The sequence below is a fragment of the Gymnogyps californianus genome, chromosome 3 (genome assembly GCF_018139145.2).
Source record: "Gymnogyps californianus isolate 813 chromosome 3, ASM1813914v2, whole genome shotgun sequence".
NCBI classification, from domain to species: Eukaryota; Metazoa; Chordata; class Aves; order Accipitriformes; family Cathartidae; genus Gymnogyps; species Gymnogyps californianus.
Window position 1 is genome coordinate 60,880,281 of NC_059473.1, and position 238,618 is coordinate 61,118,898.

General features: G+C 43.0%; 1 protein-coding gene across 3 annotated transcripts; it reads left to right on the top strand.

The window, feature by feature from the left end:
* The first annotated feature begins 8,346 nt into the window (after window positions 1-8,346).
* On the top strand, window positions 8,347-152,485 carry HIVEP2 (HIVEP zinc finger 2). 3 transcript variants are annotated; one of them, XM_050894969.1, is made up of 11 exons: window positions 8,347-8,646; window positions 46,699-46,804; window positions 75,458-75,519; window positions 99,294-99,391; window positions 126,767-126,811; window positions 128,104-133,729; window positions 134,480-134,634; window positions 139,637-139,812; window positions 142,434-142,535; window positions 143,076-143,986; window positions 150,810-152,485. In XM_050894969.1, the coding sequence occupies exons 6-11, from the start codon at window positions 128,315-128,317 to the stop codon at window positions 151,626-151,628; spliced, it is 7,578 nt and encodes a 2,525-aa protein (XP_050750926.1). In that variant the 5' UTR covers window positions 8,347-8,646; window positions 46,699-46,804; window positions 75,458-75,519; window positions 99,294-99,391; window positions 126,767-126,811; window positions 128,104-128,314; the 3' UTR covers window positions 151,629-152,485. The 3 variants fall into 3 exon arrangements, with proteins under 3 accessions (XP_050750926.1, XP_050750928.1, XP_050750927.1); XM_050894970.1 differs by lacking the exon at window positions 8,347-8,646 and adding an exon at window positions 11,119-11,182; XM_050894971.1 differs by lacking the exon at window positions 75,458-75,519.
* The last annotated feature ends 86,133 nt before the right edge of the window (window positions 152,486-238,618 follow it).

A 238,618-nucleotide genomic window follows, 5' to 3' on the forward strand; every position in this document is an offset into this window, starting at 1 on the left:
AGGTCCACACTTTAACTGTGTGCTGTGTCAAGAAGTGCTTCTTTTTGCTTGTTTTAAACCTGCTAAACCTGGTAGTTTTCTTGGAGGGAGGGAGGGAATGAGGGACAGCACCCTATTACTTTTTAGATTTTGAGAATATCAAAGTGAATGTTCACTTCTGGCTCACCCTCTCATCATGATTAATAATACAATACATACTACCAAAGGGATGGCCACTCTTCGTAATCCACAAAACCCTTCCTGCGCCTGAGAGTCCCGGTGGCTGGCACGCATGCCTCGGGAGTTGAAGGGCACGGAGCTCGAGGAGCGGTTCGCAGCTAGGAAAAACCTGCTCCCAAAGGGCTGCCACTGCGGCAGCCACCGCTGGCTCACGCCCTGCCTGCCCCAGGATTTAGCCAGCTGAGCGGTCCCACCAGGAGCATAGCGGGCAGACAGTGACCAGAAGTGCATTTGGTATGTGCCACCCTAGATCTATACAGCTCTATAGCCTTTTTTTCCCTTTCGTTTCTAACTCCCAATAATTTCTCTGTCTTCTTGGCCACCGCTGAACACTGAGCTGACAGTTTTGCAGAACTGCCCGCAACGACTTCCAGACCTTTTTCTGCTCGGTGATAGCTAGTATAGAGCCCGTGACTGTGATGGTGAGCCTAGAGTTAGATCTCTCCCTGTTTTGTGCTTGCTGACAATGAATTTTATTTCCCTTCTATCTCCTACATATGTGAAATGTTGAATGGTACAGTTTCAGGTATTGCAGAGATTTTAATGTACTGCATGACAGGTTGGTTAAGACTGACAAAACTGGTAGAAACACTTCAAACTTTTATTATACACATTTGCAAACTGCAAATACATTAAGATGTTTATTCTAAAACTTTTATTTCTTTAATTTCCAGCTGAAGTTTTGATGAAATTCTTCATGAGAATTTTGAGAACAGTATTTCTTAGGAAAAAATAAGTCCTATACAGAAGTGTGATAAGCTTTAAAGACATATGTTATCTGTTAATTTCAGTGAATCACAATTTTAGATGTTTTGATTATCTACTGTAATGTACATGAGCAGAATTTAAATCACTGACTCCAAAGTGAAAGGCTCTAATGAGCCTCAAAACTGAAAGTTTTTCAGTTACCCAGTTCCACAGATTTTAATAAAAGCAATTGGACTTGTTAAAATATTTATGATCCACTATTACAACAGTTGAAACAACATTGACATCCGTTCCAACTTTTTTGATAGCAAAAATGATGCATTACTACGCATGAGTAACTCAGTAGCATGAGACACAGGTAACCAAAGGACACTCTCTAGGTGTGTCAAACAAGTTATGACAACAACTGTGTAAAGTTTCCTTTGAGCTTGTTCAACCAAATGATTAACTGAAGAAAGTGCACTGTCAAAGGTAACTACTATCTGGCAGTAAACAAAGTTGTTCACTCATTTGTTAAAAAAGCCTAACTAATACCTAAACTGCAAATACTGTGTATGTCAGTATTGCCCACACATCCATGTGTTGTACTGATTATCCCCAAATCTAATCTTTTCTTACAGTTAGAGAGATAATTCTTTATATTTATCCCACTTCTGGCAAAAGTGGTGATGCAGGGGTAACACTTATACTTGCTTTCAGACAGAGGATTTATTTTTATCTCAAGTTACGATGCTTACGCGTGAATTAGACAGAACTAGCCTGGATTGCATTTGCTCATGTCCATCTTCATGACCTTCCAGTTGCTGAGTTTGCAAACTTTCATAAACCAAAGACTAATTTCTAATTCAAATCAGTAATGTGAAGGCCTGGAAAGTTGAGGAATGGGAAAGAACTTAAGGAAGTCCAAGACGTATAGAAAGTGGCTGAGGTCCTTCAGTAGGTGGCACACTTCCCTCTGAATCAGTTGTGGAGGAAGGTATTTGCAGGGTGCTCGGGGCGCTGGCCTGTGGGAAGATTCCTGAGATGCAAAACCAGGAGGGCAACCAATGTGGTTAGGAAGGTTCCCATGACATGTGCCAGAAGAGTAAAGGAGATAGGATAATATGGCCAAATTCTAGGTAGCTGCAACTTAATGTCATTTTTTTTTATCCAAAGTGCCCTCTGCCATTTCGAGATGCCAAGATATTCTCCTTTACTCTGTTTTCAAGTTGTCACTGCTCGCTACTAAGAGCGGTCTGCCCCTTTGTCTCTCTCCAGCCCATACATGAAATTCTCTACACATGAAGCACTCGAGGTTTCTTTGAACTGGAAGATGATGCAAAACAGAAAGTTGCCTATTTGAGAAGAAGGCTAAACGAAAGGCTATCAGGTCTAATGGGAATAAAAATAGGTAAGCTTTTAGAAAATTAAGTCGCTTAATTGTTCAGGTTATATATAACTCAGAAGTTGCTAAATCACGCCATGTCTTTGGCAGGCTCTTACTTCAGCTGTTCCTAGAAAAAGTGGGGCAAGGTGGGGGAGAGAGCCGAGTACAGTATACAAAATACATAGGAGCTATTACTTTTTATTTAAAGAGAAATAACCAGTGCCTGATAACACGGCCCACTTGTTAGCAAGGCAAAACATTTTTTCAAAATGCCTAAAAGTAAGGGTCTTCCAAAAACTTAATTGGGTTGTGATATTAAAAAGAATGATTAAAGAGACTCTGGCTATAGCACTTACAGGGTTCATTTATCTCACATGAGAAGTGCACATAATCGCTTGGCTGAGTTTCTGGTCAGCATTGTAGATTTTCCTATTCAGCTTGCTAGTTAGCTGGGAAAAAATGGAAATGAGTAAGAATAATCAAATTTTATTTAAAAATCTTTTCCCAGAATTCATGGGCTTTAACAAATGTTCCCATGAAAGGGCATAATTTCAGAAAATTCTGCCTTTTTCATTTTTTCCCCCCTTCCAAGGTCAAGTGATGACATGTTATTATCAAGCTGTTGATACACACAGCATGTTGGTTCTGCATCTGGAAATACTTTATGTGGAGAAAATCTCTTTTTTTTTTTTTTTTTGAGGGAAAGCTCAATATAGCAGAAAAATATTTTTCCTTCAGGAAATAGAGCCATTTGTTCATTACCAGGCAAATAGTACTCCTCTTCCTTTGGGCCCTCTGCCAGAGTTATTTACACACAGGCTTGTTCAAGCTAACCACCTTGGCTTCTTGCTCCTTTGCACCATTTGATACTGTATGAGCTTGAAGCTGCTGTGGATAAAAAAGTGCTTCACTGTGACTTCTTTGTGTTCTGTGGAGGAGTCACGGGCACACCCCCCTATGAGGAAAGATTACCCTTGTTTACGTAGGAGAGTAGACAAACAAGATACAGCAGCCCAGATTCAAGGAATGCACCAAGGAGGGGTGCACCTCTCAAGGGAGCAGTGTTGGGAGGGCGAGCCGGCAATGCCTTTTTCTCTTTTCTCATAAGATAAGACGGCACTAGAGCAAAATGAAAGCAATGCGTACCAATGGGAAAGTGGAATGCTGTGGCTGGAAATACGTTTTATGGTATTAAATGATTAAATGATATGTGAAACTCATAGCTGCTAGCTATCTCTGAGAAGAAGAGCTTGAGATGGTCAGTAGAAGGTAGGTATCTCTCCAAATAAAAATCCCCTCAGTTACCCGAATTAATACTGCTCTACAAGCTGATTTTTTGATGCGTTCGGCATCCAAAGTAAAGCAGGAGACAAATGCAGCCCTTTTAGGACTCTCGCCAAGTCTTCTGATCTAGCTCGCTCTCCCTTCTCACCCTCCTTCCCAGCCCCAGAGCCGCTGGGGGTGCCCCCTCAGGCTCTCCAGGAGTCCCTGGGGAGGGGCTGGTGGCAGGGACCCTCACCCTCGCTGGCCATTCATCACCCCAGAATCCAGCTCAGGGCCCTTCTCTCACTCGTGAGGTGAGAAAGAGCAGGTCCTCCAAAGAGCAGGAGGACAGAAGAGGGAGTATACCCCCCCTTCCAGCATTGGAAAGCCAGCCCCGAGTATCTTGCACTTTTACTAGTAAGCGCAAGGAGCACTGAATGTAACTAGGGAGTTAGAAAAGGCAGTGGTGGGGGTGGAAGGGGCAAGAGCAGCCAGAGACATTGCAGTCCAGGCAGCTGGAAAAAGGAGCGAAGGAAAATGGAAGGAAGTTCCTACACAAATAAGCACGATGCCTTTTAAACAACATTGACAGGAAACTATTAGTATTTGTTTATTTATGAGGAAAGCGATTCCCAGACAGCTTCCCATAGATTTTCTCACTTAATCAAACCTTAAGAGGATGCTAAACAGCAAAATAACACCACTAATTTTAATTTGCGCTCCTACCTTCTGAGACTTTCAGAAAATTGGATACTTTTGGTCCATTTTGCTTTACACTACTCACACTGAAATCAATAGACAGTATCAATCCCTTTATATAAAGGAATTTTCTCTTTTGGCGCGGCTCTATCTGTAACAACTTTGTGAAGAAATAGTAAAGAGCTTGTGGGTACAGGTTTAGGGACCAAGTAATTTTTCCCCAAGAAAGAAAGAAAGGATGAATTGCTTTAAAATTGTTAGCTATTTTAGGAATGGTTATTTAACATTTCAACTCAACCGTACTATTATAGAAAAATTATGTAATGCTTTCTATTATCTACTTTGGGAGCAGCACAGTTTACAAAACTGATGGATTCTGTATGTTCTGAGATCAAACCAAGTTTTCAGAATAATTTATAGTGTTTAATAAACTGTGAACATCATTGCTGAATATTACCATTCTGTATTGCGCTTGCTACTAGCGGCAGCTGTGATGGCCAAGGTGCTTTCCAAGCAGCAAGAATGACTTCTTTTCTGATGAGTCTGCAAAATCTGTACTTAAATAACAGCTGTAAATCTCACACCTGAGAGCTCCCGTAGTTCTCTTCTCCGTTCAGTTAGAGTGATAGTTTTATTAAATGCTGGATGTAAATGTAAAAAAAAAAAAAATCTGGAGGGAAATGGTAGGACGGTATGATGCAAGGACATCGTTATTAAGTTACGTTGTTGTCACAAGTAGGCGAGAGAAAGTGATTCAGATGTCTGCTGCCTCTCTGTGGAGTTAGTGGCAGGAGTTTGTGAGGAAAACTACCCGGGCACCCCAGCTGCAGTCCCTCTGCGGGACAGTGCTCCTGCCTTGTGCTCCCCGCGGGAGGGGAAAGGGGCATCGGTCGGGGATGAAGGCAAGTTTGCACTCAGTTACACGCGTTCCCAATGGTGCACAAAGGAGGAGTGAGCTGAAGGAACCCTGTGAAGACCTCCCCGCCTCTTTGGCTGGGGCGGGCGGGGGGGGGTTTCCTCCAAGCTAAGGACTCTTGCAGTTGCAAGTTGTGCAGCCTGTCAAAACCTGCTCCGGGGCTTGAGCCAAGAAAATTATGTACAACAGTTGAGGTCTCTGAGCACGTGTGTAGCTTCAGTCTCTTCCCTGGGAACACTAAGGTGCCCGAGAGTTGTAACTCCAGCATGTACCTTGTGGAGCCATGGTGAAGGAAATGGCTGTGGCTCAGAGGCTGCAATACTAAGAGAAGGAGAATGTGGGAAAGGACACAAAGTAAAACTTGTTGAGATAACCGACATAATTGGAAAAAGACCCTTATTTTGAAAAGCATTACTGAGAAACAGTTTTTTACTTTGCTTTAAGAATAATTGTCAAAAAACACTTTCTTTAAAATTATTTTGAACATTGAACCTTGTTGGAGTAGCTTCTCCAGTGGGCTGGTCTCTGTGACAACAAAAATGAACTTCTGAAGTCTTGTGAGAGGCAGGAGAGAAGCAGACAGTGCTGGGCATACAGCAAGAAGTCAAATGTGCTGGTCAGGAGTCCGCAGCTTCCCAGAGGGGAAGATACTGGCAGCCGTCATTTGGGGGCAGAGGTAAACGCAGTTGCTGTGGAAAGCGGCAGGATGGGAAAACCTCAATTTAAAACAAATCCTAAGCACTCCTGTCTCCCATGGACTTATTCTGACATGACATCAAATAAAGATCACAAGCCCAAGGTCAATATGTTTACTCAGACAGAATAATTCCAGTCAAACAATACTCAGTGTCAGGAATGACAGTATCACTTACGTTGAAAGCCAGGAAAACAGAGACATGCTCACAGATGTAACAAGGAGCAAGCAACTCTTTGTTAGCTGTGGTTCAGTCCTCTTAGTACTGAACATGCTGGCAGGAGCAAGCCTTTTATGCAACAGAAGTCATCAGCTGTCGTAAAATTATGATCACGCAAGATGCTCGTGCCCATATCGCTTGAGGCAAGTCCCAAGAAGTCCTGAGACTCTCCTGCACCTCCTGGACTGAGCACAGGGAAGCCCTCTGAACCTGACTCCGAGGCCGCCAAAGTCAACAGGGGCCAAGGACCATATCAGGATGACAGGATATTCATTAATAGATTCTGTGTCCCTGTATTGCCAACTCCGACCACTGAATTGTTATTAGTCCCTAAAGGCTGCAGGAACGACTTAAAATTCTTAACTACTAAAATTGTGAAAGAATGGTTTTGTTTGCCCTGGCATCTGCCGTAAGAACTACTGCTTTCAGGATTTATGTGTACACTCTTTCCTTTCCATCCATGAGGCGGAGATTTTTTTTCTTGATGTGAATCACAATAATCATCTCAGGTGCTAGTATGACTTCAGACGTCACGGTGACCGCGCTGCGAGTTGGCATCACTTCGAATCGCCGTACGGCAGCCTTCAAACGCGGTCGAATGGCTTCCCCAAAAGAAAATTGTTCTGCTCTGACAATAAAATGAAGACCTGCTTTCAAAAACCCAGCACGCCCCGGTGCCACAGCGAAGCCAAACCAGGCGGAGCCGAGAAGGCACCCCCGCGCTGCCGAAGCGGCCGGGCGAGGGAACCGGCCGGGTGAACGTCACTCTCCGAGCCGCCACGGCAAATCTCAGACAGACAAACGCTGTTCCCCGTAACCTCGCCCGGGTTTAGCTAACTGAAAGCCACTGTTAGCAGCAGGACCCAGGGCGGGCGTCGGTGCGGGACCCGGGCCGGGTGCCGGTTCAGCGACGGCTCCGAGAGCCGGCGGTTGGTTCGCAGCCGCGGGAGAGCGGTGGGATGCTCCCAGGAAGCGTGAGCACCGCCTCGCCTCGCCTCGCCCCGCCGAGAGGGTATTCCCCCTGCGGTGCCCCTGCCCCGGGGGCGGGCCGGCTCCGGGGCCGGCGGGGGCTGGCGGCTGCTGCGGGAGACCGGCCCCGCCACCGGCCCCGGCCCGCCCCGCCCCGCCGCCGGACGTCGCGGCCGCTCATTGGCTGCGGGCAGCCCCGTGAGCGGCGGCGGGGGGAAGTGGGGGCGCGAGCTCCGGGCCGCCGTTAGCCGGCGTGAGGTGGCGGCCACCCCTAGCCGTCGCCGGTACCGTCCGTCCGTCCTCCCGGTGGCACGGTCCGCTCTCGGGGAAGGCGGTTCGCCGCGGCGCTGGCGGCGAGAGCCCGTTAAAATAAATGCGCGTGTCTGCGGCAGAGCCCGGGGCAGCTGGAGCGCCCTCGGCGCGCCTGCCGCGGGCGGCCTCCCTGCCCTCCGGGGCGGCGGCGAGCCCCGCCGTGCCGGTGTGCTGCGCGGCCCCTTTTAAATGGCCGTGTAACTAAGTGGTGAGCGAGGGTCGGGGCGGCCGCCCGGCCAGCGGGCAGAGCCGTGCCCGGCTTCGGAGGCGCCTGCCGGGGCCGGAGGGGCTACACCGCCGGCAGGCAGGTTGTGAAGCCGGGGACGGCGGCCGGCACGGGGAGCCCCGGCGTCGTATTGTTCTGCCTGACAGATAACGTGAGCTTGACCAGGCGAGAGCGAGGGGGCGGAGGGGCCGGGGGAGGGGAGGAAAGGAAGCGGAGGGAGGGGAGGGGGCAGGAGGATCCCGCGCTCTCGGAGGAAATTCTCAGGCCGGCAGGACGCACGGCTTGCGCGCGGCAAGTCGGGACTGGCTCTCCTGGGAGTTCCCTCGGCGGCGAGGGGGAGGGGGAGCGGCGGTCTCCGCCGGCGGGGAGAGGCCGCGGCTTCGCCCGCCGAAGCCCTGCCCCCTCCCTCCCTCCCCCCCCTCCCCGGCTGCACGGCGCACCTCTCCCCTCCCCGCCGCCTCGCGCGCGCACACACACGCGCACACACACACATACACACAGACACGCGCGGGCGGTCAGGCAGCGCCCATCACCCCGCGGCCGGGCGCTGCCGGTCGCGCCCCGCTCGCTCCCCGCCGGCGCGCGGGGGGACCCGGTGACGTCACGGGCGGCGCGCTCCCCGCGCTCGCTCCGCGCTCGCCGCCCTGTAACTTCTGTTCTGGGAAGTGGTGCCAGGAATAGCCCGGCAGAGCTGCCTGCAGCGCAGGGCGCTCCCTCCCGCCTCGGCCAGGGCGGGCTGCGGCTCCCGGGCCTCCGCCTCTCCCCCGTGCAACACCAGCCCCTCCGCCACTGTCAGGGTGATGGTGGTGATCCTTTCCAAAAAGAGGGAGAGAAATGACCTGCCTTAAGATAGATGCGTGAAACGGGCGCCCCTTGGCCGCTGGAGTATCTCCCTCTGTCTTGATATATAAAGAAGCACCGCGAGCCACCTCACTCCAGGCAAAGCCCTTAGCAAAGGAGCAACAAGAGCGCCCGGCGGGATCAGCAGCGGCAACAACAACAACAACAAGGGCACCGGGAGGGCTTCCCTCCTTCCTCCTCGGTGACTTTCCAGGTGAGCAGCCGCGGCTGCTGCGGGCAGCCCCCTCCTCCCTGCCCGCCGCCTGCCCGCCGCTCGTCCCCTGTCACCGGCACCAGCTGACAGCCGCGCCGAGCCGCCGGCGGGGGGCGGCTGCCGGCGGCGGGGGGCACTCCGGCGGCGGGGCTCGGGTGCGGGGCGCCGCCGGGCTGGGTTTCGGGCCGCGGCAGAGCGGGCGCTTGCCGAGCGGGGGGTCTGACGCCAGCGCAGCTGGCGTCCCCCGGCCCTGGGGCTGCAGGGGTAAACGGAGGGCAGGCGGCGGGAGGCGCGGGGGAGGGCGCCGGCGGGGGAAGCCGGCGGGGCTGTAAAACCGCCGGACCGGTAAGTCACCTCTGGCGGCGGCGGCGGCTTTGGGCGCTGGCAGTCACCGGCGCCGGCCCCGGGGCACCACGGCCGGCGGCCCTTTCCCTGGCCCGGCGCGGCGCCCCGCGGAGCCGGCGCAGGAGGGGGCCGGGGACAGGGACAGGCCTTTGTCGGTGACACGCCGTTAGGAAATGTGGGGAATACCCAGCTTGTAAGTGTATGCAGATGAGGAGCAGGCTGCCTTGCGTAATCCCCTCCTGCGGCGGGGAATGGGCACGGTCACCGCCGGGGAGAGGCGCCCGCGGGGGGGCCGCCCCGACGGGGCGCTCTCTCCGCGGCCTCCGGCGCCCTGCGGGGAAGGGGGGGGGGGGGGGGGCACCCTGCCGGGGGAGGGGGGCGTCCGCGGCCACCCGGCGCGGCGGCGGGCAGGGCGCCGGAGGTAGCGGTGGCTCCGGCTGCCAGCACGTCCCCGCGGGGGGCGCCGGGAGGTCGGCGGGCACAGGGGGTGTGCGTGTGTGCGGGGAGACCCGCCGCCGTGCCGGGGGCGCGTGTGTGTGAGTGCGTGTGCGCGCTGCGCCGCGGTGACTGTTCCCCGAAGTGGGTGGGACGTTGGCCCGTTCCGGGAATGTTCCATGACGTGTAAAAGCCACAGGAAGGGGGTTAACGAGGGGCTCGGCCGGGGCCGCCGCCGGGGCCCTCCCTCCTCTCGCCCGCCGGCGGGGCTGCCGCGGGGGCGGCGGCGGGCGGGGGCCGGCGGCGCGGGGGCTGCCGGGGGCACGGTCCCTTATGTAACGCGGGGTACGCGTGCGGCCGGCGGTGATTATGTAAGCGGCACGTCCGCGCCTGTCGCATAGGATACCTCACGCCGGCACCGCGCCGCGCGGCGGGGGCCAGCCGCGGCGGGAGGCGGGCAGGGACGCGGCAGGGACGCCGCGGGCTGCCTCGCCGCGTCCCCGCCGTTGGGGGCAGGCGGCGCGGGGAGGGGAGGGGAAAGCCCCGGTGTAGCCCGGGTGATGCCCCGCACCTCCGCAGCCCGCTCCGACCTCCCTGCCGGGGGCTGGCGGGCGGCACGGCCTTCCCCTCTGTGAGAGGGAGCCCGAAGTGGAGGGAAGGAGACGGTGTCTCTGCTCCCGGTGGTGCCTGAAGAGCTCCGACCCGCGGGTGGGGAAGCCGGCCGGAGGCCGCGCCGCCTCAGCCCGCCTGGCCCGGGGCCTCGGCCGGCCGCCGGCGAACACGGCTTGTCTCCGCGGGCAGGCGGCCGGGGCTCGCCTCAGGACAACGATAAAGTCCTCCGAGCTTGATTTCCCAGAAAGAGAGTTCTCTGTTTTTCTTATTAGTTGGCAGTAATGGTCAAACGTTATTTTGAGGTGTGGGTTTTTTTTTTTTTTTCTCCTTCATATGGTAATTGCAGAAATTAAACTTCTACTCAAACATTAAAGGGTTTTTTTAATGACAATAATTCTTAAATACCCTTTTAAATTAAACTAATAGAAATACTAATGAGTTTCAGCAGAAATATTTAGCTAAATAATTTCCCTTCTCTCATTTTAAAATGAAGTCAACTTTAACATAAAACTTGTCTGGTTTTGTACATTATTAAATAATATAGAAATCATTTTATGCCTACTTAGTCAAGGGTGTGTTTTTTTTTTTTCCTTCTAGTGAATCTATACTGTGAATTATTATGAAAAAAAGTAAATGAAGTGGTCAGGGTGGCAAAAGCAAACCATTAATCGATAGGTCTGTGTTACTCTACTCCATGGAGCTGTGCATGCAGACGGTATCTTCTGTTCTGTCTGTGCAGCTCCTAGCACAAGGGGGCTCTGGTCATCATTAGGACTTCTGGGGACACCGAGTAATTACAGTAATTACTAAATTAAAAGAACTACTGGTCTAACAAGGTACAAATTCAGTGGACTCAGTTTTTAAATTCTGTTGTTGTTGTGAATTACCACTGACTACCAGAGGAATTTGATCCTCAGGTTTTGAGGACACAGTGCAGAATCCTCAGTATTTTGATAGTGAAAATGATATGCAGACATGCTGAAAAAAGTGCATCTGTTTTTAAAGATAGGAGAGTCTCTGCCTGTTAGGTTTGCAGCATGTGGACATATTTAGATGCACTGTAACCTGGGGGTTATATTTGTTTACAGTCAGATGTTGAATCTCTCCTTATCCTTACAGTCGGGAGATACTTCTGAAACTTCAGGTATGGATTATCTGAAACTTTCTTGATGATTTTTTTGCTTTGCCTCATTTTTCAAAAAAATGGTTAGTGTTGTGGATTAGGCTGAGACGGTTTTTTCCATGTGAGTTTTAGAAAGTTACTACTGTCATCTGTAAATATATTTAAGGTTACTGTGGTTTTCAGCTGTGCAAAGGCAGCAGTGATACCGTACAAAGTCAGGGTGTCATTAATTTTGTTGATAGAACAATCCAAATTTTAAATTTTCCAATGGCTGTTGGGCATAGCGGTTATATACGACCTGGCTGAGGTGGCATGTTAAAACATCACTGCTGCGGATAAGGATAAAATTGAGCAGCACTTGTCCCAAAGCACAAATGTAGGGGACTTTTAATTGTGTATCTAAGTCCAATTGTGTGGCAACAGTGCAGAACGCTTCTTTACAAAGGCAGATTTTTAGATTCTCAAGTGACTAGATTGCCTCATATGTGAGATCTGTTTACAAACCTTCTTGTTACTATGAAGACAAAACAGAGAGCCATATGCATTCATGTGGTCCTTGCTGAATAATGGTACATGTGTCTGCTTGAGTGTTTGGCAGTATATCATGTTTAGTTTATGTGGTGGCACCCTACAAGGCCATTCTTTTTTGACTTTTAACTATTTCTATTACCATTGGCTGGCCTTAGTTATATATGAGTAAACTTAGAACACTGGTCCACATGTTTGTAACTAAGCTGGAAATTTTTAAAGCAGAACATTTATTGTTGAGCATTTTGCCAAAATTCTTTGTTTATTCATTTATTTAGGTGCTTGTTTTTAAAAGAATTAAGGTGAAATGGGCTTAAAGAAAAGTGAAAGTAATAAGTACCATTTTGCATGTCCCTCTCCTCATCACTTTCCGCAGGGACAGTTACTGCTTTTGAAATTAACCATGTTGGGTAAAGTAGTGGGAATATAGGAGCTGTGTGTCTGGCAGAAGTGGTTTACTTAGCGAAATACTGCAATACTTGCCCATCAAAGAGAAAAATGCTTGCTATTTAAGAGTATTACTGTAGAGTATACAAATCACAGTTATGTGACTTGTATTATGAAGTATGACAAGCTATCTTTCAAATTTGAGTATGGTGGGGCTTTGTAATAAGCTGTGGTCGGTTATATTGATACTTATCCATCCAGCTCTGTAAGTAGAGCTCAGCAAGTACTACTTCCATGTAGTTCTCACTTGATTCTGCATAAGAATTCCAGGTAAATTGCCAGCGCTGAGTATTAACTTTCTCTGCCTGTCTTAGGTCCTGACATAAATCAGGCCCAGCAAAAGTTCGTTCTTCATGTCAGTGGCTTTCACACAGGGTAAAGAGAGGAAAATGTTTTATCTACCTTACCTCAGTCATTGAGAAGAGGTAAACCTGACAGTGTGTGGTTTTAAATTACTGGTCCTCCTAGCAGGAGGAATACATAATATTAGATCTGATGGGTTACAGTCTTCAGCAAGAGTTAATTGCTAATACTCTTGGGAGCTCCACAGAAGTGTTGACTGCAGAGGCTGCATACCTTTGTTATTTGAAAAAGGTCGGAGAAGTTAGGAGAAAACTGCTTTAAAAATTCTTTTCTTTAAAGAAGCAGGTTTTTTCTTAACAGATTTCTTAAACAGCATCTCTGAAGTAGTATGTTACAGATTAAAATAACTATTTTTGAAGTTATTTGGTTTTCCTCTGTAATTTAACTGCTTTTTTTTTTTTTCCTTCAGTAGAAGGAACTATCTAGCAGTTCCTGAAGAAGTGAAGAAACAGCAAGGGGAAGCGTAAGCTAGATGGAAAATGGAGAATAGTATTTTTTCACGTTTCAGTCAGTAATTTTGGATGCTACATTTAATTAACGTAGCACAGAATTATCACAGAAGAAGGAAAGTTTCAAGCTTTAATAGGAAATAGCAGCTTTGTACAGTTTTTTTTCTCTTTTTGGGGCTTAAACATTTTTTATAAGACTTTGCAACAACAGTTCTATTTCAGCAGGAAATATTAAAAAGCAATTCATTGGGGCCATATTTTTCATTCTGAAGTGAAATTAGGACTTGTACAAGTGCTGGTCTGACAGCCTGAGAGCGAAAAAATGCATTGTAAGTAGAAGTATTAGAGCTTTTTCCATGATAACCAACTAGCGAGCCCCTACTTGGACCTTAAGAAATCATCAGTGAATTTAAAGAATACGTTAATCTCTGGAAACATCTGTTTTTTGGGTTTTTTACTGAAATAGCAAGTGGGAGGCACCACATACCTCTTATTTTAGCATTCTGAACTTTTCTTCATGAATTAAACAATTGACTTTGCCCTAACCACTCATTTGTAGTAGGTTGCCCCCAGTAAGATTTGTCCCCAGAAATCTCTCTCACAAAGCTATGAGCATGGAAAAGGGGTGAGAGGGTATGGGTACGAGTAGGGGAAACAATCTGATGCGCTGTTTCCAAATCCCCAATGTGAAATAATCAGAAGACATACAAGTATCATATGCAACTTTGCCTGTCAAATTAAGAGTCTCTTGCCTTTTTTTTTTTTTATTGTCTTGTGATTAATTTCTCACCATCATTAGTACAGTCTAAACATTAGAGTTTCTTCTTGCTCTGAGGAAGTTTTGTGGATTCTGGGTGCTTATTTTGATTTGTCTTTCAGGCACTTTTGTGTATCTGCAAAACAGTCACTCTCTGTTCTCTGTATGCCAGGGTAATAGCAGTGCAGTGTGGACCACAACTGTTTATGGTCACAACATTGCTTGTGTTTCTGTATTTCCTTGTTCTGCCCTAGGCACACCTCTTTTACTGTTTCTTGAAACTGAATATTGCCTTTTACTTTTTCATAGATTTATACATGAGTAAGCAAAACCCTACACATGGTTTTTTCCCTCCAGTTTCTCTGGATGAGGGTCTCAGGGTGTACCTACCAAAAAATGTACAACTTAGATGGTAGTATTCTTAAAGTAATACAGTGTACCAACGTGGATGTAATTATCTGATATAAATTCCCCTGGTACGTGGTTACGCTGATATGACTAGTTTGTATAGTGATTATATCCATTTTTCTGAGTTTGTTTATGCACATTTTACCTCTGTCAGTGTAGACTTGGTCTCAACAGAAAAGTTCTTTCTAAAATTGACATAGAAACCATAAGTAATGTAATAATGTAGTTGGTAATGGGTTTGTGGCCACTTCATGCACACATGGGTTTGTTTTGTTGCACCTCAATTTGTGTTTAACAGAAAATTATTTTACTGTTTTGTTTTTTTTCTTGTGATTGACAGTTCTGTCCTAATATGCTTACAGAATCTGAAAAATGCAACTCTAATATATAAGAAATTTCAGACTGCACAAAAAAAATTATAAAGAATATCTCTGTTCTTAAAAATGTAAGTTCACTTCATTGCAACTTAAGTAAGTTGTAATAAACTGCTGCAGCTCTGGCTAAAATCTCTGATTTATGTGAACTGCCAAAGGGGGAAAAAAAGGATGTACAGTATTTTTTGAAAGGCATGCTTTAATTGCTGTTTTGTCATACAGGAGGAGCTCAAGGTTTGATTGCTGCAGAAAGTTTCTTTTTTAGATAGTGGTTTATTGGAAATTCCATACAAAGGAAAGCAGTTAGATAATTTGCATCTATAGTTCAGTTTAATAAAAAAGTGAAAACTAGGGGAGCTAAAGGGAATTGAAATTATAGCGTCAGGTGACATTTTAAAGGTAATACAGTAAAGTAGGGTTTGACCCTCTTCATAAGAAAACACTCGTGAAAAACAAAGCAGAAAAACCCCAGATTATTTTCTGTCATTTATAGTGAAGTTTAGACTTTTTTGGCTACCGACGTTAGTATTGCTGCTGGCTGACTGGGCTAACTTAGTCCTCCCTGCCTCTCCAAACCCTAGTGGTGTGCCTGGAATTTTCCTCTGCTGGGCTTGGTGGTGGACTGTCAAAGCTTGGGTGCACTCCTTATCAAGTGATTTATGAATATGGAGTAATACTGGATGTTTTCTAATAAGCAATTTAAAAAGCTGAAAGAAATTTCTGATTACACGTTGTAGGACATGATACAATCTCAGAGAATTTAGTAGAGCAGAATGCTTAATTTTGTTAAAATAATATTATTTAATGAGCAGTTTTCCTATAGAATAATATCTGCGCTTAGGTAGAAAGGAGCTTTGTGTTTAAAAAAATCTAACAGGACAGGATCAGGATTATCAGAATTAGTCTTGTTAGACAGTGGGGTTTTCTTGCATGTTGTCTTTTTCGTTTAAACAAGATAAATGGCCCAATCTCTGTATTTATGTATTTTATATTTGTGGTTTGCGTTAAAACAAAACACGTGTAGTGTGTCAAGAAAGAATAGCATGAAATAATAACTGGGGTTGCCCCTCCTTGACAACAAGACGTGACACTATTTAGTTAGAGCAAAAACTATTTAGTTTAGACCAAAGTCAGTATTCAACAGAGACTAAGTTGCTGGCATCTGTTAACAGTCTTCATACCTCAGTGCGGTTCATTTTGAGTGTAGTCTGTTCACAAAAGTCCTAAAAGTATGTGGAGTTTCATGTTCCTTGTCTTTCAAAGACAGCTAAAATAGTTGACTAGCTGGAAAATATATCTTTATTTTCTCTAACTGTTGTCAATTTATGTAGTGTTTGAAAGTGATTTTATTTCTTTCTGTGCAAGCATTAGCAATGAAAAAGAGATGCTCTAGAGAGTAATGCAGGCCCCTGGTTAACTGACATCTGTGCATGCTGACAGTGTTTAACTGAGTTCTCTGTGACACCTGTGAATACTGATGCATCTTGAGAGTTGAATTTCTAGAACTATTTTGTTAATGTTGTAGAAGAGAGAATTGAGTACAATTCATGGTGTTCTGTAACAACAGAGATAGACTAATTTTGACTTTTTCCCATTTAAAATCAGTTATGTTTATGAGCACAGTTTCTGAAGCTGCTTATGAAAGTTTTTTTCCCTGCATTTGTCTGAGATAAAATAGTTCTTTGGTGAAAACGGTATTTATCTTCGGCTGGACATTTATAGGCTCAGACAACCAAATTCCCTATCCTGTTTAAGTCAATAAAAGTTTCTACACTTTGGTAAAGGTAGGATTTAACTATGAACTTTGAGACCATAAATTTGGACATCTTGATGCTGTGTGATATGATAGTCTATTTTGATCACCAGGAGAGGTCGTGATATTAGACTCTTAGAGTAAAGAGATTTTACTTTAAAATCTCTGCAAAGCTATGTGAATATAATTCCTTCCAACATTCCTAGTAAAACTGTGTCAAACAGAACTTGTAGCCTGTTCCATTATTTTGTGCTTGGTCCTACAATACTAGCAAAATTCCTCTAAAAGTTAGTGGATATTTTCACAGTGCTGCTTGGCTAGAATCTTTGTTTTCTTAAGGCTTAAATAATAGATAAGCTACATGTATTTAATTTTGTGAGGTACAGTTGAATTTCGATACAGGCTTAGCAAGATGTTACTAATACATCTGAAGAAATTTGTGGTAAGTGGAAGGGTAGGAGACATTTATATAATACGCTTGAGTAGGAAATGATGTTAGTGATATTAGCATGATGTTAGTGCAATACAAACTCACAGGAAGGTGTTTGTTTTAGAGCTAGAGTGATGCCAAATACAGTGTTGCTACCTCTGGAGTAGGTTGGTATGGTGGCAAAATGTGGGGATGGAGAGGGCAATAAAGTTGGTCTAGTAAGTTATCTGTCATGTTTGATACATGTCATCTTTTTTAGTTTTTTAATCTCTGATTTACTTAATTACTAATTAAAGAAATACACAAATTGTACTCATCTTTGACCTAATTTATCATAGTGGGTACTGTTAATTATTGGTGAAAAACTTCAGAATCAGCCGTGCATTAGTGAAACTACTACATAATTTGGAGTAATGAGTAGGGCAGTTTTGAGTCAGCTATGTTTTTGTAAAGGAGTAAGGTTGTAAGTTGGAACTGATACACAATAGTATGAAGGTTCCCATAGCACCTTTCTTTGGTCTGATTTGTTATTGACAGGACTTTGGTCTGTGAAATGCCGGGAGACAAAAGGATGACATACAGTACCTGCTTTGTTTTTAGCTCAGCTCACTAATAGTTGAAAACTGTGATGTTCAGTGATTCCATTAAATTAGTTAGTGATCTCTTTGTGGACAAAAATTCATCGCTCTGTATGTTGCTCTTATGAACAGGCTTGGCAGAGAGGTGACAAAGTAATAGACAAGGAAATGGAAGCATATCAGATCCTCCAAAACTTCTCTTTTGGAGCAAGGACAAGGTGCGTTTACACAGCACCTTGGAAATGCTTGTTTTGCTTCTGGGTTGTACAGATTTCAGCATCCAGAGTTGATGAACCTTCCATGATGGCCGGTTGGCCCGGACACATTCCCTTGTAAAAGCTAAGTGTACAAGGAGAAGAACTTCTGCTTTAGTTTTGGTCTGTGTCCTCTATGTGGTGCTTTATAGTGGTGTGTCTGGGGTCTTTGCTTATTCTTCTGTAGTAACAGCGAAGTAGCTTTCAGTAGATATACCCTGACTTTCCTTCCCTTGCTCCCCAGATCACCCTCTGCATGGCAGGAAAGAGAGAGACACATGGGATGATGGAGTTCCTTTATGCACACCTCTCCAAAGCCTCAGTGCAGCGTATTTTCCACAGATCGAGTGACTATGAGAGAAGCCTTTTAATTTTCTTTATCTTTCTCTCTCACAGCCTTAGTAATTAAAGAAGAAAACGATGCTGCTAAATAGACATTTTTGGATGTATGCTGGTTGAGAATGAGACCTAGAGGGGAAGATAAATAAGATGGGGAGGGGAAGTTTGAATGTGACTGACAGTGGATTGTAATTGCCTACAAGAAGTTATTTTTATCAGATCAAGTCTCCCTCTAACATTAAGTCCTCAACCTAAAGAATCTTAGTACTACAGCCTTTAAAATCCCTGTCCAGTTGCAAGTCATACAAGCATGTCTTGATGAGTAACTAAGATCTGATAGAAGGCACCATCTTGGATACAGTGGTAGCATCCTCTAACTTCCGTTGTTCGACATCTCCGCAGAGAATTTACACACAGAATACAATGCCTTCTTATCTTGCTCAATGCTTGCAGGTATTTCTCTTTACATTTGCTTATGCACTGTTTTGATTTAATTTAGTTGCAGTATCATTTGATCCTGGTCAATAGTTCAACCCACTTAACTAGCAAGCAGGGGAATAAATGAAACCAATTTTGACTCACTCTTTCTCAGTCAAGTGGGTTGTCTGGCAAGCCAAGAGTGTAATAAATAGATTTTGTGGCTATTTACAGACTCACACACTAGAAAACAGAGAGCTGTGCTTCCCAGTTTCATTACATAATTCAGACAGTGTCACATCCAGATGATGGGATTACACCTGTGTTTTTATCTCAGCCAAAAATGCATTTTTTTGGCTCCTGCTTTGATGTTTTCCCATAAAAATAAACAGATAACACCAGAAAATTGAGGGATTTTGCTATATTGCATGAAGAAATATTTAAGTATGCGTGTATAAGTATATACATACACACTTACGTACATTTATGTGATCATAGCTTTTGCCTCCAGTCACGTTCTGTCTCCTTCACAGTACAGTATACCTGGAATGACTTCATGAGAGCTCGTGGTTGCAACTCTGGCTTGTTTGTCACTGAGAGGAAGATTTGTCCTAGATTCAATGTAGGTTCAACTGCTGCTATGACTTTTAAATAAATAAATTTATTTGCATTATTTATGTGTGAGTATTAGCATTTATTTCACAAGTGTGTATATAGATGCACATACACAGCCCCATTTTGTTGTTGAACTGCTGTGGTTTCCCTTTGGTGCATTGGGTATCAGAATCTGCCCAGGTGATCTTTCTGAAGTGTTATTCACTGTTCCTGGTACATGGCTGGTACGATGATGCCAGCACAGTCAGTAACTGAGCATGGCCCATTTTATTGCCTGTGACTGATTCAGCCAAGGTCATGTCTTGTTGGACCCTGAAGATGTTTGCCTTCTAAGTTAAAGCTCTTTGAATTCCTTTTATATCCTCTTGTTTCTGAGGGGCGTAATCGTACCACTCTTAGCCTAGTCGGAAGGTTAAAGGATCGTTTCTGAGGCTCTGTCATTGGTGGTGCTTGGCAGTCAACTTGTGCGTGGTGCTTGGCAGTCAGCTTGTGCGTGGTGCTTGTTAACCCTCACTCCTCTGGTAGGACACCCACTTCAGCGCCATGGCTGAACTAGTGGTGCCAGGTCTCATGGCCGTAGAAATGTGACCAGAAAGTCAATCCATGAACAGGCTACCTGTGTAAATAGATTATGTAAATGAAAGAGATCATAAAAAACACTTGCATCATGCCAACACTTGTTACCTTGTTGCTTGACCTTCACTTTCTCTGGTGTCAAGCGCAAAATCATCTTGCCCTCATCTCACAGTTTTCTAATCAGTGCCCACAGCTGAGAAGATTACACCAAACTGTGCTCGGCACAGCTTGTGTTACCGTGTGAACTGCCTCATCTCTTGTGAATAAAATGAAAACTCTGTCATTTTGGATCAAATCCTGACTTCAGTAGAAGTGCAGAATGGGAAGTTGTTGATTTTTTCATGAGGCTGGGCTTTTGCCATCAGCTGTAGATAGGACTTGTACTGCTGAAATAGTGCTCCTTGTGACTGTCTCTGCCTATAAATGGAAACCTTCAGCATGCGAGGTTTGCTCTTCATTGGATATAGTAACACTAGGTGAGAATATTGGAAAAACTGTCTACATGGAAACAGCCTCTGGATACTTCAGGCAGAGAAGATAAAAAAACAAAAGGCACTCCCAACAGAAATGATGGTTACATTGCCAGATGGTATAAGGTAATTTGGAAAGAAAGAGTGAAGATACATTATCTACCCCAAGGTGCTTTCATTGTGATTTGAATATAAAATGCGTGAAGTCTTAGGTACAAATGTTGGAACTGACACTGGCTTAGGGCTGTGGTTTTAGCTTTTTGGGTTTTTTAGTTATAACCTATCTGAGAAAGGAACTTGCTGCGTTCCTGAGGGCGTCATAGTTCCAGCAGAGTTTGTGAGCTTGGAGCCTGGACTGTACCTTACTGCTTGTTTCCCCAGTGAAATCCCATTATCTGGGTTTGGAACTGCTTGTTAAGATGTGAGAAACTTGGATTTCATTTCAGTTTGTGCATGATGTCATTTTGGTACTCTTTTTTTTTTTTTTTTTTTTTTAAATGAAGTCTGATACCTTCTTGTTTCAAGTGGCATAATTTCAGAGGTGGGTTTTTTCCCTACTTCTGGTATGGTTCAGCATAAAAAAGAAAATATTTACAATAAGTTTGCAAGGTTCTAGTGTGATGTTTCATTCTAGTGTAACCTACCTGCCCTATGTATCTAGTCCTCCATCTGAAGCCCAGTAGCACCGAACTGAATTGGCTTATCACTGATAACTGGGTTTCTCTTTGCACTTCCCATTTTTAGATGTAATTTTGAAAGAATCTTGCACCTGATGGGTTGATTAGAGGGGAGATGAGCTATTTTCTTTTTTTAAATACTACAAACAAAATAAAAAAGGAAGAGGAAAAAGCCCAGATCAACCAAAGCTTATGACATGATTTTAGAATGCATAACCTTGGGCAAAAAGGGCCAGTTATTGGCGTAGTTCTTGAGTAACCTAATTGTTTGATAAGGATCCTTGCCTGTTTAAGTTGTTGTTGGTTGTTGGAAACATTCCATTTCTAAATTTGTGCCTTACTGCATACCCTGAGGTATGTGTACAACCCACTGTAATTGCACAGTTTATTATTTTATTAATGAGAGTTATGATAATGTGTTGGCTCATGAACTCCCTCCAGTCCAGGTATGGTCTCCTAATTGCCCAGGGTTCTGCGATTCCATCGTTTGTTCCAGGGATGGTGACGGAGAGCAAAAGCAAAGCCTTTACAAGCACGGTTTAAAGAACTCAGACCTTGCCCTAAAGCCTGTGTTTGGTGTGATATTGCAACCAAAGGCTGGAAAGGTAGGATACCTTTTTAACACACACCTAATGAATAATAATAGAAGTGGCAGAAGTAAATTCTTACTACATAATCCTGAGTACCTGAGACTTTGCCAGCTGGAAGGAGAGGGACGCACACCTTAATTGGCCTTCCTAACCATAACAGAGCACCCCTTAGTACTTCTTTGATCTGGGTCTCTCCTGCCTGCCTCTCTGCCTGAGTGGCTGGAAGACTCGCACTTCGTTTGCTGTAAGGCGCACAACAGTGAGCAAGCATCTGGCATGCAACAGCAGCTCCTATTTTTAATGAGCCTCAGGGGTAGCAGGCATACTGGGGTGCCCATTCCCATGTTCTGGAAACTATTTCTGTGTGCAGATGCTAGATTCGTAGTACAAGAGCAGGGAGCAGCATCAGTGGAGGTGTGGTCTGTGGAGGAGTTGGGGAAGTCCAGTTTACTGTGTCTGTAACTCTGGAGACAAAACTTTCCCGTAAAAAGCCATGGCAAAACACCACAACCTCAAACAACTACCACTTGCTCCTCAGCGCTGCCTGGCTTTACTGGTACGCTATAAACCTCTGACCTTGGGTTTGCAAGATCCGGGGAGCAATCTGAGGACGTCGTGGCAGCCCAGGTCCCTGCAGCCTGCGGGACGGAGGGGACGGCGACTTCCCACTGAGTGCGTCGCAGGCTGCCTCCTTACTGTGGTGGCTGGTACGGTTTTCCACGGCTTCTGAAACTGCTCATTACAGTGCTTGGCTCTTCTACAAGGGCTTTTCATAGCTGTAGCCCCTGTGGCTTGCTGCAGCATAGTTTTCTGGTGGAACAGATGGTATATTACGTAGAAAGTTACTGTATTTTGGTATCACTGATTTTTACTTATTTATTTTGCTGTTTGTCTTCCTTTTTTTTTTCTTTTTAAAGTGGGCATGTAGCATAAGTGCAGAACTTGGAATCGGTATTGGATTTGCCTTTGATATATTAATCTTTATATTTGTGTATGTGTGCAGTATTTTACACTGAGTAGTGTGTGCTTTCTGAAGTTTTAGTGAACAGATTTTTGTCATTTGGATTGAAATTAGTTCAAAATACTGTAAGGGAAAAAAGCCTATGAAAGAAGATCCTTGAAAGGAAAAGTAAATGTCGTCTTAAACAAGCTTTGTACTCACTGGAGTACAGTTTCGTTTTTAAGTCAGTAGATGTGTTTTCTGTATCTAATCTTTGTTTTTTTAATTGATATCATCTGGTCAATTTGAGTGACAATGCTATTCCCATAAGAAAAATATTTATTCTAAATATTATTGTTGCCTAGGATCTTGTTGAATTCATGAGATACAGAAGCGGTCAAGTTGATTTAATTTTTTTAACATTTTTATAGTGTTTTCTCATTGTTTCCATGAAAGCAATTTCAATAAATATTTCAGCAGTTGCTTTTGGTTTCTTGAAATTAGGTTACCTATTGTTGAAAACTGCAGGTTCTTAAACACGGGTTTCAGATCTGCTTTGTCTTGATTAGACATTTGAAATAAAATATAAATACTTGAGCAAGCCCCAAAATAAGGGCTTGCCTTTTCCCCCACCTAGCTTCCAGGACTTAATGTGTTTTGTCCAAAGAATCTCCATAAGTTGTTACTTATAAAAGATAGTTACAACCACGGGGTTTTGGTTCCACTTAGCCAAATGACTTTCATATATTAACTTTTATTTTTTATGTGTGTATATATTATTCTATAGACACACATACATATATCTTTATATATATACACTCACACATACACGAATGTATGTATGTATGTATACACACACCACACATATACACTCTCACACTATGCAGACACTCGCACACACTTGCAATGTATGGGATCATCCCATTTGAAATTTAAGGTTTATGCTTTCATCCTAAACCCGATCTTTACCACATAATCACAGTAGTGTTTTTCTCTTTGCAATGTAGCGTTTTTCCAGTAGCTTCTGAACGGGAGGCTGTGCGTCCTCGTGTCTGGAGACTCCCTGAGGTGCACGGAGGGAGAGACCAGTGCTAGTGGCAGAGTCCTCCTGGGGCTGGAGAGCACGGCATGGGGCAGCCAAGTGCGGTAGATGAGAAGACAGATGATGGCGATACTTCAGGAATTTCTGATTGCTGCCACTTTACTGGTGGTTGGATGGTGTCCTTCAGTGGTGAGCGGTCTCTCATGCTGCATCCCGCATACTGCCATATTTAGGCTGGGTACCAGGTTCACAGCGAAAAACAAGCCCCCCCCTTCTGTTTTCTGCCACATATATTTTGAAGATAAATAATTACCTGCTATCAGGTGTTTGGCAGCTTGGACCTTGTCATCTTTATTTGCCTTGTTTTCCTCATAAAAGTGGCACAGGATATTTTAATTATCTGTTTATAGGCTTGCTTGGGAGAATTCCCTTAGTGATGAGACAGTTCAAGAAAAAACCTCAAGATAATGGCTTTTCCACTTGCACTTCTCAAACGTTCCTTCAAATGGAAGTGAAGGAATTATAAAAACCTTGTACGTAGTTTAAATTCCTGAGTGATAACAATATAGTGGCTTTGTTCTAAGTATTACACAGATGGATTGTAAAGGGTAAAAGTATAACTGAGTTTGTGGGAATCTGTAAAGGTGTTAAGTATTTTGTAGGTAGCCAACTTTGTTTAAGAGTTGTTTTCCATATGTGCTTGTACTTACCACAACCAGTTTCTTGGAGTGGAACTCTTTTTGGAGTGGAAAAGCACGTGTTTTCATCAGCATACCAAGGGCACTGACAGTGAGGCCAGTTTACAGTTTGCATCTGTCCCTTTGCTTTAAGTTTTGAACTTTAAAAGAAAAAAAGCAACACAAGAGATACAGCTCTTAAAAATATTAGGGTCATGTTTGGATGCAAAGTGTACTGCAGAGAACGTACGGCACTTTCTCACCTCTAACCATGGTAGAGATGGTTTAATACCATTTTTCAACTAACAGAACAGTAAGATGTAATTACCTGAAGATTAACTCTCAGGACATGGATGGGTGTGTGGAAAGACTTCTGTTCCTTATTATATTCTCTGTTCTTTAACAGACACTGTATTGCAACAGGCAGCCATAGATGTATGAAAAATGCCTATTGCAATACCGTGTGCCGGTACTGAAGGGCTACACAGCCTGGCTGCATGCTGCTGTTGTGCCATGCGGCAATTGTCTCAGTACGGTCAGAAGTACAAATTGTGGATGCATTTCTTTCATTCTCGGATATGGGACTAAAAATAGTTGACCAAGCTTATTCTGAGTGAGTGTGGTACTTTATGGTCAGGTTTCAGAAAATCGAATGGCTTTCTTATGTGTTGTTTAGGATGTTGTGTACGGTGGAAGCATTCTTACAGTACTTTGAAGGTTTCATCCCCTTTTTCCTTCTCTCAGGGGAACGTCACTACTGACTCCCATCGCTGTGTATGATATGGGCTGGATTCTGATCCAGCACCCACATTTTTAAGGGCCAGATTCTGATCACTTTACTTTGAGTGAACTAATCCAAACTGTCTTTGCTAAAGTTAATGCTTCTTTGATTCAATGCAGAGTTAAAATCAGATTTTATTCCTCAGATTGTGTATTGTGTACTGCAAATCATTGCCAATACCAAAGACTCATTTGTCTGCCTTTTTTTATATTGAAAAGAGTCCTGATGATTAGCGCCAGACTGACAACCTTCAGGATTAAGTCTTCAAGCTAACGTCAGAACAAGAAGCAGTGGAGGTTTCTTCACGCTAACTGGGCAGTGAATCTTCAAGATAATCTGTCTTTGAAGAATTTACCTCTAAAGGATAGGGTAGAAAACAGCTGAACCAGCTCATATCCTTGTAGAAGAATATGTTTTTAAAAGTATATCCAAAATGTTTAGTTTATAAATAATTAAAAATATTATTTTTGACCTTCTTTTAGTAAAATGAGCAGTTTTGGTAAGCTAGTGGCATTGCATATGTCCCATGAAAGGTACGATTTATTATGACTCCAAGATACAGACTGGTGGTTCCCTAGTGTCGTGGTTTAACCCCAGCCAGCAGCTAAGCACCATGCAGCCGCTCCTGCACTCCCTGCCCCCTGCTCCCAGTGGGATGGGGAGGAGAATTGGGAGAGAAGGTAAAACTCGTGGGTTGAGATAAGAACACTTTAATAACTAAAGTAAAATATAACACTAACAATAATAATAATGAAATATAATAATAATAGTATTTTAGGAAAGGAATATAACAAAAAGAGAAGGGGGGGGAAGGGAAAAAAAAAAGGGAAAAAAACCCCAGCGATGCACAATGCAATTGCTCACCACCTGGTGACCGATGCCTGAGCAGCGATCTGCCCCTCCCAGCCAACTCCCCCCCGTTTATATACTGGGCATGACGTTCCATGGTATGAAATATCTCTTTGGCTAGTTTGGGTCAGCTGTCGTGGCTATGCTCCCTCCCAGCTTCTTGTACACCTGCTTGCTGGCAGAGCATAAGAAACTGAAAAAATCCTTAACTTAAGCACTACTTAGCAACAACTGAAACATGAGCGCGTTATCAACATTATTCTCACACTAAATCCAAAACCCAGCACTGTACCAGCTACTAAGAAGAGAATTAACTCTATCCCAGCCGAAACCAGGACACCTAGTTTCAGCTCTAATACTCTGAATTACGAGGGCTGAAAGGCTGGCTTCAGTTCCCGGTGTGACCACAGGGAGATTATTCCAGAAACACGTCAAAAATACTCCTCTTCAGCTAGTGATGGTAGTATGAGATGAGAATCCGGAAAAGCATTTTCCAAACTCCTTGTAACCTTTTCCATTGAGGTTCATTGAATTAAGTGCCTCTGTTTGAAAATTGGATTCTATCAAGTGGAGCACTGCTACCCAATCTGTCTCATTCAGTGTACAGAGGAAAAGTCTAGTGTCCCGGACACCAGAGGTTGTTGCTGGGACATGCTTATTGTGGAATGACTGTATTTATCACTGTATTTTGACATGTTGTTCAAAGGCTAACAAAAATGGGTCTAGAATGTGTCTCATGAGTGAGAATATACTGTAAGCCTGTGCATCCCCCTGCCCCAGGGGAGGAACAGCTATAACCAAACCATTTCCTACGGGTGGTTGTTCAGACTGCTCCTTAAAGCTTCCAGTGGTGGAGACTCTGAAACCTCCTGGATGGTCTTATTTGGATTCTTAATGATGCTTTCCATTAAAAAAGTCTTTCTAATGTTTAACTTAAGAAGGTAGTAATGGTAGGTAGGACTGCAATCCAGGTTCTCCCTATGCTTGCCAGGTAAGTATACTAATGATTTACTTAGGGTCAGATGGACAGCCTGTGAGACAATCAGTTACCAAATGTTGAACAACCACATGCCACTATCCAGCTCCTGTGCCTTCACCCTTTTGCTTAAGCTGGGCCCTTAATCTGCTTCAGAAAGGCAGCGGTGAAATTGAAAAGAAGCATCTGTATTCGCTTTGCTGGGTTGTCAGCCATATCTGACAAGGGAATCCTGTAGTTTTACACTCTAGTTGTGCCCCAAATGCATTCACAAAACATGTTTTAGTCCATTGGATCCAAAAATATGTAAGGCTTGATTTCCAGATGCTTGCAGAAGTATGGGCTGTAGAGAGAGCTTAGTGCATTTCTATATTGTAGTAATATTCTTACACAAGCTGTATAAGAAAAACAAGAGCAGCACGGCTCCTGAGCAAATATTGTTTCTAGTCACATACGATACTTTGCAGCTGAGCCTGGTAACACGCTGCTTAGCTGTTTTGCTATGCAAGTGCAGAGAACGCTGTTAGCAATAAAGCCACTGCTGGTTTCTCCTCCAAAACCTCCCTCCTTGCAGTGCATTGGAAATGACTGAACTTTGGCCCTCATTCTGCTGACACCCTGAGGGAGTGTAAATGTAATGACGTCTTTGCTTGTTTCAGCTGCACAACAGGAAACGCTCATGGCCTCCCCTTCTTCCTGCTCTGAGAAAGTGCTGCCTTTTTTTTTTTTTTTCCCCTCCCTTCCCCTGCAGTCGAGCAGGCTGAAACCTAGTTTCAGGTCTGGGCTCGGCAGCCAGCCGGTGCTCGCACAGGGACCCCATTGCTGCTGCCTCCTTGCCTGAGCAGCCAGTCGCCTCCCTATTGCTCTGCTGTGGTGGTGATGCCAGAAATACAAGCGTTTTAAATTTTTTTTCCCCCCCCTGGAGAAGTGACTGAGAAGAGAATACAGTTATGTGGCAATGGCTTGCTCCACAGAGCGTGTCACTGGATACAGCCCAGCTGCAAAGACCAGGATGGTCAGGTGATGATTTGCCTTGGGGAGACCACATCACTTGCATAATAGAGGACACACTGTCAGGTGGGCATTGAGGGATCCTGGAATACGGTCCCAATAGTGCTGAATAATGCTGAATATGCAGGGCCTGGACAGATTTCTTTGCCTTGCTGGAATACGGAGGCTTGCTTCTTGCAGAGCATTGACAGGAAATCTGTTTAACCCTCTCCGGCTGCTGCTTTTACACTTTGTAACCAAAACAGGGATATGAGTAAGAGTGGCTATTGAGAAACACAAGCATTTTGCAGCTAACTCAGGGAGAAGGATTTCGTCTCATCAAAGTCAGCCAAAACATTAAAGCAATACAGCATTCTTGCAAGTAAAATTAATTGAGTCAATATTCAACTGTTATTCTCTGATGATTGGGGGGCGGGTCACTTTTAAAAAATAAAACACATATGCGCTAGGGAGTTTGCATATTGTGGCGTGAGAAGAGGCACTGAGTAGTCTAGAGTACAGCATCCTGAATTTGAAAGATTTAATGTAACTTTGAATGTAAACAGTGCTGGTGCAGTTGCTTATTCATTTGTTTAATGTTGCATAGGCATATTATTTGAGGAGCAGCTTTTGCCTGGGTTCTGTAATAAGCAAGTTCTGGGTTTACCTCATTGATCTATCACACTACCTAGCTAAATAACTGTTGTTTTTAACAAGCTGGAGTTATGTAACATGTATCATGCCTGGCGAGATACTTGCAAGCAGGGAAAAGCAAGATAGGCAAAGAAATAACAGCACTCAACCTTTTGCAGAATAGGATATGTCTGGGTTTTGAAATGAAATAATGTGTGTTGGTACTCTCAGCCGTACAGGCAGGGTCCAGCTATTCATTATGAGGATCTGTCTTGAAACAAAGTCTTGGGATGGGAATGTTTAACAGACAGAAGAGTGAATTTACTCAGGCATGTGCAGTTCTTGGAGGGTTTTGTATATGTGCATGCCAAATTCTGTCCCCCCACCCCTCCTGCTGTTGTTTTTCCTCTGGAAAAGCACTGTAGAATAATAAATGGGAAAAGTCTCTTAAATGGCACTGATTTCACATGTAAAAGAAAATAACTTGATGAGCTGTGATTGCCCCTATAAAGTGTTACATAAATCTCTTTTCTTCTTTTAAATATGACCCTATAGGGTCATTAGGCATGTATGCAATACAACAGTCCTCTGTCTCAAGAGATTTTACAACCAGTTTATGGAAAGGGGAAGCAAGTGGTTATATGAATGCATTAGAATAGAAGCAATTGATTTTAAGTTAAATCTTCCTTTAGTAATATTTCCTTGACAATTTTCTCTGCTGTTACTCAGTTTTGATCTTCAAAGTCATGCTGAGTTGTTAAGCCTGGGATGACTTTTTGCTTTAGCGGCATGGATACAAATATTAAATAATAATGTTAGGAAATAAAGGCGTGAGAATAACAGGTCCTTAGGAAAGGAGTGGGAATAATGACTTTTTAGGAAAGGAATGATTTAGTGCTCCTGAATTCCCCTTCAAACTGTCCTGCTCCCTCTCATTTTGGCCAAATAATTCTGTATTTTTCCCTCCTTTCGTCTATAAATGAAATAGCTGTAAACTGTGGCATAGGTTTAACTACTGTATTTTGAGATTTTATTGTTATTAACAACAAATATTCAAAAATGAGTGCTGATATTTATGGTCTTATATACTACCGTACATGCATACGTTAGTACAGACAGCAGCTGAGATGTTATAATGAGAAACAGTTAAATCTGTGTGCTGCTTCTGTAGCTAGCACCATTGCTGATAGTCTCAGCATGGAAAGGAGGAGATGAACAAGCACAGACGGAAACATGTATTTTTTCACACAGGAGGCCATTCAGGTCATGGCCAAGGGATGTCAAAAAAGCACTATAAGGAAGTGGACCATGTTGCTCTCATTATGTCCTTATTTTCCAAACAAATGCAGGATTTCTCTTGGACTGTCAGTGCAACATCCTTCAGAAGGAACTTGCTTTTTTATGAAAACTTACAAGAAATTTCAGTCTTCAGGAGAATTTCCATTTATCATACTGAATTGACTTAGTTTTGTGTAGTCATGTGTTACTGTTACAACAGCAGAAGCTTAGAGCTGGGGATCTGAGTAGCGGCACATAAGGACACCAAGATCTTGTAGGTGGAGAAAGACCTTTTCCTGAATCTGCATGATGATAACCAAATACAGAGTTCATCAAATGCTTTCTATTTGTGTCGACTCCAATACTCTTTACTTTTGACTCTGTAGTGGTTTTTGGCTAACTAATAGTTATGTCCTTTCTGCAACTCCATGATTTTCTCAATGCAGGTGAATAGTATGTAGGGGCATCATATAAAATTGTTGAAATTTTTGTGCACACTATCAATAGTAGCGCAGTATCAATGGGCGCAGTTTTCCGATGTGATTAATTAGGAGGGTTTGGGTGTCCTTTACTTGAATTTCCCTTACTCTTTTGGATGAGAAGTCCTCATATTTTTGTTAAGAGCCAAGACTTGTAAGGCCAGGAGGGTAGGAGGGAGCACCGTGGAGCCCACGGGAGTTTTCAGCCCATATTTCAGTAGAGTCTATGAGATGAGCATAGCTGTAAAGGGGGTTGTTGTGGCTGCCTGCTGCGTTACATTGTCTGGTGAGAGCCTGTGCCTGCAGGCCTTTGCTGGGGGGTGAACAGAGGTGGGCTGAGGGCTGCCGGGGTGTGAGCCGGGGTGTGAGCTGTGTCGGCACGGGCACAAGCCAGAGCCATGGCACACGGGCACTGCTGGGCTCGGCGCGCTGGGAGGAGCGAGGGTTGTTCACTGTCTGCTGTGGGAGGTGTGGGCTGGCCTTGACTTCTGGTGGAATTTCTGTTGAAATCGGTGTGATCTGAGTGAGCAGAGTAGGGTGAGTATGTGGCTGCCAGGTGAAAGAAAGTAATTGCCATGAGTGACACTGATGCACGGGCAGGGAGGGGGTGTATCTGTGTGTGTGCAGGCAGTGGCTTGCTCAGGAGTAAACTCTCACATCCTGAGGTCCTTGAATAGGTCTTCAGAGGTTAATGGTCCCAGTCATAAGGCTATGCAGAGAGGGATTTCTTGGCCTGCAAGTTGCTGTACACAGTTGTTCCATTTTCCTTGCTTTTGTTAAAGGCCCGTGTATTTTGTCCATTCAAACCCTGAAGTGTCTTCAGGTTATCAGGTTGTTCCTGTATTGCAGCAAAACTTGAAATAATTACCAACTCAGTTTCACCATGTTTGCCAGTTAAAAAAAGGTGAAATTTAATTTACACTAATTACTTAACTACACAAGATGCTCGGCATGAAAATGACTAGGTGCAAATTAAGATTAAATAAGTAAAGGAGAAAAATACGTTGTGCATTACATTTTTCATATTTAGTGTTCTATTTGTATTTCATTACCAGTCCATCTGCAAGAAGACTTCTTTTAGCAGATTGAAGCATTTTTTCAAGAAAAAACCCAAATGTACAGTTAGGCTGATAAAAACAAAGTTTTAGTCTGAATAGATTAAGATGGGAGAGTTTTAATAAAATCTTCTCATTGTTGCAGGCTTACTTTCTCTTAACTCTGGTTACCCTATGTGCCTTGGTATGATCTCTGGAGCCGTGCAACGGCCCCACTTTCTCCAGGTTGTCTTGCTGAAACACAAACGTTTTGTAGCCTCCCCAAAGCTATTGTGTGTGTGAAATCAGCCCTTAGGTAATACTGAACTTTGTATAACGCATAACCTGAGTGGGTACATGGCCTTAGCTCCTTGTCACAGGAATGGATTTCAGAGCGTTTGCCTGGTTCCTGTAGTTGTGCTTGTTGCAGTCCTGCTACCCCACAGCCTGTCCCATGTGAACATGCTGCTGCTTTGGGAGAGACAGATCACGAGTCATGATGGCTCTGCTGTTTGTGGGGATGAGAAGCAAAAGCTTTTGTGCAGTCGTAGACAAGACTAGCCATGGGGGTGGTTTGAATGCACCATCAGTCTTACCAAGGTGAGTTCAACACCGTAGTGGTGTTGCCATGGTAGATGTTTCTTTGGAAGCACCAATACAACACACTTCTGTATTGCAGAGAACTTGTTTCACCATCCAAAACTATGTGTGCTGTCTTTACCTCAGCTGACCCTGGCTTTGAACCTTCCCAAAGTTTGGAGATGTTTGTAGCGAGACTTTGCTTTGTGAATGGAATTTGTTTTTCTAAGTGCAGCATGAAAGATTTGGTTTATCTGCATGGAGCATGCTTGCTTGAGCAGTTGCTTTCCACAGCGCAGTGCTTGTAGATTAAAATCCTTTCTGTTGTGGTTGTGCCAGTTCAATTCCTTCTGCAGCAAGTCCCTTTTGCTGGCGTACTGCAGTAAGGTTACTGGTTGTGTTAGTGAGAAAGAAATTTTTTGTTTCCGCTAATGTGTCATTCTTGTAGATTTGAAATGGTAATGACAATTTTTTATAACCATTTTTTAAAGATACTCTGAAAACTAGAGTAACACTCCCTGCTTCAATGTGTATATTATTTCACCTGTAGAACTGCTTTTAATGCATGCGTTTGCACTTGGAATTTGAACGCTTTACATCGAAACTAGAAATGACAGTGTCGTATGCATGGCATATACCTTTTAGTTTACGGTGGCATGTTTTACTGTCTGTGATGTGTGATCACACAAGCTCAACAGTACACAGCTGACTTGATGTATTTACTGTAATTCTCTACCTAAGGAAATACGGTCTAGTGACTAGCAGGCTAGGCGGGGACTTAATACCCATAGGTTCAATTCCTGGTTCTGCTACACAGTTCATGAGTTTGGGGTAAGATTCACAACACCTTACACTGATTTTCATGTGAATTATATTCATAAATATGAGTTAGGCACAAAAATACCATTGTTGTGCAGTATTCTCTTTATGTCAGTTCCACTTCCTTATCTTACAGAGATGTCCTGTAGACAGATGCTGTATTCTGCTATCGATCCATAGGGAGCCAATAGGGGTTTTGTGCTAAAACTGACTGTGGGATTTGAACCTTAATTTTTTTCTTGTTTGTGTGTCTCTTTTTAAGTGACCATTCTCAGAGCAATCAATAGTTGCACTATTTACTGTGAGCACCTCTGCTCATAGTATTTATGCTATTAAAGATCATACAAGTCATCAGAGAAGTCAGGCTACACGCTGCTTTGGAGTCCAGTTCTGTCTCCTTTACTTAAGAGCAGAAATAGCCCAGCTAAGGTACAGTCAGCGGCTAAGGCATTAGAGAAGGGCAGCATGCATAGACCTGGATCCAGATGTTAAATGCTGTGTTTAGAAAAAGGGTAAATTTTCCTCCCAAACAAATTCATAAAATTCAAGGTGGAATTTTGTAATGTAAGATGTTGTATTGCAATGAGTGCTAGAGTGAGTAGCAGCTTTGCAGAGTGGAGGGAAGAGATACTTCTGTTGAGCGGATGCATGTGGGCAATGCAGAACCTGCCAGTTTTACTCTGGCTTTGTGCAACTTTGTGAAATTTGCATTTTGAAGTACCTCGGCAATTCAAAGGGTAACTGCCTGAGCAAAGTCTTGCTTAAGGTAGCTATTGGGAATGCTACAAAATGTTTTGGTGTCTGTAGGGCACACCAGCGCTTCCTAAACCAGCAGAGTGCCCTCAGGGATACTCTGAACCTCGCCTGCGCTAAACTTTTGGGAGGCGTGAATCAGCTCGGCGCCACGGGCAGCCCAAAAGTCCCCCCGATTTATGCCAGGTGATGTCTGTCCCTCTGTGTCTGAAGGGACCGTAGTTTTTCTGGTTTCCCTCCTGATCTGGGATGTTGCGACTGAGCTCTGTAAACGTCTGGGGGGGAATAGGAGGCGGTGGTGGGAGTGTTGAGGAGACCCGCAGATGGGGCTGGTTTTACACTGTACACATAACCTTTACCACGTCCACTCGTTAGCAACATGCACTTCTCACTAATGGACATTTCTGAGAAAGTGTTAATCATCATTGCTATGCACATAGAGCTCGTAGTCTTTCGCAACCATGCTCTGGTGGCTGAGAGCGGGCGATGCCACAGGACCATGGTGCCCCACCGCTCCTGGCTGCCCGGGTCACGGTGGTCAGGCTTGGACCTCACCAGTGAGAGAACGCAGACCATGAGCGGCCTTGTCTTCTCTCTCCCACAGTTTTTTTTTCCCCTGTTTGCTAGTTTAAGACTTAAACAGGAAGAATTTAAGTAATTAAAGTGATTAAACTTATGCTTTTGATACTGCTTGTCTTGTTTTCCTCTGTGTTGTCAGCGATGCTTCTGATGTACTTGGGAGGATGTTCTGCGTGTTCGCAATCCTTTCTGCTTGTCTTGTCCTTTGTTGCTTGGATGCCTCCTACAAGCAGCTAGGCCCATCTTGACCAGTTTGGTGAGTGCATTGCTTAGCAAATGAAGAAAATGCTATGGCAGGTGGAAAACGTAACATACAGACCCAGTGAAAAGTGAAGCCCATGAATGCCTGCCAGATGTATCTGGTGCTTCATTAGCAAAACCCCTAAGTGAAACTTTAATTTCGGGCAAGTTCCTAAGTCGTAGTGAAATCACTGGGTCCTACACATGCTCCTGAAGTTAAGTATATGCTTATATACTTTGTGAATAGAAATGGCTTATTGAGCTGGAGCCAGCATGGGGAATTTTGGGACTTCTGCTGTTCTGCTTACAGTATTTTGCAGGAGAGTTTAAGGCTGTAGAATGACACCAACTGGATCCACAGAACAATCTGCTCCTGTTCCCGTGAACTCCAAATTATTTTCCTTCTCACATGCAAAGTTGTACCAAGAGCTGCATTTAAAAACCCATCTGTTGTTCATATTATATCAATAGGAAGAAAAATTTTAGACTTCTAAAATATTCTGGTTACGTGTTCCATCCTGCTGTCATCTGTCTTTCAACTACAAGCCACTTCTTGTAGTTGCACTTACTTCTAGCTGCTCAAATCTTTTCCCTCCCACCAACAGATGAAACGCCGAGTTGCCTAAACTGCAAAAGTGGAAGCAGGATGCTACAAACTGGTAGTGGAAAGAAATGACTCGTTTCAAAATAAGATGCTTTTCATAGTATAAAATAAATAAATTGATATAATAGTTTTTTCTTATCGAGTGTGGGAATAAGTAATAAATTACTTTAAAAGTTGTTTTGTCATGTTTTTCGTTACACAGATAGTATATTTGAAGTATCATCAATGTCTATATGTGTTTTAATATAATTTGTGACACAAATATGTGATGTGTAACAAAATATAGCAATTTTTCTTTTTTTTTTTTTTTAATTTTTACAGCAAAATAAGGTTCTAATTCCAGTGCTGCTGGTTATAATTCACCTGCTGCTGATCCCACTTTTCTCTGTTGCAGTGGCAGTAGCACAAGCATATTTCTTGGCACGTACACTGCTTTTCCACAGGGCAGCAGTGAAGTTCATCTGTCTTGTTTATTTTAGTTTTGTTGTTACATTTTGGTAAAACAGCCAATTATGACAGAACTAGAGAGACAATATCATATCATTTCAGGTTTGCAAGGTTTTCTTTGCAACTGTAATGAGTGCTCAGGGGTGTGGGTATATGCGTGTGTGTATTTACATCTGTTACAGCTTTGTGGCTTTTCTCCCACCCTTTTCAAAGCAGTAGCTTCTCATTGAGGGCTTCAGGATTTTTCAAATACTGCACTGCATCCTCCCTGGAAAACTCCATGGGAGACACTCAGGCAATGGGAGCTTCATAGCCTTTTCCCAGTGAGATATAGGTCACAAACTGTCCATCTCATGGTCGCTGGATAGCTAGGCCATAGACCTCTGTTCATGAGAAATTCAGTGCTGACACCTGTCTCTATTCCTCGTCAATCCCCTGTAAGGATTCATGCTCAATCTTAGAGCAGCATCTGTTAGCAGTTGACCAGTCTTGTTCAGTTGTTCCCCAGTATGAAGAACACAAGCCTTCACCGCGTGTCGTTAATTATCTGCTAAACAGCTCATTTTACCAGGACTTCTGTTTCCACTACCTAAACCCTAGACTCTTATCGCAGTCTCTGTTCAGCAATTTTTAACTGTTTAACAGTTTAGCTGTTTAACATCTTTGTCGGCAACGTGGACAGTGGGATTGAGTGCACCCTCAGCAAGTCTGTCGACGACACCAAGCTGTGTGGTGCGGTCGACACGCTGGAGGGGAGGGATGCCATCCAGAGGGACCTGGACAGGCTTGAGAGGTGGGCCTGTGCGAGCCTCATGAAGTTCAACAAGGCCAAGTGCAAGGTCCTGCACATGGGTCGGGGCAATGCCAAGTACAAATACAGGCTGGGCAGAGAATGGATTGAGAGCAGCCCTGAGGAGAAGGGCTTGGGGGTGTTGGTTGATGAGAAGCTCAACATGAGCTGGCAATGTGCGTTTGCAGCCCAGAAAGCCAACTGTATCCTGGGCTGCATCAAAAGAAGCGTGACCAGCAGGTCAAGGGAGGTGATTCTCCCACTCTACTCCGCTCTCATGAGACCCCACCTGGAGTTCTGTGTTCAGGTCTGGGGCCCCCAGCATAAGAAGGGCATGGACCTATTGGAGCGAGTCCAGAGGAGGGCCACGAAGAATGATCAGAGGGCTGGAGCACCTCTCCTATGAGGACAGGCTGAGAGATTTGGGGTTGTTCAGCCTGGAGAAGAGAAGGCTCCGGGGAGACCTTATAGCAGCCTTCCAGTACCTAAAGGGGGCCTACAGGAAAGATGGGGAGGGACTCTTTATCAGGGAGTGTAGTGATAGGACAAGGGGTAACAGTTTTAAACTGAAAGAGGGTAGATTTAGGTTAGATATTAGGAAGAAATTCTTTACTGTGAGGGTGGTGAGACACTGGAACAGATTGCCCAGAGAAGTTGTGGATGCCCCCTCCCTGGAAGTGTTCAAGGCCAGGTAGGATGGGGCTTTGAGCAAGCTGGTCTAGTGGAAGGTGTCCCTGTCCATGGCAGGGGCGTTGGAACTAGATGATCTTTAAGGTCCCTTCCAACCCAAACCATTCTATGATTCTGTGGTTCTAATTTAGTATTTCCAAAGATTCACTTGAATCTTGAAACCATCCCCTTGGAAACTGGAGGTCCCTGGTGTGGGAGTGTTTGGCAGGAGCTGTTCCTTAACAGTGTGTGGCCCAAGAGGATCCTATCGATGTCCGTTCACAGATTCCCAGTCTTACAGATGTCTCTTTCTGGGATTAGGTAATGGAGGTGAATCATTCAGAGGAAAGTCCTGATATGGAAGGTTTCTCCCTGTATAGAAAGATTTTGAGGACAAGAGTTGGGCTAGGGATAATCCCACAGAGAATGACTGACAGATTTCAGACTTCAGCGAGGGAATAACTAGCTCCTGAATTTAAATGCTTGGGTCAGAGGGCAACACTGGTTTCCTCTGTTTGTCAGGACATTAAGTATTGTTCTGTTTTAGACAAGCAGTTGGTAAGACCCCTGTTGCGACGCTGCTGGAATGTGGGAGGAAGGTCTCGGGATAAAGCATTGGTGGAAACAACATATGAAAAGGACTTAAGGCAGACCACTGAAAGGAAGATATCATTAATATAGCTGTGGAGTTCTGGTATGGTAGTATGTTGTCTAGTGCTTACCTGATACTTTCAAAGAAGCCTAGAGATGTCACAGACCTTTCTGTTACTGAATTTCAGTCTTGAACATTTGTGGGTAGAGAACTGTAAAGCAGTGAGAATTTTCACAACTCTTTCTGGGTGATATATATTTCTATAAAATAAGCTGTATGTGCTGTTTGTTGATATGTCCCCTGAATGTAAAGGCTCTAAAGTTTGGAAGTATGCACAGGTTACTGTTTTTAAATGTATAATAAGTACTGGGTATAGGAAGTGTAGGAAGTAAACTAATGTCTGCAGTAGTAGATTTTTGCAGCAATAATACCAGACTCAGAAGAGACTATTTGGGAGTGCCTGTCATGGAGGGTCATGGCGGGAGGCGGGGGGGCGTGGGGAGGGCCGGGCACTTGGTCTGAAGCAGCTGCGTGCCGGGCAGCAAAGCTGAGCTCCAGAAACAGCTCTAGCGGTGATATCGCCCAGTTGGTGCTTTTATACGTCTTGACTTACAGCACCAATGTTCAAATTCAGGTCAAAGATGGAAGAGTGGTGGGACAGAAGGTCAGCGAGGCATCGCTGTGAGGCAACGGAATGTGTGTGTATTTGGGAACCTTCCCACTCCCCTGGTTTTCTGCTCCTTCAGTACTGCACCCACCAGATGCCCTGGAAAACGCCTCCAGTTTTTTGGTATGCAGCAGAAATCATGAACCCCGGCTTCCTGTAAGTGCCTGTCTTTTGGATGCAGTCCCTGGCTGTGTTTGGGCTGCTGTGTAAAAGGAGGCAAAGGACTGGCCCTTGAACTGATGGCCAGGTCACACTGGCTAGGTCACATCCGCGCTGCTAAGGCAGCCCTCCTGACAGCAGGCTTGTCTCGTGAGGAGGTGGTTGGAGTGGTCCAAAAACACGCAGAAGGCAAGCTATCGAGCTTGTGTGTGCAGTGCTCAAACTTCCTTCCTTTCCCACTTTATTTAGCCATATAGGTGCACCTGTAGTTGTGAACTTCAGCTTTCAGCAGTTTTGCATCTCCGTACATCTGTTTTATCTGCAGATTCTGTGCTCTCTTGTGAGTCAACATGAAAGGTTTTTCCCTTAATGTGGACTCTGACCGTCTCTTTTCTTGCCTCGTTGAGCCCAAGTTGGAATCAGAAGGAGCTTGTGGCAACTGAGTAATTCTGTGATTGCTACCTCTTTGTTAAATGTCTTTAGAGAAATTATTAGGGGAAGACAGACAAACACAGGCGTGACATTACACACAGTGTGTGATTGCAGTTTTTTTTTACATAGGAAACAAGGCTACAAAAGAGATCTTGGGAGGAAGGCAGAATTTATTCCTTTGAGAATACTTTCCAGATAGGAAGCTGTGTGAAAATGGTAATATGTTGGAATTGTGTGATATAAGTGATTTTTTATTATGGTGACTGTTATTTTCCCTGTGGTCGTGTCTAAAGGCTTCTATGAAGATGTAGACTTTCTTGTCCTTACGTCTTCAGACACACTGAATTTACAATGTAAGTATCTGATACATGAAGAGAGGAAAGAAATGTTATCACAGGGATCAAAGACAGAGACAGATTGTGAGATGCCCTCCATGGTCAGATATGAAATCTGTGACAGCAAAGAGCTCAGTTGGTTTCTCAAGTCCTATGAGCTGGTAGCACTCCCAGCACCATACATCGCTTAGTAGCCCAGAGGTCAATCTTGCGATACTGTGTGAGCCTTTAGCTCCATGTTAAACCTTCAACAAACCTTTTTCCAGTGAAGCTTTTGACATATTTAAAGTTTATTACATGTATCTTTGTGTTGTGATTCAGACCTAAATTTGTTTTATTCTGAAGTTTAAAGGTCCCATCTGACATAAAGCACATTGATTTTGGAGAAGATTTATGGAATAATGTCAGATGCCACTATTTTAAAAAATGTTACTGCCTTGCAAAAGTGAATTTCTTGTTTCTTTGTCTAGTAACGTATTCGGAGCACTTGAAAGGAAGTTTTGGAATAAGGAGATTTCTACCCTGGGGGGGTAGTATCCTGTCCTCTCTTTAGGTCATGTCAGGCCATTGTTTTGCTTTTCTTATCATAAAGATCTTGTGTCTTTATTCGTGCTCAGCTGTGGACTTGAGTTTCCTGGAAGAGAGTAAAAAAATTAAGAACTAATACTACAAAATCGTATGTTCTCTGTTTGTAGCTACATTTGTTTAGTTGAAGGCAGTTCTCACCTGTAGTTATGTATAGTATTAGGTGGTGGAGATACATACCAGTAATAAGTAGTATCTTGTACCTGTGGTTCTCAGTATAGCTGAAAAGAAATACCATTATTCTCTGTAACTATGAGAAAACATAGATTGAGAGATTCAAGGTCACCCATCAAATGACTAGTAAAACTGGAGTCTCTTGATCCCTGCTGGTTTTCACCCCTAACTGCCAGCTGATGTTCTCAGTGGCTTTGTCTCTGCTAGTGGATTGCACAGTGGCAGGGTACGGGAAAGGGCATGTTTAACTTACTGCTCTAGATGCAGCCACTGGGGAGGACGGTTAGGTATGCAGGGTGGTTTATCAGTAGAAGAAGTCATTAAAGGAGGGTGATTAATGTGGTGCCAGAGAAGAGCATGCGGTGTCTTGTGCTTGCTCTTAAAATCTGCGGACTGCTACACAAGGTCACGCAGCCTAAATACGGTCCTGGTGAGAGGAGTCGGGGGAGGAAGAAGGGCACTGCTAGCCTAAATTGAGAGCTTATATTGCTGTGCAGTTGTGTCGTGTGATGGAGGAACACCCCCCTAATGACTTGCTAATGGGATGGCCAAAGCTTCTCTGTCTTGCCTGGTAAATCAGGCTTGGTTCTGGTGTGACAGAGCTGAGAAATTAATATAAGTGATGTGAGCAATAGCTTCCCTGGTCACGGCCGGGGATGCATGCGCCTGCTTTGCAAATAAGCAGAATTTCTAGCACTGACAGTGAGATGCCTTTCCCCAGAACTAAATTTATCGTTAAATAGAAGGAGGCATGAGAAGGCGAGGCTTGTTAAGTCTCATATGCATGGGACTCTTGCTTTGAAATGTGTTATTCCATTTCCTCCAAGTCTTCCTCAGGGAAACACTTACTTTGAATTTCCTATGCATTTTTCCATCGATTCTTCAGTTGTCACTATCTGCCTCTAGATTATGGCCATAGTTTCTGTCTACTTTATTCTCTGTCATCCACTGCCACTCTGCTTGCAGGCTGCACTCTGACGCGTAGGTTGCTTGCCGGGTAGAGAATGTGGCAGAAGTCTTGGTAGATGCTGGGAGCAGAGCAGGGGTGCCGTGGGTGACCCCATAAAACAGATGATAGGTGTGCAGCAGCCGGCAGATCTGGCAGCCCGCCAGGTTAGCACAGAAACCGCCTCCTGCACAGACCTTGTTTTTCCAACTAAGGACCAACATGCTGTCATACAAGCAGAAATAAAGAAATTGCACCTAGGATATTGCAGTTTTTCCAGGGGATGGCTCTGACTGAGAGAAGCTGGAGAAAGAACTCCTGGCAGAGGCTATACTGAGGCTCTCTTCTTCACATAAGTGGCAACACCAGAAAGAGATGAAGCTGCACAGCCATATGAATAAATGTGCAGAATCTGAAACTCGCACTTCTGGCTCATCTATCACATACCGTCCTTTTATAGTGCGAGATGAAACGTCCGGCACCAACTTTAAGCTGCCCTCAGCAGATGCGGTGTTACCTTCAGTCTCAGTGCACGGCCGTAATCTTATCCTGAAAAATAAGATTTTACCTTCCACTTACCCTTCTGGAGACAGCTTGTCAGAGCAACATAGTACCGCAAACTTATCCTGCTTAATGTCAGCTAATTAAATCCATTTTTTACTATAGTACTAAGTCAATTTAATTCTGTCTTTCAGAGCCTGCCGGGGCACTTGTGACTCTCAGATGGGTTTCTGTCTCTGATTAGTGATCAAATCTCTTTGTGTTTTTTTAGACTGACTCTCCGTCTGTCTTTTTCTGTGTGTCTCTCACCTGTACTTGTGATGTTAGGCAACAGGGTGTTTTTTCCCATGCTTCCATAGCCCCAGCATCTACTGTCACATTTGACAACGTACGTCGTTTAATAACTTTTGTTCTTTGAAATGAAAGTTTCATTACTGCGACTGGAATAGAAATAGAAGTTACTGTGAAATACTCTTGGTGTTAGATCTTGATTTCGGAGGTTGTTTTTCAAAAGTGTTGATCTTTGGAGGGATGGGTGTTCGAGTGACCTTTTAACTCTGAGCTCGTATACCAGCCTCTGCATGTTCATCCACATCGCAGTCCAAGTGCAACAGCCTCCAGTAATGTTTACTATCTGTCACTCTCAATATATGTTGTGATCACTAACATTCATGAAAATGAGGGGCAGAATAAAAAAAAAAAATAGTCAAAAAAAGAGAAAGGTCAAAGCAAGCCATAGTGTGGAAAAGAACAATACACTTGATTAAATAAGCAGTGCTGGTGGAGTATATCATGCCAGAGACAATCTGACGAGTGTTTTTTGATTTTAAATGCCCTCTGTGCAGGTTATCAAAGCCAAAGAAAAAAATATTGTTTGTCTGGGGATTTTCATGCATTGTTTTTCGTACAGCTCTGGCATGTCCCTCACTCCTTTTGTGCAGCTTTGTGCCAGGGAGTGCCTCTGATCCGCTGTTCCTAAATCCCCTGACGCTGTCAGACGGCAGATCGGAGTGCATCACCGTGGAACCTCCTGCTGCAGTTTACCCCCTCTTTGCAGCTGCATTTTCTCTCTCTCATTCTCTTCCCGCTTCCCCTCCCACTTGTTGATGCAGCTTATTTGTGTTCGGACGTTACAAGCGCAGAACTGAATTGCCGTTATCAGCAACGTAATTCCCGGTTACTGAGAAACTACTGCTCTTGTTCTTTCCAGAGTATAGCTGGAGTGTATGGGGAGACATAGTTTGAGAAGAAGCTTGTATCGTCGTCGTGCACCGTGCTTGTTCTGTATGGAGAAGAGGGCTTCAGTCTGCGTGGATGTCACTGACATATTTTACAGGCAGTTGATTCATCCATCCATTTTTTATGTTGCATAGTAAAGTATACGTGTGCTCTCATGTCTGTAATGTAGCTTCTGATGTCAAAGAGAACTAAATACCAGCTTTCTCACCTTTATTGAAATAATGCTGAAGTTCTGAAACAGAAAGACAGATGCCAGGAAAGTAAGACTTGAGACTGTATTTTTTTTCTTAATTCCTTAAATTTATTGAGAGAAAAGGAGAGGAAAGTTTTTTCAGATCATGAATTACATTTTTTCTTTCATTTTAAAATATATTTTCCTGAAAGGTTATTCACAGGCATATTTTATTGAAATTAGAAGCTATAGGGTTTTTTTAAATTAATAATGAAATATATGTATCTGGGGAGTTTTTGAGGCTTAATACATAGACCTGATTTTAGTAAACAATTTGATGCCTGTATCTAATCAGTCTAAGCATTTGGTTTAGATACTTTGTCCATTTTGTAAGTCCTTGTTCGTTTTTCAAATGAGCAAATAGTATTTATTGAAGGTGGAGAAAGAATTGCCAAAACCCTGCTAAGTCCTAGAGCACAGCAGTGGTTTTATAGGCACTTTCTAAATACCTGTATTTGTAGGGCCTCTTCAGCTCTGTTGGTGTGAATATGGTGTGTGCATTAATATGAATATTTATAATGCAAAAGATTGTGTATTTGCTTCGTCAGTGCTGTACTTGGTTGTAAGAAAGGAGTTCTTTGGGGTGAGAGAGTAACTTATCTGTAGTTTAGTATGTGTAAATACAGTTTTAGGATTGTCTTAAGACTGATAGACTCAGTTTTGAGAAGTGATGGCACACTTATGTGGAAGTAAGTTGGCAGCAAAAATTATGTTTCAGCTTCCATTAATTTTTCTAACTGTGCCTAATGTTTGCATTTCCTTAAAACATTGCTTGTGAAAATGAAGGTCTTAATTGATAGCACTGGAGATTACCACTGTCTAGCCATAGAAAATAAACAGTTTGGACAAGAACGGTGTGTATTTTCTTACAATTCTCTCTTTCTGTAGAGACTGTATTGGCTTGTATGTTTAGTTCCCAATCTTTCTCCCACCAAGATTTTAAGTGCTGGGTCCCCAGTGTATTCCTGTCAACACTAGCTATTTCCATAATTGCCAGAACCACGTACTTAAATACCTCCCATATAATTTCCATGTTCAGATTTCACAATGGCTTCAATGCTTCTGCTTCACCTAGAAAGACTTTGCCTTTGCCTTAAAGAGGGTCTTCTAGGACTTGCAATTTCTAAGTGTATTTTTGGGACTTTGGTGTGTCTCACCAAAGGAAAGGCACTAGGAAGTCTCTGCCAGAAAGATCTTTGTGAAAGATCTCGAAAGTTGTCAGGTACACGAGTAGTTAGTCGACTCTTAGCAGCTGCTCCTTAGTCCCTCCTGCTCTGCCAGAAGTGGTTTGTTTTGAGCAGTTCTGGCTTTCTCGTACGTGGTCTCCGAGATCCCTCCATCTCAACTGTGAGCAGAGAGGCAATAAGCTCTGAAAATGGGGCATGACTTGTGGCCTTGAAAATCTGGACCGTGGCTTTGACCTGGCCAAAGGATAAAGACTCAATGAAGGAATCTGAGCAAAAGGGAATCAAATGGAGAATTACAAACTCATTTCCTACAGGACACTGAACAGCAGGAAGCCAGTGGTAGCTGGTGATGGCTACCAACCTGAATTTGGTTTGAACTGATTCACTAGAGATGAAAGACTACATTTCACTTGGTTCCATGTGTTGCGATATATTTCTGTTAATGATGTAGCTACTTTGTGGTCATTCTTTTCGATTCACATGGTGATTTAGGACTTCTGTTTTAGAGTATTCATTTTCCAAGAGTACCGTTAACAGGCAGCAAGAAAAAAGAAAGGAAAAATGTTTAAATAAATTATTCACCTGAAAAGTTCTGGTAGTTTTTTAAAAGGTAAATGAAGTGATGCAAGGTAAACGATTAGGTGCAGTCATTAGGGACAGATTGATTAAATGACTCCAAATAAATCTGCAAGCAGAAAAAGAATGAGTTGCATGTCGTACTGTATTTTCCTGTTGAAGACAGCTGGCTATGTTTAGCAGCATCCTTTTGTGAGGAGGATGCTACAAATGATTTCTCTGGGAGGGAAGATTCTTTTTAAGCCTTCAATGGGTTGAGAAAGAATTGCTTTTGTAGGTAAAACAGTTATTAGGAAGAAAAATTTAAGCAGTTCAATAGAATGGATCTATCTAACACTCAGAAAAATGTCTGTTTTAGGGAAACTCCTTTATAGCATCAAGCCTGGATGTGAAGAGTTAGGGATGTATGTTCCTTAAAAATTCTAAGTATACTTTGTAAGTTAAAGCTGTCCACCAAATCTAGATAATGCTTTCTAATTCTTTTGTACTTATGTGTATCTGGGAATGCCAATACCTGGTCATCTTTTGGCATTTCTGAAAATGAGGGACTGGTGAGCCCTCTGCATGTGCTTTCTGGCAGAACTCCCCAGGCAGGTGAGTGGTTTTCACATGTTCGTGCTCTGAAGCCCCTGTTTGTTAGGTCAAAAGTGCTGCCAGGTTTGCAGTGTTTCAGCCGTACTGTGAGTGCCCGCAGCCAGCTGGTTCGGCTTGCGCCGGGTCCCCAGCCCATCCGGCGGTGCAGCCCTGCCAGCACGCAATTGCTTGGTCCTCCCTATGTCAGCCCACGCATGCACTTACTTACTGGTAGCCCCAAACTGAGTTCACATACGTCAGACCTCCACGAGTTTCCCGGTGAGCCATCTGTTGCTTGAGCAGTCAGAGGTGGCTGTGAGTGAAAGGGAAGGAGCCACTGCTGGGGTTACAGAGTGGAAGTGGGTGAATGAATGAGATGGTGCCTCAGCTAGCGTATTGCAATTGGGCAGCGTAGGAACCCCCCCGGCCCCAGCACAGAGCTAGAGGAGCTGCCTGCCGGCCAGGAGGGATGGGGCTTTCCCCGATGAAAGGGAGCACTGCTGAAATCCTGGCGATGGGACGTGACAGAGCACCGTGCCTTCTGCCAGCTGGGGCTGCCTCTGGGCGCTGTTAGCAGTCACTGCTCCGCTGCCTTGCTCACTACTGCTGGATCCCATGCTGTGGCTCAGCAACTCACCTCAGTGTCTGGCATTTAAGTATGCGTGTATTTAAATATATGTCCTCTACTCTGTGCCGATCCTGTTTTTTTTTCTTGTTTTGGACCACGGAGTATGTTCTTCCTAACGATCTTTACAAAGTTTTACGCTTGTTACTGAGGACCAAATACAGAGTATGAGACACTGACTTGCTTAGGTGGCAGCAAATGAAGACATACATGGTGCTAGTGAACTGCATGACGTTGTGGCTGGCCAATGAAGCCTAATAAAGGCAAGAGCCAAGCCACTTTGGAGGTATGAAGAGTCAAAGAAGCATTAGAGTAATTTAAAAAATGTAAACTGTGGCTAAAATCTAAAAACATCATTTCTTTAAAATTCTTCGTTATTTACCAGACTTCCCTCCTGAAAACCTCTTACCCTAGGATGAGAGCAGGAGGAAGATCAGCTTCTCTTTGGGGAGGCTTGATTTAAAAAGATACGACCCCAACTTTATCTCTGATGTGACCTCTTGTTGCTGTGGGTGTGTCTGTATGTGTGTGTGTCGGTATATTTCTGAGTATCCTGTAAGTCGTATTATTCACATTTTCAAAATAAAGACAACCCAATTAATCTGCCTTTTGCATCAATAACTGTGTTTTATAGCTTTATCCACATCCTCATGCATTGCAGGATGAGTTGATACAATTAACAAGCAAGATGTTCTTAATTCTTGTTTCAAACATTTATGGGGATACACAGTCCAAGCAAGTTTTCTTTATTTAATGCTGTAGACTTTTAGGTTGCCTGAACCTACGTTTGTTTCAATCAGTTGTGATTTTACCATTAGTTTTAGTAAGAAAAAGCTTTTTCAGCTCTTAAATTGGGAAGTTTATTCATTTGCTGCCATGTGTCTTGTCATTGGAGACAATGCTGCTAGTACAAGCTCATTTTCCATATCTGCATTGGTTACCTACAATATATATCAAAATATTTTAAAACAAGCTCACCCATCAAGTGATTTGAAAAGATCGAATGATTATAAATAAGGTGATTGTAGTCACCAATACGAAAGAAATGCTTTCTTAAGACCCCTGATCTCAAGAGAATAGTTCGTGAGGGAGCTCCAATGTTTTGTCTTCTTCTAAACCAGCAATTTTCAATGTTAAAAAACAAAGGAAAAAAGAAAGGTAGAGCCAAACTGGCAATGCACTGGTGAAAGGAATTACGTGCTTGTCAAGGACCCGACAAATGGGAAATCTGAAATTCTGTATCTGTCCGCCAGACAGTTACAGCTTCTGCATTAACATTGAAAACTAGTTTTCATTGCTTTGATAGCATGCCTGAAACCTGGTCTGGAGCAGTGGGCTAAAACAGTTTGGCTACAGAAGGACACTTTTGCTTGCCACTGTGAACAGCAAAATGTGTTTGTAGGTCTGGGAAGAGCACAGACCCTGTTAATGCAGAGGAGGAATATGTGAAAACACACAAATGTATTAGCAGAGCTTGATGTAAACCTCTGAATATGATGAACTTACTATCTGGATTTGTTATGTTTTCAGGTGGGACCCTCTTCTGATATGTGATCTACAGCAAGCTACTTTGAATTGTACGATGACAATGTTATCACTGCCACATCTCTGGGAACCAGTTATTCACAAGTATACGGTATGTGAACATCTGCATCTTACATTAACCATTGCTTGTTGGAACAACACAGAAACAATAACATAAAGGTGCTAAAAGTCATTGAAGTAAATGTTAAGCCACATGTACAATCAATTACACCGAGCCGTTCCAGCAGATGTTTGTCTGCTAGGCCTGGTCTGTATGCAGACTAGTGAACTGTTTTAACTTGAAAATGTATTTATTTGCAGATATTGGTAGAAACATTCTGCCAATACTTCCTTTGGATGAAGTTATACTGGTACAGTAATGATATGTAGATATACAGACTATTATTCTCTTCCTCAAGCAGGAGGGGGTGGTAGCAGTAGCGTGAAGGGTTCTGTACTTTAACTGTATCACTGCACTTAAAGCAGTACTATTTTTGCATTTAGGAAAGGTCTTTAATTGCTTTTCTCCTTCATTCCATTTTCAATTTCTGGTCAATGTAAATTAGATTAATTTCACACACCAGTGAATCCCTAAAGAAGTGTAAATTAACTCCATTTTACCAAACTCAGCCAGATGATGGCAGTTATTCCCTTGATGTTTAGCTTTACATCACCCACTATCTTTGACCAAGATTTCAATAGGAATTAAATCCATATATTGAGCCTTTTTTCCTCACCTTGTATAAGGAATTGGAGACTGAGACCCACATCTAGTGAAGGGAGGCTATTTAATTTATGGTCTATGAGGCCATACTACGAGGTCACTGATAGCTGGCATGTTTTTCTTTTCTACTGTTCTGGCTTGAAATTGTTAACACACGCTCAGGTCCTGTAAACCCATGAGCAAACTGGTTTTATGAGAGTGGTTACATCATTGTTTTATGTTCTGAAGGAGTTTGTAGCACACCACATAACCGTTAGCATGGAGCATCTTCATCTGATTTATGGCCCTGATGCAACTCCCACTGAAGTTGGTGGAAAAACATTTCTTCGTGCTGATGAGAGTTGAATTGCACTGCACGTAACACCTGAGACTTTTGTTTAAGTACTGTTCCCTGCATGGATTTTTTTTTACTCATTAGCCACTTTTTAGAGATTATGTGTTAAAGATGTAAGCATAAAACAGAATTACAAGGAAATGGATTGCCAAAATAACCTAAAAGAGGACTCAATTATTGAAAATGCTTGTCTAGCTTCAAAAGTTATAAAGTGATGAGGAGAGATGACTGCTCCAAAAGTATCTATCTGGGTTTCATGCACTGTGTTTTTATATATAATTTTGAAGACAATGTTTGTCAGAAATGTGAATGATTTGCTGCTATGTCAGTGGTGTGAGAGAGGGAAAGCAAAATAAAAGTCTTACAGGGAGCGGGGAGAGAAATATGCTTCATTGATCAATTTAGTGTGTTTTGGGAAAGCAGTTCACAACTCTGGTGATTTGTGTGCTGAATGGTGAAGAGGTTTCCAAATTTGGCTGGAGTCTGGGTCAGTTTGAAGAGACGCTCCTGGAGGCAACATCTCCCACTGAAGTGAGAGAGCGTTGATCCTGCTTGCACTGGCAGGGCTTCTAGCACGCTTGTGTAGCCACCTTCAGTAATCCCTGCTGGCCAAACACGACCCTTTGCAGACTTTTTCTATGCATTTGTTCAGATGTCTCCTCTATCATCCATATTTAAGCACCTTTTCAGGAGGGATATAGGAATAATAATCTCTGTTGCTCTTGTTTATTCTGAGTTGATTCATTTCTAAACGTTCAGAATTGTTTGTTGATGTATGTTTTTGTAAATAAGTTGTTTTGGTGTGTGTGGGAGCATTGGTAATGGAAAGCTGGTTTGAAGAAGATGAGTTTTACATTCTGCAGGGGCAGAGGTCTGGAAAGGACCCAGCAGGCCAGCTGGTCTGCTTTCCTGCTGTCACAGGTATCTCGTCATGAAAAGCATGAATGCGTCTTGGTTGACATTTTCACTTTTTCGGTGGAATGCAGCTTTTTGCCAGTGGAGGGGACCTCTCAGAGAGCGGAGGGCAGGTGGCGGGGAGACGCTGTTGCCCGAGTGATGACCGCTTGCAGATCTCTGTGTTCCCTGGGCACAAAGAGCAAGCAGCCATCTCGCTGCTGTGCTTTTAATGAGCTGTAGAGCAAGGGATGCTGTGTCTCGCACCTTGTGAGGCTTCTTCTGATACACAGTAATAACCTTCACAGATTTGCCATCTACCCAAATCAAAATGAAATTTCCTTTGACCGATGGATGCAGGAGTCAGAAGGAAGTGAAGGTTTTCGTGTTTGTTTTTCCTTTTGGGTGTTATTTTGGTTTTCCTCTTTTGCCAGTTCTCATATAGGTTTGCAAACATTTCAGAAAACTAATCTGCGGGAGCACAGCTCATAAAAGATCAGCCTGCCAGAGAACGAGGCTCTGCTTATTACAGAAAAGCTTCTGAGACAGTCACAGCTGAAAAGATTGCACACTTCCACAGGAAATTAAATTTGATGTAATATAGTGAAAGAATGACAAAATGGAAAGGGCATATATAACGTATTTGTGATTATTAAGTGGTAGAAAAATGAAAACTTGAGATCCAATAAAGTGCATGTAATTTAGATATGGATGCAAAATTCCCAACAGTTTTTTAAAAATTTGGCCCTCCACTTTCCTTTGCCCTCTCTCGGTGGTGTTATCTCAATGTGGAAAATCATTAATGTCTTGTAATATTATGTCGACTTTGGGGCGTGTTAGATTATAAAGTGTTTAAAACAAGTTTCAGAGCAGTCCTATGGAGTCCAGTTAGGTTGCATTCTTCAGCAGAAGGTGCATACGTGACACCAGACTGGGAATGAGAGGCAAGAGCTTCCTTCTTTGTTTCGTCCTTCTCCCTTGTGGACGTGCAGTGCTGACAGAGGGGGAAGCTCTCCTTCCCCGTCTGCCCGTGCCCCTCGCCGAGGCGCAGTGTGGTGTTCGATGGTGGGTGGAAGTCCCAGCCCAGTCCCAGCCGCCGACTGGAGGCTGGCGTCGCAGGTGTGGCCAGGCTGCAGACCTGCTGGGGACTGATCTGTTGGTACCGAGGTCCTTGCTGCTCGCCCAAGGCACGGGCAGATGGTGTGTCCCCTCTTCCTCTCCTCCTTGGGGTCAGCGTAGGCACCGTGGTGAGCTGGGCTCTCTCCTGGCCAGGTGCTTCATGGCAAAACATAGGTTTTCTTTCAAAGGGGACAGTAATAACTTGCAACATTTTAATGATTTTTTCTATAGGACCTGGTTACCTGCAATGGGAAAGAATAAGCAGGACTCTGGCAGATTTAACTTTATTAACCATCATAAATCCTTTCCCTTTTGACTCTAATCAGTCCCTGGAGTCCTTTTAATGCTCTTGACATTGCACTGGCCTTTCATCACAGCACAATATACATTTTCCTGTAACTAGAAAACTGATGGTGAGAGCCTTACGTAAACCCGAGGTAATGGACGCAGCGATGGGGATGTGTGACTGTCAGACACTTACTGCTGGTGAAAGGAGGAGAAGGAGCTTATTCTGCCAGCACGGCTCTTCCCTTGGCAGAGGGAAGGAGAGGAGACCTGAAGGCGCAGGTGCTCTCAGGGTCTAGCGTGCACTTGCTAGCACCCGGGCACAGGGTACCAGCCGCTTCACTCTGGCCCAGACAGACAGACAGGCAGAGAGACAGCGGTGCTTTTGTGTCTTCTGCTGGCAAGCGGAAGATGATTCTGGGGGCCAAACCCTGCCTCAGAAAGCCCCTCTATGAGCAGTACCCAGCCTACGTCCCCGGAGCAGTGAGCTGCCGGAGCTCGCTAGCGGCTGGCAGGCTGACCCAGCCGCCAGGAGCTGCTGGCCAGGAGGAGGTCGCTTGTGGCACAGGGACCCGGCAAACCTGCTCGGACGGAGGTGCTGGGTGAATGGATCTTTTCTGTGCTGGGGACAACGCTAAAAGGAAGGAGTGTTACCAGGTGGTCGAGGGGCAGGCACCTAAGCAAGAAAAGCCTTCTTCATAAAATAACTACCTGGGTTATTGCCTTTCTGTCCAGCCCATGCACAAAATCCTCCGGAAAGCGAGAGGGGAATTCCCCGGTCGGTAGTCTGTCTGTGTCTCTGCTGTCCAGGAATTCAAGGGATGGAGAAGGCATCCCAAGAATCTGCCCCTGTGTGCAGGGAAGCTAAATTCCCTCTTGTTTTTCCGTATACACAAGTCAGCAAGTTTCTTCAGCAAATGCTTTAATTTTAAGCTTAATACTAAGCAAATATTTAACTTTGGACAAAAAAGCCTCAAGCTGGCTTCAGACCATGGACTGGCTTCCAGCTGTTTCTGCAGGTACGGAGCCAATGTTTACATACACGAATGGTTATTTGTTTGTTTATTTATTTATTTATTTATTTATTATGGTAGTCTTTTTATAGTGAACTTGGATATTTGTGTACCCTGTTTTTGCTTTGAACATAAAAATCTATGTATTTGCAACGTGTGTACAGCCATTTTCAGAAGCTTTGGCAAAAAGCTCAGATCTGCTGAAGATAATCACTGTAGGCTGAACCTTTAGGTGACACAGAGTTGTACTGACTAATTTTTTCTCTAACTGAAGTGCCCAAAGCTGTGCTCACCATTGAAAGCCCACCAGCCTAGGTTAAGAAAAAAAGGTGTGGAAAGATCTGGTGCCTGCAGGAGCTTTATACTGTAATTTGGTTGTCCGGCCAAATGGGTACAAAAGAATATTCAGAAGGAGCATCAAAAGCGTTAGCAATAAATACGTTAACAAGGTTTCAAAAATCTACTTAAATCCTTCCTTGATATATAATACTTTGCTGTATCCACATATATTTCATATATGTATGCTTTCTCCAGCCCTCGTCTCAGCTGCTGCATGCCTGCAAACAGCCTCTTATTAAAAAGGGGAAGTCCGTAGTCTTGTGGACCTTTTATAATGTGCTCAGCGTGTGAGCTATTGACTTCACGAAGACAAGAATAGCTATGTCAAATGTGTTTCATTTGCATGTGGCAAGATAGAAAAAGCAAACTCTGTGTGAAGACGAGCAGACAAGAAAGACACCGAATGCCTTAAATACTAAGGGAGTTAATGCTATGCAGTGATTTTGCTTCTGTTATAGGAAGTGTAAGAACAGTATGCTTCCTGGCGTACATCACCATCTAAACTGCAAAAGGTTTCAGTTCCATGGCAACACGAAGAGCCCGATTGTGCTGAAGGTGTATGTATTAATGCATTCAGAGTGAGGGGTTGGGAGTGAGCTGGGGAAAAATAAAACATGCTGAATGTTTCCCATTTATTTATTTACATATAAAGTAAAGCCTTTGTTCTTAGAAAATCAGAACTGACGTGAATACACCCCACCCCCCCCAGTTCTCTCCGATTCTTTTTTACATGTGTTTTTCTCAGGCAAAAAGCAAATGAAGAGGCTGTTTTGTTGGGGTTTTTTTATAAGACTGTAAGTGCAGCAGGACTTGAATGTTGCAAGAAAATGCTATTAATTCCTGAGACTGTTGTATATCCCTGGAGAGAAAGACTTGGGGGGGAGGTTCCAAGATGTACTGCTTTACAGAGCAGCGTGAAGCAGTGTTTGGGTTTTTTTATTATTATTATTATTATTATTTTCCTTGATCTTTTTGATCTGCCCTCTTTCTGCCTTTCTCTACATCCACCTTCAGTTTCCCCCACCTCCCCTGGCTGAGGAGCAGGAAATAAGACTGAGCTCTGTTTCCTGACATCCAAAGAAATATAAAAGTATGAGGAAATGGCGTATTTTGTTTTGCCAGCCGACTCAGATTCGCAGACCCACACTAGGAGGGCACCTGCTCCCAGACAGGGTCAGGAGTCACCCTCTGGAGCAACCGGGCAATTGGCCAGGGAATAACCGAGAGCTGATCATTACGTGAATTTTGTTTGATCTGCTCGGTTGGCTGTGTGAATGTAGGGTGGGGGATTGTGACAAATGTATTTTGCTCAGGGTGAAGAACTACCTAAGGCTGATCCTGCCAGCTGTGCTGATGGGTGGATGAATTGCAGATTTCCAAAGTTTAAAGTCAGGCTGGGTGGTGGGGGAACCTCCAGATGTTGGTATTTCTGAGGCTAACAGCAGTGCTAATCTGGCATGGTAAAGCTGACAGAAACTGGCAAGTTAAACTGGATTTACAGCTGCTTTGCATTGCTAAAACAGGCAAAGCAGCCAGAACATATCAGTGGATCTGGCCTGTAGATTTCAGCGAGGTTTCTCTGTTTAACTGGGTAGAGAATATAGCTCTGCAGTTGGAAGTTGGTCAGCTGCTCTCCTCTTACTGTGCCAGGAGGAATAAAATTTGTCTCTCTCTTATCTGTATCCTTTTTTTTTTTTTGACTAGCAACAGGAATATATTTTTTCTTAAAAACAAGGTTTGCTTTCATTGAAGTGGGAACCCTGTCTTTGAGATTTTACTTGGGGGAAATTTGTCCCTGTTCAGGAGACCAGTGCAACATGGGTAAATCTTTTCTAAGGGAATAAATAGAATTGAAATTATTAAATGACCCTGTCTTGGCATTCTACAAAGGGGTGCATTTCACCCTCGAGGCAGTAGAACTGCAAAGTAAGGTGTCATTTTTAAACAGCCACTTTCTGAGGGAGAGCAGCACTAGTAAGCCTGAGCCACTTGCTAATGCTGCATTTGACACTCTCCCAAATTTGTTGTTGTTGTGGCTTCTAGTTTCTGCACAGCCCCCCAAAACAAAAAAAAAAAACAGACGTAGCTCATTAAATACTAGCATATGCTTCCCAAATTACGTGGCACCTTCATTTTCCTGACTTTTGACAAAGGGACTGTGCATACAACCCTGAATGAAGAGGAGGATCACTCCAGCCAAAAGCGTAGTAAAGGAGGTGAAGGATTCCTGTGTAGGTGTCCCAACCTGGTATAACCCTCCAAACAGGCTAGCTGCTGTTTGCAAGCACCTTCCCAGTGGAGCACCTCATTCAGCTTGGCAGGAAGGATGAAGAGAAAGCACCAAGAGGAACATCAAAGAAAGGAGAAAAGGAGGAGAGAAATCAAGGACAGGAAGAGTGAGGAAATGGAGCAAAAGCAGAAGGAGGAGCAGAGAAACAACAGGGGGCTGGGAAGAGTACAACACAGGAAAGAGATGATGCTCTGGTGCCAATGAGGGAAAAGTTGTTTTTCAGATGTAATGTAGACAAAGGAAAAAAAAAAAAAAAGAGCAAGAAAATTAAAATACATGAAGTGGGAGAGGGATATCAGAGTGGTGAAGAATTCAGATTGACACAAACAGAAAAAATACAGAAAACACATGGATTAATTTCATACACTGGTCCAGCCAATTTTAAATAGTAGCTGCTAAGTTTGTAGCATCAAAGGCTTGTGACATTCTGCATGTGGAGGTTTTGGGGCTGGTGGGGAGCAGCGGGGCCACATCGGGAGGCTGCTGCAGGCACCAGAGTGGGTGGTTGGAAGCAGATGTCTTCTGTGAACCTTCGCTGGAAGCCTAAAGCCAGTATGAATATCCCCGAGGAAAATTGCCCATCCTGCATTTGAAGACTGGCAGTCAGAAAAACGTGTCCGGTTCTGTCTGAAGGTATCTGAGGAAGGGCTGTTGCCATGCAGGCAAGGATAAGGGCTCCCTCTAGATTCCTCTTCTTCCACTTACTCAAGCTTCCTAGGCTACCAGAAATAAACAGCTTGAATGGAAATTTTAGTTCTGGCTGTGAAAAGAAGCTTTTGAATGAATTCTACATCAAATAATGAATGTCTTCTTTCCTCCTCCTCTCCACCTACCTTGTTCCTAAACATTAACTTTTCATGTCACTTGAGCTAAGTTCAGTGTCAGACTCACCAGATCCTGCTGAAAAATACACCCCTCTTTTGTGGCAAGCCGGAGAAGATGAGAGGCTTGTGGTGTTTTTCCTTCTCAATCTCTGCTCCGCTGGGAGAAGCAGCTAAGGCCGTGTGAAGCTGTCTCCTTCCCACTCTTCTAAACTTTGCTCCTAAAAATGTTTCTCCCTCAACAGCTTTGCTGTTCCTCTGAAGGAGGCATGGCTTGGCCCACTTAGTGCCATTGTTTGCCAGGGGATGTTTTCTCAGATTGCAGTGACTTTCATCATGATAGCAGGCTGAAGAAGATTGTTGTGGAATAAGTCATGGGCACCACTAGCTGTGCCATTTGAAAATTGTTACTTAAGCATGAAAGAGAAGAAAAGGATCAGGAATTACGAGATTTAAACCCTGCCTGAAGCCCCAGACCTCCAAATCATTTCTGCCGTTTCTGCTTCCTGTTTTCTAAATGCTTGGACTGTACTTGTGTTATATTTTTAAACTTTCCTCCAGAACAGCAAAGGTGAGAAATACCCTTTCTCTGAAATAGTTGTTTTGTGGGCAGCGGTACCAGTATGTGTTCTCACGTGGCCCTTTCCCCCCCAGGACTTCTCACCCACCTCCTTTATGTTGCTGCCAGCAGGCAGGAGGCTGTGGGCTGCCCGGCCAGGCTGAGGCCGCACACCCCTGCTCGCCGCCAAGGTGGCTGTGCAACACCTGAGGGCTGAGCTCGGGGCATTGGTCTGGCTTTCCTCCTCAGAGCCAGCTACCAATTTTCTTGAGACTTGTGAGAATGAAATTACTGAAATTGAGTGAAATTTGTTGTCTCGGAGAGAAGATAGGAATGACTGCAGAGGTGGAGAAACATGCATTCAGATAGTGGGTTTGTTGTACAGGAAGGGGAATGGTTCTCACTGGGCAGACGTGTCTGAAATACTCTGCAGTATGTGGTAGTATTTATGACAACGATGAATGCTTTTATGGTAAAAGCATGGGGACTTGAGCTTACCTGGAGACCTTAATAATTTTTCCTGCTATAGAGAAAGCAAGTGGTGAAGAGGCACAAGAAGGAAATGTTGGTGAAAACAGACCTTTTGACAGTGAGCACAGTCTTGCTGCCTTTGGTGGAGTGAATAGGGACGTTCCTGTATCACACTGTAGTTACGCAGAGATGTGCTGATACTTGCTTATTTTAATCAGTGCTGAAAAACATAAGCAAAAAATTGAATATGGCTTTGGGGTGCTGTAATACAAGGCTGAATCACCTGAAATCAAAGCCAGTTCGAGGTAGAAATACGACGGCTGATGTCTCTGTAACCCCAAATCTCTCAACCTGTACCTAAATTTACTTTTCAGATGTTAGAGAAAAATCGCCCTTTCCACAGATGCCGTGCAAGCAGGGCAGCCATTTCTGCACGACAGGCTGCACACATTTTTCCCTTCCCTCACGTTGGTGTCCAGTCTAGCAAGTAGGAATCAGATTTTACCCTCAGTGTTTGTTTCAGGCCCTGTGAGTCTTTAATTCTTTTCCAGCAGCAAAACAATTATTTTTGATAGACACACTAGTTGTTTGTTAATTTGTTTATAATCAGTTTTCCAAGAGGTTGCTTTGATGTGGGAGGAACTGAATTCTTTGGGTGCAAATGCTCGCTGCTGACTCTCTTCTTAGTCATTAAGAGATGTTTTTCACATTAAGGCGCCTTTACTTTTAAGGGAAAATGTCAAGCATCTTCTGATACCAGACATACAAAATGTGTGGTTGCCTAAACAGAAACCACTTGCTGAGCTGCAGCACGTGAGGGCAGGAATGGCCAAGACCAGCCCAAGCCTTCGCCAGCCTCCTGGAGAGAGGCCGAACAGCCCCCCGTCCCCTCTGGCTGCTCTGCTGCTGCAGCCACCTGCACCAGCCCCCAGGACCTGAGACCCCACGGATGCTGGTTCCAGCTACCGACCTACATCCCTGCCAATATGCCTCCACACTAAAAGATGTCACTGTTCTTTTCCAAAAAGAATGTGTCTTTTTTTTCCGTTCACTTGCCACCTTTTTGTATTTTCCAACTGCAGCTCTTTTAAGGCTCCCTGCCTCTGCAGTTCTTGCCTTTGTATAGGTTATTTTTGGAAACTGGGGAACCAGGAGGAGGGATGAAATTTAGGGGAGTTAACTGCAGTAGAAGTAGAAAGCTCTTTCCCTTGGTGTGCTCTTTCTTCCCTCTCCTTTCTTCTCATGACCTCCGTGGTCTGACTCCATCACATCGCTCGTTCCAGGGCAAGCCGTAGCCGACGCTCTTTGTGCCCAGCAAGCAACTTCTTCCTGCGCGGAGGCGTGCCGGTTCACAAGCTGTGCTCACCGCTTCCTCCCTGCAGCGGCCACCGTTTCTCTTCTGCTTTTCTGGGTCAGCCAGTTGGCCAAAAAGTGGTAGGTGGTCGAGCAGAGTTTTGAGAGCTGTGAAATACTGGTAGCACTTGGGAGGTTATGTGCCTTAGGGTAAATTTTATGCAGAGAAGAATGCGTTTCCTTCGTTATTTTTTCAGTGAGGCAGCCCCATCAAGGTGGTTGGCTTTTTCGTGAAATGTCAGCATGCTTTTACATCAGAAGTGTTACATGCCAGTTGCCAAACTTTGCAAGAAAAAACAAAATTTTTGGAAGACTGGCGAATAGCGACTGCAACCTGACCTGACGGGGAGACGGGGAGCTCACCTTTTGGCTCTGGAGCATGGGGGAGGTGGCGGTGAGCCCGGACCCCCAAACTGTCTGAGCTCTTCTGCACGGGGGCGATCACGTCTTTTGTTTTGAATGCAAAAATGTAAGGAGAAATTTGCTATGAAGGAGCACCCAAGGACTTTCTTTTTTCTGTGTAGTTTTCTAAAATTACTAGCGCATAGAAAGACATTGACCATACAGTAGGTCAGGCTGCCCTTTTGATAACTGAGACAGTATTCGGATAATTGAGATGCCTGTGATTGCCTGTGAAAATTTGCTGATGTTTACACTGCTGTCAGTTATTGAAGTCACACCGTAATATTTATTGTGGGATCTTGCAATGGATTTTAAAATAGATCGATATCACAGCAAAAAGTGGGAATTTTCCTCATTTTTTCTGTGGTTATGAAAATGCCTTAATAGCAGTATAGTGCAGTAAATGTTAAACATTAAAAGCTGGTTTTGTGTCTACTGATAAGAGTAGATTGGTAGAGGAGGAAGTAACTTGAGTGTGGTTGGTAAAGCTGATAGGAGTATGGTGGAAATCAAAGCGGGGGATGATTGTAGACTCAAAGCAGTAACATGCCGTCTTTGAAGGATGAGTTTGGGTCAGCGACATAACAAGAAGTGATAATGAGGAGGACTTTAACCCTAAATTAAAAAAAAAAAAAAAGAGGCAGATGATTCTATACAAGAAGCTGCACAACTGATGCAAAAAGTCAGCCAAATATAGAGAGAATGAAGTCCATAGAACATGAAGTACTCTCTTAAACTACATAGAAATGGAGGGGTTTTTACTACCGTGCTATAGCAGAGATGAATTCAACTGTGCAGAATGGTTATGCAAAATGTTCGCTGTAGGGAAATCACCGTTTTCCGTAGATTCTAGGAAGGAGTTCTGGCACGCCGCCGGCAGTGATTTATTTTCACCCAGCCCCAGTGCTTGTGGCTGGCACTCAATGAAATCTTCCAGGGTAAATTATTTATTTAATTAAGAACGGCCACATTTGCACCGAGAGACTGGCAGCACAGCAGCAGGAAGTCTGTTAGAGATTAAGTCTAACTTCTTACAGATAGGCTGCTTATGTATACTATAATTAAAATCGTAAATAAGTGTATGTTGGCACTTTTGTTGAAGCTTATTAACAACAGTTCATAATATTGAATGCAGTGTATGTACTGCCATGCGTTGTAGTCCTCTAATTTATTGATTAACTAACCCAGAGGCTTGTGCAGCAAGCTAAGACACCAGATTGTTGCTAACTGAACTTTTGAACTTTTCATAAGAAAAGGAGACGTCAGTAAGAGAAGAGTCAAATTTATGAGTGCATAAGCATGAGCAACTCAAAAGCTTTCATTTCAGTAGGCATTCCCATAAGAGCAAAGAGAGAAATCCCCCTCTTCTTATGCCCAATAGGCAAGGTAATGCTTTCTTCTTAGTTTAACATATTCCAGAGATAACAGTTACAGCTGGTGGTTTGAGGGAGTCCCAGGAAGAGAGGAATTTGAATATAGCTAACGAGAGAAACTGTCGTTTGAGGAGAAATCCCTGGAGAGATTTCAGATTGTTATCTGTGTTGTTTTTAAAAAAAAAAGAAAAGGTGAAGCAATATGATTTGGTAATTGTGCTTCTATCAATAAATTTGATTTTTTAAGAATACATTCTGAGTTTGATCCTTGCTTTCTTTCCCTGATTGTTGAGTAATAAGAAAAAATCTTGCAAGAGGAGAAGCAGCCACCTCTTTTAGAGGAAACCACTCAAGGATTTAAGCTGTGTAGTTTGGCATGAAGGAAAAAAATGGAAAAACATTTTGAAAAATATCAGAAATGGACAGTTTTGAAACATTGGACATATTTGGTTTTGGATGGGCCTAATAACCAAATCAACACAGAGCTAAATTCACCTTCTGAGGGCAAGTTCCCCTTTCAGCGGGCGCAGGCGGTGGGGGCCAGCAGGCAGGCTGCCAGCAGCTGAGGTGGGGCTTTCTCCTTTGCATGGGGTGGTTTGGACCTTCCCCTGTCCTCCCCCTGTGCTTCCTCCCCAGTCCTGCTGGTTGCCTAATGGTCCTTGCTGAAGCTGTCAGCAGCAACGTCTGAAACACCCCTCGACTTTGAGAGGTCGGCTTTTTTCTCCGCAGCCCAGGCTCTCCAGCGCTGCCGCAACTTGGAGCAAGTGGGCAGTTGGGGTTTGAGGAAGGCTTTCCCACTGTCTTGGCTGTGGTTTCACATCCCAGAGGGGCTGCTCCTGCTACCTGTCCTCTGCGGCTGCCTGCCTGAGCCCACGCTGAGCTGGTTTGGGCAGCTGGACGAGCAGCGAGCTGTTGGGTGGCCAGGGGTTTCTGATGGGTTAGCACCTTGGATTGGCTCCCCATGGGCACAGGCAAACTCTAGAGCTGGCAGGAGTACGCGGCTGGCATTGAGGGGAAGAAGCAAAGCGGCATCTCCCCCTCTTGGGTGGCAGCTCGCCATTGGACTGACCTCACCAGAGCGTGAAACTGCATCCTCAACGTGCAGATCAGGGCTTGTACATGCAAGGTCGTTCACACTTGAGTACTATGTTACATTGTCATGGTAATCAGGAATGGATACTGAGGAGATGATGGTGAAGGACAGCGGTGTTTCCTATGCTGCCTTTTCCGCTCCCCGCTTTTGGTGACCCCAAGTCACTCTCTGTGTTTCCCTTTCCAGAGGGAGTTAGAAATGGGTATACATTCAGAACTGGGTTTTTATTGGCAGCACCTGTGAACAATCAAAGATTGTTTGTGCAGATTTGCAGTCAAATTTCAAACTGAAATGAATGTGATTTCAGAATAGTTTGTTTGCAGTCATTGTTTTTATATTTTGCAAAGAAATAAAAGGCTTTACAGTATGTCCTAGGTACTCCTAGTTACTGTGCACTGGAATCATAGAATCACAGAATGGTTTGGGTTGGAAGGGACCTTTAAAGATCATCTAGTCCACCCCCCCCACCCCCCCCGCTGTAAGCAGGGACATCTTTCACTAGATCAGGTTGCTCAAAGCCCTGTCCAAGTTGACCTTGAACATTTCCAATGATGGGGCATCCACAGCTTCTCTGGGCAACCTGTTCCAGTGTCTCACCACCTTCATTGTAACAAATTTCTTCCTTATGTCCAATCTAAACCTACTCTCTTTCAGTTCAAAACCGTTGCCCCTTGTCCTGTCCCTACAGATTTTGGTAAAAAGTCTCTCTCCATCTTTCTTATAAGCCTCCTTTATATATTGAAAGGCTGCGATAAGGTCTTCCTGGAGCCTTCTCTTCTTCAGGCTGAACAACCCCAACTCTCTCAGCTTTTCTCCACAGGAGAGGTGTTACATCCCTCTGATGATTTTTGTGGCCCTCCTCTGGACCTGCTCCAACAGGTCCATGTTTGTCTTGTGCTGGGGACCCCAGAACTGGATGCAGTATCCAGGTGGGTCTCACAGGAGCAGAGCAGGGGGGCGGGGAATCACCTCTCTTGACCTGCTGGCCATGCTTCTTTTGATGTAGCCCAGGATACGGTTGGCTTTCTGGGCTGCAAGCGCACATTGCCAGCTCATATCCAATTTTTCATCTACCAATATTGCCCAGTCCTTCTTCACAGGGCTGCTCTCAATCCATTCATCCCCCAGTCTGTACTGATACTGGGGATTGCCCCGACCCATGTGCAGGACCTTGCAGTTGGCCTTGTTGAATTTCATGAGGTTCACGTTGGCCCACTTCTCAAGCCTGTCAAGGTCCCTCTGGATGGCATCCCTTCCCTCCAGTGTATCAACTGCAGCGCTCAGCTTGGTATCATCCACAAACTTGCTGAGGGTGCACTCAATCCCACTATGTCATTAATAAAGATATTGAACAGTATCAGTCCCAATATGGACCCCTGAGAGACACCACTTGATGCTCATCTCCATTTGGACATTGAGCCATTGACTGCAACTCTCTGGATATGGCCATCCAGCCAATTCCTTATCCATTGAATAGCGCATCCATCAAATCCGTATCTCTCCAACGTAGAGAGACAGGGACGTTGTGTGAGACTGTGTCAAAGACCTTACAGAAGTCAAGATAGATGACATCAGTTTCTCTTCCCTTATCCACCAATGCAGTCACTGTAGAATAATATATAGAATAAACCCATCATGTTTTGATGGTTAACTTTATTTGGTCACTTCAAGTCAAGTGGCATACATATGATGTGAACAGACCACTGAGACTACTACTATTTTTCATCAGCATATTCTAAAAATACTTTTAAAGAATTTTGGTGAAGAATAGATCTCAAAAGTATTTTTAATTAATGTATTGGAATAGGAAAGTACACTTCCCTCAACTTAAAGTTACTCAACTGTAAACGAGCTAGTTATTTAACAGACCCAAACTGAGTACAGTGAAATGAAGAACCCTCAGATCCTTTTGCTGCAGCTGCAGAAGAGGCTATTGCTATCAAATGCTAGTTTCTCATTTCAACAAAACCTGGTTCCAGGTGCTCAGCAACAGCTTTCCTTAGTTTCATGGTTTGATTTGCTTTAAAACTTTGGTATAAACCCTGTAATTTACTGTTAACTATGCTACCAAATGTAACCAGTTTAGACTATATAATAGGTAGTGATAATTTGAAATTTAACTTTAAGTATACTTATTTCCAAAAATAAAAATGTTCATTTTCATGTTAAATACCTAAAATAAGCACAACTCCCACCACCGCCATCCATTGTTACTTGTCTTAGATTTCTTCAGGGGTGTTTGCATGCAAAGGGAAGTATCAGATTCCTACTTCCAAATAGAGAAAAATCATTATGTAGTCTCAGAAGCCTCTACTTCTATAATATTTTAATTTTGCTTTTCAATTATAATCAATATTACCTATTTTGCCAATGCTAGCATTGGGAGAAAAGCCTTAAGAGATTGATGTGCAGGCAGAATGAGAATAGCATGACTATTTTTATGTTTCTGACATCAGTGTCCTGGTTTATCTAATGTTGTATGACACAGTGGTTAAATGCTCCATATTATTCCATCCTCAGTGAGCCAAACATCTTTTCCAATATTGCCCCTTGTTTCAAAGGTTGTAGAAACTTTTAAAAAATAATTTGCTAATTTGGGGTGTTCTCTTACTGTCAGTTTGGAAAGCTAATAGTCTCTACTTTTCATAAACAATATTCCTACACCATGTTAGTGTATATTCCTAATTGGATACTCATGGGTCAGTAAGAGATAATTCATCAGCTTCCTACTTCAAATATGGCATTTTTAAAACTGTCATGAAGCTTTGTTACAACAGGACATCTCTGCACTCTTTTATACTTATTTAGATGGGTACCTTTAGTTACCATCATGATTCCTGTTCTGTCCTTTACCTGTTTTCATTATTTTTTCTCTATATTGAAAGGCAATACATTTTTATTACTGGGAACAGTAAAAGCTGCTCCTACCAGATCCTCATTTTTCCACATCTCCTTTTACCCCATAGATACCACCTTCACCGCCCATCTGTCACATTCCCACATCTGTACCTATTCTGTACAAGGGTTTGCTGGGTTCCTTTATGGTTCAAGAAAACAGGCTTTTGAAAAGTCTGTTGGCTTCCAGAAGTAGTTACACAAACCAGCCTTGTGCTAGGTTTCCTGTATGAGAACTGACAGAACTGACAGCTGGTTGTAAAAAAAGAAAGAAGAAAAGTGAACCATGCCAAAAATTTCACTTTCCAAATGGAGTAAAATGCCTGTTTTAGGTGAACAAAGGGTTTTGACTATTCCTTGTTCAAACAACCCCTTGGTCTTTTAACGACGTAGAGATTTGGATTGCATCACCTTAATGAGTATTGACCGAGCCTGTGGTGTCCTTTTCCTGGCGGTATGCGTGAAAGTAACGCTAGCTGTAATGTTGTAAGGTGCTAGAGAAACGGAGCCCCAGGACCCTTCCAAAATGCCTGGCCACTGGTGATTAACCTGTTCTGTGTTTCAACAGGCAAATGGCATGTGGGTAGTTAACTTTCCAAGCACAGCTGGATGTTGCAGGAGCAGCCTGGTGCTTCCCAAACATTTGAGCAGTTATTGCTTTACAGCTGCTGTTCAGACACAGAAATAAGAGAGTGTATGCTGCAGCTTTCTTTTTCCCAATCAAGGTATAAACAGACCTTTTGACAATTATGAAAGCAGCCCTAAAAGTTAGTCAATCTCACAGTATTTATCTTGAGCTTCAGACCCTGGTCTTCCTTCTACGTTTACTTTGATTAATGGTTGATATGATGCTATGGACATCTCTATGGCTTTAACTAAATGCACGGAGGCAGCCAGCTCCAGCCAGCCTCTGCCTCATGCAGCTGGGCAAGGAGGAAGAGAACAGAGCTTTAACCTTGCTTTCCACACAGCTTCCCCACCTCTTGCGTCCTTTGAGGGGCCGGTGGCCACTGGTGTGACTCAGAGCAGACGCACCCGCTGGTGGAGGTGCCGAAGAGCTGTCCTGGCAGCCCGCGCTCGGCAGGCACCTTGTGCTGCTCCTCTCTTGGTGCCGGGGCCGGGGGCACCACAGGCACGGCGTCTCCTGGGGCAGCTCTTCCTTGGCGGGGATTTCCCTCCAGCTGGGGGATCGCCTGTTTGGGATTTGGACACCGTTTCGTTTGCCTCACCTGTCACGCTAGAGATGGTGTCCAGGGTATGCATTAGCATCCCTGCCTTGCGGCTTTTACAGCTTTGAAGATGTAGCAGTGCTCCAGGCACGTCCCCGCCACAGCCATGCGACGGTGTGGTGATGGGGCCGGGTATCGCAGTTGCACCGATACAGTCTCTGCGGAGAGGGGCTGGAAGGAGAGGGGAGGGGAGCACGGCGGGTGCAGAACGGGGAGCGCAACCCTTTGACAGATGTCAGAGTGAAAGAAGAGGCAAGCTCTCTCCACTCGCTCAGGCATGCGCGATGGCAAAAGGGAGGTCCCGGGCTGTGAGTCGTGAAACTGTCTGATCCATCACTGACTAATGTTACATGAATTTCAGGATGTGTGGCAAAACATAATATATGGCTTATAAGCTGTTTAAAGGCTCCTGATAAAGGGGGGGATTATAATACGCACTTCTGAATGGGTGAGGGGCTTTGCGTGTTTCGTGTGAAACATTCCAGGTTGTGTTTTCCCGTGGAATTTGCAAACTTGCTACAACGTATATTTAGGTACTTCACAGGTTCTTGGTGCCGTGGTATCCTGCACGTTGACACGTCTCCTATGTTTCATGACACTGGTGTTATTGTAAGAGCTCCTACAATTGAGAGCACTAGGGGATTGGAATGTATTGACTCCCACATCTTGTGTAGGAAGCAAATTGTTTTATTCCAGGGCGTTGCATTGAGTGGGCACCAGCGAAAGACCTGGGAATGAGAGGAGGAGGAAAGAGACTGCTGCTAGGTGTCTGCAGCAAATTGGTTAGGATAATCAGCTAGAGGGCACCAATGAATATTTCTTCTTAGGGCTGTTAAATTAGGCCATGTGGACTGCCAGCGTATAGATGCATGAGAGAAATGTGAGGGCTTTGCGAAACGGTTGTGCTAAAAATAATTTTCGGTGTTATTTTTAATGTTATCACAGATGAAGAAAGTGAGGTAGAAGTTTGTAGCCTGGGACATTTCTTTCTCCTGCTTTACAGGGTAAACACTATAAATCCTTGAGTGTTTGTTTGGCTAGGTAATGCTTTCCCAAAGTATGTCAATGAAGTAGGCATCGGAGTCATAAAATACTTTCCTATATTTAGATTTTAAATATGCAATAGAAAGCCATTAACTTTTAGACTCCTAAGCACCAAAATTGCTTCTGAAGAGGGGGCTTGGATGTTAAAATCAGTTAATTAAAAAAATAAAGATTTTAATATTGGCAGAAATGCACAGTCAGTGTTTCACGATCAGCAGTGTTAGTAGGCTCAGTTATATCCTAGTAAGTTTGGTTGCTGTGAGGGCACGAGAAGGATCCTGAAACTGTTGAAGGGGGCAGGACTATTGTGGGATTGTATAAACTGTGGGTTAATTTAGAGGATTATGTTTTTAACTTGATATTAATGCCAAAAAAAATCCAGTTGCAGAGAATCATAGTGTAATTTAGGCTAGAAGGGATCATTGGGGGTCATCTTTCTAGCCCCTGCTCAAAGCAGCTGCATGGTACATGGTTTTGCATGTCGTCGATAACTTACCTTTACATGGTTTTGATTTGTGCAAGAAAGATTAACTATTCAGGTCTTTTTTTGAGTAGTAGAAAGGCAAATGCCAAAGAAGGGTAAAAATTAAGCCAAAAGTATTTTACAAAGAAGTTGATCCAGATAGCGTTGAAGCGTCACCAAAATATCCCACACCATTTCACATATATTGATTTTTTTTTTTAGAACAAACATTGCTCTTAAGTAGCACAAGGGACTTAGTTTGAGCATTTGTGAATTAATTTTAAATTGTTCTTTTCATTGCTGGCTAATATACAGAAGGAACTGGTAAATAGTAAGAGCAAAGGCTATACAGCATTTTATAGCCAGTGGTTCTGTTTAGACTTAATCCCTATAATGCAGTGTTAAAATTTACAAAACAGCTTGTAATTGCAGTAGCTTATTTAAACCAGCTATTTGTGGTTATGTCTGCTGAGGAAACTTAAACTTCAACGTTCCCCAGCCATCTAATAGCAGCAAATTGACTGCGGGTCTCTTGTAAGAATATCTAAATGTAGGCTGTTGAATAATCCCTTTGGGGGCCCTGTAACTATTTTTGTGCCTGGATATGCGTCATCAGTGGGTATTTTCTCTGGTGACTAGCTTACATCAGTAGGTCTCCTACCATACACTCTATCAGTGAGTGACTTATGATTGATGGGAGTCACGGCTGCTGTTTAGCTTTTATCAGTGACCTCAAATAATGGACAACAGGAATTTCCAGGCTGTTAAATTCCTTGAATGACTGAAGACACGGGATGGCTCTGCTGATAAATGCAGGTAGTACCCAGATACTGAGTGTTCACCGGGGGCCGAGGCGGGGAGGAAGGAGAGGGGGGTTCCTCGGCTGCAAGGCGGTGAATCCAGCTCCGACGCGTAGCTGACAGGTACGCTTCCCCGGACGCCGGGGAAGCGGCTGCGCCGGAGGACCGCCGAGCGACCGTGATGCTCTGACTAACTCTCCCAAGCTCTCCAGCCATACGTGGACGCCAGTGGCAGCGGCAGTAGCGTTTCAATGTCTTTAACTGGCTGATCTTTAGGGCAGTTCATCGGTCCGTTTTATCCCAGGGAGACAGGCAGTTTGCAGCTCTGTGGAGGGAAGTGCTGTGGAATTTTCAGCTGCAGCCTGGTTGGTTTCTTAACCCTTTTTGTTACTGCCCATGAGCAGCGAGCGGATTTATTGGAGTGCTTAACTCAGGTGCTATCTGGGCTAAATCTGAAGGTGCAGTAGGCTACGTGGTTTTAAGGTTAAGTTGCACCTGCCACAGTGACCCACTGAGCGTACGGTCGTAGTTCATTTCCTGGTGTTCAGTACTTCATATTACAAAAATAAGGACTGCAGATACTGAGTTATCCCCTCTTCTCCTTCCACTCTGCTGTTCTGTCAGAAGCTGACGTGTGAAATGGGGCTGCAAGACAGCTACGAGATTTTTGTGAGTGTTACCTGTGATGAATTTAGCAGTTGTGAGTCAGCCCTACGGCGAGGCACTTTGTAATTTCTTCTTCTTTCCCCCCTGTTCTTCCCATGTCTCCCGGACTCAGTCCCTTTGATAGAGCTGTGATAGGAAACAGGAGATCAGCTCTCTGTGAACTCGAGCTCAGAAGTCTCTCAAGCCCTTCTCCTGGCAACCAGGGAGTAAAAATGACAGACACGGATGCTCTCGGTGTGATTGATGATTTTAAAAAGTCCTTAATGCTGTTTATTGCGCGGCATTGTTTGGCTGAGGGAGGATAGCAGCTGGATTCAGATTCCTCCTCACCACTTCTTCCTGTTGGCAGGTGGCCCTCTGCATGGGCTGGGCTTGCGAACTCTCACGCGGGTCTTACTTGTTTGAGTGCCTACTGTTGTTTTTCACTCAGGTGACAGCAGACTGGGTTTTGTGCAGGATTTTGAGACTTGAAAACTTTCAGAGGGAAAACAGGAGCTTCATTTTAACTCGCCTGTGTGTCTCCTCCTCTGCATGTACTAGCCCAGAGGTCGTAGTTAATGAATGAAACCAGGCTTCTTACAGGAGCCAGTTAACCCACGTCTGTGCGTTTGTTGACACAGTGCTTACATAAAGCTGCCTTTGGTAGCAATGCATGTGCTGTCGTAGTGTGGATGCCCTCGCTCTGAGAGATACAGGTTATGTATGCCTTTCCATTCCTTGCAGACAGGTGCCTGGTACAACAGACGCACTGGGTCTGAAGCAAGTTTCCTCATCTGCTCTCTGGCTAGTTGAGTGCTGGTTAAGAACTGCATTTGACAGAAGTAGTAGGAAGAGAAGCGGCAATTAAAAAGAGGCTTGGAAGATCAAGGGAGAGGAGGGAATAAAAAGGTTTTCATTGAACTGTGATTTATGAGTATACTCTTCCTTTGTTTCTATATCTTTCTTTTTTTTGCAATCACTTCAATAAGACTTTGTGATTCATGACAAACTGGTTATAAAATTCAAAATCCGTAAAAGGGTAAGCACAAAAAGCTTGATGACTCTTGAGTCATTTGCATTAAAATTCAGTGAATTTTCCTGGGGTATTGTGCTTAGAAAACGTAAAGCTTGCTAACTGGTTGATGTTGCTATATGTATTATTTGACACAGCTTTCTAGGAATCGTTATGCCCGGCTACACTTTAATATCTTTTGGCTAATATTAACCTCCTTCTCCCATATTCTTAGAGGGATTGTATTTTAGGGTAGTGATAGTATTTTAGGGTAGCTTTCATTTACAGTGTTTGTGCGAAAGCTCAGCATCATCAGCTTTCCAGAAAGGCTCCGCAGGCCTTCAAAACATTTCAGAAAGGGTTGTCGTTTGCTAGGAAAAAGCATTAGCAAGTTGCCTGCTGTTTCCTGATGCTTGACACTGGGATTGTCTGCAAGGCGGAGGGATGAAGTCCAAACTGACATGTGGCAGTGTGTGTAGGTACCTCCCTGTGTGCTGTGACAGAGGTGTCACGTTGGGGACAAACTAATTTTGGTGCTGACCCTGCAGTGAAGTCATGCCAGGTGGATGCCTGGGTCCATATGCCTACGCCCTGTTGACTTCAGTGACTAAGTGCAGGCACGAAGTTCTGCTTGCACAACTTGAATTGATGAACGATGACCCCGTGGCTAAAGCCTTGTTTTTCCAGAAGAGCCTTCACCTATTCAATGGCCACCTTTAAAATCTTGCCAGTCACCCTGGACAACGGCTAACCAGATATTTCTTCTTGGTGGTTAAAGTAATAAGGTGTTGTGAGCAAGGGATACTGCACGTTCACTGGAAGTCAAAGCATCCACTGCTGCATCTTGTAATAAGTCCATCGGCAAACCTCTCCCTCCTCCAGCAAAGCGTGTTGGTGTTTCAGTGTGCAACTAGTTCCCAGTGGGCACAGGACTGTAATTACCGTACCTGGGAGGCAAAAACGGAGACTGAATCTGACACGGGAATATCAGGGGCTTCATTTTGAAATGTTTTTAAAGATCAAATACAATTAATTTCTCTCCTACCTGTTAAATATGACTGCACGCTCTGTACAGCTGCTGTAGTGTCAGATAGTTGTTGAGGGTCATAACAATGAATCGGTATTTAATAGTTTTGTATCATTTTGACAAAGTACTCTCAGTGCTTAAATACTCTTGAGAATAAAGAAGTGCCCTGGGATGGGAAGAACAGCAAAGGTAATACAAAGCTCACCTTGCCCATGGCCCTCCCTTCTGACAGCACTATTTTGTTTGAAGAGTGACTGTATGGAGCAGGCAGTGCTGCTCAGTCATTAACGAAATCATTAACGCAAGTAGAGATATGTTGCTACTGTGAGCTGGCTATACATTGTAGAAGTATTCTGAAATATGAGGCAAAATAGTGGTTTCACTACTTCAGGGCATATGATATCTTTTGATTGCGTTAGTTCAAAATCATCTTATTATAGTCATAAATACTTGATCTCTCAAGGTGATCTTTGTGTTTCCATAAAGTCCCATTGAAATCGTTGAACCAGTTCCTAGATACTAGGAGACTCTAGTTTTGGTCAGCTTGTGTGAAGAAGGGCTTGGATAGTTTCATTGGTTTGTTTTGGGTTTTGTTTCTTCAGGTGTCGTGGAGGAAATATGGGTTAGCCATCGCCTCATTTAGACATTATTTTGCTGCAGGGAAAAATAAGGAGTTACTCATAAACATTGTTGATGTTTGTAGTGAGTGGAGTAATAAAGAGCGAAGAGGAAGAAAAGCAATGCAGTGAAATAGTGTAAGGAAAATATAGCGTAAAGAAAAGTTGGAAAAGTGAAAAAAGGTATTGGTATTTCATTTTTGTGGTATTTCATTTTTTTAATCCAATTGATAAGATAAATGAAGAGCCTTCCATCTTTTTGATGTTATTGTGTACAATAATGCGAATGAATGGAGTCAGATAACACTTCAGCTCTTCCTGCACACTCTGTGCCTGATGACCTTGGTCCTGAAACCTTTGCTCATCAACTCAGTCCTTCCTGCAAGCAGCCAGCACCTTTCATAAGACTGTAGGAGATCTAGGACCAGGTTGTCAGTAAGTTAATAGATTTGTAAATGTTACCCTGGCATTGAGTTAGTTTGAAAGGAATCCACTCATTTGTTTGCACGTGGGGAAGAAGAAAGAAGGAAGGTATTGCAGGTGAAGCCTGTGTACTGTGGCAGACGGGAAGGTACCTCCTTTATGTCAGTAGCCCGTCACCAACTCCTGTAAACTGTGGCAAAGTCTTTTCTTCGTCGCCTGTTTTGTTTCCTGTATGTACACAGCACAGTAATTCCTGCAGGGATTTTTGCTCTTGGCAGTATTTCTCTTTAGTGCCACAAAGTGAGCATTTTTCCTGCAGGACCTCAAACAGCTCAACAAGTGGTGTGCTGCCAGTGACTCAGCGCAGAGTCCCTGTCCATCTGCTCGCAGCCACAAGCACTCCCTACCAGCCTCCTATTTTCAGATGCAAAGCTATATGTGAATCCTGAGATAGGAGCGGGTAATGGACAGAGTTATCCTGGGTAAAGAGGTCCCATACCCCAAAGAGGCTGTGAGGGAAGAAGCTCCCTTCCAGCCCAGGTTAAAATCTTCCCGAGGCAGATCCTGGCCCTTTGCAGGGTGTTCAGATTGGCTTGGAAACTTGGTGTAAAGGAGGCGAGAAAGAAATGCTGCACACTGACATCCCCAGGAGCCTTGATAATGTCAGGACACCTGACAGTACAGCGGTACTTCAAAAATATCACTGTCGTGAAGGACTTACATGATACTGCAATAGCTAATAACATGAGTGCAGTACAAGGCACTAATTCAAGATTGCTGAGGAGTTTGCCAAGTGTCTGTAGTTTCATGTCATGACTTTGTCCCTTTGCGGACGGGCCTTTAGCATTGAGGAGTTTTCCAGAGACTCGTCCAGCCTTTCTTTTTTTCAAGCACAATTGCCAGTTGCTACCCGCTAGTTAGAAATAATAGCAAATAAGTTAAAAAATGAGATTCCTTATCAGGTAGTCATGTGTTTTTCACAAACTTATTCCAACATGCTCAAGGATGGACTCTCTGCAGCTTTTCTTCTTGTACACTTATTTATACTTTTAGGCAGTGAAGTGGATGTACGTTTGAGGATTGCTCTGCATGCTGCTTGTGACTATCTTTGTTCAGGGACAGAGAAGATAGAAAGTCAGTCCATGAGGTCCTGACATCTGCTGTCCCTTGCTTGGGAGGTAGGATATCAGTCTATCTGCGGTGTGAAACTCCTTCCCCTCCACCTCCAGGGAATTCCATTTCCATGTACAAAGGCCAGCCAGAAATTCTAATCTGGAAGTCTGTAATTTGGGAATGAGAAAGAAATGGGGTTATGACAACTAGGAAACACAAAGTTCTTTAAACCCTCTTTCACTAATGTGTAGGGAGAAGTAATAGTAACCAAATTTTCTTAATGTAATCAAATCATGGAGCATCACATGCAGTAAAGAGAATAGGAACCTTTGAGGTTGCTTTGCTCGTAGATCTCCATCCTCTGTAAAGCTCAGGGCCACGTGCTGATGAAATACAGGCTGTCTTTAAATGCGAACGGTGGTGATTTTTCACCCTCTTGACTCTTGACCAGGAGCTCAGGTCTCATTCCACCAGAGACTTGCCACTGGTTACAGACGGAGCAAGGCTGCAAATCAGAAGATCAGTTGCTCTTTTTAGTTTAGCATTTTCTACCTTGATTGCTATTGAATTAGATATCACAGTGGTAAAAGCATCAAAGCCTAGATGGGATCACCTAGAAGGGAATAGCAGTCTCAAAGAGGTATAAAGGAGTAAAATGGTGCAAATGAGCAAAAGGAGTATTAGGTTAACTACCAGGAAAAAAATCATTACGGTGAAGGTCTGTTCTCCTGATGGAAACCAAAAGAGCTGATGAGTTTGAGTAACTCAAAAGTGACCTGGACAAAATACTGTAAAATACACTACATGGATTTTTCTTATTTGGATACGAGATGATCTAATAGACTTTGGCCATTTCCTTTTTGATCTAATTTCTAGGCTTCTATGATCACTTTTAAAAAAGGTCATTTTCTTGCCTGTCTCACTGCAAACCTTCTTCCTGAAAGTTTTTGGCACTTTTTACCACAAAGGGAGGCATTTGCAGAAATCCAAAGTGGTGGTATTTTGAAGACTCCAAACAGATTTTTCATGGCCATATCTTGCCGTTGCTCCATTGTAAAATTCCCAGAATACTTGATGGGAGTTTTGCATTAAAATTGTATGGTATTTATATCTAGCTACTCTTTAGAGGCCTGAGTCATATCCATGCTCTATTCCCAGAGTAGCCTTCTTCCAGTTCTTTAAAGCTACAATTTGGCTTTACAGGAAATAATAATCATGCCTACCATACTGTAACTAAAATATTCAGACACATGAATCTTTTTCTTGACTTCCTATAAAAATGTCATTTATAGCTTTGTTTGTTCTAGTTTGACTATTAATATAAACAAGAGTTTATTAAAGCATTAGCTCTAGAGTTGCAGTTCTTTCTTCAGACTGCAAGGTCTTATGAAAAATATTATTGAAACTGCAGGGCGAAAACACGTATTAACAGAAAAATGAATAATGAGTCTGTTTTCGTATGGATTTTTAAAAAGTACAGCTTGTAGTTGAACTAAATGTACTATTTCTTCCACTGCAGCCAGGAAGCCCTCATAGACTTTTGACAGCGCCGCCAAAAAATTAATGCTTCAGCTGTTTAAAAGATATCAAAAGCTTGTTTGACAATTGTAATCTCTTCCAGGAATTTCCTTTCCCATTTTGCCTCCCTATAAAAACTGATAACAAGATGCTTATATAGTAGAAATGGAAAGTCAGAGGTATGTTACAAAGTGGTGTGCATTCCTTCCAGCCTCACGAGATGAGGCATGCCATCTCCACAGCGGGCTTGGAAATGTGGGCACTCCATTGTGTAAGTAGCATTTACTTCAAGGATTAACCGCTTGCTAAGATAGCGCAAATTTAAATGTTTTCTAAGCCATTTTTGAGTTTTTACGTAACGTGGCAGCCAACAGGACAGCTGTTGGAGTTGGCTGGGTAGGAACTCAAAGCAGTGACCAAGACAAAAACAAAGGAAGCAGAGAAATACGCTGCATGTGCCAGCATCAGTTGACACAGCAGGACTGAAGGCAAGGTAAAGCAGCGCCAGCCAGGCTTCTCTTGAATTTGTCTCCTTTTACACGCAACAAGATGTGACAAACTGAAATGAGATGCAGCTTGAACTTTTGTTCTGAAGTGTATTCAAAATGCACTGAAACATGGACTCAAAGGTCAGAATTGTTCCCTTTTCTGTAACAAATTCCCAAGACAGCTGTTAATACTACTCTGTCTTTTAAGGCTAATCTTTAATAGTATTCACTGGTACGTAATATGAAATATATAGTATTACTGTGGCTGTGGTGAGGAGCAGTTTTTTCTTCTCTAATGATAGAAAGGAGATTCTGTGTTAGGAAGAGTGAGATAATTAAAGAGGTTGCCAATAAAAAAGCCACTGTGTTTGTAGAGGGTGCCCTTGTGTTCAGCAAATGCCAATTAGAGAAATGTCACTTTATGTGTACGATGGGTTATTACTGCACAAACACTTGTACAATTACGCGCTGGGTCAGAAGGGCAAGTTACCTTCGCCTCACAGCCATTATTTTAAAGCAAACACAACTGTCAGGCACACAAATATCAGGCGTTGCGGAAGTGGAGCAGTCAAGTAATGACTGTTTGAAAACGCAGGCTAAAGAGAAAAAGAGTCAACGTAACAAACCTTGGCGTGGGAGGTAATTTTTACCATGTCTGCACTACATGGATTAGAAACAACATCTTTATATAATGGAGAAGCGAATGCTTCCTTCCACCACTTAAATAAAGTTAATATACTGTTATGTTGTTCTGATGCTTGGAAATGGGAAAAGAATATACATTTCTTTCCGTTACCTTCTTTGATACTGAAATGTTTGTAGTCCACATGCCTTTGTAAATGAGTTTCTGTACTTCCTTCTGTTGTGCTACCAATGGTCTGGTATCACCAACATCTTCCTGATAGACCCTGCCGTCAGCTCTTGTGTGGCTCTGACTGACTTCAGTAAATGGAATAAAGGGCAGTTCTGCAAGTGACCTGGTGCAAGACATGGCCTTGGGTGTTTATTACTCGCACCTGTTCATAGGTGTTCTACTTGGTATTTTATTTTGCATGTTTTGCCTGAAGCTTCATCAGATTCAAGTCTAAAGAGGCAGAAGGCTCTGTGGATGCTGTGGCCATCTTGGGTGTGTACAGGATAGCTGCGCTATATGCGGATTCATGAGTTTTGCTCTAAGGCTATCAGGTTTGTCTTCCTTTCTAATGTGGTTGCCATCTGTGCTTGTGCTGGCTTCTCTCCGGGTCATGAGAAAGAACACACCTCAGCAGGGACTGTGTTATCATCAGTGGCCTGAACCTTTGTGCTCGCTTGACCTCATACCTCTAGGAAGCTCAGCTGGCAAACGTAGCGCAGACCTTTGTGGCAACACCCTCTGGGGTGTGTGGGCTGCTGGTTAGGTTGTCCTGCTTCCATATACCGACGCATTTTCATTGACATGCTCTTTTCACAGGTTTGAAATCGCTGCGGCTTTAAAGTGCCAGCTTTCCCTAAAGAGGAAGCACTGTGCTCGCCCGAGGACATGCTTGAACCCAGCATCTGCTGGGCCCGGACAGGGTGGCAGAAGTTAAATGGAGAGCGCTAGTTTGAAAAATTTTATGAGGTCACCATCCTTTTAAATTGGTTTACACAGATGGCTGTCTGGTTTGTTGCTTTGTCCTTGCTTAATAGTAACTGTTTATGGAAAAATGAATTGCTTTGCAGAAGGAGGTCCAAAAGCTCATGCTGTTGTTTCCCTCACTGGAGATCTTCATGTTATTATGGGCATACAAAGATTTGGCCTGAAACGGAGATTAATTACGAAGTGCGCAGTGAATAATTAACTATTTGACTTGCTCCTAAGCTCTGTAGTCACCCGGTTAGAAATGATTTCCCAAACTGCAGGAGATAAGAGAAGGTTATTCCTGGTTTCACAATGTCCGTATTGTTCGGGCTTTGTGCTGTGTGTACTCTGACATCAGCTGATACCTACGCAAGTCGGGTCCAGCTTCTCATCGAAACCACTTCCTGGGGTTTTCTCGGGTAATGGCAGTGATTCAGAAGACACCGCAGTGCCTCAGAAAGCCGTTTCTTACATGTCACACCCAGACTGTGTGACCAGGAGGAAATGAGTTTCTTAGGAAAGAGTTTTGATCTTAAAAAGACCCATGGTTTTTTGTGTGTTCTGCATTCAGATTTAGATGTGCATTGCTTGGTTTGTGTCCTACTGACCTGTTCGTAGACTCGTGGTATGTCTTGTGGAAGATGTAAGAATATGATGTACACGTATGCGTGAGGCAGGAGCCTGAGACCAGCTTCTAGGCAGAGACGCTGATTTTGCATCCACAATTGTTCCTACCTGGCAAAAAAACCCCAAGAAATAGACAGGATTACAATTTTTTAAAGGAAATAAAATCTAAATAATGGTACTCTGCACTTTTGCAGGACTGTCTACTTAAGAAGCTGAGAGTGAGTTAGAAACATTGATGAAGCCTCTATTCTGTGAGGTGGGTATGTGTTTTTATTACGATTTTGAACAAGCATAGAAAATTCAAACCATTTGCCCGAGTCCAGACACAGAGCTATTTAAGAACCGTGAATAGAGTCCAGAAGTTTTCTGCCACGGCACGTGTTCTGATCAATACTTACAAATAAGGTCTTTTGCCCTCCTCTGGAAGGAAGTGATGGGTTTTTGCATTCTGTTAGCGTTTGAAGTGGCTCTTTTAATTTTTCGATTTCTGACTAATGGAATAAGTGACTCTCACAGATACTTTTGCTCCGCTGTCCTCCTGCTCTTGTTGTGTGGTGGCCTTAGATGACAGTTTGGGGAGATAGCAATCTGTGATAGGGGAGTCAGTGGAAATCAGACGTGTCCGCTGGATCCAGGCCAAACATAATCTGGGGTTCAGAAATGTTCGGTGTGTTTCATTACTTTTTTTATTTTAGCATTTTGTCACGGTTAGATGCATCAGCAGTCTTTTAATAAACCCCCTTCCGCGTTGAGACTTGCAGCTCAGGTTTGCAGACCCCTGAGGGCTGGATGATTTGAATAAGTCTGAGAAGTGAAACTGAACATTTGTAGGTGCAGCAACTACAGGCAGCAAAACTAGTGAATCCTTGTAATTTTGATAGACTTTGTCATTACAAGATACTGCATGCAAAACTGTCAGCTCTGCTTGCCCTCTGCATGAGCAGCTCAGACGTGGACCCTCAGCACTTCCGTGCGCTGGACTGGTCGCCCACTCCTGCTCGAGCAGCCCCGCTCCTGGGGGAACTTGTTTTAGGCAGTGGCCTGGAGAAACTCTCTCTTGGTTTCTTGGTTATTTGCACCGGTTTCCCTTTTGGCTTTGGGAGATAAACCCAGCAAGTGGGCTTCTGCCTCCTGCTTCACGCCATCAGGATCCTGGACTTGCTGGGGCAAAGAATAAGTCAGGATTGAAATGTGTCTCTTTAAGGATTTGGGGTTTTCTTTAAATCGGTGTTTGCCTTTAAAAGCCTTTTTTGAGTAAATTACTCTGACAGTAAGTACCAGAATAGATATCGATAAAATATGAATTTATGCATGCCAGCATTTATCTCTTTTGTGTCTATTCACAAATACATACCAAAAATTGACTCTAGCTCCATATGGCTCCCAATCTCTTCCCTCCCCCGGCTGTCAGCTTCTCCTTACCTGGATGAATAAAAGTGAGCAGAGTGCTGGGCCATGAGCTGAAGGTGGGTGTAGCAGAAAAGTTATATTCAAAACGTTTTTCTCTGGGACATCACTGTGACTCCTCAAGTGCCTCTCAGTTCAGATGGAAAACACATTAAAAGTACGACACAGTTTGATGCCAATATTAGCTTCACACTCTGAAAAAGGAATGAAAATACTCAGAGGGTGAGTTACCTATGTGCAGATTTGCTTTCTGAGTGATAGAGGCTGTGCAAAAGCTTTTATTGCTTTAGAAGCTTTTCAGTACACATTATGGCTATTAATTAAAATCACTTATTTTTTAATCTGAAATTTGCATTTGGTTGAATTAGAGATGACAGGCCTGCTTGTAATCTGTTCAACAGGGCTATAAGAAAATTGAGATACCTCCACCCTGAGACCTTCCATTTTCTGTACATAAGCACCATTTATTTTGCTCAGTTCTGAAGCGTTTAAGTTCAAAATCTACGGTGAGATTTGTAATACATCATTTGATTGAAATTATGCAAATCCATTGCTGTAGCCTAAAATGCTATAAGATCTTTGGGAGGGAAACCACCCGTTTCTTCTGCCTTAATGCACCCGGAGGCGGGAGGTGCAGGTTTCCCATGTCGCTGCAACGGGTGCGGTGGTACGGCAGAGCTTGCTGCCTCACTGCCTGCACTGCGCTGCCGGAAAACCCACGCCAGTTGCTTCAACGCTCTGATGTGAACCGACTCCTCAAAGTCTCCAAAATGGGAAAGTTATGAGCCAGTATTAGGTGTTGTTGCCATTAATCAATGATTCCGTTATTACAGCGTTGCCTCTGCTTCTGGGGCCGTGTGGGTGGGCAGCTAAGTGGTCGTCTTCTGTTGCTGATGCTCTAGTCAGCTGGTAAGGGAGCTGAAACGGTCACAGCTGATTTGGAGGTTTCTTCAGAGATTCCTTTCTGCCGCTGCCTTTAGAAACGAAACATGAGGCCACAGCTTTCTGTCCTGTTAGAGCATTAAGTTGTATTGTCAAATTCAGAGCAGTTAGATCAAGTTTTAAAGGTATCTAGGGGGATAAACAGAGAGAGAAGCAGCTAAGGAGGAACAGAAGACAAAACTGGTTGGAAGAACATTTAAATGGCAGGAAGTTCTGAAATACTTTAGCTCTGCTCTAAACTGGGACAAACCCTTGACAACTCTTATAGAGTAAGATATCTTATTTCAGAACATTTTAAACGTTGCTTCAGTTTTATTTTGCATAAAGATATTTTGATGGCGTGAAGGTATTCCAACTCATCTTGTATGTCTTCTTAAATTATAACTCACCGGGTAGCACAAAAATACTGTTAAACTCTTAGTATTGAAGTATCTTGTAATATCACAAGGCCTATTAGTTTTATTAATCGTCATTTAAACCAGGGACAAAATTTCTATTTTTTATGGAACTTTTCACTTCTATCAAATCAGTATGGTTTTCTTTCAGGAAGCCCTTTCAGTATGAAAAGTTTGGATGACTTACACAGTTTTACAATTTTTTTCAATTCTTATGATGCAGTTTCAATTTTTAAAATGAGTGAAACGTGCCTTGTTTTGTTGTCTATAAACCCCATAAATCCCTAGAATTACATATTTATGACTGCATAGGATTTCAGCAGAGATAGGGCTGACTTTTCATTTCTGTGAGAATGTTTACAATTGAACGGTCTCAGGAATAAAAACACAGCTTTTTTACACGTATGTTTTGCGAATATAGAACTTGCACACACTCTGAGCCGTGAACCAAAAGCTTCTGATTTAGCCAGCAGAGAGGAAGGAATTTGTCTGCTCTACAGCAAGAGGAAGTATTTGCTGTGTTATTGTAGTACATGGCCTTTTGCCATCTTTGATAAAGTATTTAAGGGTTGTGCACCCAAAGTCTGCTGCCCTCTTGACCCATCATCCATCACCGGCTGTAGATGAGGTAGATGAGACGCAGCTCCATAGGAGAGCCATTGTTTCGAGAACGGAAGCTGCAGACAAAGCGGCTCCCTGTGATTCACCATGCCGCTCAGCCTCCCAGCGTTTTCTCTTTTACCTATACCTTTTCTGGCCCCGCTCTGTGCCAGCCGAGGTGCACAGATAGACGAGGAAGCTGTGGGATTGATCTGCTTTCCACTCAGCTTCACTGGGCGTGAATGAGACGAGTGTCTGGGATTTTTTTTTCTGTATTAAAAAGGAAAACCAGAGACAATTATCACAGCACTGTGCCTTGGCGATATATTTGAATTTATTTCCCTTTTGACTATTCAACACTGTTGATAGATGATGCTTAAAACACTGAATTGCCCATCATTTTTCTAGCGCACTGTGAATTGCCCAGTCTTTTTTTTTTCCCTCTCTGGAAGCAGTTCTGGTTACAGAGATGCCAGCATCCCCAGTAAGTATGCCAAGAATGTACAGTTATACTTTATACTGCTAAATTAACAGACAGGAATAGTCACACCAAACCAGATTCAGCTCCCAGATGGGAAAGCGTCTCCTCTAGCCCAAATTTTAATGACTTTTTTACATGAGAAAGTTTCACCAATATAGCATACAGTGTGATTTAAAACAAATGCTGTCATCTCTCTATGTTGGTGACAGGTAACTTGTAGAAAATAGTGACGATTTCTTTGTTTTCAATGACCAAGCAGGGATTCGAAATGTCTGGACATTTAGGTAGGTGAACTCTTCTCTTAGTGTCTTAATTTAAATGTAAAAATATTAGTTTATCAATTGTACTTTTCTGGGCACTGGTTTGAAGTGAAAACCAGCGTCTGATTCTTATTCGATTTGTTATATATGCAATTCTCTTAGCTTTGTGAATTTAGTTATAATTTACATTCCTGTAAGTGACAGGGGAATGAGTCCTAGATGGCATAACAACAATATCAGAAGAGCTAACTTCGATTGTTGCAGTATGTGGTGCTGATGGCGTGAAATATTCTCAGACAGACATTTCTGTCTCCTGACTAGGAAGGGTCTGTTCATGAGATGATGAAATCCGTGGTCTTTGCCGATTTGCCTGTGCCAGCTGGAATACCGTGGGAGACTTTGGCCCACTGCAAATTTTAACAATGACTGTGTTATGATGAAATGAGGCAGAAGTTTTATGATTTGTTTAAAAGAAGGGAAAGGGTCTTCCACTTTTTACAAACACTTTACCTAAGAGATGCTGAAGTCCATAGCCTGACTTCTCCTTGGAACCGCTTTAGGTTCCTGCCATGAAGCCGAGTGAGATATGCAAGTGCTAGAAGAAAAAGTTAAAAGGGGCGTACACAGCCTTTCAGATAGAAATACACAATTCTCTGTGGTTGTACCAGACACTGTAAATACCATATCTCCCAGTCATTGCAGGTGTTCAGACACTGGAGAGATACTTTAGATGGGATTACTTTGTGCTGTTCTCCAAAATATTTCTAGTTTCCAGTGCACTGTACTACTCTATTCCTGTTTATAAATCTTTTAAGTGTGCACATTAAAAAAGTAATTAAATTGTCATTATAATTTATAGTACGCCTGAAGTCAATCACCTAATTAAACGGAAAGAGCAGAGAGGTAGTAGGTTCACAAGCATTTATTAAGTAGTACAGTATTAATTATGCAGGACTTTTGAACCAAGCAAAAGAGGAAAGAATGGAAACACCAATCTAAAAAGGCTTTCCATTGCTGCCCTTCTCAATTTAATAATATGAGACACCCCCCCACCCCCAGTTGGCAGGACAACGCTAATGCTTTCTTTTTGTTAATTTTTAATGAAATTATGATGGAGGTTTTTATAAGACAATCACTTGCAGCATTTTCCTGTAATATTTTTGAAAGAATAATACGTCCCCGTGCAGGGGCCTATAAATACGTGAGTAGAATTGGAAGATAGAGTTACAGTTTGGGGTGGCTTGTGCAGGAGCAGACTCTTGGTCATCACTCGTCAGCATCTCAGGCAGGGAGAGGAGCCTGTGCCGGTCCCAGAAAAAGGGCTTGGGGGGGCAGTGGAGGTGGGGGCTGGGCCCGAAAGAGGAGGCTCTGGGCGGCACTGGAAGAGCGGTGGGGATGGGTAGGGACACCGTGGTCACGAGAAGGTTTGCTCTTTCTTTGCAACCTTTCTCCCACCTCTAGCTGTAAACTCGTGTCACTTGGCTGAAGGCGGAGGGTACGAGCTGCTGGCTCGCCCCGCAGGGACCAGGGTCGGGAGGAGGCTCTGCAAGGTGGCGGGTTGTGGGTTGGAGCCTAAGAAATGGAAGTGCGTTATATTAGTGAGCTTGTGAAACAGGGCTATCTTACCGTGTCTGGTTTGTATTTTGCTGCATCAGATGATCTGCCTCAACACAAGAAGGTGATGAGGATGGAGCAGAAGCCTTAAATTTAGAATATCTTCTTTTTTCCTAGTTTATTAAAAAATTAAAAACACTGATAACACACTGAAATAGACTTACCTGCGTTCCGTGTTGTTTCTGGGGTTTTCATTTCAGCCTCAGTGGCCTTTACACATGAAAGTTAGACATCGAAACTCCTAGATAGCAGAGGGGTCTGATCCTGCAGCCCAGGCCTCGAGCCCTGACTGCGCTGAAGTAGCCCACGGGCTTCAGGGGAGAGAGCGAGTGAGCAGGCAGACAGGCAGCTGCCGGGAGCATTTCAGAGGTCTGTGATCTTGTACTGATCCATCAGCCTGCAGTGAGCAGGGCCTTACTGGTGCCTGGGGATACACATGCGGCCAGTAGGCAAAGAACTGTAATAAACCAGGATGAAGACCAGTAAGGGTTGTGAACAGAATTCAGTGTATACTTTGCAGCTCAATTGGATGTTGATGGTAGGGCTAAACTGAAATCCTAGGAAAGGAACACCTTTGCTTTTTTTCTACAACAACTTGTAGCAACAAAAGCCTCTCTCCCAGTTCACCAGAGGTGAGGCCTTTAAAAGACCTTTAGATCAGAGGTCTTTAAAAAAAAAGATGGCCAAAAAACCTTCCATATAAATGGACAGGAAGGTGTTAGAGACTTACCTACTTGTACTGTCATTATCAAATTGATGTAACATATTTGGAACCTAACTGCACAGGTATCAGTTTATCTTGCAGTGTATTAAATAGGAATTCATTGGCAATACATAATCACAACATAAGGGCAACATCTAAAAGTTGGACCTGACTTATCTGAAAACTGGAGAACCAATTCAATAGCTCTTTTTCTGGAAGGAATTGAGATTGTGTGATTGGAATATAAATCCCTGCTGAAGGCCATTTCTTTTCACAGTCTTTAATAGGCTGCACTGAATTGACAGCAAAAAAAAAACGAAAAAGAAAAGCTAGACTGAACAATCAAGAAAATTTACTGTGTATAGGTTTTTCATTTATACAGAAAACATTGAATCTATTTGGCCATAAGCACTGCAGTATTCTGTACCATCTTCTTTCGTTCAAGGATGCAGAGGATTGTACGCTAAGGCGTGATCCAGCAGTTTAGATTGCAGCACCCTGTCTCCTTGTCCTGCGCACCCACTGAGACACGGGCTCGCATGCCTTGCTGGAGGGAGACCTGTGGTTACCACTCTTAATCTGTTTATTACTGTAATTACTGTTTCAAAAGAGATAATTGGGATTCCCTTTACAACAAAGACAATGTTTTACCTTATATGGAGCAAATCAAATTATTGACAGCTCTTCATCCCAGAACTCATAATAACCCTATAATGAGCACAGTCATTATGCTTCAGGTTAGCACCGCAGCAGCATTATATAAGGAATATAACTTGACAGTTGCCTGGGGAGGGGGGAAAAAAAAAAAAAGTATATATAAAAAAGGTAGTGGCCTAACCAAGGTCTCAGATGACATAATACAAGTTGGGTTATATAATTCATTTTATGGTCAATAAGCCTGTCTTCTGAGCTGCATATTGGAAAACGTAACGCTTGTCTGTTTGTATCAGACTTTACAGCTATCTCTTTAATATAGAAATTGCTCGTGCCATGCTATTGTTGAGTGTGTTTTCAGCTTCTCACGCTGGCAGTAGGCAGAGGCAGTCCTGGCAGCGGTGTCCTCTCTCTGTTGAAACAGTGAAAAACTAGAAAACCCAAACCTTCCTCGTATTGATTCTGAAAACAAGTTGGATGAGTATTATATTGCAGCTATTTGAAGCAACGGTGGAGCGAGCCTTTCGGATACCCTCTGCCAATTTTTTTGTCAAAACAGAGGGAAAAAAGTCTCCTCTTCATGTGTGAGAGCCCCTTCTTTACCACTTTCTTTAGGCATATATTTTCATTGGGAAAATGGACTTGTTTTATGTTACAGGCAAATAATTGATTTAAAGTCCCAGATTCTACTCCAGTGCATGTGCATTATGATACTACACCAAATGAATATTGTATTTTAAATCCACAACTGTGGAAATATTTGCGAATCCTCAGGTATTGCAGCTGGCACAGGTGTTCTGTCGCGGATGGAGAACTTGACCACCTGAGTCTGTCTTTATGGGTTGCTCAGAAATTACTCAGAGGGGTCTGTGTTAGGCACTGGCAGAGTTAGGACGGGTGGGTGTTTGGTAGCACGTGCCTTGCATGCACAGTGTGTGACTCCAGGCAGCTCAGCCAAAGACTCTCTCTGTAAGTGTGAGGAGGCCACCAGCTTCTCCTGTGCTCCTGGACCTCCTCTGTGTTGGGAGCACAGGGGTGTCACAGTCATTAGTATGTATCAGGTGAAGGGTGTTATTTAAAAATCAAAGTATATGGTGCCCTTGCCATGACTGCAGCCCGACCAGGCATATCAGAAGCAGCTTTTAAGTTCCTGCTACTGGAACTTAGTGTGGCCTCGACAGCCTTCAGACGCTCTGTGTAAATGCTCAGGTAATCTTGGTGCTGACGTGGCTTCACTCCCAGCAATGCCTAATGGAGGTGACATACACTTATATAAAGGAGGTAACACTCCTTGTTCAAGTTTGGTGGAAGTTCCCTGGAATTACAGAGCACGTCCTGAAGAACAGCAGTGTTAAATTCCAGCTGTCTCATTAATGTCTGTATTCATCTTGTACGTGTGATTTTCTCAAGGTGTTTCTTGGGAGAACAATATTAAATTTGAAAGAACAAATGCCACTATAAAGCAGGTAGATGTGCGATGACATATTTGTAACTTTAAGCCTCATACAATAAATTCCTAACTAGACTTGGTGCAAACATTTCAAATCCTCTTCAGCCCACAAAATCAAGAGCCAAAAGGTAACCTCAATTCACAGGAGTCTTCAGGAAGATGGACAAGCCCGAAGTCAAGATGAAAGAGTGTTTGAGACAAGAAATCTAGGTACATTGAGTCTGGAGAAAGTGTAACTCAGAGCTTTAATTGCACATATATGTGCAAAAGGGCTGGAAAGAACAGGGCAAGGTATTTTCACATGTTATTGAAGAGAAAAGGGGGGAAAATACTGTGGTTAAGCTGCAGCAGGGAATACTTTGCTAGACCGTTTGATATTGGAAAGGGGTTACTACTACGCAACATTTAGGTCAGTGGAGCAAACTGCCATGGGAGGGTGTGGAGTCAGTCATGGCTAGACTAGATAAGTGTCTATTATAGATGATCTAGGATGACCCATTTAGAGGTGGCTTCCAACCCAAATGTTTCTGTGATTTTTGTTCTCTTCAGGTACAACTCTTGTCAGATTGACTTGGTCTTCCAGTTAGTATGAGAATTATTACAGCCCTGTTGACAAAAAAGCCCTCTGCGCTAAGAACAGCATGTAAGCTAGAAATATTACCAATATTACTTTGCATGTTATAGCAGATGTAAAATGCCAAATAATTATTACATAAACTCAATAGTGTGTTTGTGCTTATGAACAATCTCTTGAAATCTGTGTTAAAATTAAAATATCTTGTAAATATTTAGGCTACTCTTAAAACATTTTGTTTTCTTCCTTAGAGTAAAACTTCTTTTTCCACAGAAATATCTCTATATTTTAAAGATGGGAAATGTATAAAATTTTAGTGAATAATATTACACAGGAGGTAAGATACACTCTGTGTCCCCATGACCACACGAACTACATCTCTCTTCCTACAAACGTTCATCATAGTGCTAGTTCCCAGAGAAGGATTTAGAGGACCTACAGCTCAGTAAGCCGATGCATGTGTGTGTACGTACGTATGTGCATACCTTTAGGTAAGAGTCTGATAGTCTCACTTAATAGTTACTGTCGTCAGTGGAATTTTTAATTGATCCCAGGGCACAGAAGACACGTTTTCTCTATTCCAGGTTGTGATTTCTTTCATGACACTATATTGTTCAAAAGCAGGCTCTATTGTTAAGTAATTAAAATCAATGCATGAGGAAAGATTCACTTCTGTCAACAGAAGCAGCATAATGTATAGCTAACCATCCGTAGCGGGGAAAATAATTTCTCTTTGGGCTCAATCCAAGTTCCATTGACTTTTACGATACTTGGATCAAGCTTTGTACTCATGTTGCTGTGATGATCTGCAAACCCACTGGGGACTTTATTGCTCATTGCCAGGACTAGTCGTAATGAAATGATATGAAAAACACTGGAATGTAGGTGCCGAAACCTACATCTGCAGTTCAAGTTAAGGATTTCTTTGACTTGTCAGAATGAAAGAAAAGGAGTAGCCCCAGCAAAGGTAATGCTGACTCCATTTACTTATCCTCTTTAAATCCCATTTGAAAGTACTGTAGGATTGATGCATTAGTAAGCAAACCTTAGAGAAGTGATGAGAAGTGCTTTATCATATCCTAAGGGCACGCTAGGTAGATTAGGTATAGTGAGCCTGCCTGGAGCCTTTTGCTGGGGTCTCCTAATTCTGCTTGTCTCCTGTGAAGTAGTCCTGATGATAGAAAAACAGCTTGTTTTCTTTGAGTGCTTGCTTTTTTATCATTTAAGCAGTTTCTGGTGGTCACAAAGGTTCTGGAACAGCGTGATAACGGTTTGGGATATAATTGACTGAATTTTAATATATATTATAACTTCCTGAGTCAGAATTGGTGGTATTCATCTCTGGAAACGCTCAAGTGGGAATTTCAATAAGTCTTTGGGGATGTAGAATTCAGTAGGGGTCTTTTTGTCCTTTTTTCTCTAACTTATCATCTTTCTTAGTCTTTAATTGTGTCTGAGTTTCTGAATGATCACTATTGTTTGTTGTGCCTTTTTAGTCCTCACAAGAAGCCTTTAACTTGATTTCTTATGTTTCTTAGCAGTGGCATTATGTTTTCCTGGCAGAAACATTTTTGCTGCCTAGCATGTTGACTGTGTCACCTGAAAGCGTTTTGAGGTCCCATGCACTTTCTTGGCTCCTTTCCTAGGGCAGTTTTTCCTCAGTTGGACTTTCTACAGTCAGTGTGGCGTCCCACCACTTTCCTGTTTTTATTAATTTTTGAGCAGAAGCCCTAACATAGAATCAAACCTTGACACTTTAAGAGGATAAGTCTTGGTGAAATCGCCACCTAGCAGTCCTTAGTCTTTTGCTTGCAGCTGCACTAAAGCTCTGCTGAACACAGCAGAGAGAGCAAAGGTGGTTTAAAACCAGTTTTTCCATTTGTCTGGTTCGTGGGGCAACCAGGCCTTGAAGATACTCCACGTTAATAGGAAAAACCCTTAGAAACCAGGTTTAGCTAATCCCTGCCCATCTGTTTAAGTCAGCCATAAGGCCTCTTTCTGTCATTTGGTGGTAGGGTATCCATGTGAGCTGGCACCTGACTTTCGGACACAGACATGAATAAATGCAGTGGAGGCTCAGCTAACCTGCATGCCATTTGTGTTTCAAAGGTCAATAATTTTCTTCTTTAAGATATATTGCTTTTTAGTGACCTTTCTGGGGATAGTAAATAAAGGTAGTTTAGAGAGGGATCGGTTTAGTACACTGTTTCGGAGTCTTTATTTTATTCTGACTCTGTTGTCTTGGCCATCACAAAAGGATATCAGGGTGGTACTTTGCCCACAACAACATTCACGAGTCCTGAAAATTCAGGATAAAACCTGTGTGTCTGCCCGAAAGTAATGAGTCTTCTGTCAAGTACCGCATCATGGATAATTGTTATTTAGGGCTTTTAAGTTCAGTAGGGTTGCTGGTAAGCTTATTTCTTCAGCTAGTACTGCAGCAATACAGAAATTGAAACTTTCCATCTTGCCTTTTCTATAACTCTTCATCTATGCTGCAAATCTCAGATAGTGGACAGATGTTGCCTTTGCAAGGGGCCACAAAGGTTGAAGATGATGCTCTGCCCATGGATCATCATTGCTTACTAGCTGGAAATTACTACTCCACCACTCTACTTGTTGGAAGAGCTGTGGAAGTGCTCTGTTTCTTACGCCAGGCAAAGCCATCTGGATTGGCTTTGGTTGAAGGTCAGTGGAGGGTTCACATTGACTGAGGTAGGAAAAGTGAGCCTCCAGCCAGTGAGGAGCAAGTGGGGACAGGAGCACCTTCAGCTTCCACAGCTAGAGGAAGAAGAGGGCTTCTGTCATAGGTCTTAGCCAGCAGCAGTTTTCTTTTAAATGAGACATGCTGGGGTAGATTGGATAGCTACAAGCTTTTGTATTGTGTGTTTTCCTACAAGATGCTGTGGACAACTCATTGAAATTCATATGCAAAAGTGTACCAGAACCTGTCTTGTAACTGTACTTGCAGGAGCTTTCCACTGTCCTCCAAAACCTAGCCTTTTATCTGAGATTATTCTCCAGGCTGTTGATTACATTTTTTAGAGCTGCAGTGTTCTCAGCGATGATTGCGTCAGGACCATCAGTTGTTATTTCCAGGTCCTCAATTTTCTTTTCAGCCTCCTGCCGTTTTAATCCCAAACCTTCAAGCTTCCTGTCCATGGAAACCATAGTAGCCTGGATTAGGTCCAACCTTCCAGAAATACATACTGCATCCCTTGTAAAGAAATTAGATAGTACTGGGTGGCCAAGGACCACAGCTCTAGACGTTGCCAAACCAAAGGCAGGTAAGCAGGTAAGCCCTTTTAACAGGCTGAAAACCGTGTATGAATACGCTGCCAGATCCCTCGCTGATCTTAGTTTCCTCAAGGGCATGTTAAAGTCACTGCCCATTCTCTTATGAGAATCATAGACAACAGTGTTAAAATCTTAAGTCACTTGGGTGATTGTGACCAGTAGGTCATACCATATAGCACACCTGGAAAATATCTTTTCACACAGCTCCTGAAAGCAGATCCACAAATTCCTTTTAAAATACATCTTAAATCAGCTGTGGTTTTCATCATCTTAGTGAATTTGGTTGTTTTCTTAAAGCCGCCCACCGAGTCCCAGGCACTTGGTTTCGCATAATTCTTCCCATGTCACGGTACATCATGGTCCTCCTTCTCCATCCAGGGAGACGGCGGTGCCTGCATAAGGCAGCGGCACGAAGCCCACCGTCTGCTTCCCCCTTCCCATGGCTCCGGGGAAGGGTGCTCAGCCCAGGCTGAGCCTCGCTGCCGTGGGCAGGGCCGGGTGGGTGAGCTTTCTCCTCCAAAACAGTGGTGGAGCAGCAGCTGGGGTCAGTCGTAGGCGTGCTGGAGACTTCTTTTGCTTGTGGAAATACCGTAACCTTTCTGATCAGGGCACGCGTGGGGAGACATTTTATCTCTGCATTTCTGCAGAAGCGAATGAGAAGGTAAGATTCCCGTTAGTGGCAGAAGTTAGTATTGAAGTCTTTGCAAAGGACTTCCCACTCCAGTCAAAGGAAGAACACGCCTATTTTACAGATTTTTGCTGTCATAGCTGTCTTGGCCAAAGGCGTAAAGAGGCTTGATCCTTGACTTGATCCCTGACTGACACAAAAGCTCTCACTGTGGATACACTTAGGACAAAAAACCTTTACTTTTACTGAGACACTTTTTGCTTGCTGGATGAGGGAAGAGGGACCTCAGGAAAAAGCTGTGCCAGCAAATAACGTGATTTTGCTGGTACGAATGAAGGCTGTGCTGGGAACACGCTGTCAGTACAGTTTGCTAGGACAGCTGCACCAGCAGAGCTATGCTATTCTGGATACAACAGCCTTGTCTTCTGTTCCAGTTTGTCATGCATGATTTATCTTTCTGTCACCTCTTCAGGTCCCTAGGCACCTCTCAGCGTAAAAAGAAATTAAAACACAATACAGATGAGTCTGCTCTGTATTGGAGTCTTGACCTTTAATATATCAGGTTTTCATATTGCAACTTTCCCAGCAAATAGGCTGTCCTACAAGAACTGAGGTTGCTTTAGTGATCTGCAGAGGTCCCACCTCAGCCGTGCTTCAGTTTTATTTGCTTCCACCTACAAACTCTCAAGCTGCCTGAAATGCCTTTGAGGGGAGATAAGGTTTTCAGATTGCCTGGGAGATCATAACCATGAACTCTAGCAGGCCAATGAGGAAAAAAAATTATCATCAAAAATCAGAGAAAACAGCCTGGCAACCCAAGTGTCAGAAGGATTGCTTAATGTTTTGTCCTGTTATACCGGTTTAATTTTTATCAGACTTTGGGGTTTGGTTTTTTTTCCCCTTGGTGCTCTCATTACATTTTCCTTCCTTTATTAAAGAAAACGTTTGCATCTTGCTCTGTGCTTTTGTGGCAGCATTCCTCCTGAGCAGACCGGTATGTCGCTCCAATGGCAGGTTCGCAGTCAGACGCCTTAGATCAGTAAACCATCTTAATTAGTTGTTGAGTATACCAGATTTGAATTTTAAAAATCCACAGTCACACTTAAAATACCACAGAGGCCAAAACCTGATGTAAATTTTAAGAGGCATCTGAAGAATTGCTCTGCATTTCAGTCATAAAGCTTTGCCAGTATTACCTTTTGACCAGATCACTGTTTGATTGGGTTTCAGTCTCATGTTTTTCTCTGCAACTATTGAAGGTGGTTTTTTTAATTCCCCCAAGAAACAGACAACTGTGTCTTTAAAGAAACAAAACAACTGTGTCAACAGATGGGAGAGAAAATGCTGTGTCTGAAATAGTGCTAGGAATAAACCGTGTTAAAAATAGGTAGTCTTGCCACAACTGTTTCTTTGGCCAATGTGGAACTCCTTCTTTCCCATACTAGCGTGTTATCAAAACTATACTAAAACCCTGCTAGAAAAACTGCCAAATTAGTCTATAAAAATGTTGCTGGAACAATAACTACCCTTTTCCTGCCTAATTGTAACAGTCATGCTAGTAAAGGAGAAAGGCTAAGGAAGCTGTGCTGCCACAGGAGAGCTCTTCACAATTCCTGTGACTGACCCCTGGCCAGCAGCAACTAAAACACGGCTCTTGCACTTATGGATATACATTTTAATGATATGACCCCCTCTCCACCTCCAACAGTACGAGGACAACTAGGACATCAGAGGGTGTCAGAATTTTGACCTTTCTTAGAAGTGGTGTTTCACTCCTAGGTACGGAGAGAAATAATTTTCCTGTCCCACAAACTATCTGGGGAGAACCCACGGCAGTTTTGCTAACAAGTTGATTTTTTTTAAAAGAAAACTCTTGCCCTCTCCAAAATAGGAAAGCAAGCCGAACTACGCTTAAACGTGCTTGTTACTAGCAGAATTACAGCTGCAGTTTAGACATTGCATTTCTGCTTTCCATCTGTTGTCTCACTTATTTTTGCTGTCTGTCTCCTTGCTTTCAATTGTCTCTTCTGTGTCTCAGTTTATCCAATTTTCAGGGCTGGCCAGCCATTTCAGCATTATTGCTGTCCTAATGGCTGTAAGGAGAGCAGAGAAGCTCTTCACTAAATGATTTTTTTTCCACAATGCCTCCACGCTTTGTTTGGTCGGTTTTTGTTTGTGCTTGGTGCTCCATGTTGTGTCATCTGGGAAGAGACGAGATGTTTGCATAATATGTATTTTGCTGGAGTTGTTAAATTTCTGCAAAGATTTATATTCTACAGCTCACAGTGCCTTTGGGGCAGGGACAGACTGTAATCTCAAACAGAGAACAAATCAGAGGGTTGACCCCATGCCGGCCGTCTCCGGCAGCCTGGAGGAGCTGGAGAACAGGTAGAGCCTGGCCCTCACCACTCGCCTCCCCGCATCCCCCCAGCCTTCAGCCGGGGGAGCCCGCTTGGGAGGAAGCAGCCTCAGGCAGCTGAGCATAATTTAGGGCAGCCCCGCAGCATTTGTAATTGATTCCTGATCTCCGAGACAAAATGCAAAGGTAGATAAGGCCCCTTCGTCTGAGAAGGGCAGAGGTAGGCAAGTGGTGCAGCCTGCTGCTGAGCGTAAATTCCCCGTGACCGGTTACAGCCCTGCTGTTTGCAACAGACTTTTCCTTTCCCACTTGTCTGCAGTCGAGGAATGCTCCTGGGGATCCGTGCTTGCCTGGAAGTTGTCTCTGTTAGATTAATGTTGCTTGCTAAGACTAAAGGAAATATAAAGGAAAAGAAAAGGTTTCAGATGACTTTAGAGGCTGCCCAGTTACTTCAGTGCATCAAGAAAAGAGCCACATTCCTTATCAAAGCAGTGTGTTCGTTATCCCTACTCTTTCCTCATTCCCACGGGAGGGAAATGGAAACGGAGGAGTTCAAACGCCCATGATTTCCCACTCTTCTTCCAGTGGATAAGAAAGCTCCCAATTCAGTCTGTGAAAAGGCTCAGAGAGGCTCATCAGCAATTCTGGATGTACGGGATTTCCTATGGTAGCTTCTTACCTCATCTTTTCCTGTGTTACCTTCTTCTGTCTCTGTGGTCCCCTGCAATCAGTGGGTATTATGTATCTATGTCTGTGTCCACTCTGAGGATACATCCCATGGCTTTTTTAAAATTTTTTGTTTCTTAACCAATCTATGGCTGAGTTAAAAATACTAGTACTTTACATACATAAGTGACAGTTTGATTAACAGCTGAATTCTGCCTTCTTCCAGCATGATGAGCTCTAAAGGAAATCAAGGGAAGTTTTATGCAACATCCTCAGTCTGTGAAAAGCCCATATTCAGAAAGATGCACGCTACCTATTCACTTTTGACTTGAGCACATGCTTTGCTTTGCTGAATTGGCTTTACTGATTAGAGATGGAATTAAGCATATGTTTAAATTACTTGCTTAGCTGTGACTGAGGTTGCATAATTTGTCTGCTGGAGCTTTCCCGTTGAATTCGGTGAGAGTAGACTCAGGCCTCTGTGACAGGTGATGCCGTTGTAATTGGCAGGATATGCCAATTAAAACTTATTCCCTTTGTATTGTAAAATGAGATTTTGCTTTCTCATTACTGCCAGTTTCAAATTATGGTTGTGAATTGTGGTCAAGTCAATATGGTTTCATGGGACAAGTATAGCAAAATCTTTTTGCTTCAGCTATAGGAGTATATAGCTAAAAGCTCTCCTGTAGCTGTAGCCAGGCTAACTGCTTGCTGTTACACTGCCTCATTTTTCAGACTGTTTTATTCTTGTGTTGGACACCAGAATCATTAGAAAACATTCACTGGCAGCATTCAATAGCATATATTTAGAACGTGAAATAAAGAAACCAGACATTTGTGATGCACCACTAATCTATTCGTAATTTGTTTAACTCCACTCCTCCACACATGCAAGAGCATAAAATAGAAGTTATTAAAATAAAAGTGATTTTAAAAAAATCTTCGTATTTATGACCACTTGGGGTTTTTTTTCTTTAACATACCAGCTTGTTTTCTTTTTCTGAGAGTCAATGGTGATTGCAGAAGGTGAAAAACTGCAAACAAAACTAAGGAGAAGTTCAAGTTAGCTGTGGAGCCAAAAGTGTGATTCAGGAGCTGAAAATATCTCTGCGCTTCATGCATCAAACTCAAACACTGTGCTTTGGCAACGCCCCCTGGATTAGAAGCGGAGTTTGAGGTCATTCCTCCTCCAGCCTGCCATGTATGGATAGGGCCCACGCTCATGACAAATTACTGACTTACTGAGCACACACCAAGAGCAGAGTGACATCAGTGCAGAGGGATCTTGCCTCACTGAGGAGGACCAAAGACTCCACTGCTGCCTTTCTCTTGTCTGTCTTTAGACCTGGAGGACCAGCATGGAGGTACTGGCAAGGAGGATACTTTAAACAGACCCTTTCTAGATGTGGCAATAACAAGGGATAGTGAGGTAGCGCACTTGTCTCCTTGTAAAGAAGTCACACAGCATCCAGCGGAAGTGCTAACAAAGTGTGTGGTCAGAGGTGTTTTGGTTGGCCCATTCAGGTTTTTAAGACAAACGATCAGCTGCCAGTGATGGTGCTTCATTGTGGCTGCCAACCTGAAATGACAGTAGCGTATCCTGTGCTGTACAAGCTGTCTTTGCAACCAGGAGCATAGTGTCAGAGACTGATCTCAGCTTATCTGGTGTAAATCCCCAGTGCCTTGAATGAAGTCTGTGCTTTGACTTAGCACCAGTCTCACTGAGGTCTTAGTTATATTTTATAGAGAACATTGGCTTAGATTTTGCAGGTAACAACAACCAAAACTCTGTAAACAGACCCCAAGGCCTTGGATTATTTTCCCTGCTGACAAATTTCTGTTGTTCCCAGGCATCACACTTCCCTTCTGGTGTCCTGCACGTCTGACTAGTTGCCAGCTTCTCAGGGGCAAGTTAGCTTTCATCTACCACTGAGATTGTCCAGCGCTGCTGCCATCGCTCTGCCATGGGCTTGAACTTGTGATGGTCTTTCCATGGAGATGGAGATAATTTTGACAGCTCAAGTGATTGTCATGGGCTTGCAGGACACCTGCCGCATTGCAGCCTGCCTGCTTGGCGGCTACGAGTGGCTCTGCCTCAGTTTCTTCATTGTGTGCCTGGCTGTATTGGTTTTTCCCAATGCACGGGTGTCATAGCAGGGTAGTCACTCAAAGAGGGAAGGAAAGCCAAGGCACTCGGTGTAGGACGTTCCTCGTGGTGATTTTGCTGAAGCCTGTTTGGATCACGTAGAGCACGAGCTTTACCTGGAATCCTATCTTGGGCTCGGCTGAGACCTGATGTTTTCGCCTTCTCTGCCCACTCTCAGAGGATCGCCAGATGTACTTGCATCTTGCTGCCAGCTGCCTGCACAAACAGCCCTCTTGTCTTGGCAACAGCAGGCTAGGCAAATGGGTTGAGCAATGTGTGTATACGGACACTGTGTCAATTGTCAGCCTGACCATTGTCTAAAAGCATCAAGCCTGGTTAGTGAGGGCACTGATCTCAGCTGGCAGTGTGTAAACTGTTATTTGCAGTGAGGTTATGGACCTATACTTAGGGGGATGTGCTCTTGCTAATTTAGCTCCTGGCTGAAGTGAAAAAAAAGTAACCGAAAATCATAGTTCCAGCAGTGGCAGCAAAATAAGATCCTGTGCAGAGTGGGCTCTGGGGATAGAGGAGATAATGTAGGGAGGATCCAAAGAAGAAAGTGTATGTGCTTGATTTTAATAAAGTGAATCACATGTGTAAAGTAAGCAAACAAAGTTCATAGGTGATGTTCCAAAAGTCATTTGGCATGGTACATCTTTCAGGTAAATTTTGTTCTGATTGCTAACTTTCTGCACAGCCTAAGAAACAATAAAACCAGCTCCGCTAACACACTCATGTTAGTAAATATGGCTATTTTTAGTTATATAATATGTATACATAGCACATATGCATATGCATATATGTATATACACACATGTATGTATGCATATAAATTCATGCATGTATAAATTTCAACAAATTAAAATTTTACAAAGATTTCTTGGTGCTCTTTGCAGCCAGATCTGCAACATGGTGCTAGCATGCAGGATACCAAAATGAAGAAAAGCTGTCAATAAAATTTAAATGGGCTATCACACTCTTATTGAGAAAAATGTGGAAAACAAAAAAAGCATAAATACTGAAAAATAAATTAGGCTTCAAATGTCCTTCTGTTTTAGTAATGAAGATGAAAATGTTTACAGCATAGAGACATTTGATTCGAAAAATAAATTATATCCGTTTAACTTTGGGGGTAGTTCAAGATTTGATCCATTAATTTCATCAAACTGCTTGTAGGAAAGCATATTTCTGCAGTATTGAGAGCTGCCAGAATGACCTGGAATTAAGAGGGCAAAGGTAGAGACACTGTAAGTATTTTAATTCATCTATTCACAGATGATTTGTGTGAACACATTAAGAACACCAGTAAAGTAATGGGCATAATTTTCTTCCACTTTTTCCAAATTCAATTGCATACGGTATGATTGCATTTGATCAGGACATGAACGTCATTTCTCAGATGATTGTGTTCTGCCATTGATCATATGAAGGCAATTTAAAGTATGACATTGCTTTTACCTTCCTCAAGTAGGAAGACATTTTTGCTTCTAGTCTTAGCTGCTGTAGCTATCAAATTGTGTGTATAATAAAGTGTGCTTTGTTTAGAGAGTGATAACTGTAAAATATTGCCCATTCAGAGAAAAAGTACTGAGATTGAGATTGATGCCTGGAGCTTAATGCATCATAGCTGCAATCAAGCAAATTTTAGACTTCTTACTTCTGCCATTACAGAATTCTGCCGTAACTCACAGAGTTCTCTGGACTTTCTGTGTTTGAAAAGGAGAAAGGGAGCAAAGAGAGCATTAGAATATCCACACAGACTGGGTTCACAGTCTCTACATACTACAGTACAGAAGCTTGCATGGTCAATTCATTGTATGTAGTAAGAAAACATGTATAAAGGGGGATTTGAACCCATGGGGAAGTGGGAGCTTTGCATATAGCCTCACTGCTTTGAGTTACCAGCCATGAATTCAAGCCCTTCGGTGGTACGCTACAGAGGCGCGCGCATTTTTCTACCTGTGTTGCCTGGCTCTTCTTTGGTACAAATTGTCCTATACAGTCCTAGAACCTGGCTGCAATTTAAATGGCATCTGGCTTTCTCATAGACCTGGTCAAACTGAGGCTTTAGGTAAATTCCCAAACAATGGTAAGGTACAGTCTGTGCTGGAATGCATCTGCTGCAAGCCAGTTAAGGAGTAACATGGGCATGGCTTTATTTGCCCTTTGTACTCTTGAGGCAATTTCACCCATTTATTGTGCTATTTCAGAACCTTCAAATAATTAGCAGTAAAATAAATATTATCCAGTTGCTTTCCTTAAACTTTAGTTTCTGATTAAAATACACATGAGATTTCTGATATTTTTTACCTTGTAAAGTGCACAGGAATCTCCCTGTCACCCCCCTACCCCCAACTGACCTTACAGTGTCGGTGTAACAGATATATAAGAAGTAATATAAAACAAAGTCCTTCTTCTTGTTGATCCATGAAATGAATTAATCTTTATGGTCAGATGATGCCGATGCCTACTGCTACATTTTTGTTTCACCACTGAAGGTGTAGTTTTACGATTACAAAATGATTATGGGAGTTGCCAAGGGAAAAGCTAGCAGTCTTTCAAAAGCAGATGGGGTAAGAGTCATTATCAGAGCACTTCTGCCTGTGTGTTTCCAGGTCCCATGTAAAAAGCTAATCCCTGAGTGTCCGAGATACAAAGTTCAAATTGAAAAAAACTCTTCCAAGCAGTAAGACATGCCATGCTTCTCATACTCTAATTTCCCTTCTGATGTGCTTGTTTAATCATAGTCTCAATGGCTGGCAAACAATTGCAGCAGATTAGGAGAGTCATGACCAGGTATGACCAAATACTAGCAAATGCTCAGCAGTGGTGGTTGCATTGCTGTCTGTCTTTGGTGGGCAGTCGTTGAAGGCACGCTTGTTTACTTTTGCTGCCAAAGAACCAAGGATTGCACAAATTTTTACTAATGCGGTGATAAAAACAAATTAAAAGTTGCTGGTTTTAGTATCACAACAATGCCTCTGGGAGCTTTAATTGGGCAGTAAAATCCTGTTTGATGACACATGCATTATCTGGGGGTGTTAGAGACTCTGCAGGTTGGCTGTTCCCTCAGACCACGTCCTGTTTGCTAGCGCCAGTGCTGCTGTAAGATGGTAGGTTAGTAAGGAGATGCAGTAGTACTGCCTAGACAAAATCTTACTGTCCTTAACCAGATCTTGCTCTGGATAATATTTTGCCTACGATTAAGCTTCTTAAAGACTCAGAAACTGATCCAGCCTTCACAGAAATCAGGGGGAGTCTTTCACACTCGGATCAGATGCTAAGGTATCCTTTGAGGAACGCCATTGAAGACAGTGAGGTTACCACAGTGAGAGGGAAGATGCCGGCTCCCATCAGTTAGGATCTAAAAAAGGAATTAGGGAAAATGGAGTATAGTGTTCCTCATGGATTTCAGTTTAAATACTCTTTATGAAGCTGGAGCAGCAGCAGTGTGATTGTTCATAAATGACATCTTTCACTTACGGCTTCATTCTCTTTTCATGAAAGTCCCCTCTGCTCCTGCCAGGGTGCTATAGAGAGGATTTAGTGTAAATGAGAATAAAGACCCTTGTCTTTTGAGTTGAGGATTAGATAAACCAATTCACAATGCACATTAATTAAAAACAACTGTGTGCAAGGGTAGCCAGCATCACTAAAGCCAGTTAGACCTGTGAAAGCACAGGGTGACCTGCTTGGGGGCTGGAAGGTATCCATGCCACACCAGGGAGAGGACGCTACAATCCAGAGCACCCCTAGGTCCTACTGAAGGATGGGAGAATAAGGACTCATGAGTTCTTTATTGCTTTGCTTTGGTTTTTGACTGGAACTTTTCTCAGGCCAGTTGTAAAAGTAGCGAGTGAAATACTGGCCCTGCTAAAAACAGAGTTTTGCCCTTGAGTCCAACCGTGCCAAGGTTTCACCCACAGATTAAAACTGTATTGGGCCCTGTCTGTTCAAAGGTTCAAAAGTGGTTCCTGGCTCCACATCCAGATCGTTTCCTAGAAAGCTGTATATTGATGTGATAAAGCGTCAGGGTCTGGAGCCAGAGCATATGTTATTTTATACACTCAGATGCCTGTATAGACCACTGTTGACATTGCCGGTCAGTAACACATTATCATTTGCTATTTGTTTTTGTTGCTGATAGCAAACATTACAGGAAAAAAAAGCATAAGCATATGCCTTTTATTGCTAACCGGTTCCAGGCCTGCTTTACCCTTCAGCTTTTGGCACCCCGCTCCTACCAGCTCACATCTGCACTCTGCTAGCGGTGGCAGTGCCGTGCGTCGCCCACCCCACGGTGGACAGGCTTTGCCCTGTGTATGGGGCAGCATGGGCAGCCGTCGCACTTGCTGGAAGCAGAGGGAGGTTCACTGTTGGCTTCAGTGCCAGTATGGTCAGGCCACAGGCACAGATCTGCAAGTCCAGTGTGCTACGTTTAAGATTTTCCTGTCCAAGTCTTCTGGCATGCTCCTCTGCCATGACATTTGTAAGCCCTTGAGGAGCAGGTACCTTATCCTGCTGCAGTGACCCGGCTGCCCCGAGACGGTGGCGAGCCAGGGCTCAGCATCACAGCTGGGGCAAAGAGCAGGAGAAGGGGCGACACAAGCTGCGCTTCCCGCTGGGACCCTGTGCTCCCCTGGGGTGCTGCCCTGTCTAGGAGCACATCCACCCTGGGATGTCCACGCTCATCGCCCATCCCTGTCACGTCACCTGGGGTGGCATCTCATGTGTGGGCATTCAAGGACACAGGGAAGCCTGAAGGAAAGTGCCCTGGGCAAAATGCGCGCTGTGGTTGTCTGTGTGTTCACACCGGTCTTCAACAAAATCAGAATAGCCAGGCCTGTTGGAGTATGTGGTCACCAGAAGATCACTGAAGGTTTGTTGTCTCAGTATTAATGAGGTGGGCATTTCAGTCAGCTCTATTATGTGCAAATTAGATACGAATCTCCAGTTCCTGGTGCATTGTCTGTATGCCTTGATTAAGGGTAGCCTCCATGTATTCAATAACTCCCTCCCTGCAGGTGTAAATAGGGCAGCCTGTAGCTGTCTAACGTGTCTAACACATTAACGAACACATCTCCTACTGCTCTGTGCCTCGGATGCACAGACGTACGTATACTCCTGCATACGTGCCTACAGCAGGTCTTTTGTATACAGAAAGTGCCTTTTTGTGATCTTTCCCAGAATACCATCACATGTAAAGAGAGATGTAAGGTTTATGAGTGATTTTCACAGTGTACACTAAGAACTTATTTTCTAAAACAGACTAGCATCATATGGAAAGGGAATTTTTAGAGGTGATCTCACTTCTAAAGCACAGTGCTAGACAGGAAAGAAGTAGAGTGAAAGACAATTGCACTGCTCTGATTTAATAAGAGGAAAGTATTTGCATTTAATTAAAAGATATGTGCTCTTAAATTCTGATTTAGGCACGATCTTTTCAAAATTAGGCAGAAAACCTGGAACTGCAAGCCCTAAAGGCAAATAGACTACAAAGGCACTTCTGTGCTTTGTGTGTTTACACTGCTTGTTGTATACATCATGTTTGAAAATACATCATGGTATGCACCTTTTGGTCTTGTATGTCTATTGTTTTCACCTCAGAATATATTAGTTGACATGTATTCTAGCCCACAGCAAGTTGGAAACCACAGGACAGCTATTGATTGCTGGTGCCACATTGCTCTGAGGGAAAAAGACCTGAGCAGCAAGAAGGACTGTGACTGAATCTCTGAAGTTCTTACACGTATTGATGTAGCCAATGCCGTAATGTCAATTAGGTTATAAAATCAAACAGCAGGCTGAATTGACCACAATCCTTAAAAATCTTTCATATTTGTTTTCCAAATAGGTGGAGGAGAGAGTCAACAGCTGTATTTGCTGGAGCGGTGAACCAAATTGCCTTGACTGGAACCATTACTCACTTGCACCTTTGACAGCAGCAGCCAGGTAGGAGAGCAAAGAAAGGATGGGTTTGAGTGAACTGAGGGAGCGGGCCCAAGTGAATAGTTTTTCATTCTCAGAAGGCTTCACGTGGAAGTCACTCACATTTAAATACTGATTGATTACCTGTCCTTTTGTTACAATTGAAGTCAGCTCTTGCTGAAATCAGAGGCATTTCTCTTTTGGGGCAAGTTATGGTTTTGTTCATTTGGAAGTGCTGTCTTTGCTTTGTCCACATACTTGGTTTGCCACTTTCCCTTCTCTATGCAGTTCTTGCATCAAGCATCCAGGGAGCACACTTTTTGAACCAAATAAACAGAAAAATGTACTTGTAAAAATACAAGAAGAAATGGTGGGTGGGGTTTTGATATCTGAAACGGGTTTTTTTTTCATTTTTGAATTGTCCTAGAGTGTAAGTTGGTGATTTCTGCTTGATCATCTTGCCGTTTCAAGTGCACCATTGACAATACTGTTCAAGGTTTATTTTTTCCTCTGGGTCTTGAAGACTTGGGCACATAGAAACTGCAGTTATGAAAGTGCTGACACTGTAGTATAATGACACCCAAGCTAGCTTAAAGTTAGTGGATCCCCAACAGCAGTCTTACTATGGCATCAGATAGTTCAGAAGGCAGTTTATCTTGTCAAGAAAAGGTCCGTTTTCAGCTACTCATTGCAGCTCCATGTTTATTTGAGTTGGTAGTCACAGGCTGGGCAGGTTTCACGTTGACTGTATCTCAAAAACTGTGCCTGCGTGCAGTACAGAGAGAGTAACTTTTGTTGCTGTAGGAGACCTGAGGCACTGAGAAGCTCCTCTTCTCTAATCTTCCCTGTATGGGCACATCCTTGATGGTCAGAGAATTGTTAGCCCTCAGAATTTAATGAGACTGGCTTGAAATAGTGAAAAGTTAGGAAAAAGTTTGATCCTTCTCATTGGCCTTCATTATCCAATATTTATCTGCAACCATAGGAGCTAGGCATATAAGGAAGACACAGGAGATTCTCATGTGGTATCATGACCACAGGAGAAGGTATTCAAAGAAAATGCAGAACATATTTTGAGGTAAAACCCCCAGGTTTTTCAGAACTATGTAAATGGTGTTGGACCTATGTTTCATTCTATATATCAATTGAAGGAAAGAATGGAGGGGATTAAATTGAGATGGGCTATCCCTTGAATCTTTGCTCAAACCTGGAACTGATCCCAAATATTCTGCAGTCCAGGGTGGTGCTATATGGGATATCTCTTCTTACGGATCCCTCTCCAAGTCCCTGCAATGGAAGTTGTGTGGATCTGCATTGCACTCTTTCCCCTCTGCAGTCTGAGAGCTAACCGAGATCTTTCCGTGCAGCCTGGGATCAGAGCTGGGTGGGTAAGAGGGATGCAAACTGATGGCTGTCAGCAGGGGTGTTACCAATGAACATGTCGGCAAAAAAGAAGGCATCATCCCTGCCAGAGGTCCTGTGGAATTTATGTTGAAAGTTCAGCAGGAAAACAAACTGTCCTCATGCACCCCTGAGCTCTGTTGCCAGTTTGGGAAGCATTAAGAGCGTGTGAAATTTGTAAGCCGGAGTAATGGAATACTCCTGCAGTAGAGAAACCTAGCCACGTCCTGACTCACCAGGCAGGATTTAAGTGGAAAACTACGAACTTTGGTACACAAGAGCATGGTGGCCATCCTCTGAAATGGGGTTTTAGCATAAATTTTTGAGGTTTCATTAGTGTGTAACTCAATGGTACTTCTGTGCATTGGGCCCTTATTGCTGTGGCTCTCTTGTACAGTGAGAACTCTCCGTGATAATGTGTCAGCCGACTAATGGCACACTTTAGTTTTTTGTTTGGAACAATTGAATTTTAGAATAGATCCTCTCAATTAATGTAGTTCAGACCAATGTTATTGTGAGTATGATAATATGTACCACTGCCTTGTGTGCTAAGGATATTAAGGCAAGCACTTAATACTGGTAGGGTAGTAAATACGCTGTGTGAGCTAATAAAAGGCTCCCATTAAGAAATTGAACCCTATTACTGCCTCCTTTACAGGTGAAAGCTTGCAGTCTGATTCCACCGCTAGATATGGGGTGATAGGAAGGCACATTTTCTCTGGAGACTGGAGCATGCAATGCTGCCAAACCAGCAGTCCCAGGCGCCCTGCAGGGAATGATTCTTGCAGCAGAGCGAGATTGCACAAGCTGTGGTGTGGAGGACTAGCTGCTTTATTTTGGTTGAGAATCCTTTGAAGATACTGGTCCGGGTTCTCTACCGCCTGAAACCTTTTGCTATTTATACCTGGGTAAAGTGAATGCCAAGCGAGCATAAAATGCCACTACCCTAGTGCTAAAGGAGCTGTTATCCACTTTGCCCAAATATAAATGACTATGCAAAGGGTGAAGCAAGTTCAAGGTCTCTCTTTTTGTTATGACATTGCCCCTAGATCCCGCTGCTCATTGCTGACGGTGTGAACCGGAGGCGGCTGTGTCTTCGTGGCGGTTTGAGCTCAAGATGTGCAAACTCAGGGGGAAGCAAGAGCACTCATTTCTAGTCCCGCTATTAGTCAGAGAGAGGAAAAACATGTTTCTTCTTCCACGTCCAGGAGGTGGCCGAGCAGGGTGGCGGGACACCAGATTCATTTGCTCGTTCTCTGACAGGCAGGGGTGGGAAGAAAGAGACTCGAAAACATCCAGAGGAGGCAGAAACGGGCGCTGCCGCTTCGAGTCCCCCCCAGTCCCCGGGCACGCAACGCCGTCGCGCCTGAACTGCTGCCCGCGGCCCCCGCCGCCGCAGGGCCCGGGCGCCGGCGGGGCTGCCGGGTGCGGGCGAGCGCTGGGCGCCGCCGCCGGCGCTTCCCGCGCTGTAGCGGGGCGGCGGACGCGGGGTGGGGGGGGTGGGGGGGGCGGCGGCGGCGGCGCTGGCCGCGGGCCGGTGCCGGATGAGATGTGGAAGAAAAAAAGCCTGCGTCTGGCGCAGCTGCCGCCTGGCAGCCCTCGTCCCCTCGGGAAGCTGCGACGCCCTCCTGCTGGCGAGGAGGTGCACTTGCCGTGCAGCATGTATCTTGTCTTTATTTCAGAGCTGCCCCCAAAAAAGAAAAACCAGGGCTTGTTTAGTGAAATCTAACGACTGGCTTAGCTTCATTTTTTCCCCCGTACACACGACGTTGCTTCCTGCGTCTCCCGTGCAGCCACAGACGGCTGCTATACGATCGCCGGCAGCGCATTAACGAGCCGTGTATTGGAAGGACACGGTCCTTGAAATCCTCTGGCACCGCAAGCTACTGCTTTCAAACTAGAACAGAGACAGATAAGGATATCGTGAAGGAGAAGTTTGGCATTGCATATTATAAAATTGAATCCTTAAAAAAACGGGACACTTTTGGCAATATTTCATATCTTGTAAATAGAACCCATATATATTCATGCGTATTTTAAGTAGGATGTAGCGTACTGCAATTTCTGCTATCCAAGCAAATATCTTGGTAGAGTAATTTAAAAACAGATCTTTTTTTTGTAGCCAGCACTGCACCAATTAAATAGGAGTGCTGGCCTGTGTGAGGCATTCTGGGCCAGGATCTGCCAGCTGTATATATCCCTGCTGAAGGCAGTGAAGATGCTCAGGAGTTGACCTAGCACAGGGTGAGGTCATCAGTGGCTGGCTCTTTCTGAGCAGAGCTGCATGTGGACTGTGTGCTGCAATGCATGCTGCTGCGGAAGGGACTTGCTTTTTTAAATAAAGCAAGAAATGCAAATTGTTTCGAATTACAGGCAGCAGGAAGGATTCTTTCTCTGTAATACCTAGATAAACCTCTATTTATGTGGCCGTATCATTTCTGCAAGTAACCTACCTTTTGTTTGGGGTAGGATGTGATAACAGTATCAGCACTGAACCACACTTGATGGGATTAATTTTATGTAACTTCCAATACATGTATACCTATGTAATACCTACATCTGTATTTCCCTTTGTCTAAAAATATCCTAAGGTTACAGATTCAAGGCTTACAGCTTCAATGAAGACATAGAGTGAACAATTGCAATTTTAAATCTGCCAGTGACATATATGCAGAATTATTGTAACATGCCATGCTGTAATAACGCTAAATTAAATATTTCAAAATATAAACAAGACACTATAGTATTATGTCGGTCTTTAAAAGTAATCCTGTGAACCTTGCTTTTTGCTGCTGTGTTCTTATCAGAAATTTGAAGAAACTTACATTTTTGAAAAATTACGTAATATCCATTGCCCTGCGCAAATCCGTGTGAGTGGAATCTCTTGCTCACTGACGCTTCGCTAAGAAGTTCTGACACTGCAAAGTTTCAGCCAGCTGGGAATCTCAGATCCATGCTAGCAGTTATCTCCAGATGGCTGCACTCTTATTTTGTACCAAGCCTTCTAGCATCTTGGTGTTTGCATGTTGGGAATGATGATGCATACTGTTCCACTTGGTTTTGCCAGAAAAGGTACAGGGCATTGTATGATAAGTTTTGACACATGATATAGCTCAAGGAAGAGGTGAGAGAGAGAGAGAGAGAGAGAGAGAGTGGGGAGAGAAAAGGGGAAAGGAAAAGAGTAGGACAGGAGAGGAAAGGAGTAAGAAAATGCAGCAAGAAGAATTTATGTCAGTGTAATGAATTCAGTCTGACTGGCAAATACAATTTGACTGCAAGTTGTGAATTTCATTGAATTTGATCCAAGAAAGACACAGCTGAGCAATCTGCAGGAAGCAATCTTTTCCTAGAAGTATGCAGCTCCAAACTGTATGAATTCTTCCACTGGTCGTAAAATGTCTGTGTGCCACTGAACCTGTGTAATCGGATACTTTTGAAGAGAAAGTAGCGTATTGAGACAGTTAACTAAAAAATAACAAAAAGCATCATTGAATGTAGAGTTTTGAAAGAAGAAAACCTATATAATTTGAAGTTGGCCAATGAAGCCCTAGTGATAAGGACAGTTAAGCATTTCTGGTGCAGCTGTTTCCTGACATTTCTGCAAAATGTTGTGGAAAAATTAATGAAGGTTCGTTCAGTAATGGTTTCAAGCTTGGCTGGTGGAAAATATGACAGTATTTCCATCGTCAATTAAGAACAAGCAAGGCTTTTTTTTTCCGTAGGGGAAGTGGTATGCAGTTTGTACTGCACAGGAAACTGTAGACTTGAGAGCAGCTGTGTGATAGTAACAGGTATGCAGAGAATATGGAGAAGAGCCTGGGCCCTCTTCTCTTATCACACGTGTTTCAGTGTAGTGTAGTAGAACTATCTCTGTTATATACTGGAAAAGAGAGCTTACACTATCTAGCATGTGGGGTATTCCTTCGAGTGTCTGACTGAAAATAAATGCCCTTCTTGTCATTTCAATAACAAAGCTTGTGTCAATAAGGTTTTCATTGCGATTGTATTTTATTACTGTGATGTCCCAAAAGAATAACTCCTTTAGGTGGAGAGACGCAGGATTTTTTTACCTGATCTCTGAAATTCATGTTGCTTGCCGTTCGATCTCCGCGTGTATGATTTTCACAGCCATGCAGCACGCCTCAGTGAGCATGTGTGGTTGCAGCGCTCCCTGGGTGCAGAGCAGCAGTAGCCCTGCTGTAACTGGCTAGCCACTTTGTGGTTAGGGGTAGAGGGGAACTCGTCGGCCTCGTGTGCAGTACGGACATGGACTGTGCATGTGTGCGAACTCAGTGTCATACGTGTGTATGTAGTGTTGCAGATAGAGGCAAGAAAGCATGCGGTTTAGAAACACGAGCATGGCCAGGGGCTGCATTCCCGTTGCAGATCAGCATAGCTGAAGGTCACTGTAGCAGCTGAGCAGTGGCCTTTGTCCACTCCTTCACCTCGTAGCCTGCAGCGCCTGGCAGGCAGCCAGCTGCCGACAGCCTCCTCAATGGCACCTTGGGGCTCCTGCTCCTGCCACAGCTCCGCTGTGCTTGAGCTCCTCCAGCTCGGCTCGGTTTGGGGGATGCTGGATCCGCTCTACTGTTGGATAGGCTATATGGGACAGAAGGTAGTTGGTAAAGAAGGCAGCGTCTACTCTTGAGAGTAATTTGTGAAGACCAGTCCCATGCAGTCAGTAGAATTAACTTTTTCACTCATGGGGATCTACATTTTATTTTGTGTTAAAAATGCGTTAGTGTGAAAATACAGGGCTCGTACAGAAATACTGTAAATCACTGCGAATCTTTAGGTGAACGATTTAGGTGCTCAGTACCTTTCTGGACTGTGAGGGGTTGTACAAGCCTGCCTACTCTAATAGCTTTTTTCTTCCTCTGACTTTCTGAGATACTTTGAGCCATGCAGTAAATATGATTTCTAGCCTGTTTACACAGTATGATGATTCATGCTAAAGTGGTTGATAGAAAGAAGATGCGTTATAATGAATGGTTTATGCTTTTCTAATACCACTCTGTAAAGGAGACGCTTACTCAGTGCTCCTCCTGCAAATTTAGAAGACCCTTAGCAAGCTCACTAAAAATGTTTGTCTTACTCTCTGTAATGTTGGCTGTGGAGTGTGTAGTTCTTACTGACAGGTTTAAGCCAGTGTAAAACAATTAATAACAATGGAGTTACATCCATGATTTGTGGTCATTCACATAGTCACATAAAAGTCAGCCCCAAGTTCTCTCTCCCTGGTGCATTCTACTATGAGAAGCTTCATTTAAGGCTCTCCCAAGCCTGCAATCTCTAGTGCAGGTAAACCTGTTGCTGAAGTCAATGACAGCTTTACCAGTATCAGAGCATTAGGGACAGCTTATATATAAGAGCCTGTAATTAATCTTGATTTGGGACATTAAAAGATTAATCCTTCAAGCATCCCATCTGTAGCCACATGCATACTGCTGCTGCAGTCAAGATACTGTCGTGCCCATGGTGGGAGCACTTGTGTGCTGCAGGGTATGCATGGGAGTAAGGGAAAGATGAGGGCTCTGCTCTTGCAGTTTATCTGATGTGGGAAATCTGAGGGCACTGGGTCAGACATGAGCTGCTTTTAAACTTCTCAGCATGAGGGCTGTGCCTACAGCTGCTTAGGAATTTCCCATAAAAACAGTTTGTCAATTGGAAGCGGAATTTCCACAAGAACAAGTTTTCCACTGGAAAATCTCCATATTGCTTTTTGTTTTGTTTTGTTTTCCCATGGAAATCTCTGAATGAAATACTTCCCTTTAAGTCACCTTACTCCGTGAAGAAGATCTTTGATTAGCTGAACTGAGCTAAAATGGTGTCAGTTGCCATTAAGTTGCATCTGCTTGTTATTCCCTCTCATCTCATGGCGAATGGCAGTACAAAAACTTTATGCTTAAGAAGTTCCTGTGGGCAGGTCACCTTGACAGTCTTCCATGTCCCACACTGTATTGTAGTCATTCTTGTGAAAAAGTGTGCTAACTACTGAAAAAACAATGTCATAGTGAAACAGATTCTAAAATAGAGGCCCCGAACCCTGGGAAACCAGAGGAGCCTTGGCCATTTGTGCGCTTATATCTTTGCTGTTCAAACTCAGTTTCCCAAATTTTTCTGTATTTTTTACTGGTTATTTAAAACATCTATGGGGGTTGTAAAACTCTTGGATTCCGTTTGAGATTAATGGGGGATAAAAAGTAAGTACATTTAAGTGATTGTAAAATTGGCTAAGGTCACACGATCAAAGTGAAGGACTCCCACATGTCTTGCGTTATTGCCTGCCCTAACTGTCCCCATGAAAGGCAGCTGGGTAATGGCTGGGACATTACCGTAGGTGACTGGACACCTGGTGCTGAGCATATGGGAAGGGAGGGGAATGCTGCTGACACCAAGGTGTTCATTGTGTCACACAGTGACCTGTTCTGGATGATCGTTAAAAAAGAATGAATGCACATACCACTTTTACTTTTTAAAGTAACAGTTTGAATAGGTCACCAAGATTTGTAGTAGATGCTGCGTTCTCCTTATGGTACCGTGTCTCCAGACTTTTATGAATCTTTGTCTTGTTATCCCTCATCGGTTCTTCATCCTGTTCTCATTTAGACATGCAGCCAGCTCTACTTAAAGCACTAAACCTTTGGCTGTATTGCATGGTGACCAGCTGGCAGATTTGATGATTGTGGCTGGTGGCATACACAGAGCACTAGCCCCTGCTGTCCCCGAGGGAAATGTCCCCCAGAAGGAAACGGGCCGTACCAGAAAGCACGCTGCGTGACAGCCACTGCACCGGAGGAAGCTCACTATCTACATGAGGCTGAAGGCTGGCGCAGATTTCTTCACCTCGTGGACACAGGAAGCAGCATGGCAGATGTCTGACTTTCCTTCAGGCAGCCTCCTCTGTGCTTCTCAGAAAGGCACAGGAGTTGTGGTTAAATATACAGTCTAACCTTTTACTTGCTCACAGACTGAACAGGAGCTAAGTAACTTTAAACCATTAGCTCCATTTTAAGTATCTCTTCCATGGGACGAAGGGCAGTTGACTCTCAATCGTTATATCTTCCAAATGAATGACTCAGAGTGAAAATCCCGGGCTACTCTTACCTACAGCAGAGCACAGTGCCAGTGCATCCAACGAAACAGATAAGTGCAAAAGTCCTCCTCTGTCCCTCGTTCTGCCACTCTCGTAGGATTCTCTCTATTTCCCTCTCCCTCTTAGTCTATCACTGGTTTGTTTTGGCCATCATAATTTTCACTGTGTAGCCTGAATCAGATTTCTGAACGCTGACTGCTGGATCTGAACCTTCTCACTTCTGGGAGGACGGGAGCGACAGCTTATGAAGAAGTCGCTTGGCTGTGAAATCAGGAGGGCTTTTTGAGAGCTGCCTTAGCCATTAGCCCCACCAGCATCCCCATTCTCACCAGAGGGTGCTGGGAGCCACCTGGCCCCGAACGCTTCTGCTTCCCCACTGCTCAGCTGCCCTGGTGGTGCTGAGGACGAAGGTGACAGATCTGAATTGAAAGAAGAGATGGCACATAAGGACTGGTCTTTTATTCTTTGTTTAAATATGTCAAAAATTGCTTTTAGGAGATACCAGTATAACTCACTGGCATTCAAGGGAACGCCAAATAGGCTTTCCATGTGAACAGCCAAGATTTAATTGTAACTGAAAAGCTGAACACAGTTTCAAAGATGACACAATGTGACACCACCATGTCCACCTGTGTACTGTCCTTTGGGGAAAAAAAGTAAAGCCCACCTCAATTTTAATCCCCTATACTAAAAGAGGTGGTGTTCTCCAGTTATAATTGAAACTGGAGATTTCATTCACCTGTTAGAATTTAAAGACTAAGTGAAGGAGGGATCATAGCAATTATTCAGACCATTTGCCAAGAAAAAAAATTAGCAAAAAGCACATTGGTGACAATCAGTTGTATTTCACAGTTGCATTGCAAAAGCTACGAATGGCCTCAGTTCTAAATTTAAGATAGGCAGAAATTGTTCAGTTTAGCATGTCCTAAAATTATCCAGCACAGAAATACTTTGGGGAAGTGTAAAAATTAATTCTCAATTTTTCAAAAGACAGCTTAAAGGGGAAGGAATGCTGATGTGGAAGTATGAAATAAATACCATCTCGGTAACAATTTTACCAAATGTAGGGAAGAGTCATACACTTCATGTCCTTGTTATAGGATTCTTGGAGAAAATACTCCCACTCAGATAGAAATTCACTGTAAACAGCTCTCTTGCTGTTAGAGTTGATGTACTTTTGAGGATGCAGTGGCTCTTAGAAGGAGCGGAGCGTGTTGTGCAATAATGTGACCTTATGTTGCGTAGACACTTCCAGTTTTGGAATGCGAAATGTCTGAAACTGGGAGTGGGTGGACAAGAGGTGGAGCCAGCCAGGAGCCTGGGTGGCTGCGTTTCTGAGAAACTCTCTTCTGCTGGTGAGTACTGCTAATTTGCCAAGCGTATGGCTAAAGCCCTGAGTAGTGCTAAGTCGAACCACTGAACAACATCGAGTTGCAAACGGACATGGAGCTATAGGGTGATATTTTGGAAGTTAAACACGTAAAACTTAGTCGAAAACAAGGCTGAACTCTTTCAGACCCGAAACCACAGCCTCCCAAAATGCGTCAGAGACTCTTGATGCTGCAGCGAGGTCAGCTTCCCTCCCCCCGCACCTGTGAGTCAGGACAACTCTATTAAAGGAAGCTTTTATTGGAAGCTGTCAATAGAAAGGTAGACAACATGCAGATGGTGAGGACACAGTGGGAAAGAGTTTGGATCCTGTGCCTACATAAGTGGTCGCCAACAGGGAGAAGACCATTTTTCTGGAAAACAGAGGGATACTGAGGAAAGAATAGTATTTGAGCAAGAGGTAGGTTCGCCTGATTTCACCTTCTCTCTAATTAAAACTAGGATTCAGTGTCCACTCAAGCTGGCATTGTATCCATTTCTCAAGGGGCACAAAGGCTAAGTCTCTTGGGGGCTCGATGCCCTCAGTGCTTGTCCACAGTTCCTTCTCTATCTACTTTTGCTGAAAATCACAGAAAAATAATCTTAGAGCAGCTCAGTTCACTGCAGAGAGAAAAAGAAACCAAGGAGGAAACAGAAAGTATTGGATGGGTGGGAATGTCAGCGGCGTGATCTTGATTTTCAGGCAATGCAGACACTTTTTGAAATAGAAACTTTCTGTGGGGTAGTCATGCACTTACTCTTTCCTTTGCTATAAATCCAGACCTGCTCATGGGTGGATCAGCACTACTGGGACTTAAAAGTGTCAGTGAACAATGCTGTCCCATTTGTATTAGTGCTCCTTTAACTTTTTCCTTGTTGTTTGTTACTGCTGTTATTACCTGGACTGCTCTAGCAGAGCGTTAGCATAGATGAAATTCCTGTAACAAGCAGCATTTTAACAACTGGGACCTGTGGTTTTAGGTGTGCTCTTCTTTTAATGCTGGCAGGTGCTCTGTGCTTCCTGAAGTCACTGTTACTGCTACCAGAGAAGAAATATCTTGCAGCAGCTTTGTGATAAAAGAGATACTTCTAGAACTAATTTACAGTGTCAGTACCTTTATTGTTTCTATGTGAGATTGCTAGCAGAGGGAAAGAGATCCTGGAAACCAGCTGTAGTTATTTAATTCATGACCTGTCAGAAAAGAAGGTTTTGGTTTCCAATCCTGACAAGTACCTTGGGTGAAAAGCAGAGCATGGTCCTGGCTATGCAAAGAGCTGACCTACCTGAGCCCTCAGCACACTGGGTAGCACTGCATTTGAGTGATTTTCCTGAGTGGAGTGTGGAGTTTTCTGCTATCTTGAAGGCTTATGTTGTACTGGTTTGATCCACTTTCCATTTCAGTGGTGGAATATTTCTATTAACTTTCCCACAAGCTGATTCGAACTGCAGAAAAAAGGAAAAAAAAAAGTTACTCTTCTTTGCACCTTTAATTTTCCTGTCAATGTTAAGATTTTGATTTGAATCCATGAGTGGTGCATTTTATAAGCAACCTCAGCAATGCTTTGCTCCTAGAGGTGTAAGTAACCTTTTCTTTAAAAAATGAAGAACAACTGGATGCACTTGTAGTGTCCCTCTGACTGCCAAGCATTCGTTAGCAAATACTCAGGCAAATGGGCCTCTTTACGCAGATATGTCTGAGCCCGTATGTGGACATATTCATGTGCGGAGTTTGAGTTGGAGAAAATAAGCTGCTCTTGATAGACTTGCTGGGGCAGGTATCTCCCTGAAATGAGATTTATGTTTTCCATTCAAAAAGCATTCAGTCTAAAGATGGTTGTGAAGGAAAAAGAAACAGAAATACATGTTCTTAAAGCATAAAGCAAGGCAATGGTTTATCCGAGCTGTAGGATGAGAGAAGGAGGGGGTGGACAGACAAACCTGTGCACAGCAGTGTGGGCTCCCAGAAGGGGCGCAGAACTGCACCTGGGGGCCACTGCAACAGGGAAAGGGAGCTCCTGGACATCTCGGCGGGACTAGCTGCCACGTTCCCCTTTAGTGTGATTCAGCAAATCGTTTCCCCATTGGACAAGATGGAAGTAAGCTGCCTCTGCCACCTGCCTGGTCGCCTGCTGACCAAACCTGCTCTGAGCAGCCAGCAGAAAGCGTGGCTGCCTTTGACCTCTGCTGGCCTTTTTCTGGCCTTCCTCTGCCCTTTGCACTTTTATATAGAACATAAAGTCCAAATCCTATCTTAAGATTAGATTTGACATCCTTGAACAGATAAAGGAGAAAAATAAATTGTTACCCTGAAGAAAGCTATGAAGAAAAATATCAGACTGATAGCTTCTTTGCTTTTAAGTTTTGCCGATCAGAAATCAGAGGCTCAATTTTGGATCAAACATCCATAATGGTTTTGCAAATACTCCCAGCTAGTGAAGATGCAAACAGCAGCTCCTCCAGCTTGCTCTAATGAACCGGCAGCTCTTTGTTGGTGCTAGCAGAGCAATTAGGCTCCCTGCTAGAAGAGCGGTGTTTGTTACGCAGTTGCATCTGAGTGATTGGAGTTATTTTACTCAAGCAGACCTCACTGATACACAATTAAAATGGCATTTTCATCTCACACTTAGAGGTTGAGAAAAAGCTTTTGAAGACCTTAGCTGCTCTGATGATGAGCTTGGTGATGAACAAAATCAAACAAGGGTCTTTTGTTGCGGCAGTTGGGTCGTGACTGAGACAGTTGGCTGCTTCATTATAGCAAATATGTAGGTGGCCTTTCTCATGTTTTGAGATCCAAGAGAGGAGCTGTGACTTTACTGACACCTTTGAGGGGAGTGGAGTCAATCCTTTGCAGAAGCAGGGTCATGTCAGCTGTGCCGTATGCCGCACGTGCTGACAGTGAGCCCTTTCCTCTCAGCTGCTTTGAAGTTACAGGCTCCATCTTTCTGGCAGGATCAGATCCGAGTGGTGAGATCACCCTGGGTTCGGGCAACTTAAAATCTGTCTAATTTTTTGCACCTGTTTGATTGTGGTATTTATAGCTCATTTTTACCTGTTCTTTCTCTTCGGCATAATAGTTACCAGCAGCCTTCCTTGCTGGTACTGGTTCAGCTCTGAGGGAAGCGCTGGATGTAATTTGGAGGATGATTAGGGTGAGATCAGCTCTTGAAACACGAGTCAAGTTAATGATGAAACCTGAGTTTTGTTAATAATACATTGTAATTATTACTGCCGGCAGGGCAGATATCTCGTATTTCTCATCTTTTAGCTTGACGATCCTAGTTACAGTGATCTGTTCGACTTCTTGGCCGTTCCGCCCCTTGCTTGGGTCTGCAAAAGGAAGGTGTCCCATCTCCTCCACCAGATTTCTGCTCAAGCTTTCCCGGGTAGAGCAGTGCCTCCGCAGATGTCAGTGCGTTACACAAGCTGGGGCGCAGAGGCCGAGAGGAGGATACGTGATCAACAGATGAAGCAGCAGAACGTTAATAATACAAGACACCTAATTGGACCTGCCCTTTCGCCCAGCAGCGAGGACATATGTCAGCGCGCAGCAGGCGCCAGGCCTGTGGCAACCTGCTCCCGCCTCCTACAGGTCTTCATGAGGAAAAAATTGCATTATGAGCTGAGCCGCTTGCCTGCTGTAATTGCCAATAAAGCATTAATCCTAACCTTTCGTAGACTGCATCTATTGCTCGCACCTCAGAGATGCCGGTCCAGATTGGAGAGGTGACATAAATCATGGTGCGCGTTACACGTTGGTGAGTGGGAGGGGAGCGCACGCCGGTGAAAGTGACACCGCGCAGGGGCGGGAGGGAGAAGGCTGTGGCAGGAAAAGCGACCTGCGGCAGGATGTAGGAAGACGTGAGATAGCGCAGCCCCTCGTTACTTAATGCCATATCTTCTTACTGCGTCCCATGGCTCCCGTTGCAGCCTCCCCTGCTATCCTGTGCTGGCGCCCGCTGCTTCCATTTGCCCGTGGTGGGGTACCCCTACCCAGGGTGCGAAATCAGTGGTGCTGTTGCTGACTGTAGACTTTCATTTTGTGGAAAGTGCCATCGTGGAACTGCTGTCCCACCCGAGGTGCAGGCAGCCACCGCGTCTGGTCTCCCAGCCCACCTGTGCCACATGCTAGTGGAGGTGCAACTTAGGGACTGACTTACATTTGGGACAATAACTTTCCAACACCCACAGTTTAAACACTGGGCAATGGAGAAAGCCTGTAGCAGGAACTTAGCGAAAAGAAGAGCTACCACCCTGTTTTGTTTTAGTTCTGCTCATTATCTTGCCTGTATCATGACCAAGTGGTGTATGTGACACTGAAAACAAAGTTTTTGTACTCTTGAACCCCCCATGGGTGGGCTTTGTACGGGTCCAGCAGATCTTCATCATGGTTTGGGCAGCAGAGAAGGCAAGGAGAAGGCGAGCCGACAGCCCTGGAGCCCCCGGGGGAGGAGGGAGGTGGCGCTGAACAGGGCTGGGCTGGATGCGGTCACGCAGCCCCTTGCCCTGCTCCACCATAATATGTGACTGCCCCCGTCCTACCCCGTCTGCTGGCTGTGCCATTGCACAGCAAACCCACCAGGGGATGGATCTGACTGAAAAGTTACCATTTCCTTCCCTCAAATTATTCTCGAGTCAGCCCGTTTCTTAGTTTTAGATCGAATTTGTGCACGGTTAAAGCTGTCCCTTGTGGGGGCACTGACAGCCCAGAGGCCCAAGGCCCGTGTGGGTGTAGGACGGTGCGGCGGCGCTGCTGGTGCCCCCAGCCCGCGGGGAGCTGGGGGCAGCTGTCAGGCTCTGCCTGCCCTGTGTGACCGGCCCCGGAGTGCAGAGCTTCAGGGAAAAGGCACCAGTCTATTCTACACGATTTTGGAAAATACCATAACAAATATTTTCTTAAGTGTACAACGAAGGTAATTTTTCATTTTTCTAATACGCTTTCCTGCTTTTTTAAAAATTTCATCTTTTCCTTTGTACATTTTTCTTTAAATAGGTGAAGTCTTAAAAAGATAGGTAATATATTACTGTTACTCAAACAGAATTTTTGCTCCAAATCTGAGTGGGGGGATAGGCTGAGGATCTGATCACTATGCTTTTAGCTTTATAACTTAAGAACCGCAGAGTGGTTGAGGGTATGTGGTCCTGTCCCCTATTAACTTTATGTAAATGTACTGCCAGAGTATGGTCTTCAGTATTTAAACCTACTAATAATTATTTTTACATTCATATTTCCTCTAATATAATAACATTTACTCTTCATTTCAGATGAAAATTAAATTATCTGAAGAATGATATCATCATCTGATTTGTCTTGCATCGCAATGTTTATTCTAGTAAAAAAATCAGTGACTATTAAATTTACTGTTAAGGCATAGGATGAAAAGACAAAACTATGATGCTGAACAAAGAATGGTTGCATCAATGGGAATTAATCACAGCATATCAAGAAAAGAGCATGCTCTCAATTTCCCACTGGATTTAATGTTAAAAATATAATCTTACTAACTTCAATTACTTTTTTTCATTTTAAAATCAGAAGAAAATAAAAATTGTAATGTCAGAATAATCGTTTTCATTGAATCTTGCATGTGAAGTTGGCAATGTCTTACAGTGGGCTTTTTTTCCTGTTGTAAATGAGAGAAAAGGTCTGGTATAAACCTGTGCGTTTTTGTTTAACTCCGGCCCCAGAACGACTGATGTGAGTTATTTGGAGCCACACAGGAAGGCTGCATAATAATGAAACAAACCCCTCATGTAAGCATCAGCCAAAGGATATTAAATAGAAAAACCATAATTGTAGAAAAGACCATTTCCTTGCACAGCTCGTGCGGAGCACTAGAAAGTTGGCATGTGTATTACTTCCACTAGTAATATTGCAGTAATGTACTTTAAACAGTTGCAGACATTCCTAAGAGAGTCCTTGGGACCTCTGGCTTGCCTTCGCTTTGGGTTAGGGGGAGCAAAACTCATGCTGTGCAGAAGCACAAAGTCTCCCTGGAAAGAGAGGTTCCTAAACATCTCTGAACATCTATGCTGAACATAGTTGTGGCTCATCCTGTTGCGGTTAAACCCATGAAAATTTCAGGACTCCTGACCCAGTAAGGTGGGGTGAGCAGTGGGCTCGAAGTGTGGTCAGCATGGCACCGTGAGCAAGGCTAGCAAGTGCCAGCAGTGCGAAGGTGGGCCGGGACTCGACGCGAGCCCTCCTGTTCCTGGGCATGAGGCAGCCCCTCGGCTGCAGCCGAGTGTAGCAGATAGATAGCATGTGGTGTCTGAGCCCTGATCTCCACTCACCGCAGCGTGCATGCCAGCTGACATACACAGGTACAGTGCCAGCACTTTAAAGGCACGTTCATTAATTCCTTAAGTACAGGTATTTGGGAATCAGAAGTTCAAATGTGCGGTTGGAAGCGCTTCTCGATATTGCTCATAAGATACTAAACTGTATCACTTGGCCAGACGGTCGTTTATACTCATGCCATTTTATTAGGCAGCATAGGAGTGCCTTAAATGGGAGTAAGTTACATTTACACCCTTCCTAAAAGCTCCTGTGTGCTGGTAAAGTGATGTAAACTGGCCTCAGAGTAGATGAGACTTGCAGAACAGGGCTGTAAAAGTGCAGCTGCATCTCATCAGTCTTTAGGCCTATGTGTCTGCTGCTGGTGAGGCACAGCCTTCTCTCGAGGGCAGTGCTGGCTCAGGCAGCGGAGCTGGCATAGAACGTGTCCCCCTTCCTTCAGCTCTCAGAGTCTCCTTTCTGGTCCCCAGAGAAGTTTTCTGGTACAGCTCTGTGTTTGCTTCTGAATCTATTTCCTAGTTCGATGGGCTGTGTTAGGATGTCTTAATAGCAAACTCTTGTCTATTCGTTATGGGATATCAGGATGCAAAACCCACGTGGAAGATCTACTTGGTCTTTTCACATTTAATCTTTTTGTAATCTCAGTGAAAAAGGGACAATTTTCCCCCCTCATGTTCTCAAGTTTCTCAAGTTATGTTTAGAAACAGGAAGCTGTTTTGCATAAAGGTAAGATTGTGTTTTTAACAAGAAAAGTTGGTGTTAGACCAGCTAAATATACCCACAGAGTCATACTCAGTGGGTAGTCCTGGCTATTTTTAGGCTTTATTTTTGCCTCTCTTTATTTATTTTTTTTTAGTGACACCTCCACTGTACCTTCAGCTCGTAGTGAGGCACCGCTTCCTGCGCCGGTATGAAACTTGCAATTACAGGAGGAGTCTATCTTGTCAGGTGTCATTTATCAGGCATTGCAGAGGGCTGGTTTCAGCGAAGGAAGAACAAAGCTTAATAAGAGAGGGAGAAGCATTCTCTTAATAATTTGCCCTTTGCGACAACAGACCCTTATCTGATCACCCACGCTCATCTGGCTGCTGACGCCGTACTTGCTTCATTAGTACGAGCTATTTTTACATCTTTTGTGTCTTTTGAGGAACTGAGTGGGCCTGCTGGCTTGTAGTGATTCACCATCTCCAGGCGAACAGGGTGTCCTCAAATCCTGCGAGGCGGGTAGGAAGAGAGAAATGGGGGGAAGAGTTCAATTGAATAAGCAAGTTGATTAATTGTCTTAGGTGGTCTGAGTGCTAAAACATTGCACTTTAGTCTTAAGGAAAATAGCCTAAGTGCTTTTGGTTTGCAAAGCAGGTTTTCAGATTGTTAGGAGCTATCCCAAGGAATATTTAGTAATTAATTCGTTTAAGTGTAGCTTAGCAAACATGAAGCCCTATATGGTTGTGCATATACTCTATGTGTTCATTTCCCTGTCTGTAAAGGCGATGTTGGGGGCTGGACTAGGGGATGTTTGGGAGTTGAACTCGATGATCTTTAAAGGTCCCTTCCAACCCAAACCATTCGATGATTGTATGTTGGTGATGCTTTCTTTTGTGTGTAGTGTACAAGTGCTGTTGGTGCCCTCACCCTGGGGAGAGGGTATCACAAGCACACGAGACTTTTGGGCCAGATCATTAGCTGATTTCACTTCCACTTCTGACAATGGAAAGAAAACTAAATTTGGTGGAATGTGCCAAGCATGATGCAGGAGAAGGAGAACCCTGTATGAAGTTATCTGGAGTTTTCTAGAGCTGAGCAGCGGTTGCTTTCCCTTTCGATAAACCATCAGCCCTGAAAATGTCCTCTTGGAGCCTGCTGAGCTTTCACCTGGTTGCTGAAATTAAGATTTTTGCTGTCCTTACTGCGACTTTTCCTGGGTAGGAGTGATTTGGTGTCCAGTTGTGCCACTTATTAAGTACAGGATAATGGTTTCATATTGCAGTTTTCCTTGGAGTAGTTTCAAAAATTGATGTGATGTGGGATACATATATGAAACTTTAAGGTGCTGTTTGTACTAGGAACGCCATGTAATACTGCACCCTGGTCTAACCTTGTCTGGTATAAAGTCATCATGAAACCTGAGCAGTGTCTTTCCCAAGAAATGTTTTGGGTTTTATTGTGTTGCGCTTCTTGAGAATCTGTAACTGAGCTGTCAGCTCGGCCTGTCCCTCGAACATCAACACAGCCCTGTGGAATACCAGAGGTTTTATACGCGGATTCAGGCATTTTGGTAGGCCTTCATCTTTTCAGAGGTGTTTGCTCAGGAGAGTGATGCTCATGTTAATAAACACAGTTGATTTATGTTTTGTAGAAAGAAACCTAACTGCAAAGAGTGAAATTTCATGTATACCTACAAAATGCAGCAGAAAGCATATACATATTTTACTGAATTTTTTAAGAGGTGTTCTGATGCAATTGGATGTTATACATACTGACTTCCAATGCTTCATGCAATAAAAAGAAGGAAGTACTGCAAAATATGGCCAGAGTAATTTTAAAGAGCTTTTTTTTTTTTCTTTTTTCCCCTGCTAGGCATCCTGAGGATTGGAAAGAAAGCAGCATCCTTAAATGTGCAGTCTAATTAATGTGTCTTATATTACCGCTGTAGTGATCAGAATCTTTAGGCAATGCTAAGTGACTAGATTTGCTACAGCAAAATGCCTGTATTGAGTCACTAGTCAAAACGAAACATTTTGGCTGCAGAGTAGTGACTGTTGTGACATCTGTGCAATATATAGGATTTGGGGCTTAGTAGCTGATCTCAGCTGAACTTTAACAAAGTATTCAGAATGGATTGAAATAAAACTGCTGCGAAGGCCTGTTCTACTTTGGGTGCAAAAAATGGAAAAAAAATGGTAAGAACATGCTACTGATGTTTAGCATGTGTCTGTTTTTGTTTTGACATGTGGTGACCACAGGGCTTAGTAAACAATGACAAGTTTTAAAATAAGCTTGTATAATAATTGCTGTGAGTGAAAAACAAATACAAGCTCAGATACTATAAATGTCTTCCTATGTAATTCTCCCCAGGGTGAGGGCATCCATCAGAGGCAGTGCATTTGCTCATTCAAGAAAGTGTTTGAAAGATGCTGATATTTTCATGTGAAATGCAAGTGGCTTCTTCTGACACGGTGTGAAAGGAGGCATAGCTGTTCGCAAAATCTGCCGTGGTTGCATAATAGGATTGTGTAACTTTTAAACTAAAAAAGCCTCAGTTCCCAGAAAATTCAACGATATTTTCCCTCTTAAGATGAAAATGCTAGACAAAGGCCTGATATTTGCCTAATATTTCCATTTTGCAACAGAATAATAATTAATTTTGTACCTAAAAATGATGCAATACTTACACAAATTTAGTTTTTTTTTTTTCCCTGGGAAAACTTGGGGAAAAGCTGTATGGTATCTTAGCAGAGACTTACCAACACAGGTCTGTTCTCCCCAGCGGCTGCCCAAGGTTGCAGTTATTGTGTGAAAATGAAGAGGCATTTCAGCCTTTGCATGTCATTTCAGTTAGGAAAATTGTTATATCTGACAACTTTAGCAGTTTGAACTCTACGGTGACATTGTTCTTACCCTTCTTACTGTAGATGATGTTTTATAAATCTAGAAATGACTACAAACCACATCCACACGGGAATCTTGCTCTTTGCATATACTTGATCTTTTGCAAGTGCTGCTAAATTCATAGTTTACTTAATCTGTCCTTTATAAAGTGTGAAATTTCCCTTTCTGATTAAGATGTTTCTTTGTGTTGAATTGAGAAAAAATTCTTTAATCCCAGTAATTTTCACCAGTTCTTGCAAATGCAAAAATTTCATTGCAATCCCAGTGGCACCACATAACATTATTGGTTAGTGTCTGAGCCTTTGCTTTTCACAGATTTTAGGTATTTAGCCTTTTGGGGGCTACATAATGCCTGTTCGTTTACATGATAATAGTTTGGGGCCAACAGCAGGGCCAAAGCTCCGTTTCTTTTCTACACTGCAGACGTGAAAAAAAAAGTAATCCTACAAATAGTGATCAGAAACTATTTCACACTTTTGTGGTTTGGCGCGGTATCCTTATGTTCAATTGCTGTGGCTCGGAAGAAAGTGAGATAGAGTTGGGTTTCTGCTGATGAAGAGAGCAGCCCAAGAATTAAGAGCTCATTTGTATCTCAGCACTGCTTTGGATACTACTATACATTGTTAATGTGTATTTAGTAAATACTGTTTACTTACTACTTAACTCACCCTTGAGAGAAAACTCATTCTTCTGCAGGTTAGGACCAGTGGGATTAGGCATCATATAAACCTAACTTCAGCCATCAAAATAGTGTTTGAAGAGGACCTTAGTGATAGGCACGTGTTTCTGACTGTTCTCTGCATGGGAGCTGCTCTCACTCTCGTAAGTCACTGCGTACTATGATTCAAAAGAAAAGAAGAGGGAGGGCAAAACGACTGTGATATTTTTGTTGCCTTCTGAAATTTTAATAGCACTGGAAGTGCTGTCTGTCAGGTCTCCCATTGCTCTGCCATCACATTTTAAGGTCCACGTGGGAAATGATTGGTATTTTACTCATCCATTTCATTTTTTAACTTGTTCCCCAAGGAAATAAGTAGCAGTGTGAGAAGATTAGCAGTTTATATAATTCTCTTGTTTAGTTTCCTATCTGAATAATCCCAACCCTTTGCTTTTGTATAGAGATAGATTCAGGATGTCTGCTTTGGAAGATGGTCAGCCAGAACAGGTAGATTTTGCATTATCTGACATGCTTAAGCACCTCCAACAGACTCTTATGTGCACAGCAAGGTTAGGCAACCAGAAACAAAATATTTACCTGATCCCTTAAAAGCAGTGGGATCAGAGAGATCAATTAGCTGCTAATTGACAGACAAGATTGTTTGTCCTGTTGGCTGTTTTGGCATCTCTTTGATAGCAGGTTTTTGTTCCATTCAAGGAGAAGAACTGTGATTTGTTTGCAAACTTCTACCTATAAAGGAAGTGTTTAAGATGAATTTGGCTCCTGTATAGTTTTTTTTCTCTCTTTTTTTTTTTTTTTTTAAATAGTCATCCTGTGGAAATAAGTCTGTGTTCAGTTGGACTTTGGCAACGTGAAAGCTTTTTTTATACATTTTTTCCATCCGGTAGTAATGTGTACATTGTGTATGATACTGAAACAGGAAATAGTGATGTACTTGAAGTGAGCAATCCTTGTCATTATAGTGAAAAGGTCAGTGTTAAGGCATTTCTGCTGTAGGCTTCTTCTATGGCTTCTTAAAATACACTCAACTTGAATTTAAGTTATTTGGGGGGTGCTATTTTTCTATAGAAAGTGGCAATTTAAAATTATATTTGAGATACATCACATAGCAAAAACTGAGTGTTTTGCTGCAGCTGTGCTCTACACATTTATGATGCAAGCCAGCATCTCTTAAGAAAATCGCCCATCTTTTCTTACTACCATGTAATTGAACAATTATTGCAATATATGTTATGAATTTCTCTGTAGACATCTTAGAGGTGTTGGCTTAGTTTATTTTCACCTTGTAACAAATAACTTCAGATATTTAGTATGTGGGATATAAGAGCCTAAACCTAAGTGATGTCTGATTCTGTTTGTTTTTATGAGGAATAAATCTGGAATTATGTCCTTGGATTTGCAACTCATTGCTTCAGATTCATACCAGGATAATGTAGAGCAGAATTTGGCTCTTATTTTTACTTGCTGTTGGAATAATTTGTCTCCTTTTTGTCGCTCTGAGTCAAACCTCCTATCTGTTCAAAGCTCCTTGAAGTCAAATGAGAGACTCTTGTTTCATACCTGATTTTTCTGTAAGGTCACCGCAGAAGGGATAGAGTGTGCCTGACCTCTGATTCGGTAGGATCACGTTCAGAGGAGGGAAGGAGAGTCTTGTTCTTCTTCACAGCATGTACCCATTGACATTTATATGAAATGTCTGAGACAGATATAAGTTCCTACAGTTAAGGTTAACGGGTGTTAAAGTGCAACAGATTTGATTATTTATTTGTTTTCTTAGTTGGCTTCAGTGTGCTTTTAAGCAGACAGGTTCCAGTTATTTTCTTCAACAATTCTCAGATAATGGTCTGAGATAATAGTTTGAATTGTCTGAATTAACAAAATTAAGGTGAGTTTGGTAAAGCCTTAAAATGAATGAAATAATCAATAGTACTACAGTTAACTAAAATGTGCTGTTATATGCCATCTCTCAACGGCTGAGATTCTAGAATAGTTCTCAAAATATGAGCCAGATTTAGTGCAAGCACTGAAATAATAATTGCACAAATCAGGATGCCAGGTTTTATACCACTCCTAGTTTTGCGTGCACAGATTCTGTCCCTTGAAACCAGCAACTACCAGGGACACAAACGTGCGTTCACAGAAACCTGAGAGTAAAAGCCTGAAGTTGGTGTTTGGTCACAGCGAGCTTGCAGTCTACCCTTGATGCATCTGTAACATCCTCTCAGTCAGTCCCCTCAGTTCCTGGCTTCTTGGGGAATCCGTGTGAGCACAAGTGTTTACCCAGCATAGCAATGGAGAACAGATCTTGCCCTATAGCTTCTCCTCGCCTAAGCTTAGTACAGTTTGTTTGATCATTTAATAGTAAATTCACAGTGTACTCTGTGTACTTGCTGAGCAGTATTTGTTTTTGTATTGGCTAGTACTTTTAAATGACATTTAAAAAAATACATTGTAATGATTAGTTCAGCTGCCCAAATTTAAAAAACGTGTGTTATTCTAAATGTTTCAGGGTATTTTCAAAACTGTGATTGTCTGGCTGGTTTTGGAAAATGGCAATATGTTCAATAAAGCACTGAAATCCAGAGGGCAGGCAGAACATCTGGGGTGGAATTAAATGAACAAATTAGAGTAGTGTCTTCAAATGTGAAGAGGTAACAACAGCAATTACAATATAGAAAGTGGTAGATTAAAATAAATACACCTAACCTGTTTTAAAAGGGCTGCCTTCTTGGAATTGCGTGTGTGAAAGGATGTCTTACAACTCCTGCCAAACTGCAGCAAAAGCACGAGCATCCTTGCATTCCCCAGTAATTCAAGACTTTGCCAAGTGCCAGTGGTTGATATAGGAATTTACAGTCATTCCTAGAGGTGTTCAAATAGACAGGTAGAAGGCCAGCTACAAAACCACAGTCAGAGGGGACCCCTAACCAGGGGCTGTTGGAATTGCAAAGAGAATCTTTCTGGTCAAGAACAGGAAGCCTTTTTACAAAACTGGGAAATTTAAGAAGTGTTTCTTCTTCCTTATCTTTTTATCAAAGACCGCAAGTGCGGAGTCAAGTAGTATAATAAAGCTTGCAGTTGGTCATCTTTTTTTTCATTTGTGTAAAATGCCAAAACTATATACCCTAAGGACTGCATTCCTTTTGTAATGTTGCTACATAACATCCTCAGCCCATGAATGAATATATAACCTTGCAAAGAAGGGTGAACAAATGCTTATCTTTCTTCATGCCAGTTAAATCGTTCAGTTCAGAGATGCACACTGAACGCCGGTCGAGAGCTCTTCTTCAGACTTAGCCCACCTATGACTTTGCTTAGGTAGAAGAAGCTGTAAATCCATGTTTTATTAGGGTTCCCAGTCTTTTTTTTTTTTTTTCACTGGGGTGTCAACACCAAACAGCTCTTTGGGGAATATCCTTAGACGGGCAGAAGGAAATGTGGGGTAGGACAGCAAGCCAAAAGCGTGCTGTCTGTCTTCCCGAAAGGCCAAGGCAATTTTCTTCTCAGTTGCAGGTGGGGAAGAGCTCAGAGGTGGCCTCTCTTTCTTGTAAGGCTGCTTGGCTGCTGGGTTTATCCCAGACATAAACTAGACTTGCCTAATAAGGATCTTGGCAGAGGTCTGTGCATGAGTGTAAGGATTTCATAGGAGCCATTGCAGCTTGTCTGTGCTAATGCTTGCCCTATAGAATACGAATTCTTCAGGGGCCAGTTACTGCGGTTTTAGGCCGGCTTTGTGCTGGCAGAGCTGGACAGAAAAGATTTAAAACAGGGCTGGATCTGACCCTTAGTCCTTACGCTAGAGTCAATATTTATTCTGTATGGTGCACTCAGGATTTAGCCTGGAAGACATAAGCTTCCAATTTGTTCACTTGCAAGAGCTGTAATATGAGCTACAAATTGAGAAGTAGTAAAAGTTGTATTTTGCCAAATTTTATTTTAAAGCTGTTGAGTGTAACCATTTTGATGGTCTGAAAAAAAGAGGGGAAAAAAAAAAGAAATGAAGGAATAATCTTGGAGCTCTGCAGTCAACCAGATATACATCCCCTGCATGCAGCTCACAGAGGCACCTTAGGAAAAGGAGTGACAGGATAATGCTCCTTTCTAGAAAGTTTTAAAAGTCTTGATTTAGTAGGTGCATCTGACATAAATACAGCTCCTGGTTTCCCAGTAATCTTCTCATGTTCAAAGTTTTCACAGGAGTAAAATGTCCCGGTTTGAAGCGGGCAGATAGTGCAGTTAGTGTGGCTGGGGGAGCTGGCTCCCGGGCCACATTCCTACCGGGAAACCTGGCTTGGCCCCTGGCCAGGCAGGACTTTGCAGCTCCTGTCAAACGATGTGCTCAGCGCAACTCCCGCACGGCTTCTGATCCGTGTAGGTGGGCTCCTCTTAGTCACTCCAGCGGAGCTGAACCATGCCAAAGGTATTAAAGAAAATGTGTGTATTTATCATCCTTAGTTCCTTAGTTTGAAGTATGTGGTACTTGAAATATAGGGAATTTCTGTCTATTGAATAGTATATGTTTGATGAAGAGCAATATTGAAAAGTATATTTACAATGTTTTCTAAAGGAGAAACATTGATCAGTTGAAAAATGGAAGTCTGTTCTTGGCTTAAGCTAGGCTGTGGATGCAGGCAGATGAGATAGAGACTTGACTGGAAAAAACCAGACAGAATGGAAACTAGCTTTGCAGTGTCTTAGATTTCTCCAGTTAGGCCCATTGGGGGGGGGGGGGGGGGGGGGGGGGGGGGGGCAGGGGGAGGGGAACAAAAACGAAAGAAATAATATTAAAGGCATCTTTGACACAGGATGGATGGCAGCTCAAACCAAACCAGAAATGATTATGTTGGTTCTGGAAAGGGATTTATTTTCCCCAGGAGAGTGACTCTGACCAAACTTAAGCCATCAATAATCCCTGTAATTAGTCTATACCTGTTTCATAGTGTAGGTTGAAAAATTATATAGAACATTCTGAAAATAGCAGGACCGCAGAATGGCTTGAAAGCTGTAACAGAGGTCTCAGTCCAGAACAGAAAATTGTTGGAAGTATATTAGCATCATCTTTTGCTCAGATAAAACCATTGTGGTCACATTTCTGTGACTGGCAGATTTCTTCTCTAAAGGTGCTCTCGGTAGAGGGAGTATGGAACAGAAAGGATACTCCCCTACTCTTCTAGAAATTTCTTCTTCACCATTTGCAAAATTGCCTAATAAGGAGAAAAGTATTTTTCTTTGAAGATGGCTAATAACTTTATGCTCTCTCAGTGAGGAACATTCCCTCTCGTCCCTGTTTCTGCTTCTCAAGCCACACATTTTCTGTTACATCCGTGCTCGTATATTGGCATCATTACTGACCTGCGATTCAGTTTAGCTCAGCTGCCGAGAATGGTTTGCCACTTACCTGCCATTTCCTCATAAGGCACTGCAGACCTGCTCCGTAGTAACCACTTCCGATATATTGTGAATCGCGCATGAGGATTTCTTTTTCCATTTGTAGGGACACCTTTTATTTGAGGAAGTGGATTAGGAAAATTAAAAAAAGTTTTACTTGGATTACTTTTTTTCTTTTTTCTTTTGAAGAATCAGACAAGAGAGTTATTTAAAAAGCCGTTAGCACATGAAAGATGAATGACATTATGACCTAAAATATTCTGGTTTGTATTTGATAGCTTACTATTATTTTGTACTATAGGGGATTTCTCCATAGTTACAATTTAAAAATATGTTATCTATATTTGACTAAACCAACAGTCCATTAGCTATTGCTGTCCTAACTACTGATGTGTTATTTGTACTATTAAATAAATAATTGATAACAGGTGGTACAGTAGTGATTCTACTTATGTCAAGTCATGGGGCTTTACTAACGTCCATTTGTTCTTTCAAAGTGTTATTAATTACAAAGAATTAAGAATGAATTTTAAATTTTTGATGATTTTTTTCTTTTATAGACTTTACTATGTTATCATCTGTTGGTTTTCTTCAATAGAGAAAGCATGAGTGCTCTAGCTGTTTTTCTGACAGTTTCTAATTGAGGATCATTATAGTAGCCTGTATCCCATACTCTGAAGCTAATACTCCAGCTATTTAGAGATGCTCTGAATTTTGTCCTAAATAAAAACCATAAAGAAAAGCCATAATTGTTGCTTTTGTTATCGCAATTGAACAAACACCCTTTTTAATGAAACAAAAGCCAAAACCTGTTTTCAAGATAAGATTTGTTGAAACCTGGAAGGGAGAGTCCTCCTTTGATGGGAGAAGTGCTCTTGAGGGCAGTGAGATGTTGTTCAGGCTCCCTGTTCTCTGTGCTGGTCTTCTTGGCAATACAGAGAGTAGCCTGCAGTCTGGTGACGGTCAGGCAGGTGGCACATCATGGCAGTCACAGAAGTCTTTTAACCATGTATTTGGTCTGTAGGTTTCTTCTTCGAGAAGGCAGCCATATATTCTTGAGCAGTATCCCACGGTTGTTAACTGATTTGGAAACCTACTCGCGTTTCACTACATTTTCTTGTACCTGAGTGGTGACACCCTGACCAGGATTTTGTTCTGGTCCCTGAAACATTTAATGAGAGGCCTGGAGTCTAAAAGTATTAGCTGGAGAGAGGCATTGAAAGGGGATTTGCCAATGGGATTCAGGGATAATCCAGGTTTAACAAAGGCGTAGGAATGAAGAGGGTCATTGGCAGCTCTCTTTACCGATTCAGGAAGGTGAGACTGCATTAGTTTAGACTTGCATTTATTCATCTACACACTAGAAACCTAAGTACTTTAAAAAGACTCACGCTCATATTCTTCAAAATGTGGTTGCTCAGACCTCTAAGACACAACATGAAATTTTTCCAGTGGATGGATAAATGAAATTTTCAGGCCTCTACTGTAAAGAACAGAAAACTTTCTTCAGCGTCTATACTTAATATCAAGAATTTCTTATGACTGTATTTTTTTTTCTACAGGAAATTTGAAGATAGTCATGCCTATTAGATTCCTAGAAGATGCAGGTAATTGTTTTGTACTGAAAAAAACCCCATATATTCCCATTACCTATGTGTTTTCCTGCACTTTGCTAATGTTTCCTCAAGCCAAGTTCAGTTTTTCCACTGTAGGAATGAAAAATATTCCAGTATCTCTAATACTGCTTTTTTTACCCTTTTCCTTGCTATTGTAAAATCATGACTGTCTTTATAATTCTCACTGTTTCATCCAGAAAATGTCCTGTGTTTGGATAATATGGAAGCAGGAAGCCTACATTGTTCTTCAAATTCAAATGCTGTACTTGTCTGTGAAAATCATACCTCTGAGCTTTTCTTCTTTATAATAGAACTGTGGAAACGGATTGCATTTAAGCATAAAAAGTGCTTGTGTAGCTGGATGGAAATGTGGACATTTCAAATGACATTGAAATCTAAAATGCTGAAGTCACATAAACACAGTTGTAGCTCATTTCTCTAATACATTTTTTACCTCTAGCAAGACATTCTCACTAAAATTTAATATAGTGATTGGAAGATGGAGATGTGGAGAGGTACCAATAGTGCTGTGTTTGGAATGCTTATTTGATGTCTCTTTTGTGACTGTTTAAAAGTAGTTTAAAAGGGTGATCAACACCGTGTAAAACCAGTTAGATGATATAAGGTAAGAAGTACCTCACTTTAGCCATCTTAAAATTTGGTGTATACTCCAAGGTGGTCATCTAGGATTTCTGCCTAGCACACAGTGAGAAACAGGCATCTCCATAGTGGAGGGCCATGTGCATAGACATCACCTATGTCTGAAGCACCCGTCATGATATGGAGAGATTTCTCCTCTGGAAGTACTGATCACCCTCCTCTGGCTTTAGAGGAAGGCCAGGTGACTAAAGTGCATGTCTGAAATGTAGGTGAGTAATACTGGATAAGGTAATTTCCACCCATGGTGTTAGGACTCTATTTTCAGCAGTGATTTGCTGAAAGAGCTCTGAAAGTAGGTGGTGGACTTTCTGAGAATGGAGCCTTTAAGCTGTCCCCAGAAAGCTTTCCAAAGCTACTGTTTAATTTGGAAAGTGTAGATCTCTGTTTTCTATTCCTAGGGCTTTTACTGAGTAGTGATTATGCTTATGCGCAATCTCTGGAGCCAGTCTTTACTGTGTCTGCTCACAAAAGGGGGTTTTGTCAAATGTAGTTACTTTTGCTTGAGTCCCTCAATACTTTTCATGTAAGGCTCAATAAAAGTGCAACTGACTGCATCAGTGTTATTTAGCATGGCTATATTAATTGGTGCGTGGGGTTTCTTTGTTTTTGATTTTTCCATACAGATAGCTGTGTCACCATGGAAGAGATGAAGAGAACTTTGCTCTAGTAGATCACAAATATCTCTGGGTCATTCTGCATCTCAGTATTTAATAACAATGGAAAATGTCCAAATGCTATAACAAGTCTTTACAAATGTATAATAAACTGTTTAGGAAAGTTCCTGCCATGAACAGAACTGTATAATACTCACATTAGTGTACAGACACAAATCTAATGCCTATAGACTACTGCGTGGAAAGTTCCAAAGAGAAAGAAAAGTCTGTGAACTTGCAACAGCCCTGGAAAAATGGGAGCAACAAAACTTTAAAAAGCACAGCTTTGGACACACTCCATGTGTCTGCACAGCTTTCAAGTGAACTAGCACTTAAGACCTTGTGTAACAAAATGGACTCTGGGGACACAGCTATAGGGCAAAAAGCTACCTCAAGGTCTGGAGAAACTGCTAAAGTACCAAGTAGATGGAGGCAAGAACATTCAGCTGTTATTAAGATGAGCACTTTTGGCAATCAAGATGTACAGAGGCAACCACAAATAGATCACGAGCAAATAGGAAACACAGCATCAGCACAACTTTTTAGTTCTGGGAAACTGGTATCATCGAATGAAGCTGCACAGCAAGTCGCAGAGAAGCAATATCCACAGCATCGTCCAAGTCCTTACTCATGTCAACATTCACTTTCTTTCCCACAGCATTCATTGCCACAAGGCTTCTTGCACAACATAAAGCCACATCAAAGCTTGGAAGGCCCTCCATGGCAGTTTCCTAGCCACTTGCAATCAGTTGCCTCAGAGGACTTGTTTCCTTTTCATATGCATAGCCATAGCGGAGGTTTCTCCAGGAAGAAGATTTCAAGTTTGAACCCTGCATACAGCCAATATTCACAGAAATCTCTAGAACAGTCAGATGATGCTCACAAAAAGGAGCACAAACCCAAAAAGCCTGGCAAGTACATTTGTCCTTACTGTAATCGGGCTTGTGCCAAACCTAGTGTACTTAAAAAGCATATTAGGTCTCATACTGGGGAGCGACCGTACCCTTGTGTTCCTTGTGGTTTCTCCTTCAAGACAAAGAGCAACCTTTACAAGCACAGGAAGTCACATGCCCATGCAATTAAAGCAGGGTTGGTACCTTTCACGGAGTCAGCAGTCTCTAAATTGGACCTAGATGCCAGTTACATCGATGTGGAAGCTGAAATACATTCAGACGGCGAGCAGAGCACGGACACTGATGAGGAGACCCCACTCCTAGTGGAAGGGTCTGACAAACTGAGCCCCGTCCCGCAGCTCCCCCTGGACATTGCTAGCAGGAGCAGTTTTCACTCCTCCATGGAAGAGTCCTTGGTGGGGCCAATGAAAGTGCCCATTTTGATTATCCCTAAAAGTGGAATTCAGTTACCCAGTGAGAGTTCACCATATATTGGCTCTGATATGTTGCAAACCCCATCCTTAAGTACCAAGTCTGATGACTCTCATACAGTTAAACAGCGACTTGCACTAAGACTGTCAGAGAAAAAAGGGCAAGATTCTGAGCAGTCGTTAAACCTCCTGAGCCCACACAGTAAAGGAAGCACTGACTCTGGTTATTTTTCCCGCTCAGAAAGTGCTGAGCAGCAAATTAGCCCACCAAATACTAATGCAAAGTCTTACGAAGAGATCATCTTTGGGAAGTTCTATAGGATTAATCAAAGGACAGCAGTAACAGTAGCCACAACAAATCAGGAACACAGTTTAATGGGTAGAAAGGGCAAAGCAGAGCCATTACCTCTTTTAAATAACAGATTAGATATCAAGACGCTTGAGGAACATATTTCTCAGCTGACTCCAAATAAAGAAGAACTCATTGACTCCAGTAATTTGAGCACTATTAAATCTACACAAGTTTATCCAGGCAGCAATACAGAATCTAGACAATCCCAGACCACCGCATCCTCCATCAAAAGTGAATCCAACCTGTACCAAGTCAGTCAGCAGGGTGACGTGCCCGTCCTTCTAGAGCCCCCAGTAGATTCCTCTCCTCTTATTAGAAGTAACTCCATGCCAACCTCTTCTGCAAACAGCCTAAGTATTCCCCTATCTCTGAGAGGAAGCCATTCATTTGATGAGAAGATGACTGGCTCAGATGATGTGTTTTACCCTGGGACAGTGGGAATATCCCACCAAAGGATGTTGAGAAGACAGGCTGCCTTTGAACTGCCCTCTGTGCAGGAGGGGCACTCAGATTCAGACTACCATGGAAGACCAGGGAAAAATATCATTATTGCTTCCAGCAGACAGACAGCAGGTGACAAAGGACCATCCTTAAAAGAGAAGAAAGGAGACAAGACCTTTTACGACTATGATGCCAGTGGAAAGCACTACAGAAAGTGGGAAGAATTTGAAGCTCAGAAGCAGAACTACAGGGACTCACCATCCTTAGGTGGGATGAACAAGGGGGGAGAGTACTTTGTTGATCCACTCGGACAATCTCAGGCGGTGCCATCCATGCTTGGAACAACTTTTGAGAACAGAAAGCGCAGGAAAGAGGAGAGTGTTGGAGATGAGGAAGACAGTCCCATGCTTTGCAGCAGTACGACTGGCACCACTGGGGGAATTCAGCCTTTGGACTTTGATCCCAAATCCCAAATTCAGGAAGTGCCAAGGAGTGGATTTGCCCTTCAAGGCCTGGACAATGCTGCCCATTGCCATGCGGAGCGTTTTGAAATCTGCAGGCCTTACTTGCAGTCTGGAAGCCCGGCAGCTTCTCTGGAAGATTCACCCTTAACTGCAGAGCAAGAAAAGACTGCAGAATCACTGGCTAGAAAGCCTCCTGGAAATGTCATCTCTGTCATTCAGCACACAAATTCGTTGAGCAGGCCAAACTCATTTGAAAGGTCTGAATCTACAGAACATATTGCATGCCAGCAGGAAAAGATCTATTCACCATCTGAAACATGCGAGAGTGAGATTTGTGAGTCCCCAATGAGCCCAGACCGAGCTCCACAAACGGAAAATGCTGACAGCAGTAAGCCGTCTCCATCCCAGCAGCCTCAGCCGTATCATATGCAGCCCAGGTTGGTTCGCCAGCACAACATACAGGTACCTGAAATTCGTGTCACGGAGGAGCCAGATAAGCCTGAGAAAGATAAGGAAGTGCAGAGTAAAGAGCAGGAGAGACCCACCGAAGAATTTCAGTGGCCCCAGAGAAGTGAAACCCTTTCTCAACTTCCAGCCGAAAAGCTACCACCCAAAAAGAAGCGTTTACGACTGGCTGACATGGAGCACTCCTCTGGAGAATCCAGCTTTGAGTCCACAGGTACAAGCCTCTCTCGCAGCCCTAGCCAAGAAAGTAATTTGTCCCACAGTTCGAGTTTTTCAATGTCCTTTGAAAGAGAAGAGAATATGAAGTTCATCACGCCTCCCAAACAAGATGAGTTTGGAAAACAGTCTGAGTTTTTAACAGTTCCAGCTGGTGCTTACTCACTTTCCGTCCCCGGGCATCACCATCAGAGGGAAATGAGACGCTGCTCATCTGAACAGATGCCCTGTCCTCATGCTGCTGAAATCCCAGAGATCCGAAGTAAATCCTTTGATTATGGGAACCTGTCTCATGCCTCTTCAGCTGGGACACCTACTACGGCACTGTCTCCATCCCGAGAAAGGAAGAAATGCTTCTTGGTTCGCCAGGCTTCCTTCAGTGGTTTTCCAGAGATTTCCCAGACTGATCAGAGCACAGAACAAAGTATAAAGCAGGAGCAGATGGAACATGCACAGGCAGGTCTTCGCTCCTCCCAGCTTGCCTGGCATCACTCCCCTTCCTCTGTACTTCAGCCCATTCACGTAGATGACTCTGGAAAACAGGCTATTGGCTCTTGTGCTCAGCTTAGTAATAGCTCATGCCACCTTGCCCAGCAACAGGCTCTTCTTGCAGACAGCCCAGAAATGTTAAGGACTCCCTTGATCCAACAAGCACCTTATATTCCTAACAAACATCCATCAGAGCAGCAGCAGCTATTTGCACATCAGGAAAAAGTCCCATTTCCCCCTATTCATAGCACCTTGTTTCAGTTCCCCTATCCAGCTGTCTGCATGGTTCACTTACCACCATCTCAGCAGCCTGTCCTGTGGCAGTCATGCACAGAACCTCTACACTTCCAGCATCATTTTGTACAACAGCTGCAGAAATCTTATGTCAAACAGCCTTTCCAAACAGACGTTCCTCCAAGTTATCACCTGGAACATGCAGCAGAGCTTATTGGAAAGAAACCAGCTGATTATGTGCATGCTAAAGAGCAAGCATACCAGCATTACTCAGGAACATCTGGGCAGTATTCAAAAAATACTCTTGCTAAGTACCAGTCAGACCATAGCATTAAACCAACAGATACCTCCTCTGAGCAGCATCTTCAGACAGATTTTGACTCCCCAAGTGATGGATCTGTACAGTCTTTGCCAGGAACAATTGTTCCCGTCAGGATTCAAACCCATGTGCCATCTTACGGTAGTGTCATGTACACAAGCATTTCCCAGATCCTTGGACAGAGCAACAGTCCTGCAATTGTGATTTGTAAAGTTGATGAGACTGTTTCTCAAAGAACATTGGCAACTAATGCAACCATGCAAGGAATTGGATTTAACATAGCTCAGATGTTGGGTCAGCATGGAGGGCTAGAAAAATATCCTTTGTGGAAAGTGCCACAGACACTACCACTTGGACTGGAGCCACCGATTCCCCTGTGTTTGCCTTCCAGTTCTGACATGGCTTCTACCTTGGGAGGAAGCAAACGAATGCTTTCACCTGCTAGCAGCTTGGAGCTCTTCATGGAGACCAAGCAGCAGAAAAGAGTCAAAGAAGAAAAAATGTATGGGCAGATAGTTGAGGAGCTAAGTGCAGTTGAGTTAACTAACTCAGATATAAAGAAAGATTTTCCAAGAATGCAGAAGCCTCAACTGGTAAGGCAGAGCTGTGCTACCGAGCCAAAAGAAAGTCTGCCATCCATGTCATCCTCTTCACCACTGTCGTCCTCATCATCTCAAGATTTCCCACCTGTCAGCATGCCAACAGCTGATGCTTTCCCACTGAACAGGGAGAAACTTTCCAGTTTTGATTCCACGTCACCAGGGCAGAAGTCCAGTGGCCCTTCTGAAGGAAGAGACTCGCCAGAAGAACTGGATGTGGATGAAACCGCCTCGGATATGAGCATGAGTCCACAGAGGTCTTCATTGCCACCAGGAGAAATTCAGCCAGAAGACCAACTGAAACATCAAAAATTGCCTCTTGGGATGTTAGTCCAGATGTCATCCAATACCAGTGGGAAAGTCACAGGCTCAACCATTCTCCTGACAGACGTAGCAGATTTTCAGCAGATCCTTCAGTTCCCAAGTCTGCGCACTACTACAACTGTGAGCTGGTGTTTCTTGAACTATACGAAACCCAATTACATTCAGCAACCAACCCTCAAATCTTCTGTTTATGCTTCATGGTGTATAAGTTCATGTAACCCAAACCCATCTGGGCTAAGTACAAAGACCACTTTAGCACTTTTAAGGTCCAAGCAAAAAAACACCACGGAAATCTACACTCTGGCTGCTATGCATAGACCCGGAGCTGGTAAACTGACATCATCAAGTGCATGGAAGCAGTTTGCTCAGGTAAATAAGATGTTTTAATAAAATTAAATTCATGTATCTTTATTTGAGAAAATATTAGTAAACTATGAAATGTAAGTTAATGATTTTTAAAAAAAAAAGATTCCCCATTGGGAAATCAGACATTGACATCTTCCCATGACAACTTTTGAGCCTCAGCTTACCCTTCTGCAAGCTCTGCTACTTCTGCTGTCTCTGTCTCCATTTTCAAAATCAGATGTAAAAAGTGAGGCTTTTAAAGCCCTCCCTTCATGTGTGCCAGAGCCTGATACATTATCTCCTTTTATTTTGTCCTTTGCTTTTGCCATGTCCTGATTCAAACAGTATCAGACACAAGCATCCATGTGCATTTCTAAGTAAAGATTAAGTTAAAATTGAGTAAGGATCTTCAGATCCATTTAATGTCTTTTACATACTGACTCTTCCTCACGGACTAAGCATTAGATAATGGTGCCAGGGAAAATTCTGTAATGGTAATAAATTACCTTCTAAGGCTTTTCCGTCTCTATTTTCCATGATTTTTTTCTGAGGAAAGATATGGCGCTGTCTTTTCTGTCAAGACTCTCATAAAAATTTGTCCATGCTGCCCCCTCTCTTATTGTTCGTCAAATTAAATGGGACAAATTAATTCATCTTATAGAGTTGCACCAAAATGAGTTTGGCTTTGACCTGGAATGTTAAAAGTGCTTGAAATGAAGTGTGCGTTTATTGTGTGCTCCAGCAGTAACACCCTTCCTTGACTTTGTTCTACAGATGAAACACGAGCCATTCTTCTTGTTTGGCAGCAAGCTTGAAAAGAAAGTAGTGGGGAATATTATAAAAGAAAGAGTAAAAGGAGACATTCATGGAGATAAAGACATTACATCCAAACAAAATGAGCCGATACGAATTAAAATCTTTGAAGGAGGGTAAGAAAATGCAACTGGAAATTTCAAGCTCAGCCTGTCATTTTAAAGAGATTTGAAAATGAATATGAATGAATTAGGATGTGAACAGTCTCCTGTATTCCTGCCATGTCTTGTAGCTCCCAAGCCTCTTCTTTTTTGTGTATATGTCAGTCTTAAAACAAACTGCAGGGTACCTGTATACTTACTCTTGGCTCTACTTTGCTATTAGGACAATTATATTTTCCATCTGTGTGAGAGCACTCGCTCGAAATTGTTACTTTCATTCCTTAGCTCATAAAGAAATGGATAAATGGTTAACATTTTGATATTTTCTATACCATTTCTTTGTATTTAATGGCTTCCATGAGGATATCATTCCATTTTTAGACTCTGTGTACCTCCACTCACCTGAATGCGTTAGCTAGGCATGCTTACTCTTATTCTTGTAATTTTTTATTTACTGAAGTTGGATTTTGGAGATACTAATGTAAGATGACAATGAAATCTATGGTATCTAAGCGTAATCCATAGATCTGTCATGTATGGTTGATAAAATAATGTTTAATTCTACCATGGCCCTCTATCACTCAAGTGATAACAGAAACAAATAACAAAGAGAGGGAAGAAGGAGACCTGAAAGCCCATTAACATGGTTTTCAGGCTTATGAAGCTTGTTATAAAAAGCAAATGAAATGGACACTTGTTTGCCTCTGCAGTATACTCTAAAATGGAAGATATTGTTTAATTTCTTTTACAGAATTCTGACACGATGCAATTAATTTGCCAGTTGTTAGTAGTGAATAGTCAGGTGGCTGAACAAGATGTGTTTTTTCAGTCTTACCAAACTCAGATGGTCTCACAGCACTGTTTTACTGGGGTAACTAAATAGGTCAGGATGGAGATGTGAGAAATTCATACATCCATTTCCTTCTCCCATCAGTTTGTACCCTTTAAAATCTCAATTGTCATTCATTAACATTATGTGTTTTGGCTCCACTTGAATAGTCTCCATGAAATGAACATTGGCATTTCTCTGTAGTCTGCAACACTGAAGGAGTATAGTCTACATCTTGCCTGAAAGACTGAAAATGTTATTTTGGAGATTGTTATAGGTATGCTGGCCCAGACACCCTGATCCTGGCTGTTCTCTGTAGTTGTACATTGTCCTAGTACCCAAGCCAGCAGGCTGGCTACACAAGAGTGACCCAAATTCAGGGGTGAGCCTAAGTTTACAAGAAATTTAAAGAGCTGTTGCTTCAACTCACACCCACTTTGAAGTGTAAAATTTGCCTGCTTCCCACTATGTATCATTTCTGAATTTGGATCACCCAGCTGAAGATAGTCTGCACTGATGTAAGCTGCATGATGAGAGGTCAGAAGGGTGAAAGTGTGTTAAGAAAAGCAACTTAAAGGAGGATTCAGATCAGTGTGAGCTGCAACAGATCACTCTATAAAATGCCTCTACCATCTAATACCTTCTTTAAGAAACTTTATATGTTACTTACACCATCGTAAGTTTCCCTGTACACCAGTAAGGCCTATGAAACTATTTGTGTAAAGTCATGTAATTCACACGTCGCCTAGAAATGTCTCCTAGTAATACTTGGCTATGTTTAGAGATCCTTTGAGTAAAAAAAAACCGTAAGAAACCTTGATGTGCACATTAATTTCTGGAGTGGGGAGGACAAATAACCTGTGCAATAGACTGGGACTTCCTCAATAGGAGCATATAACCTGCAAAGCTACAGTGAATGAGATGATGTAGTGTTAATGGGTCCACTCTTTCCTTATACATCACAATTTTATCATACATTTTATAGGAATTATTTGTGGAAGGGTAGATTCATTCTTTTCATTAGTTTGGCTATTTTTTAAATGGATCTAATATTCTTAAGATATTATAACCACATCTTTCATTGTTTTCTGTCCTGACTATTGAATTTGTCCTCCTCTTCAGGTTTTTGTTTATGACTTCTGAAAGCTAGTTTTTAACATGGGTGGGTTTCCATGCTTGCTTGCTCTTGGCTGTTTGTAGAGCTATTCTGTTCTTCTCTATTATGCTCTACTTTCATCAAGCTCATCTTCGTATCATCTCAGCACACGCAGGTAGTGCACTGAACTGTGCAGCAAATGTCTGTCATCTTCGTTACACATTTTCTCCCCTGGACAGACAAGCGTGCATGGTGATATCTTGTTTCAGCAGGGTATTTTCATTTTGTTTTTCGTTTGTCTTGGGGAGTGGATTTGCTTAGGCTTCTTGATTGCTTTTGTTTTGTAAGTGTGAAGAAGGCAGTTCAGAATCCATAGTTGGTTGAGAAAGATCTGCGGTTGTCAGTTTTCGGTTTGTGGGAAAGCCTGTCTGCTGGGCAGGGAAGTGCAGTTGTGCAGCTGCCTTGTGCCAGGGGAGTGGAGCACTCATACGGCAGGTGGGCAACAAGCAAGTAGATGCGGCTGGGGATGAGTGAGAAGCTGAAGGAACAGAATGAACGGAGTTGAGGCGAAAAGTAGATGTCAGCACGTCACCACCTCGCTGCACCAAAGCCCATCAAGAGCAGTTTGTAAGCATCGCAGCAGAGGGGGTTTTCAAGGAAGAAGCTAACAACCATATTAGTACCTCTGGCAGGTGGCTTGATTTGAATGAAATGACCTGAATCACAAAATCTGCTTTCCATCATCTGTGACTGCAAAACCCTGATGGGATATGAAGAAGTGTTCCTCAAAGAAAAGCAGCAATTTGAAGTTCAGTACTTGCTGCAGTACAGTTAGTTAGTTACTAACGGTGTGAAGTGAAAAGAAAGGAGGGACAGGGCAAACATGCCTGCTCATCTGACATCTGGCTTAATGACATTATTAGCTGACAGCAAAAGTTCAAAGTTTGCTTATGTTTGCTCTTTTATATCTATCAGTAATAGACTTTTTAACTCTAGAGTCCCATTCAAATCAAGCTCAGAGCAGCAGTGACCATAGTCCTTATATGAAAGTTATGTAGTAGGAAGGGGGAAATTACTGAAAGCTTTGAGAGAGGCATGAGTTAATAGTAAGATCTAATGTTCCTGGGGGCTAGAAAGAAAGTCACCACAGACTCAGTCTTCTGGTGTTTCTGTTTTTGGACCAGGCCTTCTTTAAATGTCAAATTTGTGTGTGTCATTTCTCTTACAGTTGTTGTTATGGTGAAGCATACTTAGAGAGTCAAGGTCAGTTATGGCCAAGAACTGTCCCTATGAATGATGAAGAGACAGATCTTGTCTAATTGTCTTTGTGCCCAATGGGATCTGACAGGTGACAGAAGCCGGTGGAATGAGGTCAAGCAGAGGAACAGCAGAGATGGAGCAACAGAAACGCACATGTTATAACGCAGCGTTTATCTTACCAGTATCAATCAGGAGTGATATGGTAGACTCCATCCCAGCAAAATCAGACTGTAAGGAGAGACGAAAAGAAGATAAAATGGCAGTCCTTCAAACAATAATGGACATTTTTTCTGTCTGTGGAAGAAAGCCTGGAGGCAATTGATGAAGCAGTAGATAGAGAGATGACTAGGAGTCATTGCCATGTGTGTATGAAGGAAAACGTGGGAAACGGTACAAACAGAAAAGCAGAATCCCAGAAATGTTATACAAAAAAACTTACTAGAGAGATGGCTAAATATTAAATGACATCAGACTGTGCCAGTTTTGCCCATGGTGCCAGGGACAATGAAGGAAAGGGAGAGGGCCAACTTTATTGGAAAGGAGATGAAAAAAACTGAATTTAGGCATCCACATTTGAAAGAGGAGACGATGTATTTAATAGATAACAAGATGGACATGAGAACAGGACAGTGTTTTATGTATTTCTAAGATATCAGCTTCAGTATTTATATTGCCAGTGATATAGCTGAACATATGGAAGAAGTGTTCATCTAAGAAAAGCACACTTTAAAAATGTTTCAGTTCTGTAACCCAAAAATTGCCACTTGCGTCTTGTAGAATTATCATCACATTAACAGAATCTTTCACACAGTCCCTTATTTATTTACAGTGCTGACTGTCAATACCAACGATATTTTGTGGGCTGCTCATCCACAGGGTGACTGAAAGTACTTTGTACTGCTGAGGGAGAGGGCAATGGAGGACAGAGGGCAGAAAGAATATTATTTCTCAGTTCTCGCAATTTCTGGATTGTACTTTGGGTGAATGAGGATGAAATTCTGCCTCTAGGGAATGCCCAGTGCTATTCAAACCTCAGAACAGCCTGAGCAGATCCCCTGGGCCCTTTTAGATTTCAGTATTAACAATTTATCATGATAGTAAAGACAATGTACAGCTTTATATAGATTTGCATATCTTATTTATTATCTAACTACACACTATCTAATCAGCAAAAATAGCATGGAATGCTTACACCTGTGCTAAGAAAAATTCCTTTAACAGCTTTCTGTTAAGTATGCAGCTTGGAAGTTTCCCATTTTATTTCTAAAGCAGCACGTACCTGAGTGAACTCAACTTGGTGTCCCTTAGGGAGGAATCCATCTTTGGGAACTTCAGGCATCTGTAGTGTAAATGCATACATCCTTGCTAGTCATCTGCATTCCCTTTATGCTTAATGGGGAGGAACAGGCATTTCCAGGATGTGATTTATCTGATCCCAAGGGATAAATACACTAAAATAGTTCAATGAACTGTGCCGCAAAACGACGTTTTCAGTGGTGGTAGATGCCTGCGTTGTGCAAGACTACAGTTAGCTGAAATAAATCCAACCTGCAGACTCGTATTTGGAGTTGTGCTGTGTCTATAGGAATGGTAGCTAATATGTTTCCTGACAAGATGTTTATACTATTCTCATACTGCAACCCTTTGGTCTCATTTTGTTAAAACACGTTGGGATCAGTGCATTCCCTGAAAGACAAATACTTTGTGAGTTCGAGACTGAAAATTCAGTAGTTCCTATGGACTTCTGTGGATTTGTTGTGATGAGATACATGCAGGATCAGATGCGTAGAGGTGATGTTTGTATGATTTAAATGCTCACTCTCTTCCAACAGGTATAAATCAAATGAGGATTATGTCTATGTCAGAGGTCGTGGCCGAGGAAAGTACATTTGTGAAGAATGTGGAATTCGCTGCAAAAAGCCAAGCATGCTCAAAAAACATATCCGCACTCATACTGATGTCCGGCCTTATGTATGCAAGTTGTGCAATTTTGCCTTCAAAACTAAAGGTACTTGACCCTTTTTGCTGAGCTCATGCCACTTCCCAAACAAATCTTTAGCTATTTTGCCATCTGGGATCCAAGCACCCTTTGCAATCAAGGAGAGAATTTTCTTCAGAATAAAATTATTGTGTTTATGTGTACAGGACTTCATGAGAGAGGTTTTTCTCTTCTGTTTAATTGATCCAGGGATTTTGTGAGACTCCAAGACTCCGTGGATAGCTTCATTAAGAGCTATAGGCTCTTGGCTGGTCCATCTGTCTGCAGAGAAAATGTAGTAGCATAAGAACCGCCCTTACAAATAATACTTTCTGCCAAAATTGTTACATGGTGCAAATTTTAATTGCAGCAACACTTAAATGCTACCAGGAGAGTACACTTGTTATGACATAATGTAGAAGCAGAGCATCAGCTGCTGAGGAAACATGCCTTCACGGGCTTTACAGTGGGTCAGTTTCAAGTTTATAAATAATGTATGTCTCCCAGATGGGCCACTCCATCCACTGTGGCATTAATTATGAATAGAGATCTGATAGCTTGTGTTCCCATGTATTTATCAGCACAGAGAAAAGCTTCCATTTGTCACCCTGAGGCCACAGATAATGATATTCTTTGGAATTCGGATTTGCGTTGCAACTATCTCCTTAAAAGAAAAAAATCCTTTTCTTTGGTAGCAGTTCTTTGTAGCACAGCCCAAATGAGCCTTACATGCTCAGTTTCTTGGCTTCCCTTTGGCAGACAAGGGAAATGGATTCTGGTCCCAGTGCGGTGAACTTACTTGAAGGGGGAGAGAGGAAGCTGAAGGAAATTTCTCCCAAGATCCCAGTGCAGCTTCATGGCTGTTTTGAGGATTGAGAATTGTAATAGTTTCCATGACTCCAGCACTTCTTCCTCTGCCAAAGATGGGAATAGCTGATAGATGGTAGTAGACCCATCAACCTAATTTAAGATGAGAACTTTCATGGGGGTGTATAGACAAAGACAAGGAGCTGCTCGTTTGTAGTCCCAATAGACCATCTGGTGAGCTGTTCTTGGATCATTGTTTACATTTGACATTGTTGGAGGAATGGGTCTTGAGGAGGGACTTGAAGGGCAATTGTGGTTTTGGAGCTGTGTTCAGAGAGGACATTCCAGGCAGAAGAGATGGCATGGAAAGAAATGTGAAATTGCTTGCTGAGGCTGTCGTTTCTGGCAGTGAAGAAGAAACAGGGAGGAGGTGGTATGCTATTGCACAAGAAGGGCATGAGTAGGAAGAGACTAAGTTAGCCTTCGAAATACAAGAAGTGTTTAACTGGTGTATTACTGCTTGTGAGCAGTTGTCAGCTTCATAACTATTGTTGCTATTTTGCTGAGAACAGTAGGGGACAGACCTTCAGAGGTACTTAGGTTTTCAGTGTACACCCTGAGCGTTTAGCCATCCAGAGGCATCAGTGGCCAAGTTAGACTTTTCATGCAGTGCACAGGCACAATAAGAAACCTACTGAGAAGGGAGTTATTTGAACTAGCTGGGACTGAAAGTCAGAGGAGAAGAGCCTGGCTTGTGAGCTTCTAAGCACACATCCACTATCCAACAGAGGGGTGCAGTGTTCCTGCCCCCAGGTTGCATGTGCCGCACACACCATCTGGAGATGCTGGTTGGGGTCCCAAAAGCAGCATAGGTACATTCACAGAGTGCTTTCCTTGAGCTAAGAAGCACCGTGTCTTGGTAGTGGGTTGGCTTTGCTTGTGCCATGCTTTCCCCGTTGGATGTTGCAAACGTGACTGAAGTGGCTAACGGATTAGAGCGATATTCGCGTTTCTCCAGCTTGTGCTTTGTGCTCAAGATTCTTTGCCGCGAAATGTCTCTTGAGGCCGGTCTCAATCCAGTTTTCTTATCTGTGAAAAAACAGACCAAGACAGGCACTCCAAAAAGTCAATAGTCTAGTGTTAGATTGCTCCCTCAGGGGAGTGGGAGATCTGATTTCAAATCCCTGCTGTGTCTGGTTCAGATCCGTACTCCAAAGCAAGGAGCTGAACCTGGATTTCCCACATCCCAGGTGAATGCTGTAAGTACAGCCCCTCTCAGTTCAGAGGTTGCAGCTAGACAGTAAACTTGCATAGAGAAGTCTCCCATAAATGTCTTTTTTGTGCGGACTTTTGCTTCAAAATGCTTCAAACACGCTGAACATTTGGAACCTACATGTGAAGTAAATGGGAGAGCCCTTAGCTTGAAAGTACCACTGTGAAACTAGAAGTGTGAACCCTGAACGGCTGGTGTGCATTGGACTTACTTCGATGTCCGGGCAGTCTGTACATATCACGAATGCTGAGTCCAGGGATAGATAACATCCAAAAGCGAGTTTTTTAGCTTGCTGGGATGCCTAAATGTCATGTGGAAAATTGGAGAGATGCCTATATACCTCTCAGGCCCTGAGTTTATTTGAAATATTTTTTTTTTTTTGGAAGATATAAAAGCCCACTCTCATTAAAACAGGCTCTGGGGGCAATGGGCTGGATGAGTCAGCCCTGTCTGGTTTTTTTTAAACTAAAAACCCCTGCTTGCAAGATAACAGAGTTAAGATACACCAAAACCTGACTTGGAGAGTGATCTCTGCTGTTGTCCATTAATTAGATTAATCTCTGATCCATAGGAAATCTGACAAAACATATGAAATCTAAAGCACACATGAAAAAATGCCTGGAGCTTGGAGTATCAATGACATCCGTAGATGATGCTGAAACTGAAGAAGCAGGTATGTCAGAATGATTTAATTTAGTTGGAATGGCCTCTGGAGTATGCAAATGACTCATTGCACCTCAGCACAGTGGCTGGCATGGGAAAAATATTAAGAGTATTTGGGGCATTTTTTAATTAAGGGGCATCTTTTTAATAAACAGGAAGTATAAAAAATAAATCCGGTCCATTTGTCTGAGTTACATTTTTTATTAAGATACATGAGGAGGAGCTAGAAATGAAAGTATGGCCTGTTGTCATCTGTCTCATACAAAGTTCCCAATTTTTTCAATTTAGATGTGAGAGATGGCAACATTTAGTGAAGTTGCAACGTGGGGTAGGGTGAATTTGCTTTTTATACTTCCTTTCAAGTATAGAGTTTTAAGGTATTATTATGAAAAATTATGGTTTGAGACTATGAAGAATGGCTTTATGCAGCCATCCCAGATGAAGAGCATCCAGCGATGGCAATGGGTGTGCTGGGTGGGGAATGAATGTGACGGAAGGCGTAAGAGGTGGGGGGTGTGCTCACCATTTTGACTTGCTGTGGCTGTTTCAGAAAACATGGAGGACATGCAGCAGGAGGCAGAGAAGAGTAGCAACCTGGCAGGCCTGTCAGCAGAGCACCAGTTTTCTGATGCAGAGGAGTCAGATGGCGAGGATGGCGATGACAATGACGATGATGATGAAGACGAGGATGATTTTGATGATACTCAGGGAGACTCGACACCAAAAACCAGATCAAGAAGCACCAGCCCACAGCCCCCTCGGTTCTCCTCCCTGTCGGTGAATTCGGCTGGGGTGTCGCAGGGGGCTTCCCCTGAGGGCTCCCTTTCCGTGGGACACTCCTCCCTCATCAGTTACTTGGTCACCTTACCTAGCATTCAGGTTACTCAGCTTATAACACCAAGCGACTCCTGTGAAGACTCACAGATGACAGAATATCAGAGGTTTTTCCAGAGTAAGAGTACCGATTCAGAGCCCGATAAAGACAGGTTGGACATACCTAGCTGCATGGATGAGGATTATGTGCTTTCATTAGACCCCAGTTCGTCTCCGAGGGACCTCTCACCTTCCAGTCGACAGTCGTCACCTGGCTACGATTCTTCACCCTATAGAGATAACTCACCAAAGAGGTATTTAATGCCAAAAGGGGATTTGTCACCCAGAAGGCATCTGTCACCCCGAAGAGATATTTCACCCATGAGGCACCTTTCCCCGCGGAAGGAGGCTGTGCTGAGGAGAGAGTTATCACCAAGACGGGATGTGTCACCAAGACGTCACCTATCGCCAAGGAGACCAATGTCACCAGGGAAAGATGCGTCTGTTCGACGAGATTTGTCTCCTAGGCGAGAGAGGAGATATATGGCCTCCGTTAGAGCGGCATCTCCCCGGAGGGGCTTATACCATAATCCAGCGTTGTCCATGGGTCAATATTTACAGTCTGAATCTATTCCAGTGGGGCATTCAGTAAGTATGAAAGAATATTATCACTCCTGTAGTCAAAAACAGTGCTCTTACCTAATTTGTACATAGTATTTTAAAAAACGTTGCCACTTGGTAGAAGAAGAAGGCATAAGCTTTGAGTCTTGGCGGGAAGTCCTGGAACAAATGCAAGAAATTTGGAATAGATGGGGACCAAGTCAGGATGTTGATTCAGTTAGATGCAATAGAGTCAGCCTAAGGGTCAAATCTTTACTTGGTACAAGCCTGAGTAGTTCCATTAACTTCAATGAAATTACGCTGGCTTACATTAACTGCCCCCATCTTTATTATATTTATTATAGGTATTTATATTATATTATATTATATTATATTATATTATTTTATTTTAAAACGGCCCAGGAAGCTTACATGGTGTGTGGGGCTTGTTTCTGCACTGTAAAACCTTTTACCTCCCAGACTGTCTGATGGGATTGAGCCCAGACCAGGGCTTAAGGCCCTGATACTGCAGTACGGTGCCCATCACTGAAGTATTGTTTAATGGAATAAAAATGCTAAAATAAATGGAACCTCTCGGAAAAGCAGGGTGCCCATCAAAATCAGAATCTGTGGCTGGAGTTTACAGGATATTATCGTGTGACAGGAACAGGCAGCTGTTTGCCCCGCCGAAAGCGCCATCACGACTGGCTGTTTCGGCAGGGATGCAACCCTCTGGGTGGAAATGGAAATATGCAAAATTTGCACAGCTGCTGTCTGTGCTGTTCCCTTTCAGTAAATCAGCTCTCCGAAACTAGCATTCACAAAGCACTCTCTCCACAAATCAATTTGGTCTTTACAGTTAAGGAATGGCCTCACTATGTCTGCATTTATTTATTTATTTAGTATGCTTCCCTTGCCACGTTTGATGTTGCTGCTGCCCTCTCACTGCCTGCCTCATCAGCCCCTATGTGTGGGTTCAACCCAGGCAAGCTGTGACAGGCTCCCGCTGCCTCAGGGCTCCTGCCTCCCTGTAACCGGGCTTTCCTCCCCACTTGCCCATTGCCAGTCTTCTTGGCTCTTTGTGTAGTCTTAGTGATGCTTCTCTATAGAGGAGAAGAATTGAACCCTGAGCTCATAAAATCAGCATTTCCAGAGCCCTGGGGTGAACTTCTCTGTGGAGCCAGGCTGATGTGCTTACCTGCACCTGGGAATGGAGTGAGGGATGCAGCTGGGCAAAAGGTGGCTGGAGCAGGCATGGACTGAACAGAGCTGAGATGCCACCAGCCTGGCAGATCCAAAAGTAGCTTCCCAGCTTTTCAGGGGGATAAGGGAGAGCTGCAATGTGAGCGGCCATGTGTGTAGGAGAGAGCAACACAGGTACTTCTCCCACATCTTAGACATGGCCCCATGGCCTGGTAAGTTGTTGGGGAGAGCAGCGGAGAGGGGTGGCTGACTAAGCGGTCCTTGAGGAAGGGCATGCTGAAACCCTGCTGCACTCTCAAAGGGGCTGTCACTGCGTAGCTGAGAGAGGATACAAATCCCGCCAGCAGTTCTACTGACAAAATAAGGAAGCACAAGAAGAGGATAAAGAGCCACCAGTTTAACAGTCAGGATGTCTTAGTATCAAATGGAAGGGATTATATGAGATGCTACAGCTGACATTGTGCAGGGAGCCCCAGTCCCTAATGTCCCACATGAGACACTTCCACTGGCATCCTGTAGTAGAGATTTTGGATGTGTGATGATGCTGGCAAAAGGGTATGTAACAGTCACCCTTGGCCATCTGACAGTTCTTGCTGTAATGTTTGCCTTGTGTGTTATGCACACCTTCCAGCAAGGCGTTTAGCACATTGTAAGGACTCTTTTAGCACCCGTAGCTCCTTCATTTGGAAACTCCACCATGCCAGATGGGCTTTTAACACTTACCTTATTTTTGAGGTAGGATCAGGCATGTGTCAGTGAAAAACCCAATGTAAAAGATCAGTTGTCCTACAGAAAGCATCAGTAACTCAGTGGCATGTTGAATGTTTTGAGAGAGAATCCCAGACCTCAGTACAGTCACTGGAACCTGAATACAGGCATCACTGGAAGCAGACCCCAGGCAAATTTAAATGGGGAAATGACAAGTGAGGATGATTGCCCATCTCAACAAACGACTGCAAGGAAGGAAAGATGGATTCCTCATCTTTTGATGCCTTTCTGGAAGACATACTTTAGCCAAACAGTAGTTGAGTTCAGGTGAAACACAAGTTATTATACTCCGTGTGTGGGAAGACAAATAACACCTGAGCTTGCTATAAATGAAAGCTGTCAGAGAAGAAAAAGGAATAAAGGCTGTTTTTCACTTTCAGAGAAGTGAAATCCAGCAAATCAGAACATGATTAGCAACTGCATCAGTGATACGCATGCCAGCTTACAATCCTGCTTCCTCTTTCAGAGCTGCATTGGGTTCCCAGTTGTTGCAGGCATAAGAGTGGTTTTGTGCTTCTGGTGCCTGCAGTTCCCAGAAGAGGCCAGTTTTCTTTCTTCTCCACTGAAATTGATGTATTTGCTCTAGTCTCTTTGGCCAGTGCTGGTCTAGTTCCCCTTCATGTTGCTTTCCGTTGAATGTTCATGCGCTTTGGTGGTCTTGTGCAAAGAGCTTGTAAAGTGCTCTGGCATTGAAAGCACCACATAGAAAGCAATTGAAATTATCTCTTTAGGAAGTGGAAAAGAGCATGGGGAAAGTAACTATTTTTGTAGATTGTACAAAAATACAGAAAAATATACTTTTTTTTTCTTTGGCAGTTAATAACAGGATACACTCTTGCAACAGAATACTCCGTCCAATGTAGACTAAAGCTCTGGTTGATGCTGGTGCACATTTGGCTTTGGCAAGTTAAATTGGCATCTTTAAATTTAAAGGCAGATCCCCATTGCTCTCTAAATACATTCAGGATCTTCTCATCTGTCAATGCCAGCTGTTTCTTTCCTTTCTGAGGAGGCTGGTGCCATTATCGGAGGGTTCTGATTCTTCTCCCCAGTCATTTTATGCCAGTCCTGAGAGAAAGAGGAGAGATGGGAAGGCTGCTTTTGTTCACCCTGAGTGCATCTCTGTTAGCATTTTAGTTTGGCGCAGGCATATGTCTCTATTGTCTCATTTATTGTGCTTTGACTCACATTGCAGAGCAGTCTTGGAGTAAGTGACCTGTTTGTTCTCAGATGAAATTAAACTGAAAAATGTGCTCCAGGAGTGCAGCAGGTGCACTTAAACTGTGAGTGGGTGTTCAAGTGAGTGAGAAGAGACTACATAGGGTTAGTCCGAAGCAACCTTCCCCTCCAGCCCCACAACACTTGTATTGTGAACACGGGATCCAGCACGAACAGTTTCACTCTGTTCCTGCTTGTCCCCACTCCTAGTGCACCCCGCTACTTCCTCATGTGGACCAGAGCTCTTGCCTCTTCTTCCAGTCCCAGGGCTAGACACAATGAGACTGTGAATATATCTCGCTGTGAGCAATACAAACTTGTCCCTAGCAACTGTTTTAGCTTCTAGGAGGTAGTGGATTTTGCTTGTGTTGCTGTTTTGTTGCACCTCTCATTCATTTTGAAGTCTGAAGCCTGTCTCGATATATTCAGAAGGGCTGAAGGGAGTTAGGCACCTCTATATCCACTTGAAAGTCGATAGGACTTAAGGTCCTTTGATCATTCCAGACATAGGAATATTAAATCCCTTCCCAAGCACTCAATACTTTGTCATCTTAAGTGAAATGCATTCCTGTACAGAGAGCCAGCATAAAACTTCTAAAGTCCAGGTAAACTGTAAATTGGTCCACTGATGTATGTGGGCTGCTATGGTGCATTCTCAAGTAGGACTGCAAATCGAACTGATCCTGAAACTGAAGTCCACACAGATTTATAGTCACTTTGTTAAGCATCATGTATTTTAGCAAGCACATTGGTAATATGCTCTGTTATTGAATTTCACAATATAGTTCAACATTTTCTGGTTTTTAACTTTAAAAAGCCTCAAGTACATTACGATATGGTAATCAAAGAGATGGTTTTTCACCCGCCATCTTTTTGCAAGCTGTGGTCTGAGGCTGCCAGGAGGATGTCTGCGAAGGGTGCTTGGCTTTGAAATGCAATCTTCCTCTTAATCCCCCACAGCCTGTTTTGGGTGATGTACCAGATACAGGGTAAACCCTATCTCATCCCTGAGGCATTCTGGGGGACCTGTGAAGCTGGATATGGCTTTGCTCAGGGGTGTGGTGTGGCAGTCTAGCTTTATGACCAGGTCAGAGAGTTTGGTGAAAAGCTCCTACAGAATATTGTTGCTTGGGAAATTATGTCACCTGGAGTTGGAGGGAAATATGCTAAACTGCAACAAATGAGAATTAATAGGAAGCAAACTGGATTCCCGTCACCTGACAAAGAGAAGGGCTCATCTTACTGCACTGGCAGCAACCCATTCTGACAGCACCGCAAAAAGATACCGTGACTTTCCGCACTGTGCTTAGTGATGGGATCTAATACTCGCCCTGTCAACAGAATAAAGTCTTCGGATTTTCAGGATGTTTGTTAAAAGAAGATAGCTCCTCTAATATTCAGTCTTTCCCCATGAATATGTGTATGTGTGTCTGCTTGTAGGTATGAAAATGCTAGATATTGGTAAAGGAAATAAAAGCAGGGTAAGAGGTACGGACAGTTATTAATGCCTGTAACCATTTATGTTGGCCATTTCCAAACTTATCTGCCAGAGCTAGAAAAAGATAATCCGGTATGTGCTCAGGCAGGCTTGGAAGGCATCCAGTGGACATGCACACACTGTCACTGTCTGTGTAAAAATTAGGCATATGAGACATATATTGGATGATACTGCTGATCTTGAAGCGTGTAGCAGTTTCTATCACGTTAGCCGCCTCTATCTGACAAGGCCAGACAGTCGCTCTATTCCCTTTTGAAACTGTGGCGGGGTACAACATGAAGCCAGTGTCTTTCTCAATTAGAGATTTGTGTGTGACTAGGTTTGTTCTTCAATGAGTTTTACTCCTTTTTTTTGGTTGCTTTTGCTCTGTTTCCCTTAGCCCAAGTTCACATCAGATGCAATAGTGATAAATGACATGGCTTAGGAAACAGCCAAGAGGACAGTATGACTGAGAAACGGGTTGACAGACCAGAGATGGAAAAAAAAGGGGGCAAGCAGATGTGCAGAGGTGAGGTTAGCGATAGGAAGGACTGACAGGGTAGGTGAACTATGTCTTGTGGCTTGGCAACTGCAGTTTATTCTGTAAATTTTTCCCCATTTAGCAGTATAACGTGCTGTCACTGTGCTTTCTTATGACAGTTTCTCTTTTACGAGACTCAAGTGTCTCACTTTCTGAAAAGGAAAATTCCCAACATAGATTAGTCTCTGAATAATAACATCTCTTAAGTTCGAGTCTGATGATTATGGGTCACCCTTCCTGTCTCGACGTTGATTTATATCAAACAGGACAAAGCATCTGAGCACAGTGAGATTGAGCCCCTGGGTAGCACAGAAACTGAATCTTTAATTGCCCCCTAAACCAGTCCCCTGGAATGGGATCAAGAGGTTGCTTAATGCCTTGAGAGCTAGGATTTCCCAGCAGTGAAGTGCTGCCACTTTAATGCGTTGGCATTTAGCAGTGCAGTCCTCGGGCTGCCACACCAAGACTGTGGTAGCAGTACAGCTCTGGGGCAATTGATAGGTGTTTGGTCAATTTGCAGAGCAGAGATGAGCATTTTTGTTCATTTAGTTTCCTATGGGAGTCCCCAAGAGTTGTGTGGCCAAATCCCACACACAATTATGAAAATGTCATCCTGCACTTCTGTCATCGTTATTCCTCTGGTCAGCAATAAATGATACTTAATCATCAGATGGAAAACAAATTTTAAAAGTTAAGAATGAAAAAAAGAGAAACCCAAAAGCCCAAGGCATATTTAATACTGAGTGGAGATGGAGCTATTCATTCTTCCAAGGCAGGAACTAATGGGAAGGCACTGAAAATGTCAATATTGCTAGATTGGTTTTTATTAGCCGTTACAAAATTCCTCATTCTTTTCAATCCCATTATGAGTGGGTGAGTATCCCTGTGACAGAATCATCACTTTCACTCACAGCTAATGTCTGTGCTTTTGTTATTATTTATTGTTTACACTGCAGATAGGCCAGAGTGGTGCTCCATTGTCCTAATGACTATAAAAATTTGGGTCTTCATTGCACAGAGCCACTTGAACTTCCATGGAAATACCCGTCCCCTTTCATCAAGGACTGGGTAAAGCTCACGGGGAGCAAGTGCTTTCTCTGGGGCTCCAGAGCAGGATCTTTCAGCAGGCAGAAAATACGTACGTGCAGTCAGACTTTTCCCGTGCTACCAAACAGTGGTGGCAAGCAGGGAGTGTTCGGATGTGTATTTCTCTGCAACAAAGTCTTGATACCCAGTGTGGACTGCCAATACCAGCACAGCTCGCACAGTTTGCCAAAAGAGAGGGTAAGATGGATCTCCTGGCCAAATTTCTCCTGGGGAATGAAACTGTGTCTACTCCAAATTCTCTCCTCAGTTTCAGTTGAATATAATACTCTTCACTTCCTGACCTAAATTGCTGCATTGTGTTGCTGAACACTCTTAACTAGCTGCTGCCTTTCACCTCAGAGGCATGAGCCCTGTAGGGCTGAGCTAAGCAAAACCTCCTCTGTTGTTTGGATAAGCAATTAGTGGAGTTTTCCAAATGCTTTGGTATCCATCTGGATGAAGGGTGCTGCGTGAATGGGAAGTTGTGTTAGACAGGAAAGCAGATAGGTGGTTTGGCAGCCAGACAAGAATTTTGCTAGTAGCAGCGCTGACATTTCTTTTGTTTTTTCTGGTTACAGAGAAGGGGGTTGTCTCAGGGGCCTTACTTCAACGTATATGGAGAAAAAGGAGGTATGGAGCACTGCGGGTCTAGCCCGTTCCCCGAAGGTCCGAGCGACTACGTCTTCAGTCATCTTCCACTACACTCCCAGCAACAGATCCGAGCACCCATCCCCATGATGCCTATCGGGGGTATCCAGATGGTCCATTCAGTACCGGTGGCCCTTTCAGGTTTACATTCTCCGTCCACTCTGACCCTGCAGAGGGAGGGCTCTGAGGAGAAGCAAAGAGGAACTGCGGAAATCCTTGCAAAAGAATCATATAGTATTTCTAAGCACCACGAGAAACGTACCTCTCCGCACAGCTTGCACCCCACCGCTCCCTCCAGCGCGCCTTCCTCTCCGTTGCTGTTGCTGACGCAGAGCGCGTCGGAGGACAGTGTCGTAGCTACCGAGAGGGAGCAGGAGGAGAACATACAGACTTGTACAAAAGCCATAGCCTCTCTGCGAATCGCCACAGAAGAAGCCGTTCTGCACGGGGCGGAGCAGCTGCAGAGGCCTTCTGAGCCTCACCAGAAACCCTTAGAAAGTGCACATTTTAGCATTAAACACTTTAGTGGATCTGAGCCAGGCCAGACCTGTGCGTCAGCCACCCATCCTGACTTGCACGGTGGTGAACAGGACAGTTTTGGTACATCACAGACTGCGTTAGCCCATCCCACCTTTTACAGCAAGAGCTTTGTGGACGTCCGGCAGTTGGGCTTTCACAGCAGGAGCGACCCCCCATCAAGCACACAGGAAAGAAAAGATCCGTCATCTGAGAAGAGCAAGCCACATTGATCTGAGATGCATGGAGACTTTCACCCATACATTTACCCCACTTTTTTTTTTTTTTCTAGAGATAGAAGAAGTATTCAACTTTACAGCATGCCTGTTCTAAGTTACAGTAGTTTGCTATTATATATACTTTTGTTATATCAAAAGAATTAGATAAAATAACAAGTCATCATGAGCCTGACCAAAACTAAATTTGAAATTCTTATTGGGTCTGGTACTTTTAAATTGTACAGATGTTTGTGCCTTTTCTTTACTTTGCTTATATTCTTATAAGCATTTTTTTAGCAGTAATTTGTACATATTTTAGAATTTGTGTATCTGCTTTGTAATAAATGTAATTTCTTTCCTTTTTTGGACACTTGGATTTAAATGATGTAAAGCAAAACAGCATCAATATATGTGAGGTTGCACTAAAACATATTTTTATATGATTAAAACTGAACAGCTTTTATGTACAGCTCTGATTCTGTAATACTAATATTTATTTACTTTGTTTCATAAATTGTAAATTTTTTTCTTAATGTTGTGGATTGCTTTTCTATGTGAAGCATGGGATTTACTGTTGCGTAATTAGAACAAAATGTATATTGTAAAACAAGATATTTAAACTAGAGTATCTTATCTTATTCTGCACTTATGCATTAGTTAAAAAAAAAAGATAAAGGATGTATCAGTCAGTTCTTAACTCTTGTAATTTTTTTTTGTCTCGTTTGCCGGATTGACTATAACTTAAGTGCTGATTGTGATTTTAAACTGATAGTACCGTAAAGCATTAAAGTAAAACAATGTGCTATTGTGAGTTTTTTCAAAGCTTTATAAAACAGTTATAAATATATTAAAAGTATTTGGTCTTATGTGAACATGTTGATCTATATACTCCTTTAAAAAGCTATGGGAAAACATTCCACCCCATGTAAATATGTGCAAGTGCATCACTGGTGCCGTCTGTGTAACTCACCGGGACAGGCGAGGTTTGCTGTGCTCCCGGGCCTGGAGCCGGGGCACCGCTGGCTGCCGGGAGGCAGATTCCGGCCGCGGCTGGACCCGCTCCCCTGCCTCCGGCAGCAGGGTGGCGAGGCCCCTACGGCCGCACGGGGCTGGGCGAGGAGCCGGCCCGCTGGCTGGACAAGCGGCGCCCCACCGAGCCCCGGCAGTCCCCTGCTTGCGAGGGCTGACCGTGGGGCGTAGGTGTCATGCAGAGGTGCCCCAGAGTGTCGGAGAGGGGTTTGGAGCGGGAAGAAAAGGTGTTTCCTGGCACTTGAACACCACGGCTGGTCACTCCCTACTGCGGTATCCGGGTCAGCTTCAAGGGAGGCTCCCGTCCCGTCCCATCCCGTGGACGGGGGAGTGTGGCCCTGCCGGCGAGGCAGAGAGCGCTGCCACCCGGGCCTCTTCAAGGAGCGGGATTCACGGGAAAGAAAGTCAGAGTCCTCCAGAAGCAGGGTCTCCATCTGGGTGAGGTTTGCTCCAGAGGAAAGGCAGGAGGAGCCCGGGCTTGTGTTTGAACATGTGTGGTGGGTTACCACTACCACCAGCAGCACGCGTGCGTGCGCGCGCGTACACACACACACACTCAAACACACACACACGGATGAAAGAAACCAACGACCTGGATTATATTTTGTGCTATTTAGTGGATTATAAATCTGTGAAACCAAGTTTGTATATTGACTTACAATACATTTAAGGAGTGTTCTTTAAAAAGAAATAAATATACAGTTACATGCATGAGGTGTCTAGTTTTATGTGTTCTTTGAATTTTCCAAGTTTATTGGCGTTCCAGTATATTGTCAGAACCTTTTATTCCCAAGCACTGCTTTCCCGCACAAGGAGCGCCCTTAAGAATGTGAGCGGCAGCGAAAAATGTGGATCATCTTTGGGCCTCCTCAGATATTATCAAACTAAACCAGTTTATTTCTCCAATAATACCATGTGGGGGCAGAACCACAGCTGGTACGTTGTCGTAATTCTAGCATGATGACATATGATGAGCATAATGCCATAATGGACGGTGACCGATTCTAACCATTAAAGGTTAGTTTCTCATATCTATTGCAGTGTTCCTACCTTTATTCCAGATCATTATGGTAACCTTGCCAAGATAAGCACGTGCCAGAAAACTGGCTCATCTCAGACTGAAGAGAGGAGAAGCAATGTATGTAGTTGGAGGCGAGCAGCTTGTTGGATCATGCTTCCATAAAAAAAGAAGTCAGTTATACATTTTAAATAAACAAGCCTTATCTGATAAAAGCCTCTCTCTTCTCCTCCTTGGCTGCATGGCTGTATTGAGAACAAAATGCTCTGCACAATGATCAGCTAATCAGGTAATCATCACAGATACTTTATTAAAAGGGAACCAGGCAACCCCCAATGGTAAATGCTCTGTTAACATGGCCTTTATAAGCAACCCCCTTACTGTGGGAGTTGTTACTTCTGGCTTGTTTGATTATTTTAATTAATTTGCAGCTGCAATTTACCATCCACCTTTTCAGCCTTGGGGCATTTTTTTTTTTTATCATCATTGAGCAAGTATCACTGAAATTACATGTGATATTTTTGGGTTACAATGGAGCAACCCTAAAGAGGTTTCAGGTACTTATAATCTTAACTGTATTTTCTTAATGAGTTAATGTTTATACAGTGCTTTGAAAAAAACATATCCTCATACAAGGCCTAGCATCAATGATGACCACTTTTCATGCTTCGGAAGGGGTGTGGAGGAGGAAGGCAAACACATCCAACAAAATTTTCCCAGGCATGAGGGAATTTTCGGAACCAACGTAGCGGGTACAGCAACCGGGACCAGGGGCAGATAATTTCATGAGCGCTCTGCCTGCTCTGCCCGCTCTGCCCAGTGCAGCCCGCGCCGAGCCGTCGGCAGTAATGACGGCGTGGGGCTGCCGTTGTGCCTTGCTGTGCTGAGCTGACGCGTCGTGCCTCGAGCCTACGGGCTCGGGCTCAGTGCTGCGGGAACGCGGCTGCACGGCTCCCGGCTGGGGCTGTTTGGTCTCCGGGCAAGACTGGCGGCGCCTGCGTGTGCTGACAGCCCCTCTGAGGGTGATGGGGAGGGGGTTCCTCCAAAATACTTGGGTGCGGTGGGTGCACGTAGGTCTGATGAGACCAAGAAGAGTAACTCTGAGGTCTCTGATGTAAAAGTTCTGTGTATTTTTTAAAAGGGTTGAAAAGAAGAGATTTAACAGGGCACCCTAGAAAACTGCAGAACCGAATGAGGATTTTTATTATGCAATGTGCTGTAGGATTTCTAAGTCAGGAATATAATTACCTATTATATTGTTCAAGGAGGTTATAATTTTCTATGAAGATCCATATGTCTTTTCTGTAAAGCACAAGGGAAATACAGATGCTCTGGCAAGCTCTCTTTATTCCCTTCTCGCAGAATACTGTCACCAGAGTCACTTCAGGATTTATTTGCGTCAGCAAAACAGAGAGCGTATTGGTCTCATATAACCGCCTGCACAATCCTCTTATGCAGCTTTAGATTCTGACTCGGGGTAGTAACTCTGTCGCAAGTTAAATACCTTTATGTGGACTTCCCTGCTGCAGGACACATTGCCAGCGGTGGATAAGAATTAGCACCAATAAAGGACATCGTTAGCTATAACACACCCAAATGGAGTCAAGCGACTTAAGTACAAAAATTTCAATCCACAAATGCTGCAGTCAGCTCCCGTTTAACCCCAGTGGCACCTGGACTTACAAGGTGCCTCCTTGTTTGAGGCTGTTTCCCGCTTTTGGGCATGAGCTGAACTTCTCTCCCTGGAACTGCTGCATGCCTCTTCCCCTCCCAAACTGACCTGGACACCAGAAACTACATATTTCTTGGCCTAGATCTTCCAAGGGACCTGCCTTACCGAGTGGGTCTTTGAAAATACCTGACATATGATGAAATGTGGCTCCCTGTTGAATTATACTTCTGGCAAGTGCTGTCACCACCTCTTACAGATTAGCCTAATGACTTGGTACCCCTCCCTGGGTATCTAAAAAAACCCCTAAATCTGTGTTGAAACTGGGTAGATCAACATCTCCAGTCTCCTAGGAGAGTGCCCTAAGTACCCCACGAGGAGTAGAAAAGTCTTTTCTTTCCTGCTGAAGTTCTGCTACTGTGAAGCAAAAAATTCAAGATTCATTGGATGATCAAGATTGTAGCCTATTGTCCCGAAGAAGAAAAGCTGTTTTCATGTGCCCTGCTCAGTAGGGAGGAGGACATCTGGAAGGCCAGTGAGTACAGTGGTGTGACAGAGACTTTGAAGGACAGGGACTGAGCTCAAGCAGCTCCCTGCCTGCAGCCTTCTAGACAGCTTGGAGAGCACGGTTTCAAACATTCTTCCTACTTAGCATCCCGCTCCCTTCTGAGGTGGCTGACTCTCCCGTGTCCAATGGAGGGAGGCCAGGTGACAGACTTACAGTTCTGGGCTTCGGAGTGAGGACCAAGCCCCAAAAGTTAGGTGCTGCAATGCCTGAATCCTTTATTGGGTTTTGCCCTAAATAGCTTAGGGAGAACAAGCCTTATTGATTTATTCCATTGCACAGTGGAACAAGTCAATGCGAGTTATCCTTTTAAGTCATTTAGCCACCCCTGAAAATCCTGATCAATATTCTTTAAAGAAAGTCCTTAAAGTAAATCCAGGATATTCAATGCAAAACCTGCACAGCACATCATGTATTTTAGTCTAGCCACTATTTTGGGGTTTTTTTTCAGTTAAATTGCCTGCATGGAAAAATCAGCAGTCTGTGTACTAATTGAGTTTATTACTGTGACGATGTCCCTGTGCCCTTTTCTCATACACAGATTACATACACTAAACACGGACCCTGAATACGCTTACTGTAGGCTCAATTTAAGATGAAAGTGCTGCATAGTTTGACTTGTTCTGCAATTATTCTTGGGGGCTTTGCATATGCTACATCTGTCACACTATCTTTAATATGCTTGCTTTTAACTGGATTCGGTACCACCGATAGCACCAGGAATGTGGGCAACAGCTTTCACTGAAACAATTGGCTTTTGCCCCTATGTCATGCCTACATGAGCTATAATAAGCTCATTTGTTGTGTGTACATAAGTCTTTTCCAAATGATTGTGCTTGGTGAGGAAAACTCTTTTTAAGAGTATCTTTAATTTGTGAGTGTAGAGGTGCCCTGTACATATGCTTCATATGTGTAGGGCTTTATTAGGCATGTGACTGAATTTAAGCAAAAGAGAAATGTCTCTATCTTTTTATACAAGATAATCTTGAGCTGGACCACTGTGGAGGCAGAGCTGGATTAAGCTCATCCTTGGGAGCAGACCCCTGCAAGGACTGTGAACATCTGGAATCCCCATAAAGGATGAACTGGCATTCAGGGACTGCTGGCTCTCCATGCTGGCAACTGGCTGCACATGGTGCCTTGGTGTCATTTTCCCTGCAGCTTTAAGAAACAGGGATGGCCTCCTATTGCGCTGTGCATTGCTTTATGTTGTAAAATCGTCTCCTACAGGAAAGCTCCTCACCCAACACACGTCAAGCTAGCTCTGGTGGTGCTAGCACCTCTGCTGTAGAGCAGCCAAGGGACTCTGGGAGCCTAACACCTCTGAGGTCTGTTCAAGCATACAAATAGCCTGCAAGATCTTGCCTGCTTGCAGGCTGGACTGCAGGCTGGTGGGAGCAGTGGTAGAAGAAAACAACAGGTTTTTGAAAACCAGTAAAAATTTCTGCTCTGCTGAGTTTCCCTGCTTTTCTGCATTGTATGAATATTCATTCTGAAGCTGACATGATGAGGGGAGCTTGATCAGCAGCAGGCTTAATCAAAAACAAAAACAATATTACCACATAAACTGCCTTTTCGCATTCTTTCCTGATGAGGGACATCTCTTAATTGACAGGACTATTGCTAAGCAAAGCAGCCAGAATGAATATGCATGGCGGCACACAGCGCCATGAATGCCCAGCAAGGTGGAGAAAGCCAGTGGAGGCAGATCTGGCTCCGTACTGGAGAACAGCATTTCCTTTCCCTCTCCCCTGCCAGAATATAAGAAGAGGCTGACACCATGCCATAGAAACTAATGGAGTTTCCACATTCATTTTAACAGCAGGAGATGCAGTCTCTGAAGGCTTGTTTCCATGAGGTGATGAGAAATCTCGCTGCTAAAGTTGCAGGGATGTCAGAGTACTTGGCATTTTGCCGTTTCAACTTCTTTCATTCCCATCTGCTCCTAGAGAAGCGAAGGTCTGTGCCTGGTTCAGCCGTGCTCTGCCGGGTCAGGGGGGCTGTGGGGGACAGCTCTGGGCTGTGGAAGGAGCTGGTCCCTGGATGTCCTCAGTGCTGGTGTAAATGTCCTGAATCCTCTGGGTGTATCAGCATTGGCCCTCTAAACAGTGGCATTGTGTAGTCTGCAAGGCAAATGAAGGCTTGGGGGAGGACCTGTGTGCTTATTCTTCCTAAATAGATATATATGCATAATCTCCAAAAGGTTACTTCAAAAGAGTGACTATTTGAACAGCCAGGTGTTCTGAAGAGCTGGACTCTTTGACTGAGGCACTTAGATGAAGTGGTCAGAGTTTTCGAAAGTGCTGAGCACTTGTTCTCGGCAGAAACTGCTGGATTCTGGGCACACGTGAAAATCTGGCCCTTAAAAACTTCTTAATGACTAACTTAATGACGTCTGGCACTTCACTTCCATTTGTCATTTCTCACAATCCTTCTCCCCTCCACAACATCCATGTTTAGCCAGAAAGAAAGAAGGAAAAAAACAAATGAATGAAACAACGAGCAAACATTCATGGCTGAAATAGCCTGTTCCTTTTTACTGCCAGGAAAAATGAAAATGATAAAGTGGAGGCTTTGACCAGTTTTGTGACAAATTTTTTCCTCTCCGTTTCATATTTCTTGATGACATTTTAACTCATGGGACTGGCACAGAGAGACATCTTGGACTCATCTTAAATCTTTCACAAGTTTTCTTTGGACACTCAGTAGAGAGGGGGGCTTTTAACTTTGAAAAAAACCAAGAAAAAAGGCAAAGGCACGGGGTACTGCAGGGAGCAGTCTTTCTCTGGCAGAAGATGAGCTAAATAGTCTAATAGTTTTTTCCATCTGTATTTCCTCTGGCCCTACTGCGAGCAGAAGGGATTCACATCCAGCTGATCTCTCAGGGTGGGGGGTGAAGGGGGCTGGGTGATATTATAAGCTGAGCCCTGCTGCCTGCTCCATCAATTAACACAGACAGCGGGAAGAAGCTGAGGGGGATAACACCCCTGTGGTGTTGCCCCTGCTCTGCGGGATCCCGTGAAACGTTTTTGCTGGCTCTCTGCAGCGCTGGATCCCTGCCAGGCTGTGAGAGCAAAGGATCAGCCACCGTCTAGAGCATTGCCCTGCGCTAACCCGCTGGATTTCCATGCAGAAATCCAAGTGAGAGTTAATGCTGCTTTAAGCAGCCTAAACTTTGGCTGGGCTTGCTCTCTAGCTGCTGCTGCGCAGCCGTGCGCTGCCTCCGCCACTGCCAGGAAAGCCACTCGTGGGGCAGCGCTGGCTGGGGGGCTCAGCCCGGTGGGGCAGGGCAGGGGGTTGGCAGGGGGCTCCAGGGCGGCCGTTCCCGGGGGATGTGCCACTCCAGGCTACTCTGGCCGGTCAGTGTCCTGCGAGCTCCTGAATAGTACTTGGAAATTCTGTATCCTGGAGCTCGCAAAGTTTCCTGGCTCCTGCAGTCTGATTTTCCAGGAAAGGGGACAAGCTAAACCCTCCAAAGGTTCGGTTTGGTGTTTTTCTTAAAATTAAGGTATTCAAAATAATGCCAACGGTGTCAAACGTTACCCCTCCCTGGGGGAATATGAGACAGGAGCCAAAAATGTGTTGTCACAGTGCACATTACCTGAGAATTTCGTTAAATTAAAAAGGGCAGTGAAGAAGAAAGTCTCTGTTTTAAATAGGTAGGATAGAGTCTCTTCCCCCCCCCCAACTTTGGCCTGTTAGTTTCAGAAACATCAGCAGTGACGCTGATTTAGTCATCTGTATTCTGCGGGCTTTAATGGGATGCCAGCTCCTGATTTTATACACAAGTTTCTTGATAGACTGCCTATTTCAGCAGAAATTACTGTTGTCAGCTTGGTGTTCGGAGTGTTAAAATCATCAATGTCACAATGTTCTAAATAGGTGATGCAAAATGTGACATCCAAAGAGAAGAGCTCAGAGGGTGTAACATTTTCCAAAAACTTACCATCGTTCAAATGCTACAGGATCTGCAGTGAAATGAAGGCGGGGGGCGGGGGGGGGGCGAGGAGAGGAAACCTTTCTGTATTATAACGAATAAAATGCTACAATGGAGTTTGAAGGTGCAAATCAGGCTATAACAAAACATGAGTGTGCATGCTTTCAACACCAAAATGACTTACTGGCTGCTAATTAAATCTCACTGCAAATGGGATTTCATTTTTATTTTTTGATGGAAAAAGTGGTTTTATTACATTTACTTGGCTGACAGCCAGGAATACAGCTCAATACGAATCAAGCAAAGTTAAAGGCCTTCTGCAGCAACATATGGCTTGTTTGGGAAGTATGAGTCATAAATGGAACCAGATGCAAAAAAAAAAATGGTTATAAGAAGGTAGCAACTGTCCTCAGGCAGATGCCGATGTAGTTATTTCTGATGTTTCCACCTTGTTGTGAAAAATTTACACGTGCACATTAGTGAACACTTTTTTCCAGCATGGACTGTCTGTTTCACAGCCCTTCAATGGCGTAGGTCCACTCGATCTGCTCATATAGCTAGTTCATACCTTACACAAGCTATTATCTTCTTGTGACTTATTAAAACATGATTCCCAGTGCTGCTTGTTTCTCTCCTGGTTTCAGGGTGTTTCTTAACATATACAGGGTTGGCCTTTAGTTTATCCTCCAAGTCCTATGGAAACACAGGCTAGTAGAAGTATGTCCTTGCCTAGGAAGAAACCCTATGGATGCTTCGTAACCACACCCTGCACATATCTGTGAGAAGGGCGTGCGTGCGTATGCCTGTACACACACAGGCCAGCCCAAGTGCCAAGAAAATGACAACCCACATGGGGAGAGGAGCCATCAGGGGCTGTCTTCTGCCAAGAGCTTCGACTCCCCGTAGCAAGGCAACGGGTAAACAGGGGAGGACCAGAGCGGTGAACCACAGGGGGTAGGCAGACTGGGGGCATTTTGGCACCTTAGTAGGGCTCCCAGCTCTTTGCCTGCCGGCTGCTGGCATTGCTGCGTGTCAAGGGCTCTCTGCAACCACATAAAGAGCTACGTGCCTGTGCACCCATTGCTGTGTTGTGCACCCACAGCGTAGGTGTGCTTTTAGCACAGAGGCCCATAAGTTTCTAAGAGTTTGACTCTTGAGCCCTAGATATCATTTTCTTTTTGCCAGAGTCTTGTGTCCATATTTCACCCTGTTCCTGTTGTTGTTCTCCTAACTCCTCCAGCCCTTCACTCCCTGTTTACCACATAGGATCTCAAGAACTTTGTCAGAATTTAAGTCAGCAAGATCCCCTTTCTTCTCACATGAAATGCCCTCTTACTACGGGTAAGACAGATCTTCTGGGGCTCCCTGCTGGGCAAAGCCTAGCTAGCTCTCATCTGAAAGGAAATAATGTCTTACACACTCAAGTGCTGTAGAGGAAAATGGTCACGTACCCTTCAACAGTGACACAATCCACTCAGTGCAAGCAGTGCAGGTGCAAACACCAGTTGATAGGGTAGGCTATAAATCAATCTCCTTCACCTAGTGGTGGACACCAGATGATGAGCAAACAGTGAGCACCCCAGTGGAACGTGGTGCCCTGCTGCACGTCCTCCCAGCCCTGGCTCTCCCTGCATCCTGTTGCCAAGGCTCCTCCAGTGTGGGTCTGTTTGCACAGTCCAGGGCTGTCATGTGGCTCAGCCTTGCTATATCTCCTCAGAGGTGGAGCCCTGCTCAGTGGTGGGCAAGGTCCTTGGAGAACTTGTGAGGCATCTACTTTATGCTGTGCCCTCTTCCAGCAGAATGTACATGAGCTGCCCAGAGCCTTGTTCATGTCCCCCACCTGGAAAACTCAGTGCTTACACCACAGCTTGAACCATTGCCCTTTTCTTGGTAGGCTTTTTTTTATACTTAGAAAAAGGCTACTGTATCAACTAAGTGGTTATCTCATCCTACAGCGTCTCACCTTGTTTGATCTGCAAAGCTTAGTAAGTCAACTGCTTCTCTCAGTGGAAACGCATTTGGAGCCAGTCTACGTGGCTATAGCCTGCCCAAAATGTCCAGCCATAGTCATATCAGCTCCAGCCTCTCTCACTGCAGTTTAAGCTACTGCCCAACTACGAGCTACTCTGACATATGAGCAGGCTGGCTGAGCTGAAGAGGGGGAGCTGGCTCAACTCATAACTCAGATGTATGCTTACTCCCTCGTTATCTTAGTGAAAAGTCAAACGACAGGCAAACATTACTTCCCAGGGTTTGCACTCGAGCATACGTGCAATCCTTTGCACTTTAGGAATTCAGATTGCATATCTGAGTTGCAAATGTTATTTCCTTCTTTTGCACCTGGCTTCTGCTGGCATCTGGGATCCTAATGATAGAGGAGATTTGGCTGTGAATTGGAGAATTTTAAAAGTGTTACCAGGGACTGAAGCTAAGGACAGAGTTGCTATTAAGGCTGTTACTTTGTATCCACAGAAATCCTCTGGGAAGGTAGAGAGAAGCTCAGGAGACTGCATGGCCTCTGGGATGAACAAGAATCTGTCACCTTGGTGGAGAACCCAGACCTCAGCTGGACGATGAGACAAGTTGTGTAAGCTGAATGGATAAAAATTTATACCTGCGCTAAAACCAACACTATAACACACAATGTTACTTAAAAGCAGCTATATTTTGCAATTCTTGCTCATGCTGATGACATCAATGGGATTACTTAAGTGCGCGGGTGTTTATTAACATGAATAAGGGCTGTGCTATGTAGCATTAAGTGCACCCCAGTTGGGCTGGGGGTTGGGGAGTTCATGTTCATGACTAATGCTTGGTGCTTGCTAAGAAGAGCTGGGAGTGCCAGCAAAGGAGCTTCCAGCTCCTGGGGGGAAAGGCTTTACTTTCTGTGCATTAATTGTACTTGCCTTGCTCGTTGTGAAGGAAAAACTGAGCTCTCCAGCATGCCCTCCAAAGGCTTCCTACCTCAGGAAGAGCTGTGGGAGGTTTTGTGTGCAAACGCTCCGTAAGAAGAAAAGACCAAGAGGGTGGAAAAACTATGTCTCTATACCAAACTCCCACAGAGAGAAATTTCAGGGGGGCTGGTCCTACAAAGCTGGAGGTGTGTGCTTGACTTTACACACCCGGAGAGGCCCCATTGACTAAATGTATTTAAAATCATTGTATGGTCTGTGCCTTAACTTGTAAGCTCTTTTAGTCACAGATTTTGTCGCCTCTTTGGCCAAGATTTTCTTTCAGACAGTGCATCCTTCCAAGCACAACACTTGTGGCAGTGTAATGGGTAACCCTATTTCTATAGCGCAGGAAACCCAGCAGTTGTTTCCACACTCCCAGGTTAGATAACCCTCTACCGTGCGCTGGAGGCCAAATTTCCTTGCGGAGCGTGCTTCCTGGCCCCTGGGGGAGACGTGAGCCTGTCCCTAGTACATGGGGAGGGCTTGGGAGCGCTCCGCTTCTGTGCAGCCCTCCAGAGCGCCTCATCTTTGCTGGTGTAGATCCTATAACAGAGCTATCACGATTTAATTCAACAGAGGATTTGGCTTTTAATTTTGCATGGTTTTGATGAGCAGCTGGATGAAAAAAGCTGCCTGGAGCTGAGTTTTGCTTTGACTTTCTGAGGTTTCCAGGTGGGTACAAAATTTATTAACAGCAACCAAAACCAGATCTGTACTTTTGTTGACCAAATATATCTGTCCTTAGACTATACATGGCTTCAACAAACGATAGACAGTTGTATTTAAAAATCTATTTCTTTCCACCTCACCGAATATGACATTGTGACGACGGTTACTATCATAACCCTCAGTGCTGCAAACTCACAGTGTCACAGCAAGCTTAAGTTTTTAAAACATTTTCCTGTTGTTTCAGTGGTGCAATTTTTCATGGTTGCCCTTCATCACCAGCTAGTGACAGTTTACTGACAGCTGACAATAAGGTACAAGGAAAAACTGCAAGCTTTGGAGTGTTTATTCCCATCAGCACAGAAATCTGGAGGCTCTTCAGGGAGGCCGGAGCAGGGAGGACATGGGACACAACGACAGACAGACACAGAGCCCCAGGCTACAAACGACAGACAGACACAGAGCCCCAGGCTACAAACGGCCAGGCCAGAGGAAGGCTCTGAAAAAAGGGCAAAGCCCACAGTTTCCCAAGAGTCAGACCAGTCAGCTGGTCTTTTTAAAGTGCAAGCTGATAACCAAAAGAGGGAGAGATGATAACAATAAACAAAACAGCAAAAAAATCCTAGAAATGCTGGAAGGATCTCTTCTTATACCAGGTTGTATTTCCTATTACATGATCTTTTTATGATGGTCCCATTCAGGTATCGGTCCCTCACAGGAACAATGAAATTACAGCAGGTCTATATGTGAGACCAAGTTCAAATATCCAAACTTGTGAAGAGATAGTCTAACAAAGAGCTGTGTGCGAGGAGCTGGCTGCTGCTGAGAATGGGGCCAGGTAAAATATTTGAAACCGACTTCCAACTTGTAGTGAATTGCTTTTTGGAAGCTTTGGGTTTATTGAACGTTCCTGATAGACAGAGAAGTCAACTGCTCAAAAGCAAGTAAACATCCAAGCCTTCGCTTAGAATATTTCATTTAAGACTCTAACTCACAAAGGGAAGAATTCAAATTCAAGTATAAAATGAGATCTGTGGAACAGGAGTAAACTAGAAAATTCTGCCTTTATTTTTCTATATTCTGAGTGAGAAGATGCATTAATTTAGAACAATATCCTAAAGTACCAGTGTCATGGGTAACAGACAGAAGTCATTGCTCTCTTATGAAGTGCTTCTTGATATTGTGGGAGGATAGGTTGCTTCCATGGTACTGAACATTTATTTTGCTGGATTCTTCTCTGCATTGTACCTGTGTGGTACATTAATATCCAGTGCACTCTAGTGAGCCAAGGGAGGTATATTAGTCAGGACATACAAGAGAATAAGTACTGTAATATTTTGTTATGCTGGAGGCAGCTGGTGTTTACGTGATGATTTGGGGGATCTGTCTAAGAACAGTTTATGGGTTATGGATCCTGTACATTTGTGTGATATGAAAAACTCCTTTTTATCAGAAGGCTGATCTTTGTGTTGCCACTACCTTTCACCCTCTGACTCTGACTAACGTTCCTAGGAGGACCTGGCACAGGGCTTGCAATGATAATTGGCAATACCATTGCACTGCACTCATTCTGAGCAACAAGCTCTCTCCTGTCAAGTCAAACTGGTTCATCACTGCATAACGTAGTTTGGCAATGCTGTCACCTGGCAAGGTACTGTCGTCATCAGATGGGGTGAATCAGAAACTGATCTGACAGAGGATGGAGAATGTACCCTCTTGAATAATTTTAAACCTCGATCAGCTTATACCGCTGAGGAACAGCCTGCAGGAGGAAATCCTTAGAACAGGGAAATCCCAGCACTGTTGAATGCACATGAATTACCAAGGACACCCAAGAGGGTGGATGAGCCAAGGGGCTAGGGACAAAAGCTGTTCAGTGAAGATGTTTGTCCTTGGAATTCAGTTAAAGCTTAAAAAAAAAGGTAAACAAAAACCCAGAAAAATTACACACATGTATCTACTCATTTTTGCATGTTTGGTTACATACTGCATTTGTGTTCTTGAAGAGTTAATACATAAACCAGAAGGTTTAATTCTCCCCTAAAACTCTGGGAAAGTGAAACTCTGGGAGCTCTGTCTGGACCCCAGGAACAGGTAGTTTTCCTGTGGGTCTCACCCCTCAGAAAACAGTACTAGGTGGAGGATCTATGCCTCAAGAACTTGTTTACTGACCCCTGAGACAGGTAGAGCGTCTGGACTCTTGCTCACCCCCAAAGGCTCAAGACACACAAGGATTTGGTGTTGCAGCTGACTCAATCTATTATGTGGCTGACAAGGTGCGCTCAGCCAGATGTTGCAACAGCAGCTCCAGACCCCGTGAGACCGATGTGCACGCTAGATATACTCGACTTAAAAAAATCATGAGAAGCTACTGATCTCCTCTGGGGAGTGAGATCCTTGTCATCCCAGGAAATTCTCTTCCAAGGGACTAGATCTCACCTAACCCTTGCACCCTTCAGGGAGAGCAAGGGAATGCATGCACAAGAGCATAAGAGAGAGCACACATTCATTTTAGCATGGATTTGCAGGATAAACAGACTCTGGACAACTGTTAGGTGTTGAGCTAGATGTTGCCTTTCAGAGCAAAGGCAGTGAGGAGAGGGTGAGAGGAGGTGCCAGGGGTATGTGCACTGCACCAGCGAATCCCTGCAGTAGCCCAATGGAAGTGGAAGGAGCACCTGGTCAGACGGCAGCCCGTCATCGCAAGCTTGGCAAGGACAACTTTCTGTTGAACAAACATGAGGGAAAGGAGGATGTAAAACTGGGCTGCGATGTTTTTGAAGACTTTCAGAAAGTGCTATATTTGCTTGGTAAACCCATGGAAATTGGCAACGATACAGAAGCTTGAAGCAAGTGATTCAATTGGGTGCAGTGAGGAAAAAAAAAAGTCATGAAAGGACTTCCATAAGTTTGAGGCTGTTTGCAAGAGAACATCCCAAAAGCTTAGTGAAGACCACTCAGCCACTTGAGGGAATTGTACCCCAATGCAATGGGCAAAGAAGGAAGACATGAGACACTCTGAAATGAGAATGAGAATTTGAGGATTGAAATGCAGTAACACCTGGGAATTGCACAGGAATATGGGTTCCGGCTGACACATGAGATGACAGTAGTGAGAAGGGTCATGCAGAGCAATGCTAGAGAATAAGGGCCCAAAATAAACCTCATATTAGTCTCAGGTGCAGAATGTGATGTGGAGTTGTGCAACTGTTCAGATCTGAGGAAATTACGGAAATTTGGAAAATGGACTTCTGAAGTTTGAACAATAATCTCTGGATAGCTGGGACAGTGGATTTCTTTGCTGTTGAGTTATGTCATAAATGCCAGAAAAGAGGTCTTTTAAGTGAATAGATCAAGAAAATAGTTTGTAGGCAAATGGTTTGCTGTGGTAAAGTGGCCCTGCCTCAGAAAGCAGAAGGCATAATAACTTGTATATTGCAATAGTGTTCTAGCAAAGAGTGGAAAAAGAAAAAAGCAGCCATGAGCTGAGTCTGGTTTTGAAGTCCAGGTTTACAGATGAATTTTATATTTTAGCTGTCAGAGGTCTCACAGGTTATGGATTCTTAGCTGTTTGTGCAATAATTCTGATCCATGCAAACATTTCTTATTTTATAAAAGAGAACTATGACAACCCCAAAAGAAAAAGTGAGCCAGTAGATTTCATAAATGATCTTTTATAAGAAAGCTACAAAGTTCAAAGAGATGAAAATGTCTCCCTTCAAAATAGGAGGTGGCCTAACATCACCCTTCCTTCAGCTTCCCTCAGCATCCTGGTTAAAAAATCCTAAACGACAGCAAACTTGATGCAGTCACTTAGTGATTTCCCTTCACATAAAGAACTGCATTAAATGCAGGCAGGGTGAAGAGCGTTGGCACAGGAGAGGTGATGTTTGTGTTATAGAAAAGGATCCGTGTGAGACGAGAGCAGCCCTTGTGCAGCCGTATCTCATGGGATCATCAATGGATCATGCTTTTGCTTCGTTTTGTTTTGGTTTTGATGTGTGTAAGCCTTTGCTTGAGGCAGAAGTAGACAATCAATATTTGCTGTCCGCAGCCAACTACTTTACAAAATGGTTGGAAGTTTCTCCAGGAAGGAGACAAGAGAGTCTGAGAATAATAAAATTCTTGACCAGATCTGATGATAGTCATCTACAGAGATGGTTTTGAACCTACAGTTATTCAGTGGGTTTACGAGGGATTGGCAGTCCACCCACCCCAGCATCCCATGGGATGGGGGAAGAATTCGTTGGGGCTTGGCTATTGTCACAGTGAAGCACCATTCCTCTGAGATCAGGCATATCCCACTTCTTCTCATTAGTTACAGGGTGCTCCTGATTGTTTCCTCCCTGTTAAGGAAAACAGGCCTTTGCACCTTCTTTGTAAATAAAACAGTCAATGCCCAAGAAACACTTGACTTGTGCCAGCCAGCCATCCTAATGGAAGCACTCTGCATGGCCCGAACTGCTAACTGCTCAGACCAAAGCAGGGCCCGGGATGGCAGCAGGCAGGTTGACTTGTTAAAGCCTGCGTAGTAAGTGTGCTAGTCAAAGTAATGCATTTTCTTGAGTGCAATCCCCTGAGGTCCCTTCCCTAGGAGGAAAACATTTTCCCCAGCCACATAAATACCCCCTGAAATAAAAGTACATGGTGTTCCCAGATCAACAGTGCAGCCTACTGGCCATTTCACTCTAATCAGCTTACCGAGTCTACAGCAAAATTCAGTCTTCAGCAGGAACCAGATCAGGTCCTCGTAGACATGCTTGGATTATATACAACATGTCTTTACCAGCAGAATCATAATACCCACCGAGGGTGGCTTAAATACGTTTGACTTGTGGCAGATCCCATATATCTTCGTGGAGAATTTGCAGTTACTATAGCAAAAAGTAAGTCATTTAAGCTGCCTTAGTTATTTCTTGGAATTTCCTTTGATTTATTCATGGTTGGAGGATTTGCAATTCAGAGTTTTGGCAGCTTGTCAACAGTTGCGTTGTTGAAGGGAGAGATGCATTCCACAACCTTTAAATAGTCTGGGATCGTCTTGTCAGATGTGTTTCTAACATCTGACCAAATTCCTTGTGCCTATAGTTAACAAAAATTTCTTGCAATTATGTCCACTTTCTAGGCTCTACTCTTACTTTAAGTTTTTTCTTACAGCTCGGATTTAAAAAAAAGTTATTTATCTTGTAATTGATAAGAATACAGGAGTATACGTGACAGGTTGTAGAAAAAAAAATAATTCTTAGTATACAATCAATAAAATTAATTACTCTCTGACATAATCATTCATTATCCCTTGCTGTGTCTTAGGCTCAGCACACCTTCTCTAGGTAAAATATTGTCTTTCTTGTAGTCCATTGACAGTGTATTATTTATCAAATACTTGCATAACCATAAAAAAAAAAGTGAAACACAATGCTATTTTCAATGGAAATTGTTGCATTCCTGAAATTTGGCTCAGGTTAAACATAACTGTTCATCCCATCCAGAAAACATACATCAAAAATGTTTCAGCAGTGCTTATATTCATAACTCTCCCCCCGTCCATTAATCTAGGATTTCATTATGTTGCTTATCATTAATTGTTGTGTAAATCAGAATATAAATAGGCCTCGGTTCCTTTGCTTGCTTCTTGAAATATAATTTCACCTTGATTTATTTTTGGAAGGAAAAAAAAGAACCTAATAAGAGTATTTTGAGAGATTCTAGCTCTGTGCTAGGGAATTATGAAGGAACTTGGTCAAGACAGCATCCTAAATCTCTTAAAACACCCATTGCAAAAGCATGTTTTTCCAAACTAGGAGAGCCCTGACCCAGCCAAGCACTTAGCTGCATATTTAACTTTAAGTACCTGCCTAAGTGGCTTGCTGAGCTAGCTTCTCCCTCAGCTGAAGGGTGCAGGATGGAGCTGAGGGAGTAGCAGGCATCATTTTTTGAGTCAAGAAGGTTTAACGCACTGTGGTGGTGGAGGAGGAGAAAAGTGGGAGGAATCTGAACTGATTTCAACTTATCAACCTCAAAGAAATGAGGAATGAAGTCTGAAATTGCGCCGCTCCTTTCCCCTCCTAACGAAAGAGAGAGGAGCCAGTTGCTCAAGCGTTCGCCTCGCCTGCCGAGGGCACGCGCTGCTCCCGCCTCAGCCAGCCCCCATCTCCTCTCCTCCTGTGTCAAGCACAGACATAGGTGGTCCAGTTTATTTATTCATAATATATTTTCTTTCCAAGAATTTATCCGTTTATTAAAGGATATTTTTTTCCCCGTGTAGACACAGAGGAATAGAAATAGGGAGGCAACCTTTGGCCTTGAAAATGCATGGAGGCAGTTGGTATCATTGGAAATCACCCTGTAATTACAACCTGAGACACTTGTTATGATTGGGCTTTGGCTTGCAGGAGCTAGCATAACCCCCCAGGCTGAAAGATAAAGGTCTGCTGACGTTAAATGAGGGTTGCAAATTAATGTAATGAATGACTTTTAATAATAACCTTTTGGAGGTGGCTCAGTGTTGTTAGCAATAAGTCCTGACGAGGATTTGTTGTACAGGCCTGAAGGAGCGGGGCAGGCACCGTCAGGGAAAGTAAATGGGAGTGGGGGTGTCCTTGGTTTTTCAGAAAATCTCCATATTCTGTGTATGGCTGCTGTCAGTCCCTTCACTACTCATAACTTCAAGAAGGTCAGAACTTCCCAACTTTATCTCCAGAAATGTGAACAGAGTGACTTTAACCAGTGTGATGTTGTTAGATCAGGGCTTATTAAGACATATCTCTGAATCCTGAGGGTGATCCTATCTTGTCTCTTCAACAGCCAGGGATAAAGCCATGATGGTCAGCAGCTGTGACTATGTTTCAGGGCCAAATGTAGTAGGCATATCTCCTTTAAGGGTCTTCTTCAGAAGGGGTATCTTCCTCTGCTCGAACCCTAAAAGGCTGCAAAAGTAAAATGATGACAGAAACCAAAGAAAACAGTAATAGAAAGCAGTAAAGAGAAAGGCAGAAAATAGTCTCTTCTGGGTGTGCTCAGGGCCACTTAATTATTTGGCACTTGGCTTAAATTTAAATATACCCGAGGCTGTCCACACAAGAAGTGGCTGGATGCCTTCCTCTGCAACGCGAGCACAGTGTTTGTGGCTGCAGTAATGGGGGAAGGAAAAGTATAGCCCAGGCTGAAGTAGTGGATGGAAAAACCCTCAGACATCCTCGTTGCACTGATTAGTATCTTGAGTCATTGCCTTTGAGGGAGGTGAGAGTTTCCTCAGTACAGTGGAGTTAGATGAGCTCCTTTAATGAGGTTAGATACCAGAGGCATTATGCAGTACCATGGAGTTCCCTGGGGAAGAAAAAAAAAAAAAAGAAAAGATATCTTTTCACTGCTGAGAGTCAAGGTCCAACTGGGGATCATCAGCATTAAAACAGTAGGCTTTGATAGCTACTAAAGCTACCCTACCTACGGCAGCTGGAAGTGGCGGCTAGTGATGAGAAGAGCTGCAACACCGTGTTGCTGCTCTGCTCCCCAGCAGATCTGGCTCTAGACCCTTTCCTGCCCCTCGGGCTCAGGGTCTGTCACTGCAGAGAAGTCCCTGTCCTGCCTGTCAGAGGCTGTCCCCGCACCAGCTGCCAGGCCGCCAGTGGCCAGTGGCTGTGCCTTGTTGTTGAAACCTCTGCGACGGCCGGCTGAGGCACGGGCAGTAACGCTAATGCAATGTGAAACCTCCCCCAGACAGCAAGGCGGGCGGGCGGAGGGGAATGAGGACACAGGCAAACAAAAAAAAAAAAAAAGGGAAAGAAATCGGGCTGTCTTTTTATCTCCTTTCAACAGACATTTGTTACACATTGTGTGTGTTTCTGCTGCTTTATATAGCACGCGTTAAGTTTTCCTGCTTCCTGTGTGCACCGGTCGGGACAGGGCATTGAGACGAAGCATGAATCTGCTGTGCTTGAGGAGTTAAACTCACCAAAGGAAAGGTGAAGGTCTAACCTACAGGAACCTCATGACTGCTGATCTCTGTCCTGTGGCTAATGTGAAAACCCCCAAATCTGGCTGTTCTGGTTTGGAAGCCGCTTGTGCCCGGGTTGGGTCTCAGGGGGCTTTGTGATTTTCGACACCAGAGACGTGGCGGGTTGCTCTGAATAACACAATCAGAGCTAAGAAAGCAGAGCTGTTGCCTTTGCAGTTAAACCTGCTGAGCACCTTCAGCTACCAACTGGGCAAACAGGTTGTCGCCAGCTTCAGGTGACCAACATGGAGGGTTGACCTCTAATTTAAAGCATCATTTGTCAAGCTGCTTCACTGGAAATCTGTTATCTTTTTAAAATATTCAACAAAAGGGAAAGATCAGAGATCTCACTTTGCATAGAGTGACCTGACAGTACTGAGGTTGGGTTTTGCTTTTTCATTTTTTCCTTTAATTCTGTCGCAAGAATTTATAGCTCTCAATAATTTTTTCTAATAGTTTGGAGTGAGTTTAAGAGCTTGAGAATGTCTTCATTACCACCTTTTGCTTCTTGAAAGTGCCAGACTGTTTTTTGCACAAAAGGCATATTAATAGACTGAGAGCTGTTGTAGTGATAATAAAAACGAAATGAATTGCAGCTAGCACCCTGCTGCAGGGGAGCAGTGAATCCAGTCACCAAATCTGTCTAACCCAAACCCAAGGGGCTCTCAGCAGCTCTGCTCCTGCTCCTGCCTGCAACAGAGCTCGAACCGGTGGCAGATGTGCCAGTGGTAACCGGTCCAGGTGAAGCTGCAAAGCAACTTAGCCAAAGGGCCCGAGCCAAAGAGCTGAGATCCCAATTTAGTTTTGGACCTTTTGGGAGCACAGGGTGAAGTGTTTGGTTTTGGGGTTCTTGGTAGCCGTAAAGCTCAGGTGAAGTTCAAATCTACAATAAAGTTTTTGACAACACAAGGGGAAGTTGATCCTGGGATAGCAAGCGTGGAGGCACCTCAACTTCCAGTAAAAACACCCCTAAGCTATTTCAGCTTTTCTTTGGTGAAATGAACGTTTCTCTGGTCCCTTTAATGCATTTATCGCCCCTACTACCTTTCAAGATAATAGCTATGAATGCCTCCTTTGTTATAAGACGCACGCTGCCCTGCGTGTGTGGGAGGTGGGTGTTACGATAGGCATCATATGGCAGTATTCTGGTATTTTAATAAATGAGCTTCTGCTGGAGGTGACATTACTTGAGTGTAAAACCAGGCATATCTGTCTCCTTAGTAAGATACAGGGTATTTTGTGGGGGTGTGAAGTAATTTTCTTTGAATAATTGAATTAAGTAATTACGAGTTATATAAATGTATAAGGCTCCAATTGCCCATAGTATCTGTGTACCATTCACAGAACTCAATGCAATATTTTCTTCTGATTACATGAACACTCTATTCTGAATATGCCAAACAACCTTCCTTTCTCCTTTTTTATAGTTCCCTGAGAACTACTTCTGTAACACCCATGAGATGTGAAGAACAACCAGAGACCTCCTACAGGGAACAATCTGCCACCAGAAGAGCTGAGCATTGAACTGATTTTTTTGGCTTAGATACCAACTCACGCCCTCATTCTAAGACAAAAAAAACTTAAAAAAAAAAATTAAAAATTTGATTTCTTGGTGAAGCAAAATCTCAGAACGTCTAACGTGTTCAAAAGATTTTGATTTGCGTCCTTGCAGACCAAAGAAATAAATGCTAGATTCACAAAAGCTGCTGTGGAAGGATATATTACCCAGTAGCCTGGAGCATGCATCAAGCCTTAGGAGAACTAGTTCACTTTCCGTCTCTGAAGAAATCTGAGAGCATGTGCCACACAGGACAATGTTTTTACTAACTGCCTGCAAGCTGGTTGTGCCTACGTAAGACTTAGAGCATTGCTCCTTGGTCTCTCCTGATGATACATCCACTCTGTGAGCAGCATTTTACATTCGCTGCAACATACTCTAGAAGCCAAACATCCACTTCCCAGACGTGTGAATAATTTTCGCATTTGTCTTCTGCTTCAGCGCCTGTTAAAAGTATTTTATTCCAAGTAGACTGGCTTCAAATGGAGTATCTAAGGAGACCCAGCTAAGTTTAGAGTAACCAGACAGGGATTTGTAGGGCATTCATCTGCAAGGTGGAAGAGCTAGATTCAGATCTGACTCTAAAGGACGCACGAGAGCTTTGAGTGGGCTCCCCGTGTCTGCGCCACTAGGCACCCGTGTGCCTCAGGTAGCTCCTTGCAAGCCCTCCTCTTGCAGGTGCTGAGAGCAAGAGTAAGAACAATGTCTGGGGGGCTGGAGCACTCACCTGGGAAGTGCAGGGACACAGTGGTGCGTGCAGGGCTGAAGCATGACACCCTTGTACTATCCAAGGTTTCAATCACCAGAATAACCGTGGGGTATAAATTTGACAACACAGAGCATCTGGACAAAACAGTCCATGGTGATGGACATATGTGTCTGAGGTGGGAGCTGGGGTGCCACCACACCTTTTTCATTCCTGCTCTTTCTTCCAAAGGCTTACTACAGGATCATATCTGGATTAAGCAAAGCTGGCTAGTTTTGTTTGAAGGCTCTTCAGATGAACTCTGGGAAACCAAACAAGAACAACGTTCAGGTTTATTGAGAAAAGTGAAAAATTGCAAGGCATTCCCATTGATGATGGGAAGCCCCATACACTTCCTGTCTTCTGCTCCTCAGATGTGTAGAATAAGTGCAGTAAGCATGAAATACAAGTCTACAATACCAAGCTGTAAATCAATCAATATTTACTGCTCTCTGGACTGTAGAAATAGTAAAGATCTAGCTTTAACTACTCCATTTTGTTTCATCCTCAAGTTCTCTTTTTGACTTTCTTTTCATTTTGCTGCTCTTTGTCTAAAAGCGCTGACTTTTTCCAAGATCTTCTGGAAATTTCCAAGACGTAGAGTTTTGCTTTGGGCTTCAGTGATCCCACTTGTGGCAACGTTTAGATTTTTATTTCAGTTGCACCTCTGAGTCACAGAACTGCGCTTCTTCCTTCTTTTCTTCCCTTTTTCTTTTTTTTTTAGAATATCAGAAAAATGTTTCAACTCCCTCCCCCTAAAAATGCTTTGGCAATCTTAAGAACGGGAATCTTAAAAATTAATGGAGCTGTTTCAGTGTCTCTACTAGGAAGCTTATATTCATTGGTTTTGTTTATGATTTTGAAGTAAGAAGGTTCTGATTTGCAATACTGTTTGCTCGTGGCTTTGTCTTTTGGCAAGATATTTTAAAATCATAATGTCCCTGGGCTGACCGTCCAAGAACAATGCAATTTCATCCCTTCAGGTGGCTCTGCTGAAACCAAATGTCACTTGGCTGCCTTATAAAGTCAGTGAAATGTGGAATAAACCAGTCAGTAGCCTGGGGAAGTACCCCTTTCTGGGTGGCTTTGTGTTCCTTGGCAATTTTATACGCCTGCATACATTATCCTTGTAAGTGTGATCTGATGTGTAGGTGGTCCCTATTTCTGACACATTACATTTATCTGCATCTCTGGAGCAGCTTAAAAAGTCAAGCCTTTTTTACAGTCAGAATATTACCATGAATATGATGTATTCTGGGGACTGCATTCTGCATCTCGAGCATTCAGTTAATCAGAGCTGCAACTCCAGCTGGCCGTATTTTGCCAGTGAAATAAAACGGAGCTATATAGGGAGAACACGTGAAGCCGTGCAGTAAATTTTTATGAGCCTGAGGATGGAATGACCACATTGCTCAAGACTCACCAGCAGAGAGCTACGAAGGGCTTAACCAAATAAGCGGCCATTAAAACTTTATAGTGTTTCACATTGTCACATGTTTGTTTGTGCCCTATGTGTAGTTTTTCGCTCTTGTTTACACCTGCACTAGTGAAACTGAGGACAGCACGTGTTGCCATACGGTCATCCAAGAGGCACAATTTCATTTAGTTTGTTCCCAGGTCTTCCTTGAAGTTTCTCAAAGCTTTTTCACTCTGTTTTGAAACACAGGGAAGTACGCAGCCAGAAGGGAGCTGTGCGGTAGTGCTGCCTTCTTCCTTTCGTGCTGCACAGTGGGCTCCCTCGTGCCTAGTGGTGACAGTGCCGTAGTCTATAGCTCCTCATAGGAACTCTTTTCCTCCAGAAAGTATACTTCTGTAGATACCATGGAAACTGAAATGTACTAGTGGTGCTTATCACTGTATAACAAGCGATGAAATACAGGCATTTATAATGGCCATAGAGTATATTCACTAGACATCTCCTTGAACCAAAACTAGAGTTAAACATACTCTTGAGCTTTGTGCCTGGCTCTAGCCTTCCTTGGCTTCAGCCTGCTTCCAGGTGTTTTTTACGTCTTCTTTTTCTACTCCTGGTACAGGTGATCTCTCTGGTTCTCCTTGTACCTTGGCGAGGGCCATGGAGGGTCGGGCCAGGCAGAGGAGAAGGGAGAAGGTGCCAGCTCAGTACAGCAGGGAGGAAGAGGGAAGGAAAATCACCTCAGTAAGGACAAGAGACTAGAAAGTAGGGCAAGACAGAGTTAAATAGCTGGGGCTGCAGGATCAGATTAAAAAATACAGTAAATGGTCTTGAGACATCCCTTCTCCTGAACCTCCAGCTGACAAAACCTGAATGACTCAGCCCCGTTCACATGATGAGAAAAGCTTCCACTTTGAAAAGTCAGGCCTCTGCCATTAATGCTAAACATCTCCCTCCCTGTTTCTGGCCTTAACACGTTCACCAGTGTAACCCTGGAGTCCTGCAAGATGTTACCTCAGAGATAAGCCTGTCCCCAGGGAATCATAGAAAACAGGGATGGAAAACACCTCAAGAGATAATCTAACCCCTGTTGTTCCCCCAGGCAGAGGAAGGCAGATTACATATATGGGCTGGGTAGGGGGGGTGCACGGGCAGGGTTTATTTGCTGGAAAGCTGTTAAGTAGCATGTTGGGAGAACGGTGAGGTAATGGGAATGGCGTTGCATGCATACAGTGTTGGAAACCGCCAGGTAGAAATGAGGCGCTTTGTGGTGACAGTGGGGAGGCAATAATACAAGGTAATGACTACGCTGTAAGTTTTCTCATCCAAATGATTTAGGGCCAGATGGACATCCTGACTTGACTGAGATGATCTTTATTACACATCTGTATCTGCTGTGGGGTAGGGGTAAGGACTAGGAGGGCTGCAGCAGGGCTGTAGCAGTGCACATGCTGTGCTGTTACTGCAATCTCAATATTGAGCAATGCTGCCCTTCCCAATGACAGCCCTGATGGATCCAGCTTGGTTGCTTTATAGGGTCAATAATTTGCAGTAATCAGCTTAGTAGTTGAGCAAGGTAAGAAGCAAACTGACCTCTTCAAGAAGTCTGACTATTTCAGGCATCAAAAATGGTGTGATTCTGAGGAGCTGAAAGTGTTTTCAGACACAGGCTTCCAAGTTCCTGCTCTGTGAATCGTAAACGTTCAAAGATGTCAGTGCTGTTTCTTTGCACATATGAATATAGAGTAATGGGGAAACAAGGAGGACTAATGGGAAACCTGAGACTTAGCTGGGTAAGGTACAGAGTTAGGGTGTATAATATCTGGTCGCTGAAAGCCAATGTTGGAAAGTCAAGAGGGAAAGTCACCAAGGACATTGAAGAGCTCACCACTCAGTGGGAACAGAAAAGTCACAGGGAAACCCCTCAAAGAAGAGCCTCAGCATTTATCCCCATAAAATTCCGCCAGGTGATTAAATTAAAAAATAAATATTTCTGCAGAACACAAGCAAAAGAGATTGTAAGACACAGAACAGCAGCATGGTTTGCCATCGGACAGTGGTGGGTGGGGGTGGCGAAACTTAGTCCTTCCATGCCACCTAGTGTAGGAAGCTAAGCAGCTCTCCTGCTCCTGATAGCAAAACTGGGACCTGCGCATCCTGCGAGACTGGACTCTGCAAGCAAGGGTGATTAAGCAGGAAATTAAGTGGAGGTCTGAAGCCTGCTACTGTATGAACCGTCTCACCAGTGCAGATAAAAACCTGCCTCCAGCACCATGGCAGTAGGTGACGCTTGTTGCTGGCTGTGTTTGCAGTGTGGCACACTGAAAGGTTTGAGAGAGAACTGTGTGGCTTATGTTTTTATATACTTTAACTCAAAAAGAATAAAGTTACCTAACTTGCAGCTGTCAACACACTGGGAAAAAAAGATAGCGTGGGATGTTTGCATTCTGACACTTAGTAACATGGTTTGAGTCTTCATTTCTGAGAACTAAAACTGGACTGTGGCTAAATGGATATAGTGTTTAGTTGGTTGGTTGGTTTTTTTGACAGGATAGGAGAAATTTCTGTTTTGTGGCTGATTTGTGTAAGGAGGAAAAATAAGCTATGGTTCCATTAGTAGTTGCTCCAAAACACACCAATGGATAAAAAGGGCCCAAAGTTGTGGTGTGCTGTCTAATTGCTAAACACACATATGCTTTGGCTGAGCAATTAGGAATACTTTTCTCTAGGAACAGTTACTGCTGTAACTAGCTAAACCAAGGACTCTTGACCTTACTTTGAAACATTTGGTGCTAGTTTCTCTTTGACACAGAAGAGCAGATTAAGTGGGAGAGAATTCTGATAGCCCTTTGTATTCCCGGAAAATCTATACTGTCTCACTAGACTTGTTCAAAACTGTTTCTTAACAGATTGCGATGTCAGTCCAGGATGTTACCAATCCCAGAATAACCAGATAACAATATATATTTCACCCAGAACACCCGTGGACAAGGATACCTGCATGCTGTCAGATTGTCCTATGCATAAGATGCGAGCTGTCTTTATAAGCAACTTTTGAGAGTCATAATTGGTAGCCTTGATATATAAAGAATAGATGACCTCAGCAAAATTAAAAAAAAGACAGTTACCCTGAATACTATGCTGGAGAGCCTGCATCAAACATAGGAAGAGGTAATTCATGTTTAGTTTCTGACTTAATAAATATCTAATTTTTTTCCTCTGCTTTCTAAATTTTCTTCTACCACTTTGTGTATTCCCTCTAAAAATCTGCTGTTTGAGTTGTCCAGCCACTGTCCTTCTGGGGCTGATAAACAGTATTGCCTCCAAACAGAAACAATCCATGCTTGTATCAGGTTTAAAAGCAGATCTGTGCCCTTCCTCCACCCTGCCTGCTGATAGATGCTCTCACCTGTGTACAGGCTTCTGTGCTCCCACACGCCTTTATCGTGGTGCAAGTAAGGTTTTATATGGTGCGTAAACAAGGAAATCCCTAGAAGCAAAAGAGCACTTCAAAAGTTTGGCTTGCATGATAGCAAAATGATGACATGTAACTACAGCACTAATAGAGGCCGTATGTCTGTGTTGTGTGTTGAGAAATGGGTGAAACACAGCACAGGGGAGGAAGAGATGGAATGTCATCATATGCTTTCCATTTGCACCCACGTAAAAAAAAAAGATAGTGTTTCTACTCTTTCCAAGGCAATGTGATGTATGTGTCTGGTTCCATTATTAAAAAGAGATTAAAATGATTTAAAATATGTTTCAGTATTAAAAAAAAAATGAAGTGGATGTTGGCCATTTCGAGTCATCAGCCAAACTCTTGGCCTTCCTGTTTTTTCCTTTGCTTGGAACTCCCACGTATCTCTAGTTAAAAGAACCCCCAAAGATGACTGATGTTTAAATATTTAAACTCCTTCTTTTTCAACATTTTTCTAGTCTAATTATTGATCCCACAATGTTTAGTATCCAGGAAGCAATCCCAAGTTCTTGAAATGAAAACCACCTTCCAAAAGCCAGGCTTTTAAAAGATGAGTCATTGGCTGGCACTTGAGCATTTTTTGGCACTTAGCTTAAAAGTAAGAGGTTTTGAGGAGAATTTCTGTGTGTGAGAAATTAAAAAAAAAAAAAAAAAAAATTTAAAAAGTGCTTGGCATGCAGCCTGTCAACTTTCAGAGAAGAGTGTAATAAAATCACAGTGTCCTGGGTGAAAGTAGGGGCACTCTTCTATTTGGTGTTTAACTCCTTCCTGAACAGTCTGTAATTTCTCAAAGTCCATCCTGTATTTCTGTAAGGCCGGAAAAGCACAGCTGGAGCAAAATAGCCCAAAGGGTTCTATTTCTCCCTCTTTGGGAATGTGTCTTTTCCCTGCTGGAGCTGTTGGGGTCTACCAGGGCTTTGGTTTGCTCAGGGGGGCTGTGGAGGCCAGGGTCTCTGCTTCCTCACTAGCTCCGGCTCCCTGTTCCTCACTCCATCAGGATTGTTGTCTCTGAAGCAAATGACAGAATGTTGGAAGATATTTCATACCTGATTCACTTGGGACTTGCCCTGCCTCTTTGTCCCCTTAGGCAAGACCTGGAGCAAGGAAAGAGAGGGTAGGCATCTGACCGTGTCAGCTAAAGTGCTCTTAACATTTGTCTGTAGATTAAAATCTTTTCCTTATTGTTTTCACCATCTTCCTCCTGAAAACTCTAGTCCAGCTTCAGGAAGCTCTGCTGGTTCAGGTCAGCAAAGATTAACATAAAATAGAGCGGGAACAGAAAAGGCAAGGGTTGGCATATGTACCTCCCTGTACTGAAAAATCCCAACAAAAATGAGCCTGCTACCAGCACGGCGCATGGCATCTATTAACCCTTGGAGAGGGAAGACCTGTTGGTCATATGCGTAGAGTACCCATAGCAGAGAGGGCAGTGCTGCAATTTCCTGGGTCTCTCGCCAGGCCCATACCACACTTGCATGCTCCATAGTGCCTGCCAAGAGAAGGCTCATGCTGCATGACTCTGATTTCCACCTCACTATGCAAGAGTAAATGGGGAATAATTCCAGTGAATCAAGAGAATCGAGGCTGATAATCAAGATGTTTTTTAACATTCTTCTTACACTTTTCATCATGCTACTCTAAACTTGCAACTTCCCATCTTCAGCTAATCATGCTTGTCCCTCCACAGTAGTCTGCAGTGACTAAGCATTATTTGGTTTGTTTCAGGCTTTATAATTAAATCTACAAAGCCTCTGTTGCAGTGTTTGTGGAAGATGATGATGATCCTCTTACAATTTCCATTCTAGGTACCTCCTTGATAAACAGCAAGCTGTTGAGGACTGGGGCTATGTGTGTGCTTGGACACTTGGATACATGAAACCATGTAGCAGGAGACAGGTTGGTAGAGTTCCCCTAGGCTCAGGCAACATTTTTCAAGCAGAAAGTATAACCAGCCATACAGGAATGGCCATGGGTTATCAGTAGCATCAACTACTGTTACATGACTCTCTCGTCAGTAGCTCCTAACCATTCCCGATGTCAAGTAAAACCCCCATGAAAATCAGTGAAGTTACAAGATTTGGGGGAAGAAAAATTCTGCATACCTGCTCATTACAGACTTCTAAAATTCAAGCAAACACTTTGAAAATTGCAGCTGCAGTGAGCAGGTCTGAGCCTCTGCCTGTGGCTGATCACACCGCGGCTGCAGAGAGCAGCCGGGAAAGGTCTTGCCTGTAGTTGAGCAAAGGAGCTGGGCTTTCGTTGTGAAGGCGGCTTCCCACTGCACTGCGCCAAGGAGGGTGGGACGCAAACCCCTGAGTGTTTGCCCTTTGCCCCTGTATTCCCCTGCTGCGGTCAGCCCGGGGCAGTAGGACAGGAGGGAGCCATGTGATTTAAGTTGAGAGGAAAGGAGCAGATAAGGACAAGGAGAGTAACGAAATGAGTGGTTGGAGTCAGGGGAAGTGGGAAGCTGACCTAAGGAGGGAGGAATGTCATTGGGGATGTCGGGGTGGGGACATGCGAGCTTGGCAAAGAAACTGGGAGGGGAAGCCAGGAAGGGAGGGTGCGGAAAGGCTGAGATTCGATGGGGACCAGAGAGAAACTCTTATTCTCGGGCTGGGCTTGTCTCGGGTTTGGGAAGAGGAGTGGGTCCAGAAACCCGGTGAGTGGACCATGGCACTGGTCAGGGAAGGGATCAGGAAACAGTGCAGGAGGAAAAATCTGAAGGGCATCAGGCTGAAGGGGTTGTGCTGGGATGGAAAATAGGTAGAAGAGCATGCACCCACCCAAGCATGCTCCAGCCTCCAGAGCTGGAATGAGACCCGAGAGGACTGTGTGCTGACCCCACCACTGTCTGCAAATACCTTTCAGACCTGTTCTTCAAGACAAGATGCAAGACCGTGCTTTCAGTTTCTTTCATGTTTGAGAATTTGGCTGAATTGGAGTAGGATAACTTTGTTAGGTAGGGTGAAAAGTGAAGTCAGGAAGGTGAGCCATAATATATACGCCTGAACAAATCCTTGTATTTTTTTTCTACTTTGTCATGATGTATTTTTAAGTAAGAATCACACTTTATGGCCGGAGAAATTGTCATCAGTTCCTTACTTTCCCATGTAATTAATCCATTAGGTCATAAATTTCAGTAAATACTGGAGTAGCCTAATTTTAGAATGGTATCATAAAAAAATAGCACATTATGGAAGAAATATAAACATGTTCTCTTGTTTCATCTTCTCAATTTTTACCATCCTTAAAGAATTTTAAAATCGTAGCAGAGATTTTTCTATTAAGGTAATTTCTAACAGCTGGCACAGATGAAAGCAGATGATCAAGACATGTTTCAATATTTCCATGCATATTAGGCTGACAAAATGTGGTAGCTCCTGTGATATTTAAATCCTTTTGTCAGGGAAAGTAAGGAAAGACGATCAAAGGTTGTCTCATCGTGAGTGTATTTAGCTGTATAATGTAGTATATGAACTTAGTAGTCAGGTGGAAGCAAATATATCTCCTCAGTTTCTAGTTAATTTGTCGAAAGAAGGGAGTTTGGGTAGAGGAATGGTCTGCCACAATTAACATTGCTAGTAAGAAGTTTGCATCTGTTGGCAAAATTAAAACCATTTTACTACAGAACACTTTTTACACTTTTTCAAATACTCCTGATGCAGTTTCAGTGCAGTCAAAAAATAATCATGGGCCAATTAATTATTTCCCTTCAGTTTTATTTCAGGAGTGTAATTAAGTGCAGTCTTTGGGTGAGATAAGAAGGATAGCACTTTTTAGTTTGATTTATTGTTAGCTTTTTTTTTTCAGCTTGGCGTTAGTGTAAATTCTGCACTGGAAGCAAGTATGACCAATGTTGGTCAGCATTCCCCTGCTGAGGCTGGATTGGTGCACTCAGCCTTCCTTGCAGTTATGTGATAAATAAATGAAAAAAGCATCTCTTAAAACGGGATGGATGAGAACTCTGCTTCTGTCACTTACAGCGAGGCCCTGTACAGTCACCCCCTGAGCAGCTCCGTTCCCTGCGCTGTGGGAAGAGGAAGGTATATCTGTCCCATGCAATGCAGCACTAATCTGTGATATTTCAGCTGGCTTCAAAACTGGAAGCAATGTAGATGTGCCTGCACTGTGCTAACACAACTGTATTGGTTGGTAGGACTCCAGTGTGATCTTTGGTACTGCACTTTGCTGTGTACTTCTACTGACTTACCTGGAAGTTGCTTCAGTATTGGTAACATTGCCCAGTGCAGAGAAATGGAAAATATGATGGGATCTATTAATTGAATCTACATCGAAATGCAAGCACATGAGGGGTTTCAACATGGTCAGCACCTGGTGAGAGAGCACAGGATACTGATACGCTTGCTCCTTTCTGATAGTCCGTTACAGATAGCCTTTGGAATATAGCCTTGATTCTTTTTCTTTTTTCCTTTTTTTAAATACAATGTGATGTTGCTAAAAGCTATTTAATGAAAATAAAATCTTTTCCAGAACAAGTACTGCATGAACAGCCCAGCTTTCCTTTCTGCTCTTCATGTTTTTACCACATGTACTAGTAGTGCAGTTTTTAAGGTTCTCATCCAGCAAAGTACTTGAGCAGGTGCTTAATTTTAAGCATATGCTTAAATGTTTTTCTCTCTTAAACCCTTATTCTTGGCTTCCACTAAGATCGCTGAAAAGGGTGATAAATGTATGGAAGTTTCTGTGATGTAGAAAGCTGTCTATTAGTAACTCCAGAGAAACCACCAAGTGATTCCACATGGACCACCAAACCATCTTCAGAGTCTAATGATTTTCATTTGCACTGTCAGTTTGGGGTAGACTCAAGATGAAAAGTTATGCAATATTTTTCCAGCTCCCCAAGCTATTCAATCCTCCCTCCATCATTTGTTTAATACATTCTTCATATGTTGCTCTGGTCTCCTGACACCCAGGCTGTTCCTGGGAACAGCTGAATTCCCATATGAGGGGAAACACATTTCCATATGTTTTTAGTATTTCAAAAGTGTTATTTTATTTAATAGATTTAAAGTATTTAAGCCCCCACCCTTCCACCCCCCCTTTGGCATGCTTTTAGTGGGTGTCCCAAGAGACTGTAGAGCAGAAATGAGAAAACTACAATAGTACAGAAAAGCATGCTTTTCATAGGAGTTCAAGGTGACATATAGTCAAGAAATACATGAAAAATAAACTGAACTTAGTCTCCTCTCAGTTTTATTCAGACCTCTTCACCTTTCTGTCTCTTTTCAAAACTACTTTTACTGTTTTAGTTTTAAGAGCTAATAAAATATACAGAACCTGACTCTCCTCTTGCATCAATTTTAGATTGTTAATGTCAGGGTTATATTGCTCCATTAGCTACAGGACTCCATTAAAATGTCGGCACTACATCAAGAAGGAGAACTATGGCCATGTTATGACATGAAAAGTTCTGTCCTACCAGTATTTTGAGGACTCTTTCAACTTGCAGATTAGAGGTATCTCTTTAACATGGAAGTGTTAGTCTTACGTGAAACTGAAGTGGGAAGAGAAGACAATGGGCTAAATTCTTTAATTACATGGAGAAAATATGAAAAGAAAAGAAGGTAAACTCCTGAATGCAGTTTGTGTTCTTAGTCATACCCATCTACCTTGCTGAAGACTCTGAAATTGCAGAGGACAAAGTCGCCAGTTACCCTATGGAGCTCTAAAAAAATAAAATTTACAGAGTGAAATACTGGCACAGATAAAGGCAGTGGGAGTTTCCCTCTTGCCTTTCATGTGAGAGGATTTTATGCAAAGTATAGATGCTATGGGGTGCAATGGTCATGTCTCATCTGAAGAGTAATATTCTTGCCCATCCCAATCAGGTGAAATCACTACAGACTAGTAACTGGCTAGTAGATCCCTGGAAGAGCAGTGTTGCTCAGCAGCCTCAGCATTCCATAACTATGAAGCTTCACGATATAGGAGACAGCGAAGTAATTCAACATGCATCACGGAGAACAAAAGTAACACAGACCATTGAAATAAATGATCTTTTTAATAGGAACAACGTGAAATAACATAGTGTTCACTAACTTACACTTTTTGGGATTTCAGTGTTCTGCATATCCAGGGAATGCAATGTGGTGACCCCCAGCATCTATAGTTTCCAAAAAGAGTAGAAAACTCCACAAATTAGAGAAAATGTGACAGAGCCAGAACTCTGCTTTGCATCTTTCCTCCCCTTCTCCTCCTATCTATGTCACCAAGCGTTTTCTATTAATGCTTCTCCCTTATCCTACACAGTGCCAGAACCTGAATGAGTCACTGCTAGAGAAGCGCTTGCTGGATGGCAAAGGCAAAGAAGCAGTGTTACTAACAGTTTCAAAACAATAGGGAATACTTGAATGTCCAAAAAAGGAAGCACTAAACTTTTGCTGTGCTAGACTGTCACTGGCTTACTGTCAACTCATTAGGCAGCATCCCGAGCAATGACGAAGGAATGTATTTGAAAACACATTTGGGACTGGTTTGCAGGCATCAGAATGTTTACACTCATTGTGAGATTTCCCCTTCTTTTGTATTGGGTTATTGTGCTAAGAGTATTTGTAGTTAAGATTGTTGATTACCCCTGGCCAGAAAACAGCAGTGTCTTTTGGTGAGTATTTCTGAGGTTTTGAAATTTGGTTTTGGTCCACATGTGGTGGAGTGAAAATGGGAATTTCAGAGTCTTTTAGCACTAACAAAAAGAGAAGAATCAGGAGAGAGAAAACAGTCAAAAGATGAACCTGGCATTAACCTGGCATATGGGAAAACAACAGCTGCTCTTGGTAAGGTGAGGACCTTATAAATAACACTTTTGGCTATTCTGCATTCTTCTGTGATAGGCTATAGGGAAACTTTTTGATTAACAGAACATTCTAGGTTTGGCAGAATGGCAGTTCTGGAAATAAAAAATATCACTGAAAATATTTGGATTAGCTTTATTGAGAACCCAAGAGCCAGCTTTACCTTAAGACACTAGACCTGGAGGCATGGAAAGTGAAGAGATCTGCAAATCCTAATCTTGCATTCCCTTTAGAGGAAGCTGCCTCTAAATTACGTTGATTTAACAATATACAGTTCCATGAGAAAGTGTTAGCGGCACCTACATTTTACTCTTGGAAACATGAACAATATCCCAAGACTGTGCCTGCAATGACAAATGTGAGCCTGGTGTCTAGATAACCTCTCTCATTACCAAATTGGTATCTTTACCTCTGAACATTCATGTGGTTTTAAAAAAAAGCCACAGGCTCATCGTAGCCAATAGCTATTACAAAAAGTTTCACATGTTGGAGAACAAAGGGGAAGCAGGTCAAACTGAAAAACATGCTTTGAGGGTTTAATATCAGATCCTGCTTTCCCTTTTCAGGTGAGACTTCCACTACTGTGGCCACACCTAAAATTTATAAATTGCTCCAAAAAGTTGAGAATGTTATCATTCAAAAATTTCAGTTGACATTTGGAATAAATTACCAGAAAGGAAATTGAGGAAAGGAGCATAAATAAGCTTAAGAGTTACCTAGGTTTATTTCTGGACAAAAGATGAGGTGAGGGATATGGTAAAAAGCAAGAAAGCGTAATAGAAATTCAAGTGAAAGAAGGGTAGACTTACCAAGATAGCTGGCCTTTTTCCTGTTCTTAAACTGTTTTGTGCTTTAATCACAACCTAGAAACAACTTAGGCCTCACTCAAGATCATAAATGCGTTCCCTACATGGCTTAATTCTATAAAACCTGTAGTTTTGCACCATATCCTCTAATTGCAAGCAGACGCAGGATCAATACCAGGTCAGCAAGATATCGTATCTGGAGAAAAAACAATCTATTCAGGAATTTTAAGAAACATTTTAGGTATAGTGATCCAAAAGTGGCCTGAACAGTGGGCTTGATCCTGCATCCCTTGCACCCTTTGCACCCTGATCCTGGCCTGAAGCAGTGGGGTTGGTCTGGAAGGTTGGATCTGGAAGCTGCTGTGCTAGCGCAGCACTGCGCCGTCAGCGGGGGACCAGGGCTGGCCACCACAAGTACCCTGCTCTGCTTCTGTTGTGGACTCAGCTGGCATCAATTCAGGGCTCTATATACTGTGTATTATTGTGCTGTGTAGACTTGAATAGTCCTATGGGACTTTTTCTGCTGGTTTAATTTAAAGCGAAACTTGGATTGTCAATGCATCCCAGAGGTGCAACTCTTAGTGTCTTCTGGCATTCATTTCTGGTCCTGGAAGACAGAAGTATTTCTGGCCCCAGTTATAGAGAACAGTATTAAAAATTGGCTTTGCTGCGTACAAGGAGATTTAGATGTTGAAACAGGCTTTTGGAAAAGCCTCTTTGTGCTTGTGTGCAAGTGTAGGGTTTCTAGGGCAGGAAAAGGCCAGAAGGGTAATCCTGTGGCTCTCATCTTCAGGCTTCTCATGTCTGAGGCACATAAGAAGGAGGCGGTGGCTGTCACCACGGCTCTGCGGTGTTTGAGACAGAGAGGCTCGTGCAGATGGGCATGTGCCTTGCTGACAGAGGTTGCCAAGCCCCCTTTCTTTCCCAAGCTGACTGCACATCTGGAGAGGTCTAACAACAGTGTAAAGATACTTCCTCCTTCCTTCTCCTTGGTTCTGAGCGACACGCAGAGAAGTGTATCACATCATCTCTAGTTTAGATCATTTTATAAGCTTATATCATTTATCGTATTTTTTCTCAGAGCTTCAAGGTCATAATAACTGTCAGAGAGTTTTTTGCTGTTATAACCTGTGTGTTGCTACTATCACAAATCCCTTCTACACACAAGCCCCTTAATTTGAACAGGGTGGCATTTTTAACTCAAATTAGTGGGCTCACAAGGGAACATTAGCTACAGTTTATTAGCTCAGCTCCCCAGCTGCTAATCCAATCTCTCTGCATGGCAAGCCAGTGGCTGTTTGTAGTACAGGTGTTATTTCACAGTGTGCTCTCACTCCAGTCAGACTAGCCCAAAAGGCATTAACTGTAAGGCAAATGGTTTGATTCTGCAATGAAGACATGGTCATGGCAACAGAGGCAACAGAGTCACCAGCAGATAGTTGCAAGTGATAGGCTTAAGATGTTACCTTCTGTGTAAAGGATTCAACCAAAATTATCCTTTCATGTACAGGAAATGATCAGGGGATGGCCTTCTCCAAAGGTTTGAGATACTTTGCTTGAATCGCTTCTGAATCATCCATTTATGGGTTTATACATCTGTGTTTAAAGATCTCTTTGACACCACACCAAACTACCTGTATTTTTGTTGTCTCCAAAATGCATGTGCACCACAGTAGCAGTAGTCCCACTGGGGACAGACCCACCTGCCTGCCAGCTTTTCTGCACAGCTAGAGAGCAGATGTGGAGTGTCCTTTCTTTAAATGACTATTTAAGGTACAGCAAAGTAAATGAAAGTGTTATTAAGTCTTTTATTACATTACTGTATATCCTGGACACTTATTTTAATGACCAGCACACTGTAATGGGTTTCCCTGGCTTAATAAAAAGTCTCATCATACCCAAGGGCCTGGACAGAAAACTGCAAGCAACTGAGTTACTGCAGGTCTGAGCTGTTAGCTTATATTGTCTAAAGACATACACTTTGCTCATTTTGGTCTCTCCCAGCTCCCTGTAATGAAGGACAAATGAAAGCAATCTGTGTACATCTAGTTTTGACAACAAGTTTGATAGCAAGATGGAAATCTTGCAGTAATGTAATACATTGTGGTGTTTGAGTCCTTTTACTCTTGCACAGACAGATGATGGGAGCGACAACATGGGTAACAGAGGTTTCACTAGTCCCAGCTCTCAAAGACTAATGGCTTGTTTGTGTCACAAAATTCAGATGAGCAAGCTGATCTGTGAATTTTCTGGAGTCTGGGCGTCCCTTGTTTACTCCCTTTGAAAGTCAAGTAGGCAACTTCTAGCTTAATGCTACTAAAGGCCCCATTCAGATATCCTGAATTCTACCAGCAGGCTTGCCTGGTGCTTCCTACTGACTGATCCTTGGTAGCTCCCTTTATGGTGCTTGTGCAGTTTCTTTGACACATAACTCTGTGGTTCTTGGCCTTTTCCACAGACTGGAGATATGTAATTAGGTGGTATTTAATTAATCCTGGGATGGGTTTGAGAGCGGTGACATTGGGATGGAGTAGAGAGTCTTTATTGTAGTGTAAACTCCCCTTAGTTCACTCTCTTGTATTTAGGTATCCTTTTCTGCCCTGAACTTTAAAGGTACAGTCCTGAAAACCAGTGTAAAAATCCCCAGTAGAGAGCAAAAAGAAAGACTTGTTGACTGGTGGCTCTACGGAAGCTGAAATAATAGGTAACATTATGGCCTCTCTGACACAGTGTATATTTTTGCTTACCTTGCAGGACCAGGATTTCACCTGTCCTCTACAAGTTCCTTGTGGTCAACGTAAGGGCTCTCAACTCAAGTGCTGTTCTGGAGAAATGAGCAATATAGTGGTTTATGTGTGGAAAATCAAATGAGTTGATGGTCATAACCTAATGAGTTCCCCATATTTTTCATCAAGAAAGTTTTTTCCCAGTTGCATGCTTTAACTAAGCACCATAAAAATACTTGGAATGGAGTATGGTTTCAATATAGGTAGGTATGCAAAGACTAAGTAAAACTAGTTTTTCATCAGAGTATGCAAGGCGGTGCAGAGAAGGGCATTGCTGGGTCAGAGGGCCATCACCTGACTAGCAAGATGTGAGCTGTTAAACTGGACAAGTCTTGTGTCCACCTACTGGGGAACTTGTATTGTCTCCCTTGAGGAAAATTAATCACCAGTTTGTGCTTAAACATAAAGATTTGATGAACAATGCATTGGACAGAGTCCTACCTCCATAAGTGGATCTACAAGGAGTCTGCAAAGATGCATCACCAGTCGATACCTTATGTACACCTGCACCAGCACCAATCCTGCCAGCATCAGCATCAGGTGCCTCAGCCCAGCATTGGGTCCATCGCCTAGCCCAGTTCTGCTGCCCAAAGGTGGCCCCTTGGCACTTGCATTCCAGGGCTGCTACAGGACAATGCTGTGGCTGTTTCTTATCTCAGCACCAAGGGAAACCTCACTCCCCTACATGAAGTCATTCTGTCTCTGGCATTCCTGCTTCCAGCCAATTTAACCCATTCTGCAGTTGGGCTTTCTTGCCCTCCATGCCAGATCATACCTTGGTCACAAATTACCACTGCTGAGCAGTTACAATTTGAATTTCCCCTTCACCTGTTTTTAATAAGACCATCAAATCCCAGCCCAAGAAACCCAACAGAGGATATTTACATGTAACTGTTGTTAGAGGAACTTTCTTTCCAAGTCTATCAACAGGTGATTCATATCCTGAAGCATGAGAGAATGTCAGCTCACATTTTTACATGCAAGTTGTATGTGAAAAGGCAGAAAAGGGAAGAAGTACATGAACACTACAGAGTTCCAAAGTATTTCATTTTCCCTCTCAGTAATTATTGAGAAATGCAGGATATGTTATTTTCCTTTGGCCCATATCTTGCCATCAGATTCCTGAACATCTGAGCATATCTCATTGAAGATGAGATATATTCAGAGTGCTGCCCAGACTGGGTTAAAAGAGCCTCAAGACAAGTACCTAGAAGCTGATTCAAGGAATACAATCTCAGCCAGCTTTTCAGAAATGCCAAGATGTTTAACAGATGTACAGTCTTTCAGAGTTAAGCTCTTCTGAGCTACAGTCTAATGCTGATGTATCAGAGGCTGATAGCTGCTTTCTGTCACTGCGAACCTCTGGCTCAGATGCATTTCATTGGAAAAAGTCAGTTATGGGCACTAGAAAATCAAGCCCTTGGTCACTGGTTACTCCACCTGCTTGGCAAAAGCATCACCTCCATGCTCACTGAAAAGTAGGTGCCAGAGTTCATTTTTAGAGGCATTCGGATGCCAAATGGTGTTTTCTAAAAGATCTTTTGATCTGTAAATGCCTAAAAGTAGCTTAAAATCTGGTCCCCTGTGACTATATAATTATATTAGAGAAAATAAATTCGGTGTTTGAATGACCTGAGTTAGATGTTTTAAACACATACTTCCCCTCTAGATGAGTTTTCCATGTTGAACTTTATTTCAGATAATTGCAGGTGTAGACAGAAATGTTGGAGTTGTTCCTAAGAAAAAGGAAAAGATGCTGAGTATGGGAAAGCATTTCAGGCTGAAAGGGCCTGACTATAGGACTTCAAAGGTCTTTGGAGCAAGTCCTGGATCAGGGTTTTCATTTATCTGGGTTGATTTCAAAGGACATGTGAATCTTCCTGCAAGAGGATTCTGTAACAAACCATTTAAGTAGAGAAGATTTTTGTTGAATTGATCACTACTTTTGACTTCATTTTCCAGGTACTGCAGCCATGGTGCATAACTGGAAGCAATTACTAGAAAGGTACAGAAGACAAATCTGGCAAGTTTTCTCTACATATGTCAGAACTGTTCTTACGTTAATTGTCTGAATAGAGAGTGGGAGTTCTGTGTCTTTTGGAGGCACTGAGGTTTTTTTCCCCCAAGTGGAAAGCAAGGTCAGAAAACAGCAACTGCCTCTTCTCCTTGCCTTGCACTCTTTTCCTGCACTGATTTAGGAATTTGAATGCTGTTCCCTGGCTGCATTTGTAAATCTGTCCTAAAGTAAGGCATTTACATTTGAGCTTTTGCGCAATGAATCATTGCACTAGCTCTTCTCAAAATCCTGAACTAGCTTTGTGTGAGAAAAGCTTGAAAGTATTTGCACTGGTTGAGGCAGGGGGGAGAAGAAGGGGTGAAAACGTGCTTTATGTGCCTGCTCAAAAATGCTAAAGCTGATCATTGGGGTAGTAAGTTCAGCTAAGCTCCTCCTAAAATCTGCTGGATATCAGCAGGACTTAGTCCTTATTCTAGTAAAGCTTCACAGTGGTGGTCTTCAACTGTTTGAATGCAACATAAATACCATTTTCTGCTTTAAGATTTATCTCTGTGTCCCTGTGAAGCTGATTTAGGGGAATAAGAACCGAAGAAATATGGGAACTGCTGATTTGGACTTATCAAGGTATGCAAGATCTCCTGTATCTAAAATGAACCATCCTGAGTGAGTTAGCTATTTTCTATCGAGTGCTTCATGCTGTCACAATATAAATCAAATGCTCACAATAAAGAGTAACCGGTTGCTAGATGACAAATAGCATTGAAAACAAAAGGTTTCCTTTCTTCATGGAACATTTTGAAATCTCAGGTGATCTTGTTACTAGCAAGTGTAACAAAATGCCTGTGAAAGAAAAACAGCTGATATCATTTGTAAGGGTCTGTCTGACTAAGATTTTTCTGCAGACAAGCTTTGACCTTGGAAAGAGGCAGAATACCTTCCTCTTTGCTGATTGCTCACAACCACAGAGACTGTGAAAGTACTTTTTCTCCCAGGCCCATCTGCAGCTCCATAGGGAGGTCACTTAAAGCCACTGTCCGAGCTCTGATGCTTGCGTGGGCTTTGGGGGCAGCACTCTCCCACAGCAAGCCACAGGATGTGACTGGTCTCCACCCCGGCAGATCTTGCAGTTTCAAGGTCTCCTCCACACCTTCTGGTCCTTTCTGCCTGTAGTGAAGTGACGGAGAGGAGATTTCCATTGAAGGACCTGGGCTCATGACAGGGCAGAGTTAAGATATTGCTGCTCTGGTCCACCACCATGAGTAGAACTACTCTGGTTTCACTGCTAGTGGTGCCCTTTTGGTCCTCAAATCTGCCTGTAAAACTCATTCCTCAGCACTGGCACAGTTCTGATTCCATGTATAAAAAGTACTTTTTTTAAGCATTTCTCCAGTCGATGAAGACAGATCGCTCCATAGTGTCTTTGTTTCCGCTCCCTACACATATCTCCTGTAGATACAACATATGCTCATAAAACCAGCTGGAAGTGGGACATGTAAACAGGAGTCACTCAGCAGTGGCTGCTCATGCCAGCTTCAGTGGAACAGAGTGTGAGGATTAAATTTATATTCTCCTGCTTCCCTACAGAAAATAACTCTTTGCTCTTGGCACCAGTTCCTTAGCTTGTGTAAAGAGTCAGAGAAGCCACACCAGTTTGCGTTAGCTGAAGGTCTTTATCCACCTCTGAATCCTCAAAAATCTCTCCTTCCTGGGGAGAAGGAGATGGGGGGAAAGAAAGAGCACTTGGCTACACCGAGTGAGAGGCTGTTCTGGGCTGGTGAGAATGCCAACATGCAGCATTAGCAGTTATGTTACTTTTCCTACCGCAGGTGTTAATCTTGGCATTGGAGAGAGCTAGCAGAACAGAAAGGGTCCTGGGCTCCTGCAATGCAATGACGTTTCTTTAAATGGTTTGTTTACTTAGGTTGACAACTGACAAACTGGCATAACAGGAAACAGGTTTTCCATTGATCCACAAAACAGCTATAGCAAGGAAGGAGGAAGAGTAGACGTCTCCACTAATCCCCTTTCCTCAGTTCCCTCCAGCCAGCCACTCACCTCTAAAAGGTCTCTCCTGCAGGTCATTAAACTGTCTTTTGATTTGACAATGCCTCTCTTGCTACAATTGCATAGGCTGTGTCCACAATAATGAACTGAGCTGATTTTAAAGCTCTCTCAAAAGCCACCGAGAACTTGCCTCTTGGTCCATTACTACTTACCTGGCTTGGATTGGACACTCCGATTTTTTAACGAATAATAATCCGTCCTCCTCTTTCTGTAGTGAAAGAAATACCATGGAAATGTCTTATCATAGCACAGACACATCAGCTTGTTTCTTGGGTCCAGTTACTCCTAGCACGGGTACAAGAAATCTTTCCCTCACCATCCTGAACATACCTGCAAACAAACAGAAAAAAGGCAAAAAGTAACTTTCTTTTGGGAACATGGATACTTTAGGAATTGCACAATATGTAATTTGGATCACTTTGTTGTGCAAACTGGCCCTGTGGAGGAGAACATGACTTTGAATCAGCTTCACAGAGACTTTCTGCGAAAAGAAATAAAATGAGGTCATTTACGTATTTGCCACCTTTGAGCAGTTTTCTGGCAATTTTCAGAAGTACTGAGGCAAATAGCACTCTTTTAATGTAGGCATGTTATTTAAACACTTAGCATCAAGGACCAGGGATTCATTACCTTTGTGTACTGCATACAGCATGTTGGGGTGCTGAAGAATAGAGACACCTTTGAATTCTAGCACATTTATTTTTATTATTTTATTTTTGAGTACGGCAGTACAAGGCTGCGTAGAGTCAGTTATATTCATTGAGCTTTAGCTTTTAGTTTAGGTTAGAGTTCTTGTATCCTGATCTGTCCTTTTACACAGCCTGATGCAAAAATTGCTGAAGTCTGTGGCTTTGGGTTAGGCTCACAGATATTAGCTGTGATGCCCGGACTCATCTAGTGGCTACTTTTAAGTTCCTGCAATACTTTTTAAGACATGAAAAACATTTGAAGAAAATTAAATTTCTAATGAAATTTAATGAAATCCCTTTGGATATTCTGACTGTAAAGAAACAGGAAAAATACATTAAGTACTTTTTAAACCAACAGTTATTAATTAACAACAATAATAATAGATTTTAGCTCTGCTTGAGGTAGTATTGGTTTCAGTCAACCAGCTGAGCTGTACCAATTCAGGTCAGAAACATCAAAATGAAGATGACTTCAGATCTGCAAACTAGAATTACTTTAGAGCAAGGGGTTTTCCTTCCTTTACCTTCAACAAAACCCACTCTTTTCATCTATTCTTCCTCTTCAGGTAGTTCAATTAATGTATAGAATATAAAGAAATTCTAAATTTTATTTCTTTTTCAAGGTTTCCTGCAGACTTGTTTTGTGTTACATAAAGTTTTCACTCTTAGTGACAGGGGAGAGCAAAGACATTATGCAGCTCGTTGGCTTTTTTTTTTCCTTGGAAGTATTAGTAGAGAAGGACAATGTGATATAGTTTATATTTGTGTTGAACAAATTCTTTGCCTTCTGTCATAAAGAGTTCACTGACACCAGGACTGAGGTGAGGGCTTTATAGTTGAAAGCATCATTGGTAATGTGAATATAATTGTCAGTTCTGTAGCAACCATCATGTGCCCATAAACTGCACAGCATTTGTGGATGCAGTATAGCTGGGATTTTCTTGATTTACTTCTTCCTTCCCCTCTTTGGGCTCCTCATTCACTCTGCATGCTATTTGTGCTTGCAGAAGCGTGAATTATTCTCCCTCACCAGCACTGAAGGTACCTCATAGTTTTATTTAATGCATCTTTTCAGAGATGGTTCTGTAGACCCTTACTATGACCCTGGATGTTATCTAGCGTATCTGTGAATCTTTCAGCAAATCAGCAAATTAAAAGGTTTTAATCAGTGCAAGGAAGATTTCTTCATCTCTTTGATCAGCTTTCTATGAACAGAATGGATTTTTTTTTCTATATTAGAAAATACAAAGTCCAGTCTCAGAAAAAGCTACTCAGGCTGTTCTGCCTGTTAAAACAAGAGTGGATTAATCTCAGAGCAGACTCAACAATTGTTTGACTGTCCTGTATTGGATGATGGGGGATGAATTAGAGGGGAGCAGGTGCCACGATCATTTGATTTTCATGTGCCCTTACAGTTCAATGGCAGCTGTGTCTGCTTATCTGGGGGCAAAACTGGAACCAAAGCCTTTTAAATGAATAACTGCCTCAACGTGTCATAAAACGGATGCAACATGGATTGTTCACAAATCAATCATCCTGCAGAATTTAAACAGACAGCAAAGTCCAGTTTAGCAGCCAGGAACTCCACTCCATAGTATAACTGAATACAGAAAATACTGCAAATATTCTTTATATAGAGAGATGATCATTTACATGAAGGCAAAATTATACCATCAAGATTTTAGCACACACTTCTGTGGGAATCAAAGAAGTGTGCTCCCCAGAAAATGGATGGCAAACTGTATTTCATGGCAAAGTGTTCCAGCAACTGGGCTAGCATAAAAACAGGCACCTCCCCAGGCTTGATGGAGAAATTTGTATGGTGCTTTCTGCCCCTTGCCCCTGCTTCCACCCACCCTGCACCTGCAGTCTTTGCCAAAGGATGTAGGTTGCTCTTCTTTAGCTGATTCACTCTCCTTTATGATCTGAAAACACTCTTCCAGCCTGGAGCAGATGTGGAAACTTAGAACAGCAGCTGTGGGATTTTGTGCTCCAAAAGGAATTGGCATTAGTGCAACGAATGTGTTTGATACTTGCTTGTCCGTTGTAAATCACCTAGCCTTTTTATCTAAATAAAACCATATGATCCTTGGGAACTATGAAGTGAACACCTTGAAGGCAGTTTTCTGTTCAGCATCATATAGGAAAAGACAGGAGAACTGAATGGGAGATAACGAAAATTCAGAGTGACAAGGGGCAGACCCATTCATTCCCAGTGTCAGATGAACAAACATACATTCAATGGGTCGATCTGCCTTGCTAAAATATATCTTGTTCTCTAAAGGTCTAAAACTCTCTGTGACTCACCTGGATATGAGTCTCTATTACAGTTCCAATGTTGGTTCTGGTCTGCCTGTTTTCCGGAAACTTGTGTTGCTTTTACCTTACTATGTGAATTCCTTTAATGGTACCTATGCTTGGGTAGTAGTTTCTCTCACCTGGAAAAACGTCTCAGCTAATGCTATGTGTACAATCTTTGGTTTAACAGCTGAATTATAATACTGTCTCTCCCTCCGTTTAGATCTCTCAAGTACACATGTGGGTGTTTCTCTAGCAGCCTGCTAGCTCATCCCACAGCTCCTTAGAAAGGAAAATACTACACAAAATCTATTTTTCAACAGGTAAGTAGAAACATAACAAGCTGCCCACAATCACACTTCAGGATGATGTGGAAGGGAAGATAGTCCCCTCCCAGAAGAGAGCAGAGCCCACCTCCCAGCAAAGGGGGAAGAGTAACGGTTAACTCAATCCTTAGATGAATGTGGATGGAAGCTGTCATGCCATCACTGTGGAGGGTGGTGCATCGAGCTTTCGATGTCTCAACCACTGCAACTAAACTCTGAGTTTTACAGCTAATCCCACTTACTCCTTCATTTATCACCGTGTTTGCTCTTCAGGCCTTTTCTTCATCATCTCACATAGGCATCAATTATCATCTTCCGCTCTCTCTTCAAGCAGGTCTTTTGAATGAATGTTGCCAACTTTCCCTTGGTGTCCAGGGTATTTATGAAATGTGTTAGAAGACAAGTCCGACAGTGAGAAGGAATGAGACGCTCCAGATTAGATGATAAAAGGATGCTGCCAAACTCTGTTTTGAATACAGCCCAGGGCACAATATGCAAAAGAATTAGTTCAGGTACCAGCAGCCCAGACTGCGGTGTTTTGAGTGGGTTGGCTTTTGGACTACGTGCTACTATTAGACAAGTATTGTAACAAATCAGGGAACCATTTTCTCCCAGAAAAGTGTGAAGTCTAAAGACATGCATTGACTTCTTCAGACATAAGGTTTCTTTTTGTTATGTCTTTCCATACTTTCATGTGTGTGTGTGTGTACATGTGCAGGTGCTCTATGAATTTAATGTTAGGCTTTGGGGGCAAAATATGTGCTGATGTTGACACATACAGTGGGATTGGAGAGCCTAAATAAAGGAGATGGGAGAAAGAAGGTAAGAAACGTAGTGGACTGAAAGCACAAGGCTGGGAACTCAATTAAAATGGTAGAAGAGAGGGGGAATTAAGGGGAATCAGTAAGTAATAAAATAACACATATTATTGTTTTTGTTGTTCCTATTCATAATATGTGTATATCAAACACATCTGGCACAAAAACATGTAGGAAGGGCATTCGAAGCTCCTTGCACCATTCAAGAGGCAAGGTGTAGCACTGAAGGACAGCCGCAGGCAGTGTCCCAGCTGTGGCTGTCATACTGCAGTGGGGATGTACATGCTCCCCTTGCAGGGGAAGCAGCTTGGGGTCAAGGAACAGTGTCCAGGTCCTTACACCCAGTGTTCTTGTATTGTCCAAATATGCCTAACGGGACATGGAGCAAAATGGTTTTTATGCACTGAGCGTAAACTGCTCTATGTGCCTCTTCCCCTGGCTTTCTCCCCACTGGCATCCAAAGGCACTCAGGACTGGAGCATGTGGCTGCAAGAGCAGTGCTGTGGGACAGCGCTCCAGACACCTCCTGGGAAGAGGAACAGGGCCTGATTGCCATCAGATGGCCTTCGGGAGAGCTGGCACTTTAAATGAGTTTATTCATAGTTAAACATTTCACATGAGTTACTCAAGAGAACTTGTTTGTTAGAGGCAGGTGGTGACTAATCATCTCTTAGCCCACCTTTACCACATTCAAGAGTTGTCAGAAAGCTGACAAGTAGAAAAACCTCTTAGTAACTCTTCATTATAACAAGCTGACATAGGAGGCACCGACCCCCGCTGCTGCTGGATCAAAATGGGAAAAATAGGGCTTCCAAGTTCCTTTTTCTTGTCCTTGGAGCTTCATTACTTAGGTAATGGCAAAAATATGTTCCTCACATGGTGAAACTAATACATGTATAATTCTCCTTCCCCACACAGAAATTAATCATAACTTCCAAATTCAGAACTTAATTTTTTTTAACTCTTTTTTGCTGTTGCAGCTGAGATTAGAGATTTAGAGGGTCTTCCTTCATGATCCCATGAAGTGCCTTACGCACTGCCTGTCAGCAGCACGAGTAAACCAAACTCCATTATTACAGGTCAAATTGCAAGTAGTGAGGGGTGGCTAAGTGTCAGCACATTCTCCAGCCTGGAGCAGATGTTGAGGTGCCCTATACTCCGTAGCTGCCAGGCAACGAGTAGAGCAGCTGTGAGCCTGCTGGGATATAGCCTGGGGGGCGACACAGCCATTTTCTTCGTCCTTGAGCCGAGGAGAGGCCAAAAGGCAGAGTGAAGCTGCTTCTATATCCATTCTGCTGGGACTGGGACTAACGGTAGCTTGGGTGAGCATGGAGAACCAACCTAAAATGTAGCAGATGTTGCTTTTAAGCCTGAAAAAAAAACCAAACAAAAAAGGAATTAGCAGTGCAATGAGGAAAAATATCCTGCAGCTGGAATAGAGAACACCGTAGGGATGAAAGGAAGCTAGGTATCCTTTGAGATGGCAGATGTACTACCAAATATTTATTTCTCTTAAATATTTTCTTAAGTCTTTAAAGTAAGGTAGTAGCTTCTATTGTTTCCTTTGGCAGCTTTATTCTAGCCATGAGTTTCTCTGTGTAATGAAATTCCACCTACAGTAAATCTTCTGAGTGCCTGGCTGTTCCTGAAGTTTAACTCTTCCAAGTCTGGCTCTCTGCTCATCTGCCTGCCCTGCATCAAGTTAATTCCAACTCAATACGAGATTGACATCAACAGTTATGTCCTGGATGTCCTGGGCTGTCAGTTGGATGAACTAGGTGACCCAGCCAGCTCTATTTTCTGTGATTCTCTTATTTATCCACCTAATTTGATCACTGGAAATCTCAGTCTTTGTTTCTGCCTAAGAACTCATTATTTTGATCTGAAGAATCACTCTTTGTGAATTCAGTGTATTTATTTGTCACAGCTGGAATCTGTGCTGTTGGAGCCCTGGATGACCCCAGCCATACCAGCTGGCCTACTGTCCTAGTCAATGATCTTCAAGCTGGGCTGGGCTGGCCATGTGCCTTCATTTAGTGAGAGGACAGCACTGTGGTGCCTGTATGTGTGGAAAAAATTTATCACAACTGGGTAGGCTATTGTCCTTTCCAGGGTGGCTCCTCTGACTTCCTTGCAATCAGAGGCCAGCTGATGCCTGGTGACTTATTCTGCAGGTCAGGCACAAGTTCTGAGCAGTTATGCCCCATTTCATGTTGACTGTAGGTTTGGAGCCATAGCTGCAATAACCGTAAGCTGTGCTTTAGCTATTCCTTCTTGACTGCACCAAACCAGGCACTGTCAGCAAGAAGCAACTCTTTGACCTGATGTGTCTGCCCAAGCAACACAGAGCAGTCAGAGCCAAACACCAGCAGAGAGATGATGAGTCCAGTAAAAACATGACCAACTGATGGATGCAGGAAACCAACAGACCCTCCCTGACAGCCTTGGTCAAATAGCAACCATGCAGCCACAGCTCAACCCCAGAGAGCTTCCTTTTGGGACTGCTGGCTGCCGGCCTCGTGGGAAGCAGGGGAGTTTCCTATGTATCTTAAAGTTCTTTCCACATTGCAGACTTTTCTGACTTAAGAATATTTATCAGCTATTTGGGAAATTTGTATTATTTCTGGAAATAAAAAATGCTAATTTATTGAGCAAAGAAGGGCACACGGTCTCCTGAATAAACTCTCCAGCCTCAAGCTGGTGCCACTGTGCTTGAAGTGCCAGCATTTTCTGTGGAATGCTGAATCCATGTCTGCTCCAGGCAGAAATGGCCCAAAAGGTTAAAAATAATAACCCTGAAGTCACCAGCTCAATCATCTGAATCCCATATGCTTGCACATCTTGCAGGCATTTTACCTTTGTGAAATCAAACATAATTTCAAGCAGACAAATTCATTTCAAATAGTTGGCTTGCCTGAATAAAGCCTATGGGAACATATCAAGGAGCTTCTAATTTTGTACCTAATGTTAAAGTACTTCTGATTACCCAGTGCTGTTTTTCTTCCTCTTAAAGTGCTATGTTTTAATGATCACTTTTACACCATATTCTGAATGTGACTTCAGTAGCCCAAACAACAGGCTGAGCTCCTTCTGTTTTTCTCTGACTTCAGGAAAAAAAAAAAAATAAAAAAAGATTTTCAGGAGTGTTGTGGTTTAACCCCAGTCAGCAGCCAAGCACCACACAGTCACTCCCTCGCTCCCCATCCCGCCCCCCCTGCTCCTGGTGGGATGGGGAGGAGAATCGGGAAAGGTGGCAGAACTCGTGGGTTGAGATAAGAACAGTTTAATAACTAAAGTAAAATATAATACTAACAATAATAATAATGAAATATAATAATAATAGTAATGAAAAGGAATATAACAAAAAAGGGGGGGGGGGAACCCCAGTGATACACAATGCAATTGCTCACCACCCGCTGACCAATGCCAGAGCTGCGATCCACCCCTCCCGGCCAACTCCCCCCGTGTTTATATACTGGGCATGACGTTCCATGGTATGGAATATCCCTTTGGCTAGTTCGGGTCAGCTGCCCCGGCTGTGCTCCCTCCCAGCTTCTTGCACACCTGCTTGCTGGCAGAGCATGGGAAACTGAAAAGTCCTTGACTTAGGATAAGCGCTACTTAGCAATAACTAAAACATCAGCGTGTTATCAACATTATTCTCACACTAAATCCAAAACACAGCACTACCGGCTACTAAGAAGAGAGTTAGCTCTGTCCCAGCCAAAACCAGGACAAGGAGCCATTGTCATGTTGCAGATTTCAGAGTATTTCCTCTCTTTACATACAGAATGGCTTTGTTAATTATTTCTCACTATTTTGTGGTAAATACTGTCTTGATATTTATTTAGCAGCTTGACACTTCAGCCGAGAGAGAGGAAATCCACATTAAGTAAACCGAAAAGTGGAAGAGGAAATTAGTGCAGAACTGAAGTGACTTATTCAGTGTCCATGCTGAAGTCAGAAATGCTGAAGTCAGAAACAAACTGGAGCTTAAGGAGAACATTTTATCATATGGGGCATAGTGTTTCCATCTATTCATTCTTAACTTGCTTTTCTCCAGCAGGAATTGCTGAGCTTATATTAACCAACATCCCTCTGATTCATTCAAACTGATCTTCAGAATTCCTCCACTCTATTGCCATTGACTAAAACATTAAAAAGAGAGCTACTCTGATGGACTAAAAAGGTATGTGTGGATTCTGGCACCTGTGCCAAAGCTTTGGTCTGTATCTATAAGTAGTGGAAGGCACTTACTTCACTGGGAGTTAGATGCTTAAATGCTTTTGAGAATCAGAGCTTTACTGGGAAATTATGTAAGCTTGCTACGTTTTTTTATCCTTTCCTTTTATGATCCATTTAATTCAGATCGTAAACATGTTGTGGAAGGAAGCAACCTTACTGTTTAAGCATTCTGGCTGCTTAATACATGAACAATTGCCATAAATAAATAAATAAATAGTCCAGGTCACTGTGTATGGTACTGCCTTGCTGACTGGCTGAAAAGGGGGAGGCTAGAAAAGGCAAAGAGGCTGTGTGCATAATTTTTCTTTCCTACAATAGACTAAGAAACAGACACCAACACATTTATATTGACAGAATCTGAATATTGGCTTATTTTATGTGTACGAGAACTTCTCCTTCTGTGTGATATCCTAGTCTTTCCCTTAGGAGCTGTGAACATTACATAACTATCGAACAAGAGTCTACACACTGTGTTAAATTTCCGAAACTTGCAAGGAGGAATGTGTCACCTGTCAGAGCGATGTCACTTTGGCTGACTACTGAGTGCTTTGAAATAGGCTCTACTCCCCTTTGCGCATATTCACTGTGAAATGGTTTAACAGGATGAAGTGATTTATTTCAGTTGACAAAGCTTCTCAAGTAAATGAAAAAAAAAAGATTATTCTCTCCAGTAGATTTATTAAGCCAAAACTAAATGATGGCTATTCAAATGAGACCTGAGCTGTATCTACCTGGGAGCATCTAGCACTGTGTACCCAGGTACCAAATCTGTTATAGCTGCATTACCTATGGGATGATATGGATCTGCTCTACTGCAGGGTAAATCAGTCCTAAAGGGCTTCTGCCTAGCGAGTTTGTTTTGTGTCCAGTATTTCAGCTTGCATGGTTATCATACAAATTTTTGTGCCAGAATGATGCACCCTCAGTAGTAAATATAATTGTTCTACTGCCTTTTCCCCTCTTCTCTCTTAATTTAAATGACTGTTTTTATTGTGGTTCTGAATAACTAATGCTCCATAGTGGATCTTACCTTTACAGATCATGATCAGTTGGAAAATTCTTTCTCTATTTTACAGGCAGAAAAATGAAGCACAGAAGACAGTGACAGAGTTCCAGACTCTGGATCTGTGTTTGTACATCTTCATCCTGTTCTTGACTTCATTCCATCACCGAGTTGAAGCCATGGGTGACAACATACTTCTTTGCATGGAAACTGGAAAAGAAGAATTATTATGACAAAGTGTTGAGCAGTTTTGGAACGCTATTGACATGGCAAACTGATCTGAGTTTGGGAGATGGATGAGTTTCCTTTGGGAATCATTGTCACCATTAACTGCCAGTGACACACAAACAGCATCTTCCAAACAAAACATTAAGGGTTAAAAGTATGTAGAGCAAAAGATTATACTACCATGTAAAACTCTACATCTTTCCCCTTACCTAACCTCAATCTTTTCATGTAAACATTTATAAATGCCACTCTGTCCTGCTCCTATTGGGTGCTCTGTCACTTTGCATCCCTCTGAGATGCTTGGGCAGCTGTCAGGTACAGGGCCCCACCATGGTTTGGTACTGTCCCCTAGTCTTACAAGTAGCCTGAGAGAAGCATCAGTATGTGGGGCTCTCTCCTAGGATCAGTTGCTGGTGAAATGGTAGGTTATATGGAGATTATTGTATTCAGTTCAAGATGTTCACAATTAAAAAAATGTTGTAGAGGTATTGTAGAGAGCTGAAAAATGATATGGTGCTGGAAGACCAAGCCTGGATTCCAGTAGTAAAGTAAAGGAACTTGCCGAGTTGTACTGCCGACCTAGCTGTTACATCTAGATCTCCAAATGCAGACCCCATAGAGACAACTTACTGCATGCTTGTCTCTGGACTAATGAGCTGAGGTGCAAAGATGTGGCTAGATTTCTGTGAGCTTGTGCTGTTACCTCCATCAAGCACACATGCCATGCAGGTGCCCATAATGGTCATTGGTTAGGGGTGTCTGCACTGTGCCCTTTTGCATGGTGTAAATATTTCTTCAGACTCATCAGTGTATTGAAGAGAAGGCTGAGAGATGACCTTAATAACACATTATAGCTACTTACATGAAGACTATATATGTCAAACGGTAGATGCTTTCAGTGTTTTGTTAAACATGCATAGCAGTGTGATAAAGAGAGAGATTGCATAAATGTGGCTTAGATCCATGAGAGGGGTCTGAAGACAGAAACATTTAGTCTTGAAATAAGATATGTGTCCCATCAGTGGAGATGATGAGACCTTTGGATGGTTTAGCAAGGCAGGTGATAAAATTGCCATCTATTATAATAATTTTTAAAATATTTTTTGTTTTTTATTTTAGGAAGACAGCTCAGTGCAGCAGTGGGAAAACCTTTTGCAACCTGGATATGCGGGGGTCAGATGATCACTGTAACATGGACTGTCATTTCTAGTATGAAGAAAACCCCAGAAAATTAACCTTGTGCAGTTCAATTGCCTTATTGATTGTCTCTGAAGTCCATAACCCATTAAGTATATATTGGCAAGTCTTGCTCTGGACTTATGGATTGTCAGTAACTGAAACTGAGCAAGCTCAGCATATATATGTGTATGTGTATATATATGTGTGTGTTTATATCCATACTTGTTTATAGCACATTATAAAAAGGAGCTAATCTCATCTGTTTACATGAAGAAGTGCTGAAGTACCAGATACACAAATCTTCATAACTGGTATTTGTCTGGCAAATTTTAAAAGCAGACATGTAAAAGTGCAAAATACATACATCATCTCTGACAAGTCCAAAGAAAGACTGCTAAAATTTTTTTAAAAATACTTTACAAGCTCAAAGATCATCGAAAGGTTACGTTAAGCCAGTTAACGTGAGTGCTCAAGCATCATGGGAGTCTCATTCATAAATCTATGTGACCCAGAAAAAGCCTTTGATCAAATAAACATGCTAGCTAAAAGAAATACATACATGTCATTATTTAATGCAATACAAGTTAAAGAAGAAATATTTTAGCTAACTATATCTTTTCTGACCTAAATCAGTGAATCAGTAAACTTTACAAGGTTTGGGAAGAGTAAACCAGTTTTTACCCTATATGGAACAGGCTATCGTTCAATAAACAGTTTCCTTAGTGCTCCCTCCAGCACCCTTGTTGGTTTTATTTTCCAGCCACATTCCCTTAGTAATTCCTTTGGTCTATATTTACTGTATTTTACTCAGTAACAACGTCCCTGACCGTATTCATACCAGATAATGTTGTTAGTTCTGTTACATCGCAGAGGTTTTGAATTTGCAGTGTATATATATTTTTTTTCCTGAACAGGAAAGATGCAATAATCACCGAATCAAACAATATTGACCATTGTCATATGGACTTTGCTGTCTTTAATGCATTATGTGAACAGTCTCTTACTGAATTGACTTCTGTGAATCTTATTGTTGTACCAGAATCACCAGAAAATCACTCCACCTTTGAAGCTGACGTTTGTTCGACATTAATATTTCTTATTTCCTGTAGAACTGAAGGAATTGTAACTTCAAAAATTCTTCCAAAAATCAGCAAGGCATTTCTGCATTATTCTCTGCCCAGAATTTGCAATCAGGTCATCGCCTACAATATACTCATAAAAAAAGTAAAAAAAATTCTAAGCCCAAGATTGCTCCTTTTGAAAGATGAGGAAAATGCCAGAAACACAATAGCTGGTGTTTTAAACCTGCCTCTGGACGACAGCATCCATTTCACTGAACCACACACAGACGGTCCAACGAAAAAAAGTCTGTGTTTATGCTGGCAGGAATCCTGGTCACTGTCAAGGGAAACACTGTCTTCAAAACCAGTGATGTTTTAGATGAAAATTCCTGAAAGACTGCCTCTCAGTTTTGACATCACTATGGATTCAGAAATGAAGTCATTAAAAATCTAACTAAGGTATCACAAAGACTCATACAGTAATGCCAGATATTTTAGTACTCCATAAGGATTCTTGCCTCGTGCTGAGTTGTACTGCAGGTTTTTGTTTAGAGACAAGAGCAGTGTATCCTGCACAGGGAAAGGACACGTGGTTTTATGAGAAGATGCAGAGTACAGAGCAACAGAGGATGAGGTACAGGCTCTTTCTTCATCCCATCCCTTGTTTCCCATGATTTTGCAGGAACTCACTGGAGGGATACATGGTTAATGCCCTGTGGGACATTACAGGGCAGCTCAGGAGAGATGTTTCTTATACATAGGCAACAGAGGATTTTTTTCTTCCCAGTCCCAGATATTAAAAAAGTGTATTACACAAAGAATAACAAAAAAAAGGGCTGGAGATAGGTGACAGAGGGGCTGGACAGGAAGAAGGGAGATCAGCGGGATACCTGGATGTCGGCATGATGACGTCCAAAGGCCCATCTGGTATCTATACAGAGGAGAGCAAGGGGATGCCTGGTAATCAGGGTTTTGAGGTATACTCAGAGAGTAGGAAGGAGGTTCTGAGTAGGGATAGGGAACACAGAAGAATCACTTATGGGTGGGAAAAGGTGGTGGCCAGAGACTTGTCTATCAGAAAAAAGATTTAGCAGAACAGTCTTCATGGAGGGTCTCTTTGCTGTCAGAGAAGAGGAGGAAGAAAACAGCAAAAATCCCAGCCTCATTCCTGCTGTTGTTTTTTTATTATTATTTTGATATGTAATACGTAAATCAGTGAAGCCATGACCATGTACCCAGAGTAACACTACAGCTCTCAGACACGGGGCCATTACACTTTCATCGCTGCTTTTTCCAAACCTGTCTTCCCCAGGGACGGTTGCTGGGTCGGAGACTAGCAGGATCTCCGCACTTCTTTTCTCCCATCTCCAGTGGCTCGGTGATCCAGCAAGACTGAGGAATGTCTGATCTCATAAATATCGGTCTGATCCTGTAATCATTAGTCATGCTGAAATACATCTTACTTCACCGGTATCATCTTCTCATCAGCAGGGCATGAAACAACTCAGCACAGATGCTTGCTCTGTGGATTGGTGCACTGTACCACTACCACTGACAGACTCCTGTAGCCAAGTATTGCAGGATTTATTTCCAGAACTTTTAAATATATTTTAATACCAGCTTCTCTAATTCATCATCCAATCTCTCCTGTTGCATATAATGTTAGAAAAAGAGAAGTGCACATCTCCAAAATATAGTAAGAAAGCAACGTTAAGGATTTCTCATGAAAAATGACCTTGCCTGTTATGAAACTGAACTGCAATAGGTTAGCCACTAAACCTTAATCCAAGTAAAAAATAGCTTTCATGACTTGGACTTAATCCGTGACAAAGCTAATTTACTGGTAGCATGCATTGGTACCTTACTATTCAAATGTTTTTTTAAGGCTTGATGAAGATCCAGTTTGGAAAGCCAAGGGGAAAAATATTATATTCATGACTTAATATGAGACTAAACTTTTCTCATATGTATTTTATCTTCTTTATATGAGGAAAGGTGGAAAATATTCTCTGTGGGGAAAATGGAATCCCAGAGCTGCTAGGTCTTGGGACTTTATCCTTCCCCCTTTCCCCTCCTGTAAGCTGTTTAGCTGATTTCTTGGAAACACTAGGGCAATCCTGCATGTATAGCATCTTAGTGCCCTAGCAAAGTCCCAGTAGAGATGCCTATATGCCTCTGCTTCTATTACACAGAAAAGGCAGCTCTGTTTGAAAGCTAAACAGTTGTTAGAAACCAGATATCTTTTATTTCTTTTAAAAAGCCTTTTCCTTGCTATCTGCAAGTTTCTTCTTGATTTCAATTTGTATCACCTTTGAAAATGCACTATGTTACTATGCAATGCCACAGCTTTGTACTTCTTCTTTTCCAGACTTCTTGTCATCTCCTAACAAGATAGTATGTTATTTGATGGAGAAATAGGAGGAAAATGGAATTGCTGAAAGAATTGATTAGAGAGTTTGAAAACACTTCCTTCTTTGTTTTTCCATTTTAGCAATCTACTCTGTATTTTATACCCAAATTGTCTTTCTCCTTAATTTGGCCATTTTCCCATTTTCTGATCTGTTTTGTGCATTGCCATAGCACCTGGTTTGGATCCAGGTTGGGCATAGGTACACAGCTGAATTTCTGTTGCATAAAATGATATAGGTTGTATGTTGCCTTGGGGACATTTTCACCAGGTTCAGGCTACTTGCAAGAGGACAAATGACGCTCAGACTGAAGTGAGGGCTATACCAAAGTACCAAGCTGAATAATCAGACTGTTTCAATGAGTGAGTTTATAATAGATCCAATTTTATGTCATGTGGCCATAATGGTTTTGACCTGCTGTTAGAGTCCCGAACCAGGACCTCTTATGATCGAACTACAGCTACTGTAGAAAAAAGTTATTTTTTTCCCCTGCTTTCTAAATGTTCTTTATTCTCATTTTCTTTCTTCAGGTTTTCAGATATCCAGAGTCTTTTCAGATGATTGTGCCCACATCTGCTTGTGTCTTAAACACTGAAAATGGGTTCATTCACTTGAATTAATTATAAAAAAAGGAAAGAAACAAACTTTTCTATATTTCTAATGTATTTGTCATGGGTTTTTTTCCTCCAGTTTTCCATTTAAGAGCAGAATCAGAAGTGGCAGAAATCTCAGAGAAAGGTTGTCTTTGTGACATTTGCAATGGCTTTTTCTGTTTTTCAAGAAATGAAAGATGCAGAAAGATTGGATAATCTTTCAGATGTTTGGATGGTTGCTTCAATCAAATCCAAACCCCAAAGCTTTCAAGGCTTCTTTGCTGCAAATACATATTGACAAACAGACAACCAAATGCCACAGAAATGGGCTTTGGTAACGGACGTTATTGAATTATGCTACCAAAAGAGTGCTGAAAGGAGGGCCAAAATAGTTATTATAATCAAGCTGAAATTGATAATCTGTTTTGTAATCAAAATTACTCTACAAGCAAAGCCTATTCCTTCATTCTGGTGTCAACCCCTACTAGTATTGAACTTCCAGTTTTCCATATTTAAGAAGAACGATACTTGTTATAGCAGTTCAAAGATTTAGAGCTCTCATTTATTAATAACTTCAAAACCTTTTTTCTTGCTTCTATAGGACTCTCATTTCTTTTCCACTGACCTATATGTACTCCTTTCTCCTCTTCAGGCTCTCTCCTGAAAAAGCCCAGGGTGTTAGGGCTGAGCAGTGTAATTCTTGGACACCTTCCTCCCGGCGTGCTCTCTGTTCTCCAGCTTCAGAGCAGACATTGCTCTGTCTGGTCATGGTACCCCTTCATTTATTCTTGGACACAAACTTTGTAAGTCATAGCCAGATTTGTGGACTCAGATTCTGCTTTAATCATACAACCATGTCACAAGGTTAGACTTGTCTGGCTAGTTGAGTAATCTGTTTTGGAGATGGAGTAATCTCAAATGGAAAAAGGAGGAAAGTTTGATAAAAAAGATAACATTAACCTTCTATTAATAAACCCCACACCACTCAAAACACACCCACAGGACGTGACAAGATCACATCTTGTTCCTTCTTTTCACCCAGTCTGGTCAAAACATATTTTAAGAGAGACCAGCAAAGAAAATGTAGAACTTCAAATCCCAGCACACGCAAGCACATTCATTTTGGCATTGGAAGGGTTCCTTAATGCCTGATTCTTCCCAAACCATCCTCTGCCATGCCAAGTGGTTGAGAAGTATTGCTTCCTGAATTCCAAAACAAACTATTCTTCACCTCGAGAGAAAAATGTGGGATTTTATCTGAGAATGAGTTTTGTCAAAAGAGAGGGTTATTCTGCCCTTTCCTAGCCAGACCTGTGTATTTAGAGGACTCTCTGCAAGTGAACCTCACAGTTACTGTGTTTAATAAAACTGTTTTCAGGACACTGTTTTTACTTTGTGTGATCAGAGTCTGCCTGAAAGAATATGGCAGGAAGTGGAAGAGAATAAAATTGTCTGTTCATCACACACTGAAGAACTCATGTAAAAAATATAGTGTATTCCCTATTGCACAGAACTTCTTCAGACATCCAAATTGTTATGGTGATCACAGTAGTAAACTGAGATGTCATATCTTCTCTACATTCTCTGAATAAGCTGGTTTCTGAGGATTTCTGGAGATACTTTTTGCGAGAGTATCCTTCTTATGAGATTTTCTGGGGAAGGGTAAAATGAGAACTAAAGGTGAGATGAACTACTCAAAATCATACTGAAGTAAAGTCCACAAGACCAGATTCCTAACACTTTGTCCTGAATATCAACTCATGAAAGGATTCATCCTCTCCAGATACATTCCTACAACATATATGCCCAATTTTTTTATGCTCCCATCTCTTTCAGGAGAGGGATGGAGAGGCCATTTTTATAACTCATAATCATCAGTGCAATGAAATAAGCTTCCAAAATACCATGAGGTTTCTGTGCTTGGGATAAGGCATGATTCTTTAACTGAAATGAAAAAACTCTAGAATTACACACTGAGAAATCAATATATTTTTTCAGTTTGCTTGAAAAATCATCTTGCAAAAAGGTCTTCATTTTTTAAGTTCCATGACCACAGCTGAAACACATAAACTGAAAAGAAGTGCTATAAAGACATAAATCTTCATAGAAATCATAGATTTGTCATGCCATTATTGCTGCTCCTTGGCAAACCATGTAGTCATTTTCCATTCATTTAGAATTCAGTCAAGCAGGATCAATTCAGGCTCTGCTTGTCTGTATCCTGTGATGTAATGCCATCTAATGAAGCTGCAAAGTATAAAATTTGACTTCAGCCAGCAAGACCATTACAATGCCCTTCTTTCTGTTTTGACCTTTAAGTAAGAGTGTAAGGCAATGAGTGCTGCCTGTAACTTGTGGCAACATGTTGAGTACAAATACGAATGACGGGTCTGTTGCTATGAATCATCTAGATAATGTTATCTAAGCAAATAATTTATTTCAAATGAGAAAACTTCATTAAAGAAACACTAAGACTGCAAAGTCAAGCATGCAAAATTTAGGAAATGGTAGAACTGAGATGGCCCATTCAGCTTCAGTTCAACTCCCCTAGTATCTGCCATGTTACAGTTACATTAGAAGGTAGTCATATGTTCAGATATGATTTTTCCATGAATGTGTTCAGCAATGGTGACTTAGTGAGTAGCTAAGTTTGTTCTGCCTCTGTTGTAGTGTGCGCATAGCTCATGAAGACACAATCTGAATGCAGGACTATACATTTCCTGGTAGATCTTCTTCTGCTAGGCTTGCTTAAGAAAATTAGGGCTTCAGAAAGACTGATCAATCCTCTCTCTCGCCATATATGCACATAGTCCACATGCACACAGGTAAGTGTATTTGTAAGATTCCTATAAAGCATGTTGTGATCACCACATCTTTATAAGGCCTTTGCAAGACAGAGGCACCAAGCTCCTTGTGCAGTTCCCATGGCATTCCCTAGCCACAGAAGTTGTGAGACCCTGGGAGAAGGGGCCCGTTCACTCTGCAGCTTTGGAGTGCAGCACGCTCAGTCCCGGTCAGGCTGCCTCCCACGTAGTGCAGTTGGTACGTGAGAGCTGGTATTATGACCAAATTTGGGCAGTTTTCCTGAGGACTGTCTGATGTCTTCTTTACATATTTGGTGCTATGGCAAGAAGGTGCTAAAAAATTCTAGACTACGCAGTGTGGCTGAGCGTAAGCTTTATTAAAAAGAGAAAAGCATAAATAAAACAAGTGAGTATGCCTCCAAAGTGTGATACAAGCATCAAATGTGTTCCTTGTGACAACTGGGGGAATAGAATAGGTGGAAACTGTTACCTCTGCATTGCAAATGGAGAAATCAAGGCCTGGACTGAAGAAATCTGCCAAAAGCTATACAAAGATCCAAGCCCAAATGGGAATTAGCAGTTTTCATCTCCCATCTCTGTGCTTATTCTTCTTAACCATGCTGCTCTTCATTATTCACATATTGCATTGTATTTTTCAGCACTGGTACTCAGCCTTGACGGAGAGCTTGAGAGAGGCACTTTGCAGTCAGCTGGAATCAGCCAGACACAAATAATTGCCTTGTAAGCACCTGGCATTTTCTTGTCCCATTCAGTTCAGCACTGTAAGTCAGAGCATCTGCACAGTGACCTGCTGTGTATATCGTGCGCCAGGTCAAAATGCTACATTGCCATCGTTTGTGGTTTTCTGCAGCTCTGTTTACCAGTGCATTTTAACAACATCAACTGGATATGCAAAGAAATTAAAAAATACTTTAGCAAGCAATAATGCAGGATGCACTTTCAATAAAAGTGAAAGAATTTTGTTATGCAAATATTTCCCCTTGACATAAAATAGAAGTAACAACCACCTCAGATCAACCCAAGAATGCAAGCTTCAGCAGTAATCCGAACATCACTTCCAGGGGAAAATTCCAATTACTTTGAAGTGAAGGGCATAACTTTCATTGCATTTGATAGACAGAATTCTACCACTAGCATCTGCATTTATACAAGGAATCTGTTGGAAAGCTTGCCTGGAGTAGGGGAAAGGGAATGGAAAATTGTGGCAGGTGAACAAGAGAAATTGCTTGTAGCAATTTCAAACAGTTTGTTTTGTTCCAGCTCAAAACTGATTACTCACTGCAGTGACTGTTCAAGATCCACTTTAACTGCCCATTACATAAATTCTGGTCATATTGAGTTATTTGACAAACTAGGCTGCCAGTCTAACTTATTACAGATGAGGCAATAGAAAATACATTTCTGTTTTCCTTTCTCTGATTCAACACTGCACATTTACATCTTCAGCAAGACTGAAGAATCACCTGTTACTTACATTTCACTTGCTTTTGACAGACGTTATAACCCAGATGTATTTTCTAAGCATCCTTGGGTCTGCGTTATGTTTTCCCAGGGCAATTTTCACTTCCTTTTGTTTTTTACAATGCTCGGTGAGAGACATCCGTCAATAATCTCATGGAAATGACTCAGGAGATTAGATTACTAAACAATTTCTCATACACATTCCCCTCCTGGAATAAACACCTTAAAACAAAAAATTATCTTTCTGAAGCACTGTGCCGGTAGACTGAGATGGCTTCTCCTAGCATTTACATTTTTTAAAGTCTGCAGTAACTCCAATGAAGTCGGAAGAGGTACTTTGCAGTGAGTGTAGAAAGAATCAGGTTAAATGAATGCAAGCTTTAGACCATCATAGCAACCCAACTACAAGATATAATCTCTTTTTGTTCTCTTTTTTTGCAGCAAGGTCATCTGCAAATCTACTGCTAATGGAGGGAGGGTTTAGATTATATGGGCTGTTTGAGAAGAGCCTTTCCAGAAGTATATGCTTTGCATCAAACCCTAAGGAGCCCTCTCTGCTCACCTTAAAAGGCTCACTGTTAGCAGGTTTTGCCTGAAAAAAGCAAGCTGGCAATTTCTTAGCTGGGAATTTACACTTTGAAGTTACACAATGAGTTCTGGTAGCCAGAGGTACTCTTTGATAGAGTACATCCAGAGAGGTTCAGCAAGGGGAAGCTCCCAGCAGCCAGGTTTCCATTGGCAATGGCAGGTTTTTTTGGGAAATCCGTGCCCCGTTCTTTTTGCATTCTATTCCAGTGAGCCAGCGCAATCAGAAAGCTGTCTGGATGGAAATTGCAGTGGCACTTGGTTGTCAAACATTATTATATCACCTTTATATGTCCCATATGGCTTCTGCAATTGGGTCATTTGATTCTGCTATTGCTGGCTAATTAATAATTTTGGTATCACTCTTTACCAGTCTCTTAATTTCTGTGAAGAAAAGAGAGACATGGGGATTCATTATCTTGGAAGTGTTAGAATTTTCCTAATGAAAATTCAAACAATTTCCTCCGAATAGGCATTGATATCTTCCCAGTGGTAATCACTGCAAAAAACCCCCCAGTCCACTGAATCACATGCTATTACTTATCAAAACCATTTTCCTCAAACCACACATCAGAAATCATATCCCACATTGTGATGTACCAGACCAAGTGTGTGGACGGGTAAAGATCTACTGTCATATTTTGTAAGTTTGAAGGGATTGATCAAGTGTGTTTTTCTGTGTCTTTAGGCCTGGTCCTTTTCACTGTTTCTGCTAAACTTTCATTCCTCTAGAGAGAAATTTACTCTAGAGAGCTTACTCTTGTGGCCAGCCATTATTTTAAATAGTTGGCCAAAACCAGCGGGTTGGTTTTTTTCCAAATGTGGATTTTCCAGCTAGCAGGAAATTCTGTGGGCTTGCGAGTACCTGTCTTCACGGCAGAGTGCCTGGGGGGCCCTGGCACTGCTGGCTGTCCTGGTGCCACAGACCCTAGAAACTAACTTTTGATTCCCATCAGGTCCAGTTGTAGAGCACCTGCATAATACAGATGACTTTCATTAGTGTCTTGTTAGAAGGAGATCTTTAAAAATGAGGCCAAATAAATGTTCTATGCACAAACAATACACAAGTGGCTTTTGGTATTGGTAAGTTCATCCGTGTAGTAAAGTGACTGTTAAAAGTGATAATAACTAAAATTGTTCCAAACAGATAAAAATCAATTTACGTTATGTGTGAGCTTGCCAAGCAGAAAAGGTCCAAGACGTTATTATTTGGCAACTTTCGATCTCATTTTTCAATCTGTGTACAGCCTTTTTAGCAGAGTGTGCATTTTCCTTTTTTTTTAACATGCTTATGTAACCATAAAACCAAAACTGTTCAAAACTGTAGCATCGATGTCCAAAATGTGTTAGGCATCAGTTCAAGAACTTGGAACAAAATTAGTTACAACTCTTTCTCCTCATTTTTGCAATCAATTTGCAAATCAGATACTTGGCTCCGATTCAGACAGTGAGATTCTGTATTGTTTATTCTATTATCTTTGATTGATATTTTTCAAGCAGTTGGAAATTTTCAAGTGAAAAAAATTATAGGAAAGTAATACAATGTGAAAGTATGATACAAAAGCAAATATTTATTAATAGCATTTTCCTATTTAAATAATTAGAAAATCCCTGCAGAATCAAATTTTTGTAGGCTTCTAATTCCTCAGTCTGTTATGTTTCAGTTGAAAGAAATCTTAGCTCTGATGACCCCTATGCCACTCTTAAAAGCTGATCCAAACTCCTCTGCAGTCAGTGGAAGGACATCAAACACTTTCACCAATTTTGGATCAACCCATGAGAGCTTTTACTTGGAAAAATATTGAATGCTAAATTCCTTCTCTTGTACCTTGGACCTTTTTTGTTAGTTAGGACATTTTCAGAACAAACTTTTATTACTTTTCAACAGGGTCCGAAATCCTTTATGGCATCTACTGTAAAGCAGCATCTGTGGTAGTATTGAACTAAGCGGAAGTTCAAATGATTAACCAGAAAGTTTCTGTAACTTCCTTGACTTTAGTTTAAGGATTAATTCAGTGTAGATTTCTGAGATTTTTGTCTGAGTACTAGACCTATTGAATCAGTCATATTCTGTGGCAAACATAGTTTCTAGAAACAACCCTCCCTTGTTTTTATTATCCAATAAATGTTAATTAATCAGTAGAATGTGAAGGACATGGACAGTGCAGACAAAACAACATTGGTTGCCAGATAAAATTTCATCCCTAAGTCACTGGAAGATTTCTATGTATAGTGGTGGTGCATATGACCACTAATAATTTAAACAGCCAATATTCTTAAAATGGAAGATTTTCTTATCAAATAGGGCATGGAGTCCTATGTTTATTGATTCTTTAGACATTTACATTGGAGAGAAAATGTTGACATAAACCAAGCCAAATTATGAGATGATATTTTGTGACATTGTGATACCTCACAATCAGTTAAGACTGTGACTCAGAAACTGATGTTTCCGTGAAACTCGAAGTGTGGCATCCAGGAACTCCAGAGTTGTGTAAAGTAATTGTATATGGAAATTTAGTAGATGAATGGGGGGACAAATTCCTTTCTTTTAGAATTACTTTTTAATGCAATGCCTGGGACTGAAGAGCCCACTCTAGATCAGAGACATTTTCAACCCATACACATTTTAGAACAGAAGTTCTAGGATTGTATATTGAACAAAAAGGTCCTGTAATTTCATTATTTAAAATACATATCGTCATTTAAAACATAAAAACATGCCATTTTCTAAAAGCATTATAAAATAAAATAAAATAAACTTAAAGTCGTTCTTCTTGTAAATAATTCTGGTTTCTCATTATGCACTGCTTAGCATGTAACTTACCGCTCTCTAAAGTGGCCCAGATTCTCTAAGCCTAAATAGCATCCAAACAGTTTAAACCTCAATCCCAGGGGAAAGGACAGAGAACAAAACCTCTGTTCTTGCTGGGACCGTGACACTGCAATCTGATCTAGGCTTCCCGAGCTGGCAGCGGTGCAGAAGGCGAAGGGCAGCAGAGGAACACTGACATTTCTGTATTAGACTGTGTTTAAGGACTGTGCAGCATGGTCCAAGAAAGGTGGTAAAACTACTGGGAAAATCTCATGCGGGAACTCTGTGCTCTCCCTCTCCGGGTACGCAGCTCTCGGGTACCCCATGTTGCCAGGAGAGCAGGAGGGGTGTATGGTGCCTTTACGGCCCCTAAAGTCCCCTCCCCGTGACACCAGGCGGCTGCAAAGGCCAGTGCTGGACAGGGCAGGGATTCCCAGCTGTGGGAACAGATCAGGGTCCATGGGCTCCCTCAGGCTGCCCCGCCAGCTTTCTCTTTGGGCTTCAGCCTCAGCTTGACTTTTTTATGCCAGCAGCCAGGGTTTTGTGCCGAGGCGTGTGAGCAGGTCCCCAGCACGCAGCAGGCTCTGCTCTGCTGCGTCCCTGCTGCACCGGGCGTAGCTGGGGCTCCAAAGTCCCTGACTGATCCGGCACCACAAAGGGGATGGCACCGGGAAGCCTCTCACCCCAAAGCACACCATCGTTCGTGAGCAGCAGTCTGGAGAAAGAGAGGTTACTGGCCCAGACGGTGGCTGTATTACACCCTGTCACATCAGGACTCTCAGGTCTTAAAGGTTATCCTACCCAAGGAACTGTACGGGCTATTTGTATAAATGTCTGCATCTTATCACTAGAAATCTACCAGAAGTTTTGTTCCTGCTCCACTGGAGCAGGCATGCTGCAGGCTATGAGCACTCCAGGTAAAGATATAAACGTGTCCTTCATCCTTCCACATTTTCTACCTCGAACAGCATTGTGCGGGGCCTGCCACATTCCTGTCACCTTTCGTACTCTGGTGAGGCAAAGGACTATTTCTCTCTATAGCTAAGATAATGGCATTTTTAGATTTTTTTTTCCCACTTTTGTTTTTGCAATCATTTCCCCTAAGAAGGAAAAAAATTACTCTTAATTACGTGTGCTAAACCTAACAATAAAAATTATACACCAACATTTCTATCAAGTACCTATCATATAATGATTATTAGAGTTGTAGAGTGAAGCATCACCAGTATTAAGTATTTTTGTGGCTTTCAGAGACTTGCCCCTCATGCTCTGCAGTTTTTCACCATATGTTTGTGCACTGTGCTTAATGGTGTCTGCAACAATGAAGAATAGTGCAGTACAATAATAATGCTCAGCCCTCTCACAGAGCAACCTCACATTAATTTTAAAAGAAACTTTAGTCATTCAGGGACTGCAGGGTTAGGCTAACAATATTTAATGAGCTTTGTTCCAAAGTCTGTCCTGATATCATCAGCAATTCTGGTTCACAGATGAGGATGCAAATAAATAGAAAGGAATTATTTTCCAGAGCCATTAAAGATAGTACCAAGGGACTAAAAATACAGCTATGGGAAAATAAGGTGATTATTTATCAAAGTATATTTTAACAGATTTTCTCAGCTTTTATGCTACTGCTAATGAGCATGAAGTTATAAAAATTACTTACAAATGTCTCTCTGAAGCTGTTTCACTTGACTTCAGTAACACATTGTTTACCAAATATTTTCCTCATCTTAAGGCAGTATGTGGGATTAATTTGCTGCTATTCATTGTAATGGTGATCATCCTTGCTTACAATTAAAAATATACTGTAAGTAATTTTACTTCATTGAAACACAAGCATTTTAGAAGGTATTCTGGAATAATGTAAATATTGTATTAAGTGTATGAAATTACTATCCAATACCTTGGTGGGGTGGGGAATTACATTTCATTTATAGAAGCACAAACAATGTGCAAGGAATTGTCATTGTGTTCTCATAATGCAAGTGACCCTGACATTTTTGTGTGGGATGCAGAAGGAATTAATCAAATTTTACAACCGAGTCAGGCTATGTGAGTGCTGGATAAATATACACTGTGGAAGTGGTGGTATAACATCATTGTCAGTGACAACTTGCGTCATGGAAACCAAAATCTGAATAGGAACAGCAATTTCCCTTCTTACTTTCAGATGGCATCAAAGGTCCGTGGAAAATTTGTTTTCATTAATGTATTCTTCACTGATGGCAGCAGGAAAAACATTTTTAGTCTGGAAAAAACAAATCAACCTTTTTTTGAAGTGGTGAATACCCATAAGTTTTTTTAGAAATGGTGAATATCCATAAGTTTTTTTAATTTAAAACATCAACATATGCTTTGCATTCTGATGTAATAGAGACTTCAAAATCATTACATCAGATTTTTTCATGCTTTTGTTACAGTGCTCTCACACAGCCTTCCCTCCCTGTTCCTTGAGAAGCTATTTCTGGTATCTAACTGCAGCTGAGGCCTCAGCTCCAACATCAAGCATGAGGTAAAGCCTTAACTGGCACTCTTAATGGCCATCGTAGACTGTGAAAGGCTATCACAAGATTTTCCTGTGTTCTATGTGCATGAAATGGCTCACATAAAACAGAATCCCAGAACAGCTGAGGTGGGAAGGGACCTCTGGAGATCATCTAGTTCAACCTCCCCACTCAGAGCAGGATCAGCTGGAGCAGGAAGCTCAGGGCTGTGTCCAGTCAAGTTTTATGTGCAAGGATGGAGATGCCACAACCCTTCTGGGCAACATCTTCCCGTGTTCTGTCAGCCACACAGTAAAAAAAGGGTTTTCTTATGTTTCAGTGGAATTTCCTGTATTTCAACTCGTGCCCAAAAAAGGTCATGTGATGACACTATTTGCAGTTGTAAGAGGTCTTTCAAATTGTGTGACTGAACCAAAGAACGCCACTGTGCATCCTAGAAAGTTAGAAGAGGTACTACCTAAAGAAACGAACGTACAGGCAGGTATGCTCAGTGTTAAATTTTGAAGCAAGGGAGATGTCCAGATAGAAGAGCAAACCTGGCTTAAAGCACAGCCAGAAAGGCAGCCACTTGTCACCTGCTCCTGATCATAAGGTTGGAAATCTCAACTCAGCTGACCCTGGCAAGGTCATATGCTGCATATACAGCTCAGCAAACCATTACTCATGCAGAGGTAATGATCAGGGTATGAAACTACATGGTGGAACAGTTATTTGAGCACTAATCCACTCATACTTTTGCCTTGATGGCTTGGCTGGCCAGAGCGCTGTCTGGATGTGCTCCCTGACAGGGATGACAGGTGTGGCGAGTGCCCTAGAGAGACAGGCACAGAGTATTCAAATACCAGAGCAGCTCTGAAACACAAACTACAACTGAGTGCCTGCAGGTTTCCTCCAGCTATCTACGGTCACTGTGTCAATCTCCTCTTGGTCAAACCACACAAGAAGTGACAGTACTCCCTGTATAACAAATGCACATGGCCTTGAAAAGACAAAAATTACGGATGTCTAGTTGTGGGTAAGACTGTTCAGTTGTGGCTGAAACAATTTTTGTCCACTACTGTGGACCCCTCTTCAGCAAGACTAACATCCTTTGGTCTGAGGAATGCCATGGTGTGCATCCTCAGGTCTCAGAGCAGTGGGGTGGCCCCTTTCCTTGATAGTAAATGAAAAAGGCAATGTAATGTTGTCCAAAGACTTGGCCCTAGCAATGATGAGATTTTTATCAAGACGTGTTGAAATGTGGAGGGGAACTTCTCAGTAAGCTTATCAGTGGCTGGAGATTTATTTGTTTTCAAAATTTTTGGCCAGAAAGAAAGTGAACCCCGGCCAGTGCTGGTTGCTCTCACTGTACACAATAAGCAAACCTCACCAAATCCTCTGTACATCAGCCTTTATGAGGTCTGCAGGCAAAATTTTTAAATATAAAATGTTCATGGGGCACTCAGTTCATATGTGAAAGCCTGAATGTTATCTCAGCTCCCTGACAGTCACTCTATTGGGATGGATTTCCAGGCAAGGTCTGGAGGGATGGAGGTGGCACTGGTGGGGCAGAGAGAGAAGAAAGCATGGATCAGACTGCTGACAGCAGCAGCAGAGAACATCTCCGTCCCTCCTGGTCCTCCTCCATCCTCAGCTCTGCGTGCTGAATCTAAACCAATGGTTATGAGTGGAGTGTGCAACCCATGACAACAGCCAGGAGACCGAGACAAGGCAAACAGACCGTTGGAACAGATTTGAGAAAAGAAAAAGGAGGGAGGCAATGGTGTGTGAACCACTTTGATGGGTTGGATGGGGAAGGTCCAGGATCAGATATAGAACCCCCAAACTTCCTAACCTGGGGCAACAGGAGAATGGTTCACATGGGGCCTGAATTCAGCTGAAGCGAAATGGTCTTCACTTTGTCCAAGCCAGGAGGACCTTGAAGCACTGCCTCACGTTTCCCATGTGCTTTAACTGCCAAAGTGAGTAAAAGCCAGAGAGGACCCCTCCATGTTTCCCTGCATGCATACCTTGAGTGGGTCATGCTGTGCCCCATGGCCAGGATCACCTATTTGTGGACCCTAGGAGGCCTGGGGATGAGGCAGGTGCTGGGAAGCTCAGTATGATCAAGGCTTGGGGAGCCTTGCACTGCCCAGAGGCAGACATTTAGAGGCTCTGGTGGTAATTGGCAAAAGCTAAGGAAATGCAAAATGACAGGCAGAGCCTCTATCCCTCTATGTCTCTCACCTGTGCTCCGTGCTGTCTGCAAATACGTCGTCTCTTTTCTCAAAAGAGGCAACTGAAAAAGATTTTTAGTTGACTCTCTAGTGTTTTCCTGCACAAAGATGGAGGCATTATATTCCTGATTTGTCCTCGTCTAAATTTTTTACATTATATTTTTTATTAACTCTAAAAACACATTATAGAAGAATGCAGTAAGGTTTAGGATCTTAAGTCTCATAGCAGGATTTGCTCCTTCAAATCCGCTAATTGCTGTTATACATTCTATCCTAAGCCTTCCTTTCCCTTCTCCAACTGAGTTTATTTCTCTTTCATGTGCAATGGATAACTGGAATGAAACAAATATGTCTCCTTCCTGTGTATTTTTCTCATTCTCTGCAAGTTGAGTCCCAGTGTTTGAAAATTCTTTTCAGGGATGGAGTTTTTTTATGACATATGTTGAACATGTAGTAAGCATGTCTATAGCCCTAGTCTGAATTGTTAGGCAGTAAGGAGAAAGACTTACTACCAAGAGGCTTAAAGTTATAATTATTGCTGTTTTGGAGAAAGAGGAGGGCTTATGCAAGTGTTTAAATTGATCAAGCAATTACTTTTTATGCTAAGGGGTTTTTATTCCTATTCCCCTCTCACAAATATTTGTTGGAAACCAGTAGTTTCATTTCGCTCCAATAAGCACCAGACTCCTTTGGGGAAAAGATTTGCTCAAGGCAGATGCTCTGTTTAGCCAACTTCTTTTCTTTGGAGGGAAAAGAAAAAGATGTCAACACAAACACAAGTCTGTGATTGATGAGATGTTTCAGGGCAGTGGGGAATATTTCCAATTTTGTTATGCCCTTAATGATGAAGAAACTAAGGAGATCCTAAAAGCTTATTTAACTTACTTAAACATACTTATTTGTTGGCCTCCTAAAGGCTAGACTTTTGCCAAGAATGAAATAAAATAAAATAAAATATTTTTTTTTTCTGTTGAGTTAGGGATTTTTTTTAATTTTAACTTAGTTTTTGAGAGGCATGATTTGCATTGGTGCACAGCTGTGCCAGCCTGGCATTATGAATAAGATTAAGTGTGTGGTAATGAGTCCTTGAATATAGTGCATTTTTTTTGTTTGATCAGTCAGTCTAGCATAAAACTGACAATTCCTGTGGGCAATGTCAGCTGTGAGATCAAGAATTCAGTGGTGCCAGTGACCAACATCTGGTCTATTTTCTTAGAAAATCAGGATTGATTTTCTAAGAATAACTGAGCACTGTAACCAATGGGTATTGATTATTTCAGGGAAAGGCTCTCTCCTATTAGACTTGTTTCCTTGCCATTAATAAGAAGACACTCGTTAGGAAAAGGGATCTGAATCTTGAACAACTTCACAGGAAGGGACCTCTGTTTGTCACTCATGTCAGTTCAGATTTGTATAGACAAATTTATAACATTCAGTCATATAAGCAACAAATTTTCCCTTGGAACTTACATAGGTAAAGAAGGAAAAAAGAAAGGCTTTTATGTCATCACAATATTATTCTTTCTCATCTAGACAAGCCAGTGAAGTCTTCCTAAGAAGACCTTCCCAATTCTGAATAAACTGCCTCCTTTTCCAAGCATTAGACTGATTTACCTGATCCTGCCTTAGGAACATATTATTTTTAGGAGTTTTGCCCATTTGGTTTGCTAAACAAATATAACTGTAAAATTAATGGGTTTTGCCTGCCCTTGTGTGTTTAAGACCTCATTCAAAATGAAATCTTTTGGAAGGATCAAAAAATATTCCTCTACTGTACTTCCTGTCTGGGTTTTGATTTTCTCTAAGTTCTCTTTTTAATGTTGTAATAATTGTTATGATACAATAGCTTTCATTTGAAAGAAGGAAAAAAATGTTTTCTTTGCTCTGCACGTCTAGTAGGTGCTCTTCATTTTACCTTTCTCATTTTTAACTCATTTATAGACCTGTAAGGTTTTTTGTGCTTCATGGCAGGAGACAGTGGCATAAGAGGGCACATAAAGGATACTTACTTGGCTCAGAGCAGTTACATGAAGGAAGAGGGATGAGGAGGGACCATGTTACCACGCAGCACCTGCGACAGGTAGAGCTCTTAGTATGTGCTGTAGCTCTTTCAACACTGTGGCCAAGTGGTCTTTCAGCTGCTGAGCCCATGCTCCAAACACAGCTTCTCTGAAAATGAGCAAGGTTCAGCTCAAGCCCAAAGATCCCAAAGAGCATGGATTGTCTAAGTCTGAAAATGCTCAGTGTGTGAGACATGACAGGTCACACTCTACTTCCAGTCAAGCTCTGGATCAATGCATTTGACTTCCAGCTTATTACTCAGAGTCTGTCTGACTAAGAGGAGAATAATTTCCTCATCACCACATGTGGTATCACTGGCAATTTGATTTCCTGTTCCACCAGCATCACCTTGCAGTCCCAAATTAGAAAGTAATTTTTTGTATTTTAGTGTCTCTTGTAATACAGAGTTCCACCTTTCTTTTACAAAGAGGCAAGAGTGCTGTCCGCAGGCGTGGTTTCAATAAGTCCCCTTGTTAAATATGGAACTCTCCCTAGACACTTCTCTGCAGCCAAAGATTTAAATATTCAAATAAATATTTAATGACTCGATGGTTTTCTTCTTCACTGGTGTGAATTTTCCTTTACATGCCAGAGGGACCTAACAGAAGAGCCAAGTGGCTTGAATCATGATAACCATGTTGCCAGTAAATGGCAAGCTGTATGTTTTGATTGGCAAAGACACTAAGGAACATACCAGCTGTGAATTATTTCTTCTCCCTGAATAAGGGGGTTTGCAGGACAATTGAAAATAAAGCCAGGTAATCTTGGAATGGGAATGATAAGGAAGTTGGGGAAAATACTGAAAAGAGCTGAGAAAAGTCCAGAATGAGCTCCCTCATGTTGTTCAAAACTATGCATAGTTAGCATCTATAGTCAAGCTCTACACACCTTTGAGGAAGAGGGAGTGGATGAACCTGAATGAGGACAAAGACTCAGGAAAACCTACATTTATCCTCCTGACATAGCCAATATTAGATTTTCTAAAGAAGAGTGTATACGCGGGAAAGCTGTGAATTAGCACTCTTAGTAAACTGTGGAAAATCTTAGTTAAGAGATGGAAGCTGGAGATGGAAAGATCTTGTTAATCCATCTAATTCAGAGTTATCACTCCAGGAGGGCTCCCTCGTGATATTTTCTAGTGACTCATCTAGCCTCACTTAAATTTATATCTATGAGGTTATTACTTTCCCTTGCTTTTTAGGATTCATGATCATGGAAAGTGGGAACCCAGGCTTAACTGCTAAGAAGTTGAAATTTATTGCATCAGAATGCATGGCTCAGCTCCAGCAGAATGCTCCCTTATCCTTTCTCATCTAAAAACGAGCTTTTTTCACCTGCTCCTCAAATGTCATCATTCTTGATGTCTTGTACCTTAAGTACTCCATAGAGCATGCCTAAATTATGTTTTTTCTGATTAGCTGTTACGGAACAAGATTCCTTCAGTACCCGATTAGCTGCGGGGTACCTACAGGGCAGTGCCAGTTACAGACCTTGATGGACACAGACTTTATTGAAGTTATGGTTATCGCTGTGGCTGGAGCGGCAGCATGTATAGATTGTATACAGATTTTTAGGTGTGTAATGCTAAATGACTGGCATTGTCCTGTGTACTTTGTAGCCCCAAACAAAAAGCGATTAGATGAATAGAAAAGGCCATTAAACTATTCCTCTCCTGATGCCATGAGGTGCTAGCCACTGAGAGAAGGCTGGCCAGACACAGTGTGGGGCCCAGAGGTGAACTGCCCCTGTGCACCCAGCTGCTGGCTGGGTGATGCCATCTGTGTATCGAGGCACAGCCTGAAGGAAGGGAGGATCCCAGAAAAAGACACGATGCATTTTCCTTTTGCTGGCAAGAGAGTGTACTGCCTTACACATAAACCACGAGAAAGACTTTGTTAAAACAGAAAAAACCCACATATTTTTCAAGTCCGGCTACCATGTAAACCATAACAGAATTTCTTGCAGGTATTTACATTTCAGGCTTTCAGGTGAAGTAGGACAAACTTTACAGATTGTCAGGACTAGAAGATGCTGGTGCCATGAGTTCTGAAGAATCTCAAACATAAAATTGCTAAACTATTACCTGTGGCAATAACACATAGTTTAAACTTTCAGCAATACTAAAGAAATGAAAGCTGACAAAGGTAAAAAGTGGTCTTGGAAAATGTAGACCAATGGGTCTAATTTTTCATTCTGGGAAATCAGTAAAAAAACTAATAAAGAGTAGAATAAACAGATACTGGATAATACACTACAGGAAGGAACAGGCAATATGGATGCTATCAAAGGCAGTTATGCCTCACAGAGCTGTTGGAGACCTTTCTAGAGTAATATATGTAGATCCATGTAGTATATATGAACTTCCTACAAGCTTTCAGCAAGATCATTAGCTAGAGGTCTTAAAAATACTGAAAACTCTTAAACCGCCTTCCAACTAGGAAAGAAGCCCCTTTGGGGTAAATAATTGCTAAAAGATAAAGAATGAAAACTAGCAATGGAATGAAGTTACTAATGTAGCCCCATGAGAGATACATTACTGCAGGCTGTACTGTTAAATATACCCATACATGACTTGTGAGGAAAATAGAGAGGTGATGAAGTCTGAAGGTGATTTGGGATACTCAACTGGAAAGATGACAGTAAGAAGCTGGAGTGTAATATCACAGTATTGGGCAACAGGGAAATAAAATGATAGATGAAATGTAATGTAAATTCCTGCACAGGGGGAAAAATGACAAATCCAGTCAATGGGCTCAAAATCAGCTACCAGCAATCACTTCAGACATGGCTTGTTTTTTATACTTTTTCCCAAGGTACCTGCAGATAGCCTCTATTGGCCAGACAAAATACTAAGCTGGATGAATTTTCAGTCTGAACCCATGTGGCATTTTGTTGTGGTTAGAAATTTTGATTGAAAAATTGGGAAGAGATGCAGACTTCATGATCCCACTTTAAATGTTTTCTGCTTTCTTATCCGCTCTGTGATGATCAATTTTATCTTAAAATGTTTGAACCATTAATACTGTAATATTGCCAGAAGACAGACTTACAGGAAAATACATATAAATTGTGTCATTTTCACCATGCAATCAAACAAGCAGAGGAAAGTCAGATGACATTGCAAAGGTGATAGGATTCAGGAATATAAGCATATGTAAATACTTGAATGCTTCTGTTTTAGGAAAGACATAAAAAATCATGTTTTAAATCTCTTGAGAGTTCATTTCTGATCCTGCGAGACACAGAAAAAATACTATGTTTTGGACAAGAAATGAATTTTAATACTAGCCTGGCTAAATCCAGCATGGATGATTATATTTTATTTATGTAAATGTCATAGAAGGTTTTAACCTTTTTTCTTTGTTTTTTCTCCCAGTACTCCTAAGTGTTCTTGTACATATGCTGTATTGCACTTGCATTTGTTATGTTCCCCTGGTGCTTTAAGAGGTTCTTTTCTGTGCTGTTGTCAGAAGGATCAAGGTTCTCTGGAGGACGAAAGTGAAAAGCAGCATCATCAGTATCTTGTTCAGGGCCTTTCAGTCTGACGCTGTCAAGTTGTCATACATCAAAAACCATCTGGCAGTGGCCTTTATGCACCAGCACTGACGGTGGAAGGAGCAGGGGCATGGGAGGGACTGGCCATTTGAGGACCATGTCCTCACTCAGGGCTGTCCTCTAGAAATGTCCTAGCTGTCCCTTTCTCTCTGCTGTAGTCCATGCACAGTGTTGGATGGAAAGGTGGCATCAAAGAGTGATACCCACCCTCAGAGACAGAGAATATTCGTTTTCCCTAGACCACTCACTGCATATGAAGAGCCACAGTAGAACAGATACTGTTTACTGTGCTGTGCCTTCTTGGCCAGGCAGTACCACAAAGTGAGGGTCATCTTCTCCTGTTTCTTGATTTTTATTTCTCCTGCTTGCTTTTCCCCTAGATGCCGTCATAATTTCTACACTGGAATGTGCTGCACATGTTTGAAAAGCATTGCCTTCTGTAAATCATAAGCTCAAGGGTTGCAAGCATTTTGCGATCCTTGTGTGGCAGTGAGTGGAACCTGGTCTATTGCTGAAACAGAACCTCTGGAAAGGGAGGAAGAATAAATCAGAAAATTGCTTCTGTCTGGTGAAGTAGAAAAAAAAATCCATGGAAAGAATTCCCCTTCATAAACTGTAGATCGCATTTGTAGTTTATTGAGCCCAGAACAAAGGTTTGATATCTATTTCCTTTCTAGTACAGCTCGTGAACTCACAACTGGAATTTGCTTTTTATAAAAGAATAAAAGAAGGAGAAGAAGAAAAAAAAAAGTGCAGTGAGCCAGCCCATAAAACAGTATTGGACTCTTTAAAATCATATTATAATTGGAATTTTTAAACCTATGTAGAATCATTACTGCGCTGAAATACCTGAAATAAGATATTTTCAACATAAAAGTTAAACAAAAATAAACACCAGTAGTATGGGGTAGGAAATTACAAATTGAAGCACTCATTATAAAAGGGATTATGGCTAATGTAAAATAGGCCTTTCACTTAACACTGCTCTGCTACTTTGGCAACTATGCACCAAGAGTTGCACGGTTGAACAGTTGCATTATTTGTGGCTATAAAATGCTATGAGCAAATTCAAGTTACAGAATAAATAAGCTGAGAAAATGAACTTTGTGAGGAGTGCTCTTACACCACTTAGGCTTGCTCCAGTCCCAACAATGGTGATATAGAAAGGAAAACCAGAACAAACTCCCTAAAAAGGGCAAAAACTGAGTGCCAAGGCCACAAAAATCTGTGACTCTCGGTTTACCTTCAGTTCTTCCAGTCTGGGGTCTGGGTCTTTTTTTCTGAGAGAAGAAGGAATAGCTCTGGTTTCCAGTGAGAAAATAGCACACAGAGCCCACAATGCCTGCCGAGGACCAGCAGGTCCATACAGGTAAAGACCAAAGGGACTGCAGCTTTCCCAGGTTGAGGTCCAGCACCGTTCCCCCCAACCTTTCCCTCCCAAGTGATCCAGAGAAGCAAAGGAGGAAGAGGAGTAAGACAACCAAACCCAAGGCAGGCCTAGCAGAGGGAGATGTTGGCACTCCTACAACTGGGTTGTTTGCCCCTTGCAGATGCATATTAGGTCACTGGAACCTGTGGGGCTAATTCCGACCTAACCTGATGTCATATGGCACTGCTGTTACGCTGCAATCAGTTGTGGTGTGTTGCAAGATCAGAGTGAGACCCTGAGTTAACTGTTTAAGCTTTGAGAAAGTTTACTAAAAGTACTTATGAACACTAAGAGAAGACCTCTTGCAGTGACAAACTTTCTAGCCTGGAGCTGCATCAGTTATGGTTAAAAGCAAAGGATTCAGACTGTCCCAGGGTAAACACGTTGCTTTGTAAGCATTTATATCTTAATTCTTTAGAATTTATTACAGGGCTGGGAAAGAAGCAGCATGTGAGATAAATGGAGCGACAAAAAGATGTATGGGAAGAACCTGTGATTATTAACTGAAACAATTCAGCATAGATTGTGATTCCACCAGTGTGACTATGCTGATTTATGCCAGCTGAAGCTGGAGTTGGTTGTTTGCTTGTCTTAATTGCATTTAAAGTATTCATTTCTAATCCTCATGTTTGCAGAGAAGTGCTTGAAAACATAAGTGCATCTAATTGTTCGAAGAAGCAGAATGTAATCATAAGAGAACCTAATGGTATTATTATTTAATCTTGTGGTATTTAAAGAAAATTATTCCTATTTTTTTCAGACTGAGAATTTGATAGGAGTTTTGTATAATGGTAGTTTCCCCTGTGTTTTTGTGTGTCTTTCAAACAGTGCCAAAAGACAGAAAACATTACTTAGGGTAAGAAATCTTTTGCATAAAAATTAGGCAAGTTTGACGGTAGCAGATGTAGTGAATGTAGTAACTTAATCACCCCCTGCTTATCTGGAGAAATTGATTGATTGCATCCTGTACGAAGATTCCTAGAAATTTTTGACTCTAGAATTTGCAAATATCTTTTCTCAGAATTTCACACCAAAATAGTTGAAACCTTCTTTGACTGAATGACCAGAAAGAAAAGAATTGAAATCCATGACCACATTGAAATTAATTATAAACTTCTTATTCTTTTCAGGAGGATCTTTTTCCAATCAATTTAACATTGTAGCGTGTGCAGGTTTGGTCCTGCTAGAGACTGAATTCTCTGTCCACCAGCCAGATACAGAACAAGAAGCAGCCCGTACAATCTACCAAACCTTTTCTTACTTTTATGGCTTGCCTTTAGTCGTGATCTGCCAATGTTCACTGAGTTACTGGTTTTGCTGCTGAGCCAGCCTATAACAAATGCCTGTTTCCTAGGGAGCTCAGATGGGAGGTGGGGAGCACAACAGCTTTGTGCTGCACCTCTGTGTGACCGTGCTGTGTGTTTGCGTGGTGTTCTTACAGGCACTGGCCAGGGGAGGGAAAAGACTAAACCCTTCCTGATACCTACATGCCTGTCTTCTTCACATACCAGTCTACTTGGTATGCTAAAAAGCCCCAGACACCATGTAAATGTAGAAAAATACTCAGTGAAGTGACAAAGACTGTTGCACATGAGCAATAAACATCACAAAGACGTCTAAAACTTCTTCTCTGCCTAATATTCTTAAACAATACCAAAAAGAGTCAAAACTGACACTGAGGTAGCTGTAGGCCCCTTCTATTCACAGCCAGGTGCTCCAGAGCTGGGGGACCTTGCAGCTACAGCTGATCAGGCACTTCTGCTCCAGCTGTTTATCATTCACTCCCTCCACATGGATTTCTTTGTTTCCTTTTTTCTTCTTTTTCTTGAGGACGTCCCAATTTTGCTGAGCCCAACAGTTACCCAACAGCAGGTAGCATCCAGGGGGTTGACTTGCCCCCTTCAACACTAAAGAGTAGTGCCTCAAAGGATGGCCTACAAGCCAAATGGTATTTTGGGGGATGACAAACTTGAAGAGTGGCTCACAGGTCACGCTGCCACAGGAGCCAGGTGACCCCGCCAGGACCCCAGCGCTACGGGGAAGTTGGATGCAGGCAGAGGTTTTGCAGGCATGTTGGGAGTTAAGTTTTGCGTGTACAACATGTGACTTGGTCATCCTGTAGATACTAGGTGAGACAAAGTTCATGCATGCGAAGAGCTGTATGAAACCCTATAAAACAGATAAGGTCATTCAGGAGGCTGCCCAAGGGGGAGGTAGGAGGTAGAGGCAGCTCTTAGACTGACTACTGCAGCCTTAATTGCCCACTCAAAGGACAGTAAAACTATTTTTAATTCTGCCGTACACTGTAGCCTGCAATGTCCTCAGTTGTTGGACTTCTGCACTGGATGAGTTCAGAAAAAACTTATGCTGGTGCCTTGAGTTATTAGATCCTCTGCTGGGAATTCTCATTTCAGTGGATTTTCCCTGTATTAAGCAGGAAAAATCCTAGAAATTCTTGCAGAATGGGAAAAATGTGTTGTCCTCAGCGCTGCTTGCAGCCAGGTGGCACTGTTCAGGCACAGAGGTGCTCCTCTGAACACACTGAAGTGCAGGCTTGAAACCAACGTGGAATGAAAAGTGATTTCTGACAAAAAAACCCCTCCGTTCTGACCACTATTTCCCATAGTGGTTTTCTTTTTGAAAACATAAATAAATAAAAGGAAAACATCTGTCAGTGTCTGCAGGTTTTTTGTATATACAGTTTTTGTTTTAAAAATGAAAAAAGATGCTGAAGAATTAAAAATACATAATTTGTAAACATATCTCAGTAAAAATATTTGAAACTTTTCAAACATTTTCTCTTACTTCTCTTGAATATCTTTGTTGCCTTACAGCATTATACCAGACAGAAGTTTAACATTTAGCATGTGACAGATTTCATAGGAACACCTTTGGTCATGAGTCTGGGGGTCTTTAGTGTCACTGGTGAATCTCAGCGACATTTGCCTTTCCCTGCTTCCCCCCTGCTGTGCTTTTTCGTGAACTGCTCCATACAGAAATTGGACTGGGTTTATTGAGCCAAGCATGTGCGGCAGCACTTTTCATGGAGAGGAAACAGCTCAAAGAAAGGTAAAACTTCCACTTTTGCATTTCTGACACTGCTGTGGCTACAGCAGCACAACGAGCACAGGCACAGCTGCAGTTGCAACCAGCAGCATGGCTTCTGGTGGCAAAGGTTTCCACACGGCTTATCATGACTTGCTCCGCGGCTGCTTATCGCTGATTATTCCTCAACATTTCTAGATGGGGTTTTCTCTAATTGTTCAGTACCCTGGGCCTGATTTAGCTTATTTTTAATCATCCGCCCATCCCTGAGCGCTCCTGACTCGCCTGAAGCCCTGGGGCTGCGCGGCGGGATGGTATCGCTGCGGCTCTGTCGCCTTCCCACGCGCGGCTTTGTGCCCACGGCTGCACCTGCCGCTGGGCCGCCGGCTAAGAATAGTGCCCCATTAGCTGGAGCTCTCTCTAAACTGCCGCCGAAGGAAAACAGACAGCGAAAACCTCAGCGCTGCTGAGGGTCACAGAGGAAGCCTGGGGCTGAGATAAAGAGCACGAGGCTCTTCGGGTGCCAGCGGGGTGCTTTGAAAGCACTATCTCCTTTCTGCCCATGTGTCTACCGCCGAGCGTCGGTGTGCTCCGAGTGCCAGAGTGCTCACCAGGAGATCCACGGGGAGTTTGAGGACAAGATGACAGTTGGATTAAGGAACTCGCAGAAACTGAGCTTTGCCTAACGCTGCTGTCAGGAGGAAGGTCTTGTTTCAGTGGCATAGCGACTGCAAGATGAAAAGGGCCAGGAATGAGAGGGAAAGGCGAGATGGTGTCTCACTCTGTAATGCAGTTTCCTGGTGGGGGAAATGCTTCTCATCCTGTGCTGCTCTAGAAAGACTCCCACTGAGCAGAGCGAACTGGGCTCACAGGACTCAGGATTTATTAGTGCTCCATTGCCCTCGTAATGCTTTGATGCCTGTCTCATGTCAGTCTCCGTTTGGTCTCAGTGCAGCGTGCAGGAGCTCTCCCAGATCCCCAGTAAGGATGCACACGGTGTCCACATGTTGGGCGACAGGATGAATGCTCGACCCCCTTCTCCTCCCTCACTCCCTGCTTGCCAGGGGGAGGGTGGCTCAGATGACCTGGCAGGTCCCTTCCTCAGGGGTCAGGCCAGGTGCGAAGCCCCTCACCGAGCAGTAAATACATATTCTCCCACCAGGACCACGCTCAAGCCTGGACCCCTTGTTGTAAATCTGGTGCTCTTCCAGCAGAGCGACCCAGAGGGCCGTTTGCCTGGTGCACAGTGTCACAGGAGTCACCCACCACCCATCCTGGGGACAGTCTCATGGGCCAGACTCGGGATGGCTTTTACCCCAGAGTTTCATGTCTGCAGGAGACAAATGACACAATTTAAGGCTGCCCTTTGCCTTGATTTTTAGCGTTGGCTCATTCCTGTCTTAACTATAAATTTGCTTTTGGTTTAAGCTATCTGACAGTTTCTTGCAATTGATAGATTTATCAGAGCAAGTGCAGACAGTCAATTTACATTTTGGTAAGTGTGCTTGCAAATGGGTTTTTGTCCTCCCAGACAGAGAAGTGCAAGATGTGCTATTCATTCACTCTCATGCAGTGACTGACCAGCTTACCCTTTTCCTTACTCAGGACTTGGAAATCTGTTTTCATCTAAAACTCCACTGCCATAAACTTGTAAGCAGCATTCCTTCTACCACCAAAGTATGGTAAATCCAGTATGACAGAGAATTTCTTTTCGGTTGGGTTTTTTTTTTTTCCCCACGTGTTATAATGCATGCTACTAAAAAAAGTACAGATATTTTTAAATGCTACTTATGTGTTATCCAATGGTCTTGTAAGTTGATGTTCCTGCCTTTTAAAAATTATAATTTCACTTACATATAGAAATCATTCAGCTATAAAGGCTACAAATAGAATTGCCTCATTCATCCACTCTGAAATAATTTATTCTTATGACCAAAATCATTGCAAAGACAAGGAATCATTTATCATTTTTTATATAGCTAGTTACACCCTGCTTCATAGGCACAACAAGAAAACATCAGTAGCACGTCACACTCAATAAATCAGTGCATTCAGGTCTCAGGCATGCAGTTCTGTTACAGCAATTCCACATGCATCAGCTGAGTGAGGACTGGCAGCAGCTAGCTCGTTTCTTAACTTGTGGCAAGTGTAAGGTAAAACATGTTAGAGAGAAAAAGAGGTAGATGAAGAACCTTCACCTTGGCCGTCCTGATGACTGAGGAGGATTGGGCAAACTTTTAAAATGGCAATAACTTGACTGTATGTCTGAGCCCCAAGATTTATGGAAAGGGAAAGCTGAGTGCTTGAGAAAAGATGCCAAACTTTGTCGATGTGAGAGGCCAGCCAAGGAGATTACACGTGGTGAAGCATCAGCCCCGTGGCTTTAAGCTTCTGCTACCTCTACAGTGAGAATATGCATCACATAACTACCTGAATTTAAAAGCTATTGCTGTGCAGCTAAATGGATCCTGATAAAATGGAAAAGTGAATAACCCATAGGGGTTGTTTGTGCATTTTTGTCACAATATGCGAGCAAGGCCTGGAGAATGACTGCACTAATGCTCCACTGAAAGGATATCCATGCTAGAAAACCAAAAAATATATAGGGAGGCTATGCACTATACTAGGCTCAGGCGGAGCCCTCCATCTGGGGAGAGGAAGAAGGAGGGGTCTGTTCAGCCTGAGTGAAGCTGATGCTCCTCATCCTCCTTCAATACTGTGGCTTAATAAATAAATCACAAGTGTATGACAAGAGAGTTAAAGCAAACTGGTCCTGTTTTAGCTGATATAAAGAAAACTGTTTCTGTGAGAGCTTCCTATCTTACATGTGGGTGTTGGTTCAATGGACCCTATCCATCCCAAACTGGACAAATGAAGTTGTGCAAGACAAACAACCTTTGTTTTCTGAACTCAGGCACTTAGTCATCGGTAATTATTTAGAAAAGGTAAATAAGCCAAAACACTTCATAAAGCAATATTTTTTTTGTTCCTCAGCTATTGCATCTGCTGCTTTTCCACAACCACCTTAATATTAAAATGCTTCTCTTGGCATTGTGCCAGCCATGGGAGAAACAAGCTGGTTGAAAGTAGCCACATGCCAATCACAATCATAGGGCTGCTCTACACACATTGAAATGTCTGGTTTACGGGAATAAGCCACCACAGCTCCTATCATCAGGCAGCCAAAACCTCGTGATTTGTGTGCGCCAAGACAATTCAAGGTTTGTGCACATAGAAACCCTGTTAGGCAGAGACTGAGATCTAAGGAGGAAGGACTCTCTGCCAAAGGGAGAAATTTTTTTCCTGTGGTATGAAAAATAACAAAAATTGAGCCATTTAATTAAATGCCTAAATGTGGAACTGGGTTGATCCATTTACTTGCAAATATCCTGGAAAACTATCTGTTAGTTTCTGTATCCTGGACTTTGGGACAATTGCAGCTAGTGTTTTGCTTTTGCAATGGATTGTGTATGCAGCAGTTTAGAAAAAAAGAAGAGAAGAAACACATGGCCTGTTTTTCAGACCTGGCTGGGATGTGTGCATGTGCATCGGGCTATTCCTGCCTCCACATGTGGTACCAATATGCGTTGTTCCTTACGTCCTTCCCATCCCACTGCCTGCTGAGTACCTGCTGAAATGGCTGCTTAAACAGGGAGCACCGCAGCAGCCTCTGCGCCTGCATGCCCAAGCATTTGAGAAGCTAATCCTTGCCATCCCTGGCAAATGTCAACACTTTGAGTCAAACTTCTTCATGTTAACATTATCCCTGAAGCTTCTTTCTCACATTCTTTTTTCAGCCTCACCGAAACAAAACACTGAAATGTCTTTTGCAGCATCTTCATTAATGGATGGATTTCTTTTAACTGGGAAATAAAGGGCCTGTCAATTTTAGCTGGCAGAGTCAAAGGAGGTGCAGGCCACCACACTCAAGGTAGCAGCTCACACAGGCAACCGCATGAATTTAGCACAAAGGTTAAGGAGTGACACAAACACCTGAAGCTCTGGCACAGATTTGACCTGGGCCATAAAGGCGCCAGTCAGAAGCCCTGGTTTCTAGTGTAAATAGCCCACGTTGGATGTTAATCTGAGTAAAATAATAATGAAAAAGGAAAATGGAACCAGAAAGGTTCTCAGGAGGGTGTCTAATTTTCCTCCCTGCTTTAAGGCAAACTTACCTATGTCAAAATCAACCCTGAGATACATATGCCTAACCCAGAGGTTTGCAACCCACCCCCAGAAGGGACCAGGGCTCAGAGGTGGTGGTGGCAGCAACGGTGCCTGCAACTGCTCCTCCAGCACACGTGTTGCCTGCACACGGCAGGTAACTGCTGACCGGCTGCACCACAGCACTGTGCCAGCGCCAGGCAGCTCAAGAGCTGGGAGCCGTTGCTGTTGCGGCCATCTCTGCTTTAAATCTACAGCAGAGGGTTCAGTAAGTGAAGGGATGGGGGCTGTTGCTGCAGGGGGGGAGGCTGGTGACTGGGGTGATTAATGGTAGTGTCGAAGTGTGATGGGTGTGGGGTCCTTGTTTGGGAGGGTGAAGGTATTTGGTGGATGAGGCAGTTGTTACGGGCAAAGGGTTTACAGCTGAGAAATTAGGGGGGGAGAAGAAGATAAGCTGTGGAGATAGGGTACTGATATGAATTTATTGTGGGAGCACCTTCCTCCTCATGCAGTGTACTGTGTTAGTAAAAATAGTTACATGAAATTAAAGAGGATCACAGGGCAGGAGGTTGTCTCTGTGTGTCATCTGATACTGCTGTCGGTGTTGATGGTGGCACCCACATGAGTGGGTTTAGGAAGCCCAGGTTCAGCCTGTTCTTAGACACCTCCAGGGACAGAGGGTCTCCTCTGTCCTGGAACTCTTCCAGTGCTTCACTAGGACATATCCTTCACCTTTGCCTTGTTCAGGAGGCAGTTTATAGACTATCCTTAGACTAGTCTCCAATTGATGTCCAGTCTAATTGCAGTGAGAGGATCTCTTTGCTTGAATGTAGGAAACATCATATACAGCATCTGGTAGGCTAAAATCCGGTCAGAGGATTGCTTATTTGCTGAACCAGAGCACGTAACAGTTTGGGTGAAAACAACAAGCAAAGTGAAAAAGACCCATCTTTGGAAGACATTAAAAATCAATGAGAATAAAACAGCGGGATGTGTTAAAGTCAGCTGGCTGTTACCCAGCAACAGTATCTGACAGTCACACTCTCAGGGACAGGCTGTTTCTGCCTATGCTGATCTTTTTCGGGTTGATCTTTTCTGCAATGAGATGTGCGTTCGGCTTTTCTCTCAGTTCTGCCCAGCCGCCTCAGAAGTACCACGACAGACTCACTTCACCATGCCTCTAGCTGAAGCTGGTACAAAGATCTGGAGGTGTGCAGTGTGAGGCTTGAACAGGCTCACCTTTTCTTTGAAAACCCAGTGAAGTACCTCCACAGTGTAATCCTTAGAGTCACCTACTAGGAACTGGCAGGCTTGACCCCAGCTTCTCTTCCATCTAATGTAGCTAAAATAAATCTAAGTTCCTCATCTCCAGTAAGAGCTGCCACCTAACCAGACCAGGGGATGGGGGCTGGTTTGGATGACCATTTTAAGGCCCAGTCTGCCTAAATACATCCTGCTAACCTGCAAGAGGTATTAGCCTGACTGCTTCAAATCTTGCTCCAGAGTTACCACCATCTCTAGGCAACACCAAAGAAACGGTGAAGAAGCCATCCATGGGTTGAGGTCCAGCTAGGCTGTTGGAGCTGCATCCCCTCGAGCTGCCCTCTCTGCAGAGCTGAGCCTGGGCCCGTCCCACATCGAGTTGTTACAAACACACACAAAACTCCTCTGAGAGCTCTTCGAGTTGCACTTTGCATGGGAAACCACAGTATTTCAGCCCCTGTCCTCCAGTGCCCCTGCAAAGCTTTCTAAGTGCTGGTTTCCCATGCTCGCCCTACTTTCTTGAGCAACCTCACTGTCCTAAACTGTCAACTGCAGCTCCGTGATCTGGGTAGTGTTGTCAGCATCTGCATAATGCCCAGCTCACCCCGTCCCTTGGGTAATTCTAGAAAATGGTCACATCTGAGGAACGAGACATTTGCAGCCAGACTGAGAGGCATGCCAGCACGTCTTGCTTTCCTGGGAAGTGAGTGTTGGTTGTAGGGAGCACAGAGAAACGGCGGGGAACTCACGCTGGCTCCTGCCTTGCGCAGAGCTGTGCTTGTCTAGGTTCACTGAGAGATGATGTGCCAGTAACACAGCTGTGCCGTGACTCTGAACTTGTGCAACACCAACACCAGAAGTGTTTTGGCGAAGTGATGGTGTCATGACGTCTGTCATACTGGTCTTGTGCCCCGCTCTGTACACCAAGTTCTGACTGTTCCTGGGCCTCCCTTCTCACTGCTCCTTCTTCCCACGGCCAGGGCAGCCATGCCTATGGGCTCTCTCCAAAAAAAGGTGAGGCTAAAGCAGATCATGTCCTTCTCTGCCTTCCCCACCCCATCTGCTCCAGACCACCCCTCTCCCCTTAGCTTGGTGCCAGCTTGGTGCTGGTGCAGGTGTGGGGTGAGAGGGACGTGCCAGTGAGACTCCTGGGACAAGTACAGATGGGAGGATTCAAACGGTCTCAGATTTTTTTTCCCTGAAGATCTTGCCAGAATTGCAGATGACACATTTCAGTTTCAACACGGTGCCATTTTCCAATGGAGCAGCTTTCTGGTCAGCCCTGCCCCATGACAGAGCGGCCTTGGGGGCAGCTGTACAGCTGAGCATGTAGCCGAGCAGTTCTGCACCTTGCTTGAGCTGACCTGGTAATACGTGCCATGGGGAAAAGAGTATGTGGAGCAGAGGACGCAGCTGAGACCACATCTGTCCCTATGCTGTCGAGGGAAAAACTGGTAGGGAGGTATGGGCCTGTGTGCCGCTGTCAACAGAGGGCTGCTGTTTTTTTTTCCCTCCCTGGACAATTATGCGTACAGTGAATTTCTGAGTCACAGGATGGCAGCCCAGCAGATCAAATAATTTGCCCAGTACTGGAATAAGCTAGTGTGCAAGGCTGAAATGGTGAGCTGGCTCTGCTCAGCTGACAGCAGCGTAGCAGTTGCTAATTCCATTGCATCCCCTCAGAGCAAAAAAGAAGAAAATGTAGCAACCAGCAAGAGAAAATACAGACTCTGTGTTGCTCTTTCCACTAAATATGCCCAAATGCAGGCAGACAGCTCTCTCCCCTCACTTCCCCAAATGCAGAGTGTTGGCTTTATCCGGTGATGTAACAGATTGCTAAATAATAGACAAACCTCATATGAACTCTCCTACTTATCTCTGCGCCGGTGCTTACATGTGGAAGAATCTTGTTGCATTTTTCACTCGATTTTAACGGCTTTATAACTAGCAATATGCCACTGCCCTCTGCTGGAAAAACACAAGCAGTCATGCCAGGTGAGTGGAAAAGAAAACCAGAGTGGAATTTTGTAAATGCATAATATTATTGCATTTACTGCACTTGGAAGTGGAGCACTGTGAAATGCAGCACGACAGGGACAGTGGGAGCCCTCCTCCCATCGGGCAGAGCAGGATGCACTCCCCTGCCACGGCCCTCTTCTTCCCTTGCTTCAGTGGGCTCCCAGGATGGGAAAAACCTGGCAGTGGAAGGAAACATCAGACCAGAGTTATCATCATTCACTCTTTCCCCTACACTTCACATACGAAATACAGCTGGGATTTTTGAGAACTCTTTTCTATCTAAAGCTATGTTTTTTGAGAACTCTTACTAGAATAGTCTGGATACAAAGTGCCCAGTGTAGGATATCTGGTACATGCTAAAGATTCAAGCTGCCATTTATTTTGTCGGGTAGGTCATTCAACGCACCTCAAGAAAACCACATCATTCAAACTGCTGTCAGATGGCTGTAGTTTTACAATCCATATGGACATCACCACAATGTGCACTCCTCATGAGTACCAAATCTGGGCTTAATCTAAGACCAACAGCAGCATTGGCTTTGAGCAAGCAGACGTATCTGAGGAAGGACTATCTTTCCAGAAAAGGTTTCCATGAGATTTATTAGCTATTTCTGGTGCGGTACTTGAACCTTACCAGACTGATTTCTCATCATGAGGGGCATTAGGTTCCTCCTGAACTACAGAGATATTATTGCTAGGTT

What these genes read in the sequence shown, in the direction of transcription:
- HIVEP2 (XM_050894969.1), top strand. Translation starts at nt 128,315, where the DNA reads ATGCCTATAGACTACTGCGTGGAAAGTTCCAAAGAGAAAGAAAAGTCT. An exon ending in CATGGAAGCAGTTTGCTCAG is followed by an intron (nt 133,730 to 134,479) that starts GTAAATAAGATG and finishes TTTGTTCTACAG; the next exon opens with ATGAAACACGAGCCATTCTT. An exon ending in TTTTGCCTTCAAAACTAAAG is followed by an intron (nt 139,813 to 142,433) that starts GTACTTGACCCT and finishes TCTGATCCATAG; the next exon opens with GAAATCTGACAAAACATATG.